The sequence below is a fragment of the Spermophilus citellus genome (genome assembly GCF_964194105.1).
Source record: "Spermophilus citellus genome assembly, chromosome: 7".
NCBI classification, from domain to species: Eukaryota; Metazoa; Chordata; class Mammalia; order Rodentia; family Sciuridae; genus Spermophilus; species Spermophilus citellus.
In genome coordinates, this window is record NC_138188.1 from 105,927,222 (window position 1) to 106,215,579 (window position 288,358).

A 288,358-nucleotide genomic window follows, 5' to 3' on the forward strand; every position below is an offset into this window, starting at 1 on the left:
CTGATGCAGCTTATTTTACCTAAGGTTTTTTTCTTTCATTATTTCAATATAAACTTTAAAAATTAGCTATCGAATCCATCTGTAATTGCTTTTGCATATTGTTAGAATGTAATTTAATTTCTTGTACATAAATTACTACTTGTTCTGTTCCTATTTATTGGAAACATCTATTTATGTTTTTCTATTCGTGTTTGTTTTTTTTTTCTATTCTCTATTCTATTCTAATGCTAAATTGGCCTTTTTGGCTCCAATACAGAAGTATTCCATATATTACCTATTTACCTATTTAGATGGCATTCTGCCCCATTCAGCTTCATTTTGTAAAAAAAAAAAAAAAAGTAAAGAAAAAGAAAATATATATTATATATATATTCTGGGCTTTGCTCTAGGAGAGGACAGATAAATTATTTTTATTTTCTTTATTACAAGGTTATCAGTATCTAAAGCACCGTGATGCCTGATGCTAACCAGTCATGCTGCTTCATGCCTTTTGTTTTTCTTTCCTTTTTGCAGTGCTGAGACCTCATGCTTGCTAGGCAAGCACTCTACTGCTGAGCCACATCCCCAGCCCATCATGCTGTACAACTTAGTATATGGTGGTGTTAAATAGATATTTACTAAAAGAAATAAAAAGCCCTTTCCAGAAGCATTTAGGGGCTGTCGAAGGATATGTGACATACCAAAAAGATGACTGTTACTCACTATGCCTCACACTGTACATGGCTAAAAATTTTGCAGAAAATCCTAAGCAGAATGGTAATATGGAAATACAGGTTGCAGGAACATGATAAGAACCGAATGAGCAGAAAAATTGTACATATGATGAAGACTGAGTATGTATCAGTCAGCCACTGCTGTTTAATACAACCTCAGTGCTTAAAATTATAAGCAGTTGTTATCGTTCATGAATTTACAAGCCAGACAGACAGCTCTTGTCTTGGCTGGACTCTTGCATGTTTGAGGGTTGGCTAGCTGTAAACTTTTTAAAAATAACTCAGGGTTTGGAATGTGAGCACTTCTCTATATGCTCTCTCTCAGTCTAATGGACTAATCCAAGCTTGTTGAGAGAGAGCAGAAGAATGGACACACACCACTTGAGATTATCACTTTCTCTGCTCAAGAAGGTGTGATTGGAAATAAAAGTAGAACACAGAGAAGAAAAAAAATAGGGAAAAATAAGGTCTTGTAAGTGTAAAAACTGAGTCTGTCTATGTGAACACATGTTTACATTTTGTCATGTTTTCTAATAAGTAGAAATAGTGTTTTCTGAAATCAGAGCATTCTGGATGGTCCAGTAGTTGAAGTATTTTCTGTTTCTAAACTCAAATTTATATTTTCACCCCTTTACTCATTTTATACAGTGAAGTCACACTCTACTGTATCTCACTTTATGTATTGATATTGCAGCATGCCATGTGAGGTTTAATTGGATAATAAAGCTCTTTGAAATTCTCCCCAAGTAAAATAATCTTTTAAAATAATTTTTAAATTTAAAGAGAGAAAAAATACTCAAATATTCTTAAATAATTTCTTAATTATGGGAATCAGCTTGCTAAGTTTCATAAGCATTTCTGTTGAGATGTTGATTAGGATTAAGTTGAATTCTAATGGTGGTGGGGGACTGACATTTTCCCAATATTTAGCCATTTTGTTTCAAGAACATAACATGCTTTCCTATTTATGCTAAAGGTCATTAATGCCTTTTAGCAATTTTATATTTATTTTATATAGTTTTGCACATTTCATTTAGATGTGTTCTTATTCCATATATTTTGAGGCTATTGTGCATTGGATCCTTTATTTTTTGATTTTTTTAATATTTATTTTTTAGCTATTGGCAGATACAACATCTTTGTTTGTATGTGGTACTGAGGATCGAACCCAGGCTGCACGCATGCCAGGCAAGTGCGCTACCGCTTGAGCCACATCCCCAGCCCAGATCCTTTAGAATGTAATGTTACATTTTTATTTGTTTTAAATCAGCTATTAATGGTTGCATTTGTTCTTTCAATGTTTTGAACTGCTTTATACAACATTTTTTTCAATGCATTTTTCAGAGATGAAACTCTTTGTGATAGTTAATTTGAATTGTCAACTTGATTGGATTAAGAGATGCCTATGATTAAGTTTATGTGTGTCAATGAGGATGTATCTAAGAATGATTGGCATGTGGAATAGCCAAGTGAAATGGAGACCCTCCCTAAGTGTGGGCAGCACCCTCCAATAAGATGATGGCTTGGGTGGAATAAAAGTTGGGAGAACAAGGAAGCATCAGCAGATGCAAGCTTGATTCTTCTCGACGGGTTCTTGATTGCTGCTGTGTTCTTGATTGCTGCTGTGACTGTCTGAGGATTTCGGACTCTGGCTTCTCACTCTTCCAAAGCAGACTCTGTCAGTGATTCTCCAGAAGACTTGAGTCTCGGACTAGAATAGCACTGTAGATCCCTCTTGTTCTGGGGCTTCAGTCTCTTGAACTGTGAAGTGACTGGTTCTTCCAGCTCTCCAGCCTGCAGACAGCCATTGTGGACTATCCAGCTTCTAATTGCATAAGCCAACCTGATAAATCCCCTATTGATTCTGTTCCTCTAGAGACCTTAATACACCCTTTTTCTGTTCGCATAACAACACTTTTTTATATGACTTGTTTCTCACTCATATATTGTTGCATTTGCTATACCTAGGATACAGGACATTTTTGTCGTTTGTTTACTCTGATGGTAATGCTTTTGTTGTTGTTTTGGTTTTTGGAGGGTTTTGTTTTTGTACTGGGAATTGAACCCATTGGTGTTTGACTACTGAGCTTTGTCCCTGTCCTTTTTTTATTTTTTATTTTGAAACAGTCTCACTAAGTTGCTAAGGGTCTCCCTAAATTGCTGAAGCTGACCTTGAACTTGTGTTCCTCCTGCCTCTGCCTCCCCAGTGCTGAGATTACAAGTGTGGGAAATGTGTTTAATGTTTCTTTATTAAGTATCATGTATAAGTATTCTTTTGATGTAGAATTTGTTGTTGTTGTCGTTGTTACTAAGGAAATACATTCTATCATACTTACTCAAATTTGCATTAGAAGTGAGTATTGAATTTCTAACTATTCTGTCATTTTTATATGACCATGAATATTCTCTTCAAGTGGTAATACAGTTGACTGTCTTAATTAACTTTTACTTATTGAAATACAGAAAAGAACAATAAATAACTGTAACAAATACCCATTAACTATATCATCAAAAAATGTTAGTATATGGAGCCAGGGTTGTGGCTCAGCATGCATGGGGCACTGGGTTTGTTCCTTGGCACCATATAAAAAGAAAAACAAATATAATAAAGATATTGTGTCCATCTACAACTATGAGAAAAAATATTTTTAAAATGTTAGCATATAACATATATAACACTTTTTCCAGCAGCTCCTTCCAACCTTATGCTCTCTATGTAAATCATATAATTTATTCTAATTTATTAAAAATAAGATAATGAAGATGAAGCTGAAGTATTTGATCTGTCTTATCACTTTGACTCCACCTCCTATCTCTGAGGTATTTACTAAAATAGGTTTGGTATAATTTTTATAGCCTACTATTTTTATACTATATGTACATATACTATAGTTTTGCAGATTTTAAAGAAAAATATATTTCCTGTATCACATTGTTTAGGAAAATAGAATTAGTAATGTAGTTTTTTTTACTTTAATTCTTTAATAATGTAATTTTCAAAGTTTGTTTTCTAGAAAGCCATTTACATTTTTCAACTGGCACTATTTTCCAACTTATAGTTGATATGCAGAGGAAGTTAACTATTATAAATAGGGTCATAAGCAGTGAGTTAATTGTCAGAAATTACCACACATCCTATGTTCAACAAAGCCGATAATTTAAACAAAAAGACTTAATTTCAGTAACAAATAATCTAAAATAATAAAATTAGCAAGAAAGCATTTATGTTGTACATACAATATGCCACGTTATTCTGGCATTTTTTTTTTAAAGAGAGAGTGAGAGAGGAGAGAGAGAGAGAGAATTTTTAATATTTATTTTTTAGTTCTTGGCGGACACAACATCTTTGTTGGTATGTGGTGCTGAGGATCGAACCCGGGCCGCACGCATGCCAGGCGAGCGCGCTACCACTTGAGCCACATCCCCAGCCCCGGCATTTTGTGTATATCAACATTCTACATTAAAATGTATCAAAGGATACATTTACACCCCCTGTTAGAAAGTAGATCAATGGTCTTAACATTCTTTTCTATGCTTGATGACACCAAGGTAGAGTTTCAGCAACTTATTCATAATTACATACCTAGGAAAAGATAGTTTAAAGACAAAATTTCTACTATTGAGCACATATGACTCAGATTACTGGTTAACACTTGTATACTTTCTTTTTGTTGTTGTTGTTATTGTGATGGTGCTGGGGATTGAACCCAGGGCTTTATGCATGCAAGGCAAGCACTCTACCAATTAAGCTATATCCCCAGCCTAACCCAGGTACATTTGCCACTGAACTGCCTCCCTAGTTTTTTTTTAAACATTTTTATTTTGAGACAGTGTCTCACTAAGCTTGTTACCAAAGCTGACCTCAAACTTGGGATCCTCCTTCCTGATCCTCCCAAGTCACTGGAATTACAGGCATGTGCCATCACGCCTGACCTAAAACTTCCAGAAAGCAACTTGCATGTCATTGATCCTGAACTTACTGAATTGAAAACAGATTTAGTTTACAGAAGACATCGCATGTATACATTGAATTGCTAGAAGGAATTTCCCACATGGAGTTTCCTGTGTATAATTGGAGGTTGTCCATATATGACTAATGATAATATGGACAATATGTTGATAAGCACATCAATATACTTAATCTTCCTATCACATTGCCCTGAAAAATAATTTGGCTCCTCATTTAGAATTATTAACTTGTAACTCAAAGTCTATCCTGACTCCAAGCTTTTCATTTTTCCTTATTTAATACCACATTGACTTATAGTTTCTTTCATTTTCATTTGAGCCATAGCTAACTGAAAATATTTTTGAGCATATGATTTTTATTTCCAAAGTCCCTCTTATGAACAAAACCCCCTCTGGCTTCTTTAACAAACACAAGTGATCGTGCATGCACTGCCACCACAGGACCAAGCTAAGTCCAGCAAATACCCTTCTCCTTGCCCTTTCTAATCTGTCCCTCTTCCCCTGGGAGTCCCTCTGGCATTCCCCTCAAAAGGTTTAGTGAAAATAGACCAACTAGAAGGAACCAAATACCTGGTGTGTTTGTCATGTTTGATTGAGATGGATTTTTCTGGAATAGAATCAGTTCAGTGGGAAGGAAGGGCCCATGTACTCTCCATTCATGGTAGCTCAATTTCTCAATCTTCTGTTGCCGCAGTGTAGTTACTTCTTTGGAGTTCAGGGTCCAGGTGTGACTTCTTCCTCCAGCTGTGTTTCCCAACAACTTCATGGTCTTTGCCTTCCAAGATGATGATGTACTCATTTTTTTTCTTTTTTGACTTATTTTAAAAGTTCATTATAAAGAATTAGAAATAGATAATTTAAAAATAGTTACATCAAAATTCCCATACCCACCATTCAGTTTTAACTATTATCACTATTTATGATGCATTAAATTTTAGATGTTCCATTTGCTCTCTTATGAGCTTTGCCAGCCCTGGAAATAGACACTCAAGAAAGCCTCTCTCCACTTCTAGCTTTAGTGGATCCAGTGCCTCCACACAACAATTCCATCCCTTTCCTTTGAAAAAAAGAACTGCTAAGGATTACATTTTATAAAGAAAAAACAGAAACAATAACAAAATGAATTCCCATGAATTCATCAAATATATTCTTCATTTAACATAGAAGTATTTTTGAAGTTCATCCACGATGTAAAATGCATCAGTTATCCATGTTTTTTCTTACTGAAAAGCATTTCACTACGTGGATATACCACATTTTTGTATAGTCATTGAACAAGGACATGTGCATTGTCATCAGCTTTTGGCTGTCATGAGCATTGTGGCTATGAATAGTTGTGTACCTATCTTTTTGTGAATACATGCTCTCATTTCTCCTGGTTAGATTCCAAAGAGTGGAACTGCTGAGTCATATGGTAAGTGTATGTTAAACTTTTTAAGAAACTGCCAAATTGTTTTCCAAAGTAGCTACACCATTTATGTTCTCACCAACAATGCAATGTATGAGGGTTCTAAATTCTCCACATCCCTCCATAAGCCCATTAATATCCTACTTTGAGGAAACATGTATTCAGATTTTTTAAAAAAATGATTTTAATTGTAGATGGACAGCATAGCTTTATTTTATTTACTTATCTTTTCATGGGGCTGAGGATCAAACCCAGTGCCTCACATGTGGTAGGCAATCGCTCTACCCCTGAGCTACAACCCATCCCTTATTAAAATCTTTTGTCCAATTGTTTATTTTGTTTGCTTTTTGTGGTGCTGGGGATTGAACCCAAGGTCTTGTACCTGTGAGGCAAGCACTCTACAAGTGCTACAGGTTATAACCCTAGCCCTCTTTTGCCCATTTTAAAATTGTGATGTCTATCTTCTTTTGAGTTGTAAGCATTTGTTATATATTCCAAATCCAAGTCTTTAGAGATATTTACCTTCTCTGGGGAGAATGTCCTTTAACACATCCTGTCCTTTAACAAGTCTGGTTGTGATGGATGTTTTCAGCTTTGGGATGTCCAGAAGCAACTTTTATTTTGATTTCTTTTTTGAAACATATTTTGGCTACATATAAGATTCTAAATTGACATTTCATTGGTTTTTTGTTTTGTGTTTGTGTTTGTTGGTTTTGTCGCCCCCATCCCCCACTCACTGCAGCTTTCTGCACCTCTCCCAGAGCTTGCTGCAGGGTTAGGCTCTAGTTCCCCAGCATCTGCCCCTCACGCTTCCCTTCCCAGTGTTCCTTGCGCTTCCCAAATACTTTCATGTGAATCTCTGTATCAGGGTTTGCTTCAGGGGGATCTAAATTAAGATTATGCCGTTCCATATTCAGTCCCAGATATTTTTGCTGGAGGGAAGTTTCTTAAATTAGTCTGTAGCCCTTATTCAGTGTCATTGCTTTGTCTTTTTTCTTATTTTCCTACTACAAGTATGTCGGTTCTTATTTTTATTGTTTATTCTCCTGAATTCTTTATCTCTTTCCTTCATTTCTTATGTTTTAAAAATCTTTCCTTCCTTTTGCCTTTTTTTGTCTGTTAGATATCATTTTGATATTCCATTTAGTTTAGTCATTTAAAAAAATTTTTTTTTAATTGTAACCATTTATCATTCTGAAATGACTTTCCTTCTATTTCTGTTTCTTCAATAAGAATTTCAGTGAGTTTTGCCACTTTTTAAGCCTTTTTCTCCAAACACTCCACTTCTTATTTTTAAAATTCTTGTGTTGTTTTTCATAGCACTGTCTTGATTTCTCCTATCTACCTTATTTTGAAATTTGGGCTAGAGTTTTTATGCATTTTATGGGTATATTTGGCAAGGTTTCATGGTCCCATAGGGACTTTATTCTGCTTTTTATTTTCCCTTTTAATAATGAATCCTTTCTGTTGTGCATTTTTGATGTGAAATGAGTTTTCCTGTACTTTCTTAAGTGAAGGGTAGGCCAGCAAGATTTTCTGTTGTACAGTTTCCCTTTTTGTTGTTTTTTTGAAGTTATTGGAAATCTGCCTTCCCCAAGTCAATCCTTCTATTGGAAGCTTCCTCCCCAAGCCTTCCTTTTTTGCCGGGTGGTGGTGAGAGAGGCTGTATGGGTTATTTTGTGTTCAGCAATCCCTTCCAGCAGAATACCCACACTTAGGTCCCCTATTGCAGGGCTCTGTTTGGAAAGGGAGCTTTGGTTTAGTTTCCTGAGATCATGGGCCTAAATATCTCACCCTTTTTAGATCTAGGTTCTTGGAGCTCACTCACAAATTGGAGCCTGCAGAAGTGCTGCCTGATGCGGAAGCTTTGCTCAGAATGGTCTTCTGAACTTTCCAGGGTGTGGCTGTTGGTGTTTGAGGGGTTCTTCTCTTCTCCAGTCCTGAGGATGTCCCACTCTCTCCCTCTGCATCTTTGAGTGCAGATGGCAGGGAAGTCAGAACCAAGGAAAAGCTCCAAGACCCATTTGAAAAGAAAAAAATAAATTTTGTCAGAAAAGACTGGTTATTTTTTTTTTTTTACCAGTTACTTCTTCTTTTTTTTTTTTATTGGTTGTTCACAACATTACAAAGCTCTTGACATATCATATTTCATACATTAGAATCAAGTGGGTTATGAAATCTCATTTTTACCCCAAATACAGATTGCAGAATCACATCGGTTACACATCCACATTTTTACATAATGCCATATTAGTGACTGTTGTATTCTGCTACCTTTCCTATCCTCTACTATCCCCCTCCCCTCCCCTCCCATCTTCTCTCTCTACCCCATCTACTGTAATTCATTTCCCTCCATGTTTATTATCCCGTTCCCCTCACAACCTCTTATATGTAATTTTGTATAACAATGAGGGTCTCCCTCCATTTCCATGCAATTTCCCTTTTGAAAAGACTGGTTATTACATCAAGAAATACTTGTAAATCTTAGGTGTAGAAAAGTTACAGTCCTACTTGAAGGGATGCTTTTTAAACACAGAAGCAGGCTAATAATGATTTGAAAGTAAATAAAAAGCTGTAAACATGTATAAAAAACCATTTTTTCCTTCTCTTTATTATCTATAAGCTTATTTGTTTATTTTATGTCATGTTTAGATAGAAACAATTAGATAAGTTTAAAGTTTCATCTTTACTTTTTACTTAAACAGACTGAATATAGTCCAGTGAGATAGTTTACATTCTTCCATTTATATGAAGACTTGAAATCCAATGACTACTTTCCACTTTACAGCACATCTCAATCTACTTGCTGAATTTTTATCAGAAATACTTGATGTGTCTTCGGGTTTCATAAAATTCACAGTTGATAAGTAAATTCACATACTCAAGTTGTGCAAGCACACTAAAATGTTTCCCAATAACTGGATTGGGAGAATTACTTCTTACATATAAATTAATTAAAATTGACTAAAATAGAAATTCAGTATCTGAGTGGAATTAACCACATTTGATATGTTTAACAGTTATTTGGAGAAGCAGTTTCTAAACTGAACAGCTGTAGGAAGTAACTGCAAAGCAGGAGAACACAGATTATTTCGATTTTGTACTATTTGCATATATTGCTTATCTAAATAAATGAATAAATTGATTTCTTTGTTTAAAATAAACCGACAGTAAGTTTTAAAGCAATAAATGGTAAGTAATTAGGTCATGGAAATCATAAATACATTCCTACAGGATATATGGGGAATGGGGAACAGTTGTCTTCATATTATACAAGTAAGTCTCTCATGGCTTAGAATAAAATTCCCCGTGATAACATTCCATAAACACATTCCAAAAATACTGTATCACAAACAGCTTACTTGAAAGTAAGATTATGTGCCTGGTAAAGCTGCATTTAACTAAAAAAACAGGATCAGTGTGTTAATGAAGATATAGGTATCTAAGGTAAACACAGCTTGAGTAGAATAATTTTATAAAATGGGAACAGAAAAAAATATTTCTGAATTCATATTTTATAGATTTGATTTTAAATACATATATATGGACTTCAAAAATTAGATACCATAAATTTAAGCATATGCACATTTAAAATGTGCTTAAGTATATTTTATTTATTTCCATCCATGTTTATAAGTGGAATCAGCCTATATTTTTTATAGTGTTTTGCCTGGTTTTAGTGTTGATATTATAGTCTTAAATACAGGAAGTGGGGCCCAAATAAAGCCCTTCCTTTTTATTGAAATGGGGTATGTTATAGGAAAATTAGCACAGCTTTGTCTTAAATTCTACAACTTACCTTTGTTTGTGGGGTTATTACTACAGTCAGGGTTTATAACCCTTCTTTAGCTAATTTTAATAAATGCATTCTTAGAAAAACTTTTCTTCATTGCCATTTATAAAAAAATATTCTATAATTTTTCAATCTCCACTTATTTATTTTTTTTAAAGAGAGAGAGAATTTATTTATTTTTTTAGTTCTTGGCGGACACAACATCTTTGTTGGTATGTGGTGCTGAGGATCGAACCTGGGCCGCACGCATGCCAGGCGAGCGCGCTACCGCTTGAGCCACATCCTCAGCCCATCAATCTCCATTTATTTAGTTTTGTTTCATTTCTAAGGACACTTTTTGTTTCATATCTTAGACACCTTTCTCAAAAGAGTAAATAGGGTCTTAGAAATCTTGGGAAAAGTCAGGTGCAGGGGTGCTCACCAGTAATCCCAGGAGGCTGAGGCAGGAAGATCACAAGTTCTAGGCCAGCTTATCAATTTAGCAAGACCCTCAGCAACTTAGTGAGACTCTGTCTCAAAATTTAAAAAATAAAAATTGTTAAGGGGTTAGTGGTGTAGCTCAATGGTAAAGTGGCCATGGGTTCAATCCCCAGTACTAAATAAAATAAAATAAAGAAAATCCTATAAAAGATAAAGCCCATTTGAAGAGGAGATGGACTAGGTTCCTGAATAAATAAGTGAAAAGAGGAAACTCATTTTGAAGAGTGCGTTCTACCCAGGTGCAGGGAAATGGTGTCTCTTCCTAGTTTCTTTGTGGTGAGCCGTTTCTGCGGACTGTGGTCGCCATTACAAGATGGCGCTGGCTCCGCTGTGGTCTGTAACAAACAACTCCTTATTTGGGAGAGTTGGCGCATGGTTTTTTAACACCCTATGAGAAAGCTCCACGTGGCAGCTTCGCATTGGGGCTTGAGATGCTTTATTAAGGCTGGGAGAGGCATCCGGGAGAGAGAAGAAGAAATATCAAGGACCTGAATAAACGGCTGAAAGAAGATTCCTGTTGTTGCGTCTTCCTTGCGGGCAAGGGGGTCGCGACATTTCTTTTTATTTATTTGTTTATTTTTAAGCTATTTTTTTAGTTGGCAATGGACCTTTATATTTGTTTACTTATATGCGGTGCTGAGAATCAAAACCAGTGCCTCACAGAGGTTAGGTAAGTGCTTTAGCACTGAGCCAGAACCCTCTTCCTAATTTCTTGAAGAAAAAGAGTGTGAATAGGAAGATCAGAAGAGGGAAGCACTGGCAAAGGCCCTGGGGTTAGGAAGGGTTGAAAGTCTGAGGGCCAGAGGAGAGTCAGACAGAACTGGGGAAACTGAAAGTCAAGGTAACTGAGTACAGAAGAGATTCCAGGAGTAACTCATTTCCTATCAGGGACACACTAAAGAGGGCAGAGCATTATTGCAAGTGGCTCAGCCCTTCAGAGTTCAGACTTGGGGTTCCTGTTTTCTGGATCCCAAGCCTGGTGGGAAGGCAAGCATGGGAGACTCACAGCTATGTTTCTGTTTTTGTTTCTCCTGAGACGGGGGAACAGGTAATAGAAGTGTAACTGTCCCCTCTGTATCTCTGCCCTGTAGCTATAGGGAAGAGGCATCATTCACCCTCGGACAGCATGAAGAGTTGGAGGCTCTATTGAGCCAGACCATGCTCCAAAATAATAACCTCCAGAGGGAGCCAGCTTTGAAACTCAGCCTACAGGAGAAACCAGGAAAGGCTGGACCCTCTGGGGTGTGCTGGGTACGTCATCCAAACCACCTTGGAATATTCAGCCTGGAAATTCCCTCCTAACACAATAGCATTCCTCTATCAAGTAGCTACTGAACTGGTACTGCAATCACATATGTTGGTCTCACTATCACACACTTTCAAAGGCAGGGACTTTGAGGTTCAGAGGCAAATGAGGGTCAGAGAGATAGCAAGTACTGTAATTAATTGAAATCCAGAAGAGTCTTTGTTTCTCCTCCTCCTCCTCCTCCTCCTCCTCCTCCTCCTCCTCCTCCTCCTCCTCCTCCTCCTCCTCCTCCTCCTCCTCCTCCTCCTCCTCCTCCTCCTCCTCCTCCTCCTCTTCTTCTTCTTCTTCTTCTTCTTCTTCTTCTTCTTCTTCTTCTTCTTCTCTCTCTCCCTCTCTCTTACTGGGCGGTCTCACTATTTTGCCCAGGATGGTCTTGAGCTCATGAGCCCAAGGGATCCTCCTGCTTCTGTCTCCCAAGTAGCTGGGACTACAGGCACATGCCCCACACCCAGGCCACAGTTTTACTCGTAACCCTTGCACTACAGAACTCAAATAGAAGAAGGCTACCATCCAGATTGACTCCTTGGGTCGAGTCTTCTTCACAACACCTGTAGTCTGTTTATTCACAGCACTACTAATGGACAAGTGACTCCCTCCAACCTCTGATTCCGCCAAGGCCCATAACATGTCTGCCGAGACTTTCTAAAATAAGCCTTAAAAGTCCCTGTTCAAATTCCTCACTTCTCCCTTCATCTCTGAGCTCTTCTCTAGAGTTTAGGACCCTTCCACTGAACCCCCAGCATAATCTCTGAGACACACCCTCTTTCTTTCCCTCCTCTTTCTCTGAGGTCCCTGTCCTAACCCTCGCCATCCTCCCTCATGCCCACCTCTGCTGTCTCAGAACCTGGTGTTGTGGTGAGTTGGAGAGGACATGAGGGTTACAATGCAGCTGTTTTCCCCGAGGAGAAGCCTCACACACCTTCATTAAGACACCACTATGTCCCCCTCCCCAAACTCCAGTTTTGGTTCAGAAACAGGAGGTTCAAATCGAGGAAGCAGCAGCAATAACAGTAACCACTAAAGCCACCAAACCAGATCCTTGCAGCTGAGAAGAATGTGCCCACCTCCCCCAGTACTTTGTCAATCCTTACTCTTTCTCTCCTGTGGCTCCAGGATTCTAGAACCCCCTTCTACCTCAGCCTGAAAGCCCTTCCAGTTGGTCAGGGCACTATCTTCATGGAGTCCCACAAGAGAGTCTCAAATGTAAGACCCTTAGTTGGAGTGGCTGGTGGACTCAGTTCCTGCCTTGAATTCTGATGCCTGTGACAGCCCAAATCCTAGAACTGTAGTTTTCCTGACAAGGGTGAGATATCCAGCTCTTCCATCCACAGCCTGGATCAGTATCTTTCACCTACGTGGTTCCAGTTAGAAGGACAGGGTTGCTCTCTCAGGACATTTGCTGGCCCAGCTGTTGTTCTATCTCCCAGGCAAACCTGGTCGAGTAGGACAAGCCAAGCCTTCGCAGCCTGCAGTCTATGAGACAGCCCAGGGTTCCAGAACCCCTCCAGTGGGCTAGAACTTTGCATTTCTCTGACCAAAGTACTAACAAATAGCAGACCATTTAGAAAAGACATCTTCTTGCCTTTTACATGTGACTATCTTCTTTCTTGATTTCAGTGAAAATATTGTTAAAAACTAGAGGGTTTTTTTTTCCCCAAGTGTAGCTCAGCACTACTCAAATTGGGCCCCAAAGCTCTTCCTGGGTAGAGGCCTCCTAGTTGCCTTCTAGAAGGACAATGAGACTCCAAAATTCCCTCTTCCTGAAACTATCTTAAACTTTTAAAGAGAGGAACAGTGGCATTAGGTGTCATTTACTTTGAATAAAAGAGAATTATAGACACATTTTATTTCTAATATTTAGTTTGGGGGCTTTCTAGAGGGAATTTTAAGTTAAAATGTGAGAGAAAAATCACCATTGCCATTAGTTAGGTTGTTGTGTGTGTGTGTGTGTTTGGTTCTGGGGATTAAACTTAAGGATGATTTACCATTGAGCCACATCGTCAGGCTTTTTTATCTTTTATTTTGAGACAGGATCTCACCAGTTGCTAAATTGCTGGGGCTGGCTTCCTGCCTCAGTCTCCCAGTTGCTGGGATTATAGGTGTGCATCACAATGTCTGGCATTAGTCTTAGCATAGAATAAGAGTCCAGACATAGTAAAAAGTATGAAAACTATCATTCTTCTTTTGAAGAAGGGATGATAATCCAGGAAAACTGAAAAAATCAGAGTTAAGCTTTTAGAGTAATATTTCAGCACATTTTCCAGCTATATGATCAACCCAAATAATCAGTAGCATTTCTCAACATTAGTAATAAGGAGATATATAGTAAAATAAGAACCTTTCAATAAATGATACATCTAGGAACTAAGAAAATTAAGATCTTTGGAGAAAACTTCAAAATTGAAAAAAGAAATAGAAAATGTTTTGAATAAAGGGCATTGGAAGTCATAAAATAATAAATTTAAGAGGATTGAAATATTCAAAGGATATTCTCCAAACATAAGGAATAAAATGAGAAATCAATGGCAGAAGAAAATTGGGAAACTCATAAATATGTAAATATTAAAGAACACACTCCTAAGTGACCAGTGAATTAAGAAAAAAACACAAGGAAAATTGAAAAATGCTTTGAAATAAACGAGAACAAAAGCACAACATGCCAAAATTCATGGGGTAAAGTAAATCACCACTTAGAAGGAAACTTATAGCTGCAAATTACCTTTAGACAAAAAAGGAGCTGATCTAATTATATTAATACCTGTCAAATTAAACTTTAAGGGAAAACACTTTATTAGAAATAAAGTAAAATAGACATTAACAAAGGGAACATTTAGCTTGAGATAATAACGTCTACCTAAATATATGAAGCAAAAGTTAAACCAAAAGTTTCTTGGAGAAACTTGATAAATACTTAACCATAATAAAAAAATTATCATAAAACACTCTCAATAACTGATAGGTGAATAGATAAAAATTCAGTTAGGATGAAAAAAATTTAACCAAACAATAAGTTTAATCTAATGGAAGTGTGCAGAGTTTATATGTAGATTTCTACATACACATTCGTTTCAAGCACAAACTAGATCACAAAATAAATCTTAACAAACTCAAATGAATCAATAACATGAAGACAGCACCCTCTGATCACAAGATAATAAAATTAAGAGAACTCCACCTCTCTATTTAGAAATTAAAATCAACAAGATAATAAAATTAAGAGAAATTCACTTCTCTACTTAGAAATTAAAATCAAAGAAGAAACAATAATTTGAATAGTCGAGTAGCACACATATAAGACTAACCTGGGGCAGCATGTATTGGGAGAAATAGCAGAAATATTGGCTATAGCATGTGTTCAGGCCTGGGACAGGGTCATTGGTCCTTAGGCTATGAGAAGATTTTGTTTTGTTTTGGTTTGGTTTGGTTTTTCACTTTTGATTTTTCTTAATATACTTTATGTTTTAGAGCAGTTTTAGGTTCACAGCAAAATTGAGTAGAAGGTACAGAGAGTTCCTACATACTTTCTATCCTTATTCACACAGCCTCCTGGACTATCAAGCTCTCCCATCAGAGTGATATATTTATCACGATGAATATACATTGACACATCATTATCACTCACAATCCATAGTTTATATTAGGTTTCACTGTTGGAGTTGCATATTCCATGGGTTTGACAAATGCATAGTAACATGTAGTATCATAGAGGATAGTTTATAGTATCATATAGAATAGTTTCACTGCCAAAAAAATTCTTTCCTCCACTTATTATCCCTCCCTCCCCAAACTTCTGGCAACCACTGATCCTTTTACCATCCTCATGGTTTTGCTTTCAAATCATTTCCACCTTTAAAAAATAGAAAAGAAGACTAAACCAAGTCCAAAGAAAGTAGGAAGAAAAAAATCCCCAAAGCAGAAATAAATGAAACAGAATAGAAAAAGCAATAGAGAAAAAAAATGAACCCAAAAGCTAATTCTTTGACAAGATCAACAAAATGACAAACCTCTAGCTAGTCTGACCAAGAGAGAAGGAAGAGTAGAAAAAGGAGAAGGAAGAGAAGGGGGAGGGAGAGAGGAAGATGATGATATAAATTATTAGAATCAAAAATGAAAAAGGGGATTTTATATGCATATTACAGAAATAAAAAGCCAATATAATGGAATATTATGAACAACAATATGCTAACAGATAATTAGTGTAGATGAAAATAACAAATTCCTTAGAAGACAAATTATCAAATCTAATTCAACAAGAAATAGAAACACTAAGGCCATAACAAGCAGAGAAATTGAGTTAATAATAAAAAAAACTTTCCACAAAGAGAAGCCCAGACCCAATGTCTTCACTGCTAAATCCCACCAAATGCTTAAAGAAGAATTAACAACAATCCCTCACCAACTCTTTAAAAAAACAGAAAATGAGAGAATACTTCCTAACTCATCTTATGAGATCAGTAACAACGCAACACAAAAACTGAACAGACACCACAAGAAAATGTCAGACTGATATCTCTTCTGAATATAGATGCAAAAATCCTCAATAAAGCTGGGAGCGGTGGCACACTCCTGTAATCCCAGCAACTCAGGAGACTGAAGCAGAATGATCACAAGTTCAAAACCAGCCTCAGCAAAAACAAGGCACTAAGCAACGCAGTGAGACCCTGTCTCTAAATAAAACACAAAATAGGGCTGAGGTTGTAGCTCAGTGGTCAAGTGCCCATGAGTTCAATCTCCAGTATCCATGCCACCCCCCAAAAAAAAATCCTCAATAAAATACTAACAAACTAAATCCAGCAGCGTATAGAAAAGATTATATACTACCACCAAGTGTTGAACCAAATGAAAGTTTGGTTCAACATGCAAAAGTTGATCTATACAATATTAATAGAATAAAACACAAAAGAACACATGATCGGGCTGGGGATGTAGCTCGAGCGGTAGCCAGCTCGCCTGACATGCATGAGGCCCGGGTTCGATCCTCAGCACCACGTACAAAGATGTTGTGTCTGCCAATAACTGAAAAATAAATGTTAAAGTTCTCTCTCTCTCCCTCCCTCTCTCTCTTTTAAAAAAAAAAAAAAAACATGATCATCTCAAGAGGCACCGAAAAAGTACCTGACAAAATTCCATACCCTTTCATGATAGACACTCAACAAACTAGGACAATCAAACTCTTCTCCTTCAACCTGATAAAGGCCATCTTTAGAAATCCACAAGTAACATCATACTGAGCAGTGAAGGACTGAATGCTTTCCTCCAACGGTCAGGGACAAATCAGGGATGGCCCCTTTCACCTCTCTTGTTCAACATTGTGTTAGCCATTCTAGGGAAGACAAAAATCCTCCAGAAAGTAAAGAAAATAAAAATACCTCTGTTCACAGATGGCATTTTCTTACACATAGAACTTCATTAGGAATCCACAAGAATACTATAGAACTTATAAACACATTCATCAAAGTTTCAGAATACAAAATCCATCTTAGAAATTTTTACCATGTTCATCTGCTGGTTTCTCATGCCAGGTAAGCTTATCCATGTGGACATACCTGCATGGAAGAATCCAATGGAGAGGAGAATGCATTGACTGTAATTTCAGTAGAATTTAACAAGACTGTTTTTAGTTAAAATACTTTCAAGTTACAACTAGCATTGTTGAGCCCTCTGTATGTAGGAGACATTATTCATGTGATTTACATGTCTCAATGCATTATTACACATGGTCCCACCAAGTATCATTATGCTCATTTCACAACTGGAAAAAGTGAGATAGAGAGTGGTTAAGTAATTTGGTCAAAGCCACATATCTAGAAATTAGCAAAAATGCTTTCCTCAGAATATGGCTAAATGTGTTTATTTGAAAAAGATCAATAACACAAGACTGGGAGTTAGAAGAAAGAAGTGGGTCCTTCCTCTGCCTCCTACACTAGTAAGCCATGGGACGGACCTTGGACAAGTAATTTACCTTCTCTGAACCTCTGTCTCCTCATCTGCAAAACAGAGTTGGAGCAAATGGCATCTAAGCCTCCTACCACCTCTAGTTCTGTACTTTGGACTTATTCTACCCCTGATTTCTGAATTGCAAACTGCCTTCTCCAGCCACCTGGGAAAGGCAAGAGCCAGCAGAGAACAGCTGCTAACTAGTCATGACAAGAAATCGGAGAAACAGCAACAGGACAGCATGTCACTTGCACAAGTCAATGTTTCAGCCAGCCACTGGGCTTAGGTGAGAAGCGTGGTTATAATTAGAGCAGCAGTCGGTGCTGAATGCTCCACCAGTCTCCTGGGGCACAGCTGGACCTGTCCACTGCACACACAGGACTCCGAGGCTGCTCTGGCTTTGAAATAATCCTGCAAAGGGTTTTTCTCTTTCCTCGAGGGAAAGAAAGCCCATTGAAATAGAACCCATTTCCCATTAGGTTTTCCCCTGCTAATGTCATTCCAGTAGAGACCAAGTGATGATACAGAGGGGGAAGGAAAAAGTCGTAAGCTGAGCCTGGTCACATTGCCCCTTGTGATATAGTTTTATTTTTAACTTCAAAACACTTGAACTATTTCTGTTTAAGTTTTCTCCCCTTCCCTGCCTTCCCAACAGAACTCTGTCCTCTGCTGCTGCGGATACACCCAGGTACCTCCCGGAGATCTGCTTGCTCACCATTGAGGGACACAGGAGCAGCAGATGCTGACTCAGCCTGCACTGTTAAGGTAAGCTCTTCAATCAGGGGCAGGTGTTCCATGGGGACATTCAGATGATGAACATGCAGATGGAGGCTTGCTGTGCATCACCTTTGTGCCTGAGGAAGTGGATTGTTGATCAGATTCATTGTGGGGGGGTTAGCCCCCAAGAATGAGACCCAGCCATGTGTAAGCTGCAGTGTCAAATTTAAAATCTTAGAGCAGCTTAGAATCTAATGGTTTAGGTTCTTTCTTCTACAATTAACCAGAAAAGTTATGTGATAGGGGGAGCAGGTGATAAGTACACAGGGGGAAAGTGCAGACCCAGAATTCCTATTTTCTAAAGTCCAAACGCTATGATCTTTTCTCCAATCTGCATTGTCTGTGTTCATTGCAAGTCATTCTCATGTAGCTTAAATTCCATCTACTGTATCACACTACCAGTTAATGCAACAGCTATACTTACTGCATGCACTATTTAAACTCTGTCTGCAGTAAGACTTGTTTTTCCCTTAACAATATTCCCTAAATGGGACTCTTTCCTCCCCAGGTCTCTTGAATCCAAAATGCATCCACGGAATATAAGTGAAAGTAGTGTACAAGTTAAAGCTTTATATAGGCTTATACATCCAAACCAAAAATTGTTACAAACTTGAGACTTGCCATCCAGAGGAACAACAGCAAAATGATTGAAGATACAGGCAGTACTAAAGGCTATAAAATACAGCTAGATTATTCGTGGCTTCTGGAATAACTGTATAGTGTTGCATGCGCGCATACACACACACACACACACACACACACACACACACACACACACACACCAAGGGTAACGGAGCACTGTTTATTTTCTTGTATTTCTCTGGTTCAAAGTTCAGCTAAGGACATCCTGGGAAGTAGCTTATGCAGCAAAAGGGATTCTGTATACTAAACTTGGAAGTGTTCAGGTGAAATCCAGCAATGCCAACTCAAAGGAGACCTAAAGCAATCACTCAGATACCCTAGTTTCTTCTTGCCTGTCTCTATAACCTCCAGATATACTCATGACTCTGCACTAAGTGTCTGTGTTATAATTATGCCTGTTTGCTGGGCACAGTGAAATTCACCGTGTATAATTGCTTAACTTCATTTAATTTTGCCAGGGTTTCCATGGCACTAAATCTACAAAATGTATGCTGGGGTGCCATCCCAGTGAGACTAGATTACGCTGATTTAGCAGTAATAGAAAGCCTTCATTCAGAGCCACCCCTAGATAATAGCCAATTAAACAACGAAGCAGATTAAAAGCAGAGAGATGTCTAGTGTAGGTGGAGAACTGTAGATTGTGAAGTTGTAGAGATCTGGGGAGAGTGGTTAGGTTTTTAGGGTGTGGTGAAGTTAGTAGAAGCCTGAGGTTATGGAACCAGGTATGGGAATCATTCTCAGTCAACTGGTTGTATAAAAAAAAAATCTCAAGATGCAAAAGGATTACTTCAATGGTTAACTTTAAACATTTCTTTCCCTAAAATTAAATATCTCCGGGAAATAGGTTAATAATATATAATTAGAGTAATTCCTTGGCTGGTTAATAGGTTAAGAGTTAAAGTACATATCTTTGACCTTTAACCTTGTCACTTTCACTGAAGTTGAAGTTCAGAAATAAATCATTATTACTAGGGCTAGCCACATGAGGAGGCAGAATAGTTAGTCACTGACATCATGTGAGGGGTGCCGAGAGGGCCCTTTACCTAAAAATATCTCCCTGACATCAACTCTGTTTGCTACTAACTTTAAAATTATAGTAAAGAATGTTAAAACTATTATCTGTTAATCCCATTCTCTTTTGCTTGAGTCAGTGTTTAAAATACATCTCCTATACCTGCTATCATGACCTTCAATGAGTGACGCTTGGTCACCACCTTTGCCTCATTCTTCCAGGCTCTGTCCAACTCAGCCCTCAGTACCATGTAGGCTGCCTTTGACCACCACCCGGCAGGTAGCTCTGGGTGGTGCTGTGGTTTCTCCAGACTCAATAACAACATCCCAGTGCAGTAGAAAAGAAACATGTGATTAGACTCTGAGACCAAGGTACTTTCCTTCTCTGAGTCTTCCATTCTCTTCTAAAAAAAAAAGGTGAAACTAGATCCTCTCCTTTCAAAGTGATTTCCTTGCACCATCAGCATTGTCTCGAGCTGATTACAGGAGAGAGGCTCAGGCTTCACCCCAGTCCCACTGAATCAAAACCTGCACTTTAAAAAGATGGTCCCGGTGATTCTCCTACTGGGAGAAGCTCTGGAGTAGAGGATTTCTTGTTATCTGCCTGGTCCACACTTCTGATGGTATGGCTGAAGTGGTTCAGAGAACAAGGTCCCGGTAATACCCTGGAAATAAGCCTGGTGGTGCTCAATGTGTCTTTAACTCCAATCCACTGAAGCTTCTTCCACCTAAGCTAGTTAGTTCCACCCTTTTTAAAAAGCACTCCCCAATTAGCGTCACCACAATTTCTTCCTAAATTTGTTTCCAGTTGCTCTCACAGCTCTTTCAAAATGCTACTTTCTTTTAGGTTCTGTTTAATTCAACTCCATCCTATTCTGTAAATACCAATTGAGTGCTGGGTGCGGTAGCAGCAGCACCCACTCTCTGGCCCCTCAGAGCTCATTCAGCGTGTTCCTTGAGAGGCGATTGAGCCCTCCATTGACAGTCCAGTCAGAGCACCTTCCACTGCCTTGCTGCGCCTGCCAGTCTTGCAGGCCATATGAACCTCTCCCTGCTCCCAGCTTCCAACAACCTCCACCAGTCTCTGCTGCTGTAGCAGCTAATTACAAGAGAGAAGCCCAGTCTGACTGGCACCTTCCATTTTCCTTAATGAGGAGGAGAATGTAGGTAAACATTTAAACTTATACAAACTTGGGCCTAGGAAAGAAAAATGCCTTCAGCTTGTCTTTGTGACATCTAAAAAGTTCCAGGCCTTCTGATGACAATAGCCCCCACCCCAGGGGGAGAGGGGCAGTATCCCAGGCCTGAGCATACTATCTGAAATCATGAGAGCTTAAGGAATGCTTTGGGGGTGATTAAAGGAGCTCTGAGGATTATGGGGATTTACATTCTTAAAAGACTGAGGTAAGGCTATTTATTTATTTATTTTTTAAATGGAGTTTGAAGATTATTAAGTTGGCATTGTTACGTAGGATACATTGGAGTAAGGGGCAACTGAAAATCAAAAGGCCAGCCAAGGGCCTCAAGAGCGATACAATATGAAGAAATAAAGGCCTGAAGAGGGAGGTGACCAGGAGATGGCCTAAAAATTGAGTGACTTTGTTTACCTTTGATGCTCATCCAATCTGATGGGTTATTATCAGCCCTATTTTTATAGATGACTAAATTAGCTTTGGGGAGATTAAATAACTTGTCAAAAAGTACTTAGCTACTTCATGAGAGTATGGATTGATGTACTTTACATTGGAGGTGTCACATAAGCCTCTTTGTGGAAGTAACATGCAAGGTGGTCTCTAAATAGGGAGAAGAAGCTTATAATGCAAATGAGAAACGAGGGGAGAATTCTCCCTGTAGAAAGAGAAAGAATGTGGGTTCATGCTGGAATAAGTCAAAGGTGGAGCCAAGTGGGTTATGAACTCCCATTTTTTACCCCGTATACAGATTGCTGAATCACATCATTTACACTTCCATTGATCTACACATTGCCATTCTAGTGTCTGTTGTATTCTGCTGCCTTTCCTGTAATGTTTTGAACGACCAACCAAAAAAAAAAAAAAATGATAAGTTATTGATTTAAGAGGATGAAAGTTACCTCTGTAATCCAGATTTTTCTTAATATAGATTGAATTCTAGCATTCTATCAAAAAAAAAAAAAAGGAAAAAGCAGCTTTACATGTATGAAGACATGAATTGGTGTGAGCATATTTTATATACAAACAGAGATATGAAAAATTGTGTTGTATATGTGTAATAAGAATTGTGATGCATTCTGCTGTCGTGTATTTAAAAAAATAAAAGAAATTTTAAAAAAAAGGTGGAGCCAAGTGCACAAGGGCAAGAGATGAGGTCAAAGGGCAGGAGACAGCTCTTACATGGCCTTGTGAACCATGACAAGGACTTCCACACTTTATTTCTTGTGATGGAATTGGATGGAGATTTTAAGCAGGAAAGTAATGACCTAATTTTATAAATTGTTAAATCACACTTTCTGCTGGCAAATATGGATTATGGGGTACAAATTAGGGGACTGTAACTGATCATAACCTCATTATACTGGACTGAATGAGAGATCATGGTGCTTGGGCTTGCGCAGTGGTGGTGGAGGATATGGAATGATAGAATTACCCACCGACCTTCCCCATTAACTGGCAAGTAGTTCCTTTCTACCTGGAAGCACAATACCAAGCTGTTATAATTCAGTGGTTCTCAAACTGGAGCTTCCATAGAATCAGCTGGATTCAGTAGATCTAGGGTAGGGCCTCAAATCTGTACTTCCAACCAGCTTCCAGGTGATACTGATGCTATTTGCCTGGGGACCACACTGCCTTTGCTAATCATTTTACTACATTCTGAGTGGTCCACACAGCACTATGATCATCATCACATCAAACTGTTGCCAGGTTCTAAACGCTCCCCTATTTCTTTAGTGAAATATCCATTCCTTAAACTCACATATCTGGTCCACAACTCCACTTCAGCTATATCCAATACACAGTGAAATCTAAGTCTGGGACTTTGGACTAATTTAAATCTAAATTGTGTTATTTTGACCACTGTCCCCTCTAGACAGGGGAACTTTAAAATTCATTTTAGGAGGGGGAAAGTATATTGATCATGTGCTTGACTGAAGTTCATTCATAAGAGGATGGGATGCATTACCTTTTCAGTCTGGAAATGAGAATTCAAGGGGCTGGGGATGTGGCTCAAGCGGCAGCGCGCTCACCTGGCATGCGTGCGGCCCAGGTTCGATCCTCAGCACCACATACCAACAAAGATGTTGTGTCCGCCGAAAACTAAAAAATAAATATTAAAAAAAAGAGATAATTCAAAGGTGAATATAAGAGCATAGAATTTGAAGAGCTCAGGCATAGATTTTTGTCAACTTTTTCACAGTAAAAAGTTTATATCATCTGTGTGATTGATTTATTATGTACTTCATTTTAAATTTCAGAATCCATATTTTAGTACATATTTTTAACACTAATCCCTTCCCTTTCACATCAGACCTAGATCCTCCTCTTGTTTCCTCTACTCAGAGGGGACATAATATGGGATAAGGTTTAGAGATATACCAAAACAAAATGAAAACTTCTCTACAGAGATGGAGATGGTTCCTAATGAAGAACACCTGGCTCCTTTACAATAGGAATAGCTCATATATGTGGCCACCATGCTGTGTCCCAACTCTAGCCATGGACTTGCATCCTCCCCAGACTGGTGAAATGGACCACATATGTCTCCGTGGGTCTCTGAACATTGTGTGATATAGCAAAGAGCATTGGGTTTGAAGTCCAACAAACCTAGGCTTCTTTTTGCATCAGTATCCTTGTGTGTAAACTGAAAATGGTAATACCCACCTCACCTGGTTGTTGTAAGGACTGAATGAGATGATATAAGCACATGATATAAGCACCAAATTTTATTTTTCTTCCTCCACAACACCCAAAACACAGACACAAATATTTCACTGTAGAAAAGTCAGACAGACCCCATAGAGGAGAAGGATCCAGTCTCTATGCACAATGAATCAAGATTAGGAGAACAGGTCATCTATGTCACAAGGCAACCAATGATATATCTAATTTGATTAACTTGAGGCAACACTGATCTGCTCCAACTTAAGGTGAGCAATCAACTGTCCAAATCCTGGGATGTGAGACTTTTAAATGCTGAACCTGGGAGTCCCAGGCAAACCAGCAATAATTAGACTGTCAGGTACTCCAGATCGGTCCTTATCTCAGTGGGAATAATTTCCCCAGATACACAATGAAAGGTTCATTTGGCTCTATTTGTCTCTCTCCTTCTTTCAACTGCCAAACTTCTCCAGAATAGCCTCCACCCACCATTCTTTCTGCTCAGCACATGTCTTCTCTCAAAGTCACTCATCTGGATGTAGTTCTGGAGCCTGAAAGAGGATCTTTAAATAGCAGCATTAAAAGCAGTGGGGGAGGGTCGCTTTTTCTGTGCCAGCGTGCATTGTTTTCTCTTAAAGGAATATTTCCAAATAACTTCACAGGGATGGAGAGCATTAAATCTATCCCACAAATGTTCCCAGGAACCATACTCCGTAACACTGAAGGCCAAGAAGGGATTGTGTCCCTCCAGCCAGACATATCCCTGCTGCCAGGGCCGAGTTTGCATAGGTAGCCCACTGAACTAGCCAAGCCCTTCTTTTCTCTTCCCAGGAACTGAGCTCCACTTCATTACACAGCAAGCTGGCAGATAGGAAGCCGGATATTGCTGACGCTGGGATCTTTTTTTCACATAGTCCTATTCCACTTGTGATCTGCCTCTTCTTTCCCACCTGAAAGCCAGAAGGAGCCCCTGAATTTTCCAGACTCCTTCTTTTATTCACAAGTTGCTTTTCTGCAGAAAGCTGATGGTCACGTTCTCTCAGCCAGGTCACAGGCCTGTCTTTTCACTATGTGCTTAACAGCTTTCCCCTCCCTCTGAGCAAATGCCACATTTCAAATGGCTCAAGGTCCCACAGCTGAAATGCCACATTTACTCTGGCAAAAGCTCTTTGGGGACCTCCCATAAACGGTGGCAATGTTGTCATTGTTCTTAGTTTTGCAGTAGCATTTGAGGCATGCCCTCCCCTGCCTTTATATCTGTGACAACATCGTTCTGACTTGCTGAGCTCTCTCCTCTGACTCTACTTCTTTCTAATGTGCCTCAAAGTGGTCACACATGGCCATGTACGCCATGGCTCACATGCCTATTCTGGTGTTCTCACTTCCTTAGGCAGTGCTTCCCCTCTCACTTTTAAGTGGATAAGTTCTCAAATCTGCATCACTGTATTCAGTCCCTCATCTTCCCATCCACATGATCTACCAGTATCTCAAGCAACTTGTATTACGGTTTCTGGACCCGTCTTTCTTCCAAAGATGGTTCCCTCTCAGACCTCTATTTTTTCTCAAAATTATAGCCGATAGTCTCCCTTTCTCATTCAAAAATTTGGTATCAACTTTGTCTCTTCTTTCCCCATCTCTAGCATGGAACAAAAATATGATTCCTTCTTTGTAATATTTCCTGTCTGCCTGTTTTCAATATCACCCATAAAATCTTCCATCACGTTCTCTAAAAAGCATTTTCTAACTGCAGATCCTCCTGCTCCACTCATCCCTCCACTGCTCTCAGTCAACACCCAAATTACAACAGGAGCCATTTTAGGCTCCCTATGGAGTATCAAATAATTCCAGATTTTTAAGTCTAATATTTAATAATTTCCAAAATAAGTCCACAATTTTTCCCCTAGAAGTGAGCTGGGATATGGCAAGAGTGTTAAATGATCAACAGCTGGATTCTTGCATCCAGAATATGTGCTCCTTTCTTGAACATATTATATTCCATTTCAGGTTATCTTAGTTAATTTTGATTGTATAATAAAATACCATAGACCAGGTGGCTTATAAACAACAGAAATTTATCTCTCACAGTTCTGGAGACTGGGAAGTCCAAGACAAAATGCTAATGATGTTTGGTGAAGACCTGCACACTGGTTCATAATCTTCTTGCTCCATGTTCATATGGCGGAAGAGACAAGGAACCTGCCAGGCTTCTTTTATGAGGGCACTAATTCCATTCATGAAGGCTCTGCCCTCATAATTAACCTCTGGGAAACCCCACCTCCAAACACCCTCATTTTATGGATAAGATGGCAACATATGAATTTGGGGGAACACAAACATTCAGACGATAGCACCGTCCAATTCCCTCAAACTTCCCGCTGTGTTTGTTCAGCTCCTTCTCTGATTCTCACACCTTGGTCTATCTTCCACTGGGTCCTGAACCTATTTGAGGATCTGTCCTGTGGCTTCTCACCTGCCCTGACTCTGGATGATTAGGTGGAGAGAGCACTCCAGCACAGTCCCTTTTTCATGATCACTTGGTGGGCCTAGTGGGGGTTCTCATTAATAAGAACAGGGTTCTCATTTAATGTGCATTAGAATCATATGTGGTCGGGTGCAATGGTGCATGCCTCTAATCCCAGTGACTTGGGAGGCTGAAGCAGGTGAATCACAAATTCAAAGTCAGCCTCAGCAACTTAGTGAGGACCTAAGCAACTTAGAGAGAGACCCTATCTCAAAAGAAAAACATTAAAAGGGCTGGTGGGAACGTCACCAGTTAAACATCTGTGCGTTCAATACCTGCTATGAAAATCATCATCATTATCATCATTACATGGGCAGGATGTTAAGATTGTAAATTCCAGTACACACCCCGAATCTGGTGGCCAGAACCCACAGCAGCACTATCTAACAGAACTTTCCACGAAGATGGACACATTCTGTGTTGTCCAATAGAGTGGCTACCAGCCAGATGTGGAGAGAAAGCACTTACAATATGGCTAGCATGACTGAGGAACTGAATCATTCATTGTGTTTTATTTTGATTTATTTAAATTTAAATAGCCACATCTGGTTGGCAGTTTTGAACATTGCAGATCTATTCGAGTCAGATCTATACACATCACAACTGATTCTAACGAAAATAGTATGTAAGTCACTTTGACAAGCAGTCCAAGTAACTCATACTCCTTACCGGCACATGGCAGGTAATCAACAAATGTTTATTGAATGCATGGATGAACAAGTGAATAAACAATGAACCAGACTATAGTTTTCTTGAGATTTAAGACTGTCACTCCTTAAAAGGAAAAACTGAAGGGACAGTTTCAGACAAAAGAGGCTAAAAAGACTTAACCATATGCAATAAATGGGCCTTGAAAGGATCCTTGTTCAAAATTAAACATTAAAAAAATTAAAAATCGGGCTGGGGATGTGGCTCAAGCGGTTGGATGCTCGCCTGGCATGCGCAGGGCGCTGGGTTCCATCCTCAGCACCACATAAAAATAAAGATGTTGTGTCCACCAAAAACTAAAAAATAAATATTAAAAATATTCTCTCTCTCTCTTTAAAAAAATTAAAAATTATGGAAAACATTTTTGGAACTACTAGGGAATTAGTAATATAAACAATCTGTGACATGACATTAATAAATAAATTTTAGTTTTCTTAAACAAAATAATGTAAAAATTACCAAAGAAAATGTCTTCATTCTTGGAAATGCATGCTAATGTACTCAGGAATGAAATGTTATGATATCTTGTTTTCAGTCAAAATGTTTATGAGAGAGAGAAAAAGAAGAAGGGGAGAGAAAAATGGTAAAATGTTAATAGTTGTTGAATCTAGGTAGAGTGTTTTTGGGTGCTTTTTTATAAAAAATGTCCCTTAAACTTTTTAAATATATTTGAAAATCTTCAAAAAAAATATTGGGAGAAAACTCACCATCAATAAATTGACAAGATAAGGACTGTTCTGAGTTTCATACATTTAAAACTCATTAACTACTCCCTACAGTGCTTCAGGGCAGGTACTATTATCATCCTCCCTTTACAGACAGGAAAACTAATGAACAACGAGGTGGAAGTAACTTTCTCAAAGTCTTATAGCTGCTGACCTGTAGCACCAGGGTTGAGCCTTGTGTAGTCTGCCTCCTACTGTGCACTCAGAAAACTCCACTTTCTCTGGAAAAATCAGAAGACCTGGCAACACATAAGACCAATTAATTTTTTTTTATTGATTGTTCAAAACATTACAGAGCTCATACATTTGACTCAATTGGGTTTTGAACTCCCATTTTTACCCCAAGTACAGATTGCAGAATCACATCTGTTACACACTCACATTTTTACATAATGGCATATTAGTGACTGTTGTATTCTGCTACCATTCCTATCTCCTACTATCCCCCCTCCCCTTCCCTCCCCTCCCATCTTCCCTCTCTACCTCCTCTGCTGTTGTTCAATTCTCTCCCCTTTTTTTCCCCTCCCCCTTGCCCCTCACAACCTCTTATAATTTTGTGTATCATTGAAGGTCTCCTACCATTTCCATATGCTTTCCCTTCTCTCTCCCTTTCACTCCCCCCATTCATCATTGTTTACTATTAGTCTTTTCCTCATGCTCTTCCTTCCTGTTCTGTTCTTAGTTGCTCTCTTTATATCAAAGAAGACATTTGGCATTTGGTTTTTAGGGCTTGGCTAGTTTCACTTAGCATAATCTGCTCTAATGCCATCCATTTCCCTGCAAATTCTACAATTAATTTTTTAAATATATTTTTTAAAAGAGTGAGAGTGAGAGAGAGGGAGAGAGAGAGAGAATTTTAATATTTATTTTTTAGTATTTGACGGACACAACATCTTTGTTTGTATGTGGAGCTGAGGATCGAACCCGGGCCCCACGCATGCCAGGCGAGCGCGCTACCACTTGAGCCACATCCCCACCCCCAAGACCAATTAATTGACCAGAATCCCTGAAGGCAGAGAATATATTCCCTATTTAGCCTGCAACTGAGGCCTTTGGAGTTTTGACCCCTGTTCTGACCACAACACAGTGGAAGACACTAAGGTGATGACACATGACAGATATGTCACAGGTACTTCGACATTGCCCAGACCAACTTGGCTATCAGGCTGACCTCTCATTAGTCGTGAAGGTCCAATGAGAGACAAAGTGAGGGGGCAACTTGGACAGATTGGGAAAGTATAGGACAGAGAAGTAGGAGCCCTAGAATAACTGTCAATAGACAATGGAAAAAATTGCAAGAAACAGAAGTTGCGTCTCCCATCGGTGTAGGTAATGTGCTGCATCAGAGGGCACTGGGGTCAGTGCACGAGCACAGGCTAGCATTACCTGGGTTGGAAACCTGACTCCATCACTTACCAGTGTGTGACCTGGCTAAGTTACTTAACTTCTTTCAGCTTCCATTTCCTTGACCATAAAATGGAAGCACCACTTCCAGGTTGGTGAGAAGAATTAAATGAGAGAGAACGTGGAGTGTCTTTGGCCCCTGTTAATATAAATAACCATAATATTTTTCTTACTAATCATTAATATTCATATCTTCATATTTTCCCCTAGAGTTAAGAAGCAAGAAGAAATTGAGAAGCTATGGTAAGTGCCAGAATGTTTGTTGGAGCTTCACCTTTCAGTCAGGGTCTTGATTTATTTAGCTTGTAGCCCAAGCAGCTGGCAGACTTGTCCTTATGATTTGATGATATTTATTGGCAAGAAATTAACACGGAGTAAGGGGAAAGCAGAGAGTAGAAAACAATTTGTGAGCAAACAGTTTTAATGAAAATATTTAAATAAGGTTCCCAACACACAGGAATGTAAATGTTTGAGGAGATGGAAATGCTAATTGCCCTGATTTGATTATTACTCATTATCTATGTGAATTGAATTATCCTACTATACCCCATAAATACATACAAATATTGTCAATTAGAAGTTAAAAAATAATATAGCAAAAAGTGAACAATACCCTAATTGACTAACAATTCCTTCAGAAAATATTATCGAGTACCTACAATGGTCCAGGCCTGGTATCAGGTGCTAGGAATGCAGATGTGAGCAAAACCAGACACAGCCCTTTCTCCTCCCAGCACACCTCTGGAGATGATTGAATGAATGACAGCACACAATTTTGTGGAATGTTATCTGCCATTATAAAGAAAGACTGCAAAGAATCAATACCAATCTAGTTTTATGTCATAATAGAAGTTCAAAATGCAGGATTCAAAATTGTATTCACAGTATTAGCCATATAAATCATACATAAGCTACAACTCAATAACAAAAACTGTCGATGTCATAGATCATTCATTACATTCAGCTTTTTTTGTTCTTTTCTAAATATAGGTACTATATAGGTAGGATGAACACTGGAAACATTTTAAGAGTTGATAGTTGTTATTTCTGGCATGTGGGACTTGGAGGGATTTTTTTCTTCTCTACAATCATCACTAGATTACAAGGTTCCTATAAAAATCATGAGTAGACAGGAAAGAAGCAAATTAAAACACTGTCTCAGACATGCACTGAGCTTCTCTTACCGCATTCATTTTTTTTTTTTTTTTTGTCTCTTCCCTTGCCCTTGGTGTGTCCAGGGCAGGGTACAAAGGCCCCCACCTGGGCCACACAGGCATTGTGAAGGATGTATCAACCGCCACTGCCATGTTCCTGTGGAGCCCAACGTCTCCTGCCTGGTGATAAGCTGCCACCTGCTCTGCGGTGCTACCTTCCACATGTGCAAAGAGGCAGAGCACAAGCTCCTCTGTCCTTTAGAGCAGGTTCCATGCCTCAACTCTGAATATGGCTGCCCCCTTTTAATGTCCCGCCACAAGCTGGCCAAGCACCTGCAGATGTGCCCGGCCAGCGTGGTCTGCTGCTCCATGGAATGGAACCGCTGGCCAAACGTGGACTCAGAAACAATCCTTCATGAGAACATCATGAAAGAGACCCCCAATGAGGAGTGTTTGGATACAGCCCTGGCCCTCCAGGATCAGAAGATTCTCTTCGGATCCTTGAACATGGTAGAGCTTTTCCCAGAAACCAGAGATGCCACGGAGGAGGAGCCAACCAGGAATGGTGATGCGAACTGGGAGGAAATGGAAGGAGCAGTGGGAGGACCAGATACCAGTTTGGTACCACACAACGGTTTGTCAGCACCCAACGGGGAGATGAATGAGTTGAGTCAAGAAGAACGAGAGGCACTAGCCAAGACCAAAGAAGGGATGGACCTGGCCAAGTTCAACAAGTGGGAAAACATGTTCAGCAAAGAACATGCAGCCTCTGCTTTAACTAGTTCATCAGCAAATTGTGAGAGCAAGAGCAGGGATGGTGCAGGGACAGAACAGATTTCCGACGGCAATAACGTGGTAGAGGGAGAGGCTGCTGCCAACGGCAAAGAAACACAGCAAGACCAGAAGCAGCAGGACTTTTCCGCAGCAATGGAAAAGACAGGCCTTGCCCCCTGGCAGGATGGTGTTCTGGAAAGACTGAAAACAGCTGTAGATGCAAAGGACTATAATATGTATCTAGTGCACAATGGGCGGATGCTCATTCACTTTGGTCAGATGCCTGCTTGTACCCCCAGGGAGAGAGACTTTGTTTATGGCAACCTTGAGGCTCAAGAAGTTAAGACCGTTTACACCTTCAAAGTTCCTGTGAGCTACTGTGGGAAGCGAGCAAGAATTGGGGATGCCATGTTGAGTTGTAGGCCAAGTGAACACAAGGCCGTAGATACTTCTGACTTGGGGATCACTGTGGAGGACCTGCCAAAATCAGACCTCATCAAGACCACCCTCCAGTGTGCTTTGGAAAGAGAACTCAAGGGCCACGTCATCTCTGAATCCAGGAGCATCGATGGGCTGTTCATGGATTTTGCCACACAGACGTACAACTTTGAGCCAGGACCGTTTTCCTCGGGGACAGTGCTGGCTGATCTCCTGACTGCTGCCAACCCAGGAGGACTTCATGTAGAGCTCCACAGTGAGTGTGTGACCAGGAGACACAACAAGAGTAGCTCTGCGTTTACTTTCACCTGCAACAAATTCTTCAGAAGGGATGAATTCCCCCTGCACTTCAAGAACGTCCACACAGACATTCAGTCATGCCTCAATGGCTGGTTCCAACACCGATGCCCCCTTTCCTACCTGGGATGTACGTTTGTTCAGAACTATTTCCGTCCCCCAGGACAAAAGGCCAAAGTGATCTACAGTCAGAAGCTCAAGACCTTTGCCATCAAGCCCGAGGTTGCTCCAGAGCTGAACGAGAGCAGGAAGAACAACCATCTCATAGATCAAGGAGGAAAAATCCAGAACTCTCTAACCAGCCTGCCCCTGGAGGTTTTGCAGTACATTGCTGGGTTCTTGGACAGCATCAGCCTGTCCCAGCTCTCCCAGGTGTCTGTGCTGATGAGGAATATCTGTGCCACCCTGTTACAGGAGAGAGGGATGGTCCTCTTGCAATGGAAGAAGAAGAAGTACTCTCATGGAGGCACCTCCTGGAAAGTCCACAGAGAGGCAAGTTAATATGCATTCACTCAGTCAACAAATATTTGTAAAGAGCTTTTTATGTGACAAGCATTGCATTAGATGATGGGACAGTTGTTAGAATTAAGACTGATTCAAGGAGATCAGTCTATTAAGGGAGACAGACCCTTCTCCACGCTGGTATGTTCCCAGATTGCTTAACTGGTTCCCTTTGCCCTCCAGCTTCCAGTGGGGCTAATACCATGGGAGGGAAGGAGGGAGGAAGAACAGAGTTGAAGGATCCACTCTCCTGGTTCCTTCCCTTCATGCCCCTTTGAACTGGCTAAGTTCAGCTAAGGTGGCTGCCTCCGGTGGCTCTCCCCACACAGTTACTCATTCTGGGTTCCTATGACAGCCTTCTTCCCCTTCAGGCCTAGAGGAGTGACTCTATGCTGTTACTAAGGTTGGATACTCTACAGTATCTCATGGCTTTCCTGTACCTTGCCCATATATTTGAAAATCATTCCCCTTAAAAATTCTCTTAACGTGACCCCATTTGTGTGTGCCATCTATTTCCTGCTTGGACTCAATTACAGTAAGGCAACATTCTTCTCAGTCCTATGTCAACTGATTCTTGGTTATTGTTTGTTTTGTAGTGAGTGCTGAGTATTGAACCCAGAACCTTGGGCATACTAAGCAAACACTGTATCCATGAACTACACCCCCAGCCCTCAATGGTTCTTTTAAGAATAGTTTTTGCTGTTGATAAAGGCATTTTGAAATTCTTCATGAATTCAATCTACTGATCTCTCCCCTGGTTCAAATACTTAATTTTTTCAGAAAACTTTGTTGTATTAAAGCATCCCTTTCCTTCAGTAAAAGTTTTGTTTCTTTTTCTCCATTGGGTCATATTTGCTTAGCTGTATTATGACTTCTACAGAAATGAGACTCCTAATTCATCATATCTAAGTGCCTGTAATGTCCTTTTTTTTGTTTTTTTTTTTTGTTTTTTGTTTTTGTTTTTTTTTTTTTTGGTAGCGGGGATTAAACTGAGGGATACTTCACTACTGAGCTGAGCTACATCTCCAGACCTTTTCATTTTTTATTTTTGAAATAGGGTCCCCCTAATTTGCTCAGGCTGGCCTTGAACTTGTGTTCTTCCTCCCTCAGTTTCCCAAGGAGCTGGGATTACAAATGTGTGCCACTACACCTGGCCTGTAACGTTCTTTCTCATAGTAAATATGGGGGTAATACAAACCAAGAATGACTAATACCTATTTAGGTCAATAATTCTATAATATTAATGTTGCAGTTCTTCCTAATAGGTGGGTGTTTAAGAGCTGCATTGGGGAATTAGAAGTGTTTGCATCTATTTTTGTTGACTATATTTAAAATGTGTATTTCCATTATTGATCACCTAGACAGTCTTGTTCAAACATAATTATAAGACTCTCTCTTACGTATCCATGCCTACATCCATGTGCTAAACACTGACTGTCAACCACATGCTAAGGATAAATAGTGAATGAGATATTCTTTTGAAAAAGTGTTGTCTAAAACTACCTATTATCTTCCTCTACAAAACAGATGCAAATAATTTAATTTGCATGCTAGAAATTACATTTTTCTTTTTTTTTTTGGGGGGGGGAGGTGGGAGTGGGGAGATGTAGGTTTCAAGTTTGTTCCTAATTCAATGATTGCTGACCACTCTTGGATATCATTTGGGACAAACTAATTTGCTTGCAGAAAATAATAAAGAGAATTTAGTTGGGGCTAAAGGATATTCACATTAAAATGGCTTTGGGGGTAAAAAGGGAAATAATTCCAAGATCCCAAGAAATAGTTTATTTTTGCACAGGAACAAGACAAAACACTGAGGGTGAAGTAGTCAGGCTGAAAGGGTACCAGGTGCCAAGGGTGCCAAGCCTCATAGCCACATTTTAAAACTAGTAGCTTTGCCACCACCTCCCAGCTGGAAAGACCAGAGAGTGTTTTATTGAGTACTGACTCAACTCATATAACTCTCCATTGAGGTAAGACCTTAATTTAGTTAGAATACTTCTAATTTCAAGCAGGTAGAAAAGCAATTAAAAGTACCATAAACAATAAATGGAATTTATTAGTCTATATAACTCAAAAGTCCTTAGCTAATAGTTTCAGGTAAGGCTTGTTTTAGCAACTCAAAAAATTCCCCAATGTTCGTTTTACTTTCTGTTTCTTTGTTTCCTCAATATTGGCTCCATTCTAAGACAGTTCTCCTCTGGTGGTCCCTAGAGACTGCTGACACCTCCTAGGACTACAGTTCCCAGTTCAAGTACAGAAGGAGAAAGAGAATCTGCTTTTTGAAATCTCAAACAAAAGTGCTGGGGTAGAATCCCATTGGTGCTAATTGTCCTGATTTAAACTGGGTCTACTCTAGAACTAACAGTTGCTAGTGGAAGGACAGGGGAAGGTAGGTGGATGTCAATATGCTGATCTGTGTCAGTCATTCCCACACAACTGCAAGGCTGTCTGGGAAGGTTATTAATTGGAAGGGGGAAGCTTAAATTGGACACTGGGGAAGAAACTAACAAAAGTCAAATGCCACTGAACACTCTGGAAGGAAGTAGAGAGAGGCGTTTCCTTATCCTGTTCAAACACAGCCAGCCTGGGGGCATTGCCCCAGGTTTATCTTTAAGTTCTTCTCTTTCTCCACAGATCTGGCAGTTCAGCAGCCTCTTCTCCCAAATCAAGAGCTGGGAGTTTAATGAAGTCACCTCCATGTCTGAGCATCTGAAGGCCTGTCCTTTCAACATCATAGAACACAAGACTGACCCGATTCGTTTGACCAGCATGTGTCAGCCCCGTGAGCAGGCCCAAGAGAGCTTAGTCTCCACCTTTAGAACTAGACCACGAGGAAGACACATCTAGAGATTTGGATGGCATCATTCTTGAATTTTTCCTTGGAGTGATTGAAAGCAGGACTGAGAATGGTTTGAGAAACCCCTGCTGTAACTGCATATTCTGCTTCATTGCATGTATTGGAACATATGATGTCTTTCAAAACCTCAGCAATTGTACTAGATCTAAGAATTTCCTAAGCGATGACTTATATGATAATGCCACACTGTGACTTAGTTTTCTTTTTCTTTTTTCTAAAATAGATAAGTCTGAGGAGAGAATAAGTAACAGGCTATTTGGAAAGGAATACAAGTATTTAGGAAGTGAGAGAGCAATGAAATTCCGTAACCAATATAAGCCCATGATTTTACACTGGGCTTTTTGGTTTACAAAACTTGCATATTGGCAGGGCAGACAGTGCATGGACAGTCAATTACTTCCTAGGGTGCAGAGTTACCTCCCAGGGTGCCAGGGTGGAGGGCATCCAGCTTTAAGGTTCTGAAGCTGGGCCTGTCTTGACAGTCAAGTTCAGGGTGACTTTTGGTCACCCTGATGCCTCTAAACCCAAGTAGTCCCATCTCATCCTGATAGAACAGAGCCCCCTGGCTGAGCACAGCAGCCTGGAGGATACCGCAGGCCAAAAGGTAACGAGATCACCCAGTCTCTTGTGTAGATTCTTAGCAAGGTATAGAAAGGAAGCCTTGAAAAACGAGGAAGAGTCCAGAGGAGACTCTGTATTTTCAAAGAAAGGACAAAAGCCTCAAGCCTACTTTTTAATGTTTTTAATAATGATTCAAGAGTCAAGGTTGTTTTTTCCTGAGACGTATATTGTAGGTCTGGGTGAAGGAGAGCATAGGCATAGCCCAGTGCCACCCTATGTCTGAAATGACCTCCATACATGATGCCAACCTCAGTGTCATGCCAGGACACACAGGGAAGCTGAGGAGACTACGTGTTGGGTAAAGTCCAAACAAGACCCCCCACAGTTCCTGTGGCACTGGTCCACAGGTACCATACACCACTTGGATAGTCCACTGGGGGCCCTGGAGAGAAAGACATATGAACACAGTGGTTCCTTGAATTGCCCCAAGCTTGCTGGTCATTCCTCCAGCCTGTCAAAAACAGATGCTACTGCTGTTTTTGATAACAAACCATGAATATTCACAAGCACATAAGTAGAGGGAAAAGTCCCCAATAAACTTGCAATCCCTGAAGCCAAGTTTCCTAACCTTGGAACTCCTAGCCACTTGGAACCTGGACTAGCTTCACTACTGAGCTACCTCCCCAGCCCCTTTTCATTTTGAGGCAGGGTCTCACTACGTTTCTGGAGCTGGTCTTGAACTTGCGATGCTCCTGCCTCAGCCTCCCAAGATGCTGGGGTTACAAGTGTGCACCACTGTGCCTAACCAGAACTATTGACATTTTAAATTGGATAATTCTTTGTCATAATGGACTATTCTATATATTTTAGGGTATTTAGCAATACCCTTGGCCTCTATTAAATCCACCCCCCCACCCCACAGTAGCACTCACACAGTGAACAGCCAAAAATGTCTCCAGATATTGCAGAATGTCCTCTGGGAGCAAAGTGGCTGCAGGCTGAGAACCACTGTCCTAAGGAATATCATGGCAGTAAGTTAGGATATGCTCATTTTTCAGTACAACAGAATCCTGTTGCACATAGCCATCCACAATGGCTGTGGTTTAATGCTGCCCTCATGTATCTACTAAATAGGTTTTACATGTCAGGTGATATTAAGTCGGAAACCAGATGGATCCAATTGTTTGATATGGCTTCATGTCCCCGGGCCACATGGAAGAATATGTATTTTCTGCTCTCCTCAGTTATATCCAGGAAAGTTATTTGTCTTATGTTTATGTCCTTCTTACCTTAATCAGTGCCATTTTCCAAGCAGTTCTAGCTGTTCTCAAGCAAGTGAGAAATAGGAAAAAGGGAGGACAGAACAAAAGGGAAGTAGAGAAAGAATTCACCCAACAAAAGAAATTGGCTCATTCATCTGGGTGCTTGTTTTGACTGGGTCGCCCCAGTTCAGAAATGGTGTAGATCATACCTCTGAAAAGGAAGAGTCAAGATGGTGGTAGAGCAAGCCCCAAACCAGAAATATGCTCATCTTTCATTATTATGTGCCACTAGATACTATTTGGTAACGTAATCTTACTTTTTCTAATGCTTATTGTTTGATTTATATTTCACATTTATATATGTCATTGTTTCCTAAAAATATAACTAGAGTGTGATCTAAGGCTTTACTCAGTGAAGATGAGTAACTAGAAGCAAACTCTGGATGTCAGGTGTGGGAAAGAAGAAAGGAAGAGAGTTCTCTGGGTGTCAGTTACATGTGTTTGGAATTTGGTCCTTCTTATGTGGAGGAATAATGCTCCCAAAGCCAGGATTTCTAATTAGAAAAAGAGAGAAAGAGGAACTACGGATAGAGGACGATGAGTCAGGGCTGTGGTTGAGGAGCAACCACAGAGGCATGAAGAGGGCAGAAGGCTTTCCCTCCACAGCGAGGGTGGGCGGGGCACGGGTTCAAGACACGCCCCCTGGTGGGGGGCGGGGCGCTCCTTGAGGCACTTTCCTCTCCCTTTTGCTCCCTTCAGAACAGTACTGATTTGGTCAACATCATCAAACACATTTATAAGATAATTGTCATATTGCAGGAAGCCAGGGTACTGCTGGTATCTCCTGGTTCCTAGAGGAGAGAGCAGAGGAGCAGGAGGGGACCTTATCAGAGAGGCTGTGGGGAGACAGATGATTGATTAGTGAGGTGAGGCTGTAGTGAGCAGCAGGAGCACGGAGCGCCTAAGGAAGAGGCAAGACAGCTAGACATGGCTCCAGAGTAAGAAGCACCTGAGGAGGGCCGAGAGGGCTGTGTCACAGGAATAGAGCCTCAACAGAGCCCTTGATGAGCATCACAGCCCAGAAAGGCAGACCAGAGTAGAGAATAGCTGAAAGTGGAGGGCAGGGTCTGTAGAACTGGGCCAGAAAGGACTCTATTGCCTTAGCAGCACAGGGATCTGGAAAAGAACTTTCTCCTCTTCTGAAGGGAAGAGTGAAAAAGCAAAGTGGAACTTGGAGATGGATCAGGAAAACTGCTGTAAAAGTTTGCCTTCTGTGTGAAATCAAATCAAACTGAAATGAAGAATGATATTGTGTACATGTGATGATCTATTGCTATATACTGGAAATCCCGGTGTGTCTATAGGAGGAAATAAAGGCTGCTTTGCACTCACCTTTGAAAGGTTAAGGTGTGTGAATCTTGTGAGTTATATCTAGAGACAGTTTTGTGATTTGCTGGCGTAGAAGTCATTATCAAAACTAAGGATTGTGTGTCTTGAAGAAAAGTCAAGAACAAGCTTGAAGCATGCAGCTCTCTAGGTGCCCCTGCAGCTCACCAATTCTGATGAAGTCCTGGAGCAACTGTGGGTCTCAGCCACTAATCCTAGTTCCTCCTCCTCCACCCCAATGCCTTCTCCCTCCGTGAAAGCTGGACTCAACTTGGATGCTGGTAACAGCATAGATTCTATGTTCTATCAACCAAAGATCATCTACACCAAATCCCCCACTTTGTGCCCTCAAATCTTCTGTCTCTGACCTTTGCTGAGGCTGAGCCCAGTAGTCTGGGGCTGAGAAAAACCCACCTTGCCCTGACCTCTCAATTTCCCTCATCCCATGGTTTGCTTGCCGATTCACTTTTTGTCCACAATGGCCGTCCACATGTCCTTACCCTCTTTCCTATCTGCCTCGGCTCTGGGTCATTCAGAAGTTTCATGTACTTCCTCCATCCAGCCTCTTTCCTGGACACTAACTTCAGTCACCCTGCTACAAGGAGGCCACTGTCTCTGGATCTAAATCCTCTTCAGCCTCACTACAATTTGTTTTCCTTTCCTTTCTCCTGCTTTCTATCCTCTAGATTGTGCTTCTTCCTCTAGAATCATCACATGGAAAGAGTGTGTCATTACTCCCAGGCAGGTGGCTAGCCTGGCACAACTGCTAAAGCTGGTAGAAGTTGATACCACTTTAACATGGATACCACCTGGCCCCTGTCATCCCACCTTACCACCATGCTCAAGATCACCTGTTTTGGACCGGGTGTAAGGGAATAGGAAAATGCCTCACCCTTGAATCTAGGGTGCTAGGAACAGGCAGTGTTAAGAGTGGGTCTTCTGGATGTGCCTGGAAGGGGGTGGGAAATTTAGAGCCATGAGAGCCAGGACTGCACAAGAAGTTCTATTTTCCTCAGCACAGAGGTGCACAGTAGTCCCACTTTATTTCCAACTTTAGGACTGAACAGGAAAAAAAAAATATCCGAAGGAAAGAAAAGTGAGCAAAAAACACAACCAGGTAGAATAGACCCACCTTCTCAGGTAAGCAAACCAGGAAGCCCAGTGCTTACAAGGGAATAGAGCAGAGTTGGGGGTGTCATTATAGGGGGCATTACTGGGGAAGAAGGCAGGACCACAATGTAAACATCCATGAGCTATTCCAGGACATAGAGGACACCAACGGGAAGGAGACCTCCTTCCTCATGCTGTTTCGGCCTGAAGCCCTAATGAAACGGGAGAGGGAAGTCTGTCCAGAACCTCAGGTAACCCAAGACTTCCTGTTAGGCACTTGCAGCAGGAATGGGGATGGGATGGAGGCAGAGCCACTTTGGACATGGGGAGTCACAACTGTAGTAGATAGTGAGGGTCAGTCACTGGAGGAGCTTGACATAATTTGCAGGGAAGAGTCCAAAGTTGCCGTGGCAACGTCCCCGCCACCAGCCCTCGTCCACCATCTCAATGTCAGTAATGATGTCATCCGGATCAAAGGAAAGCTCATCACTTCCCTCTGGGGAGGAAATGGAGGGGATATTAGGATGATGAAACAGGAATCCTGCCATCTCTCCCTGAACTTACTCCCAGGAAAGAGGCCTGGCCTTTGTCTTGGTGGCAAGACTGGGCCTTTCCCTGACCCCCAGAATCCATCCCCTTCCTGTGTATCAGAGGTCTCAGGCCACTCCCAACCTACCTCCTTGGTAGTCATACAGGGCAACAGCTGAGATCCCCATAGCCCCAGCCCCAGCTGGGCTGCCTGATGGTCCTGCATGATGAGAAATATACACATGGTCTCACCAACAAGGAGAAGGCAGAGACAGATCCTCCTGGGCAGTGGGGAAACGCATCCTCCTCTTCTCCCACACCTGACAAAAACTGAGGAGTTGCTTCTCCCCCTAACCATACTCCACTCACCAGCCAGGGTGGAGGGAACACAGGGATCCTCAGGCTCCAGCACATCCTCATAGTCCCCCTCTGGATCATTATCCTGCTCCTGCTTGTCCATCTCCCCAACATCCTCATAGTCATTCTCAGGCTCAGGCTCAGGCTTAGGCTCAGGCTCTGCTTCATATATTGGCTCTTCCACCACCTGGAAGCCTTCTGGAGTTCTAGGAGGCAGAGCTGGGGGCTCCTCATAGTCCTGAGAAAAGACAGTGTGGAGCAGGGTGACTTGCACTCACCAGGAGGAGTCAGTGGAGACTCGGTGGAAGACTACTAAGACCCCACCTGCACCACCACAGTCTGTCATCCATCTTCATCCTGCAACCTCCTTCCATACCCACTCACTCAGAACACCTACCAAGAAACGACAGGAGGGGAATGTAAAAGGAATAAAGGCAGGAAAGTGGAAGGCAAGTCAGAGCCTTTGGAAGCCCAGGGAAACTCTGAAGCAAAAGCACATGGTTGGGATAGCACAGCTAAGATAAGCAGCTGTCCTAGTTTGTCCAGGATTGGGAATTTTCCAGAATGCAGGACTTTTCACCGCTCAAACCAGAACAGTCCCAGGTGAAGCAGGGTGTTTGGCCACCCTATGCAACCCACCTCCCTGGGGCAGAGAGTCCTCGGGGCCCTGCTTACCTCCGGGGGACTCTGCCTTATGGGCAGGGAAGGCACTGGGTGTTCTCTGTTTGTTCTCACAGGCTCGGGCTCTGGTGCTGGGTGACTCTGTGCTGGAGGCCAGGCCTACGGAGAACAAGCACCCACCACCTTCGTTCACAGTCCCCAGGCACACCCCTCCTGCTCTCTGCCAATCCAACTAGAACTCATCGCTCAAGATGGGCCCCAGCCTGAACTGGCTCCTTCCTCTTGGATGACTGGCCGCAGTGGCTGGTGGCCTGCCCTTCATTGTACTACATATATCTTAGTGTTTGCTTGTTTGTTTTCTGATGTTTCTGACATACGAGTATCAACTACACAGATGACTGAATCTTCCTGAGGACAGGAACAGCTGACTCTGCCTACACAGGGAAGACCCAGGCCTTTTTATTTTCTTGCCATCATTTGGACCCCTCAGGTTCTGCCTGGGAAAGAGATTCCAGACGAGGATCCTGGAGGCCAGGCTCACCTCTGAGGAGATTTTCTTGGGCAATGGGGCTGGCGCTGCTGGCTCTTCTGCGGGAACCACTGGCTGCTGAACCTCTTGTCTCATCTTCACCACAGCCTTGCGCTCCTGTTGCTGCCTGGCCACCTGCTGTGCCTTCTCCTCTTCCTCCTGCTTCCTCTTCTCCTCAGCCATGGACTCAAATTTTGCCTTCAGCCCACGGGCACCACTGGAAGCTGTACACAGGCAAGAAGAATTAGGGTTGACATGGACGGGGAGTGGAGGAAAGGGTAGCGTTTGAAGGAAGAAGAGGAATCAGTTTTAGATATCCAGAAGAGAAGATGGAGAGGAGACTCATGGAGGGACAGAGAAAGAGGCAGTGATGGAGGAACAGAGGGGTACAGGGGGATGGTTTGGACTCAAAGCCCAGATTTCCATCTAGCCATTCGGTGTGACCTCAGACTCTTGTCCTTTCTAAATCATAAGCCTTGGTTCCCTCAGTAGCCCACTCTCCTCAAACATGTACGCCCTCTAGCCACCACCATCTTCTGCCCATCCCAAGCTCTTACCCCTGCATACCCTTCCCAAGTTCTTCTCCCTCCCTCCCCCCTGTGTTCTCTGCCCCCAGTTCCCTCCCGAATGCCACTCTATCACTTGACCTGGTTTTTCTAGGAGACAGATCTGGGAATATGAGGCTAGGGATCAAGCCTCCCTCAGATAACCTCTGCAGTTAAAGGAATGCAGGAGACAGACTGCGGAGGAGAAAGAGGAAGTTGAAGATCATAGAGGAAACTGAGACTCACCGGCTTCTATGGGTGTCGTCTTCTTATAAGCTGTGGTTGGGGCCTCCATCTCATTGAAGCCAACAGCACTCTGCAAATTGGGAGAACAGTGTGTGCACGTGGGGAGGGACAGGATGGCAGTGCCTCAGAAGGCAGTACTGGGGATTGGGCCCACTGTAGGAAGTAGCCCTTAACCATGTGGGTCTTAACACTAGTACAAGGTCCTATTATTATTTTGTGGCAGAGAGAGTTCTAAACAGGTAGTTTTGGTGGCTCCCTTTGAAAGCTTAGTGTACTTTGGATCACATGTCTTGAGCCTAGAGTGCAGCAGGGTCCCTGGCCAATGCAGAAGGAGCTAGTGTATGGATCAACAGTGACGTGGACTAGGCAGAGACAAAAAGGAGTGGGTTAAGCAATGCCAAGCAATCCATGAAACTGCACAACTAACACCACTTTTCCCTGAGGTTCATTTCTTCTCTCTCTCTCTCTCCTTGCTGCATTCCACTGTCCTCACTTAAAGCTCATCAGGTTGTGACCTCATGTCCATCAGATGCTGAAGGCAGTCAATGGGGAGGGCAGGATCCCAGCAGGACAGGCTCAGAGCACCAGCATCACTGTCCCATCCTTCTCCCCACTTTGCTTCGCACTCTTCTCTCTACTTCCCTACACGTAGGGAACCCTTCTCAGGACACTGGTGTTCTGGCGCATTACCTTATCCACTCGGTCCTTCTGGATTCCATACTGACCACCAAAGCCCTTGGCGTAATCTGTGGGACAGGAAGTTCTGAGAGTCACAATAGGAGATTAAAATGCTGGAGATAGGTGGGGAAATGGAGCAGTGGGAAGAAGGACCAGAAGACAGGAATGTGGGACACAGAGACACAAGAGGAAATGTGAGACTCGGAGGATAGAGAGAGGCATGGGTGGGAAAAGAGGGGAAAGAATGGGCGGGGGTGGGGGAGTTCAGAGAGAATGGAGAAGAGAGAAATGGAAACAGGGAAACAAAAAAATTACAGAAGTTTCAAAATAATGGGAAACAAAACAAACAAAAAAGGAAAAAACAAGGAGAGCTCTCCAGCTACCCCTGCACGGATCCAGGGAAGAGGTAGACTGTGAGGCTGAAGGGGATGTGAGACACATAGCCAAGCCACTGTGTGGCCATCGCCCAGCCTGTCTCCATCCCTTTCCCAGTGACCCCTTCTCTTTGGCCTCCCTCCTCAGCTCTGCTCCTAATCCTGCTGTTGTCTTCTCCACCATGTCTCCCCTCCTCCACCCACTTACTCTCCACCCCACCCCATCTGCCTTCTCTGCACATCAGCCCCTCCACATCCGGGGCCCCTGGAGCCACTTCCAGACAGAATGGAAGGAGATCTCTGTCCTTCTCTGTGACCTCTCTCTTCTCAGCACCAACTCACCTCTCTGGGACTCGTGTTTCTCCGTCTCTCCCTTGTAGTCATATCCCAGAGCTGCTTTGTCCCGTTTATCTGTCTCCACCCCATAACGGCCACCAAAGCCTCGAGAGTAGTCTAGGGTTGAAAGGGCAGTCTGTTAAATCTTAGAGACTTAAAATTCAAGGATAACTCTAGAATAAAGGAATCAAATAGTTTACTTTCAGACTATTCCAAGAAAAAAAGAATGAAAGAAAACTTCATCAGTCTCATAGAAAGCAGTGAAGGGGACAGAGAGAACAAGCACACAGTAGAATTAAAGAGTGGATAAGGTAGTGGGCTGGGGAGTCCTGGAGCGGGAACACTGGCAGCAGCTGTTGGGAGGTGAAGTCCGTGGAGGAGCCAGCAGGGCAGGTAGGCAAGGCGGGAGTACAGGTCCTCACCTTTCTGAGATGTGTGTTTCTCCACTTCTCCTTTGTAATCGAAGCCCACTGCTGACTGCAGAGAAATGGACAGAGAACTGTTAGAGTCCGAACTGTCAGTTTTCCTCTCCCTGGCTTTCCCTTACTCTAGGTTCAGCCCCAAAGGTAGATTATGGGGACTCAGGGCTGTGATGGGGCTTTAACCTAGAAACAGAATCCCGACTGGCTGGTGGTGCCTGGCAGTGTGCTACCGAGCAGTGAGCACGGGCTCTGCACACAGACAGCTCTAGTTTCAACCCCGCTTCCCCTATTCATAGTTGGTTAGCTTTAGACATGCTCCTTAATAGGACTGAGCACTGGTCTCTAATATAACATGAAAAGTGGAACACCTGCTTTACCCATCTCCACTATAAAATGCAAGAAAGGCTCCCTCTTCATTTAGAATAATATGACAAAAAAATGGAACAAGGTATATACATGAGTCTGCATTGAGTCACTCTCTAAATTAGTGTATTTCTTCCTGAGAAATCCTCACAAAACTAAAATCAGATAATACGTATAAAAGTACCTTGTAAACCAGTATGCACATGAAAGAGATATTTATCCTATTCTTGGTTGGTTATACCTTCTTTCATAACTCAGCAGTGAAACACAGCAGATTTTGATGGGGTGGGAGAAACCTGGGAGATTCTGGATCTTAGCTGACCCCAGAGCTGGATGAACTGGCCAGGGGACCTAACATCACCTGGGGGCTGCTTCCCCATTGGCACAGTAACTGGGAGTCTGTAAGCAAGTCTAGGTTTTGCATCTCACGAACTAATTAGTAAAGTGTCCTTTCTTTATTTACATGACACACACATTGTTCAGGTGATTTCCCTTGTGGCTTGTAAAGCAGACGTAACAATAAGAGATTAGGCAAAGACACACAGGAGGGGAGCCAAATGGAACAAGAAATTCCATCCTGTTTGTAGAACATTACAAGCTATGCCATTTATGCCTTCAAAAATCACCTTCTGCATTTCCCTTTTCTTTAGAGCAGGTTTTGAACTTTCCAAGATGTGTTTTGGCTTTCCCCTGCCTCTCTCCACCATGTAGACAGTCAATATTCTAGTTTTATGGATTCAGTCTCACATAATTAACAGATGCTGGAAATTAGACAACACAACTGAGTTAGCTTGAAGATGTCCTCTCTCTGTGCAGCTGTAGGGAAGAGACACCAGCCTGCACCATGAAATATAAGTTCAAAGAATCTCATTTAATAAGGCATGGAACAGAGAGCTTCAATGAATTAGCAAATTTCCTCTCCTGTAATTGTATTATACTGATATATATATATATATATATATATATATATATATATATATATATATATATATATATATATTTTTTCTTTTAAACTACTGTTTGGTACAAAGGAGTCTCTGTAAATACTCAGACTTCAGAGATTGAAGCTAAATCCTGTGAAAATTACCCTTCACCTCTGAAAATCATTTCGATCCTAAATCATTGTTTTTCTAGATTATTTGTTGTTATGGTAATAATATTTAAGTTGACATCTCTGTTTACCTGAAAGGCATGCATTTTAGGTTTTGATGTTAGGCCAAAAGAAGAGCTTGGGAAAATTTCTCTTCATGTGTACAGGTATAATAAAAACCAATGATTTGCTGGGCACAGTGGGGCATGCCTGTAATCTCAGCAGCTCAGGAGGCTGAGACAAGAGAATCACAAGTTCAAAGCCAGCCTCAGCAATGGCTAGGCGCTGAACAACTCAGTGAGACCATGTCTCTAAATAAAATAGAAAAATAGGACCGGGGATGGGGCTCAGTGGTTGAATGCCCCTGAGTTCAATCCCTGGTACCAGTAAATAAAAAAATTAAAAGGACTGAGGATGTGGCTCAGTGGTAAAGTGCCCCTGGGTTTAATCCCCAGGACAAAAAACCAATCAAACAAATTAAACATAAAATAAAGAAACAAAAACAAAACCAATGGCTTAAGGAATTCTTATTCAGAGAGCTGGAGTCTTTGCCTCATTTATTTATTTTTTGCAGTGAAAGGAATGAAAAACCAGGCTTCACAAAGGCTGGGCAAGTGCTGTACCACTGAGCTATACCCTGCCCCTGCTGCATGTAAATGGATATCTTGGGGCTCAGCATGTGACCTCCAACAGTGGCACCAAGGAACTTGCTGAGGGAGTTCATGGGAACTAGGCCTGTGATGGCACCACACCCAAATAGTATCTACTGCCTCCAATAGTGTGGCCTACATTTATGGGCAAGTATCAGCAGGTCCCCCATAGTTTAAGGAGGACAGTGCAGGGAGCAAGACACTGCTTACCTTGTCTGCCCTGTCCCTCTCAACTCCGAATTTGCCCCCAAAGCCTTTGGCAGCATCAGTCTGCGAAGAGTGTTTCTCCACCTCAGCAACATACTCATGGCCCACAGCACTCTGAGAACAATCAAGAATGGAAGGATGAAATGGTCAAAATGACCTTGAAACCATAGATACAGGGATGCAATATCCATTGCATGTCAGAACACCAGAAAGTCCACCGCTGGATCAGTCCTGCAGCCTCTGAGAGTGGTGCTGAGGAGTACGGGATGAGGGCAGGGGGCCTTTCCTGTCCTTGCACATCCCTGATTCTTCCCTGTACCACCAGGGAGCCATCACCTAGAAGACTCCCGGAGGCTGGGCAGGGAGCCAGAGGACGGAGCTGGGTAGGAGGAGCAGTGTTCAAACCAGAAACAAAAAGAGCTAAAACAAGGGCCTTGTATATCAAAACAATAATGAAGTAAATTCTTAACTTTTCTCCAACACTTAATGTGTAATATATGTACAAAAAGATCACTAAATACACAGTAAAGAAATAATAAAAGAAGTTGAACAAAGACATAATATATAGACATTTAAAATAAATAAATGATTCTAAAACCTATTTTTTCCTTCTCCTCTTGTGCACCCTTGTGGGAGACCAACCTCCCACGTGATTGAGTTAACTCCCCTACTGGGTGATGTGGCGTCAGACACCCATGCTGCTAGACTGTCCCACTCTTCTAGGGTTCGAGTGACTGTCTTCGTGCCCAGGCTGTGTCTTCCTACAGCCCCATGGGTGGAGCTATGCTCACTTGTTCCTTTGTAATATAACCCCTGGCCCTGTTTAGGATGGAATCTTCCATGGAAGTCCCCTTCTCTTATTGTGTCCTTGGGTGTGGCCTACCCAGATGTCAGTTAACCTGCTGACAGTGGACATCATGAAGATAGACTCAGCCCCCCTGAAATCTGATCCCTTGCCTCATTTGAATAGCTTCTCCTCAATAAAAGGGGTCAGCACATGCTCTCTCTCTTTCCCTGCGGACCCTTAAGGTCAGAGGAGCCATCACAGCGACCCCAAAGAAAAAGGTATTTGTGTCTCTTGTGTGGTTATTTTGTGCAGCCCAGTTAGCCCAGTTTAACTGGAGTGAACCTTGTGTGTTTTAGTCGTGAACAGAAACCTGGCACACCCTCTCTTGTTGGTGCAGGAGTAACATTGTGCCTCTAGCTGCCATTCTAATATTTAGCCTCTATTTTCTACCATCTATATCTTAGGTGTTAAGATCAGGGGAAAAAAAAGATAAAAATTACATGCAGACATTCTATTTTTTAAAGCCTAAGTGGGTACTGTACTTTTGAACACATTTTAAACCATGAAACCAACAAATTAGTCTATTTTTTTAAAAAAAAACAAATCTCTCTCTTGCAACTCACCTTGTCCATTCGGTCTCTTTCCACTCCAAACCGACCTCCATAGCCATGGGACGCTTTGGGCCCTGATTCCATCTCTTTCTTCTTGAGAACATCATGCTCCTCTGACACTTTGCTCCTCAGCTGGTGAATGCTGGAAGTAACCACATGATCGAGATTCACCCAGCATAGGGAGGTCAGTGAACCCATCCTCCCAGAAAAGTGGAAATCCTGAGGTCTGTTTATTTGTAGCAATGACCCGAGTCCTCAAAATATGCTAGTGATGGGTCTGGCAGTAAGAGATCAGTCTGACCTGTGCACAATACCCTGATCTAAACTCTCAGAAGCTAATAGTATTTCCTATAGTCTGTTATTTTGCTTATTAAAATAAGCTTCTGATCTTTACTACCATTTTTTTCATGTTCTTGAGCCTTAGAGGATGATGATACCTATATTGTAATAACTGAGATGTCATCTTCCTCTCTGAATGGACCTGCTTTCTATCAATTAAGTGATCCATCTCAAGAAGCATAAAAATATTCATTGAAACATTGTGCACAACAGCAAAACAGCAAGAAACTACATGGCCAATAACTAAAAAATAGTTTAGAAAATTGAAACGTTAAGCTTCAATAGCATACTGGAAATCATTAAAAATATAAAAGTGCAGCATTGGGGAAATTTATTTATACATTAGTATTGTGTGAATGTTTTTGTCAAGAATCAACATCTTCTGACCCTCTTCTCCCCACGCCAGATAATTCCTGAGAGAACTAATACTAAACAAAAAAATAATAATATCCACTTATCCTTAGCTGTTGTAATAGTTTAGGGTTCAAATGATAGATTTGGGACACCCAGGGATTTGCCCCTTCCCCAAGAGCAAGTGTCACCCAGGGAGCCATCCTCTCTCTCACTGAACACTCACTTCCATCTTTATCATGAAGGTGGCTGCAACACTTCAGAGGGTGGACAGTCACCTTGGCCAATGGGTTTGGCCTGAGCATATGAAGCCATAGATCAGCACCAGCACTCTTCAGTGACAACAAGGACTGATATATACTTGGGGCACATACAGGAACCCCTGGGGATTTTTAGAAACATTTGGGCAAGAGAACTCTAGGTAAGAAATTTGACCTCTTGCGGCAAGCAATGAAGATTTGAGGTATTGAGAGTGATGTCCCTGGTCCTTCACAAGCTCAGGACCAGTAGACACATTGGTCATAGGCAGAATGGCCATCTCACCGTGGAAATGCTCTTCTTTCATGGAAGAATAGATCCATCTGGTGGCCTTGTGGGATAATCCAGTGAAGGTCTTTTTAAAAAGCCTTTTCAGCTTTAGCCACAGTTAATTTTAGAAAGCTGGCTATAAACCAGATGAAATTAATCTAAGTGCTGGAAGAACCCTCTGTTCCCATGCCTCCTTTAAACCCTCTGGCAGCGGTGACGGCAGAGGTCCCATGTTACTAGTTCAACAACACCAATGCTTTAGAACCTACTGTGTCAGAAAGGCTGTGGGATCCAAGAACAAGTAAATCACCCTCCTGTGCTTCCCAACTGAAAGACTCAGAGGAAGAATGAAGAAAATGGGGCCAAACATTGCTTTCTATTAAGAAATATCCACTAAGTTTTAATGAGCTTAGTGATTATTAAATCAGATCATAACTACATTACATTGAAACAAGTTTTGAAAAAGGGATTAGAAAAATGATATTCAGAAACACCCACTTAATAGATGACAGAGGCTAGCCAGGAGATTATGCCAATCAATAGATCATATCATTTGAATGAGAATGTGACCAGAGGAAAATAACAACTTTTTATTAACCTATTTAGGATATAGCTGAATCCATTCTGAATAGGTCTTGATATAACATTCCTTTATTCAATGATTATTAATGAAACAATTTTTGAGTGTGAGGTGCTGTTAGGTTCTGAGGACACAAAGATGATTAATGTATGGAAGTAATACCTGGGTCAGGTGCAAGAGTAGAGAGGAAAAATTATAATTCACTAACTCAATATGCCAAGTACACCTAAGAAACTTTTGACACACTCTCAGATATCTATTTAAAAATTTCAACTATGTTACATTAATAAAGCAATGAAGATCATGAGAACCAAGCAAAATCCTGGACTTCAAAGATGAACTAAGAGAAAGGACAGAGCTTTTTTTTTTTTAACAAAATTAAAAGCACAAAAGTGAGTGGTTCTGTATGTATACTATGTGTACTATATATTCTGTGATCATGTATGTAGGAATAGCTATAAACAAAAATCAACTAGAACTATTAAATGACTTTGGCCAGATCACAGGATACAAGGTAACTATGTCAAAATCAAGTTATTTCTTGGGCTGGGGATGTGGCTCAAGTGGTAGCGCGCTCGCCTGGCATGCGTGCGGCCCGGGTTCGATCCTCAGCACCACATACAAACAAAGATGTTGTGTCTGCCAAAAACTAAAAAAAAAAAATAAATATTAAAATTCTCTCTTAAAAAAATCAAGTTATTTCTATATACTAGCCATGGACACTTGGAAATTCAAAGCTAAAAATAAATATAATTATAGTCACATGAAATAATATGAAATATTTTAGGATAAATTTAAGAAGAAAGTGGGGCACAGTGGCACACACCAGTAATCCCAGAGACTCAGGAGGCTGACACAGGAGGATTACAAGTTCAAGGCCAACCTCAGCAATTTAGTGAGGCCCTAAGCAACCTAGCAAGACACTGTCTCCACAATAAATAAATAAATAAATAAGGCCTGAGATGTATTTCAGTGATAAAGTGCCTCTGGTTCAATCCCTAGAACAACAACAACAACAAAACTCAACCCACAGAGTCAGACTGAGCCGAATTCAAATTATTATTTGTACATCCTTGGACAAATTACTAAACATCTAAACCTCTCTATTTACTTTTCTGTGAAATCAGGATAACAGCATGATCTATGATATAGTGCTGTTTGGGAAACGCATTTTGCATGACACGTAACAGTTAATAAGTGTTGCCATGATTCTTAGGCCATAGCTGTGGCTCTTCATAGCACTCCTGTGAGGTAAACAGGGATGGTCTATTATTCCCAGTCACAAGGGGGAATAGAGACAGAGTGGTGACATAATTCTCTTCAATGCCCTGAGTCCCTTGGTAGCAGAGCAGGGAACAGTCCCTAGATCTTCAGGCTGCTTGTTTAGTACTCTTGGTACCGCATCATTCTACGTTGCCACTTGGAATAAAATGTCAGGGCGTGACAAAGTGGACAGTGCTCCCGAGGCAGTGAGGATGTGACCTGACAGCCAGACAGGTCTCAGGAAGCACCGGGAGCCGCGTCTGATGTCGGGCTGCTCAGGGGGGAGTGCACAAGCCCAACCACTTCTCTTCCACAATGAAATAAGAATAAAAATTGGGAGTATGTATTTAGAAACTTCCATAGCAATTTAGCATAGCAATTCGATTTATCAAATCTAAAAATTAAAATTGTGCTTTTTTTTGAGGCTGGGATTGTGGCTCAGTGGTAGAGCGCTCGCCTAGTAGGCCTGGGGCCCTGTGTTCGATCCTCAGCACCACATAAAAATAAATGAATGGAATAAAGGTATTCTATCCAACTACAGCTAAAAAAATAAATATTTAAAAAATCGTACTTTTTTTCTTCATGTCATTTTTTTTATTTTACAAAAATATCAGTCTGTGACAAATTTGAAAACAAGAGCAGACTAAAAACCTGGTTCTTTCCCAAAGATAGTCTAAGAAACTCTTGTCTGGGAGTAGTGAGAATCCTTAGTGGTCAAGAGAAGAGACACCAAAATAGATTAGTGGGCAAGGGTGGAGAGGAAGGTGGAAAGGGCCACAGACTTTGGAAACTAGGCAGTTTCTTTATGCAAAAGTTGGGGGACAGAGAGGAGCATTTGAGCTATTTTCTGAATTACCAAACCACTTCTCAAACTAAAGTTATTGAAGACAGACCTAAATAGAAACACCGTGGCGTGGGAGATGGTGGTGAGATGGTGAGAACCAGCCACTTCCTCTTCCTGCTTTGAGTCATGTAAGCGCACAGTTACTCTTGGACTGAACCCCGCAATCCCCCAGCTCCAAAGGCCTCAGTGATTCCCATCAGACAGTGAAGGTTGGCGTAGAGCACATCAGCCACAGAGAACCAGAGGGTTAGGCACTGAATACTGGAATGTCCTCTAGAAGTCTTTTTTTGGTCCAAATGAGGTCTCTGACTATCAGAGAGGATAAGAGAGAGTCACCAGGCCTGTTACCAACAAAGATCAGGCTTTTGTAACTTGGTAGCCTGGATAAATGGGAGGTGAGTCAGCTTTTGTGGAAATATATCTAACATTTATTGCATTAGGTATAGATCCAGCTAGGTTAACAAGACATATGCATGGTTACCACATTGTATGACTTCAGTGGACGTCAGACAAAGTGATGTATTCAATTAAGCTCCACCTGCTTCCAAAATTGCCTGGTTTGTTTAAGAATGACATTCATTATAGCTTTGTAATTCAAACCATTTATGTCTGATTGAACAACCATGTACAGTACTGAATATTCTCAAACCACATAAACAAGTGCCAAGTTTTCTTAGTGTATTGCTTGAGTAACAAAGTCATCCACTGACATTTTTTGTTTTTCAGTGCTGGGAATTGAACCCTGGGCCTTGTGCATGCTAGACAAATGTTCTACCCACTCACACTTTTCTAAATCTAGGGGAAACGAGGTTAAAACATTGCTACTAGATTGGGGGGAATTAAAATGGAGCTGACAAAATTAATTTTTCCATTTTGTATGTAGTTATTGGTTCTTTCTATTGTTGCTCTTGTTATGCTCTTTGTTGTGTTTACTTTGCCACTGGCCTTGGACACTCTATTCCTACCCAAAGCCAACAGTCCTGGTTAGATGGATCTGAATAATCCATGAAGAGAGGGGCTCTCTCAATCCTAATACACAATACATCCCACAGGAGCCTCTGGATATGTCCCCACGTTCCTTCTCTCTTCTGGTATCTTGCTAGTAAAAGTGAATATTAGGCTATCACAATCCGTAAAAGGTCATTGCTAAAATAGTATCACACTTCCTTGTGTTACTAAACACGAGGCTTCTCACAAGTACAAATGTGTACTTTAAGTCATTTGGGCCAACGATGGAAGCTCATCTTGTCTTTTTAAATTTATTCTGAATTCTTCACCTTGACATTTTTACAGACTCCTTCTTAGTCCATCTGAATTCACCCTATATTCTAAGTACACATTTATATTTATGTGAAGAGACAGATGGGTGATAACTAGATACCTAATGGGTAGTAGGTAGGTAGACAGACACTTCTTCTCTGAATCCCTGATGCCTGACTGAAGGAAGGCCGTTACTACAACAGACTCCCCTGGAGGAAGTAGCAGGGTCTTAGGTATAAAAGACTAATTATAAGCTCGGGGGACAAGAGGAAAGAAATGAAATACACAGTGACACATATAGAGACACACAAAGAATCTACAAAAAACCAAAAAACAAACAACAAAAAAAAAACCCAAAATCAAAAAAAACCAAATATAAACAGACATAAGCTGGAGCAGTAGTGCATGACTGTAATCCTAGCTATTGGGAGGCTGATGGAGGAGGATCACAAGTTCAAGACCAGCCTTGGACACTTAGCAAGAACCTGTTTCAAAATTAAAGTTTTAAAAAAGGGCTGGAATGTAGGTCAGTGGCAGAGCTCTTGCCTAAAATATGCAAAGCCCTGGGTTCTAATCCCCACTACTACAAAAAACAAATAAACAAAATTAACAACAACAACAACAAAACACACATGAACTATTTTTTTCCCTCCCACATATTCCCCGGAGTTACTGAGATTGCTTTGAGCTCTTCACAAAATCCCCTTCCCTCTCCCAGTCCTTGTGGCACCTACTTGATGTGCTCTTTGCGTCCAGAGCCCTCGATGGTCTTGGCTCCCCATCGTTGATCTTTCTCAGAGATGTCATTCTACAAAAGAGCATTCAACAGAAGTGTTGGTGGGAAATGTGCCGTGCCAAGAGGGGACCCACACACACTGCTACACAGACCTCCCAGTTCCCTGTATCCGCTGCCTTCTTCAGTCAGGGTATCCCTACTATGTCTGGCCCCATGTAAAATTTAAACTGTTGAGCTCCGAAACCTTTATTCCTACTCTGCCTCCTTTGCCTGTTCTTCTTAAGTCTCCTACAACATCTCAACCCACCTGTATCACACGGTTCTACCCCAAATCCTGGATCCTAGGCCAAAGGAGACTAGATCTACCTGCTCCTCAACTTTAGCTTGGCCCATCAACCACACTGCGAAACCCATTCACACCCGTCTCCTTCCACCCTTCACACCAGCTATCAGACATGCCCTACTCATCCACCCACTGTCCTACTGATCCTTCCCACTGTGAGGACTCAGTCCCACATCGTCCTTTTCTAAGTCTCCTCAAAGGTCAGCGAGTGGCTCACATGCATGCTCATCCCTCACGCTCCTCATCGTTCAGGAAAAACTACTTTCAAACTCACCACAAAGTCAGGGTCTGTGTCCCAGTCATCACCCTGGGTCTCCACGGAAACAGATACATCATGACCCACTACAGACTTCCACATCTGAAGGTGACAGAAGATGGGAATAATTGAGGACAAAAAAGAATCAGGAGAAGGAAAAACAAAAAGCCGATATTAAACAGCCCACCAACCTAGGTGCCCTAAACAGATGAATGGATAAAGAAAATGTGGTGTATATACACAATGAAATATCACTCAGCCATAAAGAAGAATGAAATTATGGCATTTGCCAGTAAGTGGATGAAACTGGAGACTATCATGCTAAGTGAAATAAGCCAGTCCCCCAAAAATCAAAGGCAGAGGGGCTGGGATTGTGGCTCAGCCTTAGAGTGCTCACCTAGCACAGGTGGGACCCGGGTTTGATCCACAGTACCACATAAAAAATAAAGGCATTGTATTGTGTCCATCTATACCTAAAAAAATAAATATTTTTTAAAAAATTTAAAAAATCAAAGGCAGAGTGTTCTCTCTAATATGTGGATGCTAACTTACAACAAGGGAGGGGAAGACTAGAAGTTCATTGGACTAGACAAAGGGGAATGAAAGGATGGGAGGGGGAGGGGAATAGGAAAGACAATAGAATGAATTGGGCATATCTTTCCTGTCCTTATACACAGACCTAAGCTGGAGCTTGTGTCTTACATGGCCAGTGTAACTCAGCATCATATATTAACCACAATAATGGGATCCTAGTTGGAACAAGGTATACTTATTGTATGTATGTATAATATATCAAAAAATACTCTACTATCATGTATATCTAGAAAGAACAAAATTTTAAAAAGTTTTAAAAAGCCCAATGTTGGAGCTGGGGTTGTGTGGCTCAGCAGTAGAGTGCTCGCCTAGCACATATGAGGCTCTGGGTTTAATCCTCAGCACCAAATAAAAATAAAATAAAGGCATTATGTCCAACTAGAACTAAAAAAATAAACATTTTTTTTTTAAATCCCAATGTTTCCTGCCATTTTTTTCCTAGAAGAAAATAGGAGCTAAGACAAAGCAGATGAAAGTTTTAGGAAGGTACTTATGTGCAGGTAGAGGAGATGGGGTTTATTTAAGACAAGCTAATGTGGCTTGGGCTCACCTTCTCTGGAGAGAAATTCTCATGGGTGTAGGTAACATTAAATGTCCTGCGTACAAAAACAGCTGGACTCTTTACTTGTGTCCAGAGGTCAGCCAGGCAGTGGCTTACAGAGTGGTAATCAGTGAGGGAAGCTATGACATTCATCAAAGTATGCTGTCATTTCACTCTGATATCTACATGACTCCTTTCACACGACCCAAATATAAACTAGTCCAGCTCCTGGAGAAATGAAAATCTTCTACTGTCTACAACCTGATTAATTAATTATTTTGAGAATATTTTTTTCTACCATCAATGCAAGAGCTGTGCTGAGACTGGTCACTGCACAGCTGTGGGTGGTCAGAAGGGACAAGCAGCTGGAATTCCTGTATTGAACAATGCATGGGGAAGCACTATTTACTGGGAATAAATCTTTACTACTCAGTTTTTTAAAAAGTTTGATAATATTTCTAAAGAATATAAGGGATTCAAAATTAGCATGTAATAAATCCCTTATCTTAAAACATTAGGAGATATTTGATTTTTATCAGCTAAATAACCATGAAAGAGATAATCTGGAGAAGACTAGTTTGAAAGGATTCCAAGGTGTTGTTCTGCGGGGGCAGCCCCAGTGTTCCCTTGAGCCTTGCCAACTGTGCTGGAGGAAGAGCTAGAGTTGCTGTGCATTTGTGGGCTCCTGGATCTCGGTGTGAAGAGGTCATAATAGACAACGTCCATCTGCTCTGGTGGCCACTGAGGTTTCTTGACCCTCTTGTTAGCTGGCAACTTCCCTGCCCATCCTTCCCTTTTCAGACACCTCTTCCCACTGGTGGCCTCCCCCCGCGCCTCTTCACTGTCTCCCTTTACAACTGACCACTCCTAGAGCTCTCCGGTCTCTCCACCTCTACCTTCAGACTCTCCAGCTTCTGTGTCCACTTGGAAACATCATCCTTCTCTTTGAAAACCTGCTCAGGGGAAATTCCAGATAGTGTGGCTATATAATTGCCACAGGGGAGACTGGAGATGTGAGAATGAGTTATCCTAGCTGCAGGATATGTCACCACCAAGAGCAGCTCGGCCTTCCTGGCTGGGGCAACAACTGTGGACGAGGGGTGGGGACAGGTAAACAAGACCCATCATCCTACATTCTTATAATTCCTATGGCTGGTTCCTGGGCTGCTGTGCAACAAAAGGACCTCACATAGAAAACTGAAAGGAGAAGTCTCTGAAATATTCATGAGTAATAAGGAAGAAGTGAGGACCGATAGTCTCCTCCTCTTTCCAGCTGTTCCTCTGAGGCCTCGCCCTGACTCTCATCACTCTCCCACCTTCACTCATTTTTCACTTTTTGGTTGTAGATGCACACAAAACCTTTACTTATGTATGTATGTGTTTTTATGTGGCACTGAGGATTGAACCTAGTGCCTCACTCATGCTAGGCCAGTGCTCTACAACTGAGCCACACCCTCAGCTCCATTGAAATAAAGTTTCTGATACAGAGACAACTTAATATCCTTTCCCTACTGCCCAGAAATCAGAAAGATAAGAGTTTCTATATAGAAGTGGGAGACTAGGGTGAGCTGGTGAGACATGGAGCCCAGGCACAGTTGAAGCTTCACCGTGAGGCTCTTACAGTAACATCAGTGAAGCACCCGGACAATGGCAGGGAATCGCCATAGAGGACATACAGGGGGCTGGACTAGGAAATTCACAGATAGAATCTTAAATAATCTGGCAAACAACGGATTATTTCTGATTTCCTCCAAAGGAAAATAAACCCAGGGCTTAACCTAGGTAATCTGTAAAGTCCCCTTTGTTTCTGACACTCTGGGGTTCTGGGATCATAATCATAGAAACCAGCCCCAGCTGATCAGTCACCCTGCACTTGGCCCCATCAGCACTCGGTTCTCAGCACTAGTGTGCACTAGTGACTACTTCCTGATCTGTTACGTTTCCTCTGTGGGTTTCGTCTACCCACTAAACCATGGACTCTTCGAGTACAGTCTTTGTCTCCATCACCCGTGGTTCCCCCTTCCAACTCAGTTTCTAGGAGCTGCAGCCCTTAGGGTGGCTGTGGATTGTCAGCAGAAACACTTTGCTGGGTCTGGGTCTTATTGGCTCCTGAAATCTGCTTCCTGGGCTGAAACCTTTCCCTTCTCTTTGCACACCCAGGTGCTCATTCTCCACCACCAGTGCACCCAGGCCTTCTGGCCATCAAAGTTTAACAGTAACCTTGTCCCTCAACAAGAACTGAGCACCAGGTAGATTCATCTTCCATTCTTGCCCTGTGTTCCCCAAGTCTCCCACCATTCACTCAGAATACCCACCTCCACCAGCGCAAGCGTTTGATCTGAGCTCCGGGCTCCTCACGTCCACACCCGGCGCCCTCTCTGAATGCTATAGCTTCAGGGTAAGAAACTGAGTGGCTGCTTCAGTTCCGTATTCAGGTTTCCTGTCATTTCCTGTCACCCTGTCCTCACAGCTACTTCCTGAAGTTTGAGTCAGTTCCTTCTGCTTTAGGCACTTAAATTAAAAGGGTTAAATGCTTTAGTCTTTTGCAAGGTTTTGAGGATCATGAGGCAATCACAAAAAATGCTGTTTTCATTCCAAGTTTGTAATCTCATCATAGAAACAGACATTGAGCTGGAAAACCCATCAGGGAATGTCATAGATCAGCATTTGTCCTGCATAGGTGGGCAGCTGCATTTGCAGTAGTAAAAGAATTCAAAGCATTTGATGTAGGCTGTAGTAACCAAGAAAGCCCTAAAGGGAAAAGTGATTTATATGTAGATTTTGAAGATTTAAAAAATAATTCACTTCTGCATTACCCACAGCACTTCAAAATGAGACCTGCATATAGTCCATGTCTAAATAAGAATTCATCAATTGACAGGAGAGAATAACTAATGAGGGGCAAGTCAAAGCATGGAGGGAGAAAGATTCCTGGTTGTTTGGGGGGCTGTGTGGAGTCGGAGCTCACCAGGAGGATTTGGTTTCAGAGAGAATTCTGAAAGAACCAGGTGGTATCATCTGATGGTAGGACTGTCCATCCAGATCAGCTGTCCTTCCCTTTCCTCTTGAAGTCACACTTGCTCAGGTAATTTGTTCTAATGAAGTGTATCCTTTTCTACTTCAAGATCACTGCAAGTTTTGCTGTTTTTTCTCTCATTGCCTGTCAAGGGAATCTATAATTCCCCAGAGAGGCTCCTTGGACAGCTGGGGGTGGGGGTGGGGGTGGCTGACAATGACAACATGAGTAGAGCCCCAATCATTGTGGGACTTGGAGTCTTCAAAAAATAATCCTTTGTTGTTTAACCACTGAGAAGTGGCGGTTGTTTATTATTGTATCCAATTTAGCCTCTCCTAAACTTGCTCACAGGTCACGGACTCCCCAAGGGGCCCAAGCAGGACTGGAATTGGTCCACCATAGAGAAAAGGGCATCTCTGAATAAGGGGCAGAAAGTTTCTAAAGTCACTTCCAAATCTGAGATAAACTGGGTAGTTTTATTCATTTGTTCTCTCATATTTATCGTGGGGGCATGGAAGCTATTTTAAGGAAAAGTTTGTAGAAAGGGAAAAAACTTTCATTTCATTTGGAATCCTAATGTAGTATCATAATTGGAACTAACAGACCAGATATTTGACACAACATATAGGAACACAGTTCTCTGAAGAAACCACAGAGCTTACAGATGACACAAGAAAACCCATACCCCTCTGCAAATGTCTCAAGGTCATTCTTGATGATGTAGTGAGATGCAGCAGGCAGAAGTAGCATGGGCTTTGAAACTACGCTCCATTAACCTAGCTAATGTATCTTTAGAAAGGAGTCTAGCTTTTCCCAAGTAGCAACTTTATATAAAAAACATGATAATATGCCCACCTGACCTGCTTTGTGCTATTAAACTCTCCTCCCGCTACTCCCACCCAGAGGCATCTCTAGGGGCCTAATGTTTTCAAGAGTTCTTCTAAGACAGTATAGAACATGAACAGTCTAATGAATTCAATATCCTAAGACCTAGCTTTCTTGGTTCAGTATTAGGACTGGGGTCCAGCAGCTAAGGCTAGAAGGATACTTGCAGCCATTACTGATGTTGGTCAGTGAGGAGGAAGCCTGAGTATGTAGAGCTTTTTAGACTTGTAACCATTTCTGTGCAGCCCATTCCTTCCTCCCCTCTCTTCCTTCCCCCATTCCCAGTGTACAAATACTAGGTATGTAAACAACCATGTTCATACATTCACATGCACACACAAAACTACTCAGTCTGAAAATAATTTTATTTTACAATTATTCAGGAAAGTTCCTGGGATGCTGTGACCAAGATTTAATCACCACAGAGCAAAGATTGTGAACAGATTAGTGATCCCTCCAGTCTCCTCTCTTCCATAGGTAGGGAGAATAGGCAGGGGACATATCTTGAATATAATAAGAGAATCACAAACTAGTAAGGGTGTGTGAGGAGAGAGAGGTGGCAGAGAACAGGCACAGATGGAATTTCCCCTGGCTGTCGTTCTTAGGTCTGATTTTAAATATTTTGTCTCTCTATATTCTCTTTCCTCTTGCCTCAGCCCTCTGGTCCACAGAGGTAGGTGAGTATGGGGCTGGGAAACTGGAATAACTGTTGCCAAGAGCACTGGAGCTGAGTGCTTCAAGAGGTGCAGCGTGGGCATCACGCTAGTCACCCCTGGGCAGGAAGTCAATGCCCCACCCTGCACTGGCCCCTGCTGGCCCCTGGGCATATCTCAGGGTCCATAACTGAAGCACATACGAGTAACTGGAATGATAAGAATCTGAACACTGTTGTCCACAGCCAGTTCTTCTTGCCTTTCAGGGAAAGGTATCGGCCACTTAATACATTGTAGAAATACACTACTATGGAGGCCAGTCAGTCTACGTGTGATCAAGGGCATAGACAATGGGTGCTGTCCTTATAGTCCAGGACCACAACTTTCCCTCCAGTGGAAGAACAGTCAGGGGAAAAGATGCTGTCCCCTTCCCCATGATAAGTCCCTGAGGAGTTCTTCAGCTCCCATCCTATTCAGCAAGACATCTAATCACATGTCTATGAGGCTATTTGTTTATTCTCTAGAACTGTTTACTTTCCCCCTGAAGCAGGAGAAAATATAGACCAATGAAACAAAAAGAGCTATCAATCAAAATAATATTGAAATTCAAATTATTAGGTTTATTAGGACCATTCTCTTGACTTGGTTGAAAGACATGTCTCAGTATCTCATAAGACCACAGAACATCAGGACCTGCAAAACTCTGAACCAACCAACTGTGAGGCGCCTCTGATTAAGCAGAGTGTTTGGGCCCTGGGCAGTAGAAGAAAGCACACTCTCCAGTCCCCGAAGTTCCAACCTGTCCTCATTCCACCGTTTTTGCAGGCACTTTTCTTGGAGAGGCGGAGAGATGATCTGTAAATGGGAAGACTGTTCCACTGGAATAGATAATTATGGCAATAGAGGTGAGAGACTTCCAAGTTCTGAGGGGTATGGTCCAAAAAGTGACAACTAAGTTTATAGGTGTCCTGTGAAACACAGAACAAGTAGAACATGAATCATCAGAAAGTAGATGGCTGCCAACAGTGGCACTCTGGTTCGTGAATGACAGAGTGACCGCAGGACCCGCTTCCATCCAGCACCACTCCGAGTCTGAAAGAAAAACCTGACAGTCAGAGAGTTTCATCATAAAGGGCTATGTTTTTCCCTTCCCCTTTAATCATGCAAGTTGGCAAATTCCACCAGGGTCCTCTAAGTCTTCTGCACCCTCTACTCTTAGAGACGTCACCTGCTCAGTGGCTAGTCTTCTATATACTCTCTGCTTGACTCTGGACCCTCAATACTGGCAGCCCTGAGAGCACACCCTCTCTGCATTGTCCCTTCTTACCCTTCGACAGCTGTTGCTCGTGATATCTAGTACGAATGACTGCTCCTGAGTGCCACATGAGCCAATGATAGGAGTCCGGGAAGAATCCCATTCGTTGTGTTCCAGCCTGTGTAAGGAAAAAGAGGCACAGTATGGGTTCAGAGCATGAAAGGCTGGTTGGGGAAGTCTTCCTGGTCACCCAGCCAGAGGTAGCTCAGGGGATCTGCAGCATAGGCTGCTCTGCAGTGCCTGGCTCTAGAGCAGTAAAGGTGATACTAACTACCAGGAGTCGACTGTCTACTATGTACCAAGTGATGGCTCAGATGCTTTGGAGTTGGTGGAGTGACCTGCCCCTGGGAACACAACCAGCAAGCAGTGGAACCAGAATCCAATATCCAGTTTTTGTTTTTTCCACTACACACATCTGATTCAGAGAAACTTATCATATTTTCTTTTTCACTTATTAAAGGCTAAGAGGCAAAAGCATATTAAATTTTTCTGTGAGGTTCTTCAAATTAAATTGCACTGGCAGCCTCTACTGCTTCCGGCTTTATTTTTGCTGATTTGCTTATTTATTTCATACTGGAACTTCTCCATTTAAGGAAGAAGCTGCCATCACTCACCCAATGGTCTCTTGAGGAAAATGAGAATTGTGGTGAGAGCACATCTGATCAAGCATCTGCCTGTTAACTGGGTGGGCGGGAGGGAATGCTGCTCTCCTCATGCTTCTTCTTCCTGGGGGATATCTATCAGCCTAACACTCCTGGCTTCTCTAAACAGGTCACATTCTTCTCCAGGAGAGAAGGAATACCTGAATCTGATCTGTGAGTTTGGAAAGAGATCCTGAGCATGCGCAGCCTTGCTCCCTGCCCCCCCCCCACCTGCTTTCCTCTTGAGCCCCAGGATGACTGCAGAATACACCTTCTGTATGTTTGATCCTCCATGAAGTATGTTTCTCAGAGGCAGCCTTGACCCGGAACTGCATGTTCTATTACTCTGGAGGCAAGTCAGTTAGGCTGAGGGAGGATGGGATGTCCGTAGGTATTGTTGAGCCAACAGTGTGGGCTGCTTTTCAACTGCAAGGCCACTGAGTTCCCCATGCACTACAGAGTACACGTGTGTGGTCCCTAAGACTTTAAAGTACTTGGCCAAGGTGGTAAGCACTTAATTAGCTATCCCAATTTCCAGTCTACATCACAGCCAAAGAGGGAACTATGAGGGGCTGGGCTTGGATTACGCAGCTCATCCACAGGCTCAGGAGTCGCCCTGTGCTATGCAGTCTCAAGTTGCCTTGGGTAGGTAAATTACGCATTAGGGGGATCCACCTCCACATGGGCCAGGTCTTACAGGTCTAAGCAATTCCACAGCAAGTAGAAGAGAAATAGTATAGGTAAAAGGCCTGAAAATGCTGGGCAGAGACAGCAAGACAACCCAAAGCTGTGCTGTGCCTCCACCGAGCCACCTTTAAAGCTGCACACCAAGGCCCACATGGATGCTAAATATTAACAAGCTGTGAATATGCTGAGTGGGAAAAAAAGGGATTTCAAATAAGACCCGCTCCCTGGGCTGCCTCTTCTGACACTTAAGCTTTTCAAGAAGGCATTTGAACACAAATACAATGAATTTCCACCCCAGTTAACAGGCAGATGCTTGATCAGACATAACATAACCCCAGACATAACACAAGAGCCTACTTTTAATGTTTCTTTCCACATAAAAGGACTTCCAGCGACAAATACTTGTAGTCACTTCACCCTCTCATGCATAGTGATTCTCTCAACTAGTGAGCTGGTAATAATGAATACGGGTTCCGTAGTCCCATCCTTTCCAATCACATATTGTGCAAATTATTCCCAAGAAGCACAATTCATTCTGTGATTCCAATGTTTTGAGTATGGCAAGAGCAGAATCTTCTACAGAGAAAGTTTAGTCTGTGACTGGGAGAGGAAGTGCAGGCTTAGGAAGTATCATTTGCTAATAAAGTTATTTAGTTTTAAAAATCAGCTTTATAAAGTGGTCTTTTCCTCTTCTATTATGTTTTAATCTTTAAAAAAAAATGACTTCAATTGATTCAGATCTCAGATAAGGAATGGAGGTTGTTGTTGATTTGGCCCTCTGAAGAACCCAATACCCACATTATACAGTTATTGTGGGGATGCAAAATACTTTTCAAAGCTTACTTCATATCATAGGATTGGCAGATTTTGTTATTGTTATTGTTATCATTATTATTATTATTTTCTAAAAACTGCTTTGGAAAGCATGGCCCTCCTTGACTCCAAAAGTAGTGTTCTTTTGGGTGACCACAATATGACTCTACACTCACTGCAGCACCTATCTCCTAGTGAGGGTAAGATCATAATGAATCCTGAGTCTGGCCATGCAAATACTCATGAATGCAATGAGAAAAGGTCAGAGGCTGCCCCGATTCAACTTTACCTTCGGATCTGCTCTTCAGCCAGAGAGAGGGCATTCTCTGCAGCTATTCTTTGGTCTCGTTCTTCTTCCAGCAGCTTTCTTAATTCATTCACTTCCTGTTTGGTATTGCACAGCTGCTCCTGGGCTTCAGAAAAGCTTCAAAATAAAAGGGAAACAGTGAGCATCATTAGATGCAGAACAGCAGGAAAGTTTATAGAAGCTTCTCTGAACATAAACACACACACACACACACACACACACACACACACACACACACATATCTTAAAAGCACAGCTGATGAGAGATTAAATGAAACTGCAGAAATAGCTTCAGGATGTCTGAGGACTGACAATATCTTTCATTTCAATGCCACAGTATTTGTTAGGGGTGTTGCTATTTGGCTTTATAAACTTTTCACACATACCATTTGTTACTATTTAATTCTTACATCATTTCTCTGAGGCCAAAAAGATAATAAGGCACAATATGGGCCGGGATATAGCTCAGTGGTAGAGTGCTTGCCTAGAGTGTGTGAGGTCCTGGGTTTGATCCCCGCACCACTAAATAAATAAATAAGACATATAGTCATATGGTGGACCACAGTACAAGCTAGGTGACTGCCTGACTTCTGTGCATTTATGTATGCCCAGGAAGAGTCCTGCTCCCCTACCTTTGCTGTGGCTCCCTTGCTTCCTGAGGATCACTCTTTCTGTAAACTCCATTCTTTTCCTGGGGAGCTCCTGGAGCAACATTTACATGTGGTAGCCCCTAGAAGAAGAATGAGCTTAATAATTCAGTAATGAAAGCATTTATGAAACTCTGTTTGTAAAAAATGAGTTCTCAGTTTTTACAAGTAGAGTTTGGAGAGAAGAAGAAATTTTATACAAGTAGAAAATGGGAGAGAATGAGAAATCCTGGACAGGAATAGTCTCACAATTCTCAAGTGCAGGTTAAGAAGTGAGAATCTGCTCTGGTAGATCAATCACCTCCCTAAAACCCTTGTCTCTTCCTTAGCTTTCTCCTCACATTCTCATTTTTTAATTTATCTTCTTGCAAGTTTAAACCTCACCATAAATGTCTGCTTTCATCTAGTGGGGCTCATGGATTTCCAGAACTCTGGTCCCTCCCTTGCTTGTGAACTCTCCAAGCCCCTTCTGTGTGTCTGATGGAACTCATATGAATTCTCAGCCTCCACGAGCTTCAAAACCACATTCTTTCCACGGCCTCCACAGTTTTGCCTGTTTTGTCTCCCAGGTCCTCCTACAGTTTTCATATTTCTTAAAGCAAAATCCATACTTTTGGAGGGCCCAAGCCTGTCATTACTGTTTCCCACTCAAGTTTTGATTTCTCTCTCACTGTCTCACTCATCTTTTTTCTTCTATTCCTTTCATTCTGTAGTTTTTCCTAGACTTTTTTCCCATTTCCTTTACATTCTCCTCTTCTGCCCCACTGACATCACTCCTACCTGTGTAAGCGTCTTTGAGGCTGCTCTTTATGCTTTACCACTTGCCCTCAATTTCCTAGTACTTCTTCATTCTCACTTCCTTCTTACTCACCGCCTGCAGATCTTGGACCTGCTTCTCCAAGACTGCACAGTGATTAAAAAGGTCAGTGTAGTGCTGGTGGTTCTCACGAAGACTCTGATTAGTATCACATAGCTGAATGGAGAGGGTGTTTTTCTCTTCAAGGAGCTGAGAGAACTGAAACACAAATGAGGATAAGTGCCCTTCCACAGAACCATTTTACCATAGCACTGCTGGGTTTTTAAGGATCAAATTTTTAAGTGCATGTCAAAGTGAGAAAATGCCTAGTTGTTTCAACCAAGAAAATACAATTATTCTGGAGGAGTAGCAGGGAATTTTTTTTATTGTTTTAATGGTGCCTAGAATATTGACTGAAAAACCATGAAACAGAAACCCAAAAATCTACTAGGATAAGCTATCCCAGGAATATAAGAGGAGAAAGGAAGGCAATAGGTTGGGTCCAAGTTAAACTAGTAATAAATGACTACAATCCCAAATTCAATATAGCTAGAAAGAGCACTGTCACTTAAAAATTTGTACAATAATATTACTGGACAGATTCTTCAATACCACAGTACCAAGAGAATAGAGTAAAATATCATAAGCTGGATGTGATGGCACGTGCTTGTAATGGCAGAAGGATCAAATATTTGCAGCCAGCTTTGGAAACTTACAAGACCCTGTTTCAAAACACTAACAATAAACAAAACAAAATGGGAAGGGGATGTAGCTCAGTGGTAGAGAACCCCTGGGTTTAAACCCCGGTACTAACAAAAAGAATAGATAATTATAATGTGTGTTAGGTATAATATGTTAGAAGTGAAAACAGAATAAATCCAAACACACCTAAAGACATGCAAATAACTACACTGGGAGCATTGATTTTCACAGATTCAACAGTCAAATCAAACAATATTTTAGAGAAAATAAATTGTTTTTTAGAGATACTTGGGGGGGCATTTGATGCACACATAAAATTAAAACAAGAGAATTACACATACTTATAAAATTACTTATTAAGCTAAAATTTGCTCTTTACTTTTTACTTTATGTGGTTCTGAAGAGCAAGTCTCAGCTTATAAAGCACTTTTACAAGTATAATCTTATTTGAAAGATGTAGAGAAAGGACTTCTGTCCTTGTCCACAAATGGTTAAAAAAAAATGAGTAGTGATTTGTCCAAAGTTGTGTGGCTGGCAGATGTCAGACCCTGGTTCAATGTGGTTCTTGATTTCAAGTCTAGAACTCTTATCTACTACCTGATAAATCCAATTGGAGGGCCCAGCAAGGGACGTTAAGAAAGTCGTGGGTACCTGCAGTTGTGGACTGGTATTAGTAAAGAAAAGTATATAAATATGTGAGAGGCAATATGGATTTGAAGACAAAGTAATGAGAACAATGACAACTATAGACAGAGGGAGTAATGCAATCTTCTAACACAGGAGAAAGAAAACGTCCCTGGCCACAATGAATAGTTCAAATTATACCAAACATACGCACAAATAAAAACCAAACAAGACAAAAACAAAAACAGAAAAACCCTTCATATTGAAAAAAATCCTCATACTTTTCCCTTAGCTGATATAAAAGAGGAAGGAAAAGGCCTGCAAAATTCACTGGAAGCAAAAACTCCCACAACTGGAGAAACCAAATTACTTATCAGTAATATGCCACCTCCTAATGTTTGCAATGCTTGGTCTAGAATAAACACAGTGCCTTTAGTTTAGGGCTGGCACCATGATCCAGGGACTGGAGTCCTTTTATTGTAAATATGGTTTTTTTTTTTTTTTTTTTTTTAAGAGAGAGTGAGAGAGGGGAGAGAGAGAGAGAGAGAGAGAGAGAGAGAGAGAGAGAGAGAGAGAATTTTTAATATTTATTTTTTAGTTCTCGGTGGACACAACATCTTTGTTGGTATGTGGTGCTGAGGATCGAACCTGGGCCGCACGCATGCCAGGCGAGCGCGCTACCGCTTGAGCCACATCCCCAGCCCTGTAAATATGGTTTTGTTGGAATAAAATCACCTCATTTATTTGTGTATTGCTGCTTTTGGACTACAACTGCAGAGAATCATAGATACACTGTCAGATCTACAAATCTCAAATATTTACTCTTCTAAGCCGCCAAGGAACAGTTTGCTGACATCTGCTTATAAGCTACTATATTTCATCATGTCCCCATTTGGGGGAATGATATAGACTAAAATTATCATTATTTATCCCTCTTACATTTTAAAATATTGAGAATATTTTTACAGTACACACAGATATCTAACCATGCCGGTAGAAACATCTAAGAAAAGAATGAGGGCAGTGGCTTTAGAGAGAGATCATTTTATGCTGACCATCCATCTAGGCCACTGGCTTCTAGGGCCCCAGAAACAATTCTCCTAGTTAGTTGGGACCAATTTAAGAGTGAGGGTAAACTCAAGGGACTGTAAAAACTTCAAGAGAGGCCCCTATGTACATCCTTAACACCTAACACACAACTAGACTCATAGCAGGCAAATAATAGTTCCCTGTTAATGAATCCAGGCTAGGTAGGTAGGTACCTTCTAGCTGAGTTCTAAAAGAGCTGTTTCTCACCCAGAATGATAATGACCTATAGCAGTGTTTTTTGTACTTTTAGTGGAATTATATCTCAATAAATCTGTCAAAAAATACAACTTTGATTGTAACCCATAGGCTCGCACATACATTTAACTGAAACATAAGTTCATCTATATTATAAATAAATATTTTTATTGATTTTCTCTCAAAGAACTCTAGCTGCACTATTTGTCTTAGCTCCAAACTGGAAAAACCCAAATGTCTTTCAAGAATAGAAGAGAGAAATTACAGTATAACACAATACTGTACAGCAAAAGAATGAAAAAAAAAATCACATTATATTCAACAAAGTGGATCTCACAAAATAAATGAAGCCCCACAACAGAGAAGTTACGACTCCACTCATATGTAGTTCTAAGGTGGGTGGTAGGGAATAGAAGAGGGCACAGGGCACTTCTGGGGTTCTGGCACATTTTGATTCTTGATCTGTGTGCTAATCACATAGCTGTGATAATATATCACACTACACCTGTGATCTGATGCTTTTCTATGTTTTACTTCAATCAAACATTTAGAATTGTTTTAGTTGCTATCCACCAAAATGATTGCATCTTTTCAAATACTCCTGAATTCCAGTTTTAACATTGTCCTAGAAGACAAATACTCAGAGACAGTCATGGTCAAATGTTTAGAGGTCAAATGTTTGAGCAAATGTAAGGATTGAGATGGGAACTAGCTCACTGCAAGAAGAGGGGCTATAGACCTATTCTGGAACTTCTGGAATATCTGACAATCTGGAAGGGAAACTGGGTGGCAGCTGCTCAGAGTCCCTCTGAAACTCACATACAAATGTCCCCAACAAAGGGGGATTTGCAATTTCACCAGTTTGTTTGGATCCACTTTTTAAAAATGCAGTTTTCTCTACCTAAGTTAATAGTATTAGTTTCTGACACTTTAGTAACAATTAGTTGAATTTAACACCATCTAATGAGTATGTTCATCTTATGGCATGCACCGTGCTTTTCCACAAAGAAGATCACATTTGCTTCACAATGACCTCCTCTTAACACCTTAGGTAAATTACTGTATTATACTGGGCCTTTTTCCTCTTCTGTGAAAAGAGCCTACTGATTTTTACAATTTTTGACCCCAGACTCTTGGTGAACTGATGAGAAACCTATGCGTAACCCATTGTGCATACATTTTGAGGCATATACACTCTCCTTGAAGCCAATCTCTGGGCTCCAGAGTCTGGTCTCTTAAATCATTTCTAACACAGACTCTTAACTGGATTCTGAAGAAGGCAGGTAGGGATTGAGCCACTGGAGAACATTTCTGACTAGTCAGAAAGCAACAGAAGGATAATTATTCATAAAAGATGAGGTAGGGAGTTACCCCAATGTTACTAACAAGTGATTCGGGAGGGGAGATGATGCTGGGAGGAAAGCTTCCTAGAGTAGTTGCCTTCTTTATTCTTACTGTATGGATTTTTCCAAATCATCCTCAAGGACTGTCTCCTCTCCAAGGGCACAGAAAAGAAAATGGTCCTGTGTCCAGTACTTTGGAATAAGCAACCCAGGTTCTGAGAAAGTTGTGCTACAGCTGGGAGCCTACGCTGAATCAGCTTCTACTTACCATCTTGCTTCTAGTCATTGGAAAAAGAAACCAAATTCCAATTAGCAGCAAACACTTACCTTGCTGTTCAGTTGCTGAATTCTTATTTCTTTTTGGTGAATTTCCTTTAAGCTGTCATTGAGCTGGGTCCTGAGAAGTTCTGTCTCATAAACTAGGTTTTGTGATCCCTCAAGGGAAGTTGATGTCTGTGGGGATGCCTGCCAGGATACAAACATTGATGAAATTTTCTTCTAAGATTTCTCATGCTTAATTCCTTCCCTCTAGAAACCCTGCCCACCCCACAGAAAGTCATAAGGTAGCTCGCCTAATAGTGGCAGATGGGCACTTAACTTATATGAAGCTGATGTTTTCTGGTAATGGTAATTTCAATCAACACTGATTCCTCACCTGTCTTTGGTATTGTGCTTTGAGGGTCTGAGTCTGGGATGAAGACCTGAATTCCCTTAAAAGATTCTGCAGGTGACTGAGCTGCTGATCTTTATCTGAGATAGCCATAAGGTACTGCTCCTTCATTCTCCTCTCATGCATTTCCCAGGAACTCTTCTCCATCCTAGAAAACAAAACAAAACAAACAAACAAACAAAAACCCCATGGAACAAGGATAGGTAAAAAACATACTCATGAGTAATTACTTGTAAATAATTCTATATTTAAAGCCATTATGAGTTCTTAGACATGAAATAAAGAAAATATATAATCAGTGAAATTTATGTTATAAACATAAACATGCAACAAATTGATGCAGAACTAAAAAAGGAATTCCAACTGGCTGGCCTGGACTAAATTCACAGAGAAGCTGGCATTTGGTCTGGAACCTGTATAATGAATTGGGTTTCCAAAATGGGAAAAGTGTTCCAAGTGCAGGAAAAAAAACTAATTAAGCAAAAGGCACTAAGCAAAAGTTTGAATTACAGAATGAATTTTAAAATTGTGGGATGCAGTACTAAAGTACATGTGTTATAAACAAGAATGGAGAGAAATGAGGTCAGGCCATGTAGGACACAGGAAACCATTATAATTGATAGCAGGGCAGCACCATGATAACATCATGGCTATAAGAATGCAATTGCAGGAGAGGATGTGGAGAAAAAGAAACACTTTTACACTGATGGTGGGACTGTAAATTACTACAGCTACTATGGAAATCAGCATGGAGGTTCCTCAAAAGTCTAAGCATAAAAGCACCATATGACCCAGCTATACCACTCCTTGGCATTTATCCTGAAGAATCAAAGCCATACTACAAAGATACAGGCATACCCATGTTTATAGCATCACGATTCACAATTGCCAAACTATAGAACTAGCCTAGGTCCATCAACGGATGAATGGTTAAAGAAAATGTGGTATATATACACAGGAGTTTTATTCAGACATAAATAAAATGAAATTACATCATTCGCAGGAAGATGATGGAACTAGAAATTATTGTGTTAAGTGAGATAAGTCAAACTCAGAAGGTTAAGGGTTGTAGGTTTTCTCTCATATCTGGAAGCTAGAGTGGAAAAGGAAAAGAAAGATAGGGGTGGATCTCATGAAAACCAAAGGGAGATCAGTAGAGGAAAGGGACCAAGGAGTGGGAGGTGGGGATTGATGAGTAAGTGATACTGGCCAAATTTTTTTTTGTTATATTGTGTATTGTATACATGTATGAATATGTAACAACAAATCTCATCCACTATAATCCACCAGTAAAAAATGTAGGGAAAAAAAGGGAACGCAGCTGTAGACTCTGAAGGACTTGGGATCAACAGCTGGCTCCACAATACACTAGGAACAGACTCTGAGTAAGAGGTTCTTAATTCCTCTGGGCCTCTTCAATAAAACAGAATAAACTATCAACTCCTTAATGTTATCATAAGGATTAAATAAGATACTTACTATGTAAAACTCATCAAGCATAGAGCTTGGCACATACTGAACACTCAATAAATATTTGCTGCTGTCATTTCTATTCCCTGAATTTGGCCAAAAGTAAGGCTTCTATTTGACCCCAGCTATTTTCCTTTAGAATTTGTAAAAATAGTCTCTCTACCATACACATACACACACAATGGAATATTACTCAGTCATAAAAAGAATAACTTTATGACGTTTGCTAGTAAATGGATGGAATTGGAGACTATCATGCTAAATGAAATAAATCAATCACAAAAAAAAACAAAGGGCAAATTTTTTCTCTGATATGTAGAAACTAACCCACAATAAGGTGAGGAGGAGAATAGAAGTTCAGTGTATTAGACAAAGGGGAATGAAGGGAAGGGAGGGGAGATAGGAATAGAAAAGACAGTGGGAAAAATATGACATAGCCTTCTTATATACATATATAAATATGGTATAGTAAATCCCACCAGAAGACTGGTGCCCTAATTAGAATAAGATATATTCCATGCATGTATAATTTTATCAAAATAGATTCTACTTTCATGTATAACCAAAAAACTCCAATAAAAATAAATGTTTAAAATGTATGTTCTGGAGAGGGGGGAAAAAGGCCATGAACTGTAAGATTCCAATTATAAAACATTTTCAAAATGACAAAATTATAGAGATGGAGGACAAATTAGTAGTTGCCAGAGATTAGGGATTCAGTGCAAGAGGGCGGAAGGGGAGAAGAAAATGTGACTATAAACTAGTAGCACTAAGGACATACTTGTAGTGATGAGCAGTTCTACTGTCTGGGTTGTAGTGTTGTTTACATGGTGTCTTTACATAAGTGACAAAACTGCACAGAACTACACACACACATATTCAAATAAGTGCACATAAAATTGGTGAAGTCTGAAGAAGACCTGTAAATGGTACCAATGTCAATTTCCTAGTTTTGATATTGTACTATAGTTATGTAAGTTTGCTATCTTCAGAGGAAACTGGGTAAAGAGTACACAAGAGCTCTCTGTACTAGTTTTGCAACTTTCTATAAATCTATTATTATTTCAAAATTAAAAGTTAAAAGAAAGTGAAATAAAAAGGGTCAAATGCAGGGATCATCATACCTGAGCTGATGCAGCTCATGCTGCCAGGAGAGGTTTTCCTGCCTGAGTTCTTCTTGCATAATCTGGAATGTTTTTGTCTTATCTTGATAGTCCTGAAGTTGAGCCTTCAGCGGACGTAACTCAATGATCTCTTGATTAATCTGTAAGTACTGCTGCTGCAGATTCTTCAATTCCTTCAGCTTTAACCAAAAGGAAAGTTAAAGGATGACTCATCACATCTCATTCACCAAGCTAAGTCATCAGTAGCTCTCCCACTAGTCAAGTCAGACATGGCAACAGACTACCAGCACCTGATACATCACCCACTAAAACGTAACACTACAGCAAGAGTCTCTAAAACGGTGAAACACACACAGCCATGCTGTTGGAAATCAACCATGGACAGCCATCAAGGCTGGAGACCATTTCAGCAACTTCCTCTCCATACCCACCCTGCTCCCAGGATTCTAAGTTGATTCCAGAGTTATAACTCTGACATGGGATAGACTGAAGGGACCTACCACTTCACTGTGGGTAGTTACACCCTAGAACAAGAAGCATAAAGACTGATTGGTGGGCTGGAGATGTGGCTCAGCGGTAGCGCGTTCGCCTGGCATGCGTGCGGCCTGGGTTCGATCCTCAGCACCACATACAAAAAAACCCAAAGATGTTGTGTCTGCCAATAACTAAAAAATAAAATATTAAAATTCTCTCTCTCTCTCTCTCTCTCTCCCTCTCTCTTAAAAAAAAAAAGACTGATTGGTTTTCCATGTAGTGATGTGTCCTGGGTTAGGCTTCCAAACTTTCTTACATAGACATCAATTTGAACTTGATTAGCTAATGTTAAGAAGGCGGTGCAGTCCAGTGGTTAAGAGCACTTAGGCTCTGCAGTTGCATGACCTACTATTTCTTGGATGTGTGACTATACAAATGCTCCTCATACCCTCTAAGTCGTAATTTCCCTCATCGGTTAAATGGAGATATAGTACTTTTTTCATTAGGATAGGAGCATCCAGTGAAAAAATTAACACACTTCACATGTAAAGTTAGTGATGATGATGATGATGACGATGAAGGACTTGGTTTTATATTCCAGGTATATTTTCAAACTCTTTATCCCCCAATACTCATTAAGTCTTTTTTTTTCTCTTTTTTTTTTATTGGTTGTTCAAAACATTACAAAGCTCATGACATATCATCTTTCATACATTTGATTCAAGTCTCATTAAGTCTTAATAGAAATAATGTTAGGACATCTGGGCAAAGACAAGAACCTAGACACACACTTCTTTCACCTTCTCAAAAATGTGATTAGCATTACAATACAGGCATTTAAAAAAATATTTTTAAAGCATACAACACAAGAACAAAAGACATCAGAAAAGTCAGCAGCGACACATTTTGGAAGCTGAAAAGCAGATGAATAAGTGGTAACTGACTTAGATCTGAGAAAGCTGAATCTTAAGCTGGCAGTAAGAAAAGCCAAGAACCAATACAACTTACTCTGCAGAATCTTCAAAGGCTCAGGAATTAACAGCACCAGGTACTTCTGGAAAAAAATGGTGATGGGGGTCGGAGGAAGGTGGTAGCTGAGATAAGGAGGATTAGATGAAAGCTGCTTAAGAAACAATTTCATCTCTAGATCCCCTCCTCAGTACCACTTTGTGTTGCTCTAATTGACAACACTGAGCTTTATTCTCTGGAGAAGGTAAAGGAAGTATCTCTGGACCATGGAACATCAGGCAAGTGGCAAGTAAGAATACTATTCCAAAACAAGAATAATTAAATGTATGTTTTATGAATGCTTATAGCCTTATCTCCAGCTCAGCTCGGAGAGTGCTTGTTTACATCCATATAGAAAATGAGAAGCTCCCTCTCAAAAATCTGAGGTTGCCAGATACCAACTTGGGGAACTAACACAAATAGGCTCAACAAGATCACCCACACAATGAAACTCACAGGTGGTAAGCTCTACCTATAAGCTTTTTAGCCCCTACCCATACACATGAAAACCAAAGTTTAACCTTCACCTAAGGAATGGCTAACATTAAGGGATTAAAAAATCTACCACAAGTTAATTTGGAAGAGATAAGAGGGGGAAAATGTAATGTACTGAAAGATTTAAGAGAGAATATTGAAGAGACATTGAGCAGAAATTAAAAATTATAAAGAAAAGCTCATTATAACAAAATGCCAAACAAAACAAAAGCAACAAGCCAACCTATCACCATTATCACTGGAGAGAGATAAGTTAGAAAATCTATGAGACAAAGACAAAAATTCCTTAGAAATTAAGAACATATTGGTAAAAGTGAAAATTTGATCCTGAGGCCAAGTGATAAAGATGAAAAAAACATCTTCCCAAAGTGTAGCCAAACGACTGAGTTGGTTGATAAAGGAAAACAGACCCACCAAATCATGTTATCATAAAAGTTCATAACAGGGGATAGAGTAATAAGGGAAAGGAGAGAAAAAGGGATAAAGAGGAGTGGGAGGGAGGAAACAGATCACACACAAAAGGCCGGGAATTTGAATAGCTTTAGACTTGTAAACCATAGGCAACCAACCAGCCTCTTCATGATTCTGAAGGGATATTATTGTCAATCTAGAATTCTATACTCACCCAAACTATCAATCAGGTATGGGAGAAGAAAAAACATTTTCAATAAATTTACTCCCATGTATCTTTTCTTAGGAAGACACAGAATGATTTCACAAAAGCAATGACACAAAACCAAGAAGAAATAGGATGTAAGAAACAGGAGATTTCAACAAGTGAATCACTTTGGTAAGTACAAAGAAAACTAAGAAACAACAAAAACAAAAACACAGTTATAACGCTAGGAAAGACAGATGATGAGGAAAATATAAGTAATGCATCTCAATTCTAATAGCATTTTTAGTCATAAAAATACTGAATTGATTTAACAGAAATTAAAATTAAATTACAATAAGAAAATAGATAAGGGGTTGTACATTGAAAAATGTGCACACATACTGTGAAAACAGAGGGAATAAAGAAAGTTAAAACTTGTTAGTGTGAAGAAAGTCGACAGTTAATGCAACAAATGAAAAGTCAAAGTGCAATATAAGCACAATATTTAGACACTGAGGAAATACCAAAGAAATATGCTTAAAGGTTGAAAGCATATTGCCTCAGGAGAAGAAATGAGATTGGAGGTGCTACTCTTAGCTTTTCCCACCAAACAACTATAGAACGTAAGAGAACTTAGAAAAATTAAATATGTCCATGTGTAACTTTATTTTTAAATAAAATATTTAAAAATATTTGCTTTGATTTAAAGCAAAAATATATTACTTATACATTCCATTCACTCCTCCAGTCTAGCTGGAGGAGTTTCAATGTTATCCTCAGAATAGATCAAATCATCAGAAAGCTGTGTGTCTATAAAACACCTTGTTATATTTATTAAAGAGAAGTAAAGGTTGTTTCACAACTATACAGTGTTCTCTTTATAGGAAAACATTACATATTTCTTCAATACTTAAAGAGTAACTATAATTATCTAGAGCAGGTAAATTTTCTTTCTTCCTTTCTCCTAAAATAGGGACACTGAAATTTAAGCATATGGCTTTGAGTCTATCTTTCTCATCACTGCCAGAAAGCTCAGAGCCAATTAACAGCCCATCTTTCTAACAAAGGTTATAGAACATTGTGACTTCTTGGGGCACTGACCCGAGTGGATTTAATCCTGGTTTAATCTTTCACCGTCCTATATTTTCTCTTCCTTCTCAATACCTTTTATCTTTAAAAAACCTGTTTATATCTTTCTATGCTTCCTCATGACATTTTTAGAATGAGGTGAACAGAGATAAATAGATACAGGCACCTCCAAAGATGACTAAATGCATCATCAGAATATGGGAAAGTCTTAAGGAAGTGTGGATAGTTATAAAAACTGTAGAATCTTTCAGAGTAGTTATAATGTCCCAGTAGAATCCCTGGGGCTAATTTCTCACCATTTGAACCTTCAGATTTCATTTGGGAAAACATCCCCCACTGACTAATAAATAAATGAAGGAACCAAAGTAACTCAAACTTCTCTCAATCCTAAATCATCTCTGGGTGGTCCTGATATTGAGTGTGAGCAAAGGGGATAAACTGCTGACCTACGCTGAATGTTTAACACTGATTCAAATGAGATATCCTGGGCTGGGGGTAGCTCAGTAGCATAATGTGCACTTAGCATGCATGAGGCCCCAGGTTTACTCGCCAGCACCCCACCACCACCAAAAATCCATATTTATTCCACATATAGTGATTGAGAATCTTCCAAATTAGATATTTGAAAAAGAAGAGTTGATGGATAGTTAATACATTCTGAAAGTATACAGCAAGTCCTCCAGACTGCAGCTGACCATGTATGAAGTGTTACTAAGTCAGACTATCAAGGCCTTTATGTAATTTATAAACCTACCTGGGCTTTATGATTCTCTCATGGCAGATATAAAGGTGTCCAAGTTCTCAAAACTTTCCCTAACTTCCCTAAATAAGAGTTTACACAACAGAGAAAACAATGGTGTTTTCGGTAAGAAGCACAAATATAGAAGATGACTATTAATTGTTGATTATCCTCTATTTGGTTAGCCCCATGCTAAATACCATAAGATGTACAAACATGTATAATGTGGGAAGCCATTTCTGACACGTGATTGGGTGGCTCCCGTTAAGGGTCTGAGGCACTCTGGCTGTGTCGGAGCTTTCCCGGCCCTTTCCTGATGAGAGAGCCCATCCGTGTGGGGGTGTGCCTGACCACTGACCCCGGGGGCCCAATCACTGACCCTGACCTTGGAATGCGGTCCCCCCTCAACCTTCACTGGATGGAATTCTCCCCTGAATCTCTTGTTCCCCAATAAAAGGCTACTCCCAGGCGTGTTCAATCTCTCTCTCTCCTGCTAGCCCTGAGTAATCCTTGCTGCCCTGCTGGGCGGTTAGAGGAGGGAACCAGAGAGGGGAGCCGTCTCAGACCTGGCAATATAAATAAGGTAACTGAGTCTGTGTGTTTTATTTCGATCTCATCTAACTAACTTTATGCCTAGAACCTCATTAATGAAACCATTGCGCAGGCCGCATGGTGGAAGTATAAGACTGACATTTTCAAGAGTTTGCAACCTAGTTGAATAAATAATAGTATATATAAATTAAACACACATCATACATACACACAAAAATCAAGGCAATGAAGGACAAATAATAAGAAAAGTACTAGGAAGGTACAAAGGAAGTAACAATCAAACAATTGAGAAATGTAAGCAGAGAATTTGAGCTCTAGATGACTTTTAAATAATGGAAAGTACTTACCCAGAAAAGGAAAGAAATTAGGATAATTTGGCTGAGAGGATGATAATATGGGTAAGTAGGAAGTATCAGATATAATCACTATATACGGAGAAGGTCAGTTTAGCTGGGATGAATAGTATGAGCAGGGACCAATAAAAGGGAAGATGGAAAGAAAGATAGAGACCAATTATAAGGTCTTAAATGCCAGACTCAGGTGTTTGAATCCAAAACCTATTCTAGAGATAGTATAACTTTTAAAGGTTTTTAAGTAGGGTATTAATAAGACAGTAGAGTTTCAGAAATTTATCCAGGAATGGTAATTGCCTTGTGCTACATTTATAACTTACATTATAACCTAGAGCTGTGACAAACCAAAACCAAAATGATTACAGTAGTTTAAGGGTAAGATCTAGAAGCTTATCCTAGAATATTAAAGATGGAAAGGAAAGACATTTGGGGGCACATTCTGAATAAAGCAATGATAGACCTTGATAGTTAAATGAAATAAAATCATAGATAGCTGTTAAGTCTAAGAGAACAGAAGAATATTACTTTGACTTATAGAGACAAGGAAATAACAATTTTTTAAACTGGCTTATCAATATCCAGCAAACAAAAATATGGAACAGGCATCAAGAGATAAAGTTTAGCACTTAGTATTTACAATAGATAAGACTAGTAAAGTGATTCACTGAATGAAACATAGTTAATTCAGAATATATCCTAACAGCTCCAGGAAAAATGTTATGACTTAGAAGAAAATCAACACGGGTACAGCTTGGAGGTATATACTAGTGTCTTGGTGAAGAGGAGCTTTTGCATTTGTGTTCTGAAAGGAATATAAAATGCCAAGTTCCTAGGACAAAGCCAGCTGAGTATTTTCAAAATACAAACAAGAAAAACTGTGTTGATGTCAAAGCCAAAACTGAAAAAGGGTGCTTTGTCCAAATTATAAAAGAGAAAAGGTTATTTATAAAAATTGGATATTAAGTATAATAGGAATGAACACAATACCTACAAAGAAAAAAAAATTGCCTAAGACTACAGTTAGGGTAAACCATCTGAAATTTTCACTAGGGCCAATTTAAAAACTAGAATTTTCAGATTCTGGGCATGGATCACATATGAAAATGGAAAATCTGAACTTTTAATAAGCTCAATGTATTTCCTGTTTGGCCTATTTTCCTGGAAGCACATGGCCTTAATCAAGTTAACAGACTGTCATGAAACTGAAGATAGGAATGCCACAAAGTAGAATCCCCTGACAACCTCGCTTGCTTCTGATGATTCCAGATTTTTGCCTCTGAATCTTGATGACCTAGAACTTTTCAGGAAACACACATGCGCGCACGCACGTGCATGCATACATGCACACCTGGATAAACTCTTGGCTTTTAAGAAAAGGAACAAAATTTCAATAAATTGTCCTTGGCTTTGTCACTGAAAACAGCTGAGTATTAAGAGAAAATGGCTAATGGTTCAGCATATAAATAATCCTTCACTAAAAAAAAATCCTTAAACTAAATTTTCTATATTTGACTTTTTTTCTTAATGAATTTGGGTTGGTTTATTTTCTTTTTATACTAGGGATTGAACCAATAGGTACTTTACCAGTAAGCTACATCCCCAGCCCTTTTTAAAAAAATTTTTGTGACAGGGTCTCACTAAATTGCTGAGGCTCTCCTAAAATTTGAAATCCTCTTGCTTCAGGTTCTCAAGTCACTGGGATTATAAGACCTGCTCTACCGAGCCTGGCTGGTTTACATTTGGGGAGGAGCTGAGTCCTTTCTACCCTAAATGTTACCAGATGATCTATACTGCTAAATGTCACTATAAGATGACACTAAGTGATCCCTATTCTTTCTTTCAATTAAACTAGGACAAATTCTGGAAACATTTGTGTTTCCGCATGTATATATGAAATATGTAAAACAACTCTTATCTCATGGTCCTTTTAAAACCAGTGGAGAATTTTGTGCAAAGAAAAATTTTGATTTTTTTAAAAAAGGCAATGGAAATAGTATAATATTTTTGCATTTCTCTAAGACCAAACAGAACATGTGGAACATATAACACTGTCTTTGAGTGTCTAGATAATACATATATGTTTATCCTTTCCTATAGAAAGAAAAATAGGGCCTGGGGTTGTGGCTCAGTGGTAGAGTACTTGCCTAGCAGGTATGAGGCACTGGGTTTGATTCTCAGCACTGCATATAAATAAATAAATAAAAAGATCCATCAACAATCAAGAAAATTAAAAAAAAAAAAGAAATAAAAATCAATTTAAAGAAAGGTTCAGAAACTCTCAGATCTGAAAGAGGGAACTAGATACTCACTAGTCGGTCTCTGTCATTTTGAAGTGAAGACATTGCTTTTTTCAAACTTTGTACTTCAGCAGGGCTGGAGACAGGATGGGCTGCAGACTTCTGCTTCCCATCCTCTGACTTTCGGAATTTCTCCAGCTCATTCCACAGGTGATCTCTCTCATTCTGTAGACTGGCCATAGCCTTGGAAAAGGACTGCACCTTGTTGTAAGAATCTTCTAGTTGTGAGGATAATTGAAGCAGTTGTTCATCTTTGGATATGAGCTGTTGGTTAAGTTTCTCAAGGTGAGACAAGCCATTCTCCTCAGTGCTGTTCGAGTGAAAGCCTGTTTGAGAAAGAAGCACATCGCTCTCTCTGTATAGGAAGCCCCTTTGTTCTCTTAGTTGGGCAACCTCCTTCAGGCTGGCATCATATTTCCTTTTCAGTTCATCAAGCTCCTCGTTGGCATGATCTCTACTATCTTGCAAGGAATTCATAGACCTTCCAAAAGACTGAATTTGTGCTGTGAGATCTTTATTTTCTTTGGTGACCACGAGTAATTTCTGTTCCATCTCCATCAGATCTCTTGCTAACTCTGCCACCCTCTCTTCTGCTGTTTCAGTTTCATTTCGCATTATCCCCGCATCATGATGAAGGTGCTTTAATTCCTTTTTCAGTTTATCTTCAATTTCGCCTACCTTCCTGGTAGCTTCCTCTTGAACACGAACCAATTCCTCTTCCAATTCTGTAATTCTCTTCTGAGAGGAGGAAAGTATTGCACTTAACCTCTGAACCTCCTCCTCTTTTACTTTTAATTGGGTGTGGTACATACCTAAAGTACCTTCTTCTTGCAAGGTTGTCACTTGCCTATTTAGTTGGGATATGGATACTTTCAAGCTTTCAATCTCTTTAGATAAACTTTGTTTCTCCTCTTGGAGGGCAGCAGAGGACCTCTGCAGACCCTCCTTTGCTTTCTCGGACTCCTTTAGCTTTTCTTCTAACTTAGCACACTCATTTTTCAGCTCCTTATTTTTCTGAAGTTGAACTTCAAGGAGTTGCTTTTGCTGAGAATCTTTTATTGATATCACCTGGTTCAGGTCTTCCCTATACTGGATCAGTTCTGCATCCAGCTTGGCATTCTCAGAATTGAGATCATCCATATGACTTCTTAAGCCTCGAATTTCTTCCTTAAGCTTATTATTCTCAGCAGCAGCTTCCTGGATGAGTTGGTCTTTTTCCAAGATTATAGAGAGATGTCGCTCTTCCAGCTGTTGATAGTCACTTACTATGCGGTCTCGGTCATTCTGAAGTGAAGACATGGATTTAACAAAGGAATCCAATTGAGCTTTCTGCTGAATGTTTTCCTTTTTGATGGTTTTCAATGTTTCCATAAGCTGATTGGTTTTGTCAACAGCTTTTTTATTTTCTTCTTCTAAGACGATATTCTCCTCTTCCTCTTGGGACAGCAGGTTTTCCAGTTCTTTAATTTCTTTATCATGCTGCTGATGCAATTCAGCAATAGCTATTTGGACTGCCTCTTCCTTGCCAGAAAGCAGGCTTTCAATCTTCTGTTCCTTCATATTTATTTCTTCATGCAGCCTGCTAGTCAGTTCTTGAGAGGCCTGGAGATCAGTTTCTACTTGTTCATACTTGAACTTACAATTTTGGATATCAGCTTCTTGTTGCTTTATGATCCCTTCCAGAGTTTCTTTATGTTCCTTACATTTTTCTAAAGAGTTATTTAAATCAGTTGACTGGTCTCTGAGAATCTTAAGTTCTGATTCCAACTTAGTTAATTCATTTTGAGAATTGTGGTATAGGTGCCGAGTCTCTTCAAGCTGTGACAGAAGTTCTTTGTTTTCCCCCTGTAGAGCCTCACAGACCTTCTGTTGATGCTGAACCTCTGTCTGGGCCTTGGATTCCCAAATCTGCTTGTCATGTTCAAGCCTTAAAAAAAAAGAGGGGGGCTATCATTAACTAAAGAGTTCAAGATGCTGTCTGAGGTGGCCTCAGGGAGCCTGTGACTTGTGTGTCCAGCCCTCAATAAGACTTCATGCCCCCAGAGTAAGCTAATTCTTCCTCCTTTGGTTCCTGCAATTGAACCCAGTGGTGCTAATCCCGGAGCCACATCCCAGCTTTTTGGGAGAGTCTGGTTAAATTGTCCAGGCTCGCCTACAGTCCTCTGGGGATAACAGCCTTGAGCATGCCCACCCTGGCCTCAGCTAATTGTTCACATGAAGACTAGCATATTGAGAAGGCCAGGGGTTGAGAATCCTGGTCTCATGGACCCTACTAAGACCCCTCCCAAAAGAGGACATGCAGGAGTGAAATGGGAATGTGGTTTCCCCTAGATGTGACCCTTAAGTCTAGCCTATTTTCAATATGCCGAATTTCTAGTGGCCAGTAGTTTCCTGTTCCAATTGGGGAAATGTCCAATCCTAACCCTCAGCTACTGAGGGAATTCAGATTTACAGACTTTTCAGTGTTGCCTGGGTTCCCTGTGCCTTTGATTTTTTAACCCCTCTTGCAAAGGGCCCCCAAGGGAGATGGGAGTCTGGGGAGCTGCCAGAGGCTTAGCCATTGCTGAGACTGCTTGGGAAGGTGGCTCCCTGCATTGGACTTGGGTCAAGTAGTTGGCATGGCAGGCAGGAGCTACAACCCAGCTGAACATTGTCTTTAATAAACTGTTTTCTTTGAACTCTTAAAAAAAAAAAAAAGAGTTCAAGAAATATTGTACCTAAGGAATAAATACTGCAATGCAACTTGTACTCAACAAATCTACAAATGAATCCATATTCATAAATGACAGTGTTAAACTTTTTAATGAGATATTATCTGTATGCTTGTCTGCTCAATGAAGTAAACATATTACCAACCTAAGGATTCATAGATTTAAATCATAAACTCCAAAATATATTGCTTCTTTTAGTGATATGGTTTTGGACACTGAGAAAAGTAACATTTTCTCCCTGTATTTTTTTTTTCTATTTTGCTCCAGACAAGTTAATGTTTGGTCTTTTTAATGAATAATTTTGGTATAAGAGGTGGAAAACAGAAGGATCCTATTAGAAGTAGAAGAGTACAAATGGTGGGGAACATTGTTATTTCTTGAGCCTGAAAAATGATATCATAAATTTGGAGGTTGAGGAAATTAATTCTAATAGGCATATAAATTGATGTGGACTATGAGGAAGAGAAAAGAAAATAATATGGGAGTCAACTGTGGTACAAATCCAGAGAAGGTTATTTTGGTAGTCAAGAAATCCAGAAATGGAAATAAAAAGAATGAGAAACCCAAGAGACCTCTCATTAGAGAGGAAGAAAAGATGAATGTTTTCATGTTGTAGTAAGAAGTTCCTATAAACATACAAAAGTCAGAAGTGACAGAGAATGTATCTTCAAAGGGAATTTAACAAGTAATTCCATAATCCTAAAGGGAATAGGAATAATCTAGAGACTTTCTTTGCCCTCAATTACCTCAGAAAGAAAATAAAATTATTAAGCATTTACCTGGAAATGTTGATCTTCAATTCCTCCATATGGATGGACATCTGTCTGAGCTGGTCTCTTAGAACACTGCAGTTTTCCTCTTTGAGTCTAATTTCTTCTTCCTTGGTTTGAATGGCATCAACAAACTTCCTCTCCCATTTCTTGGCTTCATCTATCACCCTGTCCCGATCGTCCTGGAGGGAAGACATACTTTTAGTGAAGGCTGCGAGCTGGGCCACAGTACTGTCCAAGTTCTCCTGCAGTTGCTTCAGTTCCTTGTCTTTCTTGTTCAAAGTCATCTGAATCTCTCCAAGAGTCTCTTCCAAGTAAACTTTTTCTCTATGTAAATTATCCAGTTTCTCTTGCATATTCTTCTTCTCTTTCAGGTGTTTCTCTTCGGCCTGCTCCAGTCTTCGCTCAAGATCTTCATCCTTTTGTTTCATTTGGCTTTTCACCGATTCCTTATTTGACTGAAGTTCTTTTTTCAGCTTGAGATTGTCTGCTAGGACTCTTGCTGCTTCACTTTGTGTGTCATCCAGCAGCACTTTGAAGCTAGCTAATTCTGCTTGTGCCTTTTGGCGGTGTTCAACTGCTTGTGCCAAATTTTCTTTGGTTATTTCCAAATCCTTTTGAGATTCAGTCTGAACAAATTCTAGAGCCTTAACAGTTCTCTCCAGAGCACTAATCTTCTCCTGATACCGGATGCAGTCTTTCTGCAGCTGCTTTAGTTCTTGCTGTTTTCCTTTCAACAGCTCCTGAAGTTCCTTTGCATGGCTTTTATTGCTAGGTCCTTTCTGAGCACTTTGTATTTTCTCTAAATATTCCTTTCGTATTTCTGATTCTACCTTCGTTTTCTCCTTGACCAACTGTTGTTTTTCCTCTTCCAATTCACTCACACACCTTTTAAGGTTCTGCATTTCAGATTCCAGTTGCTCATTTTTTATTTGGGCATCCGTAACATCCTGATAGTAATTCCCAATGCTTCCGTTAAGTTCTGCCAATTGATTCATGAGCCTCTCTTCTAAGTCATCTTTCTCTTCTTCTGCTGTCTCTTTTAGTTTGGTAACTCTGGAGAGGTCTTCTTGGATTTTCTGGTTTAACAGGTTTATTTTGGTTACTTCTTCCTGAAGCAGTTTTAGTTCGCTATCCTTTGCTGATATTTGACTCAGTAAGACATTTTTCTCATCTTCCAGAGACTGACTAAGTTCTTTGCCTTTCTGTTTTTCTTCCTCTAATTCAGCAATTCTTTCTTTAAACTGATCAAGTTGCTGTAGGTAGTTATTAATTTCATCATGGGAACTAAAATTCTCACCAATGTCCGGTTTGGCACTGTGCTCTGATAGAACAGCTTCGGCGCCTTCAGGCTCTGTGCTCATACTTGGAGAGTCTTGCCCTTGATCTTCACCTGGTACAGGCTGTGTTGGCCCTTCAATGATATCTTGTTGGTTTTCTGGTTTCTCAGTGGCCTCAAGGCTAGCTTGTTTAGATACATTATCTTCTACCTGATGTTTTAAATCTTGAACCTCTACACTTAAACTGTCTTTCTCAGCCATTAAAGCCTCAAACTCCTTTGAAAGGGTATTATACTCTGTTTTGACCCTTTCTAGTTCCTCCTTCATGTTGGAATTAGAAGCAAGAAGTGCTTCCATGCATTCTTTTGCTGTATCTCCTGCAGGGTGCACTTCTGCTCGAAGCCGGTCATTCTCTTCTTCTAGCTCTATGATTTTCAGTTGTTTAGATTTAGCAAACTTTCTCACTTTTTCCTTCATTCCCTCCATTTCTTGTTCAGCTTCTTGCAACTGCTTTTCTGTCTCTTTCTTGTTGGCTTCTAAGCTTCTCAATTTGCCATACAGTTCTTGCTTTTCGTGCCTCACAGTTTCCACTACATGCTGAATCCTTTCTGCTTCATTACTAACATTCTCATAGGACTGCAGAAGAATCTCATACTCTTTCTGTAATTCTTTGTGTTTCTCTTGCCATTCTGTGCTTTCTGCAATCTTAGAGCACTTCAGAGATTCAATTTCCTTCGCTAAGTTTTCCTTGTCTTCAGTAAGACCCTCTAGAGCTAGTTTCAGACTTTCACAAGAGCCACTGAGATTTTGATTTTCTAGTAAGGATCTATCCATTTCTGTAATGAGTCTGTCTCTTTCTTCCTGAAGAAGAGCTAACTTTCCTAAGAGTGTATCTTTTTCTTTATTTTGAGCAGAAAGTTGGCTTTCCACATCTGCCAAAGACTTGGTGAGGCGTTCGATGGTATCTCTGGCCAAAGACAACTCTTCTTGGAGACTTTTGTTTTCTTTGAGTGCTTCTTTTCGGGAAATAAGTGCAGCTTGCAGTTTCCTTTGTATTAGTTGCTTTGTTTTATTTTCTCCTACAATGTCTTCTGATTTCTGCTTCATTTCACAAATTTCCACCTGTAACTGCTTTAACCTTCCTTCATGCTCTTTGGCTTGCATTTCCAACTGTGTATGCAGAGCCTTAATTAAGTCCTCCTGTTCTATCATTTCTGTCTGTACTTTAGTAAGGTTTTTTTCTTTCTCGCTCAGCTGTCCAGAGAGGTGGCTAACCTCTTCTTCCTTTTGGCTTATGAGATTTTGGAGTTCATCTAGTTTGGGCTGTAATGCTCTCAGGTGTTCTAGGCCAGCAATTTCTAGTTGACTGCTTTCCAATTTCAGCCTCAGGGTTTCTGTGTGGGCTTCAGTTTCATGGGATGCTTCCTTCAGACTCTGGATTTCTAAACCCTGTTTGTTTATTTGTTCTTTTAACTGAAATACTTCTTCTGACTTTTTAGTAAGCTCACTTGTTGTAGAACTTACTTTCAATTTTAACTCTTCTTTCTCAGCTTCTATTTCTTTCAGATAGGCCTTAATTTGGGCAATAGAAGTATGGCCCTGTAGAGTATTTGCATCTCCGTGTTGAGAAAGCAAGTGTGGGCACAAGTCAGACTCTAAAGTAGCTTGAGTGGGATGCTGTTCTGTGGCTTTGAATAAACCTTGAGCAGCATAGTGCAGTTCCTGCTGGTCAGTGCCTGGAAGTTTTCTGTCTATGGACTCCCTTAGTTGAATTTGGAGCTGCCTTAGCTGGTCTTCAATGTCCTCATTTTCCTTGCTTTGCTTATCAAACTGTTCTTGCAAGTGATTATAGTCATCTTTCTGTTGCTTTAGCTCCTCCCTAAGTTGTCTTTCCTTCTCCTGTGCCTTTTTAAGAATTGCCTTACGTGAGGTTAAGGCTTCCTGAAGCTTCTTTTGAAGTTGCTCCTTTTCTTTTTCAAGTTCCAGTATCTTTTCTTCCAGTTCAGGTTTCCAATGTTCTCCACTACCTGCGGCAGGTGGACTGCTCACCACTGTTTCTTTTACAGGTGTGGTACAGCCTCCATCACCTGCATCCTTGGCCCCTGTGGTTAACTTCTGGATAACTGCTTGATTTTCAATAATTTCTGCTTGGAGCAAATCTATTTGGTTTGCTTTATCTTGCAAGTTTTGATTCATCTGTTGGACTACAGCCTGTAATTGTGCTTCTGCTGCCATCTTTTCTTCCAAATCCTTCCTTACATGCTGTAGTTCCATTTCTTTTTCAGAAATTGTCTGTTTCAAATAAATTTCTATTTCTTGGCATTTAGAAGTCACACATTTTTCTGAGTCTTCTTTGTTCTCCTTGTCTTCTTCCATTTCCCTTCTCTCACTCTCATTGAGTGGAATCTCTTTCCTAGATTCATCTCTCACTTTGGCCAATTCCTCTTCTAATGTACTGACTCTTTGTAGAAGTTCCTTTCTGTTAATAAGAGCTGCCTGTAGCTTTCTCTTCCTCTGCTCACTTTCCTTCTTTAGGCGGTCTAATTCATGCTGTAGTTCTTCTTTATTTATTAGCCCTGCTGGGCTTGACTCATCATAATTATGTTTAAGGCCAGAAATAACTTCATTATCTTCTTCAACTTGTTCTTTTTTTGCTTCTTCAGCTCTGGATAATAAATTCAGCTGTTCTTTGAGAGTCTTAATTTCAACTCCAAGAGAAAACTTCTCTTCATTCAGCTGAACCATTTTCTCTGTCATGCTGAAGCTGATTTCTGTCACTTGCTGATCCTTCTCTTCAATGGTTTGCTGGAGGGTTTCCACATCTCTCTTTTTCTCCAGTAAGAGTTGATCCATTTTTGCTATTTCAAGTTCCTTTTGTGACAGAGCCTGTGACAGTTCTTCCATCTTACTGGAGATGCCCCTCACACGTTCTGCCCCCTCAAGCACCTCACTTTCCTTCTTCTGCAGCTGGCTTTGCAAGCTTTTCATCAGTGTACTCTGCTCAGAAAACTGAAGCTGCACATCATCCAGTTCTTTCTGTAAAGCTTCAATTTTCACATCTTTAGATTTGGCTTCTATGTTAAGACTGTGGATCTGTTCGGTGAACAGGTTGTGCTGAGTTGTCTGACTTTCATAGTCAAGTCGTCTTTGTTTTTCTGCTTCTTCAAGGTTGGTTTCCAGTTGTTTCACCTGAGCCCTCAGCTCTGCTAAGACATTAAGCTCCTTTACCTGAGTAAGAAGTTGGTCTCTTTCTTCAGACAAAGCAGTGAGTGCACTGCTGGTGTCTTCAGCATTCTTTTTAAACTCCTCAATCAGTTGGGTTAGGCTGCTGATTTCCTGAGCTTTCTCATCTAAATTTTTCTCATAGATTTCTTCTGCTTTATGAAAGCTTGTCTCTATCTCCAAAATTTGACTTTTTAGCCTTTCTATCTCATCGTGGTGACACTGACCCACATCTGGCACAGCAGAAGGGGATTTATCAGCATCACCCTCCTCTGATGATTTAATTTCTATTCCAGTGTCATTTAAAGATATTTCCTCAGATGTTGTATTTTGAAGTTCAGTGCTCGCCTCTTCTTCTTTTTCAACTACTGGAACACTGCTCTCTTCATCTGGCACTAAGGGAAAATCTTGTGCTGTATTTTCAAGACATACTTGCATTCTAACTGGAGGTATTCCCTCACCCTCCATCTGTTGCACTTCTTTCTGGTCAGGGATCTCATGGTTCCCCTCAGCCCTTTTGCCCTGGAGCTGAGATTTAAGAAATGCAATTTCCTCTTGAGCTTCTTTCATTTCCAACAATAAAACTGATAATTCTTTATGGTTCTGAGAAAATGTGTTCTCTAGAACATCTTGTCCACTTTCCTCGGTAGAAGAGCTGCTCTTCTTGGATATGGTAATATCAACCATGCTGATCTATTAAAAATAAAACAAAACAAAAAAAGAAAGATTAGGAAAGAACAGGCCTTAATCAAATGTTTTAAAATATTTTTTAAAATAGCATAAGTAAAAAGTAATATTTGGTGCATTTTTCAAAGCCTAAAACTTTTTGATCCCAACCACCTTTGCACCATAAAACTTCTAAATTTTTTATAAACCAGTTTGTATCTCCAATTGAATGAATAGGGGAATTCTGTCAATCCCATACTGAGGTTGAGATCTAGTCATAAGACCTAAGGAAACTTGGAATTCACTTTCTAGATATTACTTTTTTGGAAAACTTTTTTCCTTAGATTAAAACTCCTAATTAGTTTATGCATGAACTGCTTAAAAATAAAAAGGGAAACAGAAATAAGTTAAATCTTCATTTCATCCCATATCACAGAGGAAGTTATGGGATTCCTTTTCCTTAATTAGTCACTGAAATAAGGAAAATGCAAATATTAGATAAAATTCCTATTAACTGACAGGTAGATTTTTAAACAAGTATAGATTCAGATAAACTGCCAGAATCAAATCATCAAAAAACAGCTTGGGCATGAAATTATGGACTTATTGAGCAAATAACCAAATTATATAAACATTACTATGTTAGGCTGTTCAATCCATAAATATTATCTCTAAAATTATTTTGTTGAGAAAGAAAAATGAGTGAATCTCAAGACAGATTTAATCAGCATTTTATTAAAAGGACTTCGGTGCAGGGCACACAATAAAATCTCCACCTCTGCCAATAACAACATTTTTCCCTTCAGGAAAAGTATGCCAACTTGATGGGAAAATAAACATAAAAAAATAAAGCACGTAACTGTTGAATAATGCAATGGCCAACAAGCTCTGCAGCCCAACTGGCTGGGTTTACATCTTAGCTCTGTCACTTACTAACAGTAGCTGGCAAACACTAAGTACTCAATGAATATTAGCTATCATCTTGACATCATTCTCAGTTACTGAGTAAGAAAAAGAGATTCAATCTTCTAAATTATTCATCAATTTAAGAAAAGTTATATCATAATTTTTTCATGAACACTATTTTAATAATTTAAAATTTATTTTTTGCTTTCTTCATTACCTATATCAGACTTAAATTTCTAGAGATCAAAACTGAACACAGTTATTTAGCACAGGGGAAAAGTTTCTCTAAATCAACAGAATGATATTAAGCAGTCATATATTTCTTATAATAATTTTCAGGTTATAAAAAGCTCCATTTTCCAAAGGCACCCTGCCAACTGGGGGAAGGATGGGGAACCTAAGAGATTTTATTTAATCTCCACTGAGAAACTTTTCTGAGATTGACAAAGAAAAAGCAATGGCTACTGTAGTTGTATTGCTTTAGGACAAAGAATTCCAAATCTTCTCATGTACATGAGTACATGAGAAATTCTAACCATTGTGAATCTCTGAAATAGACCTCACCACATGTAATTCTCTGTTGACACTACAAAGATTTGAAGCTACCTCCTCTTAACTTAGTTCTTATTCTGGTTATACTAAGAATGTACCACTTACCTCATGGACTTCACTATCTGCCTCCTCAGTTTTATTCTGAGTCTTCAGAAGAGTAATCTGAGAAGACAGTTTTTCTGCAAGTCACAAAATAAAATCTTTAGAAAATATATGGAGTGTTTGAGAAAACAGAGACACAATCACATTTGAGATGCATGAAATGATGAAATAGATTAAGAAGAAAAATAAAATAGTTCTAGGGAGATGAATAACTTGCTTTATTAAAATAAAGAAGAAACAAAAGAATGAGATAAGACAGAGAATAGAGCTAGGTGATGATAATGAGCCTGCATGAAGCATACTAAGTAGTGGAAGGCTTAAAAGAAGGAGGGCACCAAGACATGGGAGATGAAGCAGTTATTTCTATAGCATAATCTGGAGCTCTGAGGCAATACATTTGCCTTAATTTATCCATAATTCTATTGTGTTCAAATATATGTTTTGTATTAATTATAATGTCCTCAGTATTCTTTTTTATATATTCATCAAGACTTTAAATTTTTGCACTAAATGGAAGCTATCCAATCTCCTGAACAATCAAACGAGGAAACAAAGAAATAACATGATGTGAAGAGGTTAAATGGCTAGTTTACAGAGAGCTGGGATCAGAATATAGGTATTAGCAATGTGTACATCTTAACAAAAGTAGTAATACCTTGGAAAATAAAAATATTGTGCACTGATATTAATAACTTATTAATAATAAGCATACTTTTTACACAACATCCAAATGTTTTAACATTTGGGTGCTCATCCTTTGACTCCGCTTATTCTCCAATCTTCTCTTGTACTGCCCCTTTTTTGTTCACTATACTTCAAAAACACTAGCCTTCTTTCTGTCTGCAAAATGTCAAGTTCATTCACACCTCAGGACATTTGCACAGCTTTTTCTTTTCTGCTCAAAATGTTCTTTGCTTAGCCTCTTTGCATGGCTGACCCCTTTAATCATTCAGGTTTCAAGTCCCCAGAAAGGCTGACCCTGACCTCTCTAATTCTGCCTTGTCCCAGGGATGCTTGCAGTGTCCGGTTTCATTTTTTTATTCTAATACTTATTACTCTCTGAAATGGTCTCAAACACATTTCCAACCTGTCTCCTCCTTTAGTATGTTCACAGCTATATCCTTAGCAACTAGAATAGTTCCTGCCACACAGGAAAGGTACCACAGACATTGGCTATATGAAAGAAGGCAAGAATATTTATGAAGCAAATGAACCTACAGTATATTCAGACACTTTACAAGATTATTTAAGTGGGGGGTACAATGATAGAATTGGCAGTACAAAAGTGAATTGAATATAACATGACACATAAAGCAAAGATAACCTATGAGAGCAGACACAAAAGCCACTACCCAAAGCCTTAAGGCTAATGATCCCTTCAGGAAAGAGAATGGAACTCACACCATACCTCCAAACCATGTGGAAGCCACATGAGCAGGGTAGGGACTGTTAGCAAAACTGTAAAATAAGCATCATGATTAAGGTCTCAAAGAAGTACTTTGAGTGGGTTAAATAAGTGAGCTGAACATGTGGCTTTCTTTGCTTATGGTGGGAATAGGTTAATCAGGGAGCATAATCTTCAGTTTAGGGCTAAGTGGAAAATACAAAATGGCTATATTGAATATATTGACTCTAGAGTTTAATAAGTTTTACAAACTTTACTTGGTATTCATTCTTACTCCTAAAACATAAAGCTTAGTAGTCAGTTAATCTAGGATAAATTAGATCAGCAAAGCATTAATATTTATATGCTACTAATCCCATAAGGTCCTTGTGAAGCAGTCAAGTGGAAGAAGATATGTCTTCATTCTTACTAACTGTTCACATAAAGTTTAATATAATAAAGTGCTAACAAGTCAGTACAACCCAACAAAACTATTCAGCAGCCACTGTTTGCCAGATACTCTACTAGTTCTGGGTAAAGAAAAGATTTTGTAAAAATTTAAGAATTGCCTCTTCCCTTAAAGAGCTCATAATTTATACTTTGAAGAGCTTATAATGTAATAAAAAAGACATGCATATAAATAGATAATTCTAATACAACATTAAAAGTATGCAAAGATGTTACGGAAGCATAAAAATACATTTAACCCAGGAAAAGGGCTAAATTGCTGAAAAACAATGCTCTGGGTGAGACTGAAGTTAACCAGATAAAGAAAGGGGTCAGATTCTAAGCAAAGTATGGCAGGAGCAAAAATCAGAATGGAGTATACCTTTAAACTTTTACTTATAATGATTTTTGTTAACTTATTCCACAAATTTATTACTAAGAATGTCCTTCCTTTCCTCATTTTCCCTATTTAAAAATTCATTCATATACCCTAGAAGATATCCTGACTATTTCCAAATGAATTTAAATTATATAGAAATTCTACAGTATTTATGGCTCATAGTGCAAAATGTTTTGTGCAATCACTGGTTCTATGCTCTAATTATCAGTGTGTATTAATTTTATCTTTGAAAACTATCAGCTGTGCTAAAATCTTTACTATCATAGAATCAGAAAATCTACATATTACACATGTATAGTAGTAAGAATAGAGGCACATGAGAGATAAGAAGACAGAATTATGGTTTTTTATTTAATACATACCATTCTCAGCTTTCAGCTCCTCCAGCTCTATAGAACTAAGGAGCAAGGCTCCCTTTTCATTCTCTAGCTCTACCACTCTCTTCTGCAAAGAGGCAATAGTCTCCTCAGTGACTGCCTAAATTGTGGAAAGACAACAAGTTAATGATTCTCCAATAAAAAACACTTACACTAATGCCCAGCTAACCTCCAGCATTTTTGTCTTCTAAAAATTCTCCAACCATGGCAATATTTTAAAAATAGCATCTACTTCTCTGCCTAGGTAATCTTTGAAAGAATGTTTCTCTACCTGAAGATAGAGAAATAAAATATTTCACACCAACTTTCAGTTCATTGGTTTTCTGAATGTAAGACTGAAGCCTGAATTACAAAGATAGAAATCTCAAGTTTATTGCGTAGAAAGAACATTTTTAGGTTTGTGAGTAACAGTGTAAGAGTAGATTAACGTCACCAAGCAACAAGTCCTCTCTCCTAGAGAAGAACGAACATTAAGAAGGAAACCTCAAAAAGGAAACAGAGGGAAAAGGAACATATGCTTCTTAAGAAAGGAAGAAGAACCTTCATTCCTTTTTGGTTTTGTTTTGTTTTTCATACACAATAAAATTCTCCTGTGCTTAATTTATGAATCCAGAATGTTAGGTTTTCCTAATGACAAGCAAATAACTAATTATGCTACATCTTTAGCTTTATATCTCTCTAAGGGGGTTATTCTATGCATTTTTTCACAGAATTGTGAAATTTTTAAGCCATAAGAGTTTTTATGGCATACCTGACTCCAAACATTCATTTGATGACTAAAAAATAGCAAGAAATGAGCTTAGAGTTTTTTTAATGGCTTTAACACAGAAGTTCCCAGTTTGTGTTATATAAGGCATGTAAAACTCTAATAGAATAGCCATGGGTATTTATGGCTTGAAGAATAAGAAGAAATACTTTGTTGCAGACACAACTGCTAGAATATATTTTTGGCACATCAGGGAAATTGGACAGAAGAAAAAGACTATTTGCAAGAAGGAGCTCTAAATTCTATGTACAAATTTAGTTCAAATTTCTGACTGAACAATGAACAGTGTATTTTCAGAACTGACTCAAAGCAGTCAGTAAAGGCAAAAAAAACTAAACTGAGTTTTTAGTGGCTTTTTATCACAGGTCAGAGCTTGTAATTTGAGTCCAGGTTGCTGAATGATAAAAAAATAATCAAAAATCTTCAGAATTTTATAAATAGCAGAATAGACTCTTAAGAACAAAACTGCAAAACATATCCAGGATTCTATATAAAATCACTCATCAAAAAACCAACAACAACAAAGGAAAATGTGACTCATTCTCAAGAAAAAACAATCAACAGAGACTAAACACAAAATAATGTAGACTTTGTAGTTATCAAATAAGGATTTTAAAGAAGCTACACTTAGGGCATAAATTAATATATTCATATTGGGGCTGGGGTTGTGGCTCAGTGGTAGAGTGCTTGCCTAGCATGTATGAGGCACTGGGTTCGATTCTCAGCACCACATACAAATAAATAAAATAAAGGTCAAACAAGTAAAAAATATTTTTTAAAAATTAATATGCTCATATTGAATGAAAAGATTTGAAATCTTTATTTTGGACAAAGAAACAATACAAACAATTTGAAATTCTAGAACTACAACAACAAACCAAACCAGAATACCTGAAATGAAAAATTCAATGGATAGATTTAATGGTAGAAGAAAGATGGCAGAAGAAATCTTGGTAAACCTGAAGACAGATCAACAGAAATTATCAAATCTAATATTAAAAAAAAATGAACACAACCTTAGAGACATGTGGGACAATATTAACAGATTCAACATAACTGTAAATAGAATGCCAGAAGAGAAGGAGGAAAATATGATCAGGAAAAAAAAAAAAAACATTTCAAGAAATCACTAAAATTTTCCCAAACACAAGGTTACATGAAACAAACTCAAGAAAAAGCAAGGATACCACAAAGAAAACTACAACTAAGTACATCACAGACAAGAATAAAGAGAAAAGTCTTAAAATATCAATGGAAAAATGATATTTTCCATACAGAGGAACAACAATTTGAATGTCTATGATCAATTGTTGGAGGGGGAAAAAGTAGGTCAGAAGACAGTGGTATTCTTTAATGTCCTGAGAGAAAAACAGTCAATAGAGAATTATTCAGTAACAAATATCATTCAAGAATAAATGCAAAATAAACACATTTTTACATAAGAGAAAACTAAGAGAATTTTATTATTAACAGACCTGACTGCAAGGACATTGTAGGCTATTCTAGAGGCCAAAGAAAAATTATATGAAATGGACATAAAAAAAACTATCTCCAGCAAATGGCTGTAGTTCACAGAATATCAGATAGGAGATCTACAGGGGCTCCAAAAAGTATTCAGCATAAGAGAGGGAAAAGCGTTGCAAATGATAAATATGTGGATAAGTATTAAAGATAATATTTTTCTTTTAATATTTAAATGTTAAACTTGAGTGCTGGGGCTTATAGCTTTTAATATAATATATACAGAAACTAAAAATAGGGTAAAAGTTTCTACATTTTAAGTGAAGAGGTACAGAGTATTAGCTCTAAGGCTGGAAGGCTAAGAATCTATATCATACTTTCTAGAAAAACAACTTCAAAATTCTTTTGTAAAAAGATATAGCTAAAAATACAATAGAAGGTTTTTGCTTCCACTGAAGCAAAACCTGAAACAGTTTACCCTTCCATCTGAAACAACCAAAACAATACACAGGGTGAAATAATGAAACAAAAGCTTTTAAAATACTGGAACAGTGATCCTTTAGAGGCTAGAACCCTACAAACTTAATGCCATAAACGAGTTTCCAGGCTATCTGCTCCAAAAAGGGGGAAGCCAGGCAGAGCCTGTGAGGTGACACAGCCACAATGATTAAAACTTCAAGCCCAAAGATTCAAAAGGCTCAATGAATCCCAAGAACAGGAAGTATGACTAAAACTATGCTAAAGCACAACTCAAGTACTCAAAACCAGTGATAAAATCCTACAGCAGCCAGGGGAAAAGAGGGAGAAGAAGGATAATAAAATTCTTGTCAAAAACAAAATGCAAGAGAGAAGATAAATAAACTAATATCCTTAAAGTATTGAAAAGAAAAAAATCCTGTCAATTAGAATTCTATAGTTTGCAAAATATCTTTAATAAGGTCAAGATAAAGATGACTTCAGTCATACAAGAGTTATAAGAACCAGCCATAACATACATACACACAAACACATAAGAACACACCCATACCCACACATAAAAGTCTCAGACCAGAAGGAAATTTGAAGGCAGGGTTTGGCAAATTTTAGAGGCCTTCCACACTTGTTTCAGTAAATAAAATTTCATGGAACACAGCTACAATCATTTGTTTACTCTTACTCTTCTGCTCTTGCTCTGCAACAGCAGAATTTAACTGCAACCAAGACTGTATTCTCCACAAAGCTTAAAACATTTAGTATTTGATCCTTCACTGAGAAGATTGCCAACTACTGATTTATCCCCAAAGAATGAAAAATGTCAGAAATGGTAACTGCAATAATGACTAAATTTACTTTCTTGTTATCTGAATTGCCTTAAAAGATTAGAAAAAGACCCTTTATTTGCAGTCGCCAAAAACACAACACTTCAAAACTGTCCATCAGTGAGTGAGTAAATGGCATGTTCAAGGTACTCAACAATACAACGGAATGATTTTTCAAATGGAATAGACTGACTCTCACATATGCTGAGTGAAAGAAGCCAAAAATAAATAAATAACAAAGAAAAATTCTAAAAAAAATTAAAGCTTTAATGACAGAAAACAGATCAGAGGTTGCCTGGGTTGGGTGAGATTAAAAGGGGACAGAATAAAACTTTTGGAGATGATGAGTATGTTCATTTTTTTCATAGTGGTGAAGGCTTTGTGTGTTACATACAGGTTAAAACTTGTCAAATTGTATATTTCAAAGGTGTACAGACTACTATATATAAAATATGTCTCTGGATCTGTCCAAAGGGAGAAAGGTCAATAAATGAAAATAAAATATGAAAAATTCACATGAATATATGATAAAAATTGTTCTGAAAATGTTAGCAAATCAAATTCAATAATAGATGAAAAGTATAATGTTTCATGACCAGGTGAGGTTTATTCCAATGATGTAACATTGTCTTAATATTAAATAATTGAATTACTAAGTGAATAAAAGAAAATAATCTATATGGTCATTTCAATAAATGTAGAAAAAGCATTTGACAAAATTGAATACCAATTCTCAGTGAAATAGGAATAGAAGGGAATATGTCCTCAAATTAAAAAAGGACATTTATGAAAAATCTACAACAGCTGGTAAATGGATGAAAATGAGAGAACATCATGTTTAGTGAAATAAGCCAGATTCAAAAAAAAATAAGGATTGAATGTTCTGTTTGATAGAGCAAAATAAGAAGAAAAAAGGGAAGGGGAATCCCATGAACATAGAAGGGAGGTCAGTGGAAGAAGATAGAGGGAGAGGAAAAGGGGAAGAACAGTGGAATGAAATTGACCAAATTATGCTATATACATAATGAATACACCACAGTGAATTTCAACTTTAAGTATATCTATAAAGCATCATTTAGAAAAAAACATAAATAAATAGAAAGAAGACCAGTAGAGGAAAGGGAACAGGGAGAGGGAGAAGGGGAGAGAAAGGAAACAGCAGGGACTGAAGTGGAGCAAATTATATTGTATGCATATGATTATGTCAAAAAATGAATCCCACCATGATGTATAACTATGATGCACTAATAAAAATATTTAAAAATATTAGGAACAATGGAAAAAGGTCTAGTCTTGTTACTTCTATTAAATAGTGAATGAAGGTATAAAGATTAGAAAGAAGTAAAACGTCTTTATTTGTAAATGACATGATTATTTATGTAGCAAATTGTAACAAAGCTACAAAAACGTATCAGAACTAATAAAATAAACTTATCAAGTTCATAGACTGGAAGGCTAATAAAATTCAATTATATACTTACATATTAGCATTCAGTTAGAAAATAAAATTAAAATAATTTCATCTAAAATAACATAAAATCTGAACTATTTTAAAATAAATTTTGAAAGGTGTACTACTTTTCCAATGAAAACTATAAAACACTGCTAAAACAAAGTAAAGATCTAAATAGTGAAGAGATACACTATATTCATAAATTTAAAAGTTCAGTAGTGTTAAGACGTCAATTCTCAAACTAATCAAAAGATAATACAATGCTAATTCAAAATTCCAACTGGACTTTTTAAAAAATAGGATTTGAAAAGCTGAACATATGATTTATGTGGAAATGTAAAGAACCTGGAATAATCTAAGCAATCTTGAAAAGAACAAAGTTGGAGGACTTTAATACCTGACTTCAAGACAAACTATAGTAACGAAGCCAGTGTAACACTGGCTTAAGGACTGACAAAAGATCATGAAACAGAATAGAAAGTTCATATGTGGACCTATTAATCTTTAATTTTCATTAAAGTTACCAAAGTAATAGAATGAGGAAAGTCTCTTCAAGAAATGGTACAATAATAATTGGTATCCATATGAAAAAAAAAAAAACTCAACCAAAAAACCTCTGAACACCATACACAAGAATTTATGTAAGGTTCAGACACTTAACTGTGAAAGCTAGAACCATAAATTTGTGGAATAAGACGTAAGAGAGTATCTTTATGACTTAGCTCTAAGAAAAGGTTTCATAGTGGGGCTGGGGTTGTGGCTCAGTGGGCAGAGCGCTTGCCTAGCATGCATGAGGCACTGAGTTCGATCCCTGGCACCACATAAAAAATATGCAAATTAAATAAAGGTATTGGTTCATCTACAACTAAAAAAAATAAAAATTAAAAAAAAAGGTTTCTTAGAACACAGAAATCCAAAACTAATAAGTAACAGACTTCATCAAAATTTTAAAATGTATGTTAATTCAAAGTCATTGCTATGAAAATGAATAGACAAGACACAATATGGGACAAACTTTTTACCAAACATATTTGATAACTGATTAATATTTGGAATGTATAAATTATTCCTACAACTTGATAATAAAAAAATAAATAACTTGATTTTAAAAATGGGATCATTACTTGAACAGACACTTTACCAGAAGAAGATACACAAAATGGCCACATCATTTAGAAATATAAACTCATAGAATGGCTAAAACTTTAAAGGATGACACTACCAAATCTGGAAGAAAATATGGAGCAACAAGAACTTTTATATAATGAAGGTGGAATATAAAATGGGACAATCACTTTGGGAAAAGATCTGGTAGTTCTTTAAAAATATGAATACATATGTACTCTATGGCCCAGCAAATCTTCAACTAGTATTTACTGAAGATAAAATGAAAACATATGTCTACACAATAGTGTGAGAATGATCATGGTAGCACAATTTACAATAGTCAAAGCATGAAAATGCCTAAGTGTCCATCAATAGGAAAGTGCAGTACAGGGCTGGGGATGTGTCTCAAGCGGTAGCGTGCTCGCCTGGCATGCGTGTGGCCCGGATTCGATCCTCAGCACCACGCATACAAACAAAGATGTTGTGCCCGCCGATAACTAAAAAATAAATATTAAAATTCTCTCTCTACCTCTCTCTACCTCTCTCTCTCTTAAAAAAAAAAAAGAAAGTGCAGTACAATCACACGAAAGGAAAACATATTATATTCATAAGATAGACCATTTCTCAGCAACACAAAACAAATTATGACACATGCGACAATACTAATGGATCTCAAAGTATGTTACGTGAAAGGTTTACACAATAAAGCACATATTGTATGATTATATGATGTTATAAATAGACAAAATTAATATATGGTAAAAACAAAAACAAAAACAGTAGTTGACTCTGGAGAAGGGCAGAGTTGACTACAAAAGAGTATGAGGAGCCAGGCACAGTGGTGCACACCTTTAATCCCAGCGGCTTGGGAGGCTGAGGCAGGAGGACTGAAAGTTCAAAGCCAGTCTCAGCAATTGCCTGGTGCTAAGCAACCTAGTGAGACCCTGTCTCTAAATAAAATACAAAATAGGGCTGGGGATGTGGTTTAGTGGTCAAGGGTCCCTGAGTTCAATCTCTGGTATCCTCCCAAAAAGTAAAAATAAGAAAGAATATGAGGATACTTTGTGGGGTGATGGTAACAAGGTATATCTTAGTAAGGATCTGAGTAACATAGGTGTACACATTTGATATAACTCAATGGCACCTTAAGATTTATGCATAAAATAGCTTGTAAATTTTACTTCAAAAGAAAAAGAATTTTCTCAACTAGTATACCTCAACTATAAATAAATATTGAAATCTGGTCAATGATTTGCATGCTAAGATATTTAGAGATATATGTGCTGATTATTTTATACTATGAAATGTGTAAGAAATTAAGATGAATTGATGGACAAATAAATAGATAAATGGACAGTAGATAAAGCAAATGGGATAATGGAAGAGATTGGAATGCATAGGTGCTAGAAACTATAGATGCAAAAATGTTTTTTTATTGGTGCATGGTACTGCCCAGGGACCACAGGACTCTGTTGCTGTATAGTTCTGTCAGTTTGAAAGAGTATCATCTTATATGGAGGTGGATTAACTCAGTTATCCCAGCTTGGAACTAGTCAATTAGGATCATCCAACTAATTTGTCTTGTTGTCATATTTATGCTCAATAAGCAGCCTTCTGGTGATTATAATCTGGCTTTTTATAGAGATTTTTGTAAAAGTAAGGGAAAATATATTGGTTAATCAGCAATTATTTGGCAAGTAATTTTTTTCTGATAAATTTAATGGGAGCAATACAATTTTTATAAAAGACATAAGTTTGATTATACTGACTTATATACATTAACCCTGAAAAAAGTTCAGTCTACCAAAAACAAAGCTGACTTCTGAACTGGGAAAATTGATTATAAAAACAAAAATAAAAATTCATCTCCAATACAGATTTTTAAGGCCTCAGAATCAGAAGGGCTCCTGAGATTATAGAGTTTGTTATTTACATTCTCATCATTCATCATTGAGACACTGTGTTAATGCTTTTCATGATTCATTTCATATAGAATCATCTCCCAAAAAAGCATCTTACCAGGCAGAAAAGACAGGTTTATGATGCTGTTTGTTCCCGAGCAGAGATGCAGCAAAAACAAACAGATCATATTCATAAGAAATTCACATTTCATTACCTGTGTGTCCTCATCAGAAATATCTGGGAAAGAAGTCTGTGATGCAATTTCATGTTTTTGAAAGGTTGGTTTATTTAGAAATTGGTTAATTTCTTCAGATTTTTGCTGGAGTTGATCTATGAAAAAGAAAAAAATAAAACAAATAGAAGTTCTATCTGCTTCAAGTCTGAAATTTATTATTTAAAGTTATTATCTTCTAAGGATACATCATATACTGTTTACTAGGTTCAGTGACCTTGATTACAACTGTGATGCTAAGGGCATTTTAAAAAACTGTCAATGTTCTTAAGGACAAAAGGCAGTAAAACTACTTCCTTCAAAGGTAAAATAAAATAGACCTAAGAATTTTTTTTAAAGTTTATTTTTCCTTTCCCTGTGAAAATGACTTTTGTATTTCATATTTTATCTCCTTCACTCTCTACTTAAGTGTTATTGGTCCCTTCAAGATCCCATGGGAAAAGTTTATAAACTCGAACCTGGTTTAGATAAGAGAACAGCATGCTCATGTAACCATGTTATCATGTAATGCTTTCTTGGCTGATACTCAGCTCTTCAATACAAATTGTCAATGTAGATCTTTCTAAAATCTTTCCTTCTATGATTGTTAACCAATCAGTAGAGGTTATAATTTGGGGAAAAGGACTAGTAAGATAGATTACCAGTATTGGGAGTTTCACTTTTTAATATAAACTTCTAAAATGTTCAAAATTTTAGAAACATGTATTTGTTTTTTGCTTTTTTAAATTAATTTGTATTGGTGCATTATAGTTATACCTAATAGTGGGATTCATTATGTCATTATGTGCATATGTAACAATTTGCTCAAATGCATTACTTTTATAACAAAGATACCTAAAAGGTTTTCTTTGTACTTTCTTAAAGGATAAAAGTTTTTTCTTTAAAAGAAAATTTTACCTGTAGGAAAAGGATTGAGATTCACATTTGAAATTAAAAATGACTCCATACAATTTAGTTCCCCCCTACCTATGTACTTAGATCTGGCCTGAGTTTCCCACAAACGAATTCAAATGCTACCCCCTTTTAGATCAGAGTCATGTTTCACACAGCATGCTGTTTAATATCTGAAACATCACTATCACTAGTTATTAGTACAGGAATTATAATATTAAGAAAGATTATTACTGAAGTCGGTGGCAGGAAAAAATGCAACAAACAGTTCAAAAGTGAAGTCTTTGCTAACCCTACTGATTCAAATGGTTTGAGCAAAAAATATCATTAACACATCTCTGAATATAAGAAGTATAAGCCACTAAAGTGCTAGAGATATGAACTTTAATAGCAATAAAACACTAACCTTCCAGCTGTTGAATGACCTGGGCTGACTTAACTGCCTGCTCATTCTTATCTTGGAGAAGTTTTAAATTTTCATCCTTTAGAGCATCACAGGCAGATTGTAGCTCTTGCTCAGTCTTTTGAAGATTCAAAATGCAAACAGTCTTCTCTTCTATTTCTGCTTTGTACTTCTGCTCCAAAGCAAAATATTGAGACTCCAGTTCAGTCTGGACTTGGCCTGCTTGTTCAATATGTCCCATAAGGTGTTGCACCTCTTCCTGCAGGTTATGAAAGGATAATTTTCTCTCTGCCATTTCAAGTTCCATCTTTTCCTTCAGAACCGTGGACTCTTGTCTTTCTATTTCCATAGTGTTCCTTAAAATATTATGTTCACTTTCCATCTGCTGTAACTGCTGAGAGAGACTCTAAGAAAAAAGATAAAAGCCCATGAGCCATAAATATATTCTTTCATTTCAATGAGCATAGTCAAGTGCTTCTTCTACATGAAGGATGGAGCTAGGCACTTAAGAGACCAAACCTACTGGCTAAAGACCCTATATTTTTGCTTCTAGATACTTTTGATAGTTTGTACTCACATATCTTTTATTTTCTGCCTCTCCTATTAGAAAATAAGTACCATAGGAAATGAACTTTGTCTATTTTATTTTTATTGATCTCTAGCACCTAGCACAGTATATGCATAGAGTGGTACCTGATAAATACTGAATGAATCAATGAATCCAGTCCCTTCCCTCAAGAAACTCAGAGTTCAAGGACACTGACATCTATAGATAAGTATAATACAAAATATTAAAGGCCATGAGAAGGGATACTTAAAGGTATTAATATGAGCAGAGAAGAAGGATGGGTTAGGGTAGCCTTCTTAAAAGAGAGCCACCTAATGTAAGATTTAAATAGTGAGGACTCAACCAGGCAAGTGGGCACTAAAAGAGAGTACCTTCAGAGAAACAGGACAAGAAAAGCAGAGAGGCAAAGAAAAACAGGGTTATCAATGATGTTTGAAATTTGTAGCAGGTAAAGCTTTAGTAAGAAAAGGTAGGAGTCAAATCATAAGTATCTTTATACTCTACATTATTAAGGGACTTTGAATTTCTTCTTTTAAGTAATGAAGCGCTCTGGTCAGAAATGATTTTTGGAGACATCTCCCTGATTGATAAAATAAAAGATACAATGGGGGACAGGAAGAGAACAGAGGCAGAGAATATCCTGTCATGCAAAAATGTTGAGCCAGAACTAGTCTACTGGTATTACTAATAAAGAGAATTCAAGAATTATTTAAGAGGTAAAAATCAAGAAACTTAATAATCATTTAAAAAATTTTTTTTAGTGTTGGAGATTGAACCCAGGAGTGCTTTACCACTGAGCTCCATCCTCAGAGTCCTTTTTATTTTTTACTTTTAAGACAGGGTCTTGCTAAGTTGCTGAGGCTGGACTTGAACTTGCAATCCTCCTGCCTCAACTTCTGAGTGGCTGGGTTTACAGGTGTGTGCCACAGCTCTTGGTGCTTGCTAATTAATTAATTGTAGGGGTTAAAGAACAAGGAGGGGGAAAAAAGCCTAATGAGTTTTATTATTTCAGGTAAATGGTCCATTAAGAGAGGAAATATGATAAAAAAGGTTTTCTTTGGTTTTTGTTTGTTTTTAATATTTTTTTATTTTTGATTGACATATAGTAATTATATATAGTTATAGGATACAATGTGACAATTCAATATATATATATATATATATATATACACAATATGTAATGACCAGATCAAGGTAATGGTCATATCTATCACCTCAGGGATCACTGAGGGATTTGTGCAATACCCACCATATTGGAAGGGAACTGGATATATATCAAATACACTGGGAAGATAAAATTTTGGAGATATTAGTGGCACTAGGGATACAGTCTTACCATCTACCATGAGAGGGAAAGTGAAAAGAATGCATTTAGTGACAATATAGGACTGAGTCTGATATACTGGGAAACACAGTTAAATGGGTAGGAAAACAAAAAGAAGTCAATGAAGTAAAAACAAACAGAAAAGCTCCAGAAATGTAGGAAAAGAACCAACATAATGCCAAGTTCTAACAGTCAAGGGAATGAAAAACTTCAAGGAATAAGTAATTAATAGTAACAAATATTACAGAAGTGTTTTATGACTTTAGAATGATTTCAGTAGAATCACAATAATTTTAGCTATTACACATAAGTATGTGCTAAACACTGTCTTAAATACTTTTACTATTTCAGGTGATCCTGTGTTATGCCCATGATATAAATACTTTTATCCCCATTTTACCAATCTGAAGCCTACCAAATTGGTTTGGGGCACGTATGAGTTCTCATGCCTGAACTTCTTCATTTTACGAAATGTAAATGATCTTATCATTTACATTTCGTAAAATGATCTATTACATAGGGTTGTTATGAGGATTCATAGTACAACTAATACATAATTTGCCAGCAGATATATAGATGTAATTATTTTGTGTGTGATGCCTAAAAAGTGGTACAACTGGAATTTAAACTTCATTATCTAATGGCAGTCTGAGAGGGGATTTGGGGTCAGGACATGGGTTTTATGAGGATGAAAGGAAGGGGAACATGTTTCTAAGCAAGAGAGAAATCCTGCCTCAAGAAAGAGAGTTGAAGACTAGGAGACAGGATTGGTTGACTTTCTCCAACAGCATGCAGCGCCCAAATGAACAAGCAGAGAATGTGGGCTATAGCACCAATTCTGCATTATGATTTGACTACTTGCATGTTATACAACAAGGAATCTAATGTCTGTAAAGTAGTCCAAATGGTCAAGCATGGGTCCAAAGAGGAAAGAGAAAGGCAAAAGAAGAAGCATGCTGGAGGAACAAAGTGGAAAGATCCTTGGTTCTTAACAAGAATGAAGATCAGGACAGTATGAGAAAGGAAATGACAGGATGCATTATAATCAGGGAACAGGATACTTGTATTTTTAAGATTTTAGAATATCAAAATCCTTGATCATCTTTAGATTCAAGGGAATATTACATAATGAGATTACTTCAATCCAACTGACAAAATCAGGCAAAGAAGAGACGATATATATAATGCACAAGAATTCATTTAAGACAGCAAAGGGGAAAGGTGATCAAAAAGGAACTCACTAGAGGAAAATAGGACATTCTAGAGAAAGTAGGACTCTGGACCTAAAATGAAAAGAGCAACAATAATGTTGTGGAATGTAAGCTCCACAAGGTGGAGAACTGTATTTGTTTTGCTCATCATTATACCACCACCACATAATCAGATATATTTACTGAAAGAAAAACCAAAAGGTACCCATTCTCTAAAGGCTTATAACAGGCTTTTTTCCCTTCTTCTTCTCTTTGGTACTAGAGATTGAACCAGAGGTACTTTATCACTGAGCTACATCATCAGTTCTTATTTATTTAATTTTAAGGCAGGGTCTCACTAAGTTGGTTAAGTCTACAACAGGCTTTTAGACCTGCTTCTTAGCAAATTAAAGTGGAAAAGAATAGCCCCCTGGTAGGCAGTAAAGATCGCATAAGACAGTACCTGATTTCTCTGCTCAGCAGCAGTCAGTTCCTGCTGCAGCAAGTCCACTACCTGAGCACGGCCCAACAGGGCTTCTTCATGCTCTTCAAGCTTCCTCTGCAGCATCTTCAATTTCTGTAAAAACATTTTAGACACAATGTGCTAACAAATGAGCACTATTATTTTTCTACCTTTCAAAATGTCATGTAGATTTATACATTTCAATTTCTTAATGTAGAAGATGATCAACTAAAGAGGGGACACCAGCATGCCATGCTCCCCATCCAGCAGCAACAAAGAATCTCCAAAATGTCTTCTCAGAGCTCAGACAACCACCGAAGTCAGAAATGAGCAAGTCCCTGAATTATAGAGCCTTCTGATAATTATAGGAAAATGACACATTTTAAAATCCACTTTCAAAATTACATAGTTCATGTCTTGTGCCTAAATAATATTGGTAACATGTATATCTCACCCACCAAAAATAACATTCTCTGCAGGCAAGAACCATTTCTCTTCTAGTTTCATGCACATGGTAGGCACTTGAAAAATATGTGTTGAATACATGTATGCAAATAATGTTCTACTTAAACAAGTATTATATTCTGAAACTTTACTTAGTGGTACATTCTGAAAGATTGCTTATAACTTGGAAGAAGTTGCAATCAAAAACAATTAAAATGGATCAAACAACAAGTGCCACTGGAGTGCCTTTCAGTACCACACTATACTACACACTAAGTGAAAACAAATACCTTTGAGTTAGTAGATGGTGAATTCAAATACAATGAAGTCAATTTTCAAAATTTATTTAAGGAACATTTTTAAAAATACTGATAATAAAGGACTTCACAGTTTCAAAGTTCTCCTTTTTGTCTTCAATTTTTTCCAAGTTTAAAATTGACTTCATTGGTTTAAAGATGTGAATCAGGTTTTTAATGCACGCAGGCAGCTGCAATCAGCCAAACCAAAGAAAAACCAAATTCTGACTACCACACGTATTCCCCAATTAAACTCTGCTTTGGTGTTCTAACAACCTTATTAGAGGGGTAAATGGCAAAATAAGGGTAGGGAAAATAATGTGCAACAGAAGACAAAGACACCAAAAAGAAGCCAATAAGGAGCACACCAGGACCAAGTGAAGAGCAGTAGGGAGGGGTAGTAGTTGAAATGCGGCTATGATGTCTTGATTAAATGTTAACTGAAATGATAGACATTCTACTGCGTTTGAGCAACACACCTGTTGCATCTCTGTTTCCACATCTGCCTGGGTTACTAACTGAAGAAGCTCATCTTCATGAAGACGAACTTGTGTTTCAAAGCGGGCATCTTTCTCTCGGACCACCTGCTGCATGGAACTCAACTGAAGATACACACCAGAGAAACTATGCAAGTTATACTTCTGAGTATTTTGCAAAAAACTTACAGACTACTCTCCAAAGACAGACACTAAGAATTTACAGACAAGTTTTTTTAAAAATTCAGTTTTGAATGTCAAAGATGAGAATGCTGGAAGAGAGAAGGGCCTGGTGGTACTTTCAAATGAGAGGAAGTCTAGTATCAAATTCAGAAGTCAGTCTCAATAAAACTCTATTAGAAATTATATTTTCATGGGTGGTAGAAATGTTTTAAACATATAAGTATATTTTTAAAAAGTTCTTAAAGATTAGAACATTAAATATAAATTTAGACTTCTATTAAACTCTGGATACTTCTTTCAACATCACACTCATGCTCAAAAATATTCAATGACATTCTCATGCCTTATAAGTGAAAATTCAATCTAATGTATCTTTTATTCAAGAGTCTCTATAATTGAAAATATAAATTTATCTTTCCAGTCTTATTTTCAAAGACTTGCTTCTACCAAAGAATTCAGTGTGCTTCCAAACCCATACCACCTTCGCAAACAGTTATTTTCAGATGACATTACTTACAGGCTTCTAGATCATGCTCATTTGGCCTTTAACAGGATGAAGTGGAAATAAATGAATGATTGTGAGCTGCTGGGCATCAGTGTTTTTGTTTGGCTTTAGGCTATGATGTCTATTCATTCTATGGTTGAACATGTTGACCAGATCTTAGTTTGCCCATTTTGCATTGGTCCTTTACCTACTGCTGATTTCTTAGTTGTAAAACCTTAACTTTGGCTCATTTCTTGATAGTTTAACAAAAAACCCTTATGATTTTTTGATTATTGAAATTCTGACTTCATTATGAATTTGGAATTCTGTGTTTTAAGCATGCAGGCATGGAGTCTTTCCCTAGACAAAGCTAACTATCTTTTCCTTAAGTGTACTGGATATATATCTTCTCTGAGACTACTCACACTCTTCTCCATGACTAGAATGCCTTTCTCCAGCTCTTATAGAATATTATCTATTCTCATGGTGTTGCTGAAATACCAACTTTTCTATATAACTTTCCATAACTGTCATGCTCACAATAACATCTTTTACCTCTCAAAATAATTTGCTTGTAATGTTGCTTGCTTTGACATTTATTTGGAATTTCTTACATTATTATAAATCTGTTAATATAATTATATATCTTGGCTTTCCATAATTTAAGCAAATTTTATAGGTAAAAATCATGTATTGTATTTCTCCATATGATATGGTATGATATGTGTATGATACTACATAAAAAGGACACAATGAAAGCTAGTAAGATAAAATTAAGGATTTCAGTATATATAATTTTAACAATTTATACAACGACAGGTATTATGGTTTGGATGTGAGGTGTCCCCCAGAAGCTCACGTGTGAGACATGCAAGAAGGTTCAGAGGAGAAATGACTGGGTTTTAAGAGTCTTAACCCAATTAGTGATTTAATCCTGAAAGGGATTAACTGAGTGGTAGCTGAAGTGGTAGGGTATGGCTGGAAGAGGTGGGAATTGGGGTATGGTTTTGGGTATATTTTGTTATCTTCAGAGTGATATCTCTCTATCTTTCTCTCCCTCTGCTTCTTGATCACCATGATGTGATCTCTCTCTCCCACCATGATGTTCTATCTCACCTCAAGCCCCAAGGAATGGAACCAGCCTTCTATGGACTAAGACCTCAGAAACCATGAGCCCTAAATAAACCTTTTCTCCTCTACAGTTATGCTGGTCGGGTCCTTTAGTCATAGGAGTAATAAAGCTGACTAAAACAATAGACCATTTATAAATAAAAAGGCACCACTAATAACAAGTTACCAATATATCTGATGGGTAAGATTAGCTATGTGAAAAAGTACTTCATGGATAGAATGTGTTGAGTCAAAAGCATTCCCAAAGGAAAAATATGGGTGTGGGTGGTCCACTAAAAATTTAGAAAAATAGAAAGAGTTATGGATGTCAGTCTAAACAGTCAGGTCTTGCTGGCAGAAATAAATAAGATGAATGTCATATACTACTGCTATTTAACAAGGAATCACATACCTACATAACTTTCTTATTACATGCCTACTAAGTAACTTTCTGATTATAATTTACCTTCCCACTAAGATTCTATTGTATGAAAAGAATGGACCTAATTATTTGTATTTCTTTTGGCTTATTAGTCTTTTTTGAACTTATTATAAAGCCCATTCCTAAGAGACCATGCTATTAAAATCAAGTATCTGGATCTGTGAAACTAATAAACAATCATCAATTAGCCTATGGCAAACACATCAAGGTAAACAACACTTTTTTGAGAGTTTCTGGTGTTCCCTAATGACATACTTATGTACTTACCTAATTTCTTCTATTACCACACCCTTCTAATTTCTACTTTTAACACTCTAGCTACTATTCTTTCACCTACTAAAATTTTAAAAATAACTGTCTGAATTGACTTGCAATGTAAGAAATGGTGATGGATTGAAATATCATAACTTTTTATTCTAATAAAGGTACTTCTTTCCCCTACCTGTGCAGCTTGCTCTGCCTGTGTCTGGCTGAGCTGGGCTTGCAAAGTGCTAATGAGTTCTTCCTTCTCCTGGAGCTGTTGCTTCATCATTACAAATTCCTCCATTTCTGTAGAACTTTTATCAAACTGAAAATATAGAAGAATTAAAGTATTTATTTAAGCAAAAGGCTTAGCATTCTTAATTCTTTGACCTTCCTTTCTTATTTATCCTAAATGCCTACCATATTTCCTTCTAATTTCCACTTAACACAAAAAAGGAATTGCATTGTGAATTTAAAAAAGAAATTATCAAAAATTATTTGTCAGAAGAAGACAGAAGTGATAAAATTTTTTTTCAATTTATCTGCCTCACATAGAAAAAGACAGTAAACTAGACAGCAAAATAAAAAAAAAACATGGATAATATTTACAATAAAATTAGGAAGATAGTTCTACAAACCCTAAAACATAAAACATAAGGAAGTAAGGATAAGCCACTAAAATCTACAAGACCTACATAGTATTAGAGTTTGCATAACAGGAAGAAGATGGAGGCAAAGTGACATCTGATGGCCCTGAGAACAGGAAAACTCCCAAATAGCCAAAAAGTATTGCTGGAATGGACAGCTGGCAAATTTTAGAATAGCAACAGGGCTTTTCCATTCTTTAATCTGAATAAATGCAAGGGGTCCATCCACAGTGAGGAGGACTAAAAGGGCTAGACGAATTTAGCCCCTCTGGTCTCTCAAAACTGACTCATCAGGGCTCCCTTCTAAGACCTAGACATATACTCTGAAGAAAATGCTCACTAATGAAAAAAAAATTAAGCAAGGCTGGGGAATGCAGCTCAATCACAGAGTGCTTGCCTAGAATGTGTGAGGCCCTGGGTTCAATCCTCAGCACTGCACAAAAAATAAAAAAATAAAAATTAAGAATAGGGATAATAGAAACAGAAAAAAGAGAATGGTATAATTCAGCACCAACTAACCTCATAAGGCTATAAAGGAATAAGAAATACAACTAATGTGAAAAATTTTTCTTCTTAATATTTAATTTTAACTAAATTTAAAACTAAAGTATAAATTATTTTTCAATAATTTTGTTTTGGTATGACTATATTTACTTTATCTGTTGTATAGAATAAGATATTGTTGGGGTGTTGTTCAAGTGACAAGCATACATATATTTGGTATCAATAGAATGATGCAGTTTCAATAGTTTTCTACACACCTATACAGTATTGTGACATTACATAGGTAATAATTTGAATACTTAATGCAGATAGTTTGGGTAAATAGTTGATACCAAAATAAATCACAATTGGTAGTTAAATTGAAATATATACATTTATTATTAATTTAATTATAACTAAATTATTTTTTCTAGTTCAAAAATCAGTATAGTTTAAAATGAAGGCAGACTACTGATGTATATATAATTCATTTGTTTTTATTTCTAAGAAGAATTCCAATATGTGGATATATTAGAGTTTGTTTCAATATTCACCTGGAGAGGAAAAAGTGAATTGCCTCCAGTGTTTTGTATTACAAATAAACCTATTCATATTGGATAGTGCTGATACAGACCAAAGTGAAAGGTGGGGGAAAGAAAGTCACAAATCTGAGAAATCTACTTTGAACACAACACAAAAAGAACATATGAGCGAAGTCTATTATGTAAGAAAAGTTTTCCTAAAAAAGCCCCCTTCTGAAGGTTCAGGAAAACTAATTTCACCCACACAAAAGGAAATAAAGATCAAGGCCCAAATCCCATATGAAATTAGTATTTAAAAAGGCTAAGGAGAATAATATGCTTACAGGTGATAAAAAAAAAAATACCAGAAGCATGTTCAAAAAACAAGAAGAAATTGCTATCTATTTCAAAAGGAGTTAAAAATTAATAAAATTGTAAAGGACATGAAAGAAAAACATAAATCAGAATTAGAAGGGCTAGGGATATAGCTCAGTGATAAGCTCTTGCTTCACATGCTCAAAGCCCTGGGTTTGATCCCCAGAATCACAGAACAACAACAAAAAAGAATGAGAAAAACTAAAAATGAGGTAACCAAACTCATGAAGTTGATATAAAAGAAAAAACCATTCCAGAATAGAAGAAAAAACAAGAAATACAAAATAGATTGCCTTGAGTGAAAAAAAAGAAGCTAGAAAAATTTTAAGGAAGAAAGAGATAAAAAGAAATTGAGAAAAGTGATAAATATTGTAGATAATCCAAGATCAAACACACAAACAACAGAAGTCCTCCAAAAGAAAACCAAGTAAGGGAAAACATCTAATACTTCAAACTATATAATTCAAGGAAACTTATGTAATAAATATGTGAACCACATATTCAAATAATATACTAGATAGATACAAATATCAACCAAGAATGGCAAATACCCAAGCATATACTAAATTACTAGACTTGGATGTAAGGGAGGAAAGGAAGGAGTTGCGGAGGGGAGGGAAGGGAGGGAGGAGAGAAGGAGATAGGAAAGCAGGAAGGGATGGGACTGACAGACATATTGATAAATATGTCATATAATAATGCATCCCTTGGGTTTTAGTGATTCATTAACCTTATGATCATGAGGTAACTCACACCTCCTACCTGGGCAGCTTGTTCTGCCTCAGTAAGCCGGGCTTGCAAACTGCTAATTAGTTTCTCCTTCTCCTGGAGTTCATGTTTGATATTTTCCATTTTCATTTCTTCCTCTGTAGAACTTTTGTCATGCTGAAAATGCAACAGATAAAGTAATTCATTTAAAAACATTACATTTTTTTATCTATCTATCTATCTATATATATATATATATATATATATATATATATATATGCTCTATTTGCTCTTTACAACTACTAAACTATAATTTTATTAAACTCATGGGAGCAAGAAAAACCTAAAGTAATCTTAGGGTTTTCCAGTTTTAGTATGGCCAAGTAGCTCCTACTAGATCTCTCCTCCCCCAGAAACAAGCTATAAACTCTGGAAAATATAGAAAACATTATAAAGCAGGAAAAGATAGGAAGGAAGTTATACTTAGAAGTAGTAGCACTAAGCTTCCCATCTGACAGCTTAAGACTAAGAACAAGTCAGTGCCATGCAGGACTAAACTTAAATAGAAAATCCAATCTTGCCGCCTTGAAAAATCAAGGCCAGAGTCCAGAAAACTACAGCTGCTATTAAGTGAGGGTTAAAACATCAGAAAAAGGGCCTGTAGGGGAAATCCAAATCTTTCAACAGTCTTTCCTTTTAAAAAAAAAAAAAAAAAAAAAAAAAAAAGATCTTTCTTAGACCCAGATTCGATTTCCCCCCTGAATCCCCAAATGAACCTAATTCTGCTTACTGCAAGTGCAAAAAATAATTTTACATTTTTCTTTCACATTAGTCTAGCATCTAAGGATTGCTTTCATTTCTTCAACTATACGCTCGCTCCTCAGATCATCTGGCTTTGTGTTGAATCCATAATAGTTTTACTATATAAATGCATACTCTGACTGCTAGCACTGCCTGGGACTGCTGGGAATCATTTACTCAACAGGGAAAGGAAATAAAACTGTAAGATGTTGGATGTTTTAGGTCTCAGAGCTAAAAATAAAATTAATTAAAAATAAAAGTATGAAATAATTTAAAAATCTAAGAGCACGACTGAGGGAAATTGAAGGAAAAAACAACCCAAAAGAAAGGTTGGTGCTACCACAGACAGGGGAAGGGAACTGTTGGAGGAAAAAACAAAAAGTAAGAAAAGAAGAATGCGGGGCTGGGGATGTGGCTCAAGCGGTAGCGTGCTCGCCTGGCACGCGTGCGGCCCGGGTTCGATCCTCAGCACCACATACAAACAAAGATGTTGTGTTCACTGAAAACTAAAAAATAAATATTAAAAAATTCTCTCTCTCTCTCACTCTCTCTTTAAAAAAAAAAGAAAAAGACAAAGAAAATGTGGTATAAAAAAATTTAAAAAAAAAAGAAAAGAATGCAGATGAAGAAGTTATTTGAGAAGACTAATAAAAGCTTTAAAATAAGCTTTTGAGAAGTTAAATGAGGTTATCAGTTCAGGAAAAGGAATGTCCTCTGAGCATTAGCCCCTGTAAAGAAAAACTAACCAAGGTACTGGGGAGCTAACTAGTGTCCTAAGGATTATGCCTAGAAAACTAATTAAAACCTTTTCTCCCAAGAACTGAGAACAATGAGAATAAGGACTCAGCTGGTAAATGAATAAAACCAGACAGAAATTAAGAAAATAAGATTTCTTATACAGGGTGAAGGCTGACTGACTCTACAACTACAATGTGCACATGTGACATTCCTGCCACTGAACTCTGCACAAAACTGAAGTTTTCTGTTGTTCACATAGCTGTCTAAATATGAATATCATGAAGGAAAAATATTAAGTACTGGAACAGTAATACTCTATTCCTCGAAAAAGAAACTTTCTTAGGTCCTCTCTGTATCCTCAACTGTAAACTATTTTATTGGTGGCAGCCATAATCATAGAGAGCTTCCTTTACAGGGAGTCCAAGGTAATCTGGCTGATTCAGCCCCCAAATCTGTAAAACACTAATCCATCACTCTGGCCATATAAGGACATAGAATTTTTCTTTATTAAGTCTCTGAATAAAGGACTTCAGAGTGCAAAAGAAAAAAAAAAAAACCATTAGAGTTAATGTTCTAACTCCTCCAAGTTGAACCTACTCCAAAAAGTACTAACTCCCCTCTAAATGTCTAACTTTAATTGTTATCTCTTCCTATTAGCCTTTTTAATTCTCTGAAAGTCTAAGCCACAACTGACATTTCATGTCCATGTTTTCTGTAGGCCTTTCATTCTCCATGTGTGAGCTATAGATAGTCCAGTCAAATTATATCTTGTCCCCAAAGAAAGGACAGTATTTAATGCTTTTTATTTTACCATTACAAATATTTGTGGTTAGTGAAGATTTTCCATACTGAGAAGCTTTCTAGACTCAGAAAATACATCTAATACCCAGTACCCATACCTTGGAGAATGACTCTTTTGACTGAGATTCTGGAGGCTGAACAGTTCCTCCTTGTGCCTTCATTTCTTCTATGTGTTTATTCAAAGCAGTTAATTTTGCCTTTGCATGAAGTTTGATTTTTTTAATTTTGACATCAGCAGTTTTTCTTTCCTCCTGCCAAAAAACAATAATGATAAATGCATGAATGTTTATTCTCCATAAATATTTATCTAGCACATAACAAAAGTTATTTTACTAGACATCACATTACAGTATTAATAAGAAACAAATTCTCTAGATTATTAAGTGAATGGTATATCTGTCCTTTGGCAAATGCTCTATAAGAAAGAACAAATGCAGTAGTACCTGTAGAGCTTCATCCTTCTGCTGCAGTTGAATATCCTTCTGTCTAATACTTTCTTTTAGCTCCACCACCAACTGTTCTGCATAAGCCAGGCGCTCCAAAACATCCTCTTCTGTTCTACTATTAAATTCCATGTCCAATTCCTGAGGTACTTCCTGATGTTTAGGAAAAAGTTGCCAATACATCAGGGAAAAGGTAATAACTTCCAAATAGGAATCCCTTCATTCCAGGAATTTCATCTTATCCTTTGCCCAACTCATACCCTTTGAAATTCAAGACTCTTTATAACTGAGACAACAGTACTTACAGCCATTATAATATATTGAGTATTTTATTGACGTACTATTAATCTAATATTACTGCTATGCTTTGGATATTCATATCCCCCCCACCAGCTCCTGTGTTAATGCAGGAATGTTTGGGGATGAAGACTGGATTGTGAGAGCTATTACCTAATCAGTTCAGCCTAGTTTGAGTGGACTAACTGTATGGTAACTTGAGGCGGGGGGGGGGGGGGGATTCACTAGGGGCATGCCCTGGAAGGATTTCTGTACCCTGCAGCCACTTCCCTTTTCTCTTTTTCTGCTTCCTGGATGCCATGAATTGAACAGAGCCCCTCCCACCATGCCCTTCTTCCATGGTGTTCTGCCTCACCTTTGTCCAAGAGCAATGGAGTTTGCTCACCATGGCCTAAACCTCTGAAATCATGAAGCAAAATTAATTTTCCCCCCTATATACTGTTCTTTTCAAAAAAAATTTATTTTTTTTTTTAGTTGTAGTTGGATGCCATACCTTTATTTTATTTATTTTTATGTGGTGCTGAGGATCGAACCTAGGGCCTCACACATGCTAAGCAAATGCTCTACTGCTGAGCCACAACCCCAGCACCCCTACATTGTTGTTTTTGGGTAGTTTGATCACAGTGATGAAAAGCTAACACTATTACCAAAGAGAACAATAAATTAGGAAAATAAAGATCACAAACTATAAAGTGGAAGAGCCCATAATTTTAAATTAAGAGGCTTAGTTGAATAAAATTATCTTAACCACTAGGCATTATTCTTTGTCTTTTCAGAAAACTAATAGACTTCTTTTAGTTCCTTCAGAAAATAAAAATAAAATATAGGAAAAGTGGTAGATAAATTTATATAAGCAAAGAGATAGTCTCAAACCCAAACCTTTTTGTCATTTAAACGTTTTCTATAAAATAGACATACATACCCAAGGAGGAGGAAGCCTTAAAACAATCTGGCACTAAACAGGTCCAGAAAGACAAATGAGAAAGATCTTTCAAATCTCGTCTAGAACTTGTGTTTCCACCCTTGTGGCTCTTAAGCCATAAATTTATAGTAGAAGGATCATTTACAGAGTTTTAATATTTTCCTTAACCCTTGTTTCCACTTTGCATAAAGAAAGCTACTCGGGCTGGGGATGTGGCTCAAGCGATAGCGCCTGGCGTGCGTGCGCCCCGGGTTCGATCCTCAGCACCACATACAAAGATGTTGTGTCCGCCGAGAAATAAGAAAAAATAAATATTAAAATTCTCAAAAAAAAAAAAAAAAAGAAAGCTACTCACACAATTCTAAATTATTTTTCTCAGAAGAACATGAAACATGTCTGTCATGGTTTAATTTAGAACAGAGCTACTCACAGGGTCTAAGGGAGCCCTCATATTCTGATCAGTGCCATTTCCTGATAATTCATGCAAAACAACATTTGCTAATCCCGATAAACGGCTTAGCATTTCTGCAGAAAAAGGAAAAGAAAACATAATAATCAATAAAATGAATAAGGCTTCACCTATAGTGATAACCATATCACTAATATGAAAACTATGCAGGTGATATATATAGTAGACACTTTATGCAGCCTGATGATTTCTTCAAAAGGTCATTTGAGTGTGTACAGTATAGTTGCACAGTGGCAATAGCACAGAGATTATAATCACTATAACTAATATCATTTTAAAAAATAAAATACAAGAACACAATCCTTAAATAATAGTATATAATTGTTAAGTACATCTTAAAGGTTATCTTTAATGTCGTTCCTCTCACCACAGTTTCAATTATAAAGATGAATTTCTTAGTCTTCCTTCCTCTGCCAGATTGTAATCCTCCCCTACTTTTTTAAGCCTTGTGATTCATAAATTTTCTTTCCTTTTTATGTGCCCCCATGAACCCCATGCTTTCATTAAACTTTCCTGATGAACCATGTAATTTCACTAAAAGTTAAATATAATCATTGTTCAAAATGTATATAGTATTAAATGCACATATTAGAAAATAAGGAAGAAGTAACCTATGCTTCTATGCTTCTTCTCTAGTCAATTAGAAAAAGAATAAATTAAAACCAATACAAGCAGGAAATGAGAAATAGAAAACTGAGATTGAAGATTAATAAAACTGAAAATAGTAAAATAGAGGAAACCGATAAAACCAAAAATGTGGTTCTTTGAAAAGATCAACAAAGATGATAAAGTCCTAGACAGTCTGATTAAGAAAAAAAAGACAAATTATTGACATCATAAATGAAAACAAAATACCACTAGTAATTCTAAGATACATTCAAAGAAAATAGCATTCATAAATTCAAAGTAGATGAACTAAGCCAATTCCTTGAAAGACACAAACTACCCAAAATTCAAGAACAGAGAACCTGAACATACATAGTCGGATGTGTATGGGTGCATGTGTGTATAAATAAAATATACAGGGAAATTATAAAAAAAAAAAACCTGGGGAGCTTGTAAACAGCATATGCAAAACAAAGAAGAAAAAAACCTCTTTAAAACTTTAATAAGGTGGTGGTGGTTGTATTAACATTGTTATGTGGAATGTGGGATTCAAGCAAATAGTAATTACAGGCATACTAATTCTATTATAATTTCAGTATGAAAAAAGAAGATAAAGAAGTTCAGAAGAAACTGAAGTCCCAGAATACTGATCTTGACTATAAAATATTAGTACAAACTTATAAGGTGTTTAATCTTTATATTTTCCTAGTTCTGATTAGTTATAAGAATTATAAATAATGATAAAATGAGAAGCAATACCATTACCATTACAAAAAATTGTTTTTTAAATAGGAGGGCTTCTTAGAGAAATGGCTGATTCCTGTTCTAAATTAGGAAATATACAAAATGAGCCTGAAACATCTTGTCACACAAGTTAGCAAGGAAGCTATCAAAGATTACTACACTCATGTAAAAAAGATCCAGGAGTTAAAAGGCCCAGGTTCCCACTGGCTAAAAGAACAATCTGAATTTATCTAAGAATAAGAAATGCTGAGCTGTGTACATAATTCAGTGGTAGAACACTTCTTGGCATACACAAAGCCCTGGGTTCAATCCCCAGCACCACCAAATAAATAAATAAAGGAACTCATTTAAAAAAATATTAAGAATTAACAACAGATTGAAATCCACAAAAAAACTTTAAATCTTTTGAGTTTAAATGGGAATAAACTAACTAGTCACCATCTGAACCAATTATCTTCAAAACTAATATAAAAATTTATTTTGCATTTCCTACTTGAACTTTTTGAGGACGCAAACAGCTGATGTGAGGATGCATTTCCTTATAAAACTATTTCATCTAATAAAATAAATAATCTATTTTAATATTCACATACCCTAATGAACCCACAGATTTATACAGCATCAAAAGATTGGCACTAATCTGTAGGAAAGGCAGAGAACAGAGGAATAGGCTGAACTACCCAATGAATGTGCAATTCCTAGACTGGAAAACTCCAGAGGTCAAGACCCCTAAGTTCTTCAACAGATAATTGTAAGGAAAAGACTTAAACAAAATATCAAATTTTAAAAAGGTGACATTTAAATTTGGGTAATAAAACTATAAAGAAATCACAAGGAAGTGATTACCTTTGGAAGGGAAGAGGGTGGGAATGGGCACATAGGTCAGTCTATGGGATGATGTTCAAAGTTGTATTTTTACCTGGTGATTATGACAAGACCATTCACCTTAAAGTAACTCATTATGCCATAGGTATTTTGTGGTGTGGCTTTCCATATCTGGGTTTTATTTTTAAATGAGAAGGGTTTTTTAAAGAAAAAATCATTAATAATTAACTATTTGTTAAGCAATTATGTTTAGAAGCATCCATAGGGAGTTTCTTTTGTTTATTTTTGATTGACATATATTTTTTACAACTTATAAGATACACTGTGATGTTTTGATTCATGTATACATTCAGTAATGATTAACTCATAGAACATAGCATATTCATAAGGGAATTTCTAGACTTAACCCGGGGCTTTTTGTTACATGTCCCAAAGTGACTGGATGCTCTTCAGCACCTTCAGTTCAGATTCCCTGACCAATCCCTCTATTCCCTGTCTATCACAAACCTTCTGTTCATACCCATACTTTTCTTCTCTAAGTACCCTAGACCCTATTGCTACCACTATTACTTTTAGAACTAAACAGAAAAGTAGTGAAATTTCAGACCGTGTTTCTCAACTATTTTTAAGCCATATCCATTTCAAAGAAATGTAAAACTATCACCTTTGCAAATGTGTGCACACACCCACTCCCCAAGGTGGCAGGCCTTAAAATCAAACCTTATGCATATTACAATTAGAAAATTTGTGACATATCTTGTTTTATGTACTGTCTATTGTGAAATTATGATTTAAATTTTTTCCAATTATGCAGAAATCTATTTTCATATAAAATTAAGATCCTAAGGGCTGGGTTGTGGCTCAGCGGTAGAGCTCTCGCCTAGCAGGTGCAAGGCCCTGGGTTCAATCCTCAGCATCACATAAAAGTAAATAAATAAAGGTATTGTGTCCAACTACAACTAAAAAATAAATATTAAAAAAAATCCTGAATATTTTCTGAACTATAATTTTCCTCCTTTCTCCCCTATACCACTACCATACACGAGATTCTGATTCATCTTTCCTTGGAGGCTGTGTTTTACTGGCATCCTACTGAAAAGTCATTACATGCAAAGGATACATTCACATGAAAACAGGATGACAAAAATATTAATGGCAATAATTATTGAGAAATATTTAATTTTATTGCAAAGTAAATAGACTATATATTTTATATCATGCCAATGCTAGGTTTCTGTAAAACACTTGGGCGAATAAAACAATCCCTCAAAGTCCATGTAGGCTGCACCTTCCACAAACTCAGCCACTGTATGTTGAAATGGTACTGAGAATTAAATAAAGCATTATTTTTCTAAAGCCTTCACTGTTTATCAGCAATTACTATTTTTAACATAGTTATCTAATGTGTAAGGTTATGGTAGGAACTATAAAAATAAAAGGAATATCAAGCATGTCTTCAACCACAGAAAACATAATTAAGTTGAAAAAATAAGCAAAATAACTGAAGATAGGACGTATGTACACTGTGTGTACATGCCTATGTGCCACTTGCTGTGGAATTTAAGTCACATTCCCACAGAAACAACACAGAAAATGGTTAGATTTACATTGAGGTCACTTCTCAGACTCATTTCGTGAATTTTAAGTTGTACCTCTGTAGTTTTCCTGAACTCATTTTCAAAGTGATTCTCAACCAGGATAAAGAGCTAAGAGGAAGGTAAAGAAGGTAGTGCTATGCAGCTAGAAAAAGCACACTCAATATTATAATTAGACAATTAGAAAACTAAAAACTTTTTTTCATAATTCAAAATTCAAAAAGTCACTATTTTTTATTAAACAAATTTAGAAGTAAATGATAGCAATATCAATACACAGCACTATTCATCAAGCATTTCTCCAATTGCTTTACATATATAACCTATTTTTCCTCATTATTTAACTCATTTTCTTATAACGACTCTCATAAGGAGATACTATCATTGTCCCTAATTTTAAAGTGAGTGAACTAAAGCACAGGGAAATTAATTTGCCCAGTCACAGCTCTGCAAAGTTTCTTGGCTAATTGGCTAATAGAGGTACACAAAAGACATTCCATTTTTTGAGTAACCTCAGCACCCAATATTCTTCACCAAGGCTGAAAAACAGGGATAATGGCATGAGGGCACCATGTTTATTCTTTTTCTTCTCTTCTTCTTTTTATTAAACCCAAGTCCTTGGGCATGCTACACAATCATTCTACCACTGAGCTACATCCCCAGCTCTTTTTATTTTAAGAATAGGTGATTTTTTTTAGCATGTTATATGATTCATAATAATATGGCCCCTAAAATTCCATATTGTTTATACCACAGACAGGACCATACAAGGACACTACACACACACACACACACACACACACACACACACACACACAAAGATGTTCATTAGAGCAGTGTTTGATAGCTAAGGACTGAAAACAATCTAAATCTGTCACCAGGACAGCTGTTTCTACAAGGGAAAGCCATTTGAAATAGAGGTATTTTTATACTTATGCATATTGAAAATGTCTAATACAGGTTAAGTATCCCTTATCCAAAAATGCCTAAGATCAGAAATGTGTCAGATTTTGAATGGTTTTGAATTTTGGATTATTTGCATATACATAATTAGATATCTTGTCTATCTCAAGTCTTGTCTATCTCAAGTCTAAACACAATGTTCAGTCTTGGGGATAGAACTCAAGTCTAAACACAATGTTCATTTTTGTCATATATACCTTATAATCAGAGCTTGAAGATAATTTTACACAATATTTTTAATAATTTTGTGCATGAAATGAAAATGCATGGTATAGAGTTTTCCACTTGTGGCATCATGTCCTAGTGCTCACAGTTTCAGATTTTTTATCATTTCTGATTTTCAGATTAGGAATACTCCAACTAAATATGGTATTAAGTGGCAAAAAAAAAGGATATAGAATAGAATGTACATTGTGGTTCACATGAAAGGAGGTATATATTATATGTATGCTTCACTATGACCAGAAAATTTCTTAAGGATAATCAAGAAATTGTTCTGGTTAGTGGGGAATGAAGAAGAAAATCAATAGAGGTTTGTTTGTTTTACATTATATCCTTTGGTACTGAAGTATACATAAATGATTTTAAAATATCTTAATTAAAAACAGTATGGTAGAGCCTAATCTCTACTTTCTTAAAGGTTCTTGACAATAGACTAGTTACTATGTAATGACTATTGGTGAGATGTGTCCATTCCAAATAATTTATTCCTAATAGTAGTTAACCTAGAGAAATTAATGATTTATAAACAATGCAATATCAACATCCCCTAATCAATCCATTAACCCAAAGGAGGGAAAAGAGCAGGGGGCTTTAAACATCAAGTAAAATTTATAGGAAAAGAAGAAAAAGATCTAAAGATAATTAGTTTTAGGAAGGGACTCACGGAGGTTCCCCTCACTCTGGAGATCCTCAGGTGCAAACAACCTTGAAAAAACAAGGCATTGGCTCATCTCAGCAACCCTTTAGCATTAGAAGGATCTTTCGACTGACCGTTTTCCATTTGTATGCAGAGTTCCAATATGATCTTTAAATTGAGTTGGGAGTGTTCTACCATTTTTAAAAAATCATTCTTTTAAATTTATATTTTTGTATGTTTTATAACAGACGTGATATATTTATATTAGCAGTCACATGTTAGCCAAAAGAAGTATACAATATTTGGGGGAAAACACATGCTCAAATTGGCAAGAGCTTGGGCTGGGGTTGTGGCTCAGTGGTAGAGCGCTTGCCTGGTATGTGTGAGGCACTGGGTTCCATCCTCAGCATCACATATAAATAAATAAAATAAAGGTCCATGGACAACTTTAAAAAAAAAATGGAAAGAGCTCTACCACTGGGCTACACACCAGCCCGCAATTTTTAAGTACTCTTTTAACACTATTTCATGACTAAATCCTCCCCTTTTTCCAACAGAGTATTTCCTGGATTTGATCCTTCAAAGTCATTCTGACTATCCAATGTTATTAATTTATGGCTTCTGGAAAGGCAGCCAGCAATTCTGTTAAGTTCTCCACTGCCATCTTACATAGAACTGTAAACGGGTCCCTTTTACATTCGGACAGCTTCCAACTATCTCCAAAAGTGAAAGCGCTTGTCCAAGATTTTTAAATACCTCTGTCCCATTCTTAAAGTGCTCTCTCCCCATAGACGAACCGGAGCTCTTTAAATAAGTCAGAGAAACATATTCACCAGTTGTCAAGGAACTCAACTCTCGCGTTCCTTCGTGTGTTACCCACAATAAACACACTCCACGCAACCAAATCAAGTTCTTTTCCTCCAGAATTCTCTTTTAAGTCCCCTTTCCTCCAACTGCCTGCCACCTGATTCCTGGGGTTTTAGCACTGATAGAATCACAGGGATCCCTTTCGTCTCATCTCTCTAGCAACCCTTTAGCATTAGAAGGATCGTTCGACCGTGTGGCGTTTGTATGCAGAGTTCCAACGTTTCTTTGATCTCCGGCCTTGAGACCAGCCTCCCCTTCGGGACACTAAGTTTGTTTAGGACCAGGATTCGAGGGTCCCCGGCAGGTTCTCTCCGATATAAGTTGTTGCGTACCGAGGCCGACTAAAGCGGGCCGCTCAGGAGAGAGGGCCCGGAGGACAGGACTGATCCGGGAGCCCTTCCCTGTCGCTCCCTGAGGAGAAAGGTCCTGAGAAAGGGGCAGACCGCGAGTTCGTGCTGCGAAGCCGCGCAGAGCGAAGCCAAAACCCTCGGCGGGGCCCACAGGAATGAGCGCTCCTAGAACTAGGCCTGGTAGGTGAAGGGAGGCGGGTGAAGAGTTGGACCCAGAGTGAATCCGGGAGAGGCGGGGCAGGGAAGGGACTCGACTGTGGCTGCTCCGAAAGTCCCCACGGCCTGTGTGGCAGAGGTGACCGTTACAGCACTCGAGGAGGGGAGGTGTTGGGGAGCGTCACCCACTCACCTAGAAGCGACTGAGATGGGGGGCTCCAGCGGCCCCCCTCCCAATCTAAGCCACGTCAGCTCGGAAACACCATCCACCGACACCTACCACCGCCGCGCCCCACCAGGGACTGAGCCACTCGCTGAAGGGACGGAAAATAAGATTAGGACCTCGACCAATCAGAGCTATCGTCAGAGCGTTACCAGGGAGACCAGGCACGCCTTGTTTGTAACTAAACCCGTCAACAATGACAGCAGCCAATCAACGCTCGGAAACTCCTCCGCTTCCCCAAAGAAACAGCTAATGGACTTTAAGGGCTGGGGGAGGGGCGGGATCAAAGGCGAGCGCGTGTCCCGGAAGAAGATGGGGGAAAGGCCGGAAAGGCAGAGAGGGAGGGCTTTCCAGAAAGGTCAGGCGATACCGGTGTGTGGTGAATGTTCCGGTGGCCTCTCGTTGGTCTGACCAGACTATGGCTGAGGTTTCTTTGGAGAATTTGGACTGAGGTTACCAGCTGCAGTCAGATTGTTGAATGAGCAAGGAAAAGGGAGTGGGGATATGGGTTTTGCTGGAGTCGTAAAATAGTAAAAGTCGGAAAGTTGGTCTTCTAGTGTGACCTTTTCACTTTGCAATGAAAAATAAGAACTAGAGAAGTGACATACATACCCAAAGACAAACGGCGACCAGGACCTGGCGTTAATATGAAAGAAGACTGGCGACATCTCTAAGGGCATAAGTGTGAGAAGTGAAGAATAGTGAATAGTATGAAGGTGCCTCTTAGTAAGTGGCGCTTCAGCAGTTCTTTAAACAACAGTGGTATTTGAGGGTTCAGACTCTGGAGTGTGAATTAATGAAGAGCTCCAGCCAGAGACCGGAATCACTCAGGCTCTGTTTTGGGCTCCTCGGTAAAACGGTTAGGGAGACCAGCCAGATCCCACTGATCTGTCATTTTAGGCACTTTGTTCATAGTCAGAATAATATTAGTTTGAATCTACTGAATTTTACTGTGTATCAGATATTTAGCTCATTTTATGTGCATCCTCATCCCTTTGAGGTTCAAACATCAGTCCACTAAGTCCTTTCCTTGGCCACCCATCTAAAATTGTAGTCCACTATAGTGATATAACTTTTTTTTTTTTTTTGAGGGGGGTGGCTGCTTTTTTTCCGCCAAGCATTTTATCTAATGTACTATCAATCTTACTTTCTCCTCACTAGATGATTAGTTCCAAGAAAATGGATTTTTGTCTCTTTTTTGATCTCAGCTGTATCTCCAGGTCCCAGAATAATAGAGGCAATACACTCAGTAAAGTATACATGATTATTCTCATTTTAGACATGATACAATAAAACTTCAAAAGGTTAAGTAATTTGCACAGGGTCATATAGTGAGGGTCAGAACTAGAATTTAAAGTAGTTACTCAATGCCAGAACACTGGAGCACTTCTATTAATACATTATATTCTCAAATTCCTGATTGTATGGACCTAGCAAAGTCCTGTCCTGGATGGGTTCAACCTCCTTTGGGGTACAGAATGCTACTGGGACATCAGACCATGTCAATATCATCAGTAGCATCAGTGTCATGACCACTAGACATCACAACTTCACTTCATATCCTCAGGACACTGCCAAATCCTTGGTGTGTCTTCTATTCCTCTCCCACTTCTCACAGCAGTTAATTGAAATTTTGACATCCTTGTCAATCTTCAACCCCTTATCTACTCCTCACATTCCCAAAAGATGAACTTTCTTCTACCTAGAAAACAAAGCCATTACTTGAAAGTCCTTTTAACGGCTCCCTTACACAAACATTACCTTTCTGTTTATTTACTTGATTCCACATTTAGCTTCAGAATCGATCTTTCAGTTTTAAAAGAATGAGACTTCCTCACAGAAGAGAATAGAAAAATGTGTCTTACATTTTCTTCTTACGGCCCTGTCTTTTATTCTTTGGTGAGCACAGGTCACTCAGAATTACAGTAGACTCTGGGGAATGGAAGAAGATGGGATGGAAAGGTTAAAGAGCTGAGCTTTTTTCAAGGAGCACTGAATGATTGGAAATAATATATAATGAAATTTAACCAAAGACTCTGAGATTGAGATGACAAAAGACAATAGGAGTTAATCCTGAGAAAATAAGAGTGTAAAGAAGAGTAAAGGCATATGGAGCAGCATGTGCACAGACTGACTAAGAAACTTGATATGAGTGAGCTGATATACAAAGAGCAGGTCATAAAATGGCATGTACAATTTTATGCTACGTGTTTTTATATTAGTCTGAAATTACAAAATTCTGCAATCATTTATGTGTTCCTTAGAGAGTGACCATTCCCCTAATTTGAAGTGCAGTTGGGCTCTTAGTGTCAATAGTCATGTGCTACATCTTGGATCTGGAATGTCCCCCAAAGGCCCATGTTTTAAAGGAAGTTGCAGAAACATCAGGAGGTAGGGTCTGGTGGGAAGTCTTCAGGTCATTAGGGTTATGCCTTGAAGAGGAAAGTGGGGACATCCTCTCCACTTCCTTTTCTTCTTTTTTGAGTTCCATGAGATGAGTGACTTTGCTCTGTCACATCTCCCCATAATGTGCTTTCTCCCAGCAGGCCCAGAAGCAATGAGGCCAACACACCATGATATGAAACTTTAAAAAAGTGAGCTGAAATAAACCTTTCCCCTTTATAAGTTTATCTAAGATATTTGTTTAGTGATGAAAAGCTAATTAACACACTCTGCCATGGAACCACTTGATTTCCAACCTTGGCTTTGCTCCTCTTTGTCTTCATAAGGCCCTGTCAGGTTCCCTGGAAAAGCAAATACCTGTCCTTTGGAAGTCTATTTTAGTATGGAATGCTATAACAAATACCACAGTCTACATGGGTTATAAACAGCAAAATTTATTTCTCTGTTGAGGCTGGGGAGTCCAAGCCCAAGGCACTGGCTTGTATCAGGAACAACTTCCTGGTCCATAGATGTTGTCTTCTCACTGCATCCTCATGTGGTTAAAAAGACAAGGGAGCACTCTGGTGTCTCTTTTGTAAGAGCAAGTAATTCCATTTAAGAAGGCTGTGACTTCGTGACGTGATCATTTCCCAAAGGCCCCAACTCATGAATCTCAAGAGGACACCAACATTCAATCTATAAACAAAGCCCCCAAAGCAGTTGCCTGTAAAATAGTCTGTTTTGTACACTTTCCTTCAGGACATTAATAATTTTTAAATTTGTTCTTTTTAGTTATAGATGACAGTAGAATGTATTTTGACGTATCATACATACATGGAGTATAACTTCCCATTCTTGTGGTTAGATATAATGAGGAGTTATACTGGTTTTGTATTCATACATGAACATAGAGAAGTTATGTCTGATTCATTCCACTGTCTTTCCCATTCCCATCCTCCTCTTTTCCTCCCCACCCCAAAAGCCTTTGGATTTTTGGGACTGGCTTATTTCACTTAGTATGATATTCTCCAGTTCCATCTATTTGCCAGCAAATACCATAATTTCATTCTTATTTATGGCTGAGTAATATTCCATTGTGTGTATGTACCACATTTTCTTTATCCATCTGTTGAGGTTGGTTCCATAGTTTAGCTATTGTGAATTGAGCTGCTATGAACACTGATGAGGCTATGTCACTGAAATAGTATGCTGATTTTAAGTCTTTTGGGTATATATGCTGAGGAGTGGGATAGCTAGGTCAAATAGTGGTTCCATTCAAATAATGGTTCAATCTCCATAGTGCTTCACAGAATGGTTGTACCAATTTGCAGTACCACCAGCAATGTATGAGCATATCTTTTCCCCAACATCCTCTCTGATATTTGTTCTTACTTGTATTCTTGATAACTGCCATTCTGACTGGAGTGAGATAGAAATCTCAGTATAGTTTTAATTTCCATTTCTCTAATTGCTAGTAATGTTGAACATTTTTTTTCATATATTTGTTGAACACTCATTATTTCTTCTTCTGTGAAGTGCCTGTTCAGTTCTTTGGTCCATTTATTGACTGTGTTATTTGTTGTTTTGGTGTTTTTTGAATTCTTTGTATATCCTAGAGATTAGTGCTCTATCTGAGGTGCAGGTGGCAATGATTTTCTCCCATTCTGAAGGCTCTCTCTTCATGTTCTTGATTGTTTTCTTTGCTGTGAAGAAACTTTTTAGTTTGATATATTTATTGAGTCTTGATTTTACTTCTTGTACTTTAGGAGTCTTATTGAGGAATTTAGTTCCTAAGCTGACATGATGGATATTTGGGCCTACTTTTTCTTCTAGTAGATGCAAGGTCTCTGGTCTAATGCCTAGGTCCTTGATCTACTTAAGAGTTGAATTTTATGCAGGGTGAGAGATAGGGGTCTAATTTCATTTTATTACATATGGTTTATGACTGGATCTGATAATCTATCCTTAATAAAATAGAAATCATAAGTATAGTGCTTTCTCAACTTCTACTAGTGAATTATTAAACCTGAAAATGTTGTGCAATTCCCAAATTACTTGCCAATTAGATCCCCAAACCTCTGGCTGGTATCTGAAGAGAGAATTTTTGTTGAAGATAGTGCTTTTAACTCTGGAGCCTGTTAACTCCAGGGAGATATCTTTACAATTCCACTGCAGTATTGCAGGTGGTTTAAGCCTAATTAATCAATTTAGCTGGGTTTTATATGTAGTACACCATTGTTTTAGTCAGCTTTTCGCTGCTGCAAGCAAAAGACCTGAAAAGGACAAATTTAGAGGAGGAAAAGTTATTTTGGGGCTCATGATTTGAGAGTTCTAAGTCCACCACCACAAGCTCCATTCCTTGGGGTGTGAGGTGAAGCAGAATATCATGACAGGAGAGTGTGGTGGAGAAAAGCAGCTAGCAACAGGGCACCAGGAAGCAGAGAAGGAGTTCTGCTCATCAAAGACAAAATATAAACCCCAAAGACATACCCCTAGGGACCCTCCTCCTCCAGCCACACCTTATCTGTGTACAGTTAGTTACCCATCAGGTTAATCCCTATCTGATTAATACACTAATTATGTTAAACCTTTTATAACCCAATAATTTCATCTCTAAACTTTCTTACATCATCTCCCACATGAGTTTATGGGGGACTCCTTGTATCTAAACCATAATGACCATACATGTCAAATTCATTTCGTTTTTAGCTGCTGTTACTTTGTGCTCAGGGTGGGGTCTGGGAAGCTTGGCTTTCGTGTTCTTATCCCACTCCCTACTTTCACCCATTTCTGTGTGCCTGTTACTACAGACATCTCCATGTACTTTCTCCTACCCTAGGGATAAACTGATATCGCTTATTACTTTGTGATAGGCTAGTTGTTGGGACAGGGGGTGTTCTGCTGTCCTGATCCAGCCTACATCTTGGGTCTGGTCTCTTTACTTGTGCTTGGAAATAGGGTTTCTCAGAGTTCCTATTATTCTACCCAATAGCAGCCCAACTTCTATGTCTCTATCCATGTTGGTCTTGGGTAGGAGTTCCCTCCCCAGCATCAACAGACTCTGCTTTGTATTGGCATAGGATTTTTGGGCCCAAGATGATTTCTTGTCATTCTGCCAGGGTGAAGTGATGAGGTCCACAACCAAGTTAAGATGGCGCCTGGAAGTATACTAGGAGGAGTGGTTTGAGAGCCAACTCCAGCAAGCCATTAAGATGATGAGGATTCCTTAATGACTGACTGCTGTGTCTAGATGATGTCAATTAAGTTAAGCTGTGTGTAATTAGTTGGGTATATGTACCTCTGTGGTCCAGCAGAGAAGCAGCTCCTGCCACCTTGGGTGCCCGCTACTTTGAGTTCTCAGTTCCTGCTGAGATCACTCGCAATAAAGTAGTTAGTTCCTGCTTCAACCTTCAAGTTGCTTGTTACCTCTCCGTTATTTTGCCAAGCCGGACTTAGGCAGCCCAGCCAGACTTAGGCAGAGCCACAGCCGAAGGGGCCCCAGCAAACTTCCAGCTGCCAGCTGATGATTGACTCACAGCGGCCCCAGCAACTTCTAGCTGATTGGCTCCTCTGTGGTGATGCTCATTGGGCTGTTTCCCTGCCCTTTCAGACTATGGAGCTGCTCATTGGGGGACTTTTTTTTGGCTCTACCCACGTGACCCAGCCAATCGGCCTCAAGAGCAGGAGGATGGGGGGAGGTGGAGAGGCTTGTGGGAAGCTGGTGGTGGCAGTTGGGCTCTGAAGGTTTTTCCTGAGGAGCTGTTTTGTTTGGCATGTGTGGTTCTAAAAATAAAGTTCATTTCTTTTGACAAGTGGCTCCTGAATTGTGCCCAGCCAGACTGAGGTATTTGGTGGGCCGCACGGGGAACGACTGAGGGTAAGTGATAAGGTAAACTGCTCACCCTGAGGGCAGGGCAAGAGGATGGGTAGCCATTTTAAGATTCTTCTTTTGTTTTGTTTCACTTTTGTTTAAAGTTGCCTGTTTCTGGAGATGAGTGAGACGGAAGAAAAACCGCTCACATCTGAGGAAAAACTATTTGCGTCTGAGGAACAGATAGGGAGAAAGGACAGATGGACATTTCAGGAGGATAGAAAGGCTGATATAATGATTTTGTGTGGTTCCAATTTTATTTCATTCTGTCTTGGTTTTGTTTGGTGTTATCTTGTTGGGTTGTATTATAGTAAAAATATGGGATCAGAAATTAGTAAAAAACAAACCGAAAGAGTGTTAAGTAAATTGTTAGAGGAAGAAGGCATCCCAGTAAAATCAAGAGCAGTCAGGGCATATGTTGATACAATACAAAAATGTAGCTCATGGCTTTTTAAGGAGGAGTTGTTAAATATATCACAATGGAACCATCATGGTGAAGATTTAAAAAGAATAGAAAAGAAAAGCCCAGGAACTCTGCCAGTTGGCACATTGATATTGTGGGCGTTGGTATCTGGTTTGCTTAGTCCAAAGCCTTCAGTTCAGACAAAGATAGAGGAAGAAAGCTTAGAGCAGAAAAAGCCATCAGGGGGAAAGTTACAAAAGGAGACTGCTACTAACACCTTTCTATCACCAGAGGACATAAATATCCAACTAACAAGGCCACCTCCATATGCTGGGAAGCCCCTAACCCCCGCAGTTGATAGTTGGGATCCTGAGACAGGATCTCAAGTATTAACATGCCCTGTATTTGAGGCAGGAGGGCAGCGAATTCACCATGCTTTAAATTTCAAAACAGTGAAGCAGCTAAAAGAGGCTGTAACAATCTATGGTCCTCAAGCACCCTTCACTGGAAGCTTGGCCGAATCCATTAACAACTTGAACATGACGCCAGCAGATTGGGCTAATATGTGTAAAGCTGTGCTAAATGGAGGACAATACCTGTTATGGAAGGTTGCCAATGAGGAATTTTGCAAGGAGATGGCTAGGCCAAATGCAGCAGCTGGTTATCCTCAGAGAAATATAGATATGTTGTTAGGAAAGGGACTTTATGAGGATCAGCAGCAACAAATTGCATATGATCCTGGCGTATACGCACAAATTGCTGCAGAGGCAGATAGGGCATGGAAGACTTTACAAGGAAATGGATGTTTACAAGGTCAATTATCTAAGGTAATACAAGGAGCTAATGAATCTTACGCTGAATTTGTAGATAGGCTTATTCAAACAGCTACCAGAGTTTTTTGGAATACAGAACAAGCAATGCCATTAATAAAACAGCTGGCTTATGAGCAAGCGAATTGTTGGTGCAGAGAAGTCATTAGACCATGGAAACATGAAGATTTAAACACATATATTAAATTATGTAGAGACCTTAATGAACAAGGGCAAATCGTGGCAGCTGCAGTCTTTAGATGCCAGGCTTTAGATGCCAGGCCAAGAACATGCTACAATTGTGAACAAACAGGACATTTTAAAAGGAATTGCCCCATAGGAGGAGGGTTTAACAAAACTAGGTATCAAAGGAGTAGAATACCCGGTATTTGCCCATGATGCCGTAGAGGGAGACATTGGGCTAATGAATGCCGTTCTCAAACCACCATAGAGGGTACTCCATTATCAAAAAATGAACAAGGACCAGGTGTTTATCCACGATATCATGGAGAAAGGCATCGGGTTCCGTTGCCAAAAAATGGACAGGGGGGCCCAATGCTCCAGGGCCCAAAACCACAAATATATGGAGCACTGGAGGAACCCAGCAACCCCATCAGGGTAGTGCCCAGGACACATTGTCCATTAGATCCCTCATCAGACAAAGCAGAGGAGGCGCAGGGTTGGACATCTGCGCCTCCGCCAGAGCAGTACTAACTCCAGAGATGGGAGTTCAAATCATTCCCACAGGGGTAAAAGGACCTCTTCCCAAAGGAACAGTAGGCTTATTATTGGGACGCAGCTCTTCTACTCTAAAAGGACTTATGGTAAGTCCTGGGGTAATTGATCCCGATTATGAAGGTGAAATAAAAATTATAGGCAGTTCTCCAAGGGGTATATCAGTAATTTCACCAGGAGATAGAATAGCACAGTTACTAATAATACCCAGCCTACATGATAAACTTTCCAGTCGTACTATAGAAAGAGGTTCCAAGGGATTAGGCTCCACAGGTATAGATTGGGCTATGCTTTCTTTAAATTTAGATTCTCGCCCCATGCTAAAACTAAATATTCAAGGACATGAATTTAATGGGCTACTGGATACAGGTGCAGACTTTAGCGTCATCTCTCATCAAGAATGGCCAAAACATTGGCCATTACAACAAGCCACTCTGCTAGGAGCCACAAGCATATATACGATGTATGGCACCTTTGGTTGTAAAGTGACGCCAGCTAGCCACTGAGATGATTATGTTAAAATTTACATTCATATGCAAACTGGACTCCCGCTGTTCACCTTGGCCTGCTACCGGACTCAAGTTACGGGACTTTACGGGACTGCTGGAGAGTTCCCATTGGTTGGGGAAGGATAGTAGGAGGGAATTCCGGAGGAGGTCGGAGGAGACGGGGGGTTCCGGGACGCGCGGTTCCGGTCGGACACCCTCGTGGGAGGACCGGTTTTTGACTTGCTGGCGCTGAGAGTGTTAGCGGCTTTTTCAAAATAAAGTTTTGTTCCTGCTTGATTGGCTCGTGATTCTGTGCCCAGCCAAGACTGCGGCATTTGGCGGCCCGTGCGGGGAACGCCTGAAGCTTAGAGGTGAGTAAATTGCTCGCCCCTGAGGGAAGGCGACAGGATGGATGACCTTCTCAGAAAACAATGTGTTCTTGTTTTGATTTATTTTGTTTTCATTTCGAGCTCCCTAGCCCTAGAATTTTCTCAGGCGAACTGGAAAAAATGGTTGGCTCAAGGTTTGAAGTTATTCAGCCCTGAGAAAGAGAAAATTGATACAACCATTGTCTGCTCCGTCTTTGTTTCATTCTGCTTCGGCTTTGTTTTATCCTACCTTATTGGGTTAGGTTATAGTAGATTAGAATCCAATAAAAAACAAACCGAAAAACTGTTAAGTAAATTGTTAGAGGTCCAGACTATGGTAGAAAAAACGCTAGGTCAAGCAAAAGAGAAGGTCTCTCAAGCTAGTCAGACAGAGGAGAATTTAAAGAAAGCAAGCTTAGAGGACAAGCAGCCATCAGGTGGAGAATTACAACAGGAGGTTGCTACCAACTCCGTTCTATCACCAGAGGGCGTAACTCAGCCAACAGCTCCATCTACCGCTGAGCGGCCCTCAACTACCGTAGTTGATGGACGGAATTCTGAGGCAGGACCCCAAAGATTAGCATGCCCTGTACTTGAGCAGGCAGGAGGGCAACGAATTCACCGTGCTTTAGATTTCAAAACAATAAAGCAATTAAAGGAGGCTGTAACGACCTATGGGCCGCAAGCTCCCTTCACAATAAGCATGGTTGAATCTGTTACCAACTTGGACATGACACCAGCAGATTGGGCTAACATGTGTCGATCTGTGCTAAACGGAGGACAATATTTGTTATGGAAGGTTGCCAATGAGGAATTTTGCATGGAGACAGCTAGGCGAAATGCAGAAGCTGGGTACCCTCAAAGAAATATGGACATGCTTTTGGGGAAGGGACCTTATGAGGGTCAAAGACAACAAATTGAATATGACCCTGGTGTGTACGCACAAATTGCTGTAGATGCAGTTAGGGCATGGAAAACTTTACAGGGGCATGGAGACTTACAAGGTCAATTATCTAAGGTAATACAAGGAACTAATGAACCTTATGCTGAATTTGTAGATAGACTTATTCAGTCAGCCTCTAGGATATTTGGAAATACAGAACAGGTAATGCCATTTATAAAACAACTGGCTTATGACCAAGCAAATCGTTGCTGCAGAGAGGTCATTAGACCATGGAGACATGAGGATTTAAACACATATATTAAATTATGTAGAGACATTAATGAACAGGGGCAAGTCTTAGCAGCAGTACAACAGGCTTTAGATGCCAGGCCAAGAACATGCTATAATTGTAATCAAACAGGACATTTTAAAAGGAGTTGCCCCATAAGAGGAGGGTTTAACAAAGCTGGATATCAAAGGAATAGAATACCAGGTATTTGCCCACGATGCCGTAGAGGGAGACATTGGGCTAATGAATGCCGTTCTCAAACCACCATAGAGGGTATTCCGTTATCAAAAAACGGACAAGGACCAAGTGTTTACCCACGATATCGTGGAGAAAGGTATCAAGCTCCATTGCCAAAAAACGGACTAGAGGGCCCAATGCCCCGGGGCCCCAAACCACAAATATATGGGGCAATGGAGGAACCCAACAGCCCCATCAAGGTAGTGCCCAGGACGCATTATCCATTAAATCCCTCATCAGACAAACTAGAGGGAGCGCAGGGCTGGACATCTGCGCCTCTGCCAGAGCAGTACTAACCCCAGAGATGGGAATTCAAATCATTCCCACAGGAGTAAAAGGACCTCTTCCCCAGGGAACAGTAGGCTTATTATTGGGACGCAGTTCTTCTACACTAAAAGGACTTATGATAAGTCCTGGGGTAATTGATCCCGATTATGAAGGTGAAATAAAAATTATAGCTAGTTCTCCAAGAGGTATATCAGTAATTTCACCAGGAGATAGAATAGCACAGTTATTAATAATACCCAGCCTGCATGATAAATTTTCCAGTTGTAATGTAGAAAGAGGTTCCAAGGGATTAGGCTCCACAGGTGTAGATTGGGCTATGCTGTCTTTAAATTTAGATTCTCGCCCAATGCTAAAATTAAAAATTCAAGGACATGACTTTAATGGGCTGCTGGACACAGGAGCTGACCTCAGCATCATATCTCGTCAAGAATGGCCAAAACATTGGCCATTACAACAAGCCACTCAAACGCTTCGAGGCCTAGGAGTGGCAACAAATCCCCATAGAAGTGCTATGGTATTAGATTGGAGGGATCCTGAAGGATGTGAAGGAACTATACAGCCCTATGTATTGGATCATCTTCCTGTAAATTTATGGGGACGAGATGTCCTAGATCAATTAGGATTGACATTAACAAATAACATCAATCCTAACGCGCCCACTACTAGGGCTAAACAAGGCTTTAGGAAAGAAAAAAGATTAAGAGAACAAGAACAAGGTATGACAGCACCTATTCAAATAGATCAAGAAATAAATAGACATGAATTGGGTTTTCAGAAAGGGCCACTGAGACAATCAAAATTACTTGGAAATCAGAAAGACCAGTGTGGGTTCCTCAGTGGCCCTTGACTAAAGAAAAGATACAAGTAGCCCATGACTTGGTCAGACAACAGTTAGCGGAAGGACATATACAACCTTCCGTATCCCCCTATAATACTCCCATTTTTGTCATTAAAAAGAAATCTGGTAAATGGAGATTATTACAAGATTTAAGAGCCATTAATAATGAGATGGTTATTATGGGACCTGCTCAATCAGGGATTCCTCAATTGTCTGCTTTACCAAAAACCTGGCATGTTTTAGTTATAGATATTAAAGATTGTTTCTTTTCAATTCCAATTCATCCCGAGGATAGTCCACATTTTACATTTACTATCCCTGCACTGAATCATGAAGGTCCTGATCAGAGATATGAATGGAAAGTACTCCCTCAAGGGATGGCTAACAGCCCAACTATGTGTCAAATTTATGTTAATAAAGCAATCCAGCCACTTAGAAACCAAAATCCTGAACTACAAATATTTCACTATATGGATGATGTGTTACTGGCACATAAAGATAAAAACACATTACTAGAATGTTATGCCACACTTACAAATTTATTGAAAAATTATAATCTAGAGATAGCAATAGATAAAGTACAATTAAATCTTCCAATTAATTATTTAGGAGTTCTATTATCCTCAACCATGGTCCGTCCACCAAAAATTCAAATACGAGTAGATCAACTCAAATCACTTAATGACTTTCAAAAGTTATTGGGAGACATAAATTGGATAAGGCCTTATCTAGGCATACCAACAGGAGAGTTAGGACCTTTATTTGATATTCTAAAAGGTCCATCAGATCCAAATTCACCCCGCATGTTAACGCCTGAAGCAAGAAAAGTATTAAAAATCATTGAAACATATATGGAAAATATGCATTTGGATAGAATTGATATAAGTTTGCCTTTATTATTTATTGTACTACCAACAAAAAATATTCCTACAGGAGTATTTTGGCAAGAAGGTCCATTATTGTGGATACATTTATCTTATTCCCCTAACACTATTCTTACTAGATATCCTGAGGCTGTAGGACAATTAATACTCAAAGGAATAAAAGCAGCTAAGGGAGTGTTTGGGATTTCTCCCAATAAAATTATTACTCCATATACTATGGATCAAATTGATGAGTTAGCTAATGAGTTAAATACTTGGGCAATAATCCTGTGTAAAACTAGTGTTTCATTTGATAATCACTTACCATCTAATCCTTTGTTGTCTTTTTGGTCTAAGCATCCTGTAGTTTTTCCAAAAATGACAAGAAAAACCCCTATCATAAATGCTCCAAATATATTCACTGATGGGTCAAACAATGGTACAGCAGCAGTAGTTACTCCTGATCAAACTTTTACATTTTTAGTACCCAAACAATCAGCTCAAAAGGTAGAGCTTAATGCAGTATTACAAGCTTTTATGATGTTTAAAGATTCTGTATTTAATTTATTTTCTGATAGTCACTATGTAGTTAATGCTATTAATTCCCTTGAAGATGCTGGTAGGATTTCCCCTTCCTCTACTGTTTTCTCTTTGTTTTCCGCTATACAAAGTCTAATCTGGGACCGAAAAGATCCATTCTTCATAGGTCATATCAGGGCACATACAGGATTGCCTGGAGCCCTTAGTATGGGCAATGAACTAGCAGATAAATCTACACATGACATACATATTTTCTCCACAATAGAAGAAGCTATAAATTTTCATAAAAGGTTCCATGTCAATGCTAATACTTTACAAAAGCGTTTTAAAATAACTAAAGAACAGGCCAGACATATAATAAAACAATGTCAAAATTGTGTGACATTTTTACCACAAGTTAATCTTGGAGTCAATCCTAGAGGACTAATACCTAACCATATTTGGCAGATGGACGTCACACACTTGCCAGAATTTGGAAAATTAAAATATTTACATGTTACAGTTGATACCTCTTCCGGATTTTTGATGGGCTCCCTTCATGCCGGAGAAAAAACTAAAGATGTTATAGCTCATTGCTTACAAAATTTTGCCACTGTGGGCGTTCCAAAACAGTTAAAAACGGACAACGGTCCTGGTTATACTTCCTCCTCTTTTAAACAATTTTGCTCATCATTTGGTATTACTCACATAACAGGAATTCCATACAATCCACAAGGACAAGGCATAGTTGAAAGAGCTCATCAAACTATTAAAATGTACTTATTAAAACAAAAGGAGGGAATTGGAAAGGGGTATATATCCCCCAAAGATAAACTTAAAATAACCCTTTTTACTCTAAACTTTTTAAATTTAGATTCATCGGGACTTAGTGCTGCGGAAAGACATTTGTACCCCAAAAATGTACATAAGCCTAAGGTACTTTGGAAAGATATTCTAACAGGACAATGGAAAGGCCCGGATCCAGTGATAGTCTGGAATCGGGGCGCTGTCTGTGTTTTCCCACAGGATGAACAGCAACCGATTTGGATTCCAGAGAGATTAACTAAAACAATTTCTACAGAAAAAGAAGATGATTTGACTCAAATCCATAACAGCTGACATCCAGAGCTCCAGCTTGGCTATTCTTACATCTGCGACAGTGATTAACCAAGGTTTTTTTTTTTTTCTCAGTATCTATTTTATTATTGCATTTTTCCACATCATAAAGTTCTATTTTATTTTTGAGCTCATACAAACCTAGGTTAATGTTTTTCTGATCAGTTTTATTTTTTGACTGTGTTTTATTTTTTATTTATTTATTTATTTATTTATTTATTTATTTTTTTTTTTTTGACTGTGGAGTTTTTAAACATTGCAATGGAGATTTCACCTAAGTATAGTTACAAGGCCTTTATTTACTATTGTCTTATGTGTTGTATGTTGTGTGCACACTTCTGTTTTGTGTTGTATGTCTGTATGTGTGTATGTCCATATTTCTTATATGAGGAGCGCTCATGAAAAAATGGATCCGAATTTTTTCTTTATTCACGTGATTTATATGGTTTAATTTAAATTAGGTGAACAGCTGTTTTTGATTGTTGTTAAAGATGGTTAACAGATCTGTTTGTTTACTAATTTAAATTTGGTAAACGGCTGTTAAGGATTGTTTTTAAAGGAGTTTAACAGATCTGTTTGTTTACTTTCACCTTTTCTTTTTATTATATTTAATAATTCTGTTCAGGATAATGTCTCTTTACCATCATTGCCAGAATTTCCATCTCCATCCCAATTCCAGTGAAGACTGAGATAAAACCAAACTACAGCTTCTATGATAGCTATCACAGTAAACTGTATAAACTGATGCATCAATGAATATAACTCAACAAGTAATGCTATCAAGGACTTGATTTACTTTGGGAGGATATGGACATATTGATAGACTCCTCCAATTTGAACTGCTTGCAGAACTTGCCTGGACTATATATCAGTTGCATACATTGTGAAATATCATCTGGTGCACCGAATTGTGGTACTGCTGGCATATTTTTGCTGATGGTGTCACCAGTGATGCAATTTCCTTGCCAGCTCACCCCATGTTTATTGTGGTAATACTGGCATATCTTTGCTGATGGTGTCACCAGTGACGCAATTTTTCCAAAGGAGCCGTCAATTGGCTTGGTGTCGTGGCATTTCTGTATCCTCCTCCCTTCTACTAGTGATGGTCTAAATTTGGGGGCCAACAGAGGTGAGGCAAAGAACCTCACCCCCCCACTGGCACCAAGGCTAAATTTGGGGGCCAACAGAGGTGAGGCAAGAACCTCACCCCCCCACTGGTGCATAGGCCTATCCACAAGCATGGCTGAATGCTGGACCGGTAGTCAGCGACGGGTTGCTCTGATTACAGTGGATTCAACCTAAGACAGGAAGCTGACGCCTAAAGGTCAGTTCTCCCATGACGGGTAAGAACCATATGTTAAATTGGACAACCTACCAGGCACGGTCCCTAGCCACATTGCTTGTTGCTTAATTAAACAGAAGGGGGCAGATGCTAGGAGCCACAAGCATATATACGATGTATGGCACCTTTGGTTGTAAAGTGACGCCAGCTAGCCACTGAGATGATTATGTTAAAATTTACATTCATATGCAAACTGGACTCCCGCTGTTCACCTTGGCCTGCTACCGGACTCAAGTTACGGGACTTTACGGGACTGCTGGAGAGTTCCCATTGGTTGGGGAAGGATAGTAGGAGGGAATTCCGGAGGAGGTCGGAGGAGACGGGGGGTTCCGGGACGCGCGGTTCCGGTCGGACACCCTCGTGGGAGGACCGGTTTTTGACTTGCTGGCGCTGAGAGTGTTAGCGGCTTTTTCAAAATAAAGTTTTGTTCCTGCTTGATTGGCTCGTGATTCTGTGCCCAGCCAAGACTGCGGCACCACTCAAACGCTTTGAGGCCTAGGAGTGGCGACTAATCCCCATAGAAGTGCAATGGTATTAGATTGGAAGGACCCTGAAGGATGTGAAGGAACTATACAGCCATATGTATTGGATCATCTTCCCATAAATTTATGGGGACGAGATGTCCTAGATCAATTAGGTTTGACATTAACAAATAACATCAACCAAAATGCACCCACTATTATGACTAGACAAGGTATTAGGAAAGGAAAAAGATTAGAAAAACAAGAACAAGCTATAGCAGCACCAATACAAATAGATCAAGGAATGGACAGACATAGGTTGGATTTTCAGAAAGGGCCACTGAGACAATAAAAATTACTTGGAAATCAGAAAGACCAGTATGGGTTCCTCAGTGGCCCCTGACTAAAGAAAAGATACAAGCAGCCCATGACCTGGTAAAACAACAATTAGCGGAAGGACCCTTCTGTATCTCCCCATAATACTCCCATTTTTGTCATCAAAAAGAAATCTGATAAATGGAGATTATTGCAAGATTTAAGACCCATTAATAATGAGATGGTTATTATGGGACCTGCTCAATCGGGGATTCCTCAATTGTCTGCTTTGCCAAAAACTTGGTATGTTTTATTTATAGATATTAAAGATTGTTTTTTTTCCATTCCAATTCATCCTGAGGATAGTCCACATTTTGCATTTACTATCCCTGCGCTGAATCATGAAGGTCCTGATCAGAGATATGAATGGAAAGTACTCCCTCAAGGCATGGCTAACAGCCCAACTATGTGTCAAATTTATGTTAACAAAGCAATCCAGCCACTTAGAAATCAAACTCCTGAAGTACAAATATTTCACTATATGGATGATGTATTAGCACACAAAGATAAAAACTCATTGATAGAATGTTATGCCACACTTACAAACTTATTAACAAATTATAATCTAGAGATAGCAATAGATAAAGTACAATTAAATTTTCCAATTAATTATTTAGGAGTTCTATTATCCTTGACCATGGTCCCTCCACCAAAAATTCAAATATGAGTAGATCAACTCAAATCACTTAACGACTTCCAAAAGTTATTAGGAGACATAAATTGGATAAGGCCTTATCTAGGTATACCAACAGGAGAGTTGGGACCTTTATTTGATATCCTAAAAGGTCCATCAGATCCAAATTCACCCTGCATGTTAACGCCTGAGGCAAGAAAGGCTTAAAACTCATTGAAACATATATGGAAAATATGCATTTGGATAGAATTGATATAAGTTTGCCTTTATTATTTATTGTACTACCAGCAAAAAATATTCCTACAGGAGTATTTTGGCAAGAAGGTCCATTATTATGGATACATTTATCTTATTCTCCTAACACTATTCTTACTGGGTATCCTGAGGCTGTAGGACAATTAATACTCAAAGGAATAAAAGCAGCAAAGGGAGTGTTTGAAATTTCTCACAATAAAATTATTACTCCATATAACTATGAATCAAATTGATGAGTTAGCTAATGAGTTAAATACTTGGGCAATAATCATGTGCAAATCTAATGTTTCATTTGATAACCACTTACCATCTAATCCTTTATAGTCTTTTTGGTCATCGCATCCTGTAATTTTTCCAAAAATGACAAGAAAAACACCTATCATGAATGCTCCAAATATATTCACTGATGGATCAAATAATGGTACAGCATCAATAGTTACACCTGATCAAACTTTTACATTTTTAGTACCCAAACAATCAGCTCAAAAGGTAGAGCTTAATGCAGTATTACAAGCTTTTGTGATGTTTAAAGATTCTGTATTTAATTTATTTTCTGATAGTCTGTATATAGTTAATGCTATAGTATCCATTGAAGATGCTGGTAGGATTTCCCCTTCCTCTACTGTTTTCTCTTTGCTTTCCACTATACAAAGTCTAATTTGGGACATAAAAAATCCATTCTTTATAGGACATATCAGGGCACATACAGGATTGCCTGGAGCCCTTAGTTTGGACAATGATTTAGCAGATAAAACTACACATGACATACATATTTTCTCTACACTAGAAGGAGCTATAAATTTTCATAAAAAGTTCCATGTCAATGCTAATAATTTAAAAAAGTGTTTTAAAATAACTAAGGAACAAGCTAGACAAATAATAAAACAATGTCAAAATTGTGTGAACTTTTTACCACAAGTTAATCTTGGAGTCAATCCTAGAGGACTGATACCTAACCATATTTGGCAGATGGACGTCACACACTTGCCAGAATTTGGAAAATTAAAATATTTTCATGTTACAGTTGATACTTCTTCTGGATTTTTGATGGGGTCTCTTCATGCCAGAGAAAAAACTAAAGATATTATAGCTCATTGCTTACAAAATTTTGCCACTGTGGGTGTTCCAAAACATTTAAAAACAGATAATGCCCCTGGTTATACTTCTACCTCTTTTAAACAATTTTGCTCATCATTTGGCATTACTCATATAACAGGAATCCCATACAATCCACAGGGACAAGGCATAGTTGAAAGAGCTCATCAAACTATTAAAATGTACTTATTAAAGCAAAAAGAAGGAATTGGGAAGGGGTATATATTCCCCAAAGATAAACTTAAAATAACCCTTTTTACTCTAAACTTTTAAAATTTGGATTCATCAGGACTTAGTGCTGCCGAGAGGCATATGTGTCCAAAAAATGTACATAAGCCCTAGGTACTTTGGAAAGATATTCTAACAGGACAATGGAAAGGTCCTGACCCAGTAATTGTCTGGAGTCGGGGGTCTGTTTGTGTGTTTCCACAGGAAGAACAGCAGCCGATTTGGATTCTGGAGAGATTAACTAACGTCCTGACCCAGTGATTGTCCGCAGTTGGGGGCCTGTTTGTGTGTTTCCACAGGGAGAACAGCAGCCAATTTGGATTCCACACAGATTAACTAAAGCGATTTCTACAGACCAAAAAGAAGATGATTTGGCTCAAATCCATAACAGCTGATATCCAAAACTCCAGTTTGGCTATCCTTACATCTGCGACAGAACCAGGATGCTTTGTTCAATATCTATTTTATTATTGCCCTTTCCCACATCATGAAGTTCTATTTTGTTTTTTGAGCTCATAGACCTAGGTTAATGTTTTGCTGATCAGTTCTATTTTTTGACTATAGAGTTTTTAAACATTGCAATGGAGATTTCACCTGTAAAAAGTTATAAGGCCTTCACTATTATGTTATGTGTTGTATGTATTATATTATGTGTGCACACTTGTGTTTTGTGTTATATGTTTGAATGTACGTATGTCCATATATCATATATGATGAGCGCTCATGAAAAAATGGATCCAAATATATATATTTTTTTCACGTGATTTAAATGGTTTAACTTAAATTGGGTGAACAGCTGTTGAGGATTGTTTTAATATATGAAGAAAAAAGGAGGTTAACAGATCTGTTTGTTTACTTTCACCTTTCCTTTTTATTATATTTAATAATTCTGTTCAAGATAATGCAAATTGTTAAGAAAATTGTTTTCTTTTAGTGCCTTCTGGAATGTTATATAATTTTTTCTTTAGCCATTATTGCCAGAATTCCTGTCTTCATCCCAGTGCCGGTGAAGACAAAGATAAAATCAATCTACAGCTTCTGCAATAGCCATTACTGAACTGCTTGCAGAACTTGCCTGGACTATGTATCACTTGTATGCATTGTGAACTCACTTGTATGCATTGTAAACTATCTGTTGGTGCAGCGACTTGTGGTAGTGTTGGGGTATTTATGCTGATGATGTCATCGGTGGTACAATTTTTCCAAAAGGAGCCATCACTGAACTGCTTGCAGAACTTGCCTGGACTATGAATCACTTGTATGCATTGTGAATTACCTATATGCATTGTGAACTATCTGTTGGTGCAGCAAGTTGTGGTAGTGTTGGAGTATTTTTGCTGATGATGTCATTGGTGGTACAATTTTTCCAAAAGGAGCCGTCAATTGGCTTGGTGTATCTTCCTCCCTTCTGCTTGTCATGGTCGTTCAGCTAAAATTTGGGGGCCAACAGAGGTGAGGCAAAGAACCTCACCCCCCGCTGGTACAAAGACCTTTCCACAGGTGTGGCTGTATACTGGACCAGTAGTCAGTGACAGGTAAGATCCAATTGCAGTAGTACCAACCTAAGACAGGAGGCTGACGCCTTGAGGTCAGCTCATCCCATAATGGGTAAGACCCATATGTACTATTGGACAACCTAAGGCAGGCACGGTCCCTAAGCCGCATGCTTGTTGTTTAAACAGAGAGAGGGAGATGTTGAGAGCCACAGCCGAAGGGGCCCCAGCAAACTTCCAGCTGCCAGCAAACTTCCAGCTGCCAGCTGATGATTGGCTCACAGTGGCCCCAGCAACTTCTAGCTGATTTGCTCCCCTGCGGTGATGCTCATTGGGCTGTTTCCCCGCCCTTTCAGACTATGGAGCTGCTCATTGGGGGACTTTTTTTTGGCTCCACCCACACAATCAGCCAATCGGCCTCAAGAGCAGGAGGATGGGGGGGAGGTGGAGAGGCTTGTGGGAAGCCGGTGGTGGCAGTTGGGCTCTGAAGGTTTTTCCTCAGGAGCTGTTTTGTTTGGCATGTGTGGTTCTAAAAATAAAGTTCGTTTCTTTTGACAAGTGGCTCCTGAATTGTGCCCAGCCAGACTGCGGCAATGGCATATGGTGGCCCATATGGGGAACGCCTGAGGGTAAGTGATAAAGTAAATTGCTCGCCCCTGAGGGCAGGGCGAGAGGATGGGTAACCAATTAAAGATTCTTCTTTCGTTTTGTTTCGTTTTTGTTTCAAGCTGCCTGTACCTAGAAATAAATAGGATGTGAGAAAAGTTGTTTGCCTCTGAAGAAGAGATATAGATAGATCTGTGATGCACATGTCAAGATAGAAAAATTGAAACAATGAATTTTTGTTCCATTTTTGTCTCGTTTTGTTTCGGTTCTGTTTTATGCTATATTGTTGGGTTGCGTTATCTTTGTACCAGAAATATAGGATCAGAAATTACTAAAAAACAAACCGAAAGAGTATTATGTAAATTGCTAGAGGAAGGAGGCACTCCAGTAAAACTAAGAACAGTTAGGGCATATGTTGATACAAAAATGTAGCCCATGGCTTCTTAAGTGAGGAGTTGATAAACATATCACAATGGAACCATCATGGGGAAGATTTAAAAAAGATAAAAAAGAAAAGCCCAGGAACTTTGCCAGTTGGCACATTACCATTATGGACATTGATACAATCTTGTTTACTTAGTCAAGGAGAGGACATTTTAAATCAAGTAAAAGAAGAAGTCTCTCAAGTTATTTAGACAGGAAAAGAAAGTTTAGAGAAGGAAGGGCTATCAGGAGAAAAAATTACAATGGGAGGTTGCTACTAACCCCTTTCTATCACCAGAGGGTATTCAACCAACAGCTCCACCTATGGAGACAACATATGCTGGGTGGCCTACAACCCCCATAGTTGATAGATGGGGTCCTGAGACAGGACCTCAAAGATTAGCATGCCCTGTATTTGAGGAGGCAGGAGGGCAGTGAATTCACCATGCTTTAGATTTCAAAACAGTGAAGCAGCTGAAAGAGGCTGTGACAACTTATGGTCCCCAAGGCTCTTCACTGTAAGTATGGTCGAATCCATTGCCAATTTGAATATGACACCAGCATATTGGGCTAGTATGTGCAGAGCTGTGCTAAATGGAGAACAATTTTTGCCTTGGAAGGTTGCCAATCAAGAATTTTGTATGGAAATGGCTAGGCGAAATGCAGCAGCCGGTTATCCTCATAGAAATATAGAGATGTTGCTAGGAGTGGGACCTTATGAGGGTCAGCAACAATAAATTCAATATGATCCTGCCATTTATTCACAAATCACTTTAGCTGCGGTTAAGGCATGGAAAACTTTACAAGGGCATGGAGATTTGCAAGGTCAATTATCTAAAGTAATACAAGGAACTAATGAACCTTATGCGGAATTTGTAGATAGGCTTATACAAACAGCTACCAGAGTTTTTGGGGATGCAGAACAAGCAATGCCATTAATTAAACAGCCAGCCTACGGACAAGCCAATAGATGGTGTAGGGAGGCCACTAGACCATGGAGAAATACAAATTTAAACACATATATTAAATTATGTAGAGACATTAATGAACAGGGGCAAGTCTTGGCAGCTGCAATACAACAGACATTAGGAGCCAGGCCAAAAACATGCTTCAATTATGGACAAACAGGACGTTTTAGAAGGAGTTGCCCCATAGGAGGAGGGTTTAAAAACTGTGTATCAAAGGGGTAGAATACCTGGTATTTGCCCACAATGCCATAGAGGGAGACATTGGGCTAATGAGACTACTGTAGAGGGTACTCCGTTATCAAAAAACGGACAAGGACCAGGTATTTACCCACAATATTGTGGAGGAAAAAATTGGACTCCATTGTCAAAAAACAGACGGGGGGGCCAATGCTCCAGGGCCCATGACCACAAATATATGGGGCATTGGAGGAACCCAGCAACACCATCAGGGTAGTGCCCAGGACACATTATACATAAGACAAATTAGATCCCTCATTAGACAAACCAGAGGGAGTGCAGGGTTGGATATCTGCGCCTCTGCCAGAGATGGGAGTTCAAATCATTCCCACAGGGGTAAAGGGACCTCTTCCCCAAGGAACAGTAGGCTTATTGTTGGGACGCAGCTCTTCTACTCTAAAGGGACTTATGGTAAGTCCTGGGGTAACTGATCCCAATTACGAAGGGGAAATAAAAATTATAGCCAGTTCTCCAAGGGGTATATCAGTAATTTCACCAGGAGACAGAATTGCACAGTTATTAATAATACCCAGCCTACATGATAAATTTTCCAGTCGTACTATAGAAAGAGGTTCCAGGGGATTAGGCTCCACAGGTATAGATTGGGCTATGCTTTCTTTAAATTTAGATTCTCAGCCCATGCTAAAATTAAGTATACAAGGACATGAATTTAATGGGCTACTGGATACAGGTGCAGACCTTAGCATTATCTCTTGCCAGGAATGCCCAAACATTGGCTGTTACAACAAGCCACTCAAACTCTTTGAGGCCTACGAATGGTGACTAATCCCCATAGAAGTGCGATGGTATTAGATTGGAAGGATCCTGAAAGATGTGAAGGAACTATACAACCATATGTATTGGATCATCTTCCCATAAATTTATGGGGACGAGATGTTCTAGATTAATTAGGTCTAACATTATCAAATAACATCAATTCAAAGGTGCCCACTATTATGGCTAGATAAGGTTTTAGGAAAGGAAAAGGATTAGGAATACAAGGACAAGATATAGTGGCACCAATACAAATAGATCAAAAAACAGATAGACATGGATTGGGTTTTCAGGAGGGGTCACTGAGACAATAAAAATTACTTGGAAATCAGAAAGACCAGTATGGGTTCCTCAGTGGCCCCTGACTAAAGAAAAGATACAAGCAGCCCATGACCTGGTAAAACAACAATTAGCGGAGGGACATATACAACCCTCTGTATCTCCCCATAATATTCCCATTTTTGTCATCAAAAAGAAATCTGGTAAATGGAGATTATTGCAAGATTTAAGAGCTATTAATAATGAGATGGTTATCATGGGACCTGCTCAATCGGGGATTCCTCAATTGTCAGCTTTGCCAAAAACCTGGTATGTTTTAGTTATAGATATTAAAGATTGTTTTGTTTCCATTCCAATTCATCCTGAGGATAGTCCATGTTTTGCATTTACTGTCCCTGCGCTGAATCATGAAGGTCCTGATCAGAGATATGAATGGAAAGTACTCCCTCAAGGCATGGCTAACAGCCCAACTATGTGTCAAATTTATGTTAACAAAGCAATCCAGCTACTTAGAAATCAAAATCCTGAAGTACAAATATTTCACTATATGGACGATGTATTATTAGCACACAAAGATAAAAACACATTGTAAGAATGTTATGCCACACTTACAAACTTATTAACAAATTATAATCTAGAGATAGCAATAGATAAAGTACAATTAAATTTTCCATTTAATTATTTAGGAGTGCTATTATCCTTGACCATGGTCCATCCACCAAAAATTCAAATATGAGTAGATCAACTTAAAACACTTAAGGACTTTCAAAATTTGTTAGGAGACATAAATTGGATAAGGCCTTATCTAGGTATACCAACAGGAGAGTTGGGACCTTTATTTAATATCCTAAAAGGTCCATCAAATCCAAATTCACCCCACATGTTAACAGTTGAAGCAAGAAAGACATTAAAACTCATTGAAACATATATGGAAAATATGCATTTGGATAGAATTGATATAAGTTTTCCTTTTTTATTTATTGTACTACCAATAAAAAATATTCCTACAGGAGTATTTTGGCAAAAGTTCCATTATTATGGATACATTTATCTTATTCACCAAACACTATTCTTACTAGGTATCCTGAGGCTGTAGGACAATTAATACTCAAAGGAATAAAGGCAGCAAAGGGAGTGTTTGGAATTTCTCCTAACAAAATTATCACTCCATATACTATGGATCAAATTAATGAGTTAGCGAATGAGTTAAATACTTGGGCAATAATCATGTGCAAATCTACTTGTTCATTTGATAATCACCTACCATCCAATCCTTTGTTGTTTTTTTGGTCCTCACATCCTGTAGTTTTTCCAAAAATGACAAGAAAACCACCTATCATGAATGTTCCAAATATATTCACTGATGGGTCAAATAATGGTACAGCAGCAATAATTACCCCTGATCAAGCTTTTACATTTTTAGTACCCGAACAATCAGCTCAAAAGGTAGAGCTTAATGCAGTATTACAAGTTTTTTTGATATTTTAAAGATTCCATATTTAATTTATTTTCTGATAGTTTGTATATAGTTAATGCTATAAATTCTCTTGAAGATGCTGGTAGGATTTCCCCTTCCTCTACTGTTTTCTCTTTGTTTTCTGCTATACAAAGTTTAATCTGGGACAGAAAAGATCCATTCGTTATAGGACATATCAGGGCACATACAGGATTGCCTGGAGTCCTTAGTTTGGGCAATGATTTAGCAGATAAAAAAACACATGACATGCATATTTTTTCTGTACTAGAAGAAGATACAAATTTTCACAAATCCTTCCATGTTAATGCTAATACTTTATGAAAGCATTTTAAAATAACTAAGGAACAAGCTAGACATATAATAAAACAATGTCAAAATTGTGTGACCTTTATACCACAAGTCAATCTTGGAATTAATCAATCCCAGAGGACTGATACCTAATCATATCTGGCAAATGGATGTCACACACTTGCCAGAATTTGGAAAATTAAAATATTTGCATGTTACAGTTGATACTTCTTCTGGATACTTAATGGGCTCCCTTCATACCGGAGAAAAAACTACAGATATTATGTCACTGTTTAAAAAATTTTGCCATTGTGGGCATTCCAAAAAGTTAAAAACAGCTAATGGCCCTGGCTATACTTCTGCGTCTTTCAAGCAATTTTGTTCATCATTTGGCATTACTCACATAACAGGAATCCCATACAATCCACAGGGACAAGGTATAGTTGAAAGAGCTCATCAAACTATTAAAATGTACTTATTAAAGCAAAAAGAAGGTATTGGGAAGGGGTATATATTCCCCAAAGATAAACTTAAAATAACCCTTTTTACTCTAAAGTTTTTAAATTTGGATTCATCAGGGCTTAGTGCTGCGGAGAGGCATATGTGTCCAAAAAAAAAAAAAAAAATGTACATAAGCCAAAGGTACTTTGGAAGGGTATTCTAACTGGACAACGGAAAGGTCCTGACCCAGTGATTGTCTGGAGTCAGGGGTCTGTTTGTGTTTCCACAGGGAGAACAACAGCTGATTTGGATTCCAGAGATACTAACTAAAGCGATATCTACAGACCAAAAAGAAGATGATTCGGCTCAAAATCCATAACAGCTGATATCCAGAACCCCAGTTTAGCTATTCTTACGTCTGTGATAATGGTTTTCCTACACCTGGAGGCTAATGAGCACCATTAAGGCTTATTTCAAATGTTAAAAAACCTTGAGGCTTACTTGTGGGAATACCTTCAAACCCATATGCAAGTTACAAAAAGAATTTTTCTATTTTATTTTTTGAGCTCATACAGACCTAGGTTAATGTTTTTCTGATCAGTTTTATTTTTTTTTTAATCAACTGTGCAGTTTTTAAACATTGCAATGGAGATTTCACCTGTGAAAAGCTACAAGGCCTTTACTGTTGTGTTGTGTGCACACTTGTGTTATGTGTTGTATGTCTGTATGTGCGTATGTCCATATATTAGGAACACTCATGAAAAAATGGATCCAAATATTTTTTACTCACGTGATTTAAACAGTTTAATTTAAATTGGGTATTGTCTTAAAAAGTGAACAAATAAGGAGATTAACAGGTCTGTTTATTTACTTTCACCTTTCCTTTTCATTATATTTGATAATTCTGTCCAGGATAATGTAAATAATTTCCAGTATTACTAAAAAACCAAATGAGACTTCGGAATTACAGCTGCCATCATCACAACTGTTGCTGTTTCTGCTGCTGCTACTACAGCTTCTGCGATGGCTATCACGCAAACTGTACAAACTGTTGCATTAATATTTACTTCAAGAAAAAATAGACATATTAATGGATTCCTCGCTTTGGGCTGCTTGTGGAACTTTCCTGGACTGTGTATCACTTATATGCATTATGAACTGATACAATAAAATGTAATTAGTACCAGGGTATCTTTGCTGACAGTGTCATCTGTGGTACAGTTTTTCCAGGGATTTCTCACTTGGAGCAGTCAATGGCTTGATATCATGGCATTTTGTATCCTCCTCCCTTCTGCTTGTGATGGTCGTTATCCACAAGTATGGCTGAGTGTGTTGGGCCGGTAGTCAAAGATGGGTAAGATCCAATTACAATGGTACCAACCTAAGACAGGAGGCTGACGATTTGAGGTCAGATCATCCAATGACAGGTAAGGACCATATGTAGTATTGGACAACCTAAAACAGGCAGGGTCCCTAAGCCACATACTTGTTTAAATTAAACAAAAGTGGGAGATGAGGAGCGCCACAACCAAGTTAAGAGGGCGCCTGGCAGTATACTAGGAGGAGTGGTTTGTGAGCCAACGCTAGCGAGCCATTAAGATGATGAGGATTCCTTAATGACTGACTGCTGTGTCTAAATGATGTCAATTAAGTTAAGCTGTGTGTAATTAGTTGGGTATATGTACCTCTGCCGTCCGGCAGAGAAGCAGTAAAGTGTTTTTGTTTCTGCTCAGTCTTTCTGATTGTCTTTAGGGTGCCTGTTTCTATCCCTCCCCAATTCTTTCTCACATACAATGGAATTAGTCTGACTCTTGGAGGTAAGAAAGCTTGCTTTTCCTGCTCTAGCAGGTTAAGACTTTTAAGAGAAAGGACTAGAGAAGTGGGTGGAGCTTTGAGAGAGCAGCTTTATGTTATCCTGTAGCAGCCTATCACCTCATGTTTGCCTGTGCCACTAAGGAGGTTTCTTCAGGCTTCCTGTCTTGCCCTTAGCCTTTCTTGTGAGCATTTGGTTCTAATTCTCTTTGTGGGAATCCTAGGTATTCTGAGTGGACATCCTAGCCCACCTTGGCCTTTAGGAATTTGTTAAATTTTAGTTGATTTCTTCTCACCTAATCACCTGTCTTTCCTTCACTCTATCAAAGATGAAATACTTTATTTCACAGCTGCTGAGTTCCATATTGGTTTACTTGGTTGGCTTGAGGCCTTAGCTATCTGATTGATGGGTTCAAGAATATTTGTTGTAGATCATCTGGCATTTTTTTTAAATTAAGTTGGGAGCAACATTTTCATTTAGCTTTCTACATTCTAATAAAACCAGAATTTCATCTTTTTTAAAAAATATTTTTAGTTGAAAACAATACTTTTATTTATTTATTTATTTAGTATTTAATGTGAAGCTGAGGATTGGACCCAAGTTTCTCACAAGTGCTAGGCAAGTGCTCTATCACTGAGCTACAACCCCAGCCCTCATTTGTTTATTCTTATAGGTGAATTATGGTGAATTATATACATTTTTTCCAACTATGAATATAAAGTACATTAGGATTTTGACTGGAATTTTACTAAAATGAATTTTGGGAAAATAGACATTATACATTTGGTCTTCCCATCTAGAAATTCTAGTATTTTCACGGATTTACACAAAGAGAACCCTCTGGGTTCTTTATGATAGAGAGTCATGATTTGTTTCCAGTTTTAACTTAAATTCTGTATTGTTTTTTTTTCTTTCTTTTTTTTTGAGAGAGAGAGAGAGAATTTTAATATTTATCTTTTTAGTTTTCGGCGGACACAACATCTTTGTTTGTATGTGGTGCTGAGGATCGAACCCGGGCCGCACACATGCCAGGCGAGTGTGCTACCACTTGAGCCACATCCCCAGCCCCTTAAATTCTGTATTGTTACAAACACAATCTGAGATGACTTTGGGTATTAAAATATAATTAAAGGTAAATACATAAATCAGGGATTATTAAGTTAGAGCCCATAACTGTATAGGTATCTAGGAATGCAATGAAAATTAGACATTATATTTAGCTCTAAGATTCCAAGGAGAGAAAAGGGAAGCAGTAGTTATAGAGTTGTCATAATTTAATAAAAATAATACAGTTGTATCTGGAGAAATTTTTTCTACATAGACTCCTCATGGATGTGTATGTGTATATATAGTTCCTTTTAGAAGTAAGAAAATGGAAAATGAGTTCAACCATTACTTTATGGAAGAGTGAAATGTCTTTCAATTGATCACTTATTTTCCTTACCTTTTAATAAAGGCCAAGAACATACATCTGGTGATGATGATGATTAAAAATAATAATTCTAAATAACAACATAAAAGCTGAAATAATCCTGACAAGTTTTTCAGAACAACTGTTGAACATATTTATTTAGAAAAAAAAAAAAAACATTTAATTGTAAAAGAGCAGAAACAAAAGACATTTCACATTTTAATCAACAATATAATGCCATGCTGAGTTTAGTTTCACAATGAAAGCCACACAAATACGTATGTGGGACCACAGACAGGGGTGTAGAAAAAAGAAAAAGAGAATTGAAAAAGAGGTAGATGATAACTCTTTGCTTACTGTCTGTAAGTCTTCTTGGGAGAGAAACCTCTGGAAAATCACATTAGGATAGCTCTAGTCTAACAGCATATGCCAGAGGCAAAAGTAATATAATTTCCTGAAATATAAAATGTATCAATTTTCATGGTAACTCCCTAGGGCAGTTTGGTTCCACCAATGAATAATGTTCCTAATTCTATACTAAGCTCATCCTTTGGAACACCAATCTCATCACCTGGTTCTTCTCCAAGCTTCTTCCACCAGGGTGCTTGTATGTGTTTCAATGTAGTGAGATGGGCCTGCTTGGCCTTGGCTGCCACAGGCCTGGATCTACTTAGGAATAGCTCAGGTTCTTTCCCTTCTGCCTCTTTCAGACTTGGTGCCTCTGTAGTAAACAGAAAATAAACAGGTCAGTGGAAGCATCCTATGCAAACAAGTAGGAAATTGAAACTACAGAGCTGGAACTCTGCTGCAACAGGCGGGGACAGGAATTCTGAATCTGTTACTTTGGATGGTATATTAGTATCCAACAGCTGCAGCTATAGCTGGTAGAAACACAGTCATTAAACACAGAAACTTTTGTGAAAGCACTTCATTATAAAATGATAAAATAACCAGCCTAGTGGCGCATGCCTGTAATTCCAGCAGCTTGGAAGACTGAGGCAGGAGGATCTTGAATTCAAAACTAGCCTCAGCAAAAGCAAGGTACTAAGCAACTCAGTGAGACCCTATCTCTAAATAAAATACAAAAAATGGCTGGGGATTTGGCTCAGTGGTTTAGTGTCCCTGAGTTCAATCTCCAGGACCAAAACATAAGTAAAATTAAAAAGAATGATAAAATTACTATGTAATCTTCAAAAATGACTAAAAGCTTCTGGGATTACATAGAATCTGGCTAGTAGGGTTCAGTGTATTTGAAATTTATAATTTTGTCTGAGCTGACATATATGTTAGTAAGGCTGAGAGAAGTCCACAAGGAGGAAGTTATAGAAGCTGCATCATTTGAAATCATTGTGTGCTAACAGGATCTAGAAATTTCCTGGGGATGGGAGTTGGATTAAAAGACCATTAACAATGGTTTTCTTGTGAAGATTTTGGATGCCATAGGCTATTTCTTTTATGAAACAAAAATGGAAGGCACATACTCATTAACTGTTCAATATTGGTGCTGATCTGAGCCATAAGAGCTTCTCTGTGCTGCTGAGCTCTTTCTTCCAGGGTCCTACCCATAAAGTAGTGCTGCAGTTGTTCTTGAGCCTGGGCATGGAGCTCCCTGCTGGCCACACCTGATATCTGAGAACCCTGGAAAAACAAGAGAGAAAAACTTGTCACAAGAAGGACATTTAACTGTGTTTTGCTCAATGACTAAGAGTTCTAGAATACTTAGCTGTATGTATCTTATGGATGACTCCTGTTTACTTTACTTGTGTAAGTACTAAATGATTTCAAAACAGACTTAGATAAAAATGAAGGTGGGAAAATTTCTTTTTGGTGTAATACCATATATCACTTCTGCAGATAATGTGGTATTATGGGTGAAGAGATAAGACTGAGAGATCGTAGTGAAATTTTTGAAGGGTTTGGTAAAGACACTGTCTGAGGACGATTCCTTTAGTTCTAGACCCCATTTGAAATACAATCTTACTTCTGACTCATTCCTACTCTCAAACTTAGATATCTAAGTTATAATGTTATAACTGCTTCTGTTTTCACAGAATGAGTGACACAAATTAGCTATAAGGTCATATTCCTTTGGTTAGTCAGCTAATTTAAGGGAAACTTAAATGATTAGTTTGGATAAGGAGGAAATAATCTTAGCTTTAGAGCTGATAAAGTTTCTGACGCCATAGCTTTTTCACCACAGCTTTTTCTGTAAGCCTGTTCTAGTCAATACCTTACTTTTCAGCCACATAATCTTAAGCAAATAAAAGTATGGCCAAAGCAGCACTTTGTTTTAAAAGACAGGGAGAGTATGCACCAGAATTAGTCATCCCTCCAAATCAACTACAAATTTGATTTAACCAACTACAATAATGAAGTGATTAGGAAAACAATGGCATTTTTAGTGAGGAAATTTTTTTTGATCATCTATTTCCTGAATAATATAGCATAACAACAATTTATTTAGCATTTACATTGTACTAGGTAATATAAACAATCTAGAGATGATTTAAAGTATATAGAAGATGTGCATAGGTTACATGGAATAAATACTATGCCAATTAAGTATCTGAGAATTTTGATATCCGTGAGGGTCCTATAAGCAATACCCTCACAGATACATATAGGTTATGAGCAGGTGTGGAGGGGTAGGTAAGTAGATATCAAAAATCTAAATGTAAGAGCTAAAACTATAAAACTTGGAAAAAACATAAGGGAAGCATCACAATATAGGTTTTGGCAATGATTTCTTGCACCAAATGTCTAGGCAACAACAATTAAAAAACAGGACTTCATTAAAATGAAGAACTTTTGTATATCGAGACACTATTGACAAAGTAAAAGGGTGGCTCACAGAATGGCATAAAATAATTGCAAATAATCATATATCTGATAACTTAAAAATGGGCAGACGTTTCTGTAAAGATATATAAATGGTCAATAAACACATGAAAAGATACTCAAAATCATTAGTCATTAAAGAAATGCAAATCTAAATCACAATGAGATAAAACTTCACACTTATTATCTATTATAAAAACAGAGCAAATGCTGGCAAGATTGAGGAGAGACTGGAACCCTATGTCCTATCGTACTATCGTTTAATGGATAAACAAAAAGTCTTATAAACATACCATGGAATACTATTCAGACTTTATAAGGAAACTGACTTACAAGCTATAACATGAATTAACCTTGAAGATATTATACAAAGTGAAATACATCAGGCACAGATGGATACTTTATGAAGCCAGTCCTATGTGGTACTTACAGGAGAGTAGTCAAACTCATAGAGAGAAAATGGTTTTAAATGATGGTTCAGAAGCTGGATGGAGAGGGAAGGGAGTTCATGTTTAATGGATACAGTTTGAGTTCAGTTCTCTAAGATGAAAACCATTCTGAAGATGAATTGTGATAATGATTATACAACAATATAAATTGTTCTTAAAGACTTTATATTAAGATATGATTAAAATTGTGTTTTGCAGATTTTTACATTTAAAACAAATTTTAAAAATTTAAAAATATAGAATAATGAGGCTATGTATCAAATTTACTAAATTAGAATTTGAGGAGTGGTGCATGTGGCTTGAGTATGTAATTTTTATAAAGCTAATTATATTAGTAAATTATTAAAACTGTTAAAAGCAAATCAGTCTACTCTATAGAGCTCAAGAACCTATGATATATTTGGTGGAGAGGAAAAATGCTTCTCCTTTCATTCTCTCTCTGCTCACAGAGAAGAACTGTCAGTTGTGCTTCTGTACCTCTCTGCAATTCGGTTCTCTTTTTTGGCTAAGGAAGGAGTTGTTAATATGATTGACCAAAACCTAAGAGATTGGTCATATTTTTTAATTTCCCCCCGCCCCCAGTACTGGGGGTTAAATCCAAAGCCTCACACATGCTCTACCACTAAGCTACATTCCCGGACCTTCTTAAAATTTTATTTTGAGATATCGTCTTACTTAGTTATCCAGGCTGACCTTGAACTTACAATCCTCCTGTCTCTGCCTCCTGAATAGCTGGGAATACAGGCATGAACCACTGTGTCTGGCTCATTGGTCATATTTTATTAATGGCCAGTCTGATTGTGCTTTAAAAGCTCAGAACCCTTAATCCCTTAAGGGTTAAAAACAAAACAAAACAAAACAACAGCATTTAGGTCAAATTTGTTTTTTAAAAAATATGCAGCTTTACTGCAATAAAAATGACATATAATCACTAGCAAATATTGAAAGGGTACAATTTATTAAGTGTTGACAAATGTTATGACTATGAAGCCATCACCATGATGATAATAAATATTTATCACCACTAAATTTCCTTGATATTCCCTTTCCTACACCCTTCCCATCTTCCCATATCACACAACCATGGACTTACTTTCTGCTAATTGTAGTTCATATTTTTAAAATTTATATAAGTGGAAATCACATAGCATGCATTTTAACTTGTCTGGCCTCTTTCACTTTTTTTTATTGTTTTAATGACTAATGATGCATCTTTTCATTTGTTACCTGTGTATTTTCTTTGGATGAAGTTTAATTTTGTCTAATTTAGAAAATTGGTCATATACTTTCTTATTGTTGAGGTTTTTTTTTTTTTAAAGGGAATATCATGCTCCAAAGATTCTTTATTTTATTTGTTTTTATGTGGTTCTGAGGATTAAACCTCTACTACTGAGCTATAACACTAGCCTTTATTGTTGAGTTCTGAAAGTTCTTTCACTATTCTGGATTAAAGGACCTTTTTATATTCTGGATATGCTTGGCAAAAATGTTCTCCCAATCTGTCCTCTTTTTTAATTCTCTTAAGTGTCTTCTGAAGAGCAGAAGTTTTAAGTTTTTACATACTCAATTTATCATTTTTTTTTTCTTTTTGCTTCTGGTATTGTATTTAAGAAATCTCTGCCTAACTTAAGGTCACAATTTTTCTCCAAGAAATTTTATAGTTTTAGATTCTGCATTCAAGTTATTCATTTTGAGTTAAATTTTGTAAATGGTATGATGTGTGGATCCAAGTTCAATTTTTTAAGATATATAATTGCTTTAGTGTCTCTACTGCATTAACTTTGGAAGAATGAAAAAGTAAAGAAACAACTGGCTATATATATGAGTTTATTTCTAGATTAGATTCTCTAACTTCTAGTTCCTGGAGACTATGATTTAATTTTCTGCTTCTATCAAGTTACTATTCTAACTCAGATAAATGAAACGTTCCTTTTGTGTCTGGATTATTTCACTTAGCATTTCTTAAAGGTTCATTCATGTTGGTGTCATGTAGTTTGAAACTGTCATTAGGTACACAAACATTTAGAAATTTTAAATTTTCTCTTCATTAAAAATAGCCCTAAACCATTATATTTTGCTCTCTCTTTTTATATTTTCATATTTAAAATGTTTCTATACTCAGGCTTTACTTTTTAATTTAATCTGAAAATACTTGTGTTTTAATTGGTGGACCAATTACATTTATTGTAATATGGTCATTATTAAGTCTATCATTTTGATATTTTTTATTTGTCCCATCACTTTCTTTAATGCTTCCTTTTTTTCTGCCTATTCTTTGATTAATCAAGTATGTTTTATTTATTTATTTATTTATTTATTTATTGGGTGCTAGGGATTGGACCCAGGGCCCTGTGCATGCAAAGCAAGCACTCCACCAACTGAGCTATATCCCTAGCCCTTATGATTCATTTTAATTTCCTTTATAGGCTAATTAGCTTAAGCTTTTTTTTTCTGTTTTGCTGTTTAATTTTAGTGGTTGATTTAGTTTTCTTTTTGGTGGTGCTGGGGATTGAACCCAGGGTCTTTTGCATGTGAGGCAAGCACTCTACCAACTGAAATATATATTGATTTAGGATTCATAGTATACCTCTTTAATTTCTCAATCACCTTTGAGTGATACATACAACTTTATATATATAAAAGCCTTTCAACCTTATATATCTATTTCTCCCCTCCTTGATTTTATTTTTAGACTTTATAGATACTACTAAAAATTACCATAATTTTTGTTCAAAACAAAGGCCTTATCATAGGGTTATTAGGTTTGTTTTCATCCTTTCAAAGACGTCTGAACAGAATTGGGCCAACAAAAAATGTTATTTGGTATATAAAATATTTGTTGCTCCCATCCTACAAGTCCTTCTTCTTCAGCTTCCTGTAAAAATTGCTATGATACCAATATTTACCTGAAGCAAAACCACATGTATATCAAAAAAAAAAAAAAAAAAGGCCAGCAAACTAAAGCTAATATCCTTTGAAAATAAATTTTACTGAAGCATAACCACACCTATTCATTTATATATTCTTTGGCTGCTTTAATGCTACAACAGCAGAGATAAATAGCTACCATATAGGCTAAATGGTCTGAAAATATCTGCCATGTAGTACACATTATAAGAGTCAGCTATGTTTTATTAAAAATTTATATAATAAACATTAAAGCCTCTATAAGCAGGAGGCCTTAGTTATTTCTCTGGATTGAACCCTGCTATCTAAATTAGTTTTTATCATTTCTATGTTCCAGTGGTTATCAAATTCACACTTAGTCACTAACACATTTGTACTCTGCTTCCTATTTGTATATATATTTTTGAGGGGCTGGGAGCTTCGGAAGAATGAAAGAGTAAATGACAGAAGTACTTAAATATCACATCAAACCTCTAACATTAGTTACCTAGAATTTTTAGGTTTTAGAAGTATATGTTTATGTGTGTGGGAAGGAGGAGTGAGAAAGGCAAGGAGGGAGGGAGGGAGACTAGTTGACTATTCTTGTGAACTAAAACACAATGATATCACAATCACAACAAAATTAATGTGAACAGTGCCAAAAGATACTATGAATGGTTGGTTCAGATGAGAGAAATAAGAATTCTGATTGATTGAAATGTATAAACTGTCAATTTTCTCTGTAAAATTCAAGAAGCATTTTGGTATGAGAGAAGAGAGAAGAAAGTGGTGGAAGCAAATAACACTTGATTTGCAGTACTGTGTTCACTGAAAGTCAAAAGATATGGAAAAAAGTGTTAGCAGTATTATAGTAATAAAATCATAAAAGGTAGATAGTCAAATGCTGTATCTTATCAGCTCCTGAAGGTCCATTAACAATCTAGCAAATTTAAGTTTTCATGTTTGTTTGAGCACATATATATAGGAATGAATACTGACAGCTACATATACTGTTTTTGGAAGATGCAACAAAGCTAAAGTTTTATTGTAGTATTGTAAAAAAAATGATGTAGTCTTGTTGGTATGATTAGAGATATAACTGATTTGAAGCAAAGTACATTTTGCCACTGAGTATACCTCTATGGCTATATTACTATAAATAAAGTCTACAAATCCATTAACACTATGGTAAAGTCAATGAATCATCTTATATCAACAATAATGTTCAGAATCATACAAACCCTGCTTTACTGGTAGATACTATGCAATGGAATAGTGTTAACATGGATATTATGGCATAGAAGCCTACATACTGAATGTCTTCTGATATAATCATCCACTTGTTGCTTCAGTTCAACTCTACGTGCATCAGTGAGTTCCTGGAGTCTTTGCCAAGGAGCAAGTTGTTTCTTTCTCTTACGGCACTTTGCTAGGAATTTAAGGACCTGAGGAGAAAAAAAAGTTTGTTATTTTTCTCCCCTAATAGTATCTTCTCCCTACATTGTAGAGTAATAACACCAATGTAACAATGGTAACTCTGTGTATGAGGAGGGGGACAGGACTATGACTGAGTAAGGAAGGACAGTGACTTTTTAACTCTACAGATGTTCATGACATGTGAGGGGTTATGTCCTAAAAAACCCACTGTTTAAGTTGAAAATACTATAAGTAAAAAATGCATTAACCTACCTAACACCATAGTTTGATTTCTACTGAATGCATATCACTTGTGCACTACTGTAAGGCAAAGATCATTTATATTCTGTAGTGCTCTCAAAGTTTTATAAGGGTATATTCAGATAACATTTCTGTAGTAAGCAATGGAGATAAAAAAAGTAAATAAATATTGACTTAGTCTCAATTCTAATTCCTTATTAACTATATGATTCTGAGCAAGTGACATAAGCGCTATGAAAGGTTCTATGTCTATAGAAAACAGGAACCCTGATTCTACATGTCCTACAGGATTGTAAACATCAAAGAAATAATATAGAAGATGGTAACTGAGAAGATATTATAAAATTGTAAGGTATGAGGCTGGGGACAAAAGCATTGTCTGAATGTCATTTCTCATGTCCTTCAGAATGGACTCCTGGTAAAATAAGTAATCTTGTAATAGAACTGGAGATATACCTTAGTGGTACAGTGTTTGCCCAGCATGCATGAGGTCTTGTGTTGAATCTCCATCACCACAAAACAAAGGAAAACAAATCTTGTAACAGGCATGATTTGAGACAAAATCATTCTTCCCACCTTTCTTTACTCTTTTCTTTGTTGTTTTTATTTTCATCAAAGTTATAAGTTCACACTCTTTAAAGAAGTACTTATCTAGTCTGTTTCCAGTTTGTTTGTTTTTTTGTAAACCGAAGGGCACTTTGCACTGAACTACACCTCCATCTTTTTTTATTTAGTTAGTTTTATTTCAAGACAAGATGTCATTAACTTCCCAGGCTGACCTCGAACTTGTGGTCCTCCTGTCTCAGCCTCCTGAGTCACTAGATTATAGGTGTGCACCACCGCGCCCTGCCACTATCAGGTTTGATATCGCCTGAAAGCTAAAAATGGTTTTGTATGTTTTATGGTTAAAAAAATTCAAAAGGAAAAGAATCTTTTGTGACATGTAAAACTATGTGCAATTCAAAATTCAATGTCTGCAAATAAAGTTGTATTGGAACACAGTTACGCTCATTTGTTTACTATTGTCTGTGGCTGCCTTTGTACTACAACTGTTGAGTTTAGTAGCTACAAAGACTGCATGTCCAGCAAAGCCTAAAATATTTCCCTATCTGGCTCTTTCCAGAGAAAGTTTGTTGGTATAATTCTATTGTTTAAAGTGTCAATGTTATAGTAATTATTATCCGAACAACTATTCTCTGCCCTACCCTGTTCCCAATCCTAAAGGAAATAACTTTTGTCAGGTTTTTCTTTTGATAGTGAGCTCCATCTACTTTTCTGTTTTATTTTTTCAGATTGTAAAATACGGATTTAAATTTCTTTTACTGTTTATATTCCCACATCCTTTCCATATCCCATCCATCCAACATTATGATGTCAAAATTTTAGTTAAATCAATGTTGAATATTTGCACATTATTACTACACAAAAGCTATTCACTTTTAAAGCATACATTATGATTATTTTTCCTTTCTTGCACATTTACTCTGGGATTAAAATTTCTCTTTTGTTTTTGTGCTTCATTTTCTATATAGTTACTACCAGTTATGTGAACTCTGCCCTGTCAAGCCATTACAACACATCAGGCATTCTGCCAGATACATTTTCTTGGACATACTTTCTGACTTGACTCTGTCTATTCTTGGGGCATAAAACTGTTTTCCTGTTGTCCCCATTCACCACTGGCTACTCCTTTCACCGTTCCTTTGCATTTCTTGGATTCCACACTATCTTCTTTCTTGGATTACTCCTTTGTTTCAGAGATTTTGTGATGCTTATAAATATCTTTGGGAAGGCAGGGGCAGTACTATGTGCCTGTAATTGCAACTACTTGAGAGGCTGATGTGGCAGGATCACCAGTTGGGGGCCAGTCTAAGTAATTTAGCAAGACCCATCTCAAAAAATATAATAAAACTAAATTAAAAAGTCTTTGTCCTGCCCTTAATTGGTGTTTGGTTAAGTATGTGCTATTGAGAACTCCATTCGATCCTAGTATATTTCTGGGTAATGTAAAATAAATGTAGGTGTGTTTCTGTCATTGTCTTAGATATTTAGTTGGTCCTTTTAATCTAAAGGTCATAATATTCAGTTTGTAAAATCTTAAGTTATTAATTTCCTCTCCTGTTTTTTCTGCTCTTGACTGTAAATTTCTGGGTGTTGAACATCCTGGACTAATAATCTTTTTGTGTCACTTTCTAAGATGTTTCCTTAACTTCCCCCTTAGGTCTTTATGACTTTCAATATTTCTATCAAATTTTATTTCTATTTTTCCCTTTTATACAACATCCTGGATTGGTTTCATGAATTTTTAATTCCTACTATTAAAAGGTATTTATGTATGCTTTCCTTTACATCAGTTCTAAACCATCTCCAACAGGAATTATTTTCTTTTATCTGAGGAAATAATATATAAAAATAAATTTTATTTTAGAATTTCTGCAATGTCTCCTTCTACCAAATAGCATTACTCAGTTTGTTTAGGTCATGGCTTTTCCTCAGCTGTTCCATGACACTTATCTTTTCAGCTGATATTTAAGGGTGGGCCATAAAGAGCTATTTTGAAATTCTGAGCAGCTGGATAGGGATTATCTACTGTATACTTCAATATAGGGTTAATGAATCATATTGTTTCATTGGGGCACTTCAGTGTGAACATACTTATGACTTTTCTCTTGGGCTGTTCATATTTCCCAGAGAAAATGATTCCAATATACTGTCTACAGGATATAAGCCTGGCTGACGGCACTCTGAGGGCTGAGAAGAAAAAACAAATGGAGATCTTGACATTAAGTATATAAAACTGTTATTAGTATGATACTAGATCCTTTACTGTTCTTGTGCACCCTGCCAACCCTAATGAGGACCCTTTCCTTTCCCTCTATTCTTCCTTTTCCTTGACTTTTCTTTTTTGCCTCTTTCTGTCTTCCACCCCATGCTTTTGGTACCACCCTGGGCTTACGATGCAATATTGGGAGGTTCTCTGTTTCTAGATCAGAAAAGCTTCCTTGACTGTTCTCTCATTTCTTTTCTTAATGTTTGTCTTTTCAGTACTCTAACATTTTGTTTATTGTTTAACTGCCACTGGTTTGTTTCACTAAGTCCTTTTGTGGTTTGTCAGTGACATACATGTATAATAATGTTATAATACTTTTCTGCTACAAGCACATAGCAATTGATTGGCCATCATTCTGGCTCTAGGGAGCAGGACACATCCCCTTTCTCAGCTTCTTAATTTCAAGAGATGAAAGCAAGAGAAGAGCATCCTAGAGCATTCAAAAGGAAAAGGCAGCTAACTCTTCAAACTTAATTCTAGCACTGTAGTCCTACTGAGAGTTACAACTTGTCTATGTGCGTAAGGCTGTGGAATTTGAAACTAGCCAATTTTCATAGTGTTTCATCAATTTTTACTACTAGATAAGCAATGTCTCTTGTTTTTGTATAATGTAAGGGAAAAAGAAAAGGATGATAACAGTCTGACCTTTCTTTTCCTGCCAAGGACACTAATAACCCATCTACTGAAGGACAAGTTGATTGAAAGGATAAACTTATTCCCTTCTATTACTTTCAAGGAAGCTAATGAATTATCTCCTTTTCTTACTTGCCAAGGTCAATAGTGGTACAAAAAGAAATATAATGTAAGTCACATATGTAATTTTTTTTAGTGACATTAAAAAGTATAAATAGGTGAGATAATATTTTATGTATAGTAAATCTTATAAAAACATACATAAAACATTAGCATTTCAACATGTAATCAGCATAAAAAAAGGATTAATGAGATATTTTACACTCTTCCTATCAAGTCTTTAAAATATCTGCTGAGGTTTGAGCCTCAGCACCACTTATATAAGTAAAATATCTGCTGTATTTTACACTTAGAGTATACTTCAATTTGGTCTAGTTACATGTCCAGCCATGTGTGCTTAATAGCTACTATAGTGGATAATACAGGTCTTAGAAAACGAAGCTTTAAAAATATAGCAAAATGTATCCTTTACTAACCATTGTCCTAATATTCTCTACTACTTTTTCTTCTCTCTGTACTTTGCCATTTTCTTTCTCTTTTCCTCCTTTGAAAATAATTTTAGTATTAGGGATGTAGCTCAGTGGTAAAGCATCTGCCTAGGAAAGGGTCTATTCCCAGCATCTCTCTCTCTGTCTCTCTCTCTCTCTCACGCAAAGAAAACAACACGAAACAAAACAAAAAACAATCTTCTTATTTCCTTTTCTAGTTTGCTAGCTTTGTTTTGACTTCAGTGTTATTTTGGTAGTGAGATACAAAGACTATAGACATGATTTTGACCCATCCCTTTTTGTTCTTATTAAACAGAGACTAATTCCTTTCCGTTGGGCAGACATGAGGCAAATATGACTAATCTTTCCTCTCAGATGCCATGGAAAGTATGAAAACCAAAACGACTTGACCTTCCTAGATTTCAGATACACTCCCATGATGACCACTGCTCTCTAGGGAATGATTAACAAACTGGTGTTATCTCAGAGGGCCTCTTTATGAAGTTCTGGGCTCCACATTCCCTTGAATGTGTATCTGTTTTCTTAAATTTGTCAGTGTTTCTGAAAACAAAACAAACAGAACAAAAAATAAAGTACTGGGTTCACCTAAATCAGCCAAGATAGTAAGTCAACCTCATAAAAGCCCAGCTAATTCTCTGGCAGGGAAGACTTTAAAAAGGAGGTAGCCCTTAGGTAAAAGTTTTAAAAAGACTAAAAGGTTCTTCTAAATGTCTCCAACCTTGCTATCAATGGGTAAATCCTGAGACATTTTTGTTTAGCATGGAGTAAATATCAGGAGTGTGTGTAATTTAGTGATAGTGTAGGAGTATATATTATATTTATAACTTGAGATTCCCCAAAACAGCCTGTAGAAGGAGGAGAAAAGTATTTCTTCCTACTTCCCTAGAACTCATTCTACTGTGCTTTTGGATAGTTTTAAAATATCTCCATAAAATATTTTTTTTTTTTTTTTTAGTTGTAGATGGACACAATACCTTTATTTATTTATTTTTCTATGGGGCTGAGGATTGAACCCAGTGCCTCATGCATGCGAGGCAAGTGCTCTGCCACTGAGCTACAACCCCAGCCCTCCATAAAATATTAATCCACAGAGAATGTTCAATATCTGTCATAGTGAAAAACTGAACATTGATCTTAAAATTCAATAATAAAGGATTGTTAAACTAAATGTTTTAAGGCCTGAAAACCTAATATGAAGTTCAATTCTATATAAGAGAACAAGTGGATATTAGAAAAACTGATTATTAAATGAAAAAAAGAAAAAAAAAAACCCCAGCTTATGTTATGCTTTTCCAAGGAAAGGAAACATTCTGCTTTAGAAAATTTTCAGAAAAAATTATTATTTAAAAACATCATTCTACAATTGAAGGTAGAATTATAATTATACTTAATATGTCATCAATAATAATTATACCTAATATGTCATCTGTATATTTAAATGAATCACATCTGATAATGATGCACTTGCATAGGACTTTTCAACTTACAGAATAAAACTGACCTATGTAAGAACTGAGTGGAAAAGGTAAGATAAAAATATCCATTCATACAACACACACATTCTGAGAGCTGACAACGATAAATAAGACAGCTCCTTATCTTTGAGGAACTTGTAGTCCAAGAAAGAAAGAAAATATGTTAATCAGAAAACCCGGCAGTACGGTATGGTTCTAAGGAAGCATTACCAACTGAATGGCTAAATGAGTTTGGCCAGAGGCAAAGAGGTTCTTATTTTATAAAGGAAGAAATAGGTTCAGGAAAGCTAAGTGACTTGATGAAGTTTTTACAGCAGGTCAATAGAAGTGTCAGGTGTGAACACATTTTTGCCTTCTTATTCAGAGCTGCTTTTACTACATCAGACTCACTGCTCTTTGAAGTGTGACAGCTGCTTTATACTCCGTAAGAGATGGCCTCTGTTGGTAAAATTTTTTCCTTTCCCTGTACCCTCTCCAGTATTTCTGGATAATTAGTGCTGACTTCTCTTCCATTTCCCGATTGTATTTCTCCAACTGACCTAAAAAGATGACAGACGCTATTACAACATACTTACTGCTTTGCTTTTTTAAGTTCTGGAATCAGGACAATGGTAATAATAACAATCTTACTCTTTTAAGAATATTGTTCACTAATTTCCCTAATTCTATTATTTTACATAGTTTTTAAAATGTAGAAACAAAACTTTCTCAGCTTATGCACCTTCTTTAGAGAAAGGACACGTAATATTTTTGTGGCAGGATAATGAAAAAAGGGCTGAAAATTTAATAGAACATTAAAAGAAATAATCATGAGTACATGGTTAGGAAATCACTTGGTACTACCAGATGGAAAAGGCAAAATATGTTTATGATTGGTTATCTGCTTTACTTTGTATTCATCCAAATTTCCAGTTGGTTTACACAGATTACTTTTTTTTTTTACTTTCTGGGAGTTAGCATACAGCCCAGGGCTCATAGTAGTAAAGTGACAAAAAACAGTAGAAGGTAGTGCCAGTGGTAATAAAAAGGGAGTATATTTGGCTGGGTGCAGGGTCACATGCATGAAATCCAAGCAGCTAGGGAAGCTAAGGCAGGACAATCCTGAGTTAAGCCAGCCTCACCAATAACGAGGCACTAAGCAACTCAGTGAGACACTGTCTCTAAATAAAATAAAAAAATAGGGCTGGGGATGTGGCTCAGTGGTCAACTGCCCCTGAGTTCAATCCCAGTATCAAAAAAAAAAAAAAAAAAAAAGGGGGGGGGGAGTATATCTGAGATAGAGTATTAAAAATGATAGGATGTAATGACTCATAAGACATAGAGGTAAGAAAGGGAAGGAACTCTAGGATGTCTCAGATTGGAAATGAAGTAGATTGTTGGTACCATCACCTGAAATGGAGAAGCAAGGAAAAGGAAATCTGGGAGGCAAAACGATGACATTAGTTTTTGGGATGCCTATGGATAAACATGAAAAGCTATCCAACAGGCAGCTTGCTACAAAACTATGTTGTCCCAAGTAGTAGACATTAGACTTAAGTGCTTACCTAGATTAAAATAAAATAAAAATTTAGGTCCTTGAAAGCATTAGACACATTTCAAATACTCAATATCACCTCTGGCCACTGGCTACTGTTTTAGATGATACAGACACATAACCTTTTATTTATTTAATACATTGTACTGGACAGTACTGCTTTAGAACTTAGGACAGAGGGTGAGGATGGAAACCAAATATGTGTGCCAAGCATTCTGTGTGCCAAGCATTCAACTGATAGTTGAAGCTATAGTTATGAATGGGACATACCAGAGTAAAAGAGGATAAGTGAGTAAGGCTGGAACTCTGGACACTATCTACATTTAAGGGAAAAGAAGAGAAATATGGCGCTAGTGAAGAATCCTGGGAATGAATAATAAAAAAGGAAAAATTAGAAAAAAACAATCTTGTACCCATCAGCCCTCCCAGAACATACTTACACTAATTCCAGCTTAGTCTCTCACAGATGGCAAGAAGATATCACAAGGTTTATACTAGGGAATAAGTAAAGTTCTAATGGCACAATGTAGCAATATTCTAACTTCTTACTTAAGTTCAACAAGTTTACGTCTTTAACAGCTATCTTTAAATATAAATTTTTATGTTTTGCAAATTTATCTGAAAGATAAGAAAAATTGGTGGGGATACTGCTCATCATCAATTGGAAAAAAATGCAACTTTTTTTGACTCAAGAAATTTAGTAAGGTTTAGGTGAAAAAAACGCAGCAAAGGTATAAATACAAAAAAAAAAAAAAAAGAAATCATATGCCACATTTTTTAATCCATTCACCCACTGAACGGCATCCAGGTTGGCTCCACAGCTTAGTTATTGTGAAATGTGCTGCTATAAACATTGATGTGGCTGTGTCCCTTTTGGGTATCGACCAAGAAGAGGGATAGCTGGGTCAAATGGTGGTTCCATTCCCAGATTTCCAAGGAATCTTCATACTGCTTTCCATATTGTGCACCAATTTGCAGTCCCAAATGTGGCATTTATACACAATGAAATTTTACTTAGCAATAAAAGAGAACAAAATCATGGCATTTGCAGGTAAACGGATGGCGTTGGAGGAGATAATGCTAAGTGAAGTTAGCCAATCTCCAAAAAATAAATGCCGAATGTTTTCTCTGATATAAGGAGGTTGACTCATAGTGGGGTAGGGAGGGAAATCATGGGAAAAATAGATGAATTCTAAATAGGGCAGAGGGGTGGGAGGGATAGGGAGGGGGCAGAGGATTAGCAAGGATGGTGGAATGTGATAGACATAATTATCCAAAGTACATGTATGAAGACAAGAATTGGTGTCAACATATTTTATATACAACCAGACATATGAAAAATTGTGCTATATATACATGTAATAAGAATTGTAATGCATTCCACTGTTATTTATTTAAAAAAATAATAAAAAAAGAAATCATCAGTTAGCTAATTAAAAGATTCTCTAAACATTCTTAGTTTTTTGAAGTTGGTAATGCCACTCACCCGGATGAACTATTTCAAGCATACTCAGCCGTAATTCTCGAGAAAGTCTCATGGCTCTCTGTCTTTGAAGCTGCAATTGTAATCTAAGATCCTCTTCTTCCTTCTTCCTATTGAGTTTCAGCTGTGTCTTTGTTCGTTTAGATCTGTGATGGAAACAGTAAGTGCCTTTCACACAATTTCATAAATCATATGTCCACTCAAGAAAGGTATGAAATGCTTAATGTCATAAGTAATCAAATAAATGCAGACAAAAAAAGTTTCTTAGGGAAAATTTGTAGTGTTGGTAGGGTATGATGAATTATACTGTCATGTGCTTCTGCTGTACTTTTCTGGAGAAATATTTGGATTACATATCAAAAGTCTTAAAAATGTTGACCAACAAATTCCATTTCTAATAATTTTCTTAAGGAAATAATCAAATATGTAAATGTGTTCAAAGATGTGCTAACATAGTATCACAACAGTAACAAGATGAAAATAAATGATATATGCCACAACAGAGACTGGATAAAGAAATACTGGTTAATTCATCTAATGGGATTCTATCAACTATGAAAAAATAGAATTTTCAAAGTATATTTAGTGACAAGTAATGCAGTATCAGGTAAAAATTAAATCAGATAAATAAGAATGTGATCCAAATTGTGCTAAAAATTTATATATAGTTACATAAAAGACTAAATGATAAAAACCATTAAAATTTCAATAGCAATTTTTACTACATGGTGTGATTATGGCCAATTTTTTCCTTAGGTTTACCAATTTCTCAATTACTTTACTAGTAAACATTATTTTATAACTAGTTATAAATTTTTCATGTGTTAAAAACATATTATTTATTATTTTTATATTATTTGCTTTTATTTATCAACTTTCTCCTTAGCCTTTCCAACCCAATTTTTTTTGGGGGGGGGGGGTAGCGGGGATTGAACTCAGAGGTAATCAACCATTGAGCCCCATCCCAGCCCTATTTTGTATTTTATTTAGAGACAGGGTCTCACTGAGTTGCTTAACTTGTTGCTTTTGCTGAGGCTGGGCTTTGAACTCACAATCCTCCTGCCTCAGCCCCAAGCTACTAGGATTACAGGTATGCACCATTGCACCCTGCCCAACCCAGTTTTTGTTGCTTCTTACCTTCATCACTATGTAAGAAGACCATGAATATTAGTTTGTAGTAAATATACTCAAAATGCTTTCAGATACCCATAGACAAAGAAAGCCAGGAGGATACAGAGGAAAGGAAAACAGAATACACTATTTATTTTACTTCTATAGAATTAATCTGTATGTCTCCTTCCAGAGCATGTTTTCTCTTAGATCTTTTTCCTAGAATTAAACTGCTAACTCTAGTATCTTGGCTTCAGTTTTGCAGTATTAAGCTAGAATTCAAAATGGTGTAGTTAAATGCGGCTTTCTCTTGAAAAAGAAAAACAATCAATTAGCATTTTAGTAACAACTGTAACTTTTAAAAGAAATCTTTTTTAAGTAAAGAAGGAAAACTCAAAAAAAATGTTTTTTACTGTGGTTGTTTTCTCACAACTTTGAAATTTCCATCAATACTAACTTTTCTCTAGCCTTCTACTTAGGTCAGAGTTGAGAGTTTGTTTTTTTTCTTATTCCTGTGTTACAGAAGGAGAAGGGGTTTTAGAGAGAATAATAGGCTAGTTGGATAGGTGTGAAGTATCTCTTTTTACAGGTAAATTGGAGATCAAGTAGGTGAGGGACTCTCCCTTCCCAAAGAGCAGTTGATAAGAAACCTGTCCTAAAGACACTTCCTCACCCCAATTTCTGAGTGGTACAGCATGTAGATTATGGCATTTTGACCTTTACCCATATATGGAGGATGAAAGAGAGCAGGCCCTAATTAGGGTCCTTTCAGACTGATTTAAAAAAACACCTACCTGTTTCTAACTTCTAATTGGTTATAGTTAGTAATGTCTAATATGGTGTTATCAATATTTAAAACACTAATAATGTAAGAAACATGGTAGTCATTAAAACAACTTGCTAACATATTTAATTTGTCAGAAACTGGGTTTGGGAAATAGTTCAGACATGCAGGCTATGAAATATGGTTAAAATGAAAAGACCATGCATGGAGCATGAAAATGGAAGTAGAAAAGAGGGATTCAGTGATCATAATGCCAACCATAAATTGTAAATATATGTGCTTCTTGGATTCATGAGTGTTAATATCATGTTTGAAAACATTTATCAGGAACTGATGTGATTTTGAATGTTCCTTTCACCATTTAGTTACATTCTAGTTATTTTGCTATGTTTTTATAATCTCTTAAAAATTTAAAAAGATCATTCATCCAACAGACATTTTTGCAAGAACAAGTAAGTATCTGACCACTGGCAGGCAGTTTTTCACTTTTAAAAGTGTTTGCTGCCTGCTCAGTATTATGCCTCAGACTAACAGAGGCACCAATCAAAGGGAAATCAAACAAATGTAACTAAAATACCTAAACATCAGCATCAAGATAAAGGTAGATAAATAATGAAGTTTTCCTAAGATAATAGAGCAGCTGTTAGCTGTTTCAGAAAGTCTTGCTGAGAAAAAGGATACTTAATAGAAAATAAAGTTTTTGACCATGAAAAACAATTAAATAAAAATGAGCTTCCTATGAAAGTGCTTTAGCAAGAATGTGACTATAAGTGTCTCTTGCTGAATCTAAAAAACCCTGATCAATTTGGACACATCTGTAGTTTCAGTAGTTTCTCTCCCCCCAAAAAAGCATGGGAGGGAGAAATTATGAAGCTAATGACCTAAAAATGATGAGGCAGAAACCTCAGCTACAAAGGAAATAAGAGACATTTGCATAAACTGTAACAATTTATAAAAGAGGAAAGGTGCTAAAGTCTGGAGTACATTTGAAATAAAAAATGTAAATAAAACCTAAGAGCTAAAACTGAACTTCTGTGTATTCCAGAATCTCAAATTAAAAATACTGAACAGGAAATGAACACATAATGTGAAATAAATCATTACAGCCTTCAGTTTATCTTTTTAAATAATCACACTGGTCTGGTTTTGTTACATAAAGAAAGCAATGGAATTTCTATTTTAAAATAGTGGAATGTTAATCAGATTCCATAAATATACTTCTAAGTGGACAAAATCTGTAATCCTGTGATACTATTTTTGGTGCTGGGTCTGAATGCAGGACTTTATAAATTTTTTCCTCCTATCATTTTATAAGTGCCAGGTAGTATGCTAAAAGACTTTACATTATCTCAGTCTTGTGAGTTGTTATAATTTGGACCTGAAATATCCTCTAAAGGCTCATATGTTGAAGGTTTGATTCCCAAGGCAGCAGTGTTCAGATGTGGGTCTTAGGAAGGTGACTGAATCATTAGGATTCTAACCTCATCAATAGATTAATCCTTTGATAAACTATGAACCAAAATAAACCTTTCCTCCTTTTAAATTGATTTATCTCAGGTATTTTGTCACAGTGACAGAAAGTTGACTAACACATGAGGTAATAGATGATTATCCCAATTTAATGGATTGAAAATTTGAGGCTGAGAGAGGTGAGGCAATATGCACAAGATCACTTAGCCAAAAAATGGCTGAAGTGGGTACAAAATCAAGTCTATTAAATTCTCCATCTCTCTAGATAGATATAGATAATATATTTCCATCAATGCATCTTCTAGCATGTAGGCACTTAAGTAATGTTTTAAAAATTAATGTTTTATTTGCTACCAACAATATTCATGCCCAATGATATTTATAAATTATCTTTAAGTCTTTCCTGAAGAAAACTATCATCAAAGAAGAGGACATCCATTAAGAGACCCAGCCAGAGTAACTTTAAAGACCTCAATTTTGTGGCAATATAGCATTTTGAACCCGATAGCTATTTTTAAATGTTTTTTTTTTATAACTGAGAAATGCAGGTGCATTTATTAAAATAAGAGTTTCAGTTTTCTTTAAAAAGTTTACTTCTGTAATATGCTCGTTTCATTTTAGTGAGCTAAAACCTGACTTTAAGTTAGGCTACATGGAAAATAATTTCTGAGATGGTTTTCCTTTATCATAAGTGACCTAAAAGCTAAATCCTTTTTTGTTCTTTTTGCAACCTCTAAGAATCTAGATGGGTTAGTCATAACAAAAGTGGACCACATTTTCAGTATTTCATTTTCAGTCCACTTGAAATACAGATAAATGATAAACTGTCAGATCTTAAGGATCATATCCATCCATGCCATTAATAACACATTTAATTATTATATATTCATACCTGTTTTATCATAATTAGATAAAAATACTAACAAGAACTATTGGCTTTAAGGATTTAATATAAATATCATTGGCTCCCTCTGTATGCTTGGCCCAGAAACAATCTTACTAAGTAGATATAGGACTATATATTTGACACACCAGAATCTTCTTATGTTATGCCCTTTGCTTTGAAATTGCATATAGTTACTGGAGAGTTGAAACTCAGTAACATATGCAATAGAATGAAAGCAAGGGAAAAAAGGACACATATTATAAAGAAATTGAAAAAAAAATCCAAAGCAACACCACCACCACCAAAATCCCCTTAAGTTTTCATTCAAATGTATTTTTATTTATTTATTTATTTTTTTGTGGTGCTGGGGATTGAGCCCAGGGCATTGTCCATGTGAGGCAAGCACCCTACCAACTGAGCTATATCCCCAGCCCCTCAAATGTACTCCTAATAAGGCCCTGAGATCATCACTCCTATCACTAAACGTCTTTACCTGAAACTCCTTTGCAGAGCAATCACAGCAGATGGAAGCTTCTTTATTCTCTTTCTAGTCTGGAAACCCTTCCAATAAGCTTGAATCAAGCAAGCTGCTTGATGTAGTTTCTGAAATTATATGCCAGAAATAATTTACAGACATCTCAAGGAAAGTTTTTTAAAAATGTATACTTCTTAAAACATCAGGCCAGGGCAAGAATTAATCCCCTTCTCTAACAATAGGTAGAAGACAACACTAAATCCATAGGCCCAGGACAAGGAAAGCCTAAGAACACTATACCTTACCTCCAAAAGGAAGTTTGTTAGGCTCAGTCAGGCATTATCTAGAACATATTCAAGATGTAATCTAGTTAGCTCCAAATTCTGTTTTATCTCACTTTATTTTCAAAGACCTCATAGTAATGCCTAACCTTTCATAATCTTTTTTGAGTTACCTTGTCATTATTATTATTTAATAGGCAATCAACCTGGTTGATTGGTTCTGACTATAAGCTCTGTTGATCTTTTGTGGTGGTGGTTCAAATATCTGCATAGTTCTGAAAGCTTTTGGTATACTGTTTTGTATCTGTCAAACACATACACAGTTTTATGATTAGTTTAAGACATGTGAAGGTTCACACAAAGAAGCAGGAAATTCCTTTCTTCTGCTCTCTTCCTTTCAGGTTCTCCCCTTCATCCTCCTGCCTAACTTGACTCTGTATTTTTAAATGTATTACCTTTTTGGCTCAGGATTTTAAATATATAGTGCACTTATTGACTTTTAAATTAAAAAATAGTTTTTATTGTTTTATATTTAAGTCTATTTTCCATACTTATTTTAAATCTTCACCTGGAAATGACTTTCCTATTGGAATGAGGTATTTGGAGCCACCATTTCAAGTATACTAAAGGAAGTATGATAAAATAATATATACTAAAATAATCAATAATTTGCTACCTCAAACTTCTAATTTTTTAAAATTTTACTTTTTAGTTTTAGGTGGACACAATATCTTCATTTTATATTAAAACATCAGGATCGAACCCAGTGCATCATGCCTGCTAGGTGAGCGCTCTGCCACTGAGCCACAACCCCAGCCCAAACTTCTAATTTTTATTAATATAATTTTTCATGTAGAGGCAAAAAGCATTATTATTATTTCTCAAAGACTAAAGAGGTTAGCCTTCCATAATTACATAGTTTGGCATAATTAGATATTTTTAAGAAAAAAGCAAAGAAAAAGTTTAAATAGCTTATGCATAAAAGATGATGAATATCAGAGATAGGAATTTCATAAGAATTCCTGAAAAACAAACAAACAAACAAACAAAAAACCCCCCAAAACCTGATGTGGTAGCATCTATAAATAAGACTAAAATTATATTTATGGATAGGCCAAATGGAAAAGACACTCTTAAAGATATTTCTATTTTTCCAGGGAAGCATTTTGCTTAAAATATTAAGAAAAAGAAAGTGAGACACATTTAAGGAAAACTGTAACTCAATAGTTTCAGTTAGCAAATATCCCCAATTATTATTATAATTTAATACCTGGTCTTCTACTTCCTGATATATCTGAGGGCTTAAAAGGCTAATGAGCTGTGTAAGTTCTTGACTAAATTCTGTCCCAGTTTCCTGTTTATTTAGTAGATTTCTGAGTCCTGAAATAGATAACAAAAGATATATTAACAATAAATTGATTTTATTATATAATCAGAATTACTTGTTTTTTGTAGTACTGGGGGGGGGGGCACTTTTCCCTTGAGCTACATACTTGCCTCCTATCCCCTTTTTTTAAATTTTGAGAAAGGATCTCACTGAGTTGATGAAGCTGGCCTAGAACTTGAAATCATCTTGTCTCAACCTCTGAATTGTTGGGATTACAGGCATGGACTACCATGCCTGGATAATTAGTATTAATTTGAAGTTAAAAAGTCTGGTTTAGAAATGAATGAATACAACAAGGTTAATCACATGATTTTTTTTTTCCTTTCCTCAAAGACTCAAGGTTGAGGTGTTCAGGATATTCGTCTGTCCTGATAATTCTTGTTGCTCACTTGTGAGATCTGATACAAAAATATGTCCACATAGCTAGGCATGGTGGCATATGCTTATAATCCCAGTGACTTGGAAGGCCAAGGCAGAACCATCACAGTTCGAGGCCAACCTCAGCAATTCAGGAAGACCCTCTTTGAAAATTAAAAGATAATATGCTGGGAAGGTAGCTTGGGTTGTCCTTGGGTTCGCTCTAAAAAATTAATAAAGTTGTCTAGACAATCTCTTTAATAAAGAACAATAGAATCAGTGCAGTTAGTCAAATAATAGAGAGAAACTTGTTTGAAAATAAGACACCTTACACCAAAATATTTTTTCAAAATTTTTTAAGTTGTAGATGAACACAATACCTTTCTTTAAATTTATTTTATGTGCTGAGGACTGAACCCAGGGCCTCACACATGCTAGGCAAGGCTCTACCACTGAGCTACAACCACAGCAAAACCAAAACAATTTTAAAAACCAAAACATTTTTAAAGATCATTATTAAGAATACCTACTCAGTATATGCCTACCTTGTAGAAGTATTTAAGTAGGTTACAATGAGTCATTATTAATTAAGGAAAGTTATTATTAAATAAATAAAAACCCATTAACATCTAATATTGGGACAAGTCAACAGATTCCTGAACAAACACAGAAGTGCTGTAACATTAAGCTACTGCATTTTCATTCCCAAATAATAGAATATTAACAAAAAGTAAATAATAGAGTATTAACAAAAAGTAAAAATAACAAAGCATGTTTGAATGATGTGTTATTCAATATAAATAAAGTAAATAAAGTGGCTTCTTCTCAGTATACAATTACAAAGTCATGGTATAAATATTCCCCTGCCTTACAGTCTCTTTAAAATCAAACTTCTCAGCAATATTGATAATTATAAAATATCAAGAAAAAACTGAATAAATTCTGCTGTTGAAATATCAGTCAAAAGTAAACCCTTTATAATGAACTCTGCTGGACATTCACATTTATGTAGGAATCTAATTGCAGAATTGGGAAATGTACATCTGACACAATTCAACTAGAGTTCTATTAATAGTACCTTCTCTTCCTCTCTATTCCTACAATTCATAAAATAATTAAAATGTTCACAGCAATGATTAATGCAAGGTATATTGATAAAGTATCTTCCAAATCATAAAGAATGATTAAAAAATGCCATTTTAGTTGTTTAGTTATTAAGTGCATCACACAGTCCAGTGAGTTTTGTGACTCTCGTCCTGGTTCTCGCTATGTGTACATACATTACTTCTAGGCCTCAGGGTCCATGACCCTTAAAAGTGCTGAGGGCCTTGGAGTATCTCTGATTATCTACAACACTGGAAAGGATCTGGGGTGTTTGGCTTCTGTTTTGGTTTGTACTAGTGGGAAGTCATATGGGATAATCCTATATTAAATATATTTAATGAAATATAAACCCATTTCCTAATTATGTTGAATAAAAAAGATATATCATAATTAATTCATGGCTCTGGTCAGCAAAGAAATAAAAGCTAACAGATAACTTTGCTCGTAACTGGAAAAAGTACATGATCTGTGTGATCTTGGATAAATTAGTTTTCCCATGCTTTCTATTGTATATGGGTCATTATAAATATTAAAAATCTTAATGCATGTAGAATAATGTCTTATACATAGTAAATGCTCAAGTCAATGAAAGCTATTATGTGAGAATGGTATACATTGAGTCCTTTGAGCCTCAAAGGCGGGGTTCTTTTTACACATATGTGATTGATATTCGAGGCAAGGCAGATTTTGTTGTTTCTGAAGAAAGGCAGTGAAGTACTTAAAGAGTAATTAATTAATTAACTGATATAAATGCCAAAAGGGTCATCAACCTCTCCAGCATAGTTCTATTTTTTTTCCAATAAAGCTAGCTGTGATAAAATCACTGATTTCTTTGGTCATTATTTTATTATACTACATGGTATATTCAACACAGAACCTTTTCCTTAGAGAGGGAGTAAATAGTTTTTGTAACCTCATTTATGAACTATCACATGCCACTGTTGAGACACTGATAGACATTTTTCTCTGTTATAATCAAATTTTATCTGCATAATTCAATAAATTTATAAGAACTTTGTGTTTCATATACCATCAGTAAACATTCTTTTTTGAGAATCCCAAGAAAAGAAAAGTATGAATGTACTACCTTTGTAGCAGGCACTTAGTCTCAGTAAAATCAAAATTTCCTGATGGGATTCAGCCATCAACAGTAGAAGCTTTGTAGAAGTACTTCTTATGATTGGACTAGGAGTTGATAAAATCTTGAAAATAACTTCATCTAAAATAGAATGCAGGGTTTTTCCTTCTATTCTGAGTAAATCACCACTAATAGAAGAAAAAAAATTAAAAACATCATTATTAATTTATACATAGTTATTATTATAAATTTAAAATAAAATATGCAGTTATTTGTTTAGTTTTTAAATTTTTATTTTAGTTGTTGATAGACCTTTATTTATTTATATGTGGTGCTGAGAATCAAACACCAGTGCCTCACACGTGCCAGGCAAGTGTGCTACCGCTGAGCCATAGGCCCAGCCCCAGGCCCTAAAACATTAACATTTATTTATTGAATTCCTATTGTGTATAAGGTACCATGCTAGATATAATAGAAAATACAAAAAGTAGTCACTAAAAGTCCTCTCCGCAGAGAAACTCACAAATTCAGAAGAGAAATTCACAACATATTAAATAACAAGCATTTCAAAAATTTCAAGGCAACAATATGAGCAAAATCACAAGACAGTTCAAGGTCAATTGCTAGGTAATGTACAAAGATTATGTACTTAATTTAGGAGGAATCTTATTTTTCCTTGGTGTTTCCTTCATTATACTGACCATTTCATCTTGTATTACAGATGTTGTGAAAAATATTTACAACTTAGAAAAAGTCAAAAGGGGTTACTCATTATTCTTTCACTATGTGCCTTAAGGAGCATGTGATTTTGTAGGGACATATACCTTTGTTTGACCACTTACTATTAAGGTATTTTAAATTTGATGGTAGAAATTGAATATTGTCAATGATGTTTAGTTGAGAACAAGGCAAATAAGATGCCTACACAATAGCAATGCAAATGATTTCTGGCCTGTACAAAAGGTAATTCTAAAGGCTACTACGATATATTGCTTTATTAGACAGTGATCTTTTTTCTATTAGTATTTTTTAAAATTTATTTGCAAGTTCATTTCTATAATCCTTTGACAAACCAATTCTATAAATCTCCCTCCATTTCTCCTTTGAGCCTCTATAAATATTTTACTAGTTCCCTCATGAGTGAGTTGAATAAAATTTTGATCACTTAAATTTTATATTTGCTTATGTCATGTTTTTAGCCTTTTGGAAATTATACTTCAATCATGACCAAAGTAATTTTAAGAGAGTCCAATAGCCTATTCTAAATTTAAAAATCTCAGAGTTGAAAGACTTTAAAGGTCATTCAATCGAAATATGTGGGAATCTTGGTGCCACATGTTTCTATGCTGCCTTGGTTTTTAAGTTATTTCTTATGCCAGGGATGTCCAATCCTTTCCTTTGCATCATTTCATTATTATCACACCATTCAAAACTCAAGTAAAATATATGTTCCTTTCAAAAAGCCTTCCGTAGATAAACATATCCCAGTCTGATTACTTCTTTACTCCACATTCCAAAAGGATTTAATGGATTATAATACATTATTTCAAATGTTTTTAAATGCTCTTTAAATTTCCCAATCCTAAAAATATTTTCTGCAGGCCACTAACTCCCATCTTATTTTTCTGCTTCAAGTCCAAACTTCCTTGATTCTATTTCCTCCCTCCCCACTCATTTCTTAAATGACTACACTTGGCATTCTTCCTCATTACTTCACTACACTTCATTAAACTGCATTTAATTAACATAACTTCACAAATATCATGTCACACATACAACACTAACAGCTTATTTTCCTACCACCTATTTGTACTTGATGTTCTCCACCCACATAGATTCTTTGATACAATGTTCTTCTGTTCACTTCTTCACCCTCCACCCATATATTTCTGACAACATTTTCTAAAGTTTTCTTTATAGACTCCCCTTCCCCAGCACACCCCTTAAAGGTTATTCCCCAGGAATCCATTTTCAACCCATTTTTTCACCATCTATTCATATTTCCCACTGACCTTATCTTTTCTCCTGTTCAGTTTTACTACCATTTATAAATTGTTAGTTTGTAAATCTGTAACTCTAGTTCACCTCTCTTCATGAATCAGTTATTGATGGACATTTGATAATTTTTAGTCTACAAAGATTTGGATAGATGCTTGGTTTTTAAAATTGTTTTTAGTTGTTGATGGACCTATATTTAATTAATTTATTTATATGTTATGCTGAGAATCGAACCCAGTGCCTCACACATGGTAGGCAAGCGCTCTACCACTGAGCTATGACCCCAGCCCCATAGACACTTATTTTACTGCCTGCTGAACCAACCTATCCAACACTGAATTCATCACCTATCTCACAGAGCCAGCTCCTTATGTATTTCATATTCTAGAGTCCAATTTCCCCAAATAGACAACTTGGTGTCATACTTGACTGTACCTTTCATCTTATTTCATTACAAAACTCCCACATCCTGAGGATTTTTATTTTTAATAGCTAAAGTATAATTGATATACAAGAAACTACACATATATAAAACATAGAATTTGATCAGTTTGATGTTTCACCAACACACACAAGAAAATGAATACATCCATAATTCCCGAAGCTTCCTTGTGTTTCATTATAGTTTCTCCCTCTTGCCTCACTGACACTTCAGGCAATCAGTGACCTGCTTTCTGTCACTACAAATTAGTTTACATTATCTAGAATTTTACATAAATGGAATTACACAGTTTATATTTCTTGCTGTCTTGTGTCTTTCATGGAACATTATTTTTATATTCTTCTATGTTGCCATGTGAAGAGTTCATTCTTGTTTATCATTGAGTAGTATGCTATTGAATAGATATAGCACCATTTAGTTACCTGTTGAAGGACATCTAAATTGTTTTTAGTCTTTGGTTATTACAAATGATGTTGCTATGAAGAGCTGTGTACAATTCTTCTTAGGCAAATACATAAGAGTATTGGAGTAGAATGGATATATAATGTGGTAGTATACATTTAGCTTGTTAAGAAATTACTAACCTATTTTTCACAGTGATTGTACTATTTTACATTCCCAGAAGCAATGTATAAGAGATCTAGCTCCTTCGTATCATTGTCAACACTTGAGTTAGTGTTTTAAATTTTAGCCATTTAATGGCTAGGTAGTGGTATCTCCTACTGACTAAGGGCTTTGAACAAAAATATTTTCATTTGCTTATTTGTCATTCATACATCCCATACATCTTACATGAAGCATCCAATTATTTTCCACACTTTTCAAAATTTTTTTTTGTTAAAATTTGAGAGTTCTTTATGTATTCTAGGTACAAGTATTTAATAAGATATATACTTCGCTTATATTTTTCCCAGTCTGTGAATGTTTTATTTCATTAAAAGTATCTTTTCAGAAACAGACTTCTGAAATTTTGATGAAGTCTAATTTAAGTCTGATCAATTTCTTATTTTTCAGATTTTACATTAAGTATAAACCTAAGAATCTAGGAAATTTTTGCTCAACACAGGTTTTATACTAATTTTCTCCAAGAAGTTTTATATTTTAGGTTTCGCATGTAGGTCTTTGCAAATTAATAGCCAACTGTTCCAACTTATTTTAAAAGGCTACCTTTCCCCAATGAATGACCTTTACTCTTCTCAACTATTCATATCTGTGTGAGTCTATTCCTGACTCTATCTTGTTTCATTGATGTTTCTGACAATATTACAGAAGTAACATCACTGGCATATCATCTTAATTATGGTAGTTTTATGAAAAAGTTTTTAGATTAGGTCTAGTTCTCTAACTTTGTTATTCATTTTCAAAGCCGGTTAGACTACTTTAAATCCTTTTCTTTCATATGAACTGTACAATCAGTTTGTCAATTTCTACAAAAATAGAAATTTTATTGGGATGCGTTTAAGGTATACAACATGGCATCTTTCCATTTATTTCTACATTTTTAAATTCTTCTTAGCAATACTTATAGTTTTCAGTTAATGGGTCTTTCACATTTTTTGTTGGATTTAATATTTTATGCTTTATAAATTGTAATTCTTAAATATTTCAACTTCTGACTGTTAACTGGATATAAAATTTCAGTTTATATTTTATATCAAAGACTTTTTCTATATCTACTGATAAAATGATGTGGTTTTTCTTTTTTTGGTTTGTTAAAGTGATGCAATATACTGATTGACTTTAGGATATTAAACCAGCCCTAAATTCTTGGGATAAATCCAACTTATTTATTAAGAATTATGCTTCCTACATTTATATACCCTCCAGTGAGAAAAAAAATTGTAATATGCATAGCAGTTTCAAAAGCCATGTTTAGTTAAGATACTTTGAGATAGTTTGATCTTTTTAGACCTCAATTTTATGATTTATTTGGATGGTCTGGAATAGTGCTCAGTTTGGTGCCACTTCACAGCAACAGGGTGAAACCTTCTTGGATACCACCCTACCTGATGCTCCAGTATTTATGAGGTTTTCCAGTTTAGCTTTTAGTAACAGGCATGATTCCCAAACCTGTGTAAGCTCCTAGAACTGTGTTTTTGTTTTGGGTTTTGACATTGTTTTGTTTTGACATTGGGTAGTTTCTTCCTTTCTTTTTACACATATGTGACCAGTATTTCTACCTCACTCTTGACTTGAAGGGACCTCTCTGCCAATCTCTGGTAGCTCTCTGATATTCTGTCTTGTGTACTCTAGTTATCTTGTTCTTCTTGTATTCTCAGCTCTCTCTGTCTTCAACTCAAGTCTGGATCGGATACACTTCCCTATATCACTGCCTAGAAACTGTCTGAATACTATGTCAAGACAACTGTGAGGTTCACTTCTGTTACAGTTTAGATATTGAATGTCCCTGAAAGGTCCATGTATAGTAAAGGCTCAGTCTCCATGATGGCATTATTGGAAGGTGCTACAACTTTTGAGAGATGAGGCCTATTGGCAGGTCTTTAGGTCTTTGGGGACACTTTCTTGAAGAGGATTGTGGGTCCCTGGCCCCTTCCTCTCTTTTGCTTTCTGGCCACGATGTTCTCCCTCCATGATGTGCTGCCTCACCACAGGCTCAAATCCATGGGGTCAACTGATTATTAACTGGAGCCTTCAATACTAAGCAATAATCATCTTTCTCTAAGTTGATTGTCTCAGGTATTTTGTTATAGTGACAGAAATCTAATACAACATTTATTTTTTCTTTGGGCTTACTTTAACTCATTAGTTGACTGATGTTCAGTTTGTTGAAAACTAATGTCTTTTTTTTAGGTGATGGTAAATCCATTTCTACTATTCCATCTTAACAAAAAGTGGACATGAAGTCTTGATGAGTTTAATCGGTTATTTTCTAAAATCCATCCTCAGGTATCAGTGTTCAAAATCAAGATTTCATTTCTTCACTTGCATTTTGTTTCCTCTAGGTGCCATCTTTGTCTAGAGTTTTGTTCCACTTACCTTTCTTCCAGTAGCAACCAGAGTAAAAAAACTAAAATGTAATCTGACCATTTTCATCCACTTAAAATATCTTCACTTAAAATGGTTCCCACTGCCTATAGGATAAGACTTAATTTTCTTAACATAATATAAATTTTTCAAGATTTAACCCTCTGCAGAACTTGCTAGGCATTTCTGATCCTGAACTTTAAGTCCCAACAACAATGATTTGTCCTACTTTTCACTCTCAGTGTGTTTCTTACCTCTATGCTTTTGCATGTTATTACCTGCATATACTGCTTTCTCCTCATCTTCCCTGGACAATTTATCATCCTTAAATTTTCATCTTAGGTGTTATCTTCATTAGGAAGAATCTTCTCAGTTTGGGCCAGAAGCTCTCTAACATTTGTGCACATACTTAATACCGTTACACAATAATTAGGTTCATGTGTCTACCTATCTCTTCCACTCTACCACCATTTATCTTTGAAGATAAATTCTGAGTTTTAATCAACTCTGTAAATGGAATGACAGATAGTACTTGGCACATACTAGCTGCTTAATTCACACAGATCTAAAGAATGATTTTAACTGTGTATATTCTGCCTTTTTATTTTCATCTGAGGAACTAGTACTTTTTTATATGCCTCTTTAGTATTTATCACAATATTAAGCTTGTTGCTTCTTAAATAAATAAGAGAATAAGCATTTTTTACTGTGACCCTAATATTTTTCTTTGGATATTACACTAATTTCTTCTTTAAGCCTGAGATTTGGCTAAGATCTTCTTAAGCTTTGATAGCAATTTGATAATAAATTTCTAATCTTTTATAGTATTTTTACATTTTTTCCTGAAAGACAATGGTAACAGAGCTTAAGTATCACATACAAGTCAAATGCAATTGATTTCAGCAAAATTGGAATAAAATTGGTAATGCTTCTGTTCAAAAAATAAAAAATCAGTATCATTATATAAAATCAAGTCACCTGTTGATCCGTAGTATATTCTGTAGCAAAGTCATGACTATAGATCCTATTTGAACATTGTCAGTCTGCAGTAAGTGTAAGAAATGGTCACTTTGTAATACTAAAAGAAGAAAAGAAAGAAAGATTAAAGTAGATTCTGTAATACCACAAGTGGAATTTTGCCTTTTTAAAATACAATCAAAGCATGACCATTTTTGCTGAATTTCTTGGCTTTTTGTACTCTACAATAAAGATTTTAAGATGTAGGCAGATGTATTTAAACAGTTATAGGCATTCTATTTTCATGAAAGGTTACACTCAAGATAACTTCTATAAATAGTAATGAATTTATTATTACCTCTCTTTAAACTGAACATAAAATAATATATTCCAAATTTGAAGACCTTTTCTAGCAATGAATTTCAATGAATTAATTTAAATACTGAGGAGAAATTATGAAGACTTGGTATAATATGCTTACGCAAGTTGCTTAACCTCTTAGAAACTCCATTTCTTCATCTGTAAAACTAGAAATAAGTAGCTTTCACAAAGGCTAATACAAATGTCCTAGAAAAGGGTATATTCCCAGTAAATGTCATTATCTATCTATTTATCCCTTCTTCAAAGCTGAGCAGAAAAGTAAAATAAAATCAGGTATGTTGGCAAGCTGGCTCTGTGGGACACTATGTTAGCTTCTTTCAAATAATGTGACTCTTTCCCTTTTCTATCTTCTGAAGGAACAGATTTGATTTCTTTCCCATATTAATTCCTGTTTTTTGACTCTATTTATATAGTCCAGTATTTCACTACCCACCAGTTTTCCAAATGTTTAACAACTTAAAAATAATTCTATTATTATTAAATATTTTTTATTGCTTTTTATGTTTTGTTAATCAAAACATTCTTTGTAGCATATTTTCCATTTTTATTTACTTAAATGTTTATTAATAACTCTGAAATTAACTTTGAATTCACTAAAATCACATAGTACCTATTATGTATACAATTTTTTTCCCCACTGGAAAAATTTAGCTAAAATAACTCACCAAACAGTGATTCCATTTTAATTTTATGCCAGTTAGCTTATAATATATTATTATATAACTTATTTTTAGAGTTCCTATTCTGTTTTTCAATAGTCAGAAAACTATTTGGTAGAATAAGTCCTACCTTACTGCCACTACTGCTCCAAACAAAAGCTGATGCTGTACCCATTTATTTACTTATTTCAACTTTTTACAATGAAAATTTCAAACATACATAAAAGCATATAAGAGATTATAATGAATACCCACAAACCAGTCAATCAGCTTTAAACAATGATCAACTCGTGGTGAAACTTATTTTACCTACTCCCTCATCTAAGACATCAAATTATTTTATCCATAAATATTTCAATATAAATTGCCAAAAGACATTAATTACTAAGCAATAAAACATAATAACTTGTCGCGTCTACCCGCCGGCAGGAAAGACGACAACAGCAGGATTCTTCTTTAACACACTTTATTGGAAGCTTCCATGAGGTATAGATGAGAGAAAAAAGGGCCCCGAGCCCGAAAAAACCACCCCTTATATACTTCAGCTGCAGCCCTGCTCGTACACCATTGGACAAAGAGTGCATAGCAACACAGCAGCAGCCAATAGAATGATAGACCCAGCACTTGCACATAATGCAAGAGACACCCAGCTCCAGCTTGTGCAAAGCAACAAGCACTTCTTGAAAACAGTTTGTTCCAGGAGCTGGACAATTGATACATTGTATTCTAGGGAGTGGCTGAAAACAAAGAACTGGGTCTCAGCCCAAGAATTAGGCTCACGCCCACACAAGGCAGCACAGCAAAATGGCTCTCTACAATAACTATCTCTTAATTTCATCAAATAGCCAGTCAAGTGTATCAAGTTCTAATTGCTTTGTGAATTTTTAAAATTTATTCAGTGTTCAAATGATATGCATGAATTGTGATTAGCTATCTTTGAAATTCCTTTTAACCTATAGATTCTTCTTTCTTATTTCCCTTGCAATTTATTTGTTGAATAAACTGTGTCAATTCTCAGTCTAGTTTTCTTTCAACTTCTCAGTCCAGTTTTTTGAATATATTCCAGAGGTATAATTTATTTCTCTGATGTTTTGTATATGAATAGTTGGCATTAGAGGATTGAAATGACCCAGGATAGAATTTCTGGCACATACAGTTTATCTGTGACACTATAATCCATTAGGAGGCACCTAATGACAACCATGGCTAAATAACCTCCAAATCTGTTAAATCACTAAGGGCTGCAAAATGGGTGCTGTGCTATCATACATTTTCACTTATTACTTTGAACACTTTTAGACAAGACTGGGCACGTTCAGGGGTGGAATGGCCATAGTCTGAAATACTTTTACAAAGAGAAATTTTTCTTTATCTATATGTAAGATAATTATAAAGAATAAGTTCCCTAGCAGACATTATGGTGATTTTTAAAAAAGTCTTGCTAATGAATTTGATGTTTCAATCAATTATAGTTATTATCTTTATGACTGTTCAAATTTCCTTATTTGGCCAGTAAAAGGCACCTTAGGTTGGCTCTTGACTTCTTTTCACAGAATTCTAATAGATTTTGATTGCTTCCTTTCCACTTGGTATTTTAGAGCCTTTTGGGTTTTATCTTTGTGTAATTCCTACCCCAGACCTATAGTCAGCCATTTCTCCAGGAGATTTTTCCATTTAGAATGAAAAGGTTGTCAGAAACCTCATTTTCAATGTACTAATTTGTTTTTTTGCATATGAATTTACAATCATTTAATCTAGTTCCAAACGTAGTTTCAAAATGGAATATGGCATATTTCAAGTACTCTCTCAATTTTTACTAGATCTTTATAACCAAAGTCCTAAATACTTTATGTTTTTGGTTAAATAAAGTTCTTTAAATTGGGAACTTATAATGATATTTGTCCATACCAGGAAATAATGCTAAAAAAATTATTTATGCATGTTACTTAGCTATGTACATATAACTATCCAAAGTATAAAACATTATTAAAGTAGATGCCTTTGGGAAATAGAATGGGATTATGTTTTTCTTCACAATACTTATAGAACTATATGACTCAATGTCTATTATATTCTGAAGGAAAAAAGCTGAATTAAAAGAAGATTTCAGTTTAAGTATTATTTCCTAAAACAAAACAAAATAATGAAAAAACAATGTTCTTATGGTGTTGCATTTATGTTAAATGAAATTTTTCAAGAATAAGAACTGTGCTATAATTATCACCAAGAAATATTTTCTTAATCTTACAAACAACATAAAATTAACCCATATTTATATTTCTCAATGTAAGCAGAAATATATGACTTTTAAGTTCAGTAAAATGTCATTATATAAGTTTATTCTCACTTAGGATATGAGTTAAATCATATCTACTATGTACATAGGAAATTGTCTTATAGCATATCTAAAACAGTAACAGTAATCTTTAAAACAAATTATTTTTCCAAGATTAAACTTCTATTAATTCTTATGTCAGATTTGCTAAACAGAAAAAAGCTAAGGAGAAAGTTGTATTTTAGCAATATTACCTTGACTATAATATTCACATTGTCAATGTGGACTATTTAAAGCTGGAATATCCAAATGACTTTTTAATTATGGGATTATTTCAACATGATGTCACTTCACTATGGTTATCTGTATAGTATACAAGGCGTTTATTTTTAGAAAAGATCAAACTGTTAGCAATTAACTTTACAATTATTGTCAGTTACATTAAAATCTTTTCTCTTACCATTCTGTATGAGTTGAACATGGCCACCTAATAGCCAGAACAGAGAATCAGTCACAATTTGGAAAAAGTGCAGTATTTCATTTTTTTCTTCACCCTTTACACAAAAGACAAACCCAATTGACATTTCTGTAATTACTTTCACTAAAAAAAAAAAAGACTTCTTTGGGGTGTTAGAAGACTCAGTTTCTGGATCTAAGAACTACATGGTTTTGTAGTCCTTTTAGTTTCTTAACTGTAAAACTTGTGATTATATTATGTTAATACTTACTCTACCTTCTATAAATGGCTGTTATCCAGATAAAATAAAATAAGTAGTACAAAATTACAAGTTGATACACTAGCATTTTTCAACACTTGCTATGCATCAGAATTATGTGTGAAGTTTTTAAAATACACCTTCGCACAGGCTTTAGCCCAAATATATTGACTCTCATTCTCTAAAGACAAAGTCTGGACATCTGTATCTTTTACAGTTAGGTAGAAGAGTTGGTGGTTATGTGGCCAGGTTTGAAAACCACCTCAATATGCAAATGTAGGTGTCAGTATATAATGCTTTTTTTTAATAGTACTTTTCAGTTCCAGTTTTAATGAGGGCAGAGATCAAGCCATTTAGCTCCTTGTTATAACTCAATGTTCTGAAACATAGTAAATGTTCAATCAATATTTATTCAATAAACAAATGATGATTTTTTTTTGTTTTTGTTTTTCCTTTCTGGAAAGTAAGGTGAAATATTAGTTTAATTAAGTGTTTTACAGTGGAAAATAAGAAACACTGATTCCACTGGAAATTTCTGTCATTTACTGGCCATGTAACTTTTTTTTTTTGTAGTACTGGGGATTAACCCCAGAGTCTCATACAGTGGATGTTCCTTAAATCCCTGCAGACAGAATGCATTGGAATTGTTTTCCCCATCCCCCATGGATTCTTTACTACTGAGCTACAGGTTGGCTTTGAACTTGTGATCTTCCTGCCTCAGCGTCCCAATTAGCTGGGATTAATAGGTGTGTGCTACCATGGCTTGGCTACCTAACTTTAAAGAAAAGTGTTATAAAGGACATTAACTTAAACATATTCTGAATGTTCTGTAGCAAAAAAGTGAAGACAAGAATAAAAATTTATGATAGCTATGATTATTCTCTGTAATAATGCTAAGTATTTTCTTCCCATTATTCTAGGACAAAGTTAAGTGCTCAGTAAACAGGCATGTGTTAACAAACAACAAACCTACCTTCTTAAAAAAACACTAAAACAAAAGAAATGTTATATTAGATCTAAGAATCACTTTGGTTCCATAAACTGCCTTTGCCATTTTCATCCAAAGATACATCAGAAAAGGCATGGTAATTCTCAAGTGTTGTTAGTCACGAAGGGTAGTATAGCTACATTTCTAGACCATCACTCTGGATGCTAAATTCTCATTAGAAATAATTAATGTGTACTTAGAATTTTAAAAATCTAACAACTGGAAAAAGTAGACATCCTTTCACGCTGTTTCAAACCTAAGTTTACTAATTAATCACAACTTTTAAAATTGAAAATAATTAAAATAACATAAAACAAAAAACTCAGTTCCTCAACAAAGGTATATTATATTACATGCTGAATTAGTAGAGGGTTCATGGCTACCATATTGGACTGTGCAGAAATAGACCATGAAGCCATAAAAATAGATATTGCCACTTAAATTTTTAAAATTGCAGGCAAAGCACCTAAAAAATCATATCTTTAAGGTGACAAATATATGAAAAAATTAAATATGGCTTTCTTAAGATTTTGTGATTTTCTCTACCTATCCAGCACACGGAGCCACAGTTTCTCACTTTGCACAAATAAACCACATCTATCTCAGACATCTCTAAGGCTCTGGACATGGTTACTGGATATTAACTCTAAATTGTCTCTCTAAGAAAGCTCATTCTCTATTACTCTCTTCTTCCAAGTTTTAACTAGCACTCATCTATGAGGCTTTCCCAAACTACAGATGTAATACTGACATGTCCTTTATATCAAACCTTGATTCCATATATTTAACTTGGACATATCCACTTGAAAATTCAACTGACTTCAAAGCAATTATGTTGTTTTTTTCATGAAGTTTCTAGTTTCCTAATTCTGTTAAACATCTATGAGGCCTTAAACCCTTGAGGTCAGCTTAATTTAGCTCTACAATGATATACACTATCCATTTAAAACCAGTGTCTGATATTTTATCTTTTATATTCTTTCAATGTTTCTTTCATAATATCTCATTTAATTATCTTTGTCCAAAGAATCAAGGCATTATTACCTTAGCTCTAACTTACTGAAATAATCTAGAAATGTTTTCTTATTAGCACACTCATGGCTTCTAAAAAGCCTTTTCTAATATTTGTACATTCAAGTTCAAACTCTTCTCTCTGAAATCCTACGCCCTTTGCAATCTTGTCCAACCTTACTTTACTTTTAAACCTTATGGAAAGATTGGAGTAATAAATTTAAGTCTGGTAAGTATCTGAACAGGAATTCAAATATGCCATACTTACTTATTTTTTTCTTTTTTGGTCTTGTCCCTTTCCCCTGCCTCATACTTCCAAAACTTATCCATTCTTTTGAGATATATTGATCAAGTACCACTGGTTCCTCAAGCTTTTTTCTAAACATTCTTGTTCACATTTGTTATTCCTTCTCTTTCTCTTTATAAATTTTACTTTTCTATTAGTTATAGGCCAGATAATATTTTAGGTGTTACATTCTCTAACAACTAAAATTTACTGTTGTAGAATGAAAGCACCCATAGATAATATATAAACAAATAGATGGAGTTGTGTTCCAATAGTTTATTTTACAAAAACAGAGTGGATTTGTCTTACAGACCATAATTTGCTAACCAACCTTTTGTTGATCAAAATGACAAATTATGGAAAAAAATGTAAAAAGCAATTATCTGAAGATCCTAAAAAATAGACAAAACCATGTAGATGCGACCCTGAAAGAAAATGTATTGGCTGAGATACAAATTTATCTTGTGTGATGGTTAATTTTATGTTTCAACTTCACTGGGTCATGGGGGTGCCCAGATATTTCACCAAACATTATTCTGGGTGTGTCTACAAGAGTATTTTTGGATAGGTTTAATATTAATATTTAATGTTTTAGATTGAGTAAAGACAACTGTTTTGCCTAATATTGGTGGGCTTCATCCAATCAGTTCAGGGCCTGAAAAGAACAAAAAAGCTGATTCTCCTTCAAACAACAGGAAATTCCTCTTGCCTGGCAGCCTTTGAGCTGGCCAGACTCAAAGTGAAACACCGTTTTTTTCCTGAGTCTTGAGCCTGTTGGCCTTTAGACTGGTACTATGCCATCAGCTCTACTGGTTCTCAGTCTTTTAGATTAAGACTGGAACTATGCCACCACCCAACTGTAGATCCTGGGACTTGTCAGCTTCCCCAGTTGCCAATTCCCACGGCCCCTGCTTCCCCACCTTCCAGGAAGAGAGGGAAGGAGGTTGGGAGGACAGAGAGAGAGAGAGTTAGCTCCTTTTGGTTCTGTTTTTCAGGAGATCCCTAATACTTCTGGCTTTTCTGTCGAGAGTACTTGCCAGTGTTTGAGTAACACAGGGAAATGACCTCTAACAAATCACAAGGAAAGGAGTTCAAACAAGAAGCTATAATCTAACAATGCCATTTTTCACAGAACTAAAAAAAAAAAAAAATCTTAAAATTCACATGGAACTACACACACACACACACACACACACACACACACAACCTCAAATAACCAAAGGAATCATGAGTAAAAATGAACAAAACTCACCTCAAAATATATAAGATTACAGTAACCAAAGCAGCAGGGAATAGTATGTATAATAGACCAATAGAACAGAATAAGTATCCCAGAATAAATCCATACTCAACTGATTTAAAACAAAGGTGTCACACACTGGAGAAAAATGGTGCTGGGAAAACTGAATATCACATGCAGAAGAACTGAGACACCTGCAACTCATCATATACAAAATTATCTTGAAATGAATATAAAAGACAAATGTTAACTTCTGAAACTGAAACTACTAGAAGACAATATGGGGGAAAAGCTTTAGGATACAGGAATGGGCAAACATTCTTTGGCTAAGGCTCTAAAAGCATAGGAATTACAAGCAAAAACTGACAAACAGGATTATATAAAACTAAAAATGGGATAAAATATTTGCAAACTATATATCTGATAAGGGGTTAAGAATATATAAGGAACTTGAACTTCTTAATGGCAAATAAAACAAAACAAAACCAACCAACCAAACAAACAAAAACTGATTATAAAATGAGCAGTAGACTAAAAGGACATTTCTTAAAAGAAGATACCCAAGTGGCCAACATGAAATATATGAAATAATGCTCAACATCACTAATCATCAGGGAAATGCCAATCAAAACCACAATGACTTTTCACCTGGCTCTAGTTAGAATGACTATTATCCAAAAGATTTAAAGTGTTGGCAAGAATGTGGTAAAAAGGGAACCCTTAAACATTTTGGGTGGGAATGTAAATTAGTACAACCATTATGGGAACGAGTATGGAGGTTCTTCAAAAAATCAAAAATACAACTAACACATGATCCAATAACCCCACTAATAGGTGTATTTATACAAAGGAAATGAAATCAAGAAGCCAAACAGAAATCAGTATTCCCATAATTCACTACAGCACTATTCATGAGTCTATCAACTGTTGAATGAATGAGTAACTTGGTGCAATGAGCATGAAGTAACCCCAGAAACTTGGGAGGCTATGGGAGGAGAAGCACAAGTTTAAAGCCAAGCCTCACCAACTCAGCATGACCTTGTCTCAACAAATAAACCAACAAAACAAAAAAAGGCTGGGATGTAGTTCAAAGGTAAGGTGCCTGTGATTCAATCCCCAGTACCAAGAAACAAAGACAAAAAACCTGATGAATGAATATAAAAATGTGGCCCATATATATAATGGAATACTATTTGGTCATAAAGGATAAAATTCTATCACTTTTTAACAATAGGAATAGAAGTCAATTTCATCATGTTAGACGAAGTAAGCCAGGCACAGAAAGACAGACACCACATGATCTTAACTTATATGGAATCTTGCTCAAATGTGGGATCTTAACAAACAAACAAAACCTCAGAGAAGATGAGTAGAATAGTGGTTGCTAAAATCTGGGAAGAGTAGGGAGAGGGGAGAAATGGGAAAAAGTTGTTGTATTTAGATAAGAGAAATAAGTTCTAGTGTTCTATGGCACAATATGGTGATTATAGGTAATGATAATGTCCTATGTATGCAAAAAGTTGTAAGACTGAATTTTGAATGTTTTCACTGTAAAGAAATAGTGTGGGGTTGGGGTTGTGGCTCAGTGGTAGAGTGCTCACCTAGCACGCATAAGGCACTGAGTTTGATCCTCAGCACCTCATAAATATCAAATAAATATATTGTGTCCACCTAAAACTAAAAAATAAGTATTAAAAAAGAAATAATGAATGTTTTGAGTAGTTAAATATGAATACTCTGATTTAAATATTATGCAATGAATATGTGTAATAAAACATCAAAGGCACCTTATAAATATGTAAATTTTTATATGTCAATTAAAAAAACAAAACTACAGTCTAAATAGGCTGAAGAATCAGAAGTTGGAGTTTGGGGCTGCCAGAATATCTCTGAAGGAAGTAAGCCACAAAGCAAGGAGTTCTAAAATCTATTTATACATTTCCAATAAATTCTTGATTTCTATAATGTGCATGAAGAGACTCCAAGGAGTCCCGGGGAAGTTTGAAAGAAATTAGCGGCAATTTCATCATCCACCCAGTGTTAGGCACAAAAAATTTGGAGTTTAAGTTCTTCCTAGTTAGACAATCTGAATTAACAACTTTTAAACTAAAGGACCACATCTAAGAAGTAAGAATTATAAATCAGGACTAAAGGCAATACTCTAACTACAAAACTAGAGTAAATGTATCCTGAGAAAAGCTAAAGCCAATGCTCTATAAACTCAACCAATCTGCCAGAATTTAGTTGCTCTCAACAATTTTCACAGGAAAACAGCATTTCAAGAATGTATCAGTCACAGTGTCCATTATAAAACAAAAAATTAGACATGAGAAGCAGAAAAATTTGAACCAGTGTAAAGAGAAAATACAGTTAATAGAAAGACTCTCAAATGAACTAGATTTGTAAATAAGAACTTATTATAATAAATATGGTAAAGAATCTTTAAGAAAATATGGGAGTAATAGGTGAAGAAACAGAGAATCTCATCCATTATGAAAACTCTAAAACAGAAAAACAGAAATCACAGAACTAAAAAATATAATACATGAAATAAAAAATTCACCAGACAGGAATATTATCAGATAGACATCTCAGAAGAAAGGGCTCAGTGAACTGCAACAGAAATGATCCAAACTGAAGTAAACAATAATAACAAGATGAATAGACCCTTAGCAATCTGGAATACCCAAGTGAAAAAAATGAGAATGGGGCAGGAAAAAAACTATTTGAAAAAACAGTGGCAATTTTCTTAATGTGAATAAATACATGAACTCAAATATATAAAGTTCAGAAGCCCCAAGCAAGATAAATATAAAGAAATCCACACTAATGTTCATCAAAGAAAAACTGCTGAAAACCAAAGAAAATAGGAATGTCTGAAAAGCAGCCACAAATAAAAAGGCTATATTATATAAAGGGGAATGAAAATAAACAAAGGCTAAATTTATAACAGAAATAAGAGATAGTAAAAGACAATATTAAAAAATCTTTGAAGTGCAAAAAGGAAAAACAAACCAATATGAAGCATATAGAAGGCTATAAAACAACTCTGAAAATAATTCAAGGAATTAAAATGATATAATGTTACCTGACCACAATAAAATTTATATTTAAAATTGGTACCAGTAAAGTATCCAGAAAATCTTCAAATATTTGGAATTGGGCAATATACTTCTAAATATATGGACCAAAGAAGAGTTCATGTAGCATCTAGCACAATGTACAAAAGAAATACTTATTAAACTGAAAATATCTCTAATCTCTTGATTAGAGATGTGAAAGATCATTTTTATTATTCTTCACCATTGTAGCTACTGAGAAAAGTTCTAGGCCTAGAGAACAAACTTTTTTCCATATACAGAGTGGAATAACAAGATAATTGAAGTAGAAAGTATGTTTTAGGAAAATGTTATGGACATAAGTGACCATGGGTGAAGCACAAAATTGAATAGTAAGGCAGATTCTTTGAAAAAAAAATACAGTCTGCTTTAGCTAGCATATAAAAAAAAGTCAAAAGTAGAGATAATTTTTTTCTTGTGATTTTTAGAATGTTAAATCTTCTATACTAATTGTACTTTCAGTCAAATATTGCACATTTGAAAAATAAAATAGGACATATTCTCAGGAATTAAAATGAATTGGCTATAAACACAAAACACTTAAACACACACCTTAGCTGCATTGATGAAACATGTTTGCAATCGTCTCCCCAAAATTAGAAAATTTTCTGCTGCTGATGGAAGTAATTCCTTGTAAAATTCCTCTGCATCTTCTCCTGGATCTAAGCCTACACAGCAATGGCTTAAAGAAGAATGTAAATTATTTGTGTTAATCATAAACATCAGCTGAATGCTCTAACGTTTTTAGACATTGTACATTAATGAATATCCTGCTTTTGTTGCCAAGTCAATAAAAAACTTGTTGTAAAACTAGTCTAACAACTTTCTATAAAAAGCATAGTGTAGTATGGATCTTGTTTGTATTTAGGTCCAGGATTCATAGATCTTAAAAAAGAACATGTCAGCCATTCAGGAAATCAAAGATACTCGGCTCACAATAAAAAGACATGAGCTGAGTTTTCAGTGAACTGGGCTCAATCACTCTAAAAGTCATAAAGTACCTTAATTCATGAATAAAATTTCTGTTAAGTGAAGCATTTCAGACATCCAACAGCTGAAAAATACCATACTCAGGATGGGATTAATTTTTGAGGGACAGATAAGGAAATAAAATACTCTTTTACATCAGTTCTGCTTTCCAACAGATCAACTTCTCTAAGACCTGAAAATTATCTGCATGCATATTTCTTATATTAGAAGGAAAAACAAGCAAAACCCCAACTCTAGGAGGAACACTTTACAATATACATTAGAGGACAAAAAGTCATTTAGAAGAAATGAATCTGTAATGCCAAATGTCTTTTCTGATATAAGGAGAACAACTAAGAACAGAGCAAGGAGGAAGAGCATGAGAAGAAGATTACCATTAAACAGGGACGAGAGGTGGGAGGGAAAGGGAGAGAGAAGGGAAATTGCATGGAAATGGAAGGAGACCCTCATTGTTATACAGAATTACATATAAGAGGAAGTGAGGGGAAAGGGGAAAAAAAACAAGGGGGAGAAATGAATTACAGTAGATGGGGTAGAGAGAGAAGATGGGAGGGGAGGGGAGGGGAGGGGGGATAGTGGAGGATAGGAAAGGCAACAGAATACAACAGACACTAGTATGGCAATATGTAAAACAGTGGATGTGTAACCGATGTGATTCTGCAATCTGTATACGGGTAAAAATGGGAGTTCATAACCCACTTGTATCAAATGTATGAAATATGGTATGTCAAGAACTATGTAATGTTTTGAACAACCAATAATAAAAATTAAAAAAAAAAGAAATGAATCTTCTTCAACCTTCACATAAAAGCCACTCTTTGGATATGAATTCAACACTCAGAAGTCAAAAAAGTACCTATGGAGTAGACTAATACCAAAGAGTCCCCAAATCAAGGGTTGTAGGCTAATGAGTGAGTACTACTGTTTGAGTCTTTCCAACAAAATGTACAACAACAAGCAATAAAAACTACATATTGAGCCCTCTATACACCTAACTGGCAAATGTTCATATACTGCAACAGTTTTTATTTTCCCTTTAGTTTAATTACTTAAGAGTATATACTTTTGATAGACAGCATTAGTAAATATAATTATGCTCAGTCAGTACTGTCATGAGCTAGCATATTTTATCAAAACATAAAGTAATTAAAGATTACTTAAGAAAATCATTAAACTCAAAAACTAAAGAATAAGAGAGTATTGTATACATTTATTAAAATTTTCAACTGTATAGTTTGAATTTGGCCTTTATCTAAATAAATACTTTATCTAATAAAGTAAGCAGTTTAGAAAGTTAGGCTCCAAAATAAATACAAAGTGAAATGAATAGTTTTTATATCTGTTCTCCTATACTACTCTGCTCAAGCACTTTCATTTTGGCACCAATTTCATTCTACTTGTGACATACATTTACATGACTGCCACCCAATCTCTATTTTAAGTTTCTCAAGTACAGATGTAGGTTCTTACTTTCTTCATTTCTTCAAATATTCCTGAGTCAGTAAAGAGCAGATCAGCCACTTGTGATTTAGTAATAAGCATAATATTATTTTATTGTTGGTTGTTCAAAACATTACATAGTTCTTAATATACCATATTTCACAGATTGATTCAAGTGGGTTATGAACTCCCATTTTTACCCCGTATACAGATTGCTGTGTCACATCAGTTACATTTCCATTGATTTACAAATTGCCTTTCTGGTGACTGATGTATTCTGCTGTCTATCCCATTCTCCACTGTCCCCCCTCCCCTCTCCTCCCCTCCCCTCCCCTCCCCTTCTCTCTCTCCATCCCCTCTACTATAAATCGTTTCTTCCACTTATATAATTTTTCTCCTACTCCTCCTTTCCTCTTATATGTAGTTGTGTATAACCCTGAGGCTCACCTTCCAATTCCATGCAATTTCCCTTACCTCTCACTTTCCCTACCGCCTATCATCCCTGTTTAATGTTAATCTTCTTCTCAAGCTCTTCGTCTCTACCCTGTCCTTGGTTACTCCCCTTATATCAAAGAAGACATTTGACATTTGTTTTTTAAGAATTGGCTAGCTTCACTTAGCATAATCTGCTCTAATGCCATCCATTTCCCTCCAAATTCTATGATTTTGTCATTTCTTATTGCAGAGTAATACTCCATTGTGTATAAATGCCACATTTTTTAATCCATTCATCTATTGAAGGGCTTCTAGGTTGGTTCCACAATCTTGCTATCGTGAATTGTGCTGCTATGAACATCGATATAGCAGTGTCCCTGTAGCATGCTCTTGTTAGGTCTTTAGGGAATAGACCGAGAAGGGGAATAGCTGGGTCAAATGGTGGTTCCATTCCCAGCAGTAATAAGCATAATAAATGATCATCATTTATTGAAGTTTAGCAGGGAAGTTTTAGAAAATTCCAAATAGAGTAAGTAAATAATAGTCTAAAAGTATAATTAAAAACCTATCACAGGATATTCCAATTCCTATAAGGAAAATAAATAAAATAGAAGTAAATGTTGTAAATCACAATAAAAATACTAAATTCCTTAAGAACAAGCTGACTTATTGATTCATTTTACCTTAATATCTGTGTAAGCTGGGAAATTGTAGTCCACCCACCCTGGATTCGAGAACAATCCTGACTGAGGACCAGAAGGCAATATTGAATGAGGTCATAACAGTATATATCTTGTTTGATTTTCTTCAATTCTGAGCTTCCTAAAGGTGTGTTGTTTATTATTTCTAAGGAAAAAGAAAAGAAGATATACTTATTTTTGCTCAGTACATCGAAAGGCTACTTATATTTTTATATGTTGAACAATACTAAAAATATAAAGGAAAAAAATCATTGCCATATCATAGTGTTAAGGTTTCTCTGCACAATTCAAAACTGAACCAATGATAGAATTGATTTTATTTAAAAATCACAAAGTCTTTTTCTTACCTTTTAACTTCAACAATATAACAGGGACATTCTGTTCAGGACTTTTTGCAACCTCAGCAGCTAGAGATAAGATCCTTGGGTCTGTACCTGTTGGCTTCATTTCACATATCACCTGTATTTTAACAGAATCAGAAAATAAAGGTCAAAAAGCCATAAAATATTCATTCCCTAAATAATGTATGAAATTTAAGATAATATGAATAAAAAGTTTTTCTTGCCTTGTTTTAGAAATGCAGGGTTTTTTTCATTTCTTCCTTTATAGGAAATTAGTTTTTCTAATTAATGTACATCTAAAAGAGTTCTACATCCCTATACCTTACATGTAACATTTATAATAGGTATTGGTATTGCATTCTCACTGTGCTAGGAGCTTTACATTCACTCTCTCTGATATGTACAATTCTGGAGTAGAATTTACACATGAAAAACTGAGTGTTGCGGTAAAAATTCATATTGCAGACTTAATAAGGCTACTGTTTTAAAGGTCTGCTTACAAGGTCATTCCTTGGCTGGCATCTTGAATGTGGATATTAGAAGGGTTTCTACTATTCTGTGAAAAGAGTAGTTCACTGTTCCTAAAAACAATGTTGTTTATGCTGAACACCTGATTTCCTTGGAGTCCTGGAATTCTGATATATGCTAGCAGAAAGGTATCTACATGACTTCATTTTCCAATACTTAATAAAAAAAAAAGAGGTTTATTTAGCTCACAATTCTGGAAGTCCCAGGGCATGCTACGTATTGGCTTGGCTGTGGTGATTTCCTCCATCCCATCACTGTGGCTGTGTCACACGACAGATGTTTAACATGACATGAGTTAAACATCACACTAAGATTCAGAAGTGTGTAATTATAAGAAAACCAAAAATTATTTCTAGAGTATAGTGAATAAAATCAATTCTCCTAAAAATTTTAGAAGTTCACCTCTCAAATTGTTACTAAAATTTGTTTATATAAAACTTTTTAAGTATTTGAAGTTCAACATAAGTCATCATTTAATAAAAAGTATCTCTCTTTTTTTTCATGTATTGGGGATTAAACCCAAGGGCACTTTAACACCTTTTATTTTTTTATATTGAGATGGGTATAATTAAATTGCTTAGGACCTTGTTAAATTGCTGAGGTTGGCCTTGAAATTGCAATCCTCCTGCCTCAGCTTCACATCTCTGTATTGCTGAGATACAGGCATGCAGCACCATACCTAGCTTTCCCTTACTTTTAATAAAAATTAACATATTTAAGTATTTACTATGAGATAAGCACTCTGCTAAGTACTTTTAAATGAATTATCTTATTTAATTTTCACAATGGGACTCTGAGATAGACCTTGTAATCATTTCCATTTTACAAATAAGAAAGTAAAACTTGAAAGTTGAGAAACTTATCATGGTTTCATCAATATATGGTGGCATCAGACATATCACATTAGTCTGATTGCAAAACCTATGGTTTTAATTACAATGTTCATTGTATTCCCTCCCTTGTAAAAGAGTAAAAATCACAAAATATATTCCTGAATAACCTACTTCTAGCTCACTTTTTTAGCTAGTATTCAGAACTGGCACTACAGTCTATCCTTTATTTCAAAATGTTGACGATAATATAGGCATCAAAATCATCCCTTGTTAGAAAAAATATAAATCATTAAAATATTTTACTTAATTTCATATCCAAATGGTATACTCTTTTAATTTGTATTTCTTTGAATATTAGGGAGGTCAGGCATATTTTATTTTACTGGTCATTTTTTTCTTTTATACATTTTCTATTCATATCCCTTAACCATTTTTTATTGGCTTGTCTTATTCTTCAATAGAAGCTTTTCATATATGGATATGTGCCTTTTGCAAATATTTTTTAAAGAATATTTCAAAATTCCTAAGAGTTCTAGGAAAAAGAAAGCCTGGAGCAACTCCTAGCACATAGTAGGTGCAAAACTTTCTAAGGGAGTATATACAATTATCTCATTCTTTTCAATGGCTGCATTATGCTATCCTTCCTTTATAAGAGTGCGTCAAAAAACATTTAAGTGCACTAACTGGATGTCATTTAGGCTGTATATTATTAGAAGCAATAAAGCAATGGATATCAATGTGTGAGTCTTTATGAAATCATGCTAGTATTCCCATAAGACAAATTCCCTATGATGGTGATGACTGAATCGTAGGAATACATATTTTAATATTATCTTTTACACTTTTGCCAATCTGTTAGATTTCTATTTAAAAAGTATAGTCTTGTTTGAAACTGCATTTCTATGAGTTTTAGAGGGACTCTGCCATATTTCATGTTCACTAGTCAGTTTTTTCTTTTATATATTTTCTATTCATAGTTTTTATGATGTCACATATGGGGCAGACTCCTTGCTAATATTCTGGTTGGGAAAGAAAAGTGTTATGTGTACATACATAAAAATATACGTAAAACTTCTTAAGCATACAAAATATGTGAAATGCTAAATAGATGACATAGATAAGAATTCAGACAATAATTAAAGAAGTAAGCTTCTCTTAACCAGTTTTCTTATCTGAAAGTAAAATTAACAGCAATTCCTACCTCCTAGAATAATCCAAAATTTAAAAAGAAGGCAATGAAAAATGATAGTCTTAAAATATGACAGTACAACTGAGCTTAATAATAATCATTTGAAGAGCTTACCATGTGCTATGAAGTGTTCAATTGCTTTCATTTAATCATGTCAAGGGTCATAAAAAAACAGGTATTCTTTTCCCCTAATTTTAATGATAAGCATACTTATAACTTTTTTTTTTCTTTTGCAATGCTGCCACTGGTACCCAGCGCCTTGCACGTGCTTGGCAAGCACTGTGTCACTGAGCCAAATCCCTTACCCTTAAGCATATTTTGGGACAGTTTGGTTTGCACAAAGTCACACTTTTAAGTATGAAGCTGGAATTCAAACCCAGAGATCCTGGCTCTAAAACCTGAGCACTTACCTACCATATGAAACAGTCTTAGTTCACAGACCGAGGGAGATACATTCACTTACCCATATAGAACAATAAATTGACAAATATGCCTAAGAAAGAAGTAAGGGAGTATAGTTGGATTACACAACTGTCCTGAAAATCAACCACTTGTTACAGCAATCATTTGTAAACGTTTGTGCATGTTTTTCTCATCTTTACAATAAATTCATGAACACTAACGGAGAAAAAGAATGCCGATTATTGATCAATTATTAATACTGTTACCCAGTTACCAGAACACCAGCTCGAGCTTCAGCCTTGATCCTTTGGGAATCACCTCTCCCTGGTCGTGCTCTTTTACTGCCTCCATGAACCACTGTGATGGAAATAAATGAAAGAAAGAAATCCACTGTAATCCAGTTACAACTGATCCTAAACGCCTGCGGTTTCTAACTTTGAATCCTCGTTTTCCTTCCTACACGTCCTTCCTCCAGTCTTAATACCACCGGGAACCTCCTCGGTAATTAAAAGGTCAAAAAGATTGCCGAGGTAACGGCGTCGCTTTCAGTCACGCACAAGCACCGAGGCTCCTTTCCCCGAGATTCTAGACTCAGCTTTGGCGCTACCAGTCCTTTGGCCAGTCGCCAGGCCTAGTACCCAGACACCGCCCTCCTCAGGCCTCAGTTTCCACACCAAGATCTCCACAGAAGGCGTGGTTGGCCGATTCCCCCGTTAAGAGGCCCTACATGCAGGTTCACTGGGTCCAAAGGCCCGGCATCCGGACATCCCGGTATCGCAGGGCCCTCTCGGTCCCCAGCCACCACCTCAGGTCAGTTACCTCATCCCGGTTTCGCGTTCCTGCACCAAGGGATCCTAGTTTCCCCACGTACCACACTGAGGTGGCCCTTGCCAAGCGGCGTGCGTCGCTACGCGGGAAGGGATCTGGGAGGGGGAAGAGAAGCGCCAAGGGGCGGGGCGTCCGTCACTAGGCAGCCAATCAGAGCTCCAGGAGCGGCCGGAGAGACGTGCACGTAAGGGCGCGGGGCGGAGTCTGGGGTGGTGGCGCTAGGGGCTGGCTGCTAGTGTTGCTGCTTTGGGCTGAGGTGGCAGATGGTAGTGGAGGCGAAGTCGGAGCCAGTGGGAAAGGATGAATGGACCAGCGGGACTCTCGCGCATTGACCGTCACGAACGAGTTCTCAAGTTAGGCGAGAGTTTCGAGAAGCACCCACGCTGCGCCTTCCACACTATACGCTGTGAGTGGGGACTGCCCGGGGTATAGAAGGGGCGCCTCCTTCTTGGCTGGGCTTGTGAAGGCGCAAACCCCTGAGTTCTGTTCCCATAACCTCCCCGCCTCTGCACTCCTCTGGAGGTGGGAGTGGAGCGGGTACAGCGTAATCCACTACCCTGTTAGAAGCCCTAGGTGTGAGTAAACCTTGGGCGCATTTAAGTGTGACCAGCCGACTGGAAGGGACACTTTGTGGAGATCTGCAGGGGTGACTGTGGAGGCTAACATGACAAGAGTATGATGCAGAAATGGAAAGGAAAATAATATGACAAACAGTACAAAGGACCCAAGGCAGGGCCAAGGGAATGTCTTGAAGCTGATGGGGACAGACTTTCTTCCTTTTCCTCACCTCTGTCTGATGAGGGTTTTTATTTACTGGGTTTTTTTTTTTTTTTTTTTTTTTTTGGTGGGGAAAAGTTCTTAACCATTTCAATCTCTCTCTTTCCGAACCCAGATTTCATTGTTATCAAATACTGATTATTGAAGTATTTGAAGGTGTGTTATTAATTTCTTCATTGGGAAGATTTTTATCTTTCTATGATTTCTACCCTTTGGTTTACCCAGTTGTTTTAATAGTTGGATGAGATGACAGGAAGGAAAAGTACAGCGTATGATTTTGTCTATAAAACATTCATTTTTTGCATAATAGCCCTCAGAGAATTCTAGAGCAGGAAGGAAACGTTGAGATCATTGAATCATGACCTCTTATTTTTCTATGGCAAAATAGTAAAGCAGATATTTTTTCACTTCCTTTCTCCAGCTCAGCCCTTCTTTACTGTTTCGTCGTTCCACCTTTTTCAGTCATTCTGTCAGATTGGCTGTAAAGAAACTTTATGGGGGGCTGGGGATGTGGCTCAAGCGGTAGGGCGCTCGCCTCTCATGCATGCGGCCCGGGTTCGATCCTCAGCACCACATACAATGTGACACAGCAATCTGTATATGGGGTAAAAATGGGAGTTCATAACCCACTTGAATCAATCTGTGAAATATGGTATATTAAAATTAAAAAATAAATAAATAAAAATAAAAAATAAATCTGTTTCCTAAAAAAAAAGATACGTTGTGTCTGCCAAAAACTAAAAAATAAATATTAAAAAATTTAAAAAAAAGAAACTTTATGGATTTTATTCTGAACGTTCAATGGTTCAATTTAAACACCTAATTAAAATTCAGTCTCCAAAAGTTTACTTAGATTGTAGACAATCTAGTTATACTAGTTCATAGTAAATGTAAGAAGAATCAGTGGTTTTAACCCTTCAAAGATATGCTTACATTTTATTAAAGGGGTTTCTTAAGCAATATTAACATCCATTTTATAGAACAATTGGGGAGATATATGACAAGAGAAGATCTTCAGAGCTGTTTTTGTTTATTCTTTATTGGATGGCCATATTCTGTCATCTAAATCTCCCCGTAGTGAGACAGTGCTGTACTGGCTCTGTGGTTTCTCTTTCTCTTCAGTTTCATTTCCCAAAGCAAGATATGGTTCTTATCTGTTTTCTACAGTCCTTTTTCTCATAGTTTCTCCTCTCTTCTTTCTCAAGTATGCAGTAATTTTTAACTTTTATTAAAAAGTACTATTTTTTAATTTTTCAAGTTATAAGGTTTAAGATTATAAAATTGCTCTAGAATATATTTTTATATAACTTGGGTATACATTCTCTTCCTAGGGGAATAAACCCCAAATTAAATTAATAAAAAAGTAGCCTTTGACAAGTTCCTTGCTAGTGCGTCAAAGCATTTCACTTATAAAAGTTCTTAATATCCCAGAATCAAATCTTCAAAGTTAGAGTTAGATAATCCTGGTACAAGAATGATGATAAAAATAGACAAACAACAATAATAGTAACCATAAATAAACCTAGATGTTTGAACACACAGTTATGTAGAAGACATTAAAAATTTTTTCAGTCTTTTTTCCCCTTTCTTTTTAAGCAGGTGTATGGTTTTTCCCTAGGTGATCTTCACTCCTAAAAATTCAGAGTGAGGGAATAGAAACTATAGAATAGAGAATGTGACACATATATAGGATAAGTGCATCCAATTTATAACTAGCAATTAAGCTAATGTAATTTGAGAGAAAATAGTATTCTGTCTTTTATGTTCAGGGGAAATTTGGATAGTCTAATATACTAAGGCTTTAGACAAACCTGATTGGGAATCCTATCCTCTACTTTCTCTCCCTCCCTCTCTATTTAAAAATATATATTTATATGTATATGTATATACATAGACACACACACACACACACACACAAACACATATATATGCACACACACTTTGACTTTGGTGATATTTTCTAAACTCTTAGCCCCAGTTTTCTTATGTGTAAAATGATAATGATAATAGTGACATTTCATAATTTTTGTAAGTATTAAGTAAGATGGCATAAACATAGAGCAGTATTAGGTGCCTGGTAAAAAATGAATTGTAATCATGATTAGTTTTGAAGAGTTATAGTAATGTATATATAGGGAGTGCCAATGAATGTAATTTCTATAAACTTTTAGAAAACATTTATCAGACCTTGAAAATAAGATCTATTAAAAAGTCTGGCATGTGGTCAGGAGGTATAGTATGTTCTTACAATTGTAAACTAAATGATTAGCAGTAGTTGATTCACTGGTAAAAGAGTTTGAATAACAGAATTCAGTAGAATTAATTTTGGATTTGGGATAGTGCTAGTTTTAACGTTTATTTTCAGATAAAGGTTGATAAATTATAAAATTTTTAAGTTTTCAGTGGCATCACTTTTTGCTCTGATGGAATGATGATGAGCAGTGACTATAGAAAAATTGTCTTTGAGTGGACCTTCCCCTCAAAAAGTAGTAAAGCTCTAGAGCACATGTCAGAAATTATACTAATGAAAAATTGATTAAAATTATATTTACAGTTAAGATTCTTTACTTAGGATGGAATATGGGACAGAGTATGGGTTTTGGAGTTAGTTGAATTAGTTCAAATTATAAGAAATAAACTGACAATAGTAATTGTATGTTCTTTTATGAAGATGTTGACATTATATGATGCTACAGCAAAAACAGAGAAGTGTTAAAGACAAAGTAGAAAATGTTTTCCTGTTTTTCATAACTATAGTAATTATATTTGAAACTTGAAGATACTAACATAGACGAAGGAAATCCAGAGAGAATAGATCGATGGTAGAATTGATGATAGGATTCTCAAAGTAAGAACTAAAAAGTAAGTTATTTAGTGAATTTAGAGAATACATTTGATATTTAGAGCATATGGAAAGCATGAACATGAAATTGCTCAACAAATTCTTTAATTCTAGACTATATATGTAACCCTTTGAAATTGAAAAGTTGTTTACTTAAAAAAAATAACATGTTTGAAGGCAAAGAAAAGGCAGTACTAAAAAGTTGAATATTTTAACTGTATAACTGTAGGATAATTAGAATTATAAATTGGTCCAGAATAGTTGTGGTAGACTTATTGATTAATAAATTCATGCTTATTGTTAAGTAAAGATCTTTTGAGTACATTTCTGTCTTTTGCAGTTAATCTCATTCTATACAAGCTGCAGAAGGCTGTGACCTCCTTGTAATTAAACAGTCTTTGATAGATATGTTCTCAGATGTATTTTTATATGGAAGCGAACAGTAACTGGTTTATAATTTTTATCAAGTTCTCATAGGGATTTATGACTATCTCGTATCCCCTAACACCTCCTAAGCACAAAACTGTGGATATAAGACAAAGAGGTCATGTCATATGAATGGATGAGTATGTGGTTTGAGTTCCTAACTTGATCATTTCTTAGCTTCATTAATTTAAAGATGTTTCCCATTGGTAAAATGTGGTGAGAGTATTCCATTCAAAGATTTATTGTGAAAATAAAAGTGATAATATATTGAAAAAAAAACTTCTTAATAAAACCCTAAAACAGAGGTTAAGATTAACAGATTATACTTTGTTTGGCCCTCATAGCTATATGTTTTGTTTTGAATTAATTGCAAATGCCTAAAAATCAGGGTCTTTTATATAAAAATCAAGATTTCCAGTTTTTTCCCCATAGGATATTATTATGTTCCTAATTTCCTCCTTGACTTAATTGATGTTTGGCAAAGGGATTAAAATATAAAAGAGGAAATATTATTTAAAATTATACCTCTTATGTCACTTTATTGTTAATTTGTGGTCTAAAAGCCTGGAGACCATATTTATACATGTATACCACTGAATATGCTGATTTTGGAATGAGTACTGATTTTTATCATGGTAAAATAAATATTTTTCCAAGTGTTTCATTAAAACAATAACATTTTAACTCAAAGATGCAAAAACTAAAAAATCTTTCTATTTAATTATCTTTGTTAATTATGTCTTTTTATTTTTACCATCTAGATAGGTTAATGATCATTTCTCTTCTGTTTTTAAATATTTTAAAAATGATTTTACTGCATAACTGAACATTAATCTGCTATTCATTTCAAATAAAGCCATTTTGGCAGTTGTTTTTTTTTTTTTTTTTCAAACTAGATTTCTACCTTCTTTAAAAAAAAAAACAGAAGGTGACCTGGCAATCCTCAAGCCCATATCTCCTCTTGGCAGCAGTTGGCTGGAGCACAGTGTAATTACCTTCTAAGATTGGGCTTATTCATTCTTTAGGTCATTGTGGTTCCCACGGGTCTGCTTTACCATTTGAATTACCTGACTGGCTTCTCTATAGCATCATTTAGCTGTAGTTAAATGACAGTCATCTCTCTTTGTATTTTCCTTATGTCATTTCAGAAAAAGATTGAAAGTCAGAGAGCTATGGTTTTACTCTAGGATGCCATTACTAATATCTTACACATTTATTATCATAGACAATTCTCTGTCACATATTAAGGTAGTGTGTGCACTCTGTGAGAACAGAAGTGTACTAGTGAAAAGAACAGAGGAATAAGGCAGAATCTACACTAAACAATAAAATCTTGAAATAGACATGAATATGGTCCATAGGAAATAATGAGAAAAGAACTATTTTACACATAATTTAGCACCTTATATTTACTTAAAATAAGTTTGGATGTCTTTTAGAGAGGCATGAGCAATATGAACCCAAGCCAACTACAAGGATCTTTCATACAGCCATTGTGTTAAAAATACTGTGCAAAAACCACATTTCTATTCTTTAAAAAAAATTACAATCCAATAGACATGTCCACAAAGAAGTAAATAATACCAGGTAGTTTGTGTTAGATTTTGGTGAATGGCATTGTAAATGCTTCAGGAGAGGAAAGGAATTTGGGATTCTGAATAGTAGGGAAATGATTTCAAGGAAGAAGGAACTTTGAAATAGGATTCAAATTTTAATAGCACAAAAGTGCAGAGAAAAGCAGGACAGGCTGTAGTAGTTTAGCCTTTAGTCAACTGAAAATTAGTTTGTGTTTAGCAAGAATGGAAGGGCATGACTCTGAAAGAATTATGACAGAAAATACAGTGTTGATTTTATGAACATTAAAATTTCTCCTTTCCCAAAATCTACCCACCATAGTAATGGATATCCATTAATTTGAATTTAGACTTTCACCTATCAAACTTTGTTATGTAACACTGTTAACATAAAGATAAATCTGTTTAAAAGATAAATCTGTTTAACATAAAGATAAATCTAGGGGCTGGTCATGTTCTGTTGGTGCTGTATCACTGAGCTGCATTGCCATGTTCTATTTTTTTTTTAATCTGGCTGGTAGTTTTACACTTGTTATTTTGTAAAAGTTCACCAAGTTTATTGTTTATTTTCTATTTTGTATGTATGCTATATTTTAATAAAGTGTTAAATAAACACATTATAACCTGAGAAATTATATATCAAAATTATTATAGTTATTGATATATATTGGTATAATTTTTTATAGCTTTCATATCTTAGAGGTTTTAAACTTGTTTAGCTTGTGATAGCTCAGTATCCTAAATTCCTTCTAGGTGATAGATTTTAATGGCATCATTTGAACCATGATTTAATTCATATTTAAAATTTATTTTAGACTCTTCTGAAGTGGAAGATTTGGTTAAATTTCAACATCCTTTAATGATGTACTTATCCATGAAAAACTTAAAACACTACACTAAAAAGATTGCTTTTTCTTTTTGAAGTTTCCCATGAATACTTTGCTGTGGGTTCATTCATTTTATTCTGCTGTACAAATAGTAGTAGGGACGAAAGGTAGTTTAAGAAAATTTTATGAGGGGAAAAAGACTGAAAATTAAAAAATATTCTACTTATATCATCTTTTAAGCAACACTGAAATTATTTAGCTTTTTAAAATAAGATTATTTTTAGTTGTAGATGGACACAATACCTTCATTTATTTGTTTGTTTATTTGTTTGTTTGTTTGTTTTTATGTGATACTGAGGCGATAACCCAGTGCCTCATATGTGCTAGGCAAGCACTGTACCACTGAGCCACAACTCCAGTCCTGAAATTATTTAGCTTTCAGCAGAAAATCTTAGACTAGTTTATTTTAGTCTAAAAATGTTTGTATCATTGTTTAATAAATACTATTTTTAGAGTATAGCTGTTTCTTTTTTTTTCCTCAGAATCAAGTATACAGAAATAAACTCAAGTGTATTTGCTTATTTGTAATAGTAATACCTTTCTAAGCCATTTTAATTACTGTTTTTTGAAAACTGATTACCGCATTAGAACATGCTCATATTTTTGAGATCAAGGTATTTTTGCTCTATTTTAAAACATCAATATTTGTATCTAATTTTAGATGATTTCAAACCTGCTTCTATTGACACTTCTTGTGAAGGAGACCTTGAAGTTGGCAAAGGTGAACAGGTGACAATAACTCTGCCAAATATAGAAGTAAGTATATTTTTAGATTAAGACTAAAAGGATCTTTTTTGCAGGATTTTCAGTGAATTTAAATGAAAATAATTGCACATTTATGTAATGATGGTTAGTTAAAGTAGTTAATAAGCACATCAAGGCAACAAAAGATATTTTAAACTACTTTGGGTGAAATAATCTTAAAATATCTTTATCTATTTAATACTTGTAAGAATTATCATAGCAAATGATTTGAAAAAATTGGTGGTCTAAGCAAATATTCATTTAATTTCTATTATGAGCTATGTTTTGTATTCTTAACTAGGGATAATAACTTGTTTCTTGCCTTCTAGTTCTAATTTGATATAACAGACAGACACAAAAACATCTAGTGTTGGTTGGAGGTGGGGGTGCATGCCTGTAATTCCAGCAGCTTGGTAGGCTGAGGCAAGAGGATTTCGAGTTCTAAGCCCGCCTCAGCAACTTAGCAAGGTCCTAAGCAACTCAGTGAGACCTTGTCTCTAAATAAAATACAAAAAAGGGCTGGGAATGTTGCTCAGTAGTTAAGCACCCCTGAGTTGGTACCAAAAAAAAATTAGTGTTATAAGTTAAGGGCATATAGAAAATTCTGTGCAAGCATATAGGTTGAATCAAATACTCTCTGATACAGACTTTTGAAAGACTTCACAAAGAAAACATTAATTGACCTGAGCTTTAAAGGGGGATTTTAACAGGCAGAAAGGGGGTATAATATTTACTCAAACAGAACAACATGTGAAAGGCTCTAATGCTTTGAAAGAACAAGGAATTTGTGGACTTTATGTAGTAAATCATTGTATAATGAAAAGTGCAAGAATAGAAATGTGGAAGATAGGTTGGAATCAGATTGTGAGTATCTTTTATGTTGTGATGTAGAATTTAGACTTTATCCCATAGCCATTCGGGAACCATTAGGGGTTTTTAAGCAGAGAAAGTAATATGATTAGATTTGTAGTTTTGGAGGGCTTTTAGCAGTATAGGGAATATCTCTCACCTGAATTGCTTAGAACCAGAATTGTTCTGATTTCTGATTTTTTTTTATTTTATAAAATTTGCGTGTACATAATGAAATATCCTAAGAATGGGACCCAAGACTAAATGTGAAATTCATTCATCTTCTATATGCATCTATATACAAGTTGAAGGTAATTTTAGACAATATTTGTAATATTTTTTGCATACGAAACAAAGTTTCATAGTGTAGAATTTTCCACTTGTGGTGTCATGTTGGCACTCAAAGTTTTTTTTTTTTTTTTTTTTTTTTTTATTTTGGAGCATTTTGGATTTTAAATTTTCAGGTTAGGGATACTTAACCTAAGTTTGGGGAAAAGGTTGAAAAAGAAAGTGACCAGGTCACGGAGACCTTAAACAAAAATTTTGCCTGCTTTAAAATTTCTAGATATATCCATAACTATCAAATACTATTTGCATTAAAATACAAATCCTTTGTGGTATGGTCTGTTTTTCATAGTCCTTGAGTTAGAAATTTCATTTTTTCCCTTATTTTTCTTTTCAGCATTAACACACAACTTCATTGATGATACAGAAATAAAAACAATGCAAACAACAAAAGAGAGCTTACTTATAACAAATTGATTCACTGTCATTTATGCAGAGAAAATGGTAGAAATAGTTCAAGCTAGGCAGGAAGATAAAAAGCAACAAACATGTGTTCAGTGATGTTCATTTATCCAGCTTAAACCCAAAGACCAACTTGTTTAAATATTCAGCACTGATAATACAATATGGTGTCCATTATTCAAAATCAGTGACTGAAAGAATTTCTTTACCATATAAGCGAGGTGGAGAAAAGGAATCATTTATAATATATGTTGTTTCTAAAGTACAACACCGAGAAGTTACTTCTAGCTCTTTGGGAACATATACATACCCAGTTTGATTGTGAATTGTCTGACTTTTACTTTCACCAAGCAATCATGGTGCCTTTTTATTCCCAATACCTTATCAGTCCACACTTGAAATTCTTTTAAGAATAAAATAAAAGTGAACCTTCACTGAATTGATTCTGGTAGATTCATTTTCTTCTTATTTAAAATTATCATTTACATTCTCAAAAATGACCGAACTTTTGGAATAACATTTTTGTTCCGTTTCTCATTAAAGAGGGAACCCAGTGAAGATTGGCCCCTGAGTAGTTCTATAGTCATTGCTGGATTTTCAGCCAAATTTAAAAAGACTTCCAAAAGCTGAAGTTTAGTTTCTTCTATTCTGACCGAAATGAAATGAAAAAAGTTTGAAATGGAATTATCAAGCATATATGGTTACTTATTATTAACAATCTTATTCATAAGCAATCTTAGTCCAGCCAGCTGTACAGATGATTTCAAGTGAGAAGTGATGTGTCATAACACACTTGATTCCTGTGTATCTTAAGCGTGCACTAATTTTTGGCATTCACACTTGTTATTTAGAATTTTAAATTCTTTAACAACAGATCCTGAATATTGAGAATCTTTGCAATAGTTGGGAGAATCTTGGATCACAAATAATATCTGTTAAATACATAAGCAGCATTATTATCTAGAGCAAGTAATGCTTCTATAAGAATATGAGCCTTTTCAGACATTTCAACCAAAGGAACTTTCTGTAGTTCTTGAGGGGACAAAATAATGTCAAATGAACTAGGGGAAGCCTGTTTCTAGACATCCTGATTTGTCTAGGTTTGGCCTGACTCTACCTCTGGTCCTGACCTCAGTTCCAATCTGAGCAGTATACTATATTATTGCTTTCATTACTGTCATCATCATCAGAACTAGCTGAATAACAATCCTCAGCATCATCCACACCCACAAAGCTACCCTTAGCCTTTTTATCCTTATTCTATTTTCTTCCCATGGTCAGTTTTTAAATACATAGCAGGGATTTAAATACATAGCAGAATAGTCAGGTGCAGTTCCAGGTGCAGCCCTGTGAAGTCTGATCTTCCTCAGCTGCTTCAAAGCCACAATAGTTGATTCTGGAAGTAGACTTCCTTTCGGCAGTTATTTTGCCCTTCATCGCTGACCTGGATTGGTGCCACACCCAACAATCTTTCTGATCTCAAATTCACTCCTAAACTGGAAAGTCTTGGACCCACTGCAGGGATCCAGAATAATTTCCCAATTTCCTTCTTCTTCCTTCTACCTCACGCCCATCTGCCTTCAGGGAAATTTCCTAGTATTCAGGGGTTTTTTGTTCTTCTATACTAACTTTATCAATCCTCAGAGAAAACAAAGACTGTAACTTTTTACTATAAAATATAAAGAAAATCCTGGAGTTTTGAGATTGTTTTTGTTTGTTTTAATTTTTAGTAGGAGTGGTTTTTGTGCTGGTCCATCTACATTTTCTTTTGTGTATCAGTGAGATGGTTTGTCATGGTTAGAGGTGTAGTAAGCTGTCTGTCCTCTAGTCTGCTGTCTTTTTCTTACTTTTATCAGCCAACACCACTTATTGAGAACCCACTGATGTCAGACTGTATTAGTTGCTGCTGCTGAAGGTTTTCCTAAGGCTAATTAAATGGGGAGTGGGTTTCTTATTGAATATTCCTCATTTGCTCCTATAGGATCTGAAAGAAATGAAAAGTCAATTCAGTTTGAAATGTTGTAGATAAATTAACCTTTGTATTATTATCTTATAAAAATGCTCACATTCTGGTATTTCTAAAATAGTTTGGAAATTTATTCTGCAATCTAAGGCTTATTTGCTTCATGATCTTTATTGAAGAATAGTCTAAAATAGTCACTTAATTTTAAAATTTACTGAAAAGCCTTATGTTGACATTAAGAACCATTAGCCTGTTGTTTGGAACTGCATTTTTATTGGTCAGCTATGGTTGGTTTGCAGAAAAAAAATTCAATTGGATTCTTCTTTGCATGTAGAATATTGTTTTCTTAAATTGTAGTCCTCTCATCCTCATTCCTTACATTACTTTTTCTCTCCTAGCAAATGGGGATTCTTACTAACTTATATTAGTCTTATGTGTATGTTTCTTTTTAATTTACACTTATTCTGCTTTATCTAGAGTTTCATCTACTATGTGTTTGGTTAGGGTCTCAATTGAAATATCTCTTTTAAACAAATGACAGTTATATAGGGGGCATATATTTTCAAGATGAAACACTGTAAATTTCTGTCCCAGTGGCTCTAGAGACTGAGGCAGGAAGATCCAGAGTTCAAAGCCAGCCTCAGCAGCAGTGAGGTGCTAAGCAACTCAGTGAGACCCTTTCTCTAATATATATAGAATATTATAGGAGCACAAAAGAAAGGTAACCCTACCAGAGGAGGAGGAGGAGACATCAGGATTGTTGAGAGCCACAGCCGAAGGGGCCCCAGCAAACTTTCAGACTGCCAGCTGATGATTGGCTCACAGCGGCCCAGCAACATCTAGCTGATTGGCTCCTCTGCGGTGATGCTCATTGGGCTGTTTCCCTGCCCTTTCAGACCATGGAGCTGCTCATTGGCGGACTTTTTTTGGCTCCGCCCACGTGACCCAGCCAATCGGCCTCAAGAGCAGGAGGATTGTGGGAGGTGGAGAGGCTTGTGGTGGTGAGAGAGGCTTGTGGGAAGCCGGTGGTGGCAGTTTGGCTCTGAGGGTTTTTCCTGAGGAGCTGTTTTGTTTAGCGTGTGTGGTTCTAAAAATAAAGTTAGTTTCTTTTGACAAGTGGCTCCTGATTGTGCCAAAGCAACTCAGTGAGACCCTTTCTCTAATATACATAGAATATTATAGGAGCACAAAAGAAAGGTAACCCTACCAGAGGAGGAGGAGGAGACATCAGGATACACTGAATCTTGAAGGTGAATTGAAGTTACCCAGTTGAAGGAAAGAGGGAAAGACATTTTAGAGAAAAGAAAAAGACATGGACCAAGAGACAGCAACAAAAGAAAATATTTGAAGAACTACTTATACATCCCACTATGGCCAGGTCAAAAGGAATGAAGATAGAAAGGTATTTAGGAATCAGATTAATAAAGGACCTAATATGCATTATAATTTAATTTGAACTTTTTTTCTGTAACTCATTTAGACAGTTGAAAGAGAATTGTTCAAATTGCCACGCTAAGAGCAAATATATTTTTGCTGAGCATATAGTACTTGAACAATTATAAATAAGAAAGGAAATTACCTTTGTGAGAGTGTTTTCCCCTTCTTTTAAAGAACTTCTTTAAGTGAGTAAGAGGTTTACTTTTTTAGCATCTTTAATTCTGTGGATATTATATGGAAATGTAATAATTATTCATTGGAAGCATTTAGATTCTTGTATTTTCTTTATGAACTTGCTTTCATCATCATGGTAGCCTAGAAAGAACAGTAGAGTCTTCAGATTCTGGTGGTTCTTTGTAGGGTAGATTTTCTAATTCTAATTTCTTTTCTAATTTCTAATTTCTTTGCTGTTACAGAATAGAAGAAATTAATAAAAATGAAAACTGTTAGGCTGGTTAAATAGTGGGCATTTACAAATCTCTTTCTCCTACAGACAATTCTCTATAGATGGTTGTTATAAAATTCAAAATTTCAAATTTGAAAAGTTTCACTTTGCTCAATAGTTAATAATTTGTCATTTACACTTCTGAGATTGGCTTGTGGAGTACTTTTGTGGGACTTACATGAATATGTCCACTGGAAACTTGCTACTATCTCTCTTATTATGCAGACAGTGCATTTCTTATAACTTTCTTGACTGTTTATAAATTTAATTCTCAAACCTTGGGCTTATGAGGGTTTTACAAGTATGATGTGCTACTGTGTCATACTAGACAACATATCTTAGGAAAAACCCCTTTCAAGATGAACCTGGTCTGGTTCCCTTCATTAGGTTTACTTAGCACACATGGGGAAATAGCTCCACCACATTATTGAGACTTTAGCCTACTTTAGGACCAGCATCCTATTTTAATATCTTGTTAGTTACATTTTTAATTGTGTATTTTATCATTGCACAATATCCTTTTTTATTTTTATATATTTTTATTCTAATTAGTTATACATGACAGTAGAATGCATTTTGACACATCACACATAAATGGAGTATAACTTCTCATTTGTCTGGTTGTACATGATGTCACGTTATACAGGTAATGTAATCATATATACACATAGGGTAATAATGTCTGATTCATTCTACTATCCTTCCTACCCCACTACCCCCTCCCCTCCCTTTACTCCCCTCTATCTAGTCCAAAATATGTCTATCCCCCGGCTTATTGTGAATTAGCATCTGCATATTAGAGAAAATATTTAGCCTTTGGTTCTTTGGGATTGGCTTATTTTGCTTAGCATAATATTTTCCAGTTCCATCCATTTACTGGAAAATGCCATAATTTCAAATTCTTGAAGGCTGAATAATATTCTGTTGTGTGTATATACCACATTTTCTTTATCCATTTATCTCCTGAAGGGGCATCTAGGTTGGTTTCACCATTTAGCTATTGTGAAATGTGGTGCTATAAACATTAATGTGGCTGCTTTACTATAGTATGCTGTTTTCAAGTCCTTTGAGTATAAATCAAGGAGTGGGAGAGCTGGGTCAAATGTTGGTTCCATTCCAAGTTTTCCAAGGACTCTTCATACTGCTTTCCATATTGGCTGCACCAATTTGCAGTCTCACCATAATGTGCCTTTTTCCCCAGATCCTCCCCAACACTTTTTTAAATTGATTTTTTAAAAAATAAATGACAATGGAATGCATTACAATTCTTATTGCACATATACAGCACTACTTTTCATATCTCTGGTTGTATATAAAGTATGTTAACACCAATTGTGTCTTTATACATGTACTTTGGATAATGATGTCCATCACATTCCATCATCCTTGCTAATCCCCTGCCCTCTACCTTTCCCTCCCACCCTTCCGCCCTGTCCAAAATTCATCTGTTACTCCCATGCTCCCCTTCCCTACCCCTCTATGAGTCAGCCTCCTTATATAAATCACCAACATTTATTGTTGTTTGTATTCTTAATAGCTGCCATTCTGACTGGAGTGATATGAAATCTTAGTTTTGATTTGCATTTCTCTAATTCCTAGAGATGTTGAACAATTTCAATCCATGTGTATTCTTAGAGGGAAAGTAGTTCTCATCAACACCATATAGTTGGGTTCTATTTTACCACTGTATGTCCTTTAATTGGGGAATTTAATCTGTTTGATCTATCCTGCTATTGATGCCTTGTATAGCATTTTTAGTTTTACTGAGTGTATCAGCTTAAAATTTTGCTTTATTGTTTAACAAATTGCTTCTATCTCTTCATTAGGTTTCTCTTTTAGAGCATTGAAATGTTTCTCTAATTTCTTTAAGCTCATTGAATTTCCTTATAACAGCCATTTTAAATATTTTAAATTCTCTGAGAGTTCTCCCATACTGATTATTATCTGGTCAGTTTCTGTAACCTGATTATGAGTTCTAGGTGTGGTCATGGTTTATTGAAAGCTGTGATACTTCTTGGCTTATGATGTCATCTGGGCATTGAAGAATCAGTTTTCCTAATCTGACTTATTTGTGCCTATCTTTTCAGAAATTCTAAACAGGTTGCCTGTTTTCTGTGCACCTGTATTCATTTTTAATATTTCAACACTAGGTGGCACTCAGATCCAGATTTTTCAGGGAATACCAGAGGGCAATCTAAACCCAGTTTTGTCCCAAATACAATGTTGGTATGTTCTTTAGAAAGAATCAGGAGAGTACCCTGAAGTACTAGTATGGGCCACAAGCCTCAACCTGGGGCCAACTGTGGATGCCTCATTCACAGTTCACAGCCTGTGATCAACTCTGCAGCATTCTGCTCAGCTCTAGAAAGTGTCAACATTGATGGACCAGCCCCAGGCTCCTGTGTCACACCTGTGGACACCAGTGCTGCCAAGCTGTATCTCACCTTGACCCTATACTCTGCCAAGAACAGCGCAACACTGGATCCACACTGCTATGGGCTCCCTGTTGCTAAGGTAGACTTGTGGACCAAGATGGCTACCAGGTGATGCTAGCTGGAGAAGAAGTCCAGTGGACTGGGGCATGTCTTCCTCTGACACTAGGGCTGTTCCACAGCCTTTAGAATATCGCCAATGTTAGGTTGCACCAGCCTAGCACTAAGTTCCAGGACAAAATCTGCTTGCTACCCTGTTCTTCCTCCCCTACATCCCCTGCACAGGGAATAGGGTTTTATATCACTCTGTACTTCACAAGTTTGGGGTCATGTTGGTGAAAGCAGTCCCTTGTCCCTGATGGCTAAGCTGGTTTGTACTTGAGTCTCACAACCACAAGGACCTGCACAGCCTAGAGGCCCATCTGTGACCACTGATATGCTGCCCAAGGTTGGGGGGATGAGTGGTAGAAACAGTCTGTTAGCCACCAAGACTTGTTCTAAGCTGGGTCATACCCGAGTCTCAAAGTTGCAAGGGACTGTACAGTCTTAGGATGAGGGTACATGTGTCCCAGGTTCACTCCAAGGCTGGAAGCAATGTATCAAAAACTCAGAACTGCCCCAACAGCATGAAGGTCTTTGCCTACTGCTGAAGCCAATCTAGAGGCTCTGCCTATGAGCTCTGGCTTACAAATGGGGATTTCAGTTTCTGCCTAGTACAAGGTCTCACCATGGAGGAACCTGGCACTGGGCTCCAAGACAAAGCCCTGTGCTATCTTTTGTGCCCTGTTTTCTAGTGGATGGAGTCCTGCTCTTTGCTCTGCTGCTGTAGGGTGGACTAGCAGTCGGGGAGGCAGTCAGCTACTTAGCCTAACATAGTCTCAGAAGCTCAGTCTGTGGATATTGTCCTGGAGGTGAGGATTGTGGGGCTTTGCCTCGCACTGTGCTTCATCATAGCTGGTCTGTTAACTGAGTTTGAAGTTGAAGGCCTAGACTTAATTTTCTCTCCTCTCCCAATTAGGAGGTCTCTCTCTCTTCTCCATACTGCACTCTTGAAGTTAAGGGATAGGGTGATATAAGCAACTCTTTCCTTCCTGATTTCAATATGTCTTTTCATTTTGTTTTATTAAAAGCAGGTGCATGGGGCTGGGGTTGTGGCTCAGTGGTAGAACACTTGCCTAGCATGTGTGAAGCACTAGGGGTTCGATCCTCAGCACCACATTTTAAAAAAATGTATAAGATAAAGGCATTATATCCATCTACAACTAAAAATAGAAATTTTAAAACAGCAGGTGTGTGGTTTCTCACCTGATTTCCTTAGCTTTTGTTAAAGTAGTTTTGTGTGTGAGTAGCTGTTCAACTTGGTGTTTCTATAGGAAAAAATCACCAGAAGATCTTACTGAGATATCATCTTACTTAGCCTCATTATATTTTATTTATTTATTTGTGTTGGGGATTGAACTCAAGACCTCTTACATGCTAAGTAGGTGCTCTGCCACTCAACTATTCCCTCAGCTCCTGATATATAATTGATTTTTATCATTTCTGTCATCTTCTTAATTCTTCATTAGTTTCACAAAGTATTTTTTTCCCCTTACTTTGGGAGTATTATTATTCCTATCCCAATATTCATAATCAGGCATGTAATTCTGTTTTTATATGAAAACGAAGCTCCTCCACTATTTTTTCCTCTTTTTCTCTATTTCTACTAATTGATATTTTTTTGAATACTTTTATTGTCCCTTAGTAATAAGACTTTTTCCTTCCCCCTTCCACTGCCCTTCCCTTCTACCTTGGCTAAACACCCGTGTTTTGCCAACATAACATAATACATTGCAGAATATCTTCATGTCAAGAGTATCTAGAGCTTATAGTTTACATTTTTATACAGTATAGTCTTATCATTTAAGGTTACATATATATAAATAACTCCTGTCAGGGAATGAGATTCTTCCACACACAGCTTGGAGATTCCCAAGCTTTCCTTTAAATCAGTGGAAGATTCCATGAACCACAACCCCATGACTCTTGATTCTGCCAAAAGTGTTCCCTCTAAAAACTGGAACAAAACAGGGATGCGCTCTCTCACCACTCCTATTCAACATAGTCCTTGAAACATTATCCGGAGCAATTATATGAAAGAAATTAAAGGATAGGAAAAGAAGAACTCAAACTATCACTATTTGCCACTGACATGATTCTATACTTAGAGGATCCAAAAAACTGCACCAGAAAACTTCTAGAATTAATAAATGAATTCAGCAAGGTAGCAGGATATAAAATCAATACTCATAAATCAAGTGCATTTCTATATATCAGTGATAACCACTCTGAAAGAGAAATTAGGAAAACTACCCCATTCACAATAGCCTCAAAAAATAAATAAAATACTTGGGAATCAATCCAACAAAAGTAGTGGAAGACTTATACAATGAAAACTACAGAACACTAAAGAAAGAAATTGAAGAAGACCTTAGGTGATGGAAAGGATTTCCCATGTTCTTAGATAGAAATAATTAATATCATCAAAATGGCCATACTACCAAAAGCATTATGCAGATTTAATGCTATTCCAATTAAAATCCCAATGATATTCCTCATGAAAATAGAAAAAGCAATCATGAAATTCATTTGGAAAAATAAGAGACCCAGAACATGCAAAGCAATCCTTAGCAAGAATAATGAAGCAGGAGGCATCATAATACCAAACCTTAAACTATACTACAGAGCTATAGTAACAGAAATAGCATGGTATTGCCACCAAAATAGACATGTAGACCAATTTGATATAGAATGAAAGACACAGAGACAAACCCACATAAATAAAATTACCTCATATTAGACAAAGGCACTGAAAACATACATTGGTGTAAAGATAATCTCTTCAACAAATGGTCCTGGAAAAACTAGAAATCCATGTGCAGCAAAATGAAATTAAACTCCTATCTTTCACCATGCATAAAACTCAACTCAAAGTGGATCAAGGACCTAGAAATTAAACAGAGACCCTGCTCCTAATAGAAGACAAAGTAGGCCAAAATCTTCATCATGTTAGATTAGGTTCTGAATTCCTTAACCAGATTCCTAAAGCATAAGATATAAAAATCAAGAATTAGTAAATGGATGGATTCAAACTAAAAAGCTTCTCAGCAAAGGAGAGTAGGAGAACATCTTTACTACATGAACATTAGATAGAACACTAATTTCCAGGATATATAAAGAACTCAAAAAGCATAACACCAAAAAAAAAAAACCCAATCAATAATTGGGCTAAGGAACTGAACAGACACTTCTCAGAAGGTGATACACAATCAATCAACAAATACATGAAAAAATGTTTGATTTCTCTAGTAATTAGAGAAATGCAAATCAAAACTACTCTAAGATTTCATTTCACTCCAATAAGAATGGCAATTATCAAGAATACAACCAATAATAAGTGTTGGTAAGGATGTGGGGAAAAGGCACACTCATACATTGTTGGTGGCACTGCAAATTGGTGCAGCCATTCTGGAAAGCAGTATGGAAATTCCTTAGAAAACTTAGAATGGCACCACCATTTGACCCAACTATCTCACTCCTTGGTCTATACTCAAAGGGCTTAAAATTAGCATACTATATCAATGTTTATAGCAGCTCAATTCACAATAGCTAAACTCTGGAACCAACTTAGACGCCCTTCAATAGATGAATGGATTAAGAAACTGTGGTATATATACACAATGGAATATTAGCCTTGAAGAAGAATAAAATTATGACATTTGCCAGTAAATGGATGGAATTGGAGAATATCCTGCTAACGATGTAAGCCAATCCCCAAAATCCAAAGGCCGAATGTTCTCTCTGGTAAGTGCATGCTGATCCATAATGGGTGGGGTTGGGGGGAGAGGGAAGAATGGAGGAACTTTGGGCAAAGGGTAGAAGGGAAGGAGTGGGGGTGTGGGGGCAGGAAAGATGGTGGAATGAGATGGATATCATTACCTTAAGTATATGTATGACTGCCAATATAGTGTGATGCTAAATCATGTACAACCAGAGGAATGAAAAGTTGTGCTCCATTTGTGTACAATGAATCAAAATGCATTCTGCTGTCATATATGCCTAATTTGAATAAACAAATAAATAAAAAGAAAAAAAAAACATTGTATGACCCACAATCCCATGACTCTGCATACCAACAAAACCCAAAACGACAAGGCCTGCTGTTCAGTGAGATACCTTAAAGCTTCTTTCCTTTTTTCCTAGTGCAAAGCATTTGACTTTTAACAGTGCCAATCTCTTCAGCAATTGCATTCTCCTCAACTGCATCTTTAACTGCACTACTTTTCTGGCCAGACTGCAAATTTTCCATTTCTGGTTTGCTTTTTTTGTTCCTGATTTTCACTGTAAATCAAGCTAACAGCAGCCTGTAATACCCATGCTATAGCCAGGATATTACTCTTGCTGCCTTAAAATTGGTGAACCACATCTCAAAATGCATCCCACATGTTCCCAGGGTATGGATAAAATGCATACAAATTCTTTACTGAGATTTAACAGTGATGGCCTGTAGTCCAGCTGCCAACAAAATCCTCATTTCCATATGCAACTTCACCAGTATCATCTTTACTGTCCACATTTCTGTCAGCATTCTGGTCTTCTGAGCCTCCACCAGAATCACCCATTATACTCCACTTAGAGCACTCTAGGACTTTTGTAGCTTGCTTCTTCAGACTTTTCCAAACTTCCCCTGTAAACCATTTTCAGTGCCCACCCATTTTCAGGTATAATCACAGAAATGACCCCACTTCTTGGTACCATTTACTAGTTAGCTCTCTGCTACAATAATAAATCTCTGAGATAGTTAACTTTTTTATAAAGAAAAAATTTTATTTTGGCTTACATTTTCAGAGGTTTTGATTCATGATCAAGTGAACCTATTGCTTTTAGGTCTTTGTTCTAAGGGTAGCACATCATGGTGGAAGTACATGGCAGAAAAAAAACAGTCACCTCATGGCTAGGAAGAGGTGAGACTGGAGTCCCATTGATTAGAAGACCTCCTATGAGATCACTCTTAAAGGTTCTACCACCACCTTCCAGAAGTGCCAGTCTAGGGAACAAGCCTTTAAACATATGGGTCTTTGTGGACATTCCAGATCTAAACTATAGCACACACAAATCAATTATATATAGTTCTTTGTTTGTGAAGAGTGAGTGGCAAGTTGAGAATGTTGGAGAGGAGATAAGAAGACCATGAAGGACCCCATGTATAGGTTTATGGATTATGGTTTTTATCCTGAGTGCATAAGGTTTTTAAAGTACATGAATATTTTAACCATGGGAACAATATGATTAGATTTTCTTGTCAGCAAAGTAGGAAGTAAAATTAGAGCGAGAAAGAACAGTAACTTAAATGAAGTAATGAATTAGGTTCTGAAGTTGGATAATAGCAGTGAACATGGAAATAGTAGGAGGTATTCAATAGTTATTTAAAGATGGTCCAGATATTTCTTAGTTACCTAAGAGAATGGGAAGAAATTAAGGCTTAAAGGTTACATGAGTGGTGTTCATTTCAATGAGGAAGAAAGTTGAGATTTGTAAAACTTGTTTAAACCATAGAAAACAAATACAGAGATTATGAAAACTTGTGACCTATGATGAGAAATTGTTCGTGGTGTTTGTATTTAGCATTCATGTGCATTTGTAAAGGTCTTGGTACTTCTATAGGCACTGGAAACAATTTTTAAAATTAATGACCCAGTTCTTATTCTTCAGGAGCTCAATGTACAATAATATGTTGTAATTCTAAAATGTTTTCCATTATAGGTAATAATAAAACATCCTTAAGAAAAATATTGCACAAATCTCTTACTAACTGTAACTTGAGAGTTTTTAGGTTGCTATTTTGATAGATATTACTCACTTGTTTTCAGCCAATATATGTGAAAAATTAACTTGCCAGCCAAGTGGACCCAGTTTGTTTTGTCATGATCATGCTTCTGAATTCAGCTAATTGCTCCATGCCTAACCCTTTTAGAGCCAGCCCAGATGTGTCTTCATCTGTGTGCTCTGATTCTTGATTTCCTTAGATCACTCTGGTCTTAGAGGTCAAAACAAAGCCCTCATTTTAAAATCTTTGTCATTTTCACTCTACACTTTCCACAAGTTACTCATCTACCTCCTCTCCCTGCAGTTACAGCATTCTCAGTCACTAAACTTATTTCTTAACTCCTCCTAGTGGCCACTTAGTAAATTCTAGTGATTATATGCTTTAATAACGACAGGTCTTTAGTCTTTGGAAATCATCTTTTCCTCACCTGATCTAATAGTACTATTTTATTTGATAAAATCATTATAATTAATGTTTTTAAAATGTTAATACACTTTTATAAAGTTCAAAAATAAGATAGCTATATTCTACTTGGAGGTACAGATATGTGGAATAAAGCAAGAGAATGATAAACATAAAATTCCTTTAGTTTTACAGGTGGCATAACAAAAGATAGGGAGGAGCACAAAGGTAGATATAGATTACTGGTAATAGTCTAGGTTTCTTTAAATCTTTTATTTTGAAAGACAGAATAGTATAATGAACGTCCATGTACTTATCACTACTAATTATTCCCTTACCAATGTTTTCCCCCTGACATATTTTAAAGCAGATCCAGGACATTATGCCATTACTTATTTTGATTTTTTTAAATGCATCTCAACTGAGAAGACATTCTTATCTTTCCCTAAGTACTGTGATATTATCACACTTAACAATAATACTTGGTCTATATTCACATTTTCATGATAACCTTGAAAATGTCCTTTCTTTAAGACACTTGTCTTTAAAATATCTTAACTAGAATCCAAGTAAGATTCCCATTTTGGGGCTGTAGTTCACTGGCAGAGTGCTTGCCTAGCATGTGTGAGGCACTAGATTCGATCCTTAGCACCACATAAAAATAAACAAATAAAAAATAAAGCCAGCACAGTGGTGCATGCCTGTAATCCCAGCAGCTCAGGAGGCTGAGGCAGAAGGATCACAAGTTCAAAGCCAGCCTCAGCAAAAGTGAGGCACTAAGGATCCAGTGAGACCCTGTCTCTAAATAAAACACAAAATAGGACTGGGGTTGTGTCTCAGTGATCGAGTGCCCCTGTTCCCCCCACCCCTAAGGCATTCTGTCCATCTACACAACTACAAAAGATGTTTTAATTCCCATATTGATTTTTAAAAAATATTTATTTTTTAGTTTTAGGTGGACACAATATCTTTATTTTTTATTTTTATGTGGTGCCGAGAATTGAACCCAGTGCCTCATGTATACTAGGCGAGTGTGCTACCACTTGAGCCACATCCCCAGCCCTAATTCCCATATTGATTTTCATATTGTATTTCTTACCTCTTTTATTCTATAAATGTCCCTTCTCCTTTTTATTCCAATGATTTATTGAGAAACTGGTTAGAATTACTCCCATCTAGTATTTTTTAACTTGTTTCTCTCTTTACCATATTTCTTATAAATGATAGGTATATAACTAAAGGCTTAATCAGTGTTATATTCTTTGATAAGAGTTAGAGTCTTTGGAATTTTTGTTTGTTGAAAAAAGTATGTGTGATGATGTGCACTTTATCTTAAATTATATCATGAAGCACATAATATCTGGTTCTCACTCTTAAGGATGCTACAGTTAATCAGTGGATTTAGTGTATAACAGTTATACTTTATAATGTTTATTTTGTTAATCTGCATAGGGAAGTACCACTAAGAAAATACCAGATTTTAAAAATTAAATTTAGGAAGGAAGAAGAGGTATAGGAAATATAATTCAAGGCTTGTTTCCTTACATGTAAAATATATGTTTAAAATAGATTCAATTCCTATTACCCATTATAGACTAGTGGAACAAATCTTTAGGGTTAGAGTAAGTACCTCTTCTTTCCCTTTCCACAATGATAGCAGCTCTGAGAACTTAGCCTTTTTCACCATCTCTTTTTAAACCTTAATTTTTGGTTCCAGGTTAGTAAATTTTAAGTTAGTAAATTTTAAGTTTATAAGTTGCTTAAAGTATAACATGGATCGAGAAATACAGTACCAGAAGAACTCAAAGTCCATTTCAACTGAATTTTTATTATAAATTTCAAGTAATGATAATTAACTTTTTAAACAGGGTTCAACTACACCAGTAACTGTTTTCAAAGGTTCAAAGAAACCTTACTTAAAAGAATGCATTTTGATTATTAACCATGATACTGGAGAATGTCGACTAGAGAAACTCAGCAGCAACATCACTGTAAAAAAAACAAGGTAGGTGGTTCAATTAAATAAATCATCTTATCAACATAGGAATTTCTAACGAAATGTTCAATTAAATCAAAGTATTATATAAGGTTTTTTTGAGGTATTGAGAAATCTTTTAATATTTTTCAAATTTTTAAATGGGTGGAGATCCTTGGTCAATTCTCACATTGCCCTGTAGATATATATATATATATATATATATATATATATATATATATATGAGCTTGTTTTGCTTCTGAATGCTTTCTGTATGGGGGAGCATGCCTTTTATTCTTTTGTAGATACTTTCATAGGATGGACTGGAAGCAGTCATTATACATTAACAAAATAATTTTATTTCCATTAGTAAAAACTTATTGAGCACCTAGAATATGTAATACACTAGAAAAAGGAAAGTTTGCTATATAAACACTAACCTCAGAACTTCAGCATTCAAATCAGATTAACAGACCATTTAATTTTTAAAATGAATAGGAAAATATAGCTGTCTTAAATTTTGGAAATAAGTAGTGCATTATTTACCATGTAATTTAGGGATACCTGCTCTAAAAGCTGTACAAAGAGTATAAATTAAAAATAGCTCTAGGAAGGTAAAGGTTGTATTTGATTAGAGCATTCATGGAAGCCTTATTGATAATGTACCTTGGAAGGAGGTTAAGATCATAAGAATTACCTTGAGTGCTTGTTTAAAAAAAAAAAAAAGGAATTTTTAGTGAGCTGGGGCTGTAGCTCAGTGGTAGAGCGCTTGCCTAGCATGTGTGAGGCACTGGGTTTGATCCTCAGCACCACTAGAAAAAGAAATAAATAAAATAAAGGTATTGTGTTCATCTACAACTAAAAATATTTTTTTTAAATAGAGGAGTTTTCAACATTGTAGAGGCTATCTGCGCTAAGCCTCAGGCCAACATCATTCTAAATGGAGAAAAACTGAAGGCATTCCCTCTAAAATCTGGAACAAGACAGGGATGCCTCTCTCATCACTTCTATTTAACAAAGTTTTTGAAACACTGGCCAGAGCAATTAGACAAAAGAAATTAAAGGAATACATATAGGAAAAGAAGAACTTAAATTAGCACTATTTGCTGACGATATTATTCTATACCTAGAAGACCCAAAAAACTCCACCAGGAAACTTCTAGAACTAGTAAATGAATTCAGCAAAGTAGCAGGATATAAAATCAATGCCTATAAATCAAAGGCATTCCTGTATATCAGTGACAAATTCTCTGAAGTGGAAATGAGGAAAACTACCCCATTCACAATATCCTCAAAAAAAAAAAAAAAAACTTGAGAATCAACTTAACAAAAGAAGTGAAAGATCTATACAATGAAAACTACAGAACCCTAAAGAGAGAAATAGAAGAAGATCTTAGAAGATGGAAAGATCTACTTTGCTCATGGATAGGCAGAATTAACATTATTAAAATTACCATACTACCAAAAGCACTATACAGATTCAATGTGGCATTCCTCATAGAAATAGAAAAAGCAATTATGAAATTCATCTGGAAAATAAGAGACCCAGAATAGCTAAAGCAATTCTAAGCAGGAAGAGCGAAACAGGTGGTATTGCTATACCAGACCTTAAACTATACTACAGAGCAATAGTAACAAAAACAGCATGGTACTGGCACCAAAACAGGCTGGTAGACCAATGGTACAGAATAGAGGACACAAAGACTAACCCACAAATATACAACTATTTTACATAAGCATGCACTGGAGAAAGGATAGCATCTTTAATAAATGGTGCTGGGAAAACTGGAAATCCATATGCAACAAAATGAAGTTGAATCTCTACCTCTCACCATGCACAAAAGTTAACTCAAAATGGATCAAGGATCTAGGAATTAAACCAGAAACTCTGCGTCTAATAAAAGAAAAAGTAGGCCCTAATCTTCATCATATGGGGCGAGGCCCCAGCTTCCTTAATAAGATACCTATAGCACAGGAATTAAAACCAAGAAGCAACAAATGGGAGGAATTCAAACTAAAAAGTTTTTTCTCAGCAAAAGAAATAATCTGTAAGGTGAACAGGGAGCCTAAATCCTGGGAACAAATTTTTACCCCTCACACATCAGATAGAACTCTAATGTCTAGGGTATATAAGGAGTTCAACAAGTTAAGCACCAAAAAAAACCCCAAATAATCCCAACAGTAAATGGACCAAAGACCTGAACAGACACTTCTCAGAAGAGGATATACAACCAATCAACAAATATACGAAAAAATGCTCATCATCTCTGGCAATCAGAGGAATGCAAATCAAAACTACTCTAAGATACCATCTCACCCCAGAAAGAATGGCAGCCATTATGAAGACAAACAACAAGTGTTGGCGAGGATGTAGGGAAAAAGGTCCACTTGTACACTGCTGGTGGGACTGCAAATTAGTGCACCCAATTTGGAAAACAGTATGGAGATTTCTTGGAAAGCTGGGAATGAAACCACCATTTGACCCTCTTCTCAGACTATACCCAAAGGACCTAAAAACAGCATACTATCTGGACACAGCCATATCAATGTTTATAGCAGCACAGTTCACAATAGCTAACCTGTGGAGCCAACCTAGATGTCCTTCAGTAGATGAATGGATTAAAAAAAAGTGGCATTTATACACAGTGGAATATTATTCAGCACTAAAAAAGAATAAAATCATGGCATTTGCAGGGAAATGGATGACATTAGAGCAGATTATGCTAAGTAAAGTTTGCCAAACCCCAAAAACCAAATGCCAAATGTTTTCACTGATATAAGGGGGGTGACTCAAAGTGGTGTAGGGAGGGAGAGCATGGGAGTAAAATTGCCTCTAGATAGGGAATAGAGGTGGAAGGGAAAAGGAGGGAGAAAGGGAATAGCTAGGATGGTGGAAGGAGAGGGTCATCATTATACAAAATACATGTATGAAGATGTGAATTTGGTGTCAACATACCTTATATACAGAGATATGATAAATGGTGGTATAAAGATGTATTAAGAATTGTATGTAAAACAAAATAAGAGAGCTCATGTATAATGGCATAATTTGGTGTGAACATACTTTATATATAGAGTTACAAAAAACTGCTGTGAATGGATAATTATGAATGTAGCTATTGTCATTTATGTAAGAAATAAATAAAAAAAGAAAAAAAAAGAGGAGTTTTAATCCAACCTTAGCTCAAAGGAGGAGTCTGGAGCTTAGCCTGGTGGCACACATCTATAATCCTAGTGTCTCAAGAGGCTGAGGCAGGAGAATAACAAGTTCAAGGCTAGCCTCAGCAATTTAGTGAGACCCTTGAACAATTTAGCAAGACCTTGTCTCAAAATATTTTAAAACTATTGTGAATTGTGCTGCTATAAACATTGGATGTGGACCAGTGATGATATTTAGAGGTAAAGCACCACTGAGCTCAACCACACACACACAAAAAAAAAAAAAAAAAGAAAAAAGAGACTGGGTAGTTTTATTTATTAATATCTATTCACCTTCACCTATCCCTTCCAGCCTCTTTGATTCTTACTAGTAGGAAAGTTTGGAAAATATTAATTTATATTGATCAGAAAGAATACAAAGATATAAGCAAGATTTGAAGGCAGGATATTTTTTACTTTTTCAGGGCCAATGAATCAGACTTCCTGGAACAGAGCAGAATTTTTTCTTTGTACCTATATATAAGTATTGGAAAATAAGGTAGGGGTGATGTCAATAGTGAGTTAGAGGTAAGGTGGTAAAAGTAAGGTTGAGGTTAATTCCTTTACTATTAACTAAGAAATTAAGATTTTTTTTAATGTCAGTTGTTACATATTAAAATCTTTGTAATCAGTATCTGGCATATCTTAAGTTCTGTTTTGAAATGTTAATCCCATCAGGAGACTGAGTAAAATGAAATAATATGGGAAATAAAAATGTATAAACCAGGATTTTTGAGAGCAGGAATGAAGAAGAAAGTGAAGTGCTAAATACTTTGTAAAGGAAAAACTGACAAGATTTGATGACTGGGAATGTGAGAGGCAGAGGTCAAGCATAATTTTTTTATGTATTCTTTTCTTAAAGAAAGAAAAGGAAAAAGGAAAGCATATGAATCTCCTTTACTAATATCTTTAAGTTACGAATGGAAAATGTAGAAATGAATATAGTTTTGTTGTTATTGTTGTTATTGTTGTTTTGTTCCAGGGATTGATCTCAGGGACACTTGACTACTGAGCCACATCTCCTGTTTTGTATTTTATTTAGAGATAGGGTCTCACTGAGTTGCTTAGCCTCTCAGCCTCCTGAACCACTGGGATTACAGGCATGTGCCACCATGCTGGCATGATTTCGTTTTATAGCAATAGTAAATTTAGAACTTAGAGAGTACTTTCAACCTGTTATAAACATATTTTTCTTTTATTTTGGTCATTTGTGAATGTCCTATGTACAGAATTGAGCAATGGTTTTGTTTTTGTTCTAAATAGACCTGTGTGCATGCCACGCAAATGGCAAGCACTTGATAAATACTTGAGAAATAATGAATTAAACTAATATTTTCATTCTTGAATATTATATTAAAGATTTCTGAGGAAAAGAAGTGGTCAAGTTTGGTAACTTCATTAAGTTGACATTATTATTATTATACCTGTTTTTGGGTTTTGCTGTGCTTAGAGATTGAACTCATAGCCTCCCACATAGTAGGCAAGCACTCCACCCACTGAGCGACATCCCCAGCTCTTACACACCTGTTTTGATCATTGATATTCTTAATTGCAGAGTTGAAGGAAGCAGTAAAATTCAGCATCGTATAGAACAACAGCATCAGCAAATGCAGAATTCAACAAGTATTCCCAATCTTGTAAAACATTCTCCATCTGAAGATAAGATGTCCCCAACATCTCTAATGGATGATATTGAAAGAGGTAAAATTTAAGTATACATAGTTTCCCTTTATATGATATAATTAAGAAATATTAAGTAAAGATTTTCATTTAAATTAACAGTGGGACTAACTATAAGCCTTTTATGAGAGCAAAGTAATTTTTGTAATTATGCATTTTTCTGGGGCAAATATGTAGCTTATGATGTAGGATAGTATATACATTAGACTATGTACATTTAAAAGAATTTGTATCTTTTTATTATTATTTAGGGCAAAAAGAATGGCTGTTTATATGTGTGTAACTATAGTTTTCTTCTTTTTTGGCAGCTGTGATGATTCATATTCAATTCTTTACAGCATCTTCCTGTCAAGGTTCTTTATGTATAGCCAGGCTGTAGATGTCTAAGATGCCACCAGATCAACAGGGAAATGAGGAGATGTAGTAAACAGAAGCAGCAGGCAAGTTTTCTGAATTGCTGTGTACTTCTCAGTAGGAAGGCATTTGTAGGAAGATACAGTCCTTTTGGAAGTAAGAGAATTTAAATCTCCTTTTTTTTTTTTCCAAGCTTTAGTGAGAATGTTGATGTTACAGTAATTATGGCAACAGTGAGACCCCAGCCACCAAAGTATATTTGCTTCTACAGTTTACCTTCATAATTTATGTGTAGCTGTCCAATTCTAAGTCCAGTACAGTATTCATTCCCTAATGGATTAGTAGCCCTAAACTAATAGATGTGAAGAAAGAATCCTTGTTGTTATAAAAGATCTTTGTTTTATTTTTATATCATGAGTGCTTCCAAAATGGATTTGCATCATGGTGTCATTCTAAACATGTATACAATATAAAACTGGGATAGAAAATCAGTAGATTGAAGACAACATTAAAACAAACTTGCTAATTATTAAGATATTAAATTTAGCTCTGAGCTTCTTGGCTATCAAGACAAAAATGAAGACACTAATAGCATAGTTTACATTACATGAGACCAGTTCCAAAGAATCAGACTCTTTCTTGCTACTAAATCCTAAAAGGAATTTATTGTATGGAACTATTCTAGAAAGCATTAAACTACATAATGTCCTCAACAGTAATTTCCCAATACAAGTGGTTCCTTCATGTGGCACTTTTGTAGCAAAGACCTTATGTATTGATTGCAGCATAACTCAGGGAAAAGAGTTGTAGAGGTTGACATAGTTTTCTTGTTCTAATTTTGTGTGAGAATGAGCACCATTTACCTTGAGATATTTGTATAGCATGTTCCTTAGACTGTATCCTATTAAATATACTCTTGACCTTACTGTGCAACTGAGTATTGCTATGATGGTTGAACTGTTTTCTCAAATTTATGTCTAGTAGTTGTACTAGGATTTTGTACCCTAATTTTTGCTTTCATGTCTCTAAGTTATATGGAATTTGAGTTTAAAAAACAAGATACGGCCCAGGATTCCCTTCCTCCATCCAGAGACTACACAGCTAGGGGTACCAGCAAAGAGATTAATGCCACAGTGAGTGGTTGCAGTTCTGGAAGTGCTCTCCTATTTCTGATTTAAGATTCCCTGCCACATCAGAGACTCTCTATGACCAATAAGCATATTTAAGTGGAATCCCACTATGACAGACACTCAGCCTGGGAATATTGTTATTCCTTCTCTACCTCCCAAACCCGTCTTTGCCCCTCATATTCCTCTCTCCTATGGAAAGACATATTGAGACTGTGTGGCACTGACAAGAGTGATTCTACCATAACCAGCACCTCACTGTGAATCACTTTCTGTTCTCTTTTCAAATCCATTTTGGAAGCACTCATGATATATAAGCAGGAGAGCCAACCACCAAAAAGGGAAAAAAAAGAAATTACCTGGTTCAGGAAACAGTCTTCATTCTGTCAGGCCAAACTCCCTTTCCTCATTGCCTGATAAAGTTTCTTCTTCCCTTCAAGTTCTTCAGCAGGGACCAGTGGGAACTCTAGCTGTGGGAAAATTATTAAACATCTCTAAAATATAGGCAAGGATCTGCATGCTAAACCTAAATAGGGTGACTACCTGTTAAAATAAAGGGTTTAAATAGATCTTCTCTAACATAATCACCAAAATAGAAAATTATCTCTCATAAATAAGGAAAATCAGTAATTGAATAAGAGAGTTAACAAAAATCAACACCAAAATGTATTGGATGTTACAGTTATCTGATAATGATCTTAGAATATTGGTCACAAATACAGCCTAATTACACATTCTCTTGAAGCAAATGAAAAAATAGTCATGTAAAATAAATAGAAGTATTTAACAAGATTCAAATGAAAATTATAGAATTAACAATACAATCACAACAATAACAATAAAAATTTCACTAGATAGGCACAATTACTAGAGAGTGAATAAAATCAGTGAACTTAAGGATTTATAGAATTTACACAAAATTATAACAGAAATAGATTGAAACAAAATGAGCAGAGCCCCAAGGATCTGTGAAAGAATGATAAAATGGTACTGGAGTCTCAGAGGAGACAGACAGTAGGACTAGAAAAGTTTTCAAAGAAATAATGCCTGTAAACTGCTTATGAAAAACATAATCCATAGATGCAAGAAGCTGAACAAACCCTAAATAGAATAAACTAAAGAAATACATGCAAGAAACATAATTAAACCTATGGAAAATAAAGACAAAGGGAAAAGTTCTGAATGCAAGTTCTGAATGCAACATTATCTATAAAAGAATACCATACAAATATCAGATTTCCCAACAAATCCAGACGATCAAAAGAAAATGACATAATATTTTTCAAGTGCAAAAACAAAAGAAATGTCAACCATGAGTTTTTTCTACCAAAATGCTTCTTTATTGGTAAAGGGTAAATAGCCTTCCTCAAAAAGGAAAACTGAAAGAATTTGCTGCTAGGAGACTACTGTTAAATATTGATCAGAGAAAGTTTTTCAAGCAGAAAAGATTTGATAAAAAAAGGAATCAGGAAGGGAAAAAGAACAATAGAAAGATGAAGTACAGTAGATTATGGTTTCCACATGATTTCTAAATTATATATGACAATTAAAATAAAAATTATAATATCTTCTGTTACTTATAACAATGATATTTAAGAGGGGAAAAAAGGGGGACCTAAAATGGACATGATGTTTCCACATTTTACTCAAAACAGTAAAACATTGGCAGGACATGTATGTATAATGGAAACCAAACCAATTGCTAAGAAGAAATATACAGTGACATCTTCTAAAACTCTATAAATAAATTAAGATGGAATTCTAAAATAATTGAAGTAACCCATAGAAGTGGAAGACACACAGAGGAATGAAATACAGAGGAAATACAAATAATAAGTAATAAAATGACACATTTAAGCCTTGACATATCAATAATTACTTCAAATATGAATAAGTAAACCAGTTGAAAAGAAAAAATTGGCAGTCTATAAAAAACATACAGCTGTGTGCTTTTTAAAGAGAAAAAATGGAATAAGTAGTTTGAAAGTAAAAGAATGAAAAAATATACCATGTAAACATTAATTTTAAGAAGTGTATGTAGCTATACTAATATCAAAGTAGACAAGAGCAAAACAAATTACTACAAATAAGTATATTAATAATAATTAAAGAATTAATCCCCTAAAAAGATAAATGTGTTTTATATCCAACAAAAGAACTGCAAAATTATGAGGTAGAAACTGATAGAGTTGGGGCTGTGGCTGTAGCTCATTGGCAGAGCACTTGCCTAGCATGGTGAAGGCACTGTGTTTGATCCTTAGCACCACTTAAGAGTAAACAAATAAAATAAAGACATTCTGTCTATCAAAAACATAACTGATAGAGTTGAAAGGAGAAATATAAAAATTCAGTTATGCTTGAGTTACATCTTCACTCTACTATCAGCAACTGTCAATAATAGAACTACTAGATAAGAAATCAATAAAGATACGTAGAAAATATAAACAACACAATCAACCTACAGGATCTGACTAACACACACACACACACACACACACACACACACATATATATATATATATATATATATATACGCAACAGTATGCACAACAACAGAATGCACCTTTTTTTTTTTCACGTGCCCATTAAGTGTTCGCCAAGATATTTCATATCCTGAGTCATAAAACAAACCTCAATACATTTATGAAAAACAAAATCATACACACTGTGTTCCTTGACTATGATGGAATTAAACTAAAAATCAATAACAGACAATAGGAAAAATGTCTATGAACATTTGGAAATTAGCATACTTCTAAATGATTTATGAATTAAAGAAGAATAAAAGATCAGAAATATTTATAGCTAAATGTATAAATACAGCATGCCAAAATATGTGGGATACAGTATAGCGGTGCTGAGAGAGGAATTTGTGGCACCAAATGCTTACATTAGAAAAGAATAAAGGTGTTATGATAATTTGAGTTCCTACTTGAAGAAAACTAGAATAGGAGAAGTAGTTAAACCCAAAAAAGCATAAAGAAGCAAATAATAAAAATGATAAGTGAAATCAATGAAATTAACAACCTAAAAATGATAGAAAAAAATCAGTGAGATAAGAGCAGCTCATCAAAAAATTAATACTGTTGATAAATCTCTAATAAGAGACAAAATAAAAACAAAACACAATTTACTAACCTCAGAAATACAATATATATTTCTTACAGAATGCAATAGCTATTCAAAGGGTTATAGAGAAATATTAAAACTTTATACTCAGAAATATAACAATTTAGAAGAAATAGACCAATTTCTAAAAAAGTTAAAAACTGCAAAACTCAGCCAAGATGAAGTAGACAATCTACTCCTATAAATACTTGTTATGATTTGTATATAAGGTGACCCCCAAAAGGTCGTAGGTTTTCGTATAGCAACGTTTAGAGGTGAAATGATGAGTTTATGAGAGCTGCCACCTAACTAATCGGTGGACTAATCCATTTGATAGATTAATAATTTGAATGGATTACTAAGTGGTAACAGTAGGCAGAAGGTAAATGGCTAGAGGAAGTAGGTCACTGGGGACATGCTCTTGGGAATTATGTGTCTTCTCCCTGGCTTTACACAACTCTTTTCTTTCTCCTTCCTGGCTGCCATGAGCTGAGCAGCTTTCCTCTACTACATCCTTCTGCCATGATGTTCTTTGTCACCTCAGGCCCAGAACAGTGGATTGAGCAGACCATGAACTCAACCTCTGAAACTGTGAGCCCCAAATAAACTTTTCCCCTCTAAGTTGTTCTTAACAGGTATTATGGTCACAGAAACTTAAAGCTGACTAACACAGCATTAAAGAACTTGTATTAGCAATTTAAAAGCATCCCCAAAATAAAAATGCTCAACCTCATAAAATTAATTTATTTATGTTTCCTCTTATGTTAGCTTTCCATTATTGTAACAAATACCTAGGATAATCAACTTATAAAATCGAAAGGTTTATTTTGGCTCACAGTTTAAAAAGTTTTAATCCACGATCGGGTAGGTCCATGCTTTTAGGCCTCTGATTGGGGTGTCAGATGGTAATGGCAAGGAGTGCATGGCAGAGCAAACAGTTTACCCCAGTGATTGGAAGACCTCCAACTAGGCCCTGCCTCATAAAGCTTCCCTACCTCAAAATGCTGCCATGGGTAGGCTGGGGCTGGGGCTTGGTGCCAGAGCACTTGCCTAGCATGCATGAGGCACAGGGGTTGATCCTCAGCACCACACAAAAATAAACAAATAAAATAAAGGCATCTGTCCATCTACAACTACAAATTTTATTTTTTTAAATGCTGCCATGGATTCTCAATAAAATTCTGGCAAATCAAATACAAAAATATATAAAAAAAGATTGTGCACCATGATCAAGTGAGATTCATCCCAGGGATGCAAGGTTGGTTCAACATATGGAAATCAGTAAATGTAATTCATCACCATTAATAGACTTAAAGATAAGAATTATATGATCATCTCAATAAATGCAGAAAAAGCATTTGACAAAATACAGCACACCTTTATGTTCAAAACACTAGAAAAACTTGGTATAACAGGAACATATCTCAACATCATAAAGGCTATCTATGCTAAGCCTCAGGCCAACATCATTCTAAATGGAGAAAAACTGAAGGCATTCCCTCTAAAAACTGGAACAAGACAGGGATGCCCTCTTTCACCACTTCTATTTAACAAAGTTCTTGAAACACTGGCCAGAGCAATTAGACAGACGAAACTAATTAAAGGGATACATATAGGAAAAGAAGAACTCAAATTGGCATTATTTGCTGATTATATGATTCTATACTTGTAAGACTCTAAAAGTTCCACCAGAAAACTCCTAGAACTAGTAATGAATTCAGCAAAGTAGCAGGATATAAAATCAACACCTATAAATCAAAGGCATTCCTGTATATCAGTGACAAATCCTCTGAAATGGAAATGAGGAAAACTACCCCATTCACAATATCCTAAAAAAAAAAAAAAATACTTGGGAATCAGCTTAACAAAAGAAGTGAAAGATCTATACAATGAAAATTACAGAACCCCTAGAGAGAGAAATAGAAGAAGATCTTAGAAGATGGAAAGATCTACCTTGCTCATGGATAGGCAGAATTAATATTATTAAAATTACCATACTACCAAATGCACTATACAGATTCAATGAAATTCCAATCACAATCCCAGTGGCATTCCTCATAGAAATAGAAAAAGCAATTATGAAATTCATCTGGAAAATAAGAGACCCAGAATAGCTAAAGCAATTCTAAGCAGGAAGAGTGAAACAGGTGGTATTGCTATACCAGACCTTAAACTATACTACAGAGCAATAGTAACAAAAACAGCATGTATTGGCACCAAAACAGACTGGTAGACCAATGGTACAGAATAGAGGACACAGAGACTAACCCACAAAACTACAATTATCTTATATTATACAGAGGTGCCAAGAACATGCATTGGAGAAAAGATAGCCTCTTCAACAATGGTAGACATTTGTTGGGAAAACTGGAAATCTATATGCAACAAAATGAAATTAAACCTCTATCTCTCACCAAGCACAAAACTCAACTCAAAATGGATCAAGGACTTAGGAATACAACCAGAGATCCTGTGTCTAATAGAAGAAAAAGTAGGCACTAATCTCCATCATGTGGAATTAGGCCCCAGCTTCCTTAATAAGACTTCTTTGGCACAAGAATGAAAATCAAGAATCAATAAATCGGATGGACTCAAACTAAGCTTCTTCTCAGCCAAAGAAACAATCTGTGAGGTGAATAGAGAGCCTACATCTTGGGAGCAAATTTTTATCCCTCACACATCAGATAGAGCACTAATCACTAGGGTATATATAGAACTCAAAAAGCTAAACACCAAAAAAAAAAAAAAAAAAACCCAAAAAACCCAAACAATATACGGGCCAAGGACCTGAGGAGACACTTATCAGAGATGATGTACCATCAGTCAACAAATACATGAAAAAATGTTCATCATCACTAGCAATTAGAGAAATGCAAATTAAAACCACTCTGATTTTATCTCACTCTAGTCAGAATGGCAAGTATAATGAACACAACAATAATTGGGGGAAAAGGTACACACATATACTGCTTGTGGGACTGCAAAATTGGTGCAGCCAATATGGAAAGCAGTATGGAGATTTCTTGGAAAACTTGGAATGGAACCACTATTTGACCCAGCTATTCCTCTCCTCGGTCTATACCCAAAGGACTTAAAAACAGCATACTACAGGGACACAGCCACATCAATGTTTATAGCAGCACAATTCACAAGAGCTAAACTGTGGAACCAACCTAGATGCACTTCAATAGATGAATGTATAAAAAAAATGTAGCATATATACACAATGGATATTACTCAGCAATAAAAGAGAATAAAATCATGGCATTTGCAGGTAAATGGAGAGTTAGAGAAAATAATGCTAAGTGAAGTTAGCTAATCCCAAAAATCCAAATGCCAAATATTTTCTTTGATATAAGGAGGCTGATTTATAGTGGGATAGGGAGCGGGAGCATGGGAGGAATAGACGAACTCTAGGTAGGGCAGAGAGATTGAAGGGAAAGGAGGGGGCATAGAGTAATTAATGATGGTGGAATGTCATGATCATTACTATCCAAAGTACATGTATGAAGACATGAATTGGTGTGAATATACTTTTTATATAACCAGAGATATGAAAATTTGTGCTCTATATATGTAATAAGAATTGTAATGCATTCTGCTGTCATATATAAATAAATAAATAAATTTACATAAAATAATGCTGCCTTGGGTGCAGAACCAGGCCCTTAATCATATGACCAAAATTTCTGACAAGAACAACTTTGAAGACAAAAAGGTTGAGGCTGATAGATTCAGAAGTTCAGTCCATGATCGGCCAACTCCATGACTTTGGGCCTGAGATGAAACAGAACTTCATGGTGGATGGATGAAGTAGAGGAGAGTCACTCAGCTCTCCTCACTTTCTGCCCAAGAGAAGTCAATGCATATATTCACAAAAAGAATTATAGAAAAATTTTCATAACAGCTTCATTCATAATGCTAAAAACTGGAAAAAACATATCCATTTATAGAAAAGAATAACTTATGGTATATTTATATAAAGGAATATTATAACAATAGAGAAGAATGAGGAAATTCATTGGCATGTATCACATTGCATTATATATAAGAGAATAAGAAAAAAATGGAAGATAATTTCTGCAAAAATAGGTATTAATTTTTATAGTCTTAATTTTCACATTATTTATTATATATTATTTTAGTTACCTGAATATTTAAATACAGTGGTATAAATAAATGTAGAATTTAGATATAGTCATTGTATATGTCTTTTAATTCTCATAATCGCCTGAAGTAGGGCAATCATAGAAGAGGTTTTTTTTTTTAATGTATCCTTTATTTATTTATTTAATTATTTGTATTTATTTATTTATTTTTGGTCAGGGGTTGAACTTAATCACCAAGCCACACCTCCAGCCCTTTTTAATATTTTCTTTAGGAACAGGTCTCACTGAGTTACTTGGGGTCTTGCTAAGTTGCTGAGGCTAGCTTTGAACTTGTCCTCTTGCTTCAGTCTCCCAAGCCTCTGGGATTACAGGTGTGTGCCCTGTGCCCTGCTACGTAGAATGCTTTAGATGATGTATGTTTGGCTTTATTGATTCATCATCAATGGTTTCTCAGAAACCAGTACATTCTGATCTTATTATATTCAGTATTATTTGTTTAACCTATTTATTTATTTCTTTTTTATTTTCAGAACTGAAAGCAGAAGCTAGTCTAATGGACCAGATGAGCAGTTGTGAGAGTTCATCAGATTCTGAAAGTTCTTCATCTTCAAGTAGTGAGGATAGTTCTAATGACTCAGATGATGAAAGAGGCAAAACCTCTCCTTCTGATCCAGGGAAATATATCTCAGGACATCCTACCATGTCTGCCATACCACAGTACAGAACTTCTGATGTAGATACTAGTCATAATAGATTTCATGACAACAGTGGCCTTCTAATGAATACTTTACGTAAGTATACGTAAACATGAGCAATTAGAAAAGTAGGAATTCACGGTGGAGCCATATGGATTGGGATCTAAGTTTTAGGTAAAGAGGACGACTTCTATTTTATGTATTCAACACTGTTAACCATGAGCTTATTGAATTATTGAATTATTCATTTTCTTTTGACTCTGTAATATAATGCTTTCTTGATTTTTATACCCTCTAGTTACTTTTCTTTCTCCTTTGCAGGTTTATAAACTTCTATTCAGTCATTTTAGTTGGAGTTCCTCAAGGCTTACTCCAGAGTCATTTTTTCTTTTTATTCTGTCCTCTTTCCCTAGATAATCTCTTTCTTGTTTCTGTTTTAGTCAATACCTACATGCAGGTAACTTGCAAATTTTCATCTCTAACCCAGACCTCTGAGGTCTAGACACATGTTCTAGCATTTCCTAGTGAAAGGCAATCCAAACTCAATTTGTCCCAACCCACTTCATATCCTTGGCTCACCTTGTTTCCTCTTAGTGAAAGGGAGCATTCATCTAATTATGCAGAACAGAAGCCTGATTACATTCAAGGGTTGAGTTTCTGTGTCTCTTTACAGTGTAGCTAATCCTTCACCAAGTCCTTTTGAACTTGCCTCACAAATATTTTTCAAATTTATCTACTTCTCTTCCATCTCTGCCACTACCATTCTAGTTCAACTTTCATTTTTTTCTTGCTTTAACTACTATAATTATTTCTTAACTGATTCACCCCTTATCTATGCAAAGCCATTTTTGATCCATTATATACATTATAGCTATATTGATCTTTTCACAACTTAAAGACAATTTAAACTGCTTTAAACTTTTCAATAACATGATTTCTTTGAAAATAGAGACAGAATATTTTAACATAATGGTTTTATTTCTTTCTTTTCTTGCCTTCTTTTTATTACTGTACTCAAATACTTTTACTCCTCTCAGTGCCCTTATAAATGCTATTCATACAACCAGTAACCTTTCTTCCTTTCATGTGGTTTAAATGTTCTTCTTTAGATTACAGTTCAATGTTTACTTTCTCAAAAAAGTCTTTCTTCCTCTTCTGATAGTCTGATAATATTTTGTATAGCTCCATAAGATATCAGATACATCTTTTTTAAAAATATTTTTTTTAGTTGTTGATAGACCTTTATTTTATTTATTTATATGTGGTGCTGAGAATTCAACCCAGTGCCTCACACATGCCAGGCAAGTGCCCTATTACTCAGCCATAGCCACAGCCACAGCCCAGATATTTTTTTATAACAGTTGTAACAATTGTAAATTAAGATTTATTTGTGTGATTTACTGTCTTTCTCTGGAGTAGAATCTCCATAATGACAGGGATCTTGTTTTGTTTTGCTCATCATAGAATACTAGCACCTAGCATAGTATCTGCTACATAGTATATGCTCAGTAAATACTTTTTAATCAAGGCATGCATGTTGGTATTCCCTGGGGAAAGGAACTTTCTATTTATTTAAAACTGAACTGACTGCTAATTCTGATGAAAAAAGGTAAGCATCTTGAAAAAATTAACTAGCCCAATAACTGAACTAACGAAGGGAGGAACCAAGACTGAGTGGTAGAGAGAGTAAACTTTGAGTTAATTGGGGACCAGAAAAGATATTTTGAACCTCCAGTTACTCAGTATTATTCCTGACTTGTGAGTTAAAATTGGACCATCCAATTTAAATGGCTAAGGGAGCACTGAGAAAACTCAGGTTGGTTGGACTGAATGAGAAGCTGAGTAGACATTAGGAAAATTTTTCTGAGAAATTACTGGGTCCTAGAGGACCTGAGTGCTCAATCAGAATATATGTATTATATTCCTGTTTATCACTAATTATTTAATCAATAATAATTCATTTAACTTTTCTGAAGCTTCAGTTTCCTCCTCAGAAATGAAGGTCACATTGTCTTATAGAATTTGGAGTTCAGGAGAGTTTATCTCTTAGAAATTTTTTTAAAAACTGTAGGATAGTTTTCTGGTACTGCATGGCACAGTGAATTTATATTTTAAAAATTGTCTTTGTGCCAAATACTGTAACAATAGATAAAATATTAAAAGATAAAAGCCAGGCATGACCAGGATCAAACATAAAATAAACATATCCATAGACAGGAACTAGAATACAAACATAAAACTGCAGGCTTGGTCAGGCTGAAGCCCTACTCATTGGCTCCTGAGTTCAAAAAGAGTTGGTAGTGGTAAGGAGCTTCAGGGAAGGATTAAAAGTGCTTGATATGATTTAGGTAACCTGAGTCTTGCTTATATTTGAAGTTACAGTATTTTGGAGAGGATGAGAGGATGCAAGGTATTGGTACAGGTGGGGATACACTTTGGTTAGTAAACGAGCAAACATAATTCTAAAACATGAGAAAAAATCTAATGCTTAGAAAGTTAACAAAATTAACAATTGGAACATGAATTCTTTGCAAATGAAAATTTGTTATAGAACAGTTTAAGACAAAGACATTTAAAGAAGTATGCTAAAAATGTTCAAAAGATGCACAAAGATATAACTTTAAAAGCCATATTATTCAACAAAGTCAAGCAGAAATGAATCAAAATCCAATAGATTGTTAAAAAGATTCAAAGACTGGGGATATAGCTCAGTAGTAGAACATTTATCACCAGCACCACAAAAAAGTAAAAACAGAAAAGTTGGTCATTGAAATTTTTTAAAAAATCAATAAATGGGAAAAACTGTAGACTAGACACAGTTGAAGAATGAATTATTGAAATAGAAGATAAGATTAAGGAACTATCCCAGAACACGATACAAGATAGAAATATACAGTGAGAGAGCAGTTTAGAGATAAGGAAGATAACAGAAAGTTAAACACTGTGCAGTGGGAATTCCAGAAAGAATGAAAAGAATAGAATGAAAACTCAATTCTGAGAATTTTCCAAAATTGAAGGAAGTTATGAATCTATTTCAGCTAATAAGCCAGATAAATACGAATAAATATAGAACTCAGCTCAGTAGTAAATCCACAGTAGTAAATATCAAGGATGAAAGGACAAGCTCCAGACACTTCAAAGCTATTTTTTCTTATGTGAGAAACTGCAATAGACTCATCTCCTCTCCTTCCCTCTGTGTTTCTTCCTCTCCATTGTAGTGTATTAATTGATGTACAGCTCTCATTCGTCATCTGCCTGCTTAAAATTTTCACATGAATCCTCATTATGTTTCAAACAAAATTCAAAGTTTTTACCTTGACCTTCTGGATATCTTTCTGACCTCATTTCCCACCATTCTCTTCCTCATTCATTCCACTCTAGCCACAGTGGCTTCTTGCAAGTCAAAGAACACAACAAGCATACTCTCTCCCTGGGTCTTTTCTGCTTGCTGTTCCCTTAGTTTGGACATCTGCATCTCCCCACCCTCATTTTTTATGACTTTCTCTCTACATTAATATTTTCTAGCTACCCTGTCTAAAACACCTTCCACCAATATCTCCATACTCATCTTTATTTTTTCATAGCGCTTATTCATACTGGCCATTATGTTACATGTTTGTTCATTTGTTTACTGTATGTCCTCCACTGAAATATATGCCCCATGACTAAATTAAAGATGATTTACAAAAATAATCAATGATGACATATTCTTGAAATGTATTCTTTAATGACTTTGACTGCATTTTAAGTAAAAAATTATATAACATTTTTTTAACTCTCCAAAATGATGATCTGATCTAAACCACATGTAATAAACCACATGTAATAAGTATTAAAAAAGAAAAGTAATGTTAGTATGTGAAAGAAGACTAAACCAGATGCCAGTGGTGCTAAAGCTATGACAAAAGTTTGATGGTAATACTTTTTTCTTTTTAGGCAATATTACTTGAGTTATTTACAAGATAAATAATATGATTATAAATGGCAAAAAGCTATCTAAATAGAATCACTTGTGGTGTTACATTTTGCATAATATTTATGTTATGAAAAATAAGTAACTATTTATATTTCATTAATTACTACTAATTAATTTAAATATTTAGTTACTAAAATTTTGTTATTTCTCTTTCATTTTAGGAAATGATTTGCAGCTGAGTGAATCAGAAAGTGACAGTGATGACTAAGGAAATTTTTAGCTATAAATATAACATTTTTAAGGCATGTGATAATTTATTTTGTATTAAGAATAAAAACTAGTATGGTAGGAAAATATGCCTTAACTTTTTATGATAAAGGAAATTAAATTCAATTCAGAATTTTTAACTTTGAATACTAGCATTTTCATGTGTTGTCTTTGTTTAATCTAAAGAAAATTTTTATGAAGTTTGATAAATGAGGAAACAGAGTCAGAGGTTGTTAACTTGCCCAGGTGTTATTAGTTAACAAGTTGGAATTCAAGATTTCTAGTCTTAGGGCAGGGGATATAACTCAGTTGGTAGAGTGCTGGTCTTGCATGCACAAAGTCCTGGGTTTAATCCCTAGCACTATAAAAAAAAAAAAAAGATTTCTAGAGTCTTAAGTTCAATATACTATCTTTTTCTCACTGCTGTCTCCAATTGTGAAATTAATGATTTATAATGATTTATAATGAATTTATTAAATTTTATATCTGAGCCTTTCCTGTCTGATATTCCTTAAATTTGGGGTGAAAATAAGTGGATTCTTGAGATGGACATCCAGAAACAGGAAGCATTCAGAACCCAAATAGACAATATCAAAAAAGAACCTCTCCATGACACATTATGATTGAAATGCCTGACATACAGAACAAGGGTAAAAATGTTAAAAGCTTCAAGAGAAAAAGATCACATTTAGAGTCAAGCCAATCAGAATTACTTCCAATGTATCAGCACAAATTCCAAAATCCAGGAGGGCTTGAAATGATGTGTTCCAAGTCCTGAAGGAAAATAACCATCATCCAATATTGCTATGTCCAGCAAAGATATCTTTCAGAATCTAAGAAATAAAAACCCTCCAAGATAAGCAGAAACTAAAAGAATTCCTGACTATTAATTTCACACTATAGAAAATACCTACAGAAGTATTCTACACAGGAGAAATCAAAACCCAGCCTCAGAGCTTACAAGTTAACAAATCTCATTTGAAAAGTAGCTTAAAAATGAGAAACAGTACCAAATTAAACATTTTAAATAAATTAAAATGGCAGAAACTAATAAACATCTTTCTATAATAACATTGAATGTAAATGGTCTCAACTCTCTGAAAGACATAGACTGCTAGAATGGATTTAAAAACAAGACTCAACTATATGTTCTTTACAAGAAAGGATAGTCTGATAAACCATGAAAATGGAGCCCCAAAACGAGCTGGAGTAGCTACTGTCTAACAAAGTAGACTTTAATCCAAAATTAATCCAAAGAGACAAAAAAGTTCACTTCATACTGGTAAAGGGAACTATTTGACAAGAATATATAATGATAGTAAATATTTATGCTCCAAATATTGGTGCACCTAATTACATAAAACAGACAATACTCAAAGACTCAGACTCCAGTATAATATTACTAGATGGTTTCAACACATCTCACTCATGAATAGTTAGGTCATCCAGACATAGACTCAGTAAAAACTCATTGGACCTGAAAAAAAGTAAATAAAAGGAACTTAACATACATCTATAAAATATTTCATCCAGGGGCTGGGGTTGTGGTTCAGTGGTAGAGAGCTTGCCTAGCATGTGTGAGGCACTGGGTTCGATTCTCAGCACCACGTAAACAAGTTAAATAAACAAAATAGAGTTATTGTGTCCAGCTACAACTAAAAAAAAAATTTTAAAAAGTATAAATTTCATCCAACAACAGCTAAATATACTTTCAGCAGCTAATGGAACGATCTCCAAAATAGATCATATTTTAGGCCACAGAGCAACTCCAGCAAATAAAAAAAAAATAATATAATTCCTTGCATCTTATCAGATCATAATGGAATGAAATGAAAAATAAACATGAAAAACTACAGAAACTATATAAACACACAGAGGTTGAAAAATACATGTTTGATTAATGAATGGGTGATAGAAAAGTCAAAGAAAAAATTTTAAAAATTGTTAAGAGTCAGCCAGGTGCAGTTGCACATGCCTATAATCCCAGCAGCTTGGAAGGCTGAGACGGGAGGATCTTAAGTTCAAAGCCAGCCTCAGCAAAAATTGAAGTGGTAAGCATCAGTGAAACCTTGTCTCTAAATAAAATACAAAATAGGGCTAGAGATGTGGCTCAATGGTTGCGTGCCCCTTAGTTCAATACCCTGTACCGCTTCCAAAAAAAATTCTTAGAATCAAACAAAAATAATGATACAACATATCAGAACCTCTGGGACACTATAAAGGTGGTTCTAAAAATAAAGTTTATAGCTATGCATGCCAAATAAACAATGATGCATCTTAGGGCCTGCTATAATATATAATGCTATAGCATTAACTATATACTATATAACTATTTTCCGATAGTCAGTATACAGTTAATGCTATAGTATCCCTTGAAGATGCTGGTAGGATTTCCCCTTCCTCTACTGTTTTCTCTTTGCTTTCCACTATACAAAGTCTAATCTGGGACAGAAAAGATCCATTCTTTATGGGACATATCAGGGCACATACAGGATTGCCTGGAGCCCTTAGTTTGGGCAATGATTTAGCAGATAAAACTACACATGGCATACATATTTTCTCTACACTAGAAGAAGCTATAAATTTTCATAGAAGGTTCCATGTCAATACTAATACTTTACAAAAGCGTTTTAAAATAACTAAGGAACAAGCTAGACAAATAATAAAACAATGTCAAAATTGTGTGACCTTTTTACCACAAGTTAATCTTGGAGTCAATCCTAGAGGATTGATAACTAACCATATTTGGCAGATGGACGTCACACACTTGCCAGAATTTGGAAAAATAAAATATTTGCATGTTACAGTTGATACTTCTTCTGGATTTTTGATGGGCTCCCTTCATGCCGGAGAAAAAACTAAAGATGTTATAGCTCATTGCTTACAAAATTTTGCCACTGTGGGTGTTCCAAAACAGTTAAAAACAGATAATGCCCCTGGTTATGCTTCTACCTCTTTTAAACAATTTTGCTCATCATTTGGCATTACTCATATAACAGGAATCCCATACAATCCACAGGGACAAGGCATAGTTGAAAGAGCTCATCAAACTATTAAAATGTACTTATTAAAGCAAAAAGAAGGAATTGGGAAGGGGTATATATTCCCCAAAGATAAACTTAAAATAACCCTTTTTACTCTAAACTTTTAAAATTTGGATTCATCAGGACTTAGTGCTGCGGAGAGGCATATGTGTCCAAAAAATGTACATAAGCCCAAGGTACTTTGGAAAGATATTCTAACAGGACAATGGAAAGGTCCTGACCCAGTAATTGTCTGGAGTCGGGGGTCTGTTGGTGTGTTTCCACAGGGAGAACAGCAGCCGATTTGGATTCTGGAGAGATTAACTAAAGTCCTGAACCAGTGATTGTCTGGAGTCGGGGGCCTGTTTGTGTGTTTCCACAGGGAGAACAGCAGCCAATTTGGATTCCAGAGAGATTAACTAAAGCGATTTCTACAGACCAAAAAGAAGATGATTTGGCTCAAATCCATAACAGCTGATATCCAAAACTCCAGTTTGGCTATCCTTACATCTGCGACAGAACCAGGATGCTTTGTTCAATATCTATTTTATTATTGCCCTTTCCCACATCATGAAGTTCTATTTTGTTTTTTGAGCTCATACAGACCTAGGTTAATGTTTTGCTGATCAGTTCTATTTTTTGACTATAGAGTTTTTAAACATTGCAATGGAGATTTCACCTGTAAAAAGTTATAAGGCCTTTACTATTATGTTATGTGTTGTATGTATTATATTATGTGTGCACACTTGTGTTTTGTGTTATATGTTTGAATGTACGTATGTCCATATATCATATATGATGAGCGCTCATGAAAAAATTGATCCAAATATATTTTTTTTTCACGTGATTTAAATGGTTTAACTTAAATTGGGTAAACAACTGTTGAGGATTGTTTTAATATGTGAACAAAAAAGGAGGTTAACTGATCTGTTTGTTTACTTTCACCTTTCCTTTTCATTATATTTAATAATTCTCTTCAAGATAATGTAAATTGTTAAGAAAATTGTTTTCTTTTAGTGCCTTCTGGAATGTTACATAATTTTTTCTTTAGCCATTATTGCCAGAATTCCTATCTTCATCCAGTGCCGGTGAAGACAAAGATAAAACCAATCTACAGCTTCTGCAATAGCTATCACTGAACTGCTTGCAGAACTTGCCTGGACTATGTATCACTTGTATGCATTGTGAATTCACCTATATGCCTTGTGAACTATCTGTTGGTGCAGCGACTTGTGGTAGTGTTGGGGTATTTTTGCTGATGATGTCATCGGTGGTACAATTTTTCCAAAAGGAGCCGTCATTTGGCTTGGTGTATCTTCCTCCCTTCTGCTTGTCATGATCGTTCAGCTAAAATTTGGGGGCCAACAGAGGTGAGGCAAAGAACCTCACCCCCCTGCTGGTACAAAGACCTCTCCACAGGTGTGGCTGTACTGGACCGGTAGTCAGTGACAGGTAAGATCCAATTGCAGTAGTACCAACCTAAGACAGGAGGCTGACGCCTTGAGGTCAGCTCATCCAATAACGGGTAAGGACCATATGTACTATTGGACAACCTAAGGCAGGCATGGTCCCTAAGCCACATGCTTGTTGTTTAAACAGAGGGGGAGATGTTGAGAGCCACAGCTGAAGGGGCCCCAGCAAACTTCCAGCTGCCAGCAAACTTTCAGACTGCCAGCTGATGATTGGCTCACAGCAGCCCCAGCAACATCTAGCTGATTGGCTCCTCTGCGGTGATGCTCATTGGGGGACTTTTTTGGCTCCGCCCACGCGACCCAGCCAATCGGGCTCAAGAGCAGGAGGATTGTGGGAGGTGGTGAGGCTTGTGTTTGTGTGAGAGGCTTGTGGGAAGCTGGTGGTGGCAGTTGGGCTCTGAGGGTTTTTCCTGAGGAGCTGTTTTGTTTGGCCTGTGTGGTTCTAAAAATAAAGTTTGTTTCTTTTGACAAGTGGCTCCTGAATTGTGCCCAGCCAGACTGCAGCAGGGCCCTTGAAAAACAAGAACTTACCAATTCTAAAACCAGTAGAAGGAAGGAAATAATTTAAAATCAAAAACAATATTGTTGAAATTGAGACTAAAAAGAAAATACAAGGGATCCTTGAGACAGTGGTTCTTTGAAAATATAAGATTAACAAGCACTTAATCAAACTAACCAAAAGAAAAAGAGAAGACTCAAATTAATAAAATTAAAGATAAAAAAAGAGAAAGCACCACAGATTTTACAGAAATCCAGAGGAGCATTAGGGACTATTTTGAAAACTTACACTTCAATAAATTGGAAATCTAGAAGAAATGGATACATTTTTAAACACAGATGACATGCCAAAATTGAATCGAGGACACAGAAAACTAAAACAGACCAATAACTAGCAATGAGATAGATGCAGTGATTAAAAGCCTTCAAACAAAGAAAAGTTCAGGACCAGATGAATTCTTAGCTAATTTCTATCAGACCTTAAAAGGAAAACTAACGCCAATGATCCTTAAATTATTTCGTGAAATAGAAAGGGATTAAACACTTCCAAATTCATTCTATGAAGCTACTGTCCCATTCATATCAAAACTAGGTAAGGACACATTAAGAAAAAAAAAAATACAGACCAATATCCTTGATGAACTAAGATGTAAAAATCTTTAACAAAATGTTAGATCATGTTCAACAACATATTAACATATTAAGATTGTACATCATGACCAACTTGGTTTTATCCCAGGGAGGAAGGGATGATTTAGCACACACAAATCATTAAGTGTAATGCAATGTAGGTGTCACTCTTGGTTTGCAGATAGCAGCTATTAGCAACTCAGAGTGCTTGAAAAACCTACGCTCATACAGGCTTGACGGGAACACCTGCAGGATCCAGCCTTTTGAGAAACCACATCCTCAGTGATAAGGCCCCTTTCATAGGGACAAAGACCTTACTAATCTGCCTTCCACCACGTAACAATATTTATGATTGTTGGCTTCTAGATGTTGTATAACCTGCTTTACTTGTGTATGATTGGAGGATGCGCCCTAACCGAGCTCAATATCAGTTGTATTCATTTCCATAATAAATGAACTTGCTGGACGTCTTGCTGGACATTGCTGCCATCTCTCACCAATTCCTGGTATCTGTGTGTTGACTGTGCATCCCTGCCCCCGCGACTGAGGTAGCCGGGTGACCTACTCAACCACATTGACCAACACAACCACAATGCATCACATATATAGATTTAAGACAAAAATCACTTAGTCATCTCAATAGATGCATATGAAGCCTTTGACAAAATTCAACACCCATCCATGATAAAAACACTGAAGAAACTAGGGATAGAAGGAACTTGCCTCAACATAAAGGTTTTATATGAAAAACCTAAAGCCATCCTCATAGTAAATGGGGAAAAAAACTGAAAGCTTTTCCTTTAAAATCTGGAACAAGTCAAAGATGTTCACTCATAATTTCTTTTAATGTAGTGCTAGAAATTCTAGCCAGAGCAAGAGAAGGAAATAAAAGGCATAAAAAAAGGAAAGGAAGAAGTCAAATTATCACTATTTGCAGATCATAGGATCCTATACTTAGACGACCCACAAAATACGACCAGAAGATTTCTAGAACCAATAAACAAATTCAGCAAAGTAGGGTACAAAATCAATACCTTTCTTATCCACCAATAATGAATCTTTTGAAAAAGAAATCAGGAAAGCAATCCCATTCACAATAGCTTTAAAAAAATACCTAGGAATAAATGTTATGTAAGGAGATGAAAGATCTCTACACTAAAATTATACAGCATTGAAGAAAGAGACTGTAGAAGACTCAAGAAGATAGAAAGATCTGCCATAGATAGGCAGAATTAATATTGTTAAAATGGCCATATACCAAAAGCAATATATAGATTCAATGCAATCCCCATCAAAATAGCAATGACATTCTTCACATAACTAGGAAAAAAAATCGTAAAATTCATTTGGAAGAATAAAAGACCCAGGATAGCCAAAGCAGAGGAGGAGGAGGACGAGGAGGAGGGGGAGGGGAAGGGGGAGGGGGAGGAGGACGACAACAATGCTGGAGGCATCACAATACCTGACTTCAAATTATTCTATAGAGCTATAGTAACAAAAACTGCATGGTACTGGCATAAAAAGACAATGTTATAGAATAGAAGATACAGAGACAAATCCACACAGATAGAGTCATCTGATCCTTAACAACAATACCAAAATCATTCACTGGACAAAAGACAGCCTTTTTAAACAAATGGTTCTGGGAAAACTGGTTATCAACCTATAGAAGAATGGGATTAGATCCTTATCTCTCACCCTGTCCAAAAGTCAATTTAAGTAGATCAAAGACCTAGGAATGTAACCAGAAACTATGCAATTCCTAGAGGAAAACGGAGTCAGCCCTCCAACATGTAGGCATAAGCAACAATTTTATCAATAGTATCCCTAAAACTCGGGAAATAAGGCCAAGTTAATGAATGGGATGGCATAAAGTTAAAAAGCTTCTGCACACAGCAAAGAAAACAAAAAACAATGTGAAGAAAGAACCTAGAGAATGGAAGAAAATCTTTTCTAGCTACTCTTCTGATACAGGATTAATATCCAGAATATTTAATAAGTCAGGAAACTTAACCCCAAAACCAACAAATAACCCAATTAATAAATGGGAAAAATTAACACTGTTTGAAAGAAGAAATATAAATGGTCAACAAATATATGAAAAAGTATTCAACATCATTAGCATTTATGGAAATGCAAACCAAACTACACTGAGATTTCAACTCATTCCAGCTAGGTGGCAGCTATCAAGAATACAAACAAGGCTGGGTGTGGTGGTGCCTGTAATCCCAATAGCTTTGGAGACTGAGGTAGGAGGATTGCAGGTTCAAAGCCAGCCTCAGCAGTTTAGCAAGGCTGTAAGAAACCTAGCAACACCCTGTCTTAAAAAATAAAAAGGGCTGTGGCTGGGGCTCAGTGACTAAGCACTCTTAGGTTCCATTGCTGGTACAAAAAAAAAAAAAAAAAAAAGAAAGAAAGAAAAGAAAAGAAAAGAAAAGAAAAAGAATACAAACAATAATAAATGCTGGAGAGGACACAAAGAAAAAGGAACACTTTGTAGTGTTGGTGGGATTGTAAGTTAGTACAACTGCTATGGAAATCAGTATGGAGGTTTCTCAGAGACTAGAAATGGGACCACAATATGATCCAGCTATACCACCCCTTGGTATTTATCCTAAAGAATTAAAATGATCATAATATAGTGATACATGCATACCCAATTCATAATAGCCAGACTGTGGAACAAGCCTAGGTGTCCATGAATGGATGAAAGGATAAATAAGATTTGTTACACACACACACACACACACACACACATCCATTGTGAGACATATACAATATATATCTGATGGATTTAGATATAAAAATCTTTGATTAAAATATTAGTAGATCATGTTCAACAATACATTAAGATTGTATATCATGACCAACTGGGTTTTATCCCAAGGAAGTGTGTGTGTGTGTGTGTGTGTGTGTGTGTGTGTGTGTGTGAGAGAGAGAGAGAGAGAGAGAGAGAGAGAGAGAGAGAGAGAGAGAGTATGTCTATCTCACTATAGAGATTGGAGAGTCACTTAAAATTGATTTTCACTTAAAGCATTTATGTTTCCTCCATGTTTTTCATAGATTGAGAGTCCATTTCTTTTTAAGGCTGAATAATATTCCATGTCTGAGTGTACCAGTTTATTTATCCATTCACCTACTGAAGAACATCTTAGTTGTGCTGGAGATTAGTTAATCAAAATAAGCCAAATGCAAAGTCAAGGCTCATGTGTTTTCTCTTGGGTGGAAGCTGAAGAAGAAAAAGGAAAAGAAAGGTGTGCAGTGGTGCTAGTCTCATAAAAATCAAAGGGAGAGCTGTAAAGGAAAAGAAAGGGACCAGGGGAAGGGAAGAGGAGAGAAAGGGAAATACTGGGGGATGATATTGGCCAAATTATATCATTATATCATGTGCATGAATGGATATGTAACAAGAAACCCTACCATTATGTACAACTCTAATGCACCAATTAAAAATGTGGAAAAAAATAAAATACTTTAATTCTTGATAAAACTAAACTAATTTAGGATAAAGTCATTAAATGTTGAGATAATTAATGTTTATTTTTATAATATGCTTGAATTTGGGAGAAATTAAAACTATTTAATTATAATTAGAAGTCACTGACCAGCAGTGACTTTTAAAATATCCTTTTAAAATATTTTAGAGAAGTTTTAAGTTCACAGCAGGATTGAGCAAAAGGTTTAGAGACTTCCTATGTCCTCTGACCCCACTGTCAATATCCTATACAGAGTGATGGTATCTTTGTTGTAAATGATAAACCTACATTATACATCATCATCACTCAAAGTTCATAGTTTACATTAGGATTTAGTCTATGTACATTTAATGGATTTTTGAATGGATTTTGACACATGTATACAGTATTTTTGATGCATGTAATAACACAGAGAATAATTTCACTGTCCCCAAAAATCTTCCATGCTCTGCCTACTCATCTCTTTCTCTTTAAACCCTGGCAAACACTGATCTTTTTACTGTCTCCATAGATTTTTCTTTTCCTGAATGACATATATTGGAATCATAAAATATCTAGCCTTTTCAGATTGGCTTTCACTTAAAGCATTTAAGTTTCCTTCATGTTTTTCATAATTGAGAGATTGATACATGTCTGAATGTACTAGTTTATTTATCCATTCACCTACTGAAGGATATCTTAATTATGCTGGGAGTGGTGGCACATGCCTGTAATCCCAGCAGCTCAAGAGGCTGAGGCAGGAGGATCACGAGTTCAAAGCCAGCCTCAGCAACTTAGTGAGACACTAAGCAACTCAGCGAGACCCTGTCTCTAAATAAAATACAAAATAGGGCTGGGGATGTGGCTCAGTGGTTAAGTGCCCCTGGTTCAATCCCTGGTACCAAAAACTGCTTCAAGTTTTGGCAATTAGGCAATAAAATTTTATTCCATTTCACCTCCTACCATTGAAATTCCTGTAGTTGTTTTTGAAAAATTCTTATGTTTTGGTTTTACTCTTTCCTTTCTCTCTTCTTTCCTTTCTCTAGAATACATTCAGTGAAACTATCTTATTTTTATTTCTGTTTTATATAATACTTAGTTTCTTGAGAACTACATTTATTATAATAAACTGTCATTTATTACATAACTAAAGCAAGCTCATACATTCAAAGTAACTATAAAACATACTTTTCATTTTAATATATAAATGAAAATTATAATAGTTTTTACTGAAAGTTGTTAGACTGAGAATCTTTTTATTATCATATGAGTATGTGGTGATATGAGCTAGAATGCTCGATACATAATGTACACCATGTTCTCAAAGTTTACTTCCTGAAACCCAAACAGCTTATCTTCTTCTGTCCTTGATATTTCCCCCATAAGTGAAGAATTCTTAAAGTCCATTTTTATGAATTCAATACCTAGTATGTCAGTATTCTCTATATCCTCAAGGGTGTGAATATATATATATATGTGTGTGTGTGTGTGTGTGTGTGTGTGTGTGTGTACATATACATACACACACACATAGAGGAATAAAATAGTATTTTCTGTGCTTCTGTTTCTCCTTTTTTTGATGTATTTATTGAGAGTTTGTACATTATACAAGCCCTAACACATACTTATAAGCCCATACTCTTTTAGTTTGACCTGTTCTGAATGGTTTGATTAAATTCATAAGAATACAAGCAGGAAAAGTAAGTTGGTTACTAAAGAACAAAAATCAAAGGGTTTTGAGCTACTCTGTAGCACTAAAAGTATAAATATAATAATGTTTCATCTGCACATGGGTATGAATATGATCTATGAATTATGTATTCATGAAATGCCATCCATAGTTTGGTAAGGAGGCACTCTTAGACATGTCAGAATTCAGGAATTAGATTGCACACACATCATTCCTATAATGATTAATTTAGCAATTTCCAGTTTATTAAGAAATGAGTCAAAATGAAGAACTCAAGAACGGGTAAAATGTGTAATTTTTAAAAGCCAATAACTTCGAAATTTCAATGACTGACATCTTCTCTGTCCCCAGAAGGATACTCATTCAATTTGAAGGAGTAGGTGACACTCATGCCCAGGAACATTTTAAGCAGAATCTTTGATGCTGGCCAGAGCTTAGCCTGATTATTCTGAGGTAGCAATCCTAGTTGGGTAACCATATTTTGGGATAAAGCTATATATGCAACAGAGTTCACGGATAACACACACTTCTGATCAACCCTGAGACTACATGTGGGTGCTTAAGACAGTGAGTTGGGAAAAAACAGTTTTTGTTTCTTCCTTTACTCTCAAACCACAATTTGTACAGAAGTCTTTGGTGATTGCAAAATGGGTGGTGATTTGTTTTCCTTGCCAGCAAGCAAGCCATTCTGCATCAGACACTAATTCCATTCAATTATGACACTACCTGGAGAGAGCATCAGATCCCACAGGTCAAGGACTCAGTCCCAAGACTGCCCCCACCACACACACTTCAGATGCTAATCACAAGTCACCTTGCGAAGCACCAGTGCAGTGCTTCTGACTAATGGGCTATAAGCTGGGGTTCCTATTACCCACTCCTCAAGTTTGATTAATTTGCTGGAATGGCTCAGAGGATTGAGAAACATATTTCCTGGATTATTATAAAGAATACTACAAATGGTATAGAGGAAGAGATAAATAGGAGTGGGTATGGAAGAATAGGCATGGATCTTCCATGCCCTGTCTAGGCACACCCTCTTCTAGGAATTTCACATATTCAGCCATCAGGAAACTCACTAAACCCTGTCCTTTTAGATTATTTGTTTTGCGGGGTGGGTGGGGAGACTTCATTGCACAGGTGTGATTGCTAATGGACTGGATGAGGAAACCCAGCAGGGCCTTCTCTTCAGATTCATCAACATTCCTTCCTCAGGGGGTATGGGGCAAGACCCTTCTGGAACAAGGAGAGTCGAATGAATTACTATCAGACAAGGTACATTTCTTTATGGCCATCTCTAAGATAACTGTAGGAGAAGATTAGAGTACATGTTTAGTTTCTATGATCCCATCTTGGGAAAGAGAAATTCTGATTTCTATGTCCTGCCTCAGGGAGAAAAAGAGCAGGTGAAAGAAGGGTAGGAGAAATTCAGAGAGAAAAAGAGAGAAATAAAGACTTGGCTTTCTGAGGCCTGCATTTGAGGCCTAAAGTGCCATAACATTATTCTATCACTTAGAAAATAACAAGAGTTAGGGTCCGGTTTGTGGCTCAGTGGTAGAGCACTTGCCTGGCATGTGTGAGGCACTGGGTTTGATTCCTGGCATCACATAAAAAAATAAAACAAACAAAATTAAGGTATTGTGTCCATCTACAACTAAAACAAAATTTTAAAAATAACAAAGGTTATAAGTATAATAAGTCAGAAACCATAGATGAAAACCAAAATATAGAGCAGGGCAGTCCTTTGCCTGATATCAGGCTGCTAAGAACCAACCCCTAGACCCTGCTTGAGGGTTCTTCCCCTGAAGACATCACCAGTGTGTGTGGCTGCCCCACCCCCACGCCCTACCAAATCACAGCCTTTACCTGTGTGTTCCCTGTGTGAATCATCCCATAGGGATTTCTCGAAGGCTGCCTCAGAGTTCAACCCTCTTTCAGCAGCGCCGGAGGTGAAGATGACAAGATTCAAGAGTTTCCAGGCATATCTGCTCCTCTGTCACAGGATCTACAGCTGCACTCACTGTAGCGCTCACAAGGCCAATCACGATGAACTGCTTTCCAAGCCATTCCAAGGAAGTCAAAGAGGAGCATGCCTCTTTAACTTAGTAGTTAACATGGGCTGTGGGCCTGCAGAAAAGCAAGTGTCACAAACAGGATGGCATACAGTTGCAGACATTTACTGTGAAAACTGCAAAACCACCCTGGGGGGCTGGAAATATGAACATGCTTTTGAAAACAACCAGAAATCCAAAGAAGACAAATACATCATTCAGCTAGCACACATGATCAAGAACAATGGCTGGGACTGATCAGACAGCATCTACCCAACCATCCAACTGAACATTCTACCCAAGTGTAAGAGTGATTGAAAAGTTGGTTACATCCATTTAGGCGACTTATCGTCTGGGGCATCTTCCCACACTGATGCCATCTTTCTGGTGGCCTGATCTCTAAAATTGCTGTCTCTCTGTCTCTTGGCTTTATATCTGTTTTTGAGTTCATCCTGGCTTCTCTAGAGTTGGCTGAATACAAAACAATGAAAGGAAGAGTTTCTTGGCTGAAGGGCTGGTTGCAGTCCACCTTGAAAAAGATCTCAGGGCCCAGGTACAAGCTGCCTGATGGTCTTTGGTCAAGAGAGCAGTGGCACCAGCATGAGGCAGAAGAAAAAAGGGGGAAATCTGAGGGTCTAAGGGTGGGGGGCAGGGGGCAGGAGGGTGGAGGTAGGGACACAATTGCACTGCTCCTGGAGACCTGGTAATTTTAGGCTTGAAATAATCAACTTGATTAAAAGGACAAAGGGTGGGGGAACACCTCATGACCGCTTTCTTTCTTTCTGATCAAAAGTTTCCATTTCTGATACCAAATGTGCCAGGATAGCAAATGAGCACAAGAAGTGACCCTAATTCCAGCTGACAGGTCAAGGGCCTGGTTCTCTCAGGCTGAGTTGGGGAATGTCCTGGCATCAGTAAGTGAGGTGGGTGAAGCCCTGATGGGTTTTGAACACTGTGATTCCTCACTCAGCCTCTGGGAAATCATCTTGGCTTCCTCCTCCACTGTAGGTCGGAGAGGAGGGGACAACCTTTTGCAATGATTGTAAGATGCAAGTAGCCTGAAGGCTTTGACCAGCAATCAAGTAAAATCAGTGATTGAGAAGAGCAGTGAACAAGAGGGGCCCTGCAGCTCAGGCTCTCCTGAAGCAATATTTGAGCCATAAAATTTTTAAAAGCCAGCTAGCCATTCTTTTTTCTTGATCCTTAATAAGAGTAATGTTACAAGGTGGGCAGGCGGAGTAGGAACTGTGTGAGGAATAGTTCATATTTGAACCAGTCCAGGTTAGGTGCATCTGCCCTCTCTGGATATACAGTGATTTCAGTGGGATCATCAATTCTTGGTGTGTAGTGTTTGGGGTGTTTTTATCCACTTCTATCATTGTAAACTGTGGAAAATGAAGACCAATGGCTTTAAGCTTAGAGATAATCTTTGGTGGATTTCTCATGACCCTGGTTGTTCTTCTTGCACCTAAATGTCTAATGTGAAGAGAAATCTCCTATCATTATGATCCAGCAGTGTGGAGGGATTATATATTTCAATATTAATTTCCATTATGGAAGTGGAGGAAAAAAAGTCCCTATCATGTTCATGAGAGAAAGAGGAATTTGTTACATTGAACCAACACTTCTTTTATTTATTTATTTATTTTTTAGTTGGACACAATATCATCCCTATTTTATTTTTTTTTAATATGGTGCTGAGGATCGAACCCAGGGCCTCACACATGCTAGGCAAGCACTCTACCTCTGAGCCATAACCTCAGCACTGAACCAACATTTCTTTTTTTTTTCCTTTAATTTTTATTGTTGGATATTCAAAACATTACATAGTTCTTGACATATCATATTTCACACTTTGATTCAAGTGGGTTATGAACTCCCATTTTTACCCCGTAACAGATTGCAGAATCACATTGGTTACACATCCACTGATTTACATATTGCCATACTAGTGTCTGTTGTATTCTGCTGCCTTTCCTATCCTCTACTATCCCCCCTCCCCTCCCCTCCCATCTTCTCTCTCTACCCCATCTACTGTAATTCATTTCTCTCCTTGTTTATTTTCCCATTCCCCTCACAACCTCTTATATGTAATTTTGTGTAGCAATGAGGGTCTCCCTTCATTTCCATGCAATTTCCCTTTTCTCTCTCTTTCCCTTCCATCTCATGTCTCTGTTTAAAGTTAATCTTTTCTTTCTGCTCTTCCTCCCTACTCTATTCATAGTTGCTCTCATTATATCAAAGAAGACATTTGGTATTTGTTTCTTAGGGATTGGCTAGCTTCACTAAGCATAATCTGCTCTAGTGGCATCCATTTCCCTGCAAATTCCATGATTTTGTCATTTTTTAGTGCTGCGTAATATTCCATGGTGTATAAATGCCACATTTTTTTATCCATTCATCTATTGAAGGGCATCTGGGTTGGTTCCACAGTCTAGCTATTGAGAATTGTGCTGCTATGAACATCAATGTGGCAGTATCCCTGTAGCATGCTCTTTTAAGGTCTTCAGGGAATAGACCGAGAAGGGCAATAGCAGGGTCAAATGGTGGTTCCATTCCCAGCTTTCCCAGGAAACTCCAAAATGCTTTCCAAATTGGCCTTACCAATTTGCAGTCCCACCAGCAATGTACAAGTGTACCCTTTTCTCCACATCCTTGCCAGCACTTGTTGTTTGACTTCATAGTGGCTGCCAATCTTACTGGAGTGAGATGGTATCTTAGGGTGGTTTTGATTTGCATTTCTCTGACTGCTAGAGATGGTGAGCATTTTTTCATGTACTTGTTGATTGATTGTATATCCTCCTCTGAGAAGTGTCTGTTCAGGTCCTTGGCCCATTTGTTGATTGGATTATTTGTTATCTTATTGTCTAATTTTTTGAGTTCTTTGTATACTCTGGATATTAGGGCTCTATCTGAAGTGTGACTTTGATAATCATTCTTAATTTTAATATTGTTCAATATACCAATTTTTTTCTTTCATGGTTCTCCTGTTTTTTGTCTTATTTAAGAAATTTAGCTTAATCCACAGCTCTTATGTTTTCCTTTAAAATTTTTTAATTTTAATATGTAAATCTGAATTCTATATAGGATTGAGTTTTTATAAGCATAAGTTTTTATAAGCATATCCATCCCACGTGGATATCCAAATGGTGTTTATTTACTGAAAATACAGTCATTTCCCCTATTGTACTGCGGGATCACTTTTGTTTTAAATAACACGTGTGGATCTTTGAACTCTATTCTATTCCATTAATTGCCTTGTCTGTCTTTGTGTCACTGTTGTAATTACCATAGCTTTATAACAGGTCAAAGGTTGGGTAGAAGTCCTCCACAATTATTCTTTCAAGACTGACTTTGCTATTCTTGGCTTTTTTCAGTTCCACATGGATTTTGTGGAAATGGCAATTTCAAATTTCAAATTGCCATTTCCATACTCACAGAACTTGTAACTTTGTGTGAAAACCATAGGTTGATTTGAGGAATATGACATTTTTACAATTTGAGCCTTCCAAATCATGAGAATGGTTTGTCTTCGTTTATTTAGAATTTCTTTAATTTTTCAGTAAAATTTTATAGTATTTTTTAAAAATTTTTTTAGTTGTCAATGTACTTTATTTATTTATACGTGGTGCTGAGACTCAAACCCAATGCCTCACACATGCTAGGCAAGCGTTGTACCACTGAGCCACAACCCCAGCCCTATTTTATAGTATTTAGTGTTGTTATTGAACATCTTTTATTACACTTATTCCTACATATTTTTATACTATTAGAACTGAATCATTTTCTTAGTCCCCTTGTCTATTTCTTTGTTGCTGATATTTAAATACGATTTTGTGTGTGCTGATTTTATATTCCAGGACCTTGTTAAACACACTTTCTCTTCTCACTTCCTTTTTGCCTCTTCTCTCCAGCTATGTTGATAACTATCATATAAGAGCTTCAATCTCCTTTCTTTTTAAAAATTTTTTAAAATACTTTTTTTAGATGTTGATGGATCTTTATTTTATTCACTTATTTATAAGTGGTGTTGAGAATCGAACTTGGTGCCTTGCACATGCTAGGGAAGCACTCTACCACTAAGCCACAACCCCAGGTCTTCAATCCCCTTTCTACATATAACTATAAAACTTCACTCTGATATCACAATCATTGAGGCCACAGATATTCTTTACTTTTATGGGATATTTAATTCTAATATTTAGATTGTTCCACTTTTATTGTCTTTTGTGTTAGAATGAGTAAACTATTCCTATCTGGGAAATGCTATCTTCTTTATTCTTCTATCTGATGGCAACTTACCAAAAATAATAAGATATAAGAGGCACCCTGATATGATATAAAGGTCTTTAGACTGTGCTTTGGGAGCCTGAGACTCTAGTCCTTCATCCTTCCACTGAGAGTTCCTCTGAAATACTCTTCAGGCTACAATAGGAGACAAATTTAAGACCAGTGGTTCCCAAATTCCTGGCTTGAGGATCAGTAGTGGTGCTTATTAAAAACTTTAGTCAGATCCCTATTGAGATTTACTGACTTAGAATTTTCAAGGCAAAGGCAAATATGCAATATTACTCAAACTGATCTTGTTGGGGAATTTTCATTTACACAGAATAAAATTAAGATTCCATTCATTTTTGATATTTGATTCTATGAATACTATCATTCTGTTGCCATAATCAAAAGAATTTCACCCAAACAAAGGAGTGTCAGAAAAACTAATGATCATACTCTGAAGATTGGTATTTGGGGTCTTCTTCGAACAAATGAATTGGTGCATTGCATACAGGTGCTATTTCATCTATTCTGCAGGATCAAATGTCATTGTTGAGGTACAAGACCAGTGCAAGGGAAGCCATGGACAGAATTAGATCATTAAGGCACCTGTTATTTCTACTTGACTTTTTGACTGCTTCTTTGTTTTGCAGAGTCCTTAGCCAAACTAGGTCTATTCTTCCTAAAAGAATAACCAAGACTAATCATTAATGCTACAGTCAGAAATGAAGTTGTATTATTCTATGGGTAAAGGTTGGTGGGAGAGAGAGGAAATGAAGAGTATAAAAGAAGCTAAGAAAACATGGTCAAAGTCTGAGTTAAAGTTTAGGGAGAAAAAGAACTTTTTGGTTGATAAAGTATTCAAATAGATAATGTGAGAATTTTTCAAGGGATAGAGTTATAAGTTTTCTCTCTCATATTCTCAAATTAATAGTCTGATGTTGCCTGATCCTCATGGTTTACTCATGGATTTACTTTGTGGTTTGGATTTTCTTATTCTTTTTATAGCTCTTGGCCATTCTTTCCCCTTTCCATTGGACTGAGAACTAGAGGGGTATCGTGTTCTTTTGTTCTTCTCAGATCTTTTCTATTTAACAAAAATAATATGTAGAAAATGCACCTATTGTCATCATGTTTATTCTTGTTTTTCTTCTGGTAAGGACTAAATATGATATTCTGGAATCATTAGTCTATCCACTGAAAATTCAGGAAAATAATGTTTGCAATAACACCTGAAAAATAACCAGTTCACAATCTCTGCACAAATTTAATTTGTTAAAATAAAAGGATAGATTTCAATTGAAGTGAAAAAAAATAAAAATTCAAGGGATGGCATTAACAATGGAGAGGAATGATTCCCAGATGTATATCACCCACTCTTTTGTCTGATCTTCTTGAGCCCTATCTTTTAAATTTATGTTTGTAGGACATTTCTCGCTGAACTTTATGATGTTGAAACCAAAATCAACATCTTTCTTGACTCTCAAAGTTAGTTTTGATGACTTTCCTTCTTCAAAAACCTTTCAATTCCCTAAATTCCTACATTTCCATTTACATAATTTCCATTCCTGAATAATGACCAGAGGATTACTGATGCTAATCTCTACCTTTCCTATGTGTTATGGCATAGCAAAAATTCCAGATCTGCCACTTATTGGCCGTGTGATTTTTTTCATAAGTTCTAGTGTTACTCTTGGAACATTAGGTTCTGTAAAATAGAAATAGTAGTGAGAATTACAATAAATAAATATATATGTATACATATAACCTATAAATATATAAATATATATATTAATTTTGCGCATGATAGTATCTAGTAAATGACAGCTATTATCCTGAAATCAGTTTTTTGATCTGTGCTCAAGATGTTGTGTTCTTAACTAAACTATAATTATTTGCAGTTTTTCTTAACAGATACCCATATTAGTTTAATCTCATTTTGTGATGTGTGACATATCCATTCTCACTTCCCCATGCCTTACTTTGTATGCAATCATTCTTTTAAACTGGTACACCAGCCCTTTCTTTTCCTGTAGCTTCCAGCTTTGCCTTGAGCCAGTCAGCTTCTGAAACTGACACCTACAGGGTTAAACCTAGTTGCTGTAGCCTCCCCTCCTCCCAGCAGTCCCCCTTTTCACTGTAGGCTGGCAGCTGTCCTAACTGCCTACTGAAGCCAAATGCTTGAGGAGAGAGAGAGAAAAGAGCCAGTCATGAATCCTTTCCAGAAAAATGAGTCCAAGGAAACTCTTTTTTCACCTGTCTCCACTGAAGAGGTACCACCCAGACCTCCCAGCCCTCCAAAGAAGTCATCTCCGGTGAGTTCTCAATTCAGTTCTACCTCTGACAGTAGTAGCCTTGTTCTTTTGGCTTTCCTCCTTGGCCTCTGGAACTTCATACTGTGCTGTATTAGGGTATAAAAACTCTCTCTCTCTCTTGCAGTTAGATTTACCTGAAAACCAAATCCACATTGAAATTTCTTTTGCTTATTAGAGGAAGCAGAAGGAAGAGGCAGTCAGAGTTTTTATAGTTGGAATCCAAAGTTTTTCTGTGGGTTTCATTGCATATTCTGAGTTACCCTTGGGGGGAAAAAAAAGCAATTTGAATGTCCAGGGAAACTTGGCAAGCATTTCTGTCTGGGGAACTGTGTGTAATTGTTCTTGCTTTACCAATACGAAAACTCAGCCCTTAGTTACCCCTGTGTGCAGAGCCGCCTTCTGAAAACCAAAAGAAGTTTTAGAACAGGTCCAATTTCTGTTAGTAAGTATCCTCAGTTTACAATAGGAGATATGATAGAGAAACAAAGAATACATTATTACTTGTTAAAACACTTCCAAATTTATTATCTCATTTAATCCTATATCAAATCCTACAAGTAGAGAGATTTTAATAATAATAGTTAATATTTGCTGAGTTCTTATTGTAGACTGAGAGCTAGTATTAGTCTTATTTCTTTTGAATGACAGAACTGAGACAATGAGGCAGGAGTAATGGGATGGCCAAGGTCAGTATGTTAACACAATCAGTAATCATGTCATGTAGCAAGTACAAATAGGTTAAATGAACCCCAGTTACATAGTTCTCAATCTGTGAGCTAGAAAGGTAAGAAGCCCCAGTTTGACACACATTTCAAGCAAGTTATTATCCTAAAGTAATAAATTTTTATATTCATAGGGTGTGGGTGTATCATCTGTACAGATAAAAGAATAAGTATATTGATTTACTATATGTATTCATTGATCTATTAATTTCTTCTGGTCTCAAAGAATTTAAAGACTTACAAAGATGTGTATACTTGTTATGAGATTAGAGACAATATAAATCTCTTGATAAGATTTGGCTCTCCCAAGGACAGATATATCTCCATACTCCACCCTCACCTTAGGTGAGCTATTTTAATGGGTAAGGATTTGAAATAAAACACGACCATCTTGATATTCTGATTGATATTATTATAACATTGTCCTTTGAGTTCTGGTGGCATTATCACGAAGATGCCATAGAATCACGTTAGTAAGAAAAGCAGACATTTAATTTCCACAGAATTTCAGAACTCTTCACCCAAAGTCAAGGTGATCAATCAGTTTACCTTTAGCAATCTCTGCCCTCCATGTTGAGCTCTTTGCCTGATTTCATCAGTCTCTGAAGAGGAAGCCATCATACTGCCAGGATTCCTTCCAGATGGTGAATAGGATAGGTGGGGACAAGAAGAGTGAGTCCCCACAATGGAGCTAAGCAGGATACTGACATCTAAATCTAACTGCTTGGGTATCAGTTATTTTATAGGCCATCTCTTTGTTCTGTTCTAGCAGTGAGTATGATTATATTCTTGCCCAGAGCTCCAGCTTCCCATTTAGTAGTTATGGCAAGGTAAGCAGGTCCTATATCAAGGAATGTCTGAACAGTTCCATATTCAATGAAGAATAAAGTAATACTCACATTAGCTTCTGTTACTCCTAAGTCAGCAATGTAAGCAGTTTTAATAATGATAAGAGTTCTTTCATGAAGAACAGAGACACAGATCCATATTACTTACTATTGTGATTTAAAATAAATAAAATTTTCAGTTGTGGGAAAATTAAGCGGTTAAACCAGAGAAAAACAGCTCATGCCTGTTGTCTCTTTGTTGCACAGAAAATCTGTGGCTCCAGCTATCCACTGAGCATTGCCTTCATTGTGGTGAATGAATTCTGTGAACGCTTTTCCTATTATGGCATGAAAGGTAATTTTGTGTCCTAGAGTCACCCTGTTTTGGCAGCCTGATCTCGAATGTACTTGTTTCCCTTGTCGGCTCTTCCTGCCTTGATGCAAATCGATCTTTTCCTTTGGCCAAGACCTTGAGTAAATGCCTTATGGGATTTCACCTAATAACTCATGCTGGCCAAGATGGAAACCAGGACACAGCCTATGAGGATACAAGTGGAAAAGCTCTCAGCATGTGAATTCCATTCTCCTCAGGTCTATGAATGACACTGCTGCTGGGAAGGAGAAGGAAGGCCCAGATGATGTCGGGGATGCACTTAGGCTGAAGGGAGGAGTACTGTGTTTGTGTGGTTGTCACGGCCCATTGACTCTCACATGGGCCCAGCTTTATTGCTTGGCAGTCATGCCCCAGTTACTTCAGTAGTAGGAGTGCTGAAAACCAAACTATCTTCCAAGGCCAGAGATCAAATATATTTCTTTCTAAATCATTTTAATGCATCTATCCTTTTTGTCTCCTATTTTTTTTTTCCTCTCAGCTGTGCTGACCCTGTATTTCCTGTATTTCCTGCATTGGAATGAAGACACCTCCACATCTGTGTACCATGCCTTCAGCAGCCTCTGTTATTTCACCCCCATCCTGGGAGCAATCATTGCTGACTCGTGGTTGGGAAAATTCAAGTAAGAAAGATGGGCAGTCCCTCTCCTAGAAATTTCACAGATGCATTGTGTAGAAGCTTCTTTCCTCTGTTCGTGCTTAGGTCATAATAACAAATAAGAATATCTTTAAGACTGATGACACAGAAAAGCTATTTCATTCCACTATCAGGTTTTTCAATTTTTTCCTATCCTTTTCAGTCAGAGATTTTTTTTCTTCCTAAATCTAATTTCAATATTCCATTCTGTACTACTTGTTTTGATCTCAGTGAGGATTAAGATTGCTACATATCAGCAATTTATAATTTTAGAGATCTTGATGTGGTGATTTGATACTTTCCCCAAATCTCCTCTAGACTGAGTCATCCTAACTCCTTTGGTATCTTCTTACACAGTTTCTCTTTAGCTCTTTTGCCATCTGTTTGTCTTCTTAGCCTCTTTCTGTAGATTCTTTTTTTTAAAAAAAAATTATTTTAGTTGTCGATGAACACAATAACTTTACTCACTTATTTTTATGTGGTGCTGAGGATCGAACCTAGTGCCTCACACGCGTGTGAGGGCAGGCACTCTTCCAGAAGCTGTTTACACATGACTTAGAATAATGGTCCATTTAGTTAAGTATCCTTTTTTTTAAGTTTTGTCATATATATATATATATATATATATATATATATATATATATATATATGTTATAGGGACACAATACCTTTATTTTATTTAAATTTATATTGTACTGAGGTTCGAACCCAGTGCCTCACACGTGCTAGGTGAGTGCTCTACCACTGAGCTACAACAACCCCAGCCAACTTCAGTATCTTTTAAGTCCATGAAACTATCACTAAGAGACATACATGGTATAATGTGATAGTTGTCCTTTATAACATTGTCCTTCTAAGTGAGAAATGGATCTTGGATATCCATTGCTCATTTATTTTCTGTGGATTCATCATTCATTGATTTATATAAATTAGCATTTCTCAAAGTGCATTCTGTTGAAAACCTAGTAAATTAGGTGGAAAAATTAAGTTTAATCATGTTTGACCATGAAGGTTAAATAAAGGGATTCTGTGAAGTAGAAAATGATGCAAGTAAACATAGAAAAGAGGTATCACTTCATGAAATCCCCTTCCTTCCGCACTCTTTCATATACAAACCTTTCAGGTTCACCTTGAATACTACCTACACTATGGAGTGTTCTCTGTCTCCTCCTTTTTTCTACTAGCCAGAAGTAATCTAGTCTTCTCTGAACTCTTTTTTTTAAAACCATCATTGACATTTATCAAATTCTATTTTATTATAATTGTTTGGATATACGTCTTAGTCTTCTTCCAAAAACTTGAAGTACAAAGTCATTTATTATATATTTTTTTCATCCATAGCACCTAGAACAGTGCCTGGGTCAGAGCTATCCCACAATGAATGTTTGAATTAATACACTCATGCACTTATGTACTCTCAGATCCTCAAATAGGCACAAGACTAAGTGTAGATGTGGACAGGCATGAGCACGTCTTTTATTTTATTGTGGGTATTTTGGGGTTTGTTTTGTTTTTTTTCTAATAACAAAACTCTTTTGGCTGGGTGCTGTGGCGCACGCCTGTAATCCCAGTGGCTTGGAAGGCTGAGGCAGGAGGATCGAGAGTTCAAAGCCAACCTCAGCAATTTCGAGGTGCCAAGCAACTCAGTGAGACCCTGTCTGTAAAGTAAAATACAAAATAGGACTGGGGATGTGGGTCAGTGGTTGAGTGCCCCTGAGTTCAATCCCCAGTACCAAAAACAAAAACAAAAACAAAAAATAAAAACTCTTTTGGTAGTGACTTGATATTTCTATCAGAAAGAGAGTGAGAGGAAACAGGAATTGTGTGTGTGTGTGTGTGTGTGTGTGTGTGTGTGTATGTGTGTGTATGTGTATGTGTGTGTGTGTGTGTGTGTGTGTGTGTGAGAGAGAGAGAGAGAGAGAGAGAGAGAGAGAGAGAGAGAGACCACATATACAAATAGAATAATGACAACAATCCAAAGAAATAAGCCTTTAGTATTATCTTCCCACCATATTTTATGTCTGTTTTTTTTTAAGTTGTAAAGTCAAGAAAAGAAAGATTCTCCTTCACCTTTTTTGAGGGTACCAGGGATTGAACTCAGGGGCATATGACCACTGAGCCGCATCCTCAGCCCTATTTTGTATTTTATTTAGAGACAAGAGTTTCACTGAGTTGTTTAGGGCCTCACTTTTGCGGAAGCTCGCTTTGAAGTTTCAATCCTCCTGCCTCAACCTCTAGAGCCACTGGGATTACAGGTGTGTGCCACTGTGCTAGCCTCCTTCACCTTCTTTAATTTGAATCTAAAGTCTTGCTTTCTTCACTAGCTGGAGGAACATAAGGCAAATTTATGCTTTTTAAACTGTAAATTATTCCTCACCTCCTCTTCTCTCTCTTTCTCTCCCTCTCTTCCTCCTTCACTCCTTCCTTCACTTTAGTTTACTTTTTTCAGGATGATCCTATTTCAGGTCTTATCTTGAGGATGAAAAACCTTCAACAACATTAGAAATATTGTTCAATGGACAGTTCAAGGGACAATTTCCTGAATATGGTCAGCAATTGCTAAAACCCTTTTTCTGTTCAATATTCCAGAATCCAAACTGGTTAAGAGAAAATGGACACCAGAATCCCTGACTCTTGTATAAGGAAATCCATTTATTTTCTGTGTGGAAAGAAGTGAGGCTTCCTTTAAGGCAACACAGAGGAAAACTAGCCAATAACAATATAGTGGAAAACAAAAATTATTAAACATATGGTCTCATCGTGATTTCTATAAACATTGACTGAGAGGGTAACTACATGTTAGAGGATGGTATTTTAGTGTCCAGTTGCTTTTAAGAGAGAAAAATATTCATAGTAATAGTTTTTAGTTTTTATATCATATGACCCATGCCTATTAGACTGGGTTCTTGACCTTGTAAATCTCTAGAACTACTCTCTTCAATGTGTTTTTTTATGCTCCTGGATGTCTGCACCTTTTCCTTTTGTCTGGACTTGACTTCATGCAAGGTCTCTTCCTCTGCAAATACTCCTCAGTTTCTAAGACCTAATTAAAAATGGTTCTGTTGTTTGATATCTTTATGGTGAAATAACATTTGTAACTTCTTCCTTTTTTCTTTTTCCACACCAACTTGTTTATGATAAAACTTAAGGAATGCTGACCTATGAGTAAGAAAGCAGAAGTTTCTTACTGATGAAAATAGTACTTAAGGAAGTTCATTTGACTTCTTTGGATTTCAGTGTTCTGATTTGTACAGTTGGAGAATTGGTCAGTTCTACCTAAAATAGTTCTGCATCCAGTAGATGATCCTATTTCAAATGCAGAATTTTCAAGTCTTTCTTGACTTCTTTCTCCTTCTGGTAATGTTTCATGATGTTAGTTTCCTTTCTTATGCCTTCATACCTATTGGTATTTCATTGAAAAGGTTGCCTATTTTCCTCCTAAACCATTTATGCTTCTTTCTTCTATTCAATCCAACAATTGGATAAAGATTTGATCTTCCTCTCAGACTCCATCACTCCAACTCAGACGCCCTTGGTTTATTTGCTTCTCTCTGATGATCTAGCATAGATCATTTCTTTGGGGTTCTTAATAGGTAGACTTTATTTCATTTCATTCAATTTCTCTCTCTCTAAATTCTTTTTATTCCAACAGATAACTTTTCTCAAGAAGATCACAGAAGACCTTTTGGGAAAGCCTGACCTCTCCCCTGATATGCATGGGCTCTAGATTAACCATCCAAATTCTTATTTCCTGCCTACTATGAAATACCCTTTAAAGTCTCTTTCCTAGAAAACCAGTCTAGGAAAATTAGGTATTTAGAATTAAGAATCCACATCCTAAGGTCTCTGTCATCTCTAATGTCTTTCTGATACTTTCATTCCATTTTTTTACATTTCATATTAGCATAAACACTTTTTTTGAGAGAGATAGAGAATTTTTTTAATATTTATTTTTCAGTTTTCGATGGACATAACATCTTTATTTTATTTTTTATGTGGTGCTGAGGATCGAGCCCAGCACCCGGTGCATGCCAGGCAAGCGCGTTACTGCTTGAGCCACATCCCCAGCCCTAGCATAAAACACTTTTAAAATCATCATAGATATATAGTATATAACTCCTAAGCTTCATTATAATTTTAACATTTTACTTATGAATCTAGAAAATTCTGGTATGGTAGGACACATAAGGAGGACAGGTGGTAAAGTGGCATATTTCAATGTGTATATCTCTGTATGTGTTCTCACTAGAATTCCTTGCTCTTCTTTCTATTTGCCATTTGAATTCCTTGGGAAAACAACACACAGGAAGTTTCTACCAAACAGCATAATTTTTATCAGTGGACGGTCTCCCTCTCTGGTCCTTTCTTACCTTTGGCAATTGTCTATGAGGAAACTGTGGTGGAGACTACAATTAAACCAAGTATCCAAACTACCTAGACTGAACCTAGAAGCCCTTAGCCTCTCTCCATATCCCAATGTTGGTTTAGAGAAAGTCCTTTATTTTAGCCACTCCTGTTAACTCGGAGTTGTCTTTCTAGGGTAAAAGACATTCCTTGGGAAAAACACCTCTGGTCAAGGTATCCGGTTCTACTGGTTTTCCTAATTTGAAACGTCATCATTCTTGCTACAACGCCACCCTACTCTTGTTACATCTGTACCAATGTGGGCTGGGGTGGGGGATCTATGTATGCGTAGAATGGGTGTAGAGGAGTAAATATGAGATGGGAACGTGAAGGGAAGAATTGCAGTCCCTTTTCCTAGTCTATTTACTCCATTCACCATCATTTCTACTTGTGTTTTTTGGTTAATTTTCTCCTCCTCCAGTCCTCCTCCTCTGTTTACTGAGAGCAGCATGAACCCCTGAGTCTGTATTACCCAAGTCTCTGGGTAATGCAGGATTGACTGACTCATTTAACTTTCTCCACAGGACAATCATCTATCTCTCCCTGGTGTATGTGCTTGGCCATGTGCTCAAGTCCTTGGGTGCAATACCAATACTGGGGGGAAACGTGGTACACACGTGAGTAGAATCATCTGAACTACTTTTCTTCTGTTAGACAGGTATACGTCTCAGGAATTCATTACAGATGATTTTCTATTTTCTTACCAGAGATATCCCTTTATTTCCCACTCTACATTTTTATTACCAAATTGGTTAAGAAAAGAGTTTTATGAGCAGTCATAGCAGTCTTTGCTATGTTGTCAGAACTCTTTTGCTTTTATTAATTAAGCACTTGAGAATGTAGAATGCCCAGTTATTATTCTCTTCATAAAATCCTTTTATATGCTTGAAAACAATTACAACTTTCACACCCGTTGTTTTCTCTCACCTACTCATTCATCCAAGCATCTGCATCTCACCAGAGATTTTTTAAAAAATTGTATTTCTTTATAATATATAGTAGAACTCAAATTCAAGGTTTGAGATATTTCTATTTATATATTGTTCCCATTGCTCTGTCCCTCTTTACTTAAGGTATTGATGTTTATGGAGCCAGAGGCATTTGGTAGATTTTGATGCTTTGGGCTCAGTCAGTAGAGAGGATTATACTTGCTTAAGACTCAGGTCATGTTTATTCTTACTATAATGTACCTATACATGTTTTTCTCTTTAAGTTAGGGATTTTGTTTAAAAGTTAATAAATATTAGATACCTCATTAGTGGTTTCTTATAAAAAATAATTGACACTGTTCCTATTTATTATGATGAATTTTAACATTTTTATTTTGTGCTTAGTAAAGGTATGTGGTATTAGGATCCATAAAAACCTTTCTACTGAAGTGTCTCTTTGACTAAAACAAGACTGAGAACCAGTGTGTTAACTTCAGTATCTGCTTCCATCTGATGTATGCAAAGGGTAAATGGAACTACCCAGAACAAAAATTTTCCCATGCATACTAGCACAAAGTATGCTCAAGCGTCATAAAGACAGTTAAGTGCCCATGAATATTTCTTGGAGTAAAGGCAAATGGAAAGTGCTCACCCACCGGGTAGAAATGTGAAGAGGGTCTTTGCCCATGTGTACATTTCTCCCTGTCTTTAGCACACTATTCCACCTCTGCAATTGTGTTCAATATTAAAATTATTAGCATCCTAAACTTTTCATTTCAGAATCCTATCATTGGTTGGTCTGAGTCTAATAGCTTTGGGGACAGGAGGTATCAAACCCTGTGTGGCAGCTTTCGGTGGAGACCAGTTTGAAGAAGAACATGTAAGAGTCCTGTTTTTTTCTTCCCCCTGTATTTTCAAGACTGTAGAGCCAGTATTAAAAGGCGGTACCTGGATTCGCTAAGATTGAAGTAGTCCACTGATTACATCCTGTCTGAAGAATTGTGTCCAATGCTGGATACTGGTCACTAATAGAAAAACTGAAACACATCCAAAGAAAAGTAACTGGGGGTGGGGGGAGATGGAGTAAAATACATATGAGTAAAATGAGGAGAGTTACCTTGGATAACAATATAGGAAAGTACCATACAATAGTTTTTAGATGTTTATAGATGTTGAAAGGATGTTGGTGTATAAACCTAAGACCAGTGAAAGCTAAAGGAAGTGAGCTGTTTGCTTGATGGAAGGAAAAACTTCAAGCAGTAGGAGTTGGAGGTAGTGAGTCGACGTCTCTTGAGGTATTTAAGAAGCAAGGTAAGCCCTTTGAGAATGGGAGCTATTGAGTGGTGTGGTGATGATGTTAGCATGTCTAGATTTTTGAGATTTTTGTGTGAGGGGAAAAAAAGAAAGACTAAATGGAATGAACTAGAATAACTTTCCATAGAGGAATTTGCCTGGCTGATTGTTCCCTCTTTCCCTAAATGCTTTCTATGGTCAGTGGAGAAAAACAGCAATATGACCAAGGTAAATGAGCCCATATGAGGGAGCAATGATGTAAGAGAAGAGTCTATTCTTAGCCAACATTTCTGTCTTCCTATCTTTTGCTCTTAATTTCCTTTTTTTGTATGTGTGTGTTCGTGTATCTATTCCTTATTTTGTAGCTATTTATCATGTTTCTCTTTCTCTCTCTCTTCCCTCCTCCCCGTCTCCCTCTGTTTCTCTCCCACTCTCCTTCCTTCCCCAGCCTCTCTCTGACATAGTGCCTACTGTCTCTTTCTGCTTTTTTTCTGTGTCTCCTCTCTTCCTGTGTTTCTCTTACCATTCATACCATTTAGATTATTTTATACTTTTTATCTGTGCAAGAGTCCATAGATCCTCATTACTTGCTGACCTTGGGAAAATAACTGAGTTTGGCAAGTGGGATTCTATGTACATGGAGTTATACAAATTAGATTAGTGGAATAGATTTAAATGGGAACCAGAAAAAGAAGCAAAGCACATTATAAATTAAACATGAGGAAGGACTAATTGTGCTACTGTGTCAGGAAAAGATGTGAGGTGCCAGAAAGAAGCAGAACAATGTATAATGAATCATTCATCAGCAACTTTCCTTGAAAGGTGTTTTATTAAGTAGCTGGTTCACAAATATATTTTATTTAAGAGGACAAACCCAATTCCAAACTTTTCCCAGCCACTTCTAAGCCCACTGATGTCTTTTTTGTATTCACTGGCAAATCTTCCATCCTGCTTGGTCAACAGTTTACTGAACTGCCTTGTGTTTTGGTTCCATTCCTATCACACAGTCCACAAAATCTATTATTTACTTAACTAATACGGTCAATAAACATTTATTAAGTCTCTAATATCTGTCAAATGCTGTTCTAGGAACTAGGGATTATAAGAATGAATAAGGTACAATTTCTGTCCTAAAGGAACACAAAGCCAATGGAAACAAAGACTTTTAATGTAAAGAAATTAATGTTAAAGTAGATATGTACAGGTATTGAGGGCGGAATGAGCATTTTTTTGCTAAGGTAAAGGGGTATAAAAATGTTAAAGCTGATCATACTGGAGTTTAAAAGATAAGTAAATGTGTGTCTGGGGTTACTAAGTATCTAATATGATATTCAGATACCATGGAGGTAGTATCTGAATCTGTCTGTCTGTATGTACCTCCACCTAAATCTGAACATGTGGTGGAGATGGAGCTAGAGGCACTTTACACTGATGATTTATCCTGTTTGTTTTAGGCAGAGGAACGGACAAGATACTTCTCAGTCTTCTACCTCTCCATCAATGCAGGGAGCTTGATTTCTACATTTATCACACCCATGCTGAGAGGTTAGGATCCTCTCTTGAAAGTCGGGGGGGGGGGGCGGGTTGTTGGGGAAGCTGTATAAGGCTTTACTCTGGCCAGCCAAAAAGCTGTTCAAAGCTTCCTGAAGTCCATCTTCTCCTTTTATAATGGCTTGGAAATCCATGATAATTTCTTTTAGTTCGAATTTATCTGGCCAAAAACCAAAAAACAAACAAACCAAAAAAAGGGGTGATGGGAGGAAAAGGGATGGTGATGTCTATATCAAGAATAAAATAGAATAAAATATTGAAGAGTCAAGATCCAGAGTTACTTTTTAATTTTCCCCCCATTTTCTTCAGGAGATGTGCAGTGTTTTGGAGATGACTGCTATGCATTGGCTTTTGGAGTTCCAGGACTGCTCATGGTAATTGCACTGGGTAAGTACAGCCAGCACAGGAAAGAAACTAAGAATCACTGATGCCTTCAATTGGAAGAGCGTCTTGTAGGCACTTTACACAAACTACTTCATTCACTCTTTATGCTAATATTCCAGGTAAGTGTTATAGAAGTTTTCCCCTGACTTTGGAGATAAATTATGAATGAAGTCAGAATCCTTTTAAAAAAAGAGGTGCCCACTGTTCCATAACTGATAGGAAGTTTTTAAGAACCCATAAAAAAGCCAGTCTCTGGACCACATGTAGGACCTACCAGGGGTCTGGGAATCTATAAGTTTGAGAGTATCTCAAGTGATTCTAATGTGTAGTCAAGGCCATAAGGAAGGAATGAGATAATTAATCCTCTCACAAACTAATTTACATCAGTTGTTATTTATTTGCTAAATAGAAGACAAAAGTTCTGTGGGCCTTTTAAAGCAGTTTCTAGGTTTAACTATATTTGCCCTGTTCTTCAATGTTCCCAAGGAATTTGTCCTTGGAACAAGGAGAATAAGAGGTTGGAAAGTAACACCACTTAGATCAAGTGGCATCCTCTTTACCTTAAAGAACCCTGGAAGAGGAGGAGTATATGTGGGTTACTTAGTTTAGGCGGGCCACAGGGAAACTTGGGCATGATTGTTTCTAATCATTGACCTGGAAACCTGTTCTCACTCTGAGACTCAGGGTGACGCCCCCTTGGAAGACAGCCAGTCCAAACACATAAAGGGCTCCAGAGAGGACAAGGAGTCCAGAGACTCCATGTTCAGTCTGCTCATTTTCTACTGGGATTGAATCAGGGCTGGTAGTGATTCTCAGAGTTCTCAATTCCAAGGAAATGTATTCCAGGAGAGCTCTGAGCATACACTCTCTGCTTCCTTCTCCCTTCAATGCCAAATATTTTCTCAAGTATTTTTTGATTTTCCACTGATTAGTACTATAACTCCTTCTCTAGGTCGTTGCACAATAAGGAAATTTACATATCAAGTAATTGTGAAGCTCAAAAGAGATGCTGCCAGGGAAATGTTTTATAAATTGAAATGTTACATAAGGGATGTCATTATTAGTTGGCTGCTTTAGTTTTCTGAGTGCTATTGATATCTATTATGTGACAGATTTTGTGTTAGGTATTGGGGCCACATTGGTGAATTAGACAACTATACAGTTCACTCTCTGCAGGAAGTTAAATTGTCTAGTAGGGAGTGGAAGACAAATAAGGAAACAGGAATTGACGGTATAGTATGGTCAGTGTCACAACCGAAGAAGGAAAGAGAGAGAGAGTTCATAGAAGGGATGGTTGATTAAGACTGAAAGTTGTAAAATGTTTGCCTAAAGAAATTAGTTCTAAGGGAAGACCTCAGGGACGAGCAGCAATTAACCAAAAAAATGGAATGTAAGTGATTCAGAAAGAGAACATGGTACTTGTAAGACAAGGTGAAAGATAGTATGATATGTTGGAAGGTCTCAAAGGAATTCAGATTACCTGGAGCATAAATGAGAAAGATAAAAAGAAGAAATTGGCAGAAACCAGACAATGAAGGTTAATTTAAGCAAATGGGAATCAACAAAGAAAGAAGTTTTTAACAGAAGAATGATTGTTAGATTTTTATTTTGCAATGGTGTCTCTGTAATATGGAGAAAGGTTGGGTTTAAAGTGAGGCAAGGATAATATTTATCTTGATGATGGCACTTTTGGCACTCCCTTAAATTTTGTGCTCAAGGCAAGTGCCTTATGCAACTCACTAAGGAGGCCCTGGTAGAATTAACAAACCTAGGTATGATTAAAGATGTTAAATAAGGGAGAAGATAAGTCAGTGTTGGATACAGAGTTCTGGCTCAAACAATTGGGTAGGTAGTGAGGTTGTCAAATGAGGTAGTGTGGGAGAACAGGCAATGTTGATGAATTTAGTTTGAGATATGCTGCATTTTAGGTGTTCTTGAAGCAATCATAATCAGCAAACAGTTATTTGGAAATAACTGGTTTAGGGCTCTGAGGAATTGTTTGAGCTATAGATATAGACCTGGAGTCAGGAGTACATGGATAGCAATTAAATCTTGAGCCCAGATAAAGAAGAGATGATTAAAATAAGATAAAAGGAAGTCCTTGGACCAAACCTCAAGGCACACAAGCATATAAAGGACAGGCAAAGAGGAAAATTCTACAAATGAAATTTAAAAGGGATGGCCACAGCGGTAATCGTGCTGTACTGAATACAAAGAGGATTTCAAGAAGGGACTTGTTCAGAGTGACAGTTGTTATTGGGCGAGAGAAGCTAAAAGTGAAAATATACGTATAGCAACAAGGATGTCATTGATATGGTGATATCAGACTGATTGGAGTAATTTAGAAGTGAATAAGGTTTAAAAAGTGAAAATAGTAAGTATTTGTGCTGGAACGTGATAGGAATTCAAGAGATGAGATATTGAGCCCAAATATTATTAGGAACAATCCAGTATAGAAACAGGTAGAAGATGAAAAAAGGACAGTATCGTTGGTACGAAATCCACATGGAAGAATGAGCTTTAGACAGAGGAGGAACATCACCTTCACCTAAATGGAGGAAGGAAAAGATGCATATGGACACAGGAATTAATGGATGTGGTGACAGAAAATGGAATTTTCATTGAAGACTTCAGTTTTCTTAGTGCAGTAAGCAACATCATCTCCTAGAGGGAGGAGATAGTATAGAGACACATTTCTGACTCCTTCAGATAAATGACCCTAAAATTTAAGTGTGACATTATCAAATTGATTACAAGCCATCCTTTATCACTCCACTGTCACTGTTGCAACATTGACAGGGATCAAGGCCTCTCCTAGATCATTCTTAGTTTCATAAGCAGTTTATTTCCCATGCAAAACCTTTCTTTTGTACCTCTTTATCTGACCACTTCATTCTCAGCATTATCATTCTTTCCCTGAATGCTATTTATTTCAACAATAAGAAGGTCATGATAGATAATGAATGCTGTTTGAAGAAGCTTTGGGGAAACTGAGAGGACGTTGTAGAGTTAACCTGATTAAGGATGAAGAAATTATAAAACTAAAGGAAAAAAAGTAAGGTGACTCATGAGTTCTGTTATGTAAGGATATTGGGAAATGCTTGCTACTGGTGACTGAGAAAGCCATCTTTAGCAGAGATGTATTAGAGAGGCATCTTGCTGGAGATGGGAAATTTGTTAAAGGGCAAAATACGTAGAGAGGAACCAAGATGAAATCTTTCCACTGATTTTAATTGAAGCTTAGTAAACTTGAAAAATATGGCACTTACTATTTTATAATCATAAAATTTATTTTATAATCATAAAAATTTTATAATCATAAAATTATTGCCAATGATTCGAAAAATAAAAGGGAAATAAGAAATACAGATGTAGGTTATGGGAAACAGGAGGAGCTTAAGAATAGAAATGGGGACTGGAATTTTAGCTCAGTGGTAGAGAGCTTGCCTAGCATGTGTGAGGCACTGGGTTCGAATCTCAGCACCACATATAAACAAGCGAAAAAGGGTCTATTGACAACTAAACAATGTTAAAAAAAAGAACACAAATGGTACAGAATATAATTTTGTGTAAGAATGATGAATAGTGGTTAGAGCATAATGTACCTAAAGAAGAGTAATGAAACATAAGGTGAGAAGCAGTAGGTTGAGGAAAAAAAAATCTTTGCCAGTTACTCTTCCATAGGAGATTAATAACCAGAATATATAAAAATTTTTTAAAAATCAAAAAACTAATAATTTAATAAATGAGCAAAAGATCTAAATAGACTTTTCTCAAAAGAAGAAATATAATTGGCCAATAAATATATGGAAATTTAAAAATATATGCAAATAAAAAATACACTAAGATTTTATCTCACCACAGTTAGAATGGCAATTAGCAAAAATACAAGTAATGTTAATTGCTGGTGAGGATGTGTGGGGGTGAGGTGTCGGACATTCTTGCATTGTTGGTGGAACTGCAAATTAGTACAACTATTTAGGAAAGCAGTATGGAGATTCCTCAAAATAATGAAAATGGAACAACCATGTGACTCAGCTATCTCATTCTTTGGTATTTATCCAAAAGAACTAAAATCAGCATGCCATATTGATATATGCTTACCAGTGTTTATAGCACATAATTCACAATAACCAAGTTATGGAACCAGCTTAGGTGCCCATCAATAGATGACTGGATAAAGAAAATGTAGTATATATTTACAATAGAGTTCTACTCAGACATAAAGAAGAATAAAATTATGTCATTTGTTGGTAAATGGATGGAACTGGAGAACATTGTGCTAAGAGAAATAAGCCAGACTCAGTAAGTTAAGGATTGAATGTTTTTTCCCATATGTGGAAGCTAGAGAGAAAGAAAAGGATTTTTTTAAAAAAGGAACCTTGCAAAAATGGAAGGAAGATCAGTAGGTCAGAGACAGGGGATAAAGGGGAAAGGAGGAGAGAAGAGAAAGTGGAAGAACTAGGGAAATGAAGTTGACCACATTATATGTGCATGTATGAATATATCACATTGCATTCAAACTTTGTATATAGCTATATGCACCAATTAAAAATTAATAAATAAATAGAAGGAAGACCAATCAAGTACAGGAAGGTTATTAGGGGGAGGGAGGAGGGGAGGGAAAGAGAAACTACTGAATCCTGAAATGGAGCTAACTATGTTATGTGCATTTATGAATATGTCAAAATGAATCCCACTATTATGTATAACTTTAATGCACTAATACAAACATTGAAAAAAATAGTAGGCTGAGTGTCCTTTGAGGACAGGAGCCATCCCTTTCACCTGTGTTCCTGGTAGTATCTAGTACAGTGTGTGATGCAATGATTAGTGAATGAGATGCTTTATGTAGTTAAGAGCATGGATTTTTGAATCAGAATGGTCTCAGGTGAAAAAAATTCCTGACAATTTCTAGTTGTATAACTTTACACATGGTACTTTTTTTGTTTAGTGTGGTTTGGTTTGGTTTGGTTTGGTTTAGTGATACTAGGGACCAAACCCAGGGCTTTGCACATTCTTGGCAAGTGCACTACCTCTGAGCTACATCTGTAGCCCAAGTTGGTTAATTTTTTAATCTTTGATTTATTTGTGGATAAGATAATAATATGTATATTTTGTCAGGTTAAATCAGTTGATGTATGTAAAATGCTTAATAATTTACATGTACAAATAACCTTGAATATGGTAGGTTATTAATGAATTTTAGAGAATCTTTCCTGCTAGGAATTCAGGCTTATTAGGAAGATTCTGGAAAGAAGGTTTTAATGTGGCATCATATTAAAAAAGGAAGAGATCAGAGGATAAAAAACAAGTTGGTGGCCATTTTATAATCAAGGGTAGAAAGTTGGAAAGTCTGTATGAGGTTAGGAGCAATGGTAACCTAAATGGGGCCAATGGACAATACATTGAAGAAAGGTGATCTATGAAAGTTGGTAACATCAGATATGAGGATGGAGAAAGAAGAATGAGAAGCCAAAGATGACTTACATCTCTGTGACTACATGAAAGTCTCAATAGATACCAGTTGACTATTTTATCTCTTCTTGGCTTGTAATTTTTATAACATCAAAGTCAGGAAGTGTAATCTCTTTATGAGATTTGCCCATCACTCCTACAGTTTAGCATTGATGCACCGAGCCCACCAAATGACATGCTAAGAACATTGTTTGTGTATCAATTGCAGTTGTGTTTGCAATGGGAAGCAAAATGTACAAAAAACCACCTCCTGAAGGAAATATAGTGGCTCAAGTTATGAAATGTATCTGGGTAAGTACCTACCTTTTGCAATCAAAAGAATAAAGAGATGCTATGCTGAGTGTATACACCTTTGAAAATGGCCTTTTATTTTTCTCTGTGATCTCTGTTCTACATGCATGGTTTTTGACAAGCTGATATTAATTGATTTTCCTCCATATCTCTACTTAACCATTAAATTAAAAAAATAGCAAAATCATTTTTGAAATTGGCAAAAATATTCTGATATATAGTTATATATGATGTTAATGGGAAAAAAGATAAATTTATATCTTGAGTATTCTGAAATTCAATGTCTAATGAGATCAAAGAGTTGGAATAGGTCACAAAAGGTATGTGTGTATGTGTGTGAGGGGGAAAAAAAAGAATTGGAAAAGGCAGAGAATGGTTTCTCGTTTTCTCTCACCTGATATCTATGTTCTGCACTAGTTTGCTATTTCCAACCGCTTCAAGAACCGTTCTGGGGATATTCCAAAGCGACAGCACTGGCTGGACTGGGCCTCTGAGAAGTACCCAGTAAGTGAACACTGCAGAAGTCTCCTTGCTCTATGGGGTTTTCCAAATACATCTTCTCCTGTGTATTTGACTCTTTTCTCTTTCTGCTTTTGGGAACTTCTTTTCTAAGTGGAACTTCTGGCAATTCTGCCCATTCTTTCTTCCTCCCTGCAGAAGCGTCTCATTATGGATGTCAAGGCACTGACTAGGATACTGTTCCTTTATATTCCATTGCCCATGTTCTGGGCTCTTTTGGATCAGCAGGTAAGAATAGTCCTTTTGAAAGCTACCCCTTCTTCCACTACTTTACTCCCATAGAACAGAAATTTAACTTATTAACATTTGTCTGCCCCAGGGCTCACGATGGACCCTGCAAGCCACCAAGATGAATGGGAATTTGGTGAGTAGAAGAGATTTTTGAGAGAGGTTTATTTTTTCATCATCCATATTGAAGAAAATTTAATTTATTTGTGTTTTTGCCTAAAAATCAATACAGTATCATTTTAGAGGTACATTTAGCCTAAGCACTGAGCAGACAATGAAATAAAAACCAGAACTTTATCTTTAGAAATCAGGAACATAAGGATGAGAAATAAGTATACCAGGATGTAGCTAGATAGTGGGATATCAAATGAAGTGATCCAGACCTGGGGTGGAGATTTTCTTCTAGCTAATCCTAGAACATAAGCAGGGACAGGTTTGATTGGTGTTATTACACAACTGGTTCCATCTCTCAGGCATGGCCCAGCAGGAGACCTGTGAGAGGTAGAACATTTTGTAAAAGGATGTGGAAAGAATGGAAAAGTTGTGAATATTCTTTTCTTTTTTTCCAAATGCTATTCTTCAGTTCATTCAAAGTATCATCCATGCTCTCAACTGTTCTACTTCCTAGGTTATTATAGTATAGTTCTGAAGAAGACAGACAGGGTGGGTGATGCCAGAGTCATATTAGCAGTATGTTTGAAGCCAGCCTGCTAAATATAATTTTACCTCTCCCTTTCTCTAGTAGTCCAAGATTAACCATGGTGGTCCTCTTTGTTGACTTCTGGAGACCAACTTTGGAAGCACTGTGTCAGTGGGAGTCCTCACCCTAAGAACAATGTCTTTTCCTTTTCATTATTACCACTTATAACTGCAGTTGCTGAAATTAATAAAAACACACCAACTCTATCTTCTCCAAAGTCTAAGAAAAGTGTAGTATAGGTTGAGCATCCCTAACCCCAAAATCCATAATCTAAATCCCTTCAAAATCCTAGACTTTTTGAGTGTTGACATGATGCCACAAGTGGAAAATTCCAACCGTGAAACTTTATTTCATGCATACCATTATTATGAGTATTGTGTAAAATCATCTTTGGCCATGTGTATGAGAAAAATATAAAACATGAATGAATTTCATGTTTAGGGTCTCATGGGTCTCATCCCCAAGATATTTCATTATGTTTATGCAAATATTCCAAAGTGCAAAACATTTCTAACCCAAGCATTTCAGGTATACTCAACATGTACACAGAAAAGAATATTCTCCCTTAGGCCCATCAGCCTTCACCAAATGTAGCCAGAAGCCATTCCAAGTCTGCTCTCAGTCCCAAACAGGCAAGATAGTGGTCGTCAACCAAAGATCTGATGAATTTTCTTTTAAATGCTTTTGCCTGCTAATTAGCAAGATTATTCATCTGGACTTTTCTTGTCTTCTGCACCATCTCACTACCATTTATTATAATGTTTCAGGGATTTTTTGTGCTTCAGCCGGACCAGATGCAGGTAGGAGACTTCCCTGTAGGCATGAGGATGTGTTTCTTTCCTCATCTATCCCTCTACCTGCAGTATTAGGATTAACAGCTGTAATCTGATGCATTTCTTCTTATATACTGAGGAGGAACAACTGCAGAGATGATAAAATTCTTTTTAAACTTTAAATATTAGGAAAGTAGCTGCCTCCCAATTCCAGGGAGAGTGAGCTTGTCCCCCCACAGGTAAAGTATAATCATTGGATTTCTTTTTTGTCAAGGCAGTGGATAATGAAAACATTGCCAAAGAGAGTATAAGCCTTTGTTGTGTGGGCAATGGAGTCAGAATCTGTTGATGACTCCCAGTTCCCTTTTAAGCCTCTTGTTCAACAAGACCTACTTCTTTCTTCTCTCCTTCCTCTCCCTTGACTATGTCATATTCCCTTGGAGCTCTGAAACTAAGCTATGAAAATAAGTCATAGTAGGGGCTGGGGTTATGACTTAGTGGTGGAGCGCTTGCCTAGCACATATGAGGCACTGGGTTCGATCGTCAGCACCACATAACGATAAACAAATAAATAAAATAAAGTTATTGTGTCCATCTACAACTAAAAATTTAAAAAAAAAAATTTAAAAAGTAACAGTGGGAGAGGAGAACTCTGAATATGATTGGCCGAAAAACACTCTCAGAGAGAAAGTAGCCCCTTGGGATATTTGGAAGGTACTATACAAGGAAAATAGTCTTGGGTGTAAAGGGCTGAGAAATGTTGAATCGTTCCATATGTACTAAGTGTATGTGGATGAGAGTGCAAGCATGCGAATACCAGCATGTGCTCACACTTATGAGAGAACACTTGTAGCTGATCCTTTTTTACCATGCATTGCAGGTACTAAATCCCTTTTTGGTTCTTGTCTGCATCCCATTGTTTGACCTTGTCATTTATCCTCTGATTTCCAAGTGTGGAATTAACTTCTCGTAAGTGCTCACTATACCTTGAATTAACTACAAACTGATTCAGTCTTTGCTCACTTTGATACAGATTCAATACCTGTATGTTTCTACTTAATTATGTCTGGGTTTGGTTTATTGTTTTTACTTCTATTTTTCCTCACTGAATTATGTGCCTATTAATATTGAAGAGTGGGAGTTAGGTGTAATCAATGAGAGTCAAAGCCTTCACTAGGAATGTAAGTGTGTGATATTGAAGGGGTGGGTCCAGGCTTTATTAAAAGTCAAAAGTATATGAGGGTAGGCTCCTAAACCAACTTGTTGCTTTGTCTTTGAATGTTGCTTCTTCCAAGAAGCCCAAAGTTTTTGATGATAATTCATTCCTTTAAATTTACCATTGTCCCCTATGAAACAAGCGGGGAACAGGGTTGGGCAGAGGATAGAATTATTCCCAATGACTCCTTCTCTCCTATTTTAGAAGTTATTCTTTGTAATAGAAGTTATTCTTCGTAATATTTTCCAGAGGAGGGTTTCAAGTCTCCTTTTTAAATTATTATTATTATTATTTTGTTTTATTATTATTATTATTATTTTACCGCATTCAAATGGCCTATCATTTACTCACCACTCACTGAACAGACATCAGGGAGTTCAGGACCAAGTGCTATGCAAATGTAAATCAAGCACAGGTTTCCCCATCCAGGGGTTTACTAATTAGTAAGGGAGCTAGAACACATGTGAGAATAACGATTACATAGGTGAATTGTGTTACATGCTCTAGGAAGGGAAGATGAAAATGGTAGAAAGGTGTAGAAAAGGAGAGAGTCCTTCCAGTCACCAGGGTCAAAAAAGGCTTCTGAAGAAGAAAATCAGTTAAAGCATGTACAGGACCTGATATATGGTAAATGTTCAACAAGTCTGGTTGTATTGCTGTGATTTTTGATATTATGCCATAATGGATAGGAAACTCATAAGTCAAGGTAGAAGTGGGAAAAGGTGGTACAATTACAAAGAGATGTGCCTCTAGTAAAAGAAGGGGGAGAAGATGTATTAATAAGAGTTCTGGGAAAGGCTTTGAAAAGTAATTGGTACTAAATCAGGAAAGGTCTTTAATGATAGGCTAAGGAGTTTGGAATTCTTACTGTAGAGTCTAAAGGATAGAACAATTCTCTCTCCCTTTTGTCTGCAGATCACTCAGGAAAATGGCAGCTGGTATGATCCTAGCATGCCTGGCATTTGCAGTTGCAGCAGTGATAGAAATAAAAATAAATGTGAGTTCAACAAATCTTAAGCTCCAGGAGGGCAGGACCATATCTGTCTTGTTCACTGTACTGACTTGTTCACTCTTGATTCCCTGGGACCTAGCACAGTATTTGTTTTATAGGAAGTGCATGGTAAGTATGCATGATAGGTAAATAGATACGGATGCAAAATGAGGTCCAACTTTTGCATGAATGATTCAGAGTTTGTTTTCAGGGAATTCCCAAACACTAATATCCAAGATATCTAGCCATCTGTTTAGGGAACACAGGCTTTTGTGATGCCTTTCCAAATACTTAATAGATTATTGTTGGCAGTCAAATAGCCACTAATGGGGAGTGAAGTAAGGTCACGACTGAGTTGAAAAACACATAGTTTATTTCCTGGCATTGGTGCCTGCTTCATTGAACTGTTTCCCCCTTCAAGTTACCATTAGGGTTTTCTAAACCGAACACTCTTCTTCTTTTTTTTTGGGGGGGGGGGTGGTGCCGGGGATTGAACCCAGGGGCACTTAAGCACTGAGCCACATCCCCAGCCCTATTTTGTATTTTATTTAGAGACAGGGTCTCACTGAGTTGCTTAGGGCCTCACTTTTGCTGAGGCTGGCTTTGAATTTGCAATCCTCCTACCTCAGCCTTCCAAATTACAAGTGCCAAATGCTCTTCAGAGGGAGAAAACCATGTCCTTTTGACTACATAGGTTAGGTTGTCAGAGCAGGACCAAGTTATGTGTTATCATGTTCCGGGAGGGTTATTTGTTGGTGATTCCAATATATGTTATTTGTTCTAAGGGAATGGCCCCACTTCAGCCAGGTTCTCAAGAAATCTACCTACAAATCTTGAACCTGGCAGACGACGAAGTGAAAGTGACAGTGCTGGGAAATGGAAATCATTCTCTGTTGATAGAGTCCATCAAATCCTTTCAGGTGAGTTATGAACCTGAATGAATCAGAAGCTTTATGTACTGTATTGACCTTGATTTTTTTTTTCTTAACATGAATTGTATCATAAACATTTCCTGTGTTCTTAGATAATTTATGACAACATGATTTTAATGAGTATATAATATTCCATCCTATATATATATATATATATATATATATATATATATAGTTAATTTAAATATTTTCCTATAGACATTCAAGTTTTTATTATTATATATAATCCTATAATGAACATCCTTACTCATGAATCTTTATGAATGCCTCTATTTCCTATGGTACATTCCTAGAACTAACTAATTCAAAGAAAGAAATTATTAGTATCTGATGAGGTGATTCACCCTGAGATGCTATGAAATTGCAGTATCCAAGCTGGGTTAGCGGGCTCAGACCTGTAGCTCAGTGGTAGATAGCTTGCCTAGCATATGTAAGGCCCTGGGTTTAATTCCCAGTGATTCCCAAAACAAAAAGTAAAACATACGAAAACATTTTCAAGCTGGCATAGAAGGTGAGTGTAACAGGTACTTCATTCTACAGAAAACAACAAATTATTCCAAACTGCACCTGAAAACAAAAAGCCAGGATTTCCACTTCCATCTGAAGTATCATAATTTGTCTGTCTATACTGAGCATTCTGTGGAGGAGAAGAACTGGTACAGTCTGATCATTCATGAGAATGGGAAAAGTGTCTCCAGCATGATGGTAAGTTGAGGAATTGCCCATGTTCCAAGTTGCCATCTCAAAGTAGGATGGCTGGCTCATCCATATCAAGGATCTGTCTGCTGATTCAATGTTCTGATCATCGGTTCCCTTTATCAGCTGTTACTGATTTTTTACTTTCCTCTATTCTAGGTAAAGGATATAGAAAACAAAACAACAAACGGGATGACAGCCATCAGGTTTGGATATCAGGCAGACCCCAGGCCACACCATTTTCTTGAATCTGGGGGTCTCTTCTGATCATTGGGGCTTCAGATAAAGAGGCCTCATTTGACTTGTTCTGAACAGGGATTGTCTCTCCTAGAAGGTCAGGGACACTGGTGTCTGAAAGCATCTTCCAGGGCAGTGAGAGGGAGCTCGGCTTGCTTTCTCATGTGGAATTAAAAAATGACACTATCTCCATATGCCTGCTCTGCTCCACTGCAAATATTTTTCTCCTGTATTTTATCCATTTATCTTGACCTCAAGGAAATAACTAAGTACTTTCTTTCTGTGGCCATGAGAGAGAAATTTAGAAGTAAGCAAGTAATCTCCCTTCAAAGTTGGTAATTGGAAATCTGTTGTTTAAATTATTGTAAATCTATAGTGGCATCGTGGTGTCGTTCATATTTTAAGTCAAAAGATTTGATTTTGAATCTAGACAAAGCTGAAGCAAGGGATAGATACAGAGATGGAGCACCAAAGAGGTCACCTGCTGTCTGTGGTAGGAATTAGACATGAGATACACATGCCTTGTATGTGCCACCAAGATGAGGTAGTTGTTGTTAAGAAGAGTGTTGTACAGAAGTTTTGATGAAAAATCTGAATTTCACTGAAGGATGGAACAATCATAATCACTTGCTTTTGAATATTCTTCAGGAAAAGCAAACAGCTCAAAATAAATAAGGCAAGAATGAGGCCAGAAAGCCAGAGAACTAAGTCTTACAAGAGGGTGGGTATTTTTTAGATCAGCGCAGGATGATCTATAGTCCAGGAATCAAGCTGTAAGACTCTGAGGAAACTGCCCTTCTTTTCCCGTGGCAGAGACCAAGGCAAAAGCTATCAAAACAGAAATGTACCAAAAACCCATTTCGAGGAATTAATCTAGGGACTTAGGTTCAGAAGACTAGAAAGTTGGTTCTGGAAGGGTCCAACGTTTCTGGAGACTAGAAAACAATAACAAATTACTATGCACTAAGATCTAAGTTTTTCATGAGTCAAATTGGACTTCCTTCATGGTAGGGTAAGATGTCACTTTTATGTAAATAGTTTATATTTAGTTGTCTATTATATTATATATTATTCTATTATATATTATTATATATTAT

General features: G+C 37.0%; 7 protein-coding genes across 17 annotated transcripts in view; 4 read left to right on the plus strand and 3 right to left on the minus strand.

Annotated features, from left to right (window-relative positions):
• The first annotated feature begins 17,936 nt into the window (after positions 1–17,936).
• FBXO40 (F-box protein 40) lies at positions 17,937–38,501 on the plus strand. Of its 2 annotated transcripts, XM_081300619.1 has the most exons (5): positions 17,937–18,151; positions 18,262–18,371; positions 29,459–29,491; positions 30,487–32,403; positions 35,050–38,501. In XM_081300619.1, exons 3-5 carry the CDS (start codon positions 29,489–29,491, stop codon positions 35,260–35,262), a joined length of 2,133 nt encoding a protein of 710 aa, XP_081156745.1. In that variant the 5' UTR covers positions 17,937–18,151; positions 18,262–18,371; positions 29,459–29,488; the 3' UTR covers positions 35,263–38,501. The 2 variants fall into 2 exon arrangements, with proteins under 2 accessions (XP_081156745.1, XP_081156744.1); XM_081300618.1 differs by having other exon boundaries at positions 17,937–18,371.
• Positions 38,502–39,505: 1,004 nt separating this feature from the next.
• Positions 39,506–58,016, minus strand: HCLS1 (hematopoietic cell-specific Lyn substrate 1). The gene is made up of 14 exons (XM_081301047.1): positions 57,886–58,016; positions 54,454–54,537; positions 53,835–53,908; positions 47,948–48,077; positions 46,541–46,651; positions 44,228–44,282; positions 43,812–43,922; positions 43,108–43,163; positions 42,418–42,487; positions 41,639–41,850; positions 41,152–41,256; positions 40,489–40,714; positions 40,268–40,339; positions 39,506–40,087 (listed from the first exon to the last, which is right to left on the minus strand). The coding sequence occupies exons 2-14, from the start codon at positions 54,535–54,537 to the stop codon at positions 39,951–39,953; spliced, it is 1,443 nt and encodes a 480-aa protein (XP_081157173.1). The 5' UTR covers positions 57,886–58,016; the 3' UTR covers positions 39,506–39,950.
• Positions 58,017–60,718: 2,702 nt separating this feature from the next.
• Positions 60,719–124,185, minus strand: GOLGB1 (golgin B1). 5 transcript variants are annotated; one of them, XM_081301468.1, is made up of 22 exons: positions 124,068–124,185; positions 116,871–116,965; positions 115,222–115,374; positions 114,877–115,029; positions 112,493–112,615; positions 109,904–110,029; positions 107,246–107,350; positions 106,027–106,140; positions 102,485–102,887; positions 101,170–101,285; positions 92,954–93,068; positions 90,364–90,437; positions 83,642–88,827; positions 80,164–82,078; positions 72,547–72,725; positions 69,938–70,100; positions 69,610–69,747; positions 65,405–65,548; positions 64,519–64,616; positions 63,870–64,004; positions 61,452–61,557; positions 60,719–61,216 (listed from the first exon to the last, which is right to left on the minus strand). In XM_081301468.1, the coding sequence occupies exons 2-22, from the start codon at positions 116,961–116,963 to the stop codon at positions 61,082–61,084; spliced, it is 9,774 nt and encodes a 3,257-aa protein (XP_081157594.1). In that variant the 5' UTR covers positions 116,964–116,965; positions 124,068–124,185; the 3' UTR covers positions 60,719–61,081. The 5 variants fall into 5 exon arrangements, with proteins under 5 accessions (XP_081157594.1, XP_081157593.1, XP_081157592.1 ...); XM_081301467.1 differs by having other exon boundaries at positions 107,246–107,353; XM_081301466.1 differs by having other exon boundaries at positions 107,246–107,368.
• Positions 124,186–152,654: 28,469 nt separating this feature from the next.
• IQCB1 (IQ motif containing B1) lies at positions 152,655–202,932 on the minus strand. Of its 2 annotated transcripts, none has more exons than XM_081302346.1 (15): positions 202,828–202,932; positions 202,275–202,365; positions 199,063–199,174; positions 198,698–198,860; positions 195,702–195,831; positions 188,250–188,343; positions 184,496–184,595; positions 178,102–178,280; positions 175,437–175,546; positions 173,904–174,013; positions 169,164–169,306; positions 166,534–166,682; positions 160,273–160,404; positions 154,268–154,424; positions 152,655–153,507 (listed from the first exon to the last, which is right to left on the minus strand). In XM_081302346.1, the coding sequence occupies exons 3-15, from the start codon at positions 199,160–199,162 to the stop codon at positions 153,278–153,280; spliced, it is 1,797 nt and encodes a 598-aa protein (XP_081158472.1). In that variant the 5' UTR covers positions 199,163–199,174; positions 202,275–202,365; positions 202,828–202,932; the 3' UTR covers positions 152,655–153,277. The 2 variants fall into 2 exon arrangements, with proteins under 2 accessions (XP_081158472.1, XP_081158471.1); XM_081302345.1 differs by having other exon boundaries at positions 152,657–153,507; positions 202,283–202,365.
• An 89-nt stretch (positions 202,933–203,021) lies between these two features.
• EAF2 (ELL associated factor 2) lies at positions 203,022–245,146 on the plus strand. 2 transcript variants are annotated; one of them, XM_081302350.1, is made up of 6 exons: positions 203,022–203,242; positions 210,004–210,098; positions 226,096–226,232; positions 230,956–231,101; positions 240,309–240,569; positions 244,611–245,146. In XM_081302350.1, exons 1-6 carry the CDS (start codon positions 203,137–203,139, stop codon positions 244,655–244,657), a joined length of 792 nt encoding a protein of 263 aa, XP_081158476.1. In that variant the 5' UTR covers positions 203,022–203,136; the 3' UTR covers positions 244,658–245,146. The 2 variants fall into 2 exon arrangements, with proteins under 2 accessions (XP_081158476.1, XP_081158477.1); XM_081302351.1 differs by lacking the exon at positions 226,096–226,232 and having other exon boundaries at positions 203,213–203,242.
• Positions 245,147–257,305: 12,159 nt separating this feature from the next.
• Positions 257,306–257,733, plus strand: LOC308653694 (protein yippee-like 2; the record flags this gene model as incomplete). The annotated part of the gene is made up of 1 exon (XM_081302352.1): positions 257,306–257,733. Exon 1 carries the CDS (start codon positions 257,380–257,382, stop codon positions 257,731–257,733), a length of 354 nt encoding a protein of 117 aa, XP_081158478.1. The 5' UTR covers positions 257,306–257,379.
• Positions 257,734–263,797: 6,064 nt separating this feature from the next.
• SLC15A2 (solute carrier family 15 member 2) overlaps positions 263,798–288,358 on the plus strand; it is a 35,347-nt gene continuing 10,786 nt past the window's right edge. Inside the window, exons 1-17 of one of the 4 annotated variants that reach the window (XM_081302347.1) lie at positions 263,943–264,062; positions 265,879–265,966; positions 266,484–266,625; positions 271,568–271,660; positions 272,753–272,852; positions 274,720–274,810; positions 275,126–275,203; positions 280,887–280,969; positions 281,387–281,473; positions 281,627–281,716; positions 281,808–281,852; positions 283,184–283,216; positions 284,070–284,158; positions 285,321–285,402; positions 286,182–286,316; positions 286,869–287,033; positions 287,184–287,230. In XM_081302347.1, coding sequence (XP_081158473.1) covers positions 263,958–264,062; positions 265,879–265,966; positions 266,484–266,625; positions 271,568–271,660; positions 272,753–272,852; positions 274,720–274,810; positions 275,126–275,203; positions 280,887–280,969; positions 281,387–281,473; positions 281,627–281,716; positions 281,808–281,852; positions 283,184–283,216; positions 284,070–284,158; positions 285,321–285,402; positions 286,182–286,316; positions 286,869–287,033; positions 287,184–287,230 — 1,553 coding nt within the window. In that variant the 5' untranslated portion in view covers positions 263,943–263,957. Of the gene's footprint in view, positions 264,063–265,878; positions 265,967–266,483; positions 266,626–271,567; positions 271,661–272,752; positions 272,853–274,719; positions 274,811–275,125; positions 275,204–280,886; positions 280,970–281,386; positions 281,474–281,626; positions 281,717–281,807; positions 281,853–282,458; positions 283,163–283,183; positions 283,217–284,069; positions 284,159–285,320; positions 285,403–286,181; positions 286,317–286,868 lie in introns of those variants that run through there. The other 3 variants (XR_014023087.1, XR_014023086.1, XM_081302348.1) reach the window with 3 other exon arrangements.

What these genes read in the sequence shown, in the direction of transcription:
- FBXO40 (XM_081300618.1), top strand. An exon ending in CCTGGAAAGTCCACAGAGAG is followed by an intron (nt 32,404 to 35,049) that starts GCAAGTTAATAT and finishes CTTTCTCCACAG; the next exon opens with ATCTGGCAGTTCAGCAGCCT.
- HCLS1 (XM_081301047.1), bottom strand. Translation starts at nt 54,537, where the DNA reads ATGTGGAAGTCTGTAGTGGGTCATGATGTATCTGTTTCCGTGGAGACC. An exon ending in ACACAGACCCTGACTTTGTG is followed by an intron (nt 53,909 to 54,453) that starts GTGAGTTTGAAA and finishes GCTCTTTTGTAG; the next exon opens with AATGACATCTCTGAGAAAGA. An exon ending in CCTGTATGACTACCAAGGAG is followed by an intron (nt 40,088 to 40,267) that starts GTAGGTTGGGAG and finishes TTTCCTCCCCAG; the next exon opens with AGGGAAGTGATGAGCTTTCC.
- GOLGB1 (XM_081301466.1), bottom strand. Translation starts at nt 116,963, where the DNA reads ATGCTAAGCCGTTTATCGGGATTAGCAAATGTTGTTTTGCATGAATTA. An exon ending in AGGCAGAACAAGCTGCCCAG is followed by an intron (nt 110,030 to 112,492) that starts GTAGGAGGTGTG and finishes CTATATTTTCAG; the next exon opens with TTTGATAAAAGTTCTACAGA. An exon ending in GCTGAAGAGCAGATCCGAAG is followed by an intron (nt 61,558 to 63,869) that starts GTAAAGTTGAAT and finishes TTCCTTACACAG; the next exon opens with GCTGGAACACAACGAATGGG.
- IQCB1 (XM_081302346.1), bottom strand. Translation starts at nt 199,162, where the DNA reads ATGAAGCCAACAGGTACAGACCCAAGGATCTTATCTCTAGCTGCTGAG. An exon ending in CAGCTTACACAGATATTAAG is followed by an intron (nt 195,832 to 198,697) that starts GTAAAATGAATC and finishes TTCTTCTTTAAG; the next exon opens with CCATTGCTGTGTAGGCTTAG. An exon ending in AATATACTACGGATCAACAG is followed by an intron (nt 178,281 to 184,495) that starts GTGACTTGATTT and finishes TTCTTCTATTAG; the next exon opens with TGGTGATTTACTCAGAATAG.
- EAF2 (XM_081302350.1), top strand. Translation starts at nt 203,137, where the DNA reads ATGAATGGACCAGCGGGACTCTCGCGCATTGACCGTCACGAACGAGTT. An exon ending in ATCACTGTAAAAAAAACAAG is followed by an intron (nt 226,233 to 230,955) that starts GTAGGTGGTTCA and finishes TCTTAATTGCAG; the next exon opens with AGTTGAAGGAAGCAGTAAAA. An exon ending in CCTTCTAATGAATACTTTAC is followed by an intron (nt 240,570 to 244,610) that starts GTAAGTATACGT and finishes CTTTCATTTTAG; the next exon opens with GAAATGATTTGCAGCTGAGT.